At 40.0% G+C, this 247,247-nt stretch overlaps 10 protein-coding genes and 2 long non-coding RNA genes across 13 annotated transcripts; 6 read left to right on the forward strand and 6 right to left on the reverse strand.

The window, feature by feature from the left end:
• Positions 1-42,305: 42,305 nt before the first annotated feature.
• On the forward strand, positions 42,306-62,320 carry LOC134674343 (glucose dehydrogenase [FAD, quinone]). Of its 2 annotated transcripts, none has more exons than XM_063532392.1 (11): positions 42,306-42,455; positions 47,101-47,221; positions 54,594-54,739; positions 54,929-55,081; positions 55,446-55,551; positions 56,008-56,269; positions 56,392-56,627; positions 57,046-57,289; positions 57,919-58,183; positions 58,624-58,764; positions 62,199-62,320. In XM_063532392.1, exons 1-11 carry the CDS (start codon positions 42,306-42,308, stop codon positions 62,286-62,288), a joined length of 1,914 nt encoding a protein of 637 aa, XP_063388462.1. In that variant the 3' UTR covers positions 62,289-62,320. The 2 variants fall into 2 exon arrangements, with proteins under 2 accessions (XP_063388462.1, XP_063388461.1); XM_063532391.1 differs by lacking the exon at positions 42,306-42,455 and adding an exon at positions 42,499-42,607.
• A 4,459-nt stretch (positions 62,321-66,779) lies between these two features.
• On the reverse strand, positions 66,780-83,163 carry LOC134674770 (microprocessor complex subunit DGCR8). Its single transcript, XM_063532902.1, has 12 exons — positions 83,006-83,163; positions 80,304-80,512; positions 79,452-79,580; positions 79,095-79,237; positions 77,173-77,948; positions 76,433-76,551; positions 75,864-75,986; positions 74,245-74,420; positions 73,678-73,815; positions 73,138-73,257; positions 72,147-72,266; positions 66,780-71,526 (listed from the first exon to the last, which is right to left on the reverse strand). Exons 2-12 carry the CDS (start codon positions 80,509-80,511, stop codon positions 71,365-71,367), a joined length of 2,214 nt encoding a protein of 737 aa, XP_063388972.1. The 5' UTR covers position 80,512; positions 83,006-83,163; the 3' UTR covers positions 66,780-71,364.
• A 371-nt stretch (positions 83,164-83,534) lies between these two features.
• On the reverse strand, positions 83,535-107,861 carry LOC134674392 (BRCA1-associated protein). The gene is made up of 12 exons (XM_063532462.1): positions 107,532-107,861; positions 107,079-107,183; positions 106,748-106,883; positions 105,681-105,845; positions 105,067-105,242; positions 104,547-104,729; positions 103,543-103,654; positions 102,485-102,576; positions 101,713-101,890; positions 100,461-100,610; positions 99,918-100,035; positions 83,535-84,227 (listed from the first exon to the last, which is right to left on the reverse strand). Exons 1-12 carry the CDS (start codon positions 107,608-107,610, stop codon positions 84,075-84,077), a joined length of 1,647 nt encoding a protein of 548 aa, XP_063388532.1. The 5' UTR covers positions 107,611-107,861; the 3' UTR covers positions 83,535-84,074.
• LOC134674740 (uncharacterized) lies at positions 93,326-95,113 on the reverse strand. Its single transcript, XM_063532865.1, has 2 exons — positions 94,468-95,113; positions 93,326-94,097 (listed from the first exon to the last, which is right to left on the reverse strand). The coding sequence occupies exons 1-2, from the start codon at positions 94,759-94,761 to the stop codon at positions 93,627-93,629; spliced, it is 765 nt and encodes a 254-aa protein (XP_063388935.1). The 5' UTR covers positions 94,762-95,113; the 3' UTR covers positions 93,326-93,626.
• Positions 95,723-98,747, reverse strand: LOC134674654 (uncharacterized). Its single transcript, XM_063532774.1, has one exon. It carries the CDS (start codon positions 98,435-98,437, stop codon positions 95,723-95,725), a length of 2,715 nt encoding a protein of 904 aa, XP_063388844.1. The 5' UTR covers positions 98,438-98,747.
• A 265-nt stretch (positions 107,862-108,126) lies between the features above and the next one.
• Positions 108,127-173,116, forward strand: LOC134674842 (ubiquitin carboxyl-terminal hydrolase 32; the record flags this gene model as incomplete). The annotated part of the gene is given in 37 exon segments (XM_063532996.1): positions 108,127-108,272; positions 108,347-108,581; positions 109,390-109,708; positions 123,283-123,511; positions 132,992-133,164; positions 133,166-133,351; positions 134,489-134,602; positions 134,713-134,905; positions 137,502-137,678; positions 138,125-138,264; positions 138,937-139,077; positions 139,565-139,649; positions 140,303-140,439; positions 140,709-140,902; positions 141,346-141,466; positions 142,428-142,553; positions 148,728-148,928; positions 150,342-150,531; positions 152,627-152,741; positions 153,452-153,689; positions 154,090-154,180; positions 154,847-154,947; positions 156,607-156,872; positions 160,275-160,463; positions 160,869-161,276; positions 161,593-161,812; positions 161,963-162,080; positions 162,365-162,482; positions 162,799-163,018; positions 163,303-163,420; positions 167,301-167,425; positions 167,962-168,096; positions 168,286-168,471; positions 170,011-170,168; positions 171,114-171,242; positions 171,710-171,884; positions 172,193-173,116. Coding segments are annotated over 37 exon segments (7,053 nt in total), but the record flags the coding sequence as incomplete, so codon positions are not given.
• On the forward strand, positions 144,044-145,836 carry LOC134674600 (uncharacterized). Its single transcript, XR_010099635.1, has 3 exons — positions 144,044-144,266; positions 144,655-144,782; positions 145,722-145,836. It is a non-coding gene; the product is annotated as an uncharacterized LOC134674600 (long non-coding RNA).
• Positions 145,651-147,346, reverse strand: LOC134674599 (uncharacterized). The gene is made up of 3 exons (XR_010099634.1): positions 147,035-147,346; positions 146,713-146,937; positions 145,651-145,873 (listed from the first exon to the last, which is right to left on the reverse strand). It is a non-coding gene; the product is annotated as an uncharacterized LOC134674599 (long non-coding RNA).
• Positions 164,857-165,225, forward strand: LOC134674385 (uncharacterized). The gene has a single exon (XM_063532454.1). It carries the CDS (start codon positions 164,884-164,886, stop codon positions 165,208-165,210), a length of 327 nt encoding a protein of 108 aa, XP_063388524.1. The 5' UTR covers positions 164,857-164,883; the 3' UTR covers positions 165,211-165,225.
• Positions 173,117-180,690: 7,574 nt separating the features above from the next.
• LOC134674352 (putative fatty acyl-CoA reductase CG5065) lies at positions 180,691-191,235 on the forward strand. Its single transcript, XM_063532403.1, has 11 exons — positions 180,691-180,887; positions 182,206-182,363; positions 183,367-183,457; positions 184,150-184,295; positions 185,598-185,707; positions 186,617-186,809; positions 187,514-187,590; positions 188,837-188,999; positions 189,733-189,883; positions 190,236-190,342; positions 190,778-191,235. The coding sequence occupies exons 1-11, from the start codon at positions 180,696-180,698 to the stop codon at positions 190,872-190,874; spliced, it is 1,485 nt and encodes a 494-aa protein (XP_063388473.1). The 5' UTR covers positions 180,691-180,695; the 3' UTR covers positions 190,875-191,235.
• A 3,624-nt stretch (positions 191,236-194,859) lies between these two features.
• On the reverse strand, positions 194,860-228,599 carry LOC134674419 (14-3-3 protein epsilon). The gene is made up of 6 exons (XM_063532483.1): positions 228,418-228,599; positions 226,824-226,987; positions 204,421-204,576; positions 202,313-202,471; positions 197,911-198,097; positions 194,860-196,590 (listed from the first exon to the last, which is right to left on the reverse strand). The coding sequence occupies exons 1-6, from the start codon at positions 228,479-228,481 to the stop codon at positions 196,535-196,537; spliced, it is 786 nt and encodes a 261-aa protein (XP_063388553.1). The 5' UTR covers positions 228,482-228,599; the 3' UTR covers positions 194,860-196,534.
• A 620-nt stretch (positions 228,600-229,219) lies between these two features.
• Positions 229,220-242,597, forward strand: LOC134674339 (PHD finger protein 12). The gene is made up of 13 exons (XM_063532387.1): positions 229,220-229,546; positions 229,692-229,876; positions 230,633-230,776; positions 231,345-231,550; positions 232,100-232,257; positions 232,500-232,574; positions 233,647-233,780; positions 234,323-234,441; positions 234,917-235,107; positions 235,520-235,699; positions 236,105-236,382; positions 242,071-242,218; positions 242,410-242,597. The coding sequence occupies exons 1-13, from the start codon at positions 229,499-229,501 to the stop codon at positions 242,587-242,589; spliced, it is 2,046 nt and encodes a 681-aa protein (XP_063388457.1). The 5' UTR covers positions 229,220-229,498; the 3' UTR covers positions 242,590-242,597.
• Positions 242,598-247,247: the final 4,650 nt, after the last annotated feature.

Consider the following 247,247-nt stretch of genomic DNA (forward strand, 5'->3'; position numbering starts at 1 on the left):
ACGAGACATCAAAATCTAGTCCAAAGATAAATACTATCAAGATCAAGACTTTTTTTCAACATACTAGTTCACGTACTAAGTTAGTATTAGGCATTAGCACACGTTCCTTAGCTACCTATACTCGTATTATGTCAATCTACGTAGTTTCACATGGGTTTTGTGGAAATTACATCAGCTATTTAGGTTTGCGTGTGATGTTCAAACAAAGTTACTAAACTTATTTAATTAGTGTCGTTCCGAACCGTTTTTAATATTAAGCTTACATTCTTGATTGAAATTACCTAACTAGAGATTTTTTCGTGTGAGGTTAGGTACAATATAAGTAGGTATGTATATGAATTAGGTAATCATGATAATCATGAACAAACCAAGATTTAAAAGAAATTAAATGTTGCCTTCAATTCCAACTTTAATAGGAGTTTAAACCAAAATAATAAACTTTACATATATACCTAAGTACTAAGCAAATTTAAATTGCCTATTTATTTTGTATACATATCTATACATATCTATACTTAAGATATAGCTATAATTAAGATATTCTATTTGATTTTCCTTTAAGTAGGTAGTTGTACCTATTTAAACATTTTAGTTAGGTCACATTCACAGTTCTGATTATCGTGAGAATAAACTATGAAAGGAAATCAAACTGGAAATGTAGTATTAAAAAGGGCTCTCGAATAAATTAAACTAACTTGGTTGATTTCCAAAATATGCTTACCAAAGGTATTAAAGTAATGATTTAGCAATAAATGATATGTAACTCCACATTAATTACAGGAAGTCCATCCATTAGTTACTTAAAATGGCCCTTTATACCACTCATTAGATGTGTATGGATGTTTAAAATTAAGCAAACACATCGAACAAGCACATTTTATGGAACTTGTAATTTTTATTAGCTGTAAATTAAAAGTTGTCCGAGGATTGCGCAAGGTACTATTTTAGGGCCAAAGGTTTGAAATCATTCTCGTGGGTTTTTTGGATACCTAGTTGATTTTAGTAATATTTATATCAGAAAATAAATTTGAAGTATTTTTCTAAAGAAATTACTTTGATTTTCTATTGGTTAAATTTATATACATATTAATTTATTTATAGTAATAATAATAAATATTATTACGGCAAATTTTCATTTTGCTGTCCTTTTTACAATTTGAAATCAAAGCTTTTTCCAAAAAATGGAAATTAAGCGAATATTGTACCTACAGAATAGGAAACTCTATATTCCCAATTTCCAACCACATCATCCACCATCATCCAAATATTATCGAAATCCGACGTAAAAAATTCGACACCAAAAAAATAGACACATTAGGGTGGTGGTTCCGTGGCCATATTTAACCCATTAATTAAGGCAATAAAATAAGATCTATTTGCCGTGGGAAAAAGCGAAGTTATGATTTTTGAGATAACGTTCTCTTAATGAACGATGTTGACTGACGTTATGACTGATGATTTTTGTGATGGCGCGATAGTTATTAATGAGAATTCTACTTTTATTGCTTTGAAAGTTGTCTTTGTAATTTCAAATCTATTGTCTATGGCTGTCACGTAATGTCCAGTGTCCAAGTCAGAGTTTCAGACGCGTGGTGCTGCTTAATGAATAATGAATAAAAGATAATGTCATACCAAAGAATAATTAACCTAGCTCTCATCTGTTTTCGATAAGGATTCTTATGCTGACGCAAATTATAAAGAAGAAATAGTTAATTATCCTTATTTACAATGAGATTAATCGTTAAGAATAAATGCAACAGCAATGAAAATGTTGCAAAATTGTATCATGATTTGCGAAAATGTATTGATTGAATTAAACTTGATCTAAAACAGTGGAGCAAATGATTTACTAGGCTTTTGTTTGCTCTCAAAATAAAACGCCGCTGGTACGGTACCTATGTTCCTACAAAGTAAATAGGATATCAAGTCTACAAAACGCAGTTTGTAATTAGTAAATTTTCTAAATACTTCCTCAAGGCTTTACGTCACACTCACACCAGATCAGTGTCTCAAATAGCGCCGTATAAGTAGGTATATCAAGTAACGATGTAACTGGATTACTTTCTTCTCCTCGTAATACTCAGTCCCATAAATAAATCCACGGTTGGTACTGACACCAGTTTTTATTCCTCGTGAAAAGTTTGCTGTAATCGTTGGCGTTTAACGACAGTTAACTTTAATCTCATGGCGATAATTCACTTGGTATTTATTTCTTTTATATGCCTACAAAGGATACCTACTACAGGTTACACAAATAGTTGTTAAACTTTTTTTTACTCACACCTATTGATTGTATTGCATAGGTTTAGCTGTGAGGCATACCACCACAAACATAAATTCTGTATCAAAAAAAATATGGGTTCATTCTGAAAAAACATTCAGGAAAACCGGTGTTTATTAAAAAGTTAACGATTTGTATTCATTTTTCTAAGACTGTCATAGTACAAACTTTAAGATGTAGAACGTTTGAACATGCCCCGTATGGATAAAGTACGAAAATCATAGTCGGCTTATTTTAAAATGCCCAGAAAGACGTCGCATAATCTTAATAAAAGAACTCATAGCTACTAAAAAGTGTTTGTATGTGGGATAATTTCATATAGTTTTGATCATATTTCAATAAGCAACAGTTTTGAAGCATTCTCACGTCCACGACACCCGCCAGGGTCACCGTCTGACTTTGATCTATCGGACATTGTACAATTTGTTATGCAGAAAAACTACGTCCGGAAACTAGTTCATTTTTTATAACATAACTATAATCGATTAATATGCGAAAATCGATTAATGTCTGGTTACCTAATTACGAGTAGGTAATTTAGGAAAATTGTTTTTAATAACACAAAATGTTTGCGACGTCGTGCCCAATACAGTTTTAAGAATTTGTTATGATTTTAAACTGGTATTCCTGACGGGTAATTCTGACGAAAAAAACTGCAATAAAAAAAACGGTCCATAAATGGGTTGGACAGTGGACTTGTGGTTACTAATTCAGTTATCAAACGACAACAGAAATCAGTGCAATTACTTGGCTTTGACTCGAAACCGCTGTTGCAATTGCAACAGTCAATTTTACTTCCGCAACATAACCTTCTATATAAGTATGTAAATTTTATATCATATTATATATGCAAATTGCAAACAATTATATCAACGATAATCTTAAAACAAATGTACAGTCAACATTAATAGTTGATGAAACAACGCACCAAAAGTATCTGATCTGGCACTGTGGATTACTTTACCAAATCTTCTTCTTCTTTATATTTAAAAGCTGTGCTCGCTGTAGAGCAATCTCCAACTCGTCGGGTCCTCTACCAACTCCTTGATCTTCTGGTATGACACTACCTGAACCTTTTCTTTTATTTGGTTGAAATAATTTATTCTCGGTCCACACACACACACACACGTGGTGGACAACCGATGCTAACGATCTAGAACGAGCTCAACTGGACAAGCAGACAACCCAAGACCGACTGTCTTGGCGCAGTAAAACGAGGAGGGCCGACCCCAAATAAAGGGATAAGGCACGGCAGAAGAAGAAGAAGACTTTATTCTCGGTCCTCCTCTTCCTCTCTTAAATAGAGATATTATATTTCTACAGATCGCATTCAAAAGTAACACACACTCTAATTGTTTTTTTTTTATTAAGTTATTAGACAGTGGTAAACACTTTTGTCGTGTAGTCTGACGTTACTTCTGATGCTGACTGTACCTACACTTTCACTGTCGCTAAATTTTATTCATATTATTGCTGCAAGGTGCGGTTCTTAACATTTAAATATACTAATATGGATCGTATAAGATAATATTGGATAAGGAAAGCTGCTTCTGAGTTCACAAACTCAACTGTGTGTGAACAAGTATTATTTGATCACAAGCTATTAAACAACTAGGTGTAGGTAATCTTAGTTCACATTATATTGGTCTAGCTAAATGTCCAAGTGGTGAATATATCCCTGAGGTAACTCGGAAGTGTTGCTGCCGATTATTACGAATACAGGACCTACGTTCTGTACCATAAATGTAGATAATCATTATTTCGACACAGTTCACATACACACATACCTACACATACACATACATACATACATACACATAGTACATACACATGGTACATAGTTTATTTTTAGGTATCACTTGTTACGTCATTACGTAAGAAGAAGGAATGACCTTTTAGGGATTCTGCGTAATATAGGTAATACCTATCTGAAGTTGTCAGAAAAAAAATTACCTACATTAAGTACATTAATACCCGCTGAAGATTCTAAGAACCAGAACATGCATTCGTTATATTGACACTTAATACAAAATACAAGACATTTAAATATAGACTAATAAAATAAATTAAAACAAATACAATAAAAACCGGGCAAGTGCGAGTCGGACTAGCGCACGAAGGGTTCCGTACCATAATGCAAAAAAAGGCAAAAAAGAACGGTCACCCGTCCATCCAAGTACTGGCCCCGCCCGACGTTGCTTAACTTCGGTCAAAAATCACATTTGTTGTATGGGAGCCCCACTTAAATCTTTATTTTATTCTGTTTTTAGTATTTGTTGTTATAGCGGCAACAGAAATACATCATCTGTGAAAATTTCAACTGTCTAGCTATCACGGTTCGTGAGATACAGCCTAGTGACAGACAGGCGGACGGGCGGACGGACGTTTGGGTACGGAACTCTAAAAACCCACCTATGAAACACAATTAAATGTCTTGCCCTGTCTGTGTCCGGAACCATTCACACAATTATTTCACCACAGTTAACTCCTTACTAAGTCCCAATACAATTATAATAAGTATTAAGACCATGGTTGTAAGAACTTTATCTACGCATCAATCGGCGTAGGCAAAGCCTTCATCATGCGCCACAACCATCATCGGACTGGAGCCCTATTCAGATAAAACAACTTGTTACTGTTTTGATCTTATTGTTACACGGCCTTGATTGGCCTTGAAAATCGCTCACCCGGATTGGTGTAGGGCAATTCCCAACTGGCCACTTTTAGTAATAAATTCTAATTCAAAATATACTTTATGTAGGCCTAGCTCTTATGAATCGTAATTATTAGAGCAATTTATTGATGTTAATATTATTCCATAATAACATTGGATTATTATACAGATCAAATTTAACACTAAGTTTTTCACAAAAGGATCGTCAAACATTAAAAAGATTGTATAAAAAAATACTAGTCTAGAATTTCTAGAATAAAATCTACATGTCAAAACAAAAAACATAACAAAAGAAATAGATAGCATTACATCGGAATATCCATTTCCACCCTAACTGGCAACCCCAAACTAAAAATTAATTATATTCACCTATAAATAGAATTCATTTCAGTATAAGGTGGCCAGTTATTGAAACTTTATACTAAAATAAATTATGTTTATAGGTGAATAGAATTCATTTTAGTTTAGGGCGGCCAGTTACTAAAAGTGGACAGTTATTGGCGAAATACGAAATGAAGTGAAAGTCGTGCGTGAGATGCGCGCCATCACCTAGACGATCGTCAAGGCCGTATCAAAACCGTAACAAGATGCAAAATCTGAAATGGGCTGCGGGTTAATCCGTGCTTTCTATTTTATGAGCCCCTAACTACCAGTTTATTTGGTAATGTCTAAAGATTTTAGCTGATAACTTATTGTATCCTACAATTAGAAGCAATTGAATCAAACTTGATCGTTATGAAAGCGAATCTTTTTAGGGTTCCGTTGCTAGGAAAACTATTTTTAATGTGTCTTCAGTGAGTTTAAGGGAACTGTATGCCTATACATGCCTATGTTCGTACCTTTTGCTTCTTAAAAGCTACCTATATATTTAAAGTCTCAGTAAAAAAAACCCAAATCGTTCGTGTTCGTTCTTTCGTATCGTGAACAATACGAAAATATTGACAATGAGAAAAGACGCCAGTTTTTTGAGTTTTTCTTAACGTTTTTGACCCAGATTGGCAACTGCCTACGGAACCCGACCCTGAGTATGGTCCGACATGCTCTAAGTCGTCTTGATAATTAGATTAATTCATTGATATGGAATATAGTGGATTAATTAGGCTAGAATCGCCGGAACATATCGCAATAACTAATCCAAGGTTACTAAGTATGATACTCACGAATCTTGCGATTCTTTCTTCAGTTTGGATAGTATTTCAAAATCATTTAACAATTTGGTACTTACCTACAGTTTATTTGTTAATTTTGTTTGACGTTAGTGAAATACAAGAGATTACCAAGAAATAGTAATCAATCCAAAAATATTTATTGTTCACCAAAAAGAAGAAGTAGGCCACGTCTACGCCTCGGCTAGTCTGTGGCCATGAGTAAGCCCATTCATAATTAAAAAAAACATGTATCTTTTATTAACTATAAAGTCAATAAAAGATACATGTAGTAGTAAGAAGTTAGAAGGAGGTAAGTAAGAAGGAATTAGTTTTACAAGAGGCAAAGTTGTCGTTTATTTTTTATTTATTTTTTTGTTTATAATACCGTTATAATGGAGCAAGCGATAGATTATAAAAGCGAAAATTGGAATAGGATTAAAGAATCTTTGCTTTTATATCGGGTGAAACACAGTGGCACGGACATCAAACAGATCAGTTTCTAGCATATAAAAGGGATATATTGAAATTAATCCTCTACGACATCGGTTTTCTTTTTTTGATGATTTTTAAATGCAACTATCATTTGGGATAGTCGACAACGGACTAGACTCCCCAATTTTAACTTCACCACTTTCGCCTAATAGCCGCTATTAAAAGCATAATTCATCAATTACACAACAGCTTTCTACATTGTAGTTGTCACAATGCTGCTCTAATGATAAGAAAGTGTTACAGATTCATACGGCACCGATAATCCTAATCCTACGAGGTACGAGCTACGAGGCGTATGCTGATTGTAATAACAGGTTATGGATTTGTTATGTATAAGAGCTGCAATTGTCAAAGGTGACGTTGTGTGGGGGTAAACAAACTTTGCTCCCGAGTGAAACACAAAAAAATTCCACCACACGAGCAAAAATACTAACTGTAAAGCATTATAAATCATATTCTAATGAACGGCACTTAAAAGTAAATACTACCAGCCACCATAAGGAAAGAACTTAACATTTTCATACTTTGCCACTCTTGTGGATAAAATGCAACGTTCTCATTAGTTTTTGAAGTATAAAGTGAGCCTTTACGAGCTGGTGTAGTGAAAAAAGTAACACATAGCATGACTTGATTGTTCATTTTAAAATAATATTCTTACAATATTTACAAAAGCTCAAATAACATTTACCGCCATCTTGAAATTTCGCAAACCAAGCATAATTTATTTTTGCCCCGACCAAGAATAAGTAATAGTATTTCTTGCCTCTATAATTTAATCGCAATTTGGTTGCAAGAGCATAATGTCAAGAAATCAATCCGCGAGCTAACGCCAGGGGCCGGCGTTACAGCCATCAGACTGTCAAACTGTTGGATGAATGGGACTAGGCAAAGTTGCAGCCTAGCATTACGGATTAGTAACTTAGTTCTTAGTATGACATAGGTATGTATTTTTAGTATTTTAGAATTAATAAGATATTACTGTTATTGTATACATAGATATTCACTTGGAAACAGTTCGCATTCCAATAATTAAAGCGGTGTCTGGTTGACCAAACCTGCGGGCGCAGCAGTAGAATAAAAAGACTAAACCGTAAAGGCCAGCTGAATGCATCTTAGTATTTCGTGACTTCGCGTGCGGTCCATGCGACATTTCCTGGTCCAATCACGAACCTTGAACTATGGCGGTGTAGAGCAGTCAATTCTTAAAAGCATTGCTTAGTGCTGTACTCTGTAGATAAGTACATAGCAGGTGGCATTACTGGAATTCCTTTTTTTTTTCATAATTACGATAGTTACGATACGGTCGCAAACATTCGAGGGTCACAAAAAAATGTTCTATAATTTATGATGTAATTGTTAAGAGTCTGGCTAGCCAAAAATTGTTGATAGATATTTCGTTGTAGTATCACCAATTGTCTATGATTTAAAAAAAAGCTAATAGTCAGTTGTCAATTTATGTCATTCATTCAAATTGTTTGCGGTTTTTATGGGGTTTATTTTAAATAATATTAATAATTTCTATGCTGAGTGAGGTTCACAAACTATTATTTAAGCTCGTAAATAATTACGACAATGTGCGAAGTCGACGTGTAGCGTTGTATAATGAAAAAGTGCAATGTTTACAACTTCTAACCAAATGTAAACAAATTAGGAGGTTGGTGCTCTATAAATATTTTGATACTTTAACTAGTTCTAACATTTGCCGATTACTTTGATTAAGTACGTGAATTTATTAATGCCTGAATCTCATAAATAGGACAAGTGTATAAAGAAACGGATAAATTAAAAGTTCTGAAAAATATCTATAAAATCTAAATATTGGAACGTAAACATGTGTGTTTGTCGTTGACTGTACTTTAAATAGTGGTAGAAATTATGTGAGCTGACTTTGAGTGCACTTAAACGTTTATTTAGCTTATTTCCTTAGTTTCCTTGTGCACAGAATATCAAAGATATTATCTAGTATCAAAACTATAATTCCTACTACACAAAGTGTGACCAGCCCAAGATTTTTTGAATTTCCCGCCAATAATTTAGGTAAAATTTCAGTAGCCAGACTCTAAATCGACAAAGTTAATTTTGTTATTTTGTCATCAATTTTTTACGCTCATTTACCGAATGGTTTTTTCATTTTTATTTGAATTGTATACATATTTTTTCATTTAAACACTTTTTAATGTACTCGTATCGCATAAATAAATAAAATAATGAATTCAGGTAAAGTTGGCAAGTAAGGCCAAAGTTAAACTTATTTAATCGGTTAATTTAATAATTAAAACTAGACCAAAAGAGGATTATTTAATTATATGAATGCGGAAAGCAAACTAATATAGGTACTTATCAACGAACTCGAACAAAACAAAGATTTTACGTAATTCTTTTAACCATTACTGTTGGGCACTTCGGCACCTAGTCACGTAAAATATTAGATTTTCATTTTGCTTGTTTTGTTAAGATTTGTCGTCTTTGTTAATTTGTAGCAAATCTTACCTTCGGTCTGTTTAATCATTCTGTCACTATTTTAAACAATTCGTTTTAGGGTTCCGTATCTAAAAAGGAAAAAACGGATCCCTTACAGGACCACTTTGTTGTTCGTCCGTCGTCTGTCAAGATTCTTTATCTCAGGAACGCGTTGAGATATCGAGTTGAAATTAAACTCATATACTCAGGTCTATAAACTCTACAGTTCCTTGAAGCTGTGAAAAAGTCAAACTTCTAAGTTAACGTGAAAAAAAGATACGGCCGTTCATACCGAAAAATAACCGTATATTTTGACATTCTCAAGGGAACCAAAATTCATAGGGTGTATAGGGCAGAGCAGACCTAGAACTATGAAATTTGGCAAGTACTAATAAAAAACTATATTGCCAAAAAACAATTGTACGGTTCGGTGGGCGAGTCTTCTTTATATAATTTTACTGCTGACTTGTTCTATTATAATACACGTCTATCAGTCCTTCTCGGACTTTTCTAATGAGGCCAGACTTGTTACAGTTTCGTTTGTTAGATAAAAAACAATGTGCCTTTTTATCAATGTTCTTAAGTACCATGGTTTTTACTCATCCACATTGCCTCACTCGCCCTTATTCCAGTATCAGTGCTCGTAATGTAATTTTAACCACCCGAGCACAATGGTTATCTCACTGCGTGCGAACCGGGCCGCGGATTCCTTTGGATACGAGAGCAAGAGTGAAAGTAGGAAAAACCAGTGTTACTTGACCCTCGAGTCGATAAATAAACAGAAATATTATCGCATTTTTCATGTACCTAGACATCGTAAAGTTACAAGAGTCAAAGTAAATCAAATATTATGCCATGACAGAAGTACGAAATTCAAATAATAGTCACAGTCAATACCGTCTTGAACGAACATATTCCGTTAAAGTATAAAACTTTGCCCTTTAACATAACTTTGGCCACCGCGTCACAGTTCGGTAAAAGCGAAATAACTTAAAAGTAGTTACAGATGAAAGTGTGTGTGTTTGTTTTAAATGTTTGTCTGCGTGTTGTGTGTGTGTGTGTGTGTGTGTGTGTGTGTGTGTGTGTGTTTTATACTTTTACGGTTCGAGTTAATTTTGGACCATAGTTGTGAGTTTTTGGAATATAGTTGAGCGTTTTTACGGTAATGGTAAAGAGCCCTTTTACACCGGTCGTGAGTCTTCTAATGTGAGTGACAATAACAGCAGTGCGTCGCGTCGAGAACTCCCGCGCACCCGAGCTACTCTAGTTACGGTAAACTGCGGGTTATGTCATTTGACCGAAATTCTACAGGTTTTTACTTTAAGTAGGTTTCTTATTAGACTGAATGAGGTTGAAACCGACCTCTCGCAAACAACTTAGGTGTAGGTGCACATGAGTAACCACAGAAAATTTTATTTATAAAATTTTTTTGTCGTTTTATGAGGAAACTGATGAATCACAATTATCACATGATCAGTTAAGTCATAGTTAAGTGACATTTCATGACATCAACAAAACATATATAAATAAAAATGCGAGCCAAGTACAGTCAGCAGCAGATATACCTGAGCGGGCAAGGTATCCAAGAAAACATATACACTTCAATCGTCACAAAAATAAGGACATCTAAGATGTCATTTTCACGTAGGCTTTCAGTTCGTCACAAATACCTTAACTTCTGAGTTTTTCTTTAACACATACACCCTTATTTAATCACAATGACAATAACGGTTAAAAAGTCAGTGGTAACTAAGCAATCAAATTCAAGCTGCTGTCATAAATACCTACACGCACTGCCAATCACGTACGTCAGCAGCCAGGGTGCCACCAGTTGCTAAGCAGTTGTTATTTCAATGGTAACTAAGCATCAACATTTTATCTGTTTAACTTTAAAATAAATACTGTAGCACTACGAATTGATACCTCCTTTCTTAAAGAAGTATTTTATCGTTAAGTGTCAAACTTATACAATAAATAAGTAGGTTCTACTAGAATGATCGGTTTTTTTATTTTAACTGTCATATGCGGCTGTTCTTCCAAACCGTTGATCATATTATATACCATGTTAATATATTTATTTAGCCCACTTATTGTAGTAAAATATACTATACAGGGTGGCCCATTTAGATTGGCCAGTATGGGAAAATCTGATACTATAAGATATACACCGATCTCTTCTTAGGAATCATGTCATCGATTTTAGTAACACGAAAAACTGCATTCATACATTAAAAAAAATGTGTACTCAGCTCGGGAATCGAACCCCGAACGTTTTGAAAAATAAAACTAAGACTATTTCTATTTAGATATCGATTGTGTAGGTCTTAAGCAATAAATGTTAGTATGAAACATGATGTCTGAAATTAATAAAATGCATTGTTTTCATATCCTTTAATTTAATTTAGGCAGTTTTCGAAGAGACCAGCATTTTTAGGGTTCCGTACCCAAAGGGTAAAACGGGACCCTATTACTAAGACTCTGCTGTCCGTCCGTCTGTCCATCCATCCGTCCGTCCGTCCGTCTGTGACCAGGCTGTATCTCAGGAACCGTGATAGCTAGACAGTTGAAATTTTCACGAATGATGTATTTCTGTTGCCGCTATTATAAGTAACAAGAAATACTAAAAACAGAATAAAATAAAGATTTAAGTGGGGCTCCCATACAACAAACGTAATTTTTGAGTAGTAAATATCAAATGGCATTCCGCACAGGAGTAATCTAAGTAACGCCCACTGCGGGTTCAAACCTACAACGTCCTGATAGAAAGTCGTACATACGCTACATGTGACATTATCTTCAAAAATTATATAAACTAATGCGAAATTAACATAAAACCAGAAGACACAAATTAATAATAGAAATGAAACCCAAAAAAAAAAATAGCTGTAATCTCTAGGTGCGTACGACTGAGATTTGAACCCGCGGTCTCTGCTTTGAAAAGCAAACGCCTGTTACTGAGACCACGACGTGCCTTGACAATTGGCTCTAAATTCGGCTTCAGTTAGCTTTTGCTATGTGTCATTCGTCTTGACTATTCGTCGAAATAGTTTGCAGTAAGTTGACCGAGAGGCTCCTGTCAAATGGTTGAAGGGCAAAACGTGAGATAGATGTATGTGATGACAAGACTGTACTGCTTTCGATGATTGTCAGAACGCTTTACCTGAAATTAGCATGGCTATCATTTATTCAATATTCGACCATACTTGTATGCTTTAAAGTCTATTTTTCCATATTGTTCAGATATATTTGACACGTTGACCGCTTAGATACCATTGGTTTTTTGACAGCTAAGGTATCAATGACTTGTTGTAAGTGTAGAAATTAATGAATAGCGACTGTTAACATATTTGTGACACGTTGAGCGCTCACAAGTAAATACTACCATGACAGTCAACAACTTTTTGACAGTTTAAACGTTTACCTCTCTTTGAGCACCTGGAGTGTATAGCGACTTCTGCTGCTGACTGTACATGAATAATTACTAACATCAGGTTTTGCTAAAATTAAAAACACAAGGAAATATACCTGGTCAAGCAGATCTTGTCAGTAGAAAAAGGCGGCAAATTTGAAAAATGTAGGCGCGATGGGATATCGTCCCATAGAAAATTTGAATTTCGCGCCTTTTTTTACTGACAAGATTTGCTTGACCAGCTATAAGTAGGTATATGAATGGGTAGGTAAATGTTCGTTGATTGCCTTCGAATATTGCATCTTGTTTTCAAAGCGGTTTCGTTTATTAGTTCAACTAATAAGTAATAGTTTTATATCTATTTTGATTGACAGTTAATCGTTGATCTTAATTAGACACCTTACGCAATTGTGTCGATCTGTGTAAAAAAGTTTCATTTTGTCGGTTTTATAACCAAAATCTTAGGCAATGTTCAGATATAAAACTACTGTCTACCATGCGTAACTTTGCCCCACTCGAAAACCAGTGATGAGATGAATAATATAAGGCTATTCATTGCAATATAGGCAATGTTGAGAAGATTTTACGGTATTCGTATAGGTAGTACTAAATTGATCTCAATATCAATGTATCATTCAAATGTATACACTTGCTCGTATGTATTTAAAAAAAGGTACTGTATATGAGTCCAAATTTCCAAGTTGCTATAAGTACCTACATATATTCTGCAGTATGCTTTTGCAAGCTAGGTAATATGTAAATGTGAGCCATGTTAGTTTACCCCATAATGGTGCTCTCTACGTGCCCCAAAAGTCCTTGTTCCTAGTTTAATATGTATGACCGCAAACCGCAAGTGAATAATTACGACTCTACGTTTAGGTATACCGCAGAGATTATGGAAATAAGCGGCAGAAAATTGCTTTAATATGTTCCGGTTTTGGACGCTAGGGTCATGGATAAACTTAGGTCTAGCCCAAGTCTAAATTATTATACAGAGTGAAATCAACGCAGGCAACGCAGGAAAAACAAAGTGAAAATACTTTTTTTTTGTACAATTATGATTTTATTATATATAATCATAGTACGATAAATGTTTAGTCAATAACAAAACTTATAAACTATTATTAAAATTAAGTATAAGACTTTATTGCCATAAAACGTATTCTTTATTGATAGAAACAAAGAAATAAATTAACAAACATAATAAAACTTACAAAAACTATAGGTAAAAAAATTGCCCCAGATCGCCGTCAACGGGCAAGGTGCCCAAAAGGCTGGCCGTATTTCCCCGCTATATAACGATGCTAATACGCTGGGCGAAATAGTGGCCAGCCCTCTGGTCACCAGAAGCCTCTATTAAGCACGCCGACAAGTCTTTGTACAGTCGACGCGCACTTGACCCCCACGGCCCCAAAGTTTCGACACCAAACGCCGCAAATATATAGCTGCTTCCCAGAGCGGCATATTTGCGGCGCTTGAGGCTTTCGGCTGAGGAAGCCGCAGCGCCAGCAGAATCTTGGTGCTTGGAACATGGGACGGTGCCAGGGTATCAACGCAGGTAGCGTCCCAAAACTAGCGGCCGACCCATGCTCCAAGGCACCAGTGTCATTCTGTCGGGCCTCTTGCCGTCATCCCTGGTCAGACCGCTGGGCTCGAGGACTGCAAGTACTTTGGCACTAACAAGAGCCCGACGGAGGACATCATTTAGTCGTAAAGTCACTACGTTACTACGTTTTCATATTGTCCGATCCGATATCAATTGTCGGATGACCCGTGGAGAAAGACAGCTGCTAGCGTCATTTTATTTTTGCACTAACGCTTTCTTTTAAACCAGCGGTCGGCAACCAGCGGCCCACGGGCCGCATGCGGCCCGCGAACCTCTCACTTACGGCCCGCGAGCCTCCCTGGCTATTTTGTATGTAATATTGACAAAGTCAATCTGTCTGATAAAGTAACAAAGATAAATATTAACAAAGTGCGGCCCGCGTCGACTTCGTTAACTGCTATGTGGCCCTTGGCTGCCAAAAGGTTGCCAACCGCTGTTTTAAACAATAACTATTTACAAAATGAGTAAATAAATACAAAAAGGTACTTTTAAAATATTGCTTCTTTGTGGTCGTATCTGATCCAACATCCGATTTAATTCTGTCAATAACACATGCATACTTTTTGCAGTTTGTTAAATGTTAGTGGCATAGCTTGGCATCCTAATTATTTATTTTTATATCATAGACCTTCAGTGGGTATAAAACTTAATGTCTGGTTTGATTTTAATTGCTACTGCAGTTTGTTCACGATTATCAGTGAGAACTTGGCTGGTTTTCGAACATTATTACTTAATTTAATTGCGATGTTGAAATTTTGTGTGAAATTTTAATCAGTGCGTTTATAATTACATTTAACTTCAATGCTACATTGTTTGAACCTTAGTTACAGATACTCGTATATAAAAAGGCATTGTTGTTATATATGTACACTATATGTACCTATAATATGCCTCCTGTTTTCTACTGTGCGTATTAAAATACCATTAATTTATTAGGTATTTAGGTCATTAAAAAGTACCCGAACTACATAATAATATTGCCCAGAGGTAAGGTGGGCTAAAACGAACATACCTACCTCATTAGTTTAATTTTCTCGGGGCAATACAAACAGTATGAAGATTCCATTCAAGTGTTTGACTTGCCCCGGTGATAGTCCTACCCCACCTTACCCTAATAATTTAAGTAATGCTAAATTATAGTTAGGGAAAATCGTGGGAAGAGGAAAACAGATCAAGTTACGTGAACCGACGGGCTCGTGACCGACGATAGCGTCTGTTTATTTTGCCCATAATTGGACGAATTTCATTTGCTTCATTTTGAATTTGCCCAAGAACTTCGTTTTTTTAGCATTAGAAATTAGGTAAACAATCTTGATGTGTCTTTTAATTGAAAAACACATTTTAAAAATAAGTTACGGCAAATATGTAACAATTATGAATCTAATACGATAATTTATATTCTTCTGCTTTCATAAGTAATAGTTTTATATTTTTATAAAGCGTTTTTCAATTAAAAGACATGTCAAGATCGCTTACCTTCTTGCAAGTTCTTTCTAATGCTAAAAAAAAACGAATTATAGAGTGGCATAAGCTCTTTTGAGCTTGTTGCTTAAGCTTGTGAAAAACTACGCTTAACTACATACTTAAAACTTAGACTGCAGTTTAAGCTTTTGTAAAGCTTAAACAAATCTTTTAAAGCTTAGCTTTTTATGTGTTTTAGAATAGTCAGCGAAAACCACCAGCTTGACCAGCTGTGTTGCTGCAAAATGGGAGCTTTTATCTGACACTTTAATGTTTTTGTTGTAAAAAATAATTTTGTTTGTGTAGCCAGATCCGAACAAATTAGATGAAAAATTTAAGCGAAGTACCTAATCAAAAATGTCAAAACGTTCAATCAACCCCTGTCTCCCCTAATTAATATCATTGTGCACCGATTCACCATTCAAAGTACCTATTGGTTTGTCAACTAGGTATACCGGCTATGCATATCTAGAAATTGTGTCATACAATTGCGTAAATCTACTTAGACTTCGGCCACTCTAGACTTAAGAGTCTTAAGACTTTATTACCTAAAGGGCATTGAACTTGCAAAGATCGCACTGTCATTAAACCGGTTCGGACGTCGATTATTGCTGTTATTACGGTTAAGTCACGAGAGTGAACGTGATAATTACGTATTAACAACAGTATAAAGTATAACTTAAGCCCCGATGAGCCTTAACTCTCTGGAATAAGGTTTATTTTGCCAGTTAATTGTTGACGATGGTACGAGTATTGCGGGTTTTAGTGGAGCATTATCGATTATGATCACTAAGGATTTGCATTCATATTCAAGTGATCTTTGACGGGCGGTGAATCAGTGATGAAATAGAACATGACTAGATTTTGATTTCGTTTTAAATTGTTATTAGGTTTTTGAAGTTTTTGGTAATTAAATTATTAGATTTCTAAAATTTTTCGTAATTTTATTAAACGTGAAAGAAAAATCTACTTTCTTGAAAATATTGCCTCTGAAATCAATGAAAAGACAGAATACAGCATCAATCTGAATCACCAGGAGATCTCTTTAAATGTTTGGGTTCCAATATGATGTGTCTGGGTCCTCTAATACCTTATTGAGTAACTAAAGGGGCCCACAGATTACCAGTTCGCGCGGACGATATCAGCCTGTCAGTTGTTCGGAGCTGTCAAATTTTACGTTTATCTGTCTGACATGTATCTGACAGGCTGTCGTCCGGCGAAGTGGGCCACTTATTAAGTCTCCAAGTGGTTTTGTGAGCGATTAGTAGATTTCATTGGAAGCGATACAATGATTAAGGCCCTTCAGTATTTTCATTGTTTGTGTAAACATCTGCTCAAATAGCTCAGCTCAGCAGTCTGCAATTACATTTTATTTTCCTGTTATCGACGACTTTGTCAGAAGCCACATTCGGACGGTGAAAATCGAATCTTAATTTGGCTCATCGGACTAACTTTAGATGGCATTGGCATTTGCTTGATTTACAATAACAAAGGTAGCTATGTAATTGTCAATGTCAAATTTCTATGAAAATACGACGCTTATAATGACATCTCCTCACTTTGTTGTCTTCAAGTCGGTGCAAAAATAGCTTCGACGGACTACAGAGATCTCTAAAGTATATTCCTAACAGATTTGTTCACCAGACACATCCAGATATATTAGGTACCTACATGTATTCCTAGGTAATATCATATTAAGAACAGATCCATAAAGTTCGAAAGCTCCAACTAGTTTGAGCCTCCTTGACATTACCCCATCTGTATTTGCGTAGTTACCGTTCACTCTACAGAGGACATCGGAATATTCGTGCAAGGAATGAAGCTTTTACTGAGCTGGGGGAGACGAGTTGGTTCAAGCTCAAGCTTTTAAAAACAGATGTCACGGGTTTAGTTCTCCGTTGATGCCACTTGGTCAAGCCAAGCCAAGTGGGACAAGCAAAATGCGAGACGCAAATACACATTGGATTGGACCAACACTTACCTATAGACGCCACAGGTGACCACGCTAACGAGAGGAAGTATTTTGCTTGCCATTCAACATGGCAATGCAGTCAGCCTTCTGTCCACCCTGCCCATCGGCAGTGACTTGGAGCTTTCAGGGCTGTAACTGCGAAAATCGAAATCTTTCTCTGTCACTCTTAGTGCTCTTATTGCGCTTCATTGGAGTAAACGAGAAGGATCCCCACAATTTGCGAATTTTGGTTTTCGCGGTAAGCCCCCTGTAGTTTAATTTTAATACACAATTACATTGTAATTTCCTAAATTGAAGCACAAAAACTTGTATGTACAGTCGCCATCAGATATATCGGAGCGGCCAAGGTGCTCACAAATATCTGAACACGCTTCTATTATCCGGGCTTTAGAGTCGGCCTCAGATATTGTGAACACCTTGGCCGCTCCGATATATCTGATGGCGAATGTACAATTGTACATACATAAGTAAATACTAACTACTAGTATTGTTATTGTTACCGCCATGAACATCAAATCGAAAGTGCGTTGCATCACAAACTCTTGCGCATCCTACTTTCGACTTTATTGTGTTACAAATAAGATAGCATATTGATCTACACGTGGATTGTACGTAGACTAGTTTTGTGGTCATAGGTCAAGGTTTGACGGATGAGGTCAATAAGTCGCAATTTTGTACCAAAATACAAAGTGGGCCTATTGAGGCCCGGGGGCGTTTTGACACAACATCGCAACAAGATGCTTTTGGGCCACGTAGCGATTAGGTACAGTTTTGAATGATTGACGGTTAGTTCAAAAAAAAACCGGGCAAGTGCGAGTCGGAGTCGCGCACGAAGGGTTCCGTACCATAATGCAAAAAAAACAAAAAAAAAAGCTAAAAAAAGACGGTCACCCATCCAAGTACTAACCACTCCCGACGTTGCTTAACTTTGGTCAAAAATCACGTTTGATGTATGGGAGCTCCATTTAAATCTTTATTTTATTCTGTTTTTACTATTTGTTGTTATAGCGGCAACAGAAATACATCATCTGTGAAAATTTCAACTGTCTAGCTATCACGGTTCGTGAGATACAGCCTGGTGACAGACGGACGGACGGACGGACGGACGGACGGACGGACGGACGGACAGCGAAGTCTTAGTAATAGGGTCCCGTTTTACCCTTTGGGTACGGAACCCTAAAAACAATACAAATAACAAAAGCAGTGTACTACCGTACAGAAAGGACACTTCTTACAAAACCAAAGTTTGAGAGCGAATGTATGGCACTATCCCTTTCGGCTATTTAGGGTTGTCAAAATTCAAGTGATTATCTTATCTGTGGTCGTGCACGCAAAAGGACGTCAAGTGTTGTCAATCAACCCTAATAATTGCTCGGAGCAATGCTGAGCCGAACGAAGCCGAGTTTTGCCGAAGTCAGGAGTGTCTCCCCACTGACAAAAGGTAATCGCGGTCCATATTCCGGTTGATATATGTTATGTAGCTTTTATTGACCGAGCGTCACCGAAGGTCTCTGTTACAGCTTGGGCAAAAATGCTTTTCGTATGTGCGGATGTTCTCCTCTGCAGGTCGCATTTCTCAACCAATTCTCGTGAAGTATTGTGAGCTAGTAGTAGAAGAGCCGGCCGCAAATTTTCTAACCGACTTGATACCACGATGAAATACACAATGGGAAACCATAAAAGTGATGCTAAGTCCGAATTCGATAGTCTGCCACGGCGGAACTTGCCGAAAGTACGAAAAAGAAGGCCACTTCCGGTGCGAAAAAAGGGGGCTGATTTAACCCATCTGATACCGAAATAATAATTATGGCAGCAGTTAGAAATTTACATGTAGACACATAAAAGCGAAGTCTGCCAGTAGTTTTTTAGCCGGAAGTGCTTGGCAGACGCTCTCAAAGGTGGCCAACGGGACCCCTAATTTAACCCATCTGATACCACCATGAAACCAATTCCAGTCGGTAGGTATGAACCCTCATGTCAGGAATATATAAGTCTGCCAAGGCTATTCCTGCCGAAACACCTTGGCAGACGAGATTATGTAAGCAAGGTCGGCATCGGTTACCCTACACTAACCCATCTGATACCACCATGAAACCAATTCTAGTCAGTAGGTACGAACCCCCATTTTAGGAATATATAAGTCTGCCAAGGTTTTTCCTGCCGAAACACCTTGGCAGACGAGATTATAAGCAAGATGACCATCGGTTACCGTACACTAACCCATCTGATACCGCCATGAAACCAATTCCAGTCGGTAGGTATGAACCCCCATTTCAGGAATATATAAGTCTGCCCAGGCTTTTCCTGCCGTAACACCATGGCAGACGAGATTATGTAAGCAAGGTCGGCATCGGTTACCCTACACTAACCCATCTGATACCACCATGAAACCAATTCCAGTCGGTAGGTATGAACCCCCATTTTAGAAATATATAAGTCTGCCAAGGTTTTTCCTGCCGAAACACCTTGGCAGACGAGATTATAAGCAAGATGACCATCGGTTACCGTACACTAACCCATCTGATACCACCATGAAACCAATTCTATTCGTTAGGTATGAACCCTCATTTCAGGAATTTATAAGTCTGCCAAGGCCTTTCCTGCCGAAACACCTTGACAGATGAGATTATGTAAGCAGCATCCGCATCCGAGGGATCCGTATTTTGGAATAATACAGATTACGGACATTATTCATAGCTGTAGACTTATTTATTACTTTATGATTATACATATTTGTATATTATTATGTTATTAATAAATATATTTATAATTTCATAAACCTAAACTTAATACATTGGGAATTCATTACCTGCTTACGGCAGTAGTAGGGATTAGTGGGTGAGTTCTGGCTCACTGAGCCAGGCCAACAGTCCCTCCCCTTCCCTTGAACCCAAACTAATGTCATTGTAGCTCGAATCTAACCTAATCTATTTTTATTGCTTTTAAAATATTTCAATTATCTACTTTTGCAAAGTTAAATGTTGTAATCTCTATTTCGCAAAATGGAATTTTAATGTGAATTTAATGTATGTGCAGTCTACTTAGTAAATTCAAAATGTTTATTGCAAATCACATTACACATAATTAGGTGGAGCTTATAAGTAGGTGGGTTTACATGTGACACCCTGCAAGGGCACTAGTACTACTATTAGTACTAGTAATTGGGTTTAAAGATATAAAAACACACATTTTATTTCCTATCCTAAGTATCCTATCCTAAGTTTATTCAAATAATATTCTGAACATATATAGTAACATCATTACTTATTCTGTGTACAGTGGAGAAAACGAATGAAATCATGCAATTTGATTTTGCTATTTTTAAATAAAGAGTAACCAAACAGTATTTTCCACAGTTGTTGGTAATGATACCATCTCTTACAATTTCTCTTCATGAACATTTTATGATACCTAACCTTCCAGTTTTCGCCCGAATTAATCAAAAAATTCACCAACACCATTTACACCAACCAAATAGAAAACGGGTCCGTGTCCGAATTCGCGATCTCGATTCCGGGTCCGCGTCCGGGTCCAGGTTCAGGTAGAAGTCGAATTCAAAATCTTGCTTGTTTTGCCAGTGGGGTAACTTGCTTAACAATCAATTAGAAAAAGACAAGCCGTCGAGGAGTTCCGTTCTGATCACCATCAGCAATACCACTTCATCAAATGCCACTGTTCTTAATGTAAATCCTTATTTGCCTGATGAAAATACAAAAGTCACTATACGATGCCATTCAGATCTGTAGAGTTCCCTCGATTCCTTATGGATCCCATCATTAGAACTTGACCTTGACGAAAATGTGACTTAAAAACCTAACGTGCTTAACAAACATAACGAAGAGGACAAATCCCCAAACATGAGCTATGCGTCGTTGAAGAGTTCCATTCTGATCATCATCAGCAGTTTCACTTCATCAAATGTCACAATTTTGAATGTAAATGCTTGGTTTGTTTATAAAAACACCAGTATCACTATATGTTAGGGTGGTTCAAAAAACATTTTTTTTTCTAAGGGGGTGCCCCTTAGGTGTATTTTGTAAACATAATAAGTGTAACAAAATAAGGGGGTGCCGCTTCTTCTAGCTAGAGTTTGAATTTTTCCCATACAAACGTGAACCACCCTACTACTATATGTATACCTACAAGATTTGAAGAGTGCCCTCGATTCCTCCTTAATCTCACCATCAGAACTGGGTTTTGACAAAGACGGAACCAATCTGTATGTATATACTTACAAGTTACAACTCAACTAAAAAAAGAATTTTCAAAATCGATCCCGAAATGACGGAGATATCAAACAATTAAAAAAACCGAATTAATACCTCCTTTTTAGGGTTTCGTAGTCAAATGGCAAAAAACGGAACTCTTATAGATTCGTCATGTCTGTCTGTCTGTATGTGTGTCTGTCCGTCCGTATGTCACAGCCACTTTTTTCCGAAACTATAAGAACTGTTTAAACTTGGTAAGTAGATGTATTCTGTGAACCGCATTAAGATTTTAACACAAAAATAGAAAAAAAATACAATAAATTTTGGGGGTCCCCCATACTTAGAACTGAAACTTAAAATTTCTTTTACATTAAACCCATACGTGTGGGGTATCTAAGGATAGGTCTTCAAAAATGATATTGAGGTTTCTAATATAATTGTTTTCTAAACTGAATAGTTTGCGCGAGAGACACTTCCAAAGTGGTAAATTGTGTGCACCCCCCCCCCCCCCCCCCCCTTTAATTTCTAAAATAATAGAATGACAAAACTAAAAAATATATATGATGTACATTATCATGCAAACTTCCACCGAAAATTGGTTTGAACGATGGTCTCTTCAGCGATGCAATATTGACTATCGGTACATCGAAGTGTTGAAGTGTTTGTATAGTTACGCCACCATGTCGGTCCGAGTCAGGAGCAGAGTGCGAAGGTGATTCTATTGCAAAGAGGTGTAAGGCAGGGAGACGTTATCTCTCCGAAACTGTATACTGCCGTAATGGAAGACGCCTTCAAGCACCTGGAATGGCAAGGACTTGGCATCAACATCAACGGCGAATACATTACTCACCTTTGGTTTGCCGACGATATCGTAGTCATGGCAAAGTCGATGAAGGAACTCAGCATGATGGTCGATGACGTCAACCGAGTTTCACAACGGGTGGGCTTGAAAATGAACATGGACAAGACGAAACTTATGTCAAATGCCAATGTTGTGCCCATCCCAGTCTCTGTTGGGAACTCGGTACTCGAAGTTGTTGACTCGTACATCTACCTAGGACAAGTAGTCCAATTAGGTAGGTCCAACTTCGAGAAGGAGGTTAACCGCCGAATCCAACTCGGTTGGGCAGCGTTCGGGAAACTACGTAATGTCTTTTTGTCCGACATACCTCAGTGCCTCAAGACGAAAGTCTTTAATCAATGTGTGTTATCAGTGATGACTTACGGCTCCGAAACGTAGTTTTTCACTATCGGCCTCATCTCAAAATTCAAAGTCGCTCAACGAGCTATGGAGAGGGCTATGCTCGGAGTTTCTCTGCGTGATCGAATCAGAAATGAGGAGCTCCGTAGACGAACTAAACTTACCGACATAGCCCACCGGATTAGCAAGCTGAAGTGGCAATGGGCAGGCCACATTGCGCGCAGAGAAGATGGCCGATGGGGTCGAAAAGTGCTCGAGTGGAGACCACGGACTAGCAAGACGCTGGATGCGGGTCGCTTCCAACCGGTACGAATGGAGGTCCAAGGGGGAGGCCTATGTTCAGCAGCGGACGTCTTATGGCTGAGATGATGATGATGAACATTGTCCGTCGCCCATGACGTCAGCGTGTTACGCTGTCTCGAGTTTATCATTTTTTCCCCACCTTAAAAAGTGCTCAGCGCCGCTAAACAAGTTTGATATTTCCGGCGGAAGTTTGCATGATAATGTACATCATATACATTTTTTAGTTTTGTCATTCTCTTATTTTAGAAGTTGAAGGGGGGGGGGGGGTGCACACAATTTACCACTTTGGAAGTGTCTCTCGCGCAAACTATTCAGTTTAGAAAAAAATTATATTACAAACCTCAATATCATTTTTGTTTTGAAGACCTATCCATAGATACCCCACACGTATAGGTTTAATGAAAAAGAAATTTTAAGTTTCAGTTCTAAGTATGGGGGACCCCCAAAATTTATTGTTTTTTTTTTTCTTTTTTTGTGTTAAAATCTTAATGCGTTTCACTGAATACATCTACTTACCAAGTTTCAACAGTTCTTATAGTTTCGGAAAAAAGTGGCTGTGACATACGGACGGACAGACGCACAGACAGACATGACGAATCTATAAGAGTTCCGTTTTTTGCCATTTGGCTACGGAACCCTAAAAAGGAGGTATAAATTCGGTTTTTTTAATGTTTGATATCTCCGTCATTTCGGGATCGATTTTGAAAATTCTTTTTTTAGTTGAGTTGTAACTTGTAAGTATATACATACAGATTGGTTCCGTCTTTGTCAAAACCCAGTTCTGATGGTGAGATTTATGAGGAATCGAGGGCACTCTTCAAATCTTGTAGGTGAATGAAATGATGATGATGATCCTTCCGGCCGATTTCGACCATGGCGACCACTTCGACTCCTAGTTAGCTCGGCGCTCGTGCGCCCGAATATGGCTGACATAGCCGATCTTGGAGGTGAACCTCCGCGCACATTGAGGGCACGTGAGAACACCAGCCACATAGTGGTAGTGAATGGAAGCAGGCTGGTGCGCTTTCAGATCATCGCGTTTAGTGTCGAGGCCAACTTTACGTTGCTTCTCGAAATCGCGCACTTTGTCATGCACCAGCCTGCGCCACTCAGGACGTTGTGCTGCATATAGTAGTAGGGTGGTTCACGTTTGTATAGGAAAAATTCAAACTCTAGCTAGAAGAAGCGGCACCCCCTTATTTTGTTACATTTATTATGTTGACAAAATACACCAAGTTTGTAATCTTATCTTAACTACAAGGGAGTGCTCAAACACTTAGAAATTCTTCAAATTGTATGAAATCCAAAAAAAATAAGTTACTCTTTTTTAGATTTTTATGTAAGTAGTAGTTTTCACCTTATTTGAAAGTGTGATTTAAAAGATATTATTTTGAAAGAAAATGTTTTTCTACTTCAAAACTTATACATCACATGTGCAAATAGTGTGAAACCAGATATTTAAATAAAATTCTGAATAATACTCTTTTTTTTTGGGTTTCAAACAACATACAAAATTTCAACGTGGTGAAGCACCCCCTTGTAGTTGAGATAAATTACGAAAATTGGTGTATTTTATCAGCATAATAAGTGTAACTAAATAAGGGGGTGCCCCTTAGGAAAAAAAATGTTTTTTGAACCACCCTAACATATAGTGATACTGGTGTTTTTATAAACAAACCAAGCATTTACATTCAAAATTGTGACATTTGATGAAGTGAAACTGCTGATGATGATCAGAATGGAACTCTTCAACGACGCATAGCTCATGTTTGGGGATTTGTCCTCTTCGTTATGTTTGTTAAGCACGTTAGGTTTTTAAGTCACATTTTCGTCAAGGTCAAGTTCTAATGATGGGATCCATAAGGAATCGAGGGAACTCTACAAATCTGAATGGCATTGTATAGTGACTTTTGTATTTTTATCAGGCAAACAAGGATTTACATTAAGAACAGTGGCATTTGATGAAGTGGTATTGCTGATGGTGATCAGAACGGAACTCCTCGACGACTTGTCTTTTTCTAATTGATTGTTAAGCAAGTTACCCCACTGGCAAAACAAGCAAGATTTTGAATTCGACTTCTACCTGAACCTGGACCCGGACGCGGACCCGGACTCGAGATCGCGAATTCGGACACGGACCCGTTTTCTATTTGGTTGGTGTAAATGGTGTTGGTGAATTTTTTGATTAATTCGGGCGAAAGCTGGAAGGTTAGGTATCATAAAATGTTCATGAAGAGAAATTGTAAGAAATGGTATCATTACCAACAACTGTGGAAAATACTGTTTGGTTACTCTTTATTTTAAAAATAGCAAAATCAAATTGCATGATTTCATTCGTTTTCTCCACTGTACACAGAATAAGTAATGATGTTACTATGGATATGAAATAAAATGTGTGTTTTTATATCTTTAAACCCAATTACTAAGTAGACTGCACATACATTAGTCACATTAAAATTCCATTTCGCGAAATAGAGATTACAACATTTAACTTTGCAAAAGTAGATAATTGAAATATTTTAAAAGCAATAAAAATAGATTAGGTTAGATTCGAGCTACAATGACATAAGTTTGGGTTCAAGGCAAGGTTGCAGGGCCTCAACATGGGAAAAAAGGGGAGGGACTGTTGGCCTGGCTCAGTGAGCCAGAACTCACCCACTAATCCCTACTACTGCCGTAAGCAGGTAATGAATTCCCAATGTATTAAGTTTAGGTTTAATAAATTATAAATATATTTTATTAATAACATAATAATATACAAATATGTATAAGCATAAAGTAATAAATAAGTCTACAGCTATTAATAATGTCCGTAATCTGTATAATTCCAAAATACGGATCCCTCGGATGCGGATGCTGCTTACATAATCTCGTCTGTCAAGGTGTTTCGGCAGGAAAGGCCTTGGCAGACTTATAAATTCCTGAAATGAGGGTTCATACCTACCGACTAGAATTGGTTTCATGGTGGTATCAGATGGGTTAGTGTACGGTAACCGATGGTCATCTTGCTTATAATCTCGTCTGCCAAGGTGTTTCGGCAGGAAAAACCTTGGCAGACTTATATATTTCTAAAATGGGGGTTCATACCTACCGACTGGAATTGGTTTCATGGTGGTATCAGATGGGTTAGTGTAGGGTAACCGATGCAGACCTTGCTTACATAATCTCGTCTGCCATGGTGTTACGGCAGGAAAAGCCTTGGCAGACTTATATATTCCTGAAATGAGGGTTCATACCTACCGACTGGAATTGGTTTCATGGCGGTATCAGATGGGTTAGTGTACGGTAACCGATGGTCATCTTGCTTATAATCTCGTCTGCCAAGGTGTTTCGGCAGGAAAAACCTTGGCAGACTTATATATTCCTAAAATGGGGGTTCGTACCCACTGACTGGAATTGGTTTCATGGTGGTATCAGATGGGTTAGTGTAGGGTAACCGATGCCGACCTTGCTTACATAATCTCGTCTGCCAAGGTGTTTCGGCAGGAATAGCCTTGGCAGACTTATATATTCCTGACATGAGGGTTCATACCTATCGACTGGAATTGGTTTCATGGTGGTATCAGATGGGTTAAATTAGGGGTCCCGTTGACCACCTTTGAGAGCGTCTGCCAAGCACTTCCGGCTAAAAAACTACTGGCAGACTTCGCTTTTATGTGTCTACATGTAAATTTCTAACTGCTGCCATAACTATTATTTCGGTATCAGATGGGTTAAATCAGCCCCCTTTTTTCGCACCGGAAGTGGCCTTCTTTTTCGTACTTTCGGCAAGTTCCGCCGTGGCAGACTATCGAATTCGGACTTAGCATCACTTTTATGGTTTCCCATTGTGTATTTCATCGTGGTATCAAGTCGGTTAGAAAATTTGCGGCCGGCTCTTCTACTATAGTTAGAAATATTTTTTCTGTCGTTTCGTTTTTATGGAAATGTTCAAATGGTGGAAATTGACATAAAAGACTTAATTGTCAGTAGGGTCTATGGCACTTAAGACCATTGTGAGTGGGCTCTGTGATGATGACTCCATAAAGTAACAATTTTTTACTTTTACATGTTTTAGGATTATAAAGTTTAGGTATGGCGAAATTTACAACTCACAGCACCATTATTTTATCAAGACGTTAAAGGATGACTCACGTTAGACCGGGCCGGGGCCGGGCCGGAGCTTCTGGAGCTTCGTTTTCTATAGAAAGCACCACGTGACGTGAGCACCGATCAGCCTTCATAGAAAATGACATGTCGGACGCCCCGGTCCGGGCACGACACGGTCTAGCGTGAGTCAACCTTAAAATGCATGTTTAAGGCCGAGCCACACCGGCTTGCGTGTGCGTGACGTGCGCCTGTGCGTGCGCTATAATGTTGAAGCCGCACACGCACACGTCACGCAAGCGGTGTGCCATCTCTCATAAGGATCTATATACTACAACGCCGCACGCGCACGTGCACGTCACGCACACGCAACCGGTGTGCACAGGCCTTTAATGTTTACGTTCAGATATTTTGACTTTGCGCCTTGACCGCCCTGATATGTCCAATGGCGACTGTACAATTTGACCCCTATTCGAAAAGGTAAGTACTTATATATATACATATTTAATATCAAAAGCCCTACTTTCAATTGTAACTTCAAATCCAAAATTACGTAACATAACGAATATCGAATATCACTAAATTAGCATAGAGCATCTATCGGGTGGCCGCGATCCTGTCAAGATACGCCTGGTTTGACAGTTCTGACTGACAGATCGACATTGTGCAAATACTAATGTACTGTCACATACGTTGTTTTAATTTAAACCCTAACCTTTGGGAATAAGACACCAAATCGCGTTCAAGTTTTATTTTAAGGCTGGGGTTTATGTGATGCGTATACGCCGGTTTTCAATTCAACGCGTTTGTCTCATTATGTTTTTAAGCTTAGCCAAATGTTAGAAAGGGAGATAAATAGTGCCTGTGAGTGCCATAGTCCACTATCAGCCGTATTCGGACAATGAGATACGTCAAATACTAGATATTGAAATGATATGGATTAGATATGTCAGTGTCAAACAAGTGTCAAAAGTGACGTTTTTGTTTGAAAAATGTCAATTTTGACACTTGTTTGACACTGACATATCTACTCCATATCGTTTCAATATCTAGTATTTGACGTATCTCATTGTTCGAATACGGCTGTATGTGACTGTGTAAACTAACCCTTATTCCATAGATATAAGCTTCACCAATACTCAGTTAAGAATGTTGCTCGTCCTAGTACAAGCTAGATACTTTTCGCAAAATTTTGTGGCAAGTCATGGCATAATGCCATCTCTTTCACTCTTGCTTGGTCTTAACATGGGTAAAGGAGATAGCATTATGATCTCAGTCGCCAGTTGGTATTGCGTTAAGTATAATAAAGAGTTAATAGACAACAATGATGGATTTAAATATGCTTTATCTGCGATCAAAATGGCGCACCCATTATGAAGCATAACCTTTGTTTGTAGTTCGTTCTTTCACAAATAAAGCTGTCTATCAAATACTGCCATATTTTGCTCAATAGCTGATATTTATTAACCGACTTCCAAATTTCAAAGAAGGATGTTATCAATTCGGTTGTGTTTTTTTTTGAGAATTTTGTTGTTGTTGTAGTGTTTAGATTTAAGTTTATAAAATACATAATATGTATGTTAATCTGTAAGGTACGTATTTGTAATATGGGCCTTGTTGCCTGAATTAAATATCAAAATAAATAAATTCTAGGGTCAAAGAGGAGTCAACTGAAATGAAAATAGAATATGTAATGTGCATCGATTTTATTATTATAAAGTGTAATTTTAACAAAGCTTGTAAAATTTCTTATTGACTGAAAAAAAACAGATTAACTAAAATCTGGCGTTGTTAACTTACCGTGAAATGGGGTGACTTTCAAATGCAGGGGTGACTTTGACATTTCAAATTTACTGTCTACCCAAATTAATTGAGGTAAAGCACGTAACATGCGCGGATTCAGTTATGATATATAAATTTCAACATTCATCTTAACTTAACTTATAATCTCCACTCAGTCCGTCACGATCGATATTTGCACAAGTAATCACCTAATTAAAACCGATTAATGGGCAAACGTCCATTCCTCGTGAGTAACACATGGATTGAGTAACGAGGAGGTTGCGACAGGTCGAGAAAACTTGCCAGTTTTTTATTTGAAGCTGATCTAGGGTTAGATAATAGGATTTAGTCTGAGTTTATAATTTTTTTCTGAAGGGCCCTTTATAAGATCGAGGTAGGCTTTAAAATATCATAGGTACCTATTATAAAGTCTTACACATAGAAGTATGTCCGAACTTCTAAAGTCAAATGTAGATAACCTTTATTTAATACCTCAATAATTGACTGTTCATTAAATTGTAAATGGATGAATGAAAAGTGGCCATAGAGAGATGACCAATTTATTTTACAATGAAATATTAACTAACATAACTGATGTTAACTTAAAATATAACTTTTTGTCAGTTTTTTCACATTAACTTACTTATACAAGACAAGACATTAATGACCAATACCCCTTTAAATCCGATTACTATGAGGTGTGGGGTCCGATATACGATACCTCTACCATATAGGATAATGTGAAAGGGCTTTAATGCGGAAATGTTATTTAAGGACCCCGTTAATGTCTGTGAGTAACTAAAACTTGGTAATATATGTAAGACGCGTGACTTAAAGTAGGTCGCGACTTACGAGCATAATAATATAAACAAATATCTTACTTGTGAATTAGAAATAAAGTGTATTGAATAGACTGGTTCCGATTAAATCGGTACTAATCCAGTACAAAAACATAGTTTATACATATCTAAGAAAACTAATTTCAGCGTTTTTGAAAATTCATCCCCTAAGGGGGTGAAAAAGGGGTTGAAAGTTTGTATGGATATCAAAAATTTTTTCGAGTGTGGAACTTGAATCTTTGTATTTAGGGACATTATTAGAAGACAGGAAAATTAATTTCAGCGTTTTGTAAAATTCATCCCCTAACAGGGTTAAAATGGGGTTCAAAGTTTGAATCCATTACAAATGCTTTGAAACTTCCTAGAAAGACATATTAGCCGATTACAAAACAAAAAGTAATTGCAACGTTTTTGGAAATACAAGCCCTAAGGGGGTTAAAAAGGGGATGAAAGTTCGTCTTCGGGTGCAAATTTTATTTTAAGCTAGGAACTTGAAACTTTGTAAAAAGGTATTAAATTAGAATACAAGAAAACTAATTTCAGCGTTTTTAAAAATTCATCCTCTAAGGTGGTGAAAACGGACTTGAAAGTTTGTATGGATATCAAACATTTTTTCGAGCGTGGGACTTGAATCTTTGTATATGGAGATATTATTAGAAGACAATAAAAGTAATTTCAGCGTTTTGTAAAATTCATCCCCTAACGGGGTTAAAATGGGGTTCAAAGTTTGAATCCATTACAAATGCTTTAAAACTTCTTAGAAAGACATATTAGCCGATTACAAAAAAAAGTAATTGCAACGTTTTTGGAAATACAAGCCTTAAGGGGGTTAAAAAGGGGATGAAAGTTCGTCTTGGGGTGTAAATTTAATTTTCAGCTAGGAACTTGAACTTTTTGCAAAGGTATTAAATTAAAAAAAAACATGATAACGAATTTAAGCATTTTTGAAAATTCATCCCCCAAGGTGGTGAGATTGGGGTTGAAAGTTTGTATGGAGATCAGATATTTTGTGAGTGCGGAACTTGAATCTTTCTATAAGATAGATACATAGGTACCTATTATTATAATACAAGAAAAGTAATTTCAGCAACCAACATCAAAATCCACTTGACTTAAAACTTCATACAACTTGCTAAAAAAGAAAAGTAATTTCAACATTGCTTGGATATGATAATTTAGGTACCTACTAAAGATGTAAAATGTTGAAGATAAGATTTCACGCGGACGAAGTCGCGGGCAACAGCTAGTATTATTATATTCGTAACAAAAATCGTATTTAGTGAAAAGAAATTAAATCTTAAAAATTGGAGTTAACCCCCGAACGGGTAACCGGTACAGATTTTAAGTTTAATAATAGAGATTGATTGGCAAAAAAACTATTTGGCATTAGTACATAACGAACCTATGTAATGTAAGAGTAGGTGTTAACTATGTAAGTATATGTAAATATTTTTATTTGTAAAATAACAGAACTTGTATCGTAGTACCTACTTTAGTATGTAGGACTAAAAAGCAGCATTCTCGAACAAAAATAAATACTCTATAATACTATTTACTGACACGAGTAGGCCCCCGTGTACTCGAATGTAGGATATCGTTAACACAAATATGTAAAATGTGTTTTCTCTATCATATTCTAATCCTGACACAGGTCAAAAGTGCACAGTCTGGGAGGTTTCCCTCTCACGACCCACTGTCACGGAGTGTACCTACATCATATCTGATGGTTTCACTACGTGCCACCGGATTATAGAAACACTACCTAAAACCTAATGTTTTAGACGTAACAACAAAGGGCGAACCTTTGATTTTTTTTTTAAGAAATGAAAAACAGAATCGGGCTCTTTGGGCTTAAAATGATCTTAATTCTATAAACTCTAACCATCAATCAATAAAAATAACCATTTATCGGGATGACAGAGATGCGAACGAACGTGATCATCCATCACATCCTAATATAGACGTAACAAGCGTTTGTAATAAGATAAGTAAATAATATACGACATCGCAACAGCAAAGGATTTATTTTGTAGGGAGACTTGTGGGGCTAATGCGACTGGTGGCTGGGGTTAAATGAGGGGAATTAGGGGAGAATATAACTAAAGATCTATTTATTTTATTCGTAAGGAAGCTAATAGGGTACGTACCTTATTTTAAAGTTACCTTATTAAACTTCTAGTTGGGATACAAATGTACTGATGTTTATTTTATAACTAAAACACGTTGTCAATAGACGGCGCTAGTGGCAGTGCATAGATAATTATTTTGTTATTGGCATATAAATATAGATTAACAGCTCATATTCATGCTCTAGCGTTAAAGAGCAGTGTGGCATATGGATAGATTCTACTTACTGGCACTTGAACTATACGCGTATGGACCGACAGGACGGGTCCACACACGCACTTTCACTAGTCTAAAATGTCGTTGTGTAAGTATCCACTGTCTCACGGTTTAAGCTTTGCCAAGTGAAACAAATTTAGGTTTAGGGATTAAGTTTGTTGATGATCAAGAAAGCACTAGTACCAATAATTCTGGTCAAGCTAAATACCAAATTTAATATTTAGCTTATCTTGAAAAAAAAAGTAATAGAGCACTTCACTTCTCGTGTCAAATGATGGTCCTTTGACCTTATTATTTCTTCTTATTTTCATCCATCATACCTTCTATAGACTCGAATCATATTCATCCACTGACGCGGTCCTGGGTAGCTTGGATTTTGGGTTATTTTTTTTGTTGTTTCACTCTTGACAGATTGGCTTGGATTTTAGCTATTGATCACCAACTTCACAACACGCGGCCATTCTTCTCTGTTGGATTGGTCATCTTGCCATTTAATCCATACTAATATTATAGATGCGAAAGTACTTAACTCTTATCTGTATGTTAGCTCTTTACGTTTAAACCGCTGAACCGAGTTAGATGAGGTTATGTCGTCTTGGGTCGTCCCTTTCGTTTTTTGTCAAGTTCTTATTCTGCTTTCGTCACTCATTCTAGATTCGTTCCAATCATCGGTGGCTTTCAATGTAGAATGAGTGACGAAAGCAGAATAGGACTAATTTAAGAACTTGACGAAAAACGAATGGGACGACCCAAGACGATACCGATATTTTGAGTTCCGGGGATGAATTTAATTTCTTTAATTAATCGTCATCGAAGTCACGCGCTTGCATTTCATTCGTACTTATCCGTACATTTATTGGCGTGAGCAAGACTCACGAGTGAATGTCAAAACGTAAAACGTAAGTTTCAAGTCAATTTCATATCATAATGTAAGTTTGAATAGGCCTCCTAGGAAGTTACGAGCGCGAATATAGCCGCGCCTGCGCACGTGGTCTCGTGTGGGAGCCGCGAATTGCTTCCTAGCTCGCGTTGACATGTTTATGAGCACATGTGGGGCCTTACCCAACACACATCATCAAGTATCAAGACCAATACTTCTCCTTTTTTCAGTTTTATTTTTAAACATTTCTTAAGTAAGTAAAAATATACACTTTATTGCACCACAAAAAATCACTAACAGATTTACAATGTAGATAAAGTTAGCAACAGGCGGTCTTATCGTTGTAAGCGATCTCTTCCATACAAGCTTCAACCTTTCTTAATACGTAGGTATTCCTTATGATTGTAAAAAACAGCAACAACAATATTAAAACTAAATTTTATCAAGCAGATATGTCAGCAAGCGATACTACATTTTTTATAGAAAAGTACAGTGCCAGCCACTTGAATAGCCTCACTCACAAAAATTAATATTTCTCATAGTAATATAAAAAGGAGATATACTTTAAACATTAAATATGGAATAAAACAAGAAGCCTAGTAATAGTAAATCAAAAACTTATTGTTATCTAATCAAAGTTTTAAGAAATAATGTCAAACAAATAATTGGCCCTTCCACTTGAATAGCCTCACATGCTAAAAGATACTGTTTAGTTATTAAAACTCTTTCGTTTAATATTTTGTATACCTTCCACCTTACCTTACCTTACCTTATTAATTCGAAAATACGATTAGGTAATGATTCATATAAAGAATGTGTGTAATTAACGTCCAGAGAATCCCAAACAGTGTAAATAGCTTGAATCAGTTCTTCTTTATTACTAAACGGTCTTCCGTTGTAATAAACTTGCCGAGACAGCCAACCCCAGGCATTTTCCGTGATGTTCAGACCAGGGGACAAGGATGGCCAATCTAGAACTTCAATCTGGTTTTCTTCAAACCACTTTGTAACTATGGCTGACGTGTGTATGGGAGCATTATCATGCTGAAAAAACATTTTTTTCTACCCATTACTTTCCTGATCTTACTTTATGTTTCTTTTAATGAATTTAAATACTTTTCAGCATTTAGTCTTTAGCCGGGAATACACATGCCTGTAAAACGGATCAGTGGCTTGCATATTAGGTAATGGCATGTAGAAGTAACTGACCCACAGTGAATACATTTGCAAGTAAAACTTGCATGCAATCTGCTTCCTTGCATGCCTGTATTTCTGAGCCGTATACACATGACTGTAGCTGGCACACTTGCATTCTAGTTTCACCAGTTTCACGTTGAGCTTGCAATGGAAAACATTCGAAGTGAATTAAATAGTATGGTATTGCTACTAGCAATACAATGTGTGGCTAAATTGATGAGAGAAAAGAAAAAGAGAAAGAATAGGCAGATTTGGGTGAGAAATTGGATTTCCAGAAGGGAAAACTACGGAGCAAGTTCATGTCTGCTTACAGAAATGCGACAAGAAGATATAGGTGGTTACAGGAATCATTTAAGAATGCTTCCAGAAAAATTTGACGAATTGTTAGCAAAAGTTGCAGACAAAATTAAAAAAAATGATACTCATATGCGAAATGCTATCCCGGCCAAAACTAAATTGGAAATAACTTTACGATTTTTGCCTCTTGAATTTTAGTGTAGGCATTGTCGCGGGCAATTTTATTTTTATAAAGAGAGCTACTCGGGTTCCAAAGACATTCGTATTCTTTGTACAAATGTATAAATTGTATCGTCTTCTCATCTCCCCATCGTGACATGATGAATCCAAAAGATAAAGAACAAACAAAAACTTGACGCGAACACAAAACTACAAAAACGTGCACCCCATCGACAACTCTTTTCGCTACTGGCATGCCTGTAGCTGTCGCGTGCGTTCACTCATGCCGGTTTTGCAGCCCCCCGCGTCCCCTCCCTCATATTGCATGCTAGTAAATCAAATTGCTTGCAATCTACTTGCTTGCCAGATACAGGCATGCCAGTTAGTGTATACACATGACAATAGCTGGCACGTGCAAGGAGCTGGTATGCAAGTGTGCCAGTTAAAGGCATGTGTATTCCCGGCTTTTCGTCTACCACAATTAAATCAACAGTACCATAGTAAGAAATTGCTCCCCAAACCATCACCGTTCCGAGAGTTGAGTGATGACGTGATAGTACTTTCGGTTCTTTCCTTAGGTCATGAAAATAATATTTAAATCCATCTGGACCATCTAGATTAAACTTTTTGCATCACTAAAAATCACATTTCGCCACTCGGTTTTCTAGGACATGTACTTTTTAGCAAAAGACAATCGACCCGCCACATGTTGTTCGCGCAAAGGAGGTTTACTCATGATTTTTTTCGTTTGAGGTGGGATGATGTTCTAATAATCCGTCGAACTGTAGAGAGAGATGCTCTAGTATTTATTCCACTGGCTATCTGCCTGGCGGTCTTGGTGGAATTTGAAGCAGAGCGTAAAATAAGTCCACGTTCTCGATCCGTAGTGGCAAATTTTGTGCGTCCTTTATACTGGTGGCCGTAATTTTCCTTATTTTTAACATAATTATTAATAACTTTAGGGCTGCGATCTATAGGTATCTCACGATGGGATATTTTTTGAGTTAAATAAAAATTCACCTTTTCAATTTCTAAACTTGTAAGTTTCTTACCACGTCCCATAGTCACAAAAACACTGTGTTCATCGCGTTACGGCAGGTACTTAATAGAATGCCTTCTGTATTATCTAATCTTAATATAATAAATTTGAAAGCGAAACTTAAATGCACGGTTTGGACGATTATGTTACACTGAGGCTATTCATGTGGACGACCCGTATTAGCTCTTGCGTCCACAACGTTTCGTGCGTAGACAAGTTCAGACTAATTGTTAATGTGTCGTTCGATAAACGTCAGGGCGTACAATTCAAATCTAAGATATATTGATAAAAATTATCACGTAATAATACTCACGATATATAGGTGAGGCTATTTAAGTGGTTGGCACTGTAGAAATAAAAAAAGCATCCTTTAATACCTAAAAAAATTACAGCAATACACTCTTGACAGACCTTTATTCCAAAACGGTGCCCCACACCATTGGGCCTTTAATCGCATGACATTGAACCGTCTCATTGTACTCGCTGCCCAATTAGTTAGAAGTTGAAACATTGCCAACTTTTGCTATTACGGCTTTCAAGTTTAACTGGCCCATAGGCCTAACCAGCTTGCATATCGTTAATGCTCCGTAGCGTAGTCAACTATAGGTAGACCAAGAAAAGTCTACAGCGATTTTAATAACCCACGCAGGCCACGCAGTGCAAGTGTTTATACGTCATAATTTCATAGAAGTTTGTCGTTTAAAATAACACTTGCACTGCGTGGCGTGGGCTATTAAACCGCTGCAGACTTCTCGGTCTGACTCTATCTCTGATCTCTGACTCTTCAGTCATACATATTAATGCGACAGTGACATTTGGTTTTCGTTCGCCACAGAGCGTAAACGATTGGCGTGTTGGCTACCCACCCAGAGCAGACGGTGTGTAGTTCAGTTTAAGCAACTTCGACCTCCGCAGCCTTGACCTAATGGACATAATCATATATCTTAGCCTGTCTAACGCTAATCAAAATTGGATTTAATGAGATAATTGTAAAGAGCGTGGGAACAGATTAAATAGGGGTTAGTATAACAGCTCGTTGAGGAGTTAAAAAAACCACACTAGCTATTATAGCAAATGGGGTCATCCGACCTCAAGATTCAGATGATTGCCAATCCTTTACACCAACCATATTTGTGGCAAACAAGCGGTAAGCGAAAGGTACCGTGGTCACATGCGTGTTGCCGTCTCGTTATAATGACTGTAGATACAAGTACATATAATTAAGGAATGCAAATCGGTTATTTTTTGTATGGAAATAACCGCGGTTTCGGTTAAAAACCGATTATTTCCATACAAAAAATAACCGATTTGCATTCCCTACATATATATAATACATTCTTACTATGAAAAAAAAACTGGCAAATTTGTGTACCCGCTTCCGACCCGTGGGGTGAGTAGACGAATTTTTCATTAGTCTTATATCATGTAGCGATCGGTAGTTAATGACCACGGAATAAGATATAGTGTTATCAGAAGCATCCTCAAACAGGACACTATTTCCCTTCGTCTGAAGTATGTCGCCCATATCACCCCATCGGCTTGTACTCACTCACCCCTATTATGAAATAGTTTAGTATTTTGACTATTAGGTCTATTAGGTACTTTTAAAGGTTCAAAAAACATTTCCCGGACGCCGGGATTTTTTCTATTCACACTAACAATTTTAGTCTTTAATTACTCTAGTTAAGGAGTAAAGTCCCTTTTGTAAGGGCGGATTGTGTAATTATAATGATTAATAGTCAACGGACGTCCAGCGGTTATTGGCCAATCTGAAGTAATTACTATGTTCATATGTGTCATACTGGTGTTAGAGCTTGTCTGCATTTGAGCACCAGATATAATGGTAACTGAAATAAACAGTCAAAGTTACAAAATTGATGGAACAGCTCAACAGAGATAGATATAATGAATATTTATAATCATACCTATAGTCATAGGGGGCAAAATTGTATGACAGGACCGCAGTTCCTACGTCGACAAACTCAATTATCAATATTGTTAATGTTAAAATTACAAATGCTTAAATTACATGAAACTTGGCATGCAACATACCTATATATATAGATGTTTGGTGTTAGTTTTCGTTGCTTAAATTGTTATACATAGTTGTGTGTGTCGGTAAAACTTTTACGCTACGTCTTACGTAGGCGAACAACGCGCGAACGCGGCGCGGCGCGGCGCGGCGAAATCAATCCTTTGATGCCCATAGAAGTGTCCTACGTAAGCGATCTCGTTGCGAACGCGGTGCGGCGCGATTTGCACGCGAATGTCAGGCGGCGCGGAGCGGCGCGGCGCGGCGGCGGCCGCTTTCGCCGCGCCGCGCCGCGCCGCGTTCGCGCGTTGTTCGCCTACGTAAAACCCCCTCCAGACTATGTGCGTGAATCGCGGCGCGACGTCGCGGAGCGAACATATCGCGAAGTTGACGTAAGACTCCACACTCGCACACTTCACGGCGATTTCGCAGTTTGGTTTGCGGCAATATGGCGGAAAAGCAGCAGCTGATCGAGTTTAACTGTTAGTTATCTATGGCATCATACGTGATTTAGCTGTTTTTCCATTTTGTTTTATTGTAAAACCGTAAAATATAGCTGCTTAATATAATATAATCATTATAATTCATATTTATCTTGCCACAGAGGAGCCAAAATATTGTGTAATGTGGAGTCTTGCAAGTTCGCGCTTCGCGTCTCCTTTGACGCGGGCCGAAATACCGACAAAAAACGGAGAACAAGGCGCGAAGGCGTGAACAATCTGCGAAATCGACGCCACACTTGCGTTCGCGGCTTCGCCCGCGATTCACGCGCATAGTCTGGAGGGCGCTTAAGACGTAGCGTTAGATTGCCTACTCGGTACGTCTCTCGGTCTCGGTCAATATACCTACATAGAGTCTGTAAGTATATTTTGCCCCGTACATTCCACGTGAGATGATGACATTCCACGACTCTTCCCTTTCCGCACAGACTCTAAAATCTTATAAAATTGCGATAGATAGCTACTTCCGTAACTAACTACTAAAAACCAATAAATAGGTATATAGGTATATTTAACTTTGCTTACCTAAATGGGGATAAAGTTTAAGAACTGTTTCTTATGAATCAGTATAGACGAAGATTAGGTAACTTGTGTAAGCCCTAGATTACATAAATTAGTCGACACTTCACTACCGACATAACTTTCATATCCTCTAATTCTAGGGTTGGGTCTGATCGGTGAATGAGTAATTAATTGGTTGTATTTTACGTTATAATCTTTTCATTAAATATTTGATAGCTATCGTTAAGTCGAGTGATATGACAAGCATAAACAAACACGGGCCGGGCTCTTCGATTGCCTCCTATAGGTATCATAAAAAAAAACTTCAAGATAAGACCATCCCATCTTAAATCCTGGCAACACACTTACAACCTCTCTGGTCTTACCATGAGGCGATTCGTCTGCTCGTTGGCCTCCTATTATCTTTAAAAAATATATAGAAAATCACAATCTAAGCTCATTGGTCTAATTGGTACTTTATGAATTATTTTTGAATCATTATGCAACTAAAACGTGTTGACAAATAAACCCTAAAAGTTATGAGTAGCGCAATAAAATGATGAAATAAATACCACATCTGTCGATCTCCGTAGCCTAACAGTATGTTCAAAAAGTGTAACATTGTTTTGCAATTCATAAAAACGGGTTCCAATTTCATGTAATAAATCCACCTGATTATGACCTGGTCAAGTAACAAGTTCGTCACATAACTTGTTATAAAATACAATAAAGATCTTATCTTGTAGGTATTAAGAGTGGATTTAGCGTAGCGATGTGTTTGTTTTTTATTAGTGATAATAAAATGTAATTTTTTAATTGTTACGGTGCCTTGGGCGATGTGGTTTTCAGTCCTTGACATCAGTTTAGAAGTGAAAGATATTTATGATGTCGCGAATTGTCACTATCTAAATTTAATTGAGTCATTGCACACGTAATCGCCTGTCAATTGAGATGTTATTATGCTAATGTTTGTCCAGTCAGGTACGGTCAGCATTAATGGGTTTATCCGCATAATTATACTATTAGTTAAAATACGATAAGTATAACAAAATCGACTAAAAAAAATCCAAATAGTTATACTGAGCAGTGTAACTAAATGTCCATTTGGAGTGATTCTATTGGTTTTTAATAAAGACATTCCTCGCTACAGTCGCTATGCATCCTTGCACATCTCTGGTGGAAACGCAGCCTAAAACAATTTCAACTGCCAAAACTCTCGTATTACTCGAGCATATTAAAATTACTTTTATTATTATCAGTCATTTTACTACTTAGTATAATCGTTCGACATTCGACATATATCGATTACAATCAAAATCCTCATTTTAGCAGTGTTATAATGATTATTTTTATAAATACATTACGACATGATCAGAATGATCCATGTCACAAATTGCCAACAAGCCAGAATACGCCCACTCGACAAATTCACGACATGGCGAGATTCATGTCATACAAACTCGTCTAAATTTCGACCTTGTTGCTGCTGAGGTTTCGATGTAATCCTTTGTATAGTTTGCATAACGGTGTGCAACGGATAATGATGATGAGTTCGAGGGTTCGGTTGTAGGATAATAATACTTAAGGTATCTAAGTAGGTACCTACCTACAGCAATTTTTCTGTAGGTAGAGTACTCGTAGGCAGGTAGAGTTGGGGGCTTCCTCGCACAACGTATCAGCATTGCGATACATCGAGGAAATGCCGCCAGCATCCTTGGTACAATGCCTAACGGGCCTACTTATTATAGATTTAAGCTAGTTAATTTATTTAGTTTAGTATTTGTACTGTAGTATCTACCTCTGAATAACTGTTTTACAATATAAAAAAGTAACACAATCAGATAAGTTGTTAGGCTGTCCAGCGACATGACAGAGACCCCAATGGTCAGCCAAGCGAGCATGTTATCGACATAATGCCCCGCCATATCTGCAACCTCGCGTATGTAGGTGCTAATTCGACAACCCATTATCTATCTACCATGAGGCAACCGTTATTAAGTTGTGTTGTGTTTAAAGATGTTATAAAATAAATTAAGGTGATAATCTTAGGATATAAATGAAGGACATACCTATTCAATTCAATTAATGTGTTTACCCGTACTGACCCGTAGGTAACATCAACTTAATACATTACACAAATATGTTAACATAGTTTTTTTACTGTGGTTAGGTACTTATTTTTGATAATTTTAACAATTGTTTGCATTTTTGTGGGTATTCAAGTATAATTTTGAAGCAAAGCTTAGTTTAAAAAAAAAAAATTATATGTCAAGTAAGAAAAATAATTGTAACATATTTTTGCGCCACCCTGTACCTAATACCTGTTATTTCTTTATTTAACCTTTATTACACAAAATAAAAAAAATCTTACATTACAAAAGGCGGCAAGGTATTATGTGATTGACCAAAACTATTCTGGGTTGAGTTAATGAAAATGATATGAAAGTTGAGCCTACAAAAGTTTAGGTATACTTTTGTGCCAAGTTTAGCACAATCATTGCTTTTATTTCTCCACGCGTGCATAACTTCTCACTATGGCTTGCTATGGCCATTTGGCCAAATACCTAACTGAAGATATCGATGTTTGATTGCCACGGACACATTTTATAGCACTTAACTGCCAAAGCACACATAATCTTGATAACAATAGCGATAAACTAAATATACAAGTCAACATCCAGCCCTGCGGCCACGCTCGACTAAACTACTGGCATATGTCGCGCCAGTACTTGCGCAAGTAGCTTGACACTTGACATGTGAATGTATGACCCTACGATGTGAGATTAAGGCGGCGAGTTAATTAAACTTATGCCTAAGGGGACGTGTATGGGAGTGGTTATAATATTTGCTCTATTATGTAGCGTTGTCGTTTTGATCAAACTGTTGTGTATGATTAACCTAGTTCTAGTCTTTGACAGCTTCCATTAATATAATATAAACACACCACACACTATACGGGGTGGCAAATTCAAAAGGACAGCGAGGAAAATCCTTAGGTTTTAAGAATATCATATTCATAGGAACCATGAACCCGAAAAAAATAGGTACTTACCTATCAATCAATAGGTAAGTAGATTAAATAACTATATATAAATAATATGTATTCAATATCCACACTTTTTGGTAAAAAAATGAGAGCACCATTTTGGAACACAAAATTGGAAACTAAACGAACTTACCTGTAAGTGAAGTGAAGTTGTGTTTATTCATAGGCTAAATGACAAGCGCGTACTGCATAGTTAATATATCATTGAAGAAGTTTGTGCAGCGTAATAATCATGGCGAAATGGTAACCTTAGGTACTTTCTTATACTAGTTGCTAACTACGTATACCAACTTAATTTCTTGATATTTTTGGATGTTGGGAGAATTTTAAATTTAGCACCTACTTATTCCTAATTCTCAACATTAAAAATGTTCTATATTTTATTGCAGATGGCTCTAACCTGCGACTGCCCGATGTCGCAGCCGGGCCCGACGCTCGCGGCGACCTGCGGCGGCGGCGCCTTCATGCTGTTCATGGGACTGCTGGAGGTGTTTCTGCGGAGCCAGTGTGATCTGGAGGACCCTTGTGGACGTGCACAGGTATTTAGTTACCTATAGTTGCCATGTCGGCTGTCAAGGGCCCGACGCTAGGGGCGACCTGCGGCGGCGGCGCCTTCATGCTGTTCATGGGGCTGCTGGAAGTGTTTCTGCGGAGCCAGTGTGATCTGGAGGACCCTTGTGGACGTGCACAGGTATTTAGTTACGTATAGTTGCCATGTCGACTCTCAAGAGCCTAACGCTCGCGGCAACCTGCTGCGGCGGCGCCTTAATGATGACTCGGGTCTTGGTTGGAGTCTGGTATAATTGATAGTTTATAAATATTTTAAAACATATTTAGTTACGAGTAAGCAGGTATCTACTTTACATAATAGTGTGAGCAAAAATATTTAGAAATAAAACAACATTTTAAGAGAAATCATTGCAGTATACCTACCTACCTATTATCGAAGTATACTTACTTATTTTATAAATCGTGCCTGATTTACTATCTCTGACGCCAAAATCAACAGTTGAATGTAAATCTGTGAGAAATGTAAACAGATCGTGAAAGGCTTGTTAAATCGTGCGCATGATTGCTGATCAGTGATCGCGATCACGGCGCAATCACACAGTGATTGCGGATGCAAATCAGAGATCATTCGGGGCCTGCGGTTATGCTGATTGGGAACTTGTGACCTTAGGATGAGCAAAATTTTTTTATGAGTATCGCCGCGCCGACGGCTTTTTCGCTCTTATTGCGCAGACAAAGCTTTTTCCTATACGCTTTTGCCGAATACGCGGCGATATATCTGGGGAGACCCTTAGCATTAACTAACTATAAAAACCTAGTTAATGTTTCCTACAAATTAGTTCCATTTATTTCTTGTATCAGTCGTGACCACTTCTTTCGCAATTCAGTCCGAACTGCAGAGTTTAAATGAAACAGGTAGGTACAACATATTTGCGTGACTGAGCCCTTAAACTTTTATTGTAATCCGTTATAAGTACCTACTATAAGTGTAAGGTTACATTAGATTGTTACGCTTAAAACAAAAACGTTTCTACTATTTCTCATTTAACCGGAGTCCACCTCTTTTAGGGCCACTACACACTAGCGTCTTTTGAGCGTCGACGTCTAGTTAGCGTCATGGAAAATGGCGTCGCTGCGCAGTTGCGCCAACGTTGCGTCGAGCAGCAGCCATAGAGTTGACTAGACGCCGACGCCGGGAGACGCTCTGTGGGGTCTCTCTTAGGATGCAACAACCAGTGTGTCAAATCTTGCTACCCGATGAGTGTCATTTAATTTTAGTTGTAGTTGGCTGCCTTCCGAATGCTCCTAGTTTGACTCAGGCAACCATTTTTACTAAAAGCAGGCGTGTCTCACTCCGCGATTTCGTCGCTTTGCTACAGGTAGCTAAAAGTAAATCCGTTCGACCCCAATTTTGGGGTTTGCCATAAGCCGCGCTGGCGATGTCGCCGCCTAGCGACCATATCTGTCCGCGTAACAGACGCGTTTTGTTAGAGAGTGTGTACCTACTCGTAGTACTATTATTTATTCTGTGCTAAAAGACAACTTTTTAAGATACAGCACACTGTACCTACATACTTAAGATACCTATGTATATTTATTTATTGTATGTAGGTATGTATAAATTATAGTCATTTAATAAAAGGTATTATCATCAAAAATTTCCCACCAAGTAAGCTTTTGATACACACACGCAATGGTTTGCGTTACAATTAGGTACGAACAAAATGTCGCAGTAAAAGTTTTTGTCATAGATAATATACATCATTAGGAGTACCTAAGATTTTCTTCTTCCTAAAATTAGACCGAGAAAAGTCTGCAGCGATTTTGATAGCATACGCAGTGTTATTTAATAGGGTAGGGTGGTCTAAGACTGCGCACTTAAGGTTTGAGACGTGATAAAACAAAAACAAACGGTATAAATGAAATCAACTTTTGTTATTTTCTTCCCGAATAACAAGACAACATAATTTTAAACACTATTTGTAGATGAGATCAACCAATCTTGATATATTAGAGCATAATTGAAAAATGAGAAATGCGCATTCTTACACTACCTGTGTTGTAAGAATGCGCAGCAAGATGTCTAAAACTGCGCGGGTAGGGTAAGAATGCGCGATACCCAAAAAGGCTATAATTATTTACATAAGTCACAAGCAAAAGCGGCAGCACCCGTGTACGTTGTGCATTGTTTATGCCACCATTCATTACAAGCGATGCAAGCGATCCAGTCTTGAGTAATAGGATCTTTATAGATCTCGCCACATCACGGGCCTGACTAAGAGGGTCAACATGATTTACAGCAACATATCTTGGCTTGTCGATTGCGCTTGATGTGTATCTTTGCCTTCAGCAAAATTAGCCTCATTATATCGTTCTATAATATCGATTACAGAATTAGCCAAGAAATCGACTTCAGTGAATACCTCAGGATTATAAGGCGATATTCCTGTAGTTTTAAAACTTTCAGCATCACTTGTGGGGTTTGCAGCTTCGAGACAAGCTGGTGTGAAGGTTTTACATTTGGAATACAGTTATAGTTCTTCCTGGGTTATTGCTGAGCCATTTTTCATATTAATGTGGAAGTGGATGTGCAAGACTGCGCGCGCATTTTTACACGGTTGTACCATGCGCATTCTTACACATTCCTTCATTTTCACTAAAACATACTGGTAACGCCACCTTTGCAAAATGACGTGAACTAGCGACTCCCATTCAAACGCGCAATCGCATATGCGATGCAAATTCAAGATCTCATCTTTTAATTTACTTAAGACAATTAGTGACAATACATTTAAATTGAAGAAAAATAAGATCAACATGTGATAAAAACTTTAAAACTCACCTAGAGTGTCGTATTTTCACAGTGAACTAAATTAATTCCTGGGACAATAACAGGTGCCATTACACTTTAAAATAACACTGAAGTTAGCCACGAACTTCACTTTGAATCTAAGTTATGACGTATGCGCATTCTTATCGACCGCGCAGTCTTAGACCACCCTACCCTACGTCATAATTTCATAAAAGTTAGACGTTTAGAATAAAACTTGCACCGCGTGTGGAAATCGTTGCAGACTTTTCTTGTTTTAACTCTACAACCTCGCGACTTTCCCCAAATATGGTCGCCATGTCACGAGCTACAAAACACGTAGAATTTCTCAGTTTCCGCTCAAGCGGTTACATTGTCAAGCATCCGATAAGCTGCGAATATTGTAGGTTGATGAACTTTGACAATGCGGACACATCTCGCGCGGAAATCTCGCTTTTTGTTGTGTGAGGAAATTATTTTGTAATTAAGTGCATTTGCGTATCAGTTTTAATTGAGTAAGAGCTATATACAGTGTGGAAAGATAAGTCGGGTCCTAGAGGGAAACTACCTTAAATACTTAAGCTGGCTCATTAATTTACTTAAAGGAGACATTTCTTTATTTTTAAAAAGAAACAAAACTGCATTCAAAGATTTTCTTAAACTCGCTTGCCTCGCCCGGGACTCGAACCGACTAAAAATTCCAAAAAATAAAAACTCGCAATTTTATTGTACTAGTCTATACAGTTAATGTTAATGATAACATTTCTCCAAGAAACATTAGGTCTTGCACTCGTCTGTCGTACAAAATATCCATAAAATCGAATATTTAGTAAGTACTCAAGATTTTTTTAGACAAGCAAAATTGAAGAAAAAAAGAAAAAATCTTTGAATGCAGTTTTGTTTCTTTTTAAAAATAAAGGAATGTCTCCTTTAAGTAAAATGAGCCAGCTTAAGGATTTAAGGTAGTTTCCCTCCAGGGCCCGGCTTATCTTTCAACCCTGTATATAAGTAGGTATAGTGAGGTGAGATGTACTTTAACTCGGTGAGATGTGCAGTCGTCAGTCATAGAGATCGATGTGGGATTGAGGACCTCTTTTTAGGGCTCCGTAGCCAAAGAGTAAAAACAGACCGTCTGTCCGTCTGTCTGTCACCAGGCTGTATCTCATGAACCGTGATAGCTAGACAGTTGAAATTTTTACAAATAATGTATTTCTGTTGCCGCTATAACAACAAATACTAAAAAGTACGGAACCCTCTGTGGGCGAGTCCGACTCGCACTTGTCCCGTTTTTTTCTATTCTGTCTCAACACAACAATGAATGAATGTTGCCTTTGCACCTGCCGTCTGCTGTGCTTGGAAATAAAATAAAGTAAATCCATAATGGGAACTAGGTACAGCCCAAGCCCTCTCGCGCATGAGACTCATGAGAGGAGGCCTGTCCCCAGCAGTGGAACGTACCTATATGTGGGTGAATCAACTTTTAGAACACTGTTTTCGTGTCCCTAGACTCCCTAGCTACTAAAAATCAATTTTTCAAAAACCACGTAGTTTTTTTTTACTTTTTTGTTTACACGGGCATTATTAGATCCATAAGTACTTATTTAATTAACATATTAAAATTAACAACTTGATAAGATAAACGTTAAATTTTGTACGGTAACGCAGCACAAAATAGGCAAAAATGGTGTGTTCCTGATTTTTTTATGGGAGATTTTTTTTTCTGCTGCGTTACCGTACAAAATGTAACTTTTATCTGATCAAGTTGTTAATTCTAATGTGTTAATTTGATTCACCCATGTATTAGTTAATTATTTATTTATATATAATTATTTATCTAAACGGTGTCCCAAAAAAATCTGTTTCAGTACCGTCGGCATATGGACTCGGTGTACGACTTCATCGTAGTGGGAGGAGGATCAGCAGGATCAGTGGTGGCTGCGCGGCTATCGGAGGTTCCCGAATGGAGGGTCCTCCTACTAGAAGCTGGTAAGTCATGCTTTGATGTCAAACAACTTACTTCTTCTTCTTATGACGACCGGTCTGGCCTAGTGGATAGTGACCCTGCCTGCGAAGCCGATGGTCCTGGGTTCGAATCCCAGTAAGGGCATTTATTTGTATGATGATACGAGTACAGATATTTGTTCCTGAGTCATGGGTGTTTTCTATGTAAATAAGTATTTGTGTATTATATATATCGTTGTCTGAGTACCCACAACACAAGCCTTCTTGAGCTTACTGTGGGACTTAATCAATTTGTGTAAGAATGTCCGATAATATTTATTTATTTATTTATTTTTTATTATGGTGCCGCCTCCTGCCGGAGGGTGGCTTTCATTAGGGCTATATTTTATTTTGACGCTGGAGCTCGAAACAGCAATCTGGTGCTCATCTTGAACCAGCACCTGAGGTTTTTGAGCCACGAGGTTAGTCTTCTTCCACATTTACGTTTTCCTTGGATTTTCCCCTATATTATCAGCTGGAGGAGGTGGTATTTGTCATGTCGTAATATATATACACGACCAAAGTACTGCAGTTTCCTAATCTTTATACAGGGTGTCCCAGAATTCGACGTCAAGCCGTAAACGGATGATAGACCAAGTCATAACAGTTATCATAAAAATACAAAAAAAAATCCAACTCATGCTCTTTAAAAATTATGGTCACTTTAAAAATTCACTAAAAAATCCACATCCTGTAATTATTCAAGATTACACAATAATAAAAAAATTTGAATAAATTATGGAATTTGTAGTTACAAGAGTTAAAGAACCATTACAGGTTGTGGATTTTTTAGTGAATTTTTAAAGTGATCATAATTTTTAAAAAACATGAGTTGGATTTTTTTATTGTATTTTTATGTTAACTGTTATGACTTGGTCTATCATCCGTTTACGGCTTGACGTCGAATTCTGGGACACCGTATAGTATCCACAATCAGTTTATAGTATCTTTATAGTATTAGTAAACAAGCGTACGGTCGACCTTTTCAGGAAGTTCAACTTAATAGACCGGGAGATAGTGACACATTTTACTGGGTCATTTGTACCAGTATGGCGGTTCGTCAGGGGTCTAAGCACGTAATGAAGGAAAGAAAAATGATGGTCATAGAGCTGGTACCGGCGGCCCAATCGCGTGGGCGTTAGTCGAACGTGTCGGATAAAATACGAGTGTCGAACGATTTGTTCCACATAAATCCTCGTATTTTCCGATAGTCCATAAAAAAGAAGTAGGCGGTAGCGTAATGCCATACTTCTCCGGTGTGACTTACAGCCCGCCATACTGAGGCGAACACATTAATAAAAAAAAAACAATTCAACCATTTGTGCCAAGCTAATTTTTTCACAGGTGATCATCGTCAAGCAGCCATTCATGGACATCACCATGCCATACTTTTCGGACGGTTCCAAATGGCCGCCATACCGCCGCAAAGGAGTTAATTTTTTTTTATTTGCTAAACGATTTGTACCACCCATACAACCATTTCCAGTCGCCGTTACGACGCGGTGTAGACACATCTTGTGTCGACACCGTCTGTTTCGGTCACAATTCCAGTCGCAGAGTCGTCGCCGTGTCGACACAGTTACCAGAAATGGGGAAGGGTCGACACATGACACAAAGTGACATAAAGTGTGGTCGCCGTGTGCACACATTGTTTCGAGTTTGCGACTACTTTATGCCAAAATCATTCGTTCAATCGTTCATTTTGTTCCTGTCAAATGGAAACTGTCAGATGGAAAAATAGTTAAATAAAAATAAGTGACATTAATACGCCATCTCTAAAACGGATTACAAGACGTAATTATATATTGTTTGCATTTATATTACAATAGGACTTAAATTATAATGGGGAATTAAACTGCTCGAGTGATTTGATAAACTAAGTGTAATATAATCAACGCGCCACCACATTGTTTTAGTTTAGCCGGAAATGAAATTGTTTACTTCTCAGTGCCTGTATTCATAACTATATTATTTGATGCATTTTTAGTACTTCGATGCGTATACTATACTTAAATAACAGAAATAACGCTTTACATACTACGAAACTTGTTAATTATGATGTATAAATATGGTTTAAGGCTGAGAAATATTGCAGTCACAAAGTAGTCGCAAATGTTTCGACTTTGTGTCGACTCTGTGTAGACACATGACACGCGCTGTCAAAAGTAATAACAAAGTTACTGGATTTGCAAAATGGCTCCTTGTGTTCATTTGTTTTCAGATATTCTCAAAGTGTAAAAATGCCGTGGTCAGAGATGGGACTTAATAGATTAACTGTTTATTCGACTAATTAATGGAATAAAAAAAGTTAATCCTCAAATTTTAATCGCGATTAGTTTAGTCGACCTAACATAGATTGAAATTGAATTAATCTGAATATTAATCGAATAAATTATCGATTAAATCTCGGTTGGAAGTTGACAGGGGGCCATTTTTGTACGTAAAAATAATAGAAATGTCTTGCATGCAGATGGTAGCCAAACACTTTGTTTTTGATTTATAGGTTTTAGGGAGTGCCGATTTCGAAACTGATGACCATTTTGGAATCCAAATTGGCGGCCATGCACTGTGTCATAAAAGTCGTCATGGATTTCGTTTTATACGTTTTAGGGGGCCCCAATTTTGAAAATGATGACCATTTTGGAATCCAAAATGGCGGCCATGCACTATGCCATAAAAGTCGTCATGAGTGTCGTTTTATAGGTTTTAGGAGGCGCAGATTTCAAAAATGATGACCATTTTGGATTCCAAGATGGCGGCCATGCACTATGTCATAAAAGTCGTCATAGATGTCGTTTTATAGGTTTTAGGGGGCTCCGATTTAGAAAATGATGACCATTTTGAAATCCAAAATGGCGGCCATGCACTATGTCATAAAAGTCGTCATGGGTATCGTTTTATAGGTTTTGGGGGGCGCAGATTTAGCAAAATGATGACCATTTTGTAATCCAGAATGGCGACCATGCACTATGTCATAAAAGTCGTCATGGGTGTCGTTTGATAGGTTTTGGGGGGCGCAGATTTCGAAAATGATAACCATTTTCGATTCCAAGATGGCGGCCATGCACTATGTCATAAAAGTCGTCATGGATGTCGTTTTATAGGTTTTAGGGGGCCCCGCTTTCGAAAATGATGACCATTTTGGAATCCAGAATGGCGGCCATGCACTATGTCATAAAAGTCGTTATGGATGTCGTTTTATAGGTTTTAGGGGGCCCCGATTTAGAAAATGATGACCATTTTGAAATCCAAAATGGCGGCCGTGCACTATGTCAGAATGGCGGCCATGCACTATTTCATAAAAGTCGTCATGGATGTCGTTTTATAGGTTTTAGGGGGCCCCGATTTAGAAAATGATGACCATTTTGGAATCCAGAATGGCGGCCATGCACTATGTCATAAAAGTCGAGATGGGTGTCGTTTTATAGGTTTTGGGGGGCGCAGATTTCGAAAATGATGACCATTTTGGATTCCAAAATGGCGGCCATGCACTATGTCATAAAAGTCGTCATGGCTGTCGTTTTATAGGTTTTAAGGAGCGCAGATTTCGAAAATAATAACTATTTTGGAATCCAAGATGGCGGCCATGCACTATGTTAAAAGTCGACATGGATGTCGTTGTATTGGTCATGGTCATCATTTTCGAAATCTGCTCTTCCTAACACCTATAAATCAACATCTGTGACGGCTTATATGACAAAGTGCACGGCAGACATCTTGGAATCCAAAATGGTCATCATTTTCGAATTCTGCACTCCCTAAAACCTATAAAACGATATCCATGACGACTTTTATGACAAAGTGCACGGCACATATCTTGGATTCCAAACTGGTCATCATTTTCGAAATCGGCACTTCCTAAAACCTATAAAACGATATTCGTGACGACTTTTATGACAAAATACGTAGCCGCCATCTTGGATTATAAAATGATCATCGTTTTCGAATTCTGCACTCCCTAAAACCTATAAATCGACATCCGTGACGACGCAAGTTATCTTTATTTTCAGATCTAACAAATTGCTACAGAATACAAAGGACAAAAAAAGAAGCGAGGAGGTAATGATACAAGCAAAAATACAGATGATTCCTCGACGCAATTGGATGCTTCTTAAATTGTGTCCAGATTTTTTTGTCATAAAAGTTTTTATTTTTCGCATATTACTCTCACAAGTTCGGTGACATTTCGACCTTGTAATTTTTTATGTAAATGTTTTTGTTTATCTATGAGGATCTCACTAGAATAATATAATCAAGGTAGAGTCTGTGCGGAAAGAGAAGAGTCGTGGAATGTATGGGGCTCAATACATTCCACAACTCTTCTCTTTCCGCACAGACTCTATGTTTATATTTGATGATTGAAATAGTAACGCAAAAAAAAAATATATTTGTGTCTTATATTCCTGCCGAAGACTTTTATTTTTCCTTTTCCTTCTACACAACTTTGGCCAAGTAATAAGAATTTAGGGCTCTCAATTTTATTTTGACTTCTACAACAGTAAAGCTACGAGGCCATGTTTGGTATCGTTTTCGTATAAATTCGCAGTACCAAATTTAGTTATGGTATCACATTGACACCATTCCAAAGTAAAAACATATAAACTTATTAAAATACTTTCTTTTAAACTCCTCTTCACGCTTAAACTGCTGAACAGTTTTAATTTAAATTTAGTACACATATATTTTGAGTCCCTAGACAGGACATAATAAGTTATCTCAAAAATCATCCTTTAAAGGTGTGAAATGAGGTGTAGGGGGAATTCAGAATTGACTTCTTGAAGTTAATACTGTTTAAGTTTAGGTTTGAAGTCATGTTTTTTTATCATTTTTAACTAAATCAAAGATGTAACCCATACCCAATTTAATATAAATCGGTTCAGCGGTTATTGATTTCCCGTACAAATTTCCACGCCACTTTTCACACCTTCAAAAGATGATTTTGGTTATAAGATCTATCCTATGTCCTGTTTCTATACCAAATTTCAACGAAATCGGTTCAGCGGTTAAGCGTCAAGAGGAGTTTAAAAAAAACCGGCCAAGTGCGAGTCGGACTCGCGTATTAAGGGTTCCGTACATTAAGTCCGACTCGCGCTTGACTGCACATTTCTAATAGGTTTTCCTGTCATCTATAGGTAAAGAACTATTTTGTGTATTCAGATGGACAGACATACATACAGACGCACGAGTGATCCTATAAGGATTCCGTTTTTTGCTTTTGAGGTACGGAACCCTAAAAAGATTTTTTTTAATTTTGTGGAATGGTGTCAATGTGATACCTTCTGAATGGATTCAGAAACCCAGATTTATACGAAAACGATACCATACACGGCCTAGCACCTTCACTGATGTAGATATATCAAGATAAAATTGAGAGCCCTAAATAAACTTTCAAGAGCGGATATCTCAAAAACTATTTAACATATCGAAAAAATTGTCTGAATAAACTTGTAACAAATTAAATTAACTTTCATTTTGTATGAATGGCTATGTCGCTAAGATGCATAGTTTCCGAGATATAATCGAAAAACCGGAAAATGGGACCTTCAAACAAAGCCCCCTCTCTTCCCCCCGCTCAAGGGCTACGGCCGGGGACTTTTGATATGTTCACCTCCTAACTTGTCCAAACCAAGTTACAGAGTCAAAAATTGTGTTCCGAGCATTTCCCTCTACAACTTTTTGGAGCATTCGTTGGCTGACCTAAGTAGCTTATTGCATTTCTTTAAAAACTTTTCTGTAAAAGGTTGACGGGTGTTGGGTGTTTATATGGTTTTGGTCGATTATTATCATTTGCATCGCCCATGATGATTTACTAGAATTACTTACGAGCACACGAGACACTAATAATAGTTTGACAAACCTTGGTTTTCAAGAGGTATTTTATATTGACATTTGCTGTCACAAATTTGCTGTCATATTCAGTCGCAAACCGCACGCAAAGTGCACACAAATGTGTCGACACCTTGTTACGGAAAAGTGTACACACGGCGACGACACTTTGTTTCGAAACAATTCTAGACACATTGTGTGGACTCTGTTACGACACATCTGACATTTAGTTACCACTTTGATGATTCTGCGACTGGAATGGTTATATGGGCAGTATTGCATTTAAATTTTTGGATAGTATTTGATAAAATGTGACCTTTATTATAATTGCCATACTTATAGTAGGGGGAAAAAGTGCTGCCATACTTGAAAAACTTATTTAATCGACACGTTTCAAAAATACGACTATGTATACGTAAAATAATTTTTTACAGCATGGCATCATCATATTCTGTTTGTTTGGATACAATTATACCTAAAAAAAAATATTTCAGATTATAACTACGGGGCGGACGACTGTGAGACTTAAGCCAAGACTTAAAACAAAAAACAATTTTTTGACGATTTGTACCAGTATGGCATTTGGATTTTTGGAAATTGTATGATGCAATGTGACCATTATTATATTTGCCATACTTCTAATAGGGGGAAAAATAGGCACCATACTTGAAATAAAATAAAAATATTGTACACATTTGCCACCTCCTACAAGTATGGCATTATGAGATTTCCATTTATGATCACACAGAAAGTCTTGAAAAAAAATTACAAGATGGTACAAATCGTTTAGTAATAAAAAAAAATTAACTCCTTTGCGGCGGTATGGCGGCCATTTGGAACCACCCGAAAAGTATGGTATGGTGATGTCCATGAATGGCTGCTCGACGATGATCACCTGTGCAAAAATTAGCTTGGCACAAATGATTGAATTGTTTTTTTTTTAATTAATGTGTTCGCCTCAGTATGGCGGGCTGTAAGTCACACCGGAGAAGTATGGCATTACGCTACCGTCTACTTCTTTTTTATGGACTATCGAAAAATACGAGGATTTTTGTGGAACAAATCGTTCGACACTCGTATTTTATCCGACACGTTCGACTAACGCCCACGCGATTGGGCCGCCGGTACCAGCGCTATGACCATCATTTTTATTTCGTTCATTACGTACTTAGACCCCTGACGAACCGCCATACTGGTACAAATGACCCAGTAAAATGTGTCACTATCTCCCGGTCTATAAGGTCAGTGCAATACCTGACGTCCGCCACCTAAACGTGAACTTTCGGCCAATTTTTTGAGCACACTCCATTCCCAAAGAAGAACTATGTGTTTGGAAAACGCAGCAGATACATCGTTGGTCGATACAAATTACGAGTATTTATATGACAATCAATATCCCTTACTTTTGTTCCTCCAAAAAACTAAAAACTAGAAACCATGAGAAACAAACTAGAGTTAGACATACTTCAGAAAGACTCACTGAAAACGATTCTTCAACCACATTATTTCACTCAGTTTTCTTTACTTACAGGGTTTGACGAGCCGACAGGAACGCAGGTTCCATCCATGTTCCTAAACTTTATCGGATCTAGCATCGACTGGGGATACCAGACAGAGCCCGAGCCCGCAGCCTGTCTGGGAGAAACTGATCGGAAGTGCTACTGGCCCAGAGGAAAGGTAAGTAACTAGACTTAACATTTTATTACAAAACTTGGCTAGTGCATTCGGAGTGGTGTAGCGTCAAATGTACCTATTCGTTATTTGGCACGCTTCTGTGAGATTCTACTGTACACAAACGCAAACCTTTGTTAAATTTATCAAAAATATGCACTTACTTTTTGTTAACCTCAATATCAAATCCTCTAGGTTCTCGGCGGCACGTCAGTGATGAACGGGATGATGTACATGCGTGGTTCCCGAGCTGACTACGACAGCTGGGCGGCCGCTGGCAACGAGGGTTGGGGCTACGAGGACGTTCTACCGTTCTTCCTGAAGTCAGAGGATAATAAGCAGTTGAAGGTAGGTTTCGCTTGTTTCGATAATTGCCAGAAGATCAATGTTGAAGAGGCTTTCTCCCATGGCGACTATCACACCAAATTAAAATTTTTAAAACAGTAGTTCTTAAAACAGATCTAGACAGAAAACTAAAGAACATGACCAAGTGCCATTCTCAATCAAATGAAGCGCAAGCTTTCGGTAATACGAGGATCCTAATTGTCACCACTACTGGTTGGCAGGGCAGACTAGGTACCCTATATAAAACTAGAGCTTTGGTAACTTTTTAAACAAAGATATTAGGTATTTAGATTTTTCAGATCAGACAGAAAGTTTTCTAAAGATACTAGCAGAGTGGTTCTATAAAATTGTAAATGTTGGTTGTCAGGAAATGGACGCGGGCTACCACGGGACCGGCGGGCCGCTCACGGTGTCTCAGTTCCCGTACCATCCACCGCTGAGCTACAGCATCGTCAAGGCTGGAGAGGAGCTAGGTAAGAGCATAGGATCTTCCAAAAACTAGGAATACTTGAAGAAGAATACGCAATTATTATTATTATTATTTCTTTATTTTGCTCCACCCGTTAACTTGGCTTCATTCGCCATTTCTCTATTTGAAGGTGATCAAAGAGATCGCTGTTTAGCTATACGTCCACCTGTCCACCTACGAATTTATATCCATTCTCAATTTCTGTATCTTTTTTTTTGTAGAGTGCACAATAAAGCACTTTATTTTAATTATTTACTACTCATTGTACTTAAGTAGTTCCTTCCGTTTCTTGCTATATTTTTCATTGTTCCTTCTCTAGCTTCCGAAGTCAGTGTATTAGTTACTAAATAGCGGCTAAAATTGTCGAAACGAGATGTCGATGGTCGATGCCTAGTCAGTATGGTTGGACGCCCCTTTTATGGAATATTTAGGTCTTTAATTTTACTCTAAATTCTTTCAGGGTACCAGGCCCGTGACCTAAACGGCGCACAGCACACCGGGTTCTCCATCGCGCAGACCACGAACCGCAACGGCTCGCGGCTGTCCGTCGCCCGCGCCTTCCTGCGGCCCGCCAAGCACCGCCCCAACTTGCATGTGATGCTGAACGCCACGGTGTCCAGGGTGCTCATCAACCAGACCACCAGACAGGCGTATGCTGTGGAGGTCAAGAACAGTCATGGCGGGACTGAGGTCATCTTCGCTAATAATGAGATTATACTAAGGTAAGTCTTAACGCAGACTTTTTCCTCTTGACCGAGTAATATATATATCAATCTCGAAAACATAATTTTGCATACAATTTTTGTGTAATACTTTACTTATTTAACCTTCTATCTATCCACAGCGCGGGCGCAGTCGGCTCTCCCCAAATCTTGCAACTGAGCGGCGTTGGCGACCCGGCAGTCCTGCAGCGCGCCGGCGTCAAGCCCGTCCACAACCTGCCCACTGTTGGGAAGAACTTACACAACCACGTGGCCCACTTCTTGAACTTCTTTGTCAATGATAATAACACGACACCTCTAAACTGGGCAACAGCCATGGAGTATCTGCTGTTCAGAGATGGACTCATGTCTGGAACTGGTAAGATCTTTTAATCTGTCCACCGTTGGGAAGAACCCCCACAACCATGTCGCCCATTCTCTCAATTTCTTTGTCAATGATAACAACACTGCACTTAACTGGGTAAACGGCCATGGAGTATTTCTTGTTTAGAGGTGGTCTTATATCTGGGACTGGTCTTAGACTTAGGTATTAAAATTCGTCAAAAATCAGCCCCACTTTGGAAAGAACTTGCACAATTATGGTGCCGAATTCCTGAACTTCCATGACTGGTTAAAAGACTGGAAGAAGAAGACATCCTAGAATAATTAAGAGTTTAATTTGTATACGAGTATAAAACGCCGTTATGTTAAGTTACTATAAGGTTTCACATGCATGGAAGGCACCTGGCGGACCAGATAAGGAATCTTATTGAGTTATGATTAATTTCGCTTCACAGGCATATCCGAAGTGACAGCATACATCAACAGCAAATACGCGAACCCGGCTGACGACAACCCTGACATCCAGCTGTTCTTCGGGGGATTCCTGGCCGACTGCGCCAAGACCGGCATGGTTGGAGAGAAACTGGATAACGGCTCCAGGACTATTCAGATAATACCCACCGTGCTGCATCCGAAGAGCAGAGGCCGCCTTGAGATTAGGAGTGCTGATCCGTTCGAGTATCCCAAAATCTTTGCAAAGTATGTTTACGTTTACAAAGTAACCTAAGAATTTGAACAGTGGTTCGGTTTCACCCCAAAGTTCTTTTTACAAGCTTTTATTTAGTTTCACCTGACCGTTGTCTGTCTGTCTGTCTGTCTGCCTGTTTGTAATCAAATCTTGCAAGTTAAATTTGATCCACTTCCCGGTTTCCGATTGAGCTGAAATTTTGCATATACATACGTAAGTCGGGTGACAATGCAATATTATGGTACCATCGAGCTGATCTGATGATGGAGACAGGAGGTGGCCATAGGAACTCTGTGATGAAACAACGCAACCTAATTGTGTTAGGGGTTTTTAGAATTGTCGCGATGAGTATTAGTTGTCTGTCGTAAGAAAAGTATAGTCAGCGATAAAAGCTTGTACCAAAAATGAATTTATGCCAAAAACTTATTTTAGTTTTAAGTTTTTTTTTCATACCAAATCAGTGGCAAACAAGCATACGGTCCGCCTGATGGCAAACAGTCACCGTAGCCTATGGACACCTGCAACTCCAGAGGTGTTCAGAGCGCGTTGCCTACTTTTAAGTGTCCCACATTTAGGTACGTAGACATTAAGGTCCGATTCATCAGTCCATCATGCCTCAAACGTTCATTATTTTTTTCAGCTACCTAACCCACCCGGACGACGTGAAGACCCTCATCGAAGGCATCAAGTTCTCCATCAAGCTCTCCGAGACCAAAGCCCTGAAGCGCTACGGAGTGAAACTCGACAAGACGCCGGTGAAAGGCTGTGAGAAGATCAAGTTCGGGTGTGACGCGTACTGGGAGTGCGCTGTGAGGATGCAGACGGCGCCGGAGAACCATCAGGCCGGCAGCTGCAAGATGGGGCCGAGGGGAGACCCCACTGCCGTCGTTGATAACCTGCTTCAGGTAAAATTAATTTCTAGTAAATATTTTCAAAGCTTGTGCTTCAAAGAGATATTGCGAGCCCGGCGGACCTGACGCCCGCAATAGTATAAAATTTTAACTAAGTTCACAATATCAATTTAGATAGCATACATTTAATACGAAGAGCAGAACTAAAGTAGAAATTGTTTTTGAAGTTTAGCGCAACCACACTCGATTGCAAACACTTTCTTTTTCGAATACAAAGTAAGCACGAGGTTGCCAGGCATTGCTTGCTGCTTCCAATGAACGACCCTTTCAGTGTGCCTTCTATAATTACACAACATCGAAATATGAGTCATTTGCCGCATCAAAAAATGTCGGTTGCTACCCCCCCATGTTTTGGTTCGCCGCATCAGATGAACGACCCACTGTACCAAAACATCAACACCTATGGTTTATGAAATACACTCTTCTGTGCCCAGGTGCAAGGCCTAGACAGACTGAGGGTAGCCGACGCCAGCGTCATGCCCTCGGTGACGTCTGGCAACACCAACGCTCCCACCATCATGATCGGCGAGCGTGCCGCGGACTTCATCAAGCAGCGCTGGCTGTCCAACACACAAGTAAGTTGTTACGAAGATATAGAGTTCGCCAGTAACTGGCCGCCCTAAACTAAAAGTTATTGAAACCTTATACTAATATGAATTCTGTATATTCTACTATAGGTGAATAGAATTTATTTTTAGTTTAGAGCGGCCAGTTACTAAAAGTGGCCAGTTACTTGCGAATTACCCTACTTAAGAATTTCATGGTCTTTTCAAAAAACTTCCGCGTCATATACCGTCATTTATTTTTCTGTACTTATATTTTTTATGTGTATCGAGTATTTTTCTTCCGACTTACCTTAGCAAGCGTTATATCTGGTTATAGGTAACTATAGAACTTCCTTCCTTCCAAAACCTATAGTTAGTTTTTTTTAGCATCTTCTATCTATACATCTATCTATACATATAATAAAGCTGTAGAGGGTCGAAAGTCTGTACATTGAAGATATTTGAAAAAAAGTTGGCTGGGGATACTTAGAATCGATAACAGAACACGTTCCAACAGTTTTTAGAATTTTTGTCTGTTTGTCTGTTTATCTGTTTATCTGTTTGTCTGTTTATTTGAACGCGCATCACGTGAAAACGGCTGAACGGATTCTGATGCAAACTTTACTAATCTGTCGAGAAAATCTCCGGCCAGGTTATAGGCTATAAAAATTCAACCCCTAAAAGGGGGGGTAGCCACAACACCCGCTTGATTTAAGTTTGCCCCTGAATCTTATGGCGCTACTTAGGAAGGAGGGGCAAACTTTTTTCCAATGTGTGCTACCACTATTGAGTACCCTGGAAAACTAACAGATGGCGCTGAATTTAATACGTAGTGACACGAATAAGCCACCGAGGAAGGATTTTGCCAAATTAACTCTATGTTTAGAAGACCGGGTATCAACAAATTTAATTGAATAATTATGTTGATTTAATAATACAACAAAATTAAACAAATTAATTGCCCCTAATTGCACAGTGCCGTCTTTTTACACTTCACGACTGCCCAAAAGAAAGACGAGTGTATGTAGGTATATATTTATTTATGTGAGTTTCTTTATTCCGCCTTAACTTCTGAATGCCTTAACCGACTTAGACGTACATAAGTGTACTTACGTCCGCCGTTACGCCTTCAGCGCCCTCATACTCGAAGCATCGGGCGTAACCCGACGCACGTGGCGCGCTGTACCAGTTCCAAAGCCGGGCGCCTTAGGCGCCCTCACACTAAAAGTGTCAGGCGTAGCCCAACGTACGTGTCACGCTGTACTCTTACCAAAGCATCGGGCGTCGGGCGTAACCCGAAGCACACGGCGCGCTGTGCCAGTTCCAAAGCCGGGCGCCTTCGGCGCCCTCATACTAAGAGAGTCAGGCATAGCCCGATTCACTCATACTCAAAGAGTCGGGCGTAGACCGACGTACGAGCCACGCCATACGCTTACCTAATCCGGGCGCCTTCGGCGCCCTCATACTCAAAGCATCGGGCGTGACCCGACGCACGTGGCGCGCTGTACCAGTTTCAAAGCTGGGAGCCTTCGGAGCCCTCATACTAAAAGAGTCGGGCGTAGCCCGATGCACTGATACTCAAAGCGGCGGGCGTAGCCTGACGTACGTGGCGCACTGTACGCGTTCCATAGCCGGGCGCCTTCGGCGCCCTTATACTAAAAGAGTCGGGCGTAGACCGACGTACGTGCCACGCTGTACGCCTACCAAAGCCGGGCGCCTTCGGCGCCCTCATACTCAAAGCGTCGGGCGTAATCCGACGTACGTGGCTCGCTGTACGCGTTCCAAAGCCGGGCGCCTTCGGCGCCCTCATACCCAAAGCGTCGGGCGTAGCCAGACGTACGTGGCGCGCTGTACGCTTTCCAAAGCCGGGGGCCTTCGGCGCCCTCATACTCAAAGCGTCAGACGTAATCCGACGTACGTGGCGCGCTGTTCGCTTTCCAAAGCCGGGCGCCTTCGGCGCCCTCATACTAAAAGAGTCGGGTGTAGACCGACGTACGTGCCACGCTGAACGCCTACCAAAGCCGGGCGCCTTCGGCGCCCTCATACTCAAAGCGTCGGGCGTAATCCGACGTACGTGGCTCACTGTACCCGTTCCAAAGCCGGGCGCCTTCGGCGCCCTCATACTAAAAGAGTCGGGCGTAGACCGACGTACGTGCCACGCTGTACCCTTACCAAATCCGGGCGTCGTCGGCGCCCTCATACTCAAAGCATCGGGCGTAACTCGACGCACGTGGCGCGCTGTACCAGTTCCAAAGACGGGCGCCTTAAGTGCCCTCATACTAAATGAGTCGGGCGTGACCCGATGTACGTGGCGCGCTGGAAGCGGACCAAAGCCAAGCGACTACGACTTTCTCATACTAAAAGTGTCAGGCGTAGCCCGACGTACGTGTCACGCTGTACGCTAATCAAAGCCGGGCGCCTTCGGCGCCCTTATACTCAAAGCGGCGATCGTAGCCCGACGTACGTGGCGCGCTGTACGTGTTCCAAAGCCGGGCGCCTTCGGCGCCCTCATACTAAAATAGTCGGGCGTAGACCGACGTACGTGCCACGCTGTACGCCTACCAAAGCCGGGCGCCTTCGGCGCCCTCATACTCAAAGCGGCGGTCGTAGCCCGACGTACGTGGTGCGCTGTACGTGTTCCAAAGCCGGGCGCCTTCGGCGCCGTCATACTCAAAGAGGCGGTCGTAACCCGACGTACGTGGCGCGCTGTACGCGTCCCATAGCCGGGCGCCTTCGGCGCCCTCATACCCAAAGCGTCGGGCGTAGCCCGACGTACGTGGCGCGCTGTTCGCTTTCCAAAGCCGGGCGCCTTCGGCGCCCTCATACTAAAAGAGTCGGGCGTAGACCGACGTACGTGCCACGCTGAACGCCTACCAAAGCCGGGCGCCTTCGGCGCCCTCATACTAAAAGCGTCGGGCGTAATCCGACGTACGTGGCTCGCTGTACGCGTTCCAAAGCCGGGCGCCTTCGGCGCCCTCATATACTAAAAGAGTCGGGTATAGACCGACGTACGGTACGTGCCACGCTGTACGCAGTGTACGCCTACCAAAGCCGCTTACTGACACAGACTGAATTCCACGCGGGCGGAGCCGCGGGCACAGTTAGTTAGAAATAAGGTAAACAATCTTGATGAGTCTTTTAGTTGAAAAACACATTTTAAAAATAAGTTACGGCAAATATGTAACAATTATGAATCTAATACGATTATTTATATTCTTTTGCTTTCATAAGTAATAGTTTTTGATTTTTAAAAAGCGTTTTGCAATTAAAAGACATGTCAAGATCGCTTACCTTCTTGCAAGTTCTTTCTAATGCTAAAAAAAAACGAACTATAATCGATATCAGAAATTCATGATAACCAATAGGATAGGCCAAAATTCTTGTGCTTACTTCTCAGTCCGCTCATGGTGTGAGCTGTGCATACGTTTGTACTCTTAAAAATATGAATATTTGTACGTCCGCAGGCCCCGTTCCCGCTGAGCACGCACGGAGGCGTCAGCAACACGCTTCAAGCCAGCGACTCCCAGCTGCACCCCGTCTGGCAGAGATACTAAACTAACAAATCAACCTACCAGAGCGCGTCATCTATATTCAAAGCCAAGCCGAAGCTAATCTGGTTTTACCTTTATGAGCAATAGGAAAAATGCTCTACAAACTCAGTTGCTTTTCATGGGCGCTCCGCCACTGCATCCTACTCCGAGAATCTGATTTCTCCGAAACAGTTAATTTTCGCTATAAATAAGCATACATGACATGATGGTCAAATTGTTCATTCGTATCATTGTTTGGCCCGGCCCGAGGCAATGCGGCCGAGGCACGTCCACACTGGCCGTTTTGTGCGCGAGGAAATTGCCTTGCGCGTATGCTCACTCTGTGTGGACCCAGCTAGTGAGATACGTGTATTAAAAAAGTTATGCGACACTCCTTGCCAATTTATTTCCCAGTATTTTAATATTGAGCTACCTGTAACGAAGGTTGTATTGTAGTTACCACTCTATAGTTACCACCGCGCTTTTGCGCGTTTTGTACAAAGTATTTTAAGATTCCATAAAAATACTCTAATAGCGTAAGTTGTTTGTAAGTTTTCTTTATTTATTATAAAATGGAATTTCCTTATTTTAAAATAGGTACCTATTTTAAGTTTTGAGACTACTTTTTTACACAAATGTTAGTTTTAAATAAATACCTAATAAATAATGTTAGTTTTCTTTTCTCTGGGTAGATTTATCCAGGTATTTAACCTTAACTTTTCTTGCTTTCTACAAAGTTGAACACGCGGCGCGATTCTGAAAATTGCCGTGGAACGTCACATATCTTTACTATTTCATATCTAATGAATCTCTATTTCATTTCTCGAATCGCGCCGACGTTCCCTACGGCAATTTGTGTAACTTTTAATTGACCATACTTTGTATCATGCAGTTCTTTCGGCCCGGTGCCGCAGTAAACATCAAGGTCTTGAGTATCTTGGTCAAATAGCAATTTAAAACAACCAAAATCGACAACAACAAAATGTATGTTTTTTTGGGAATAATGCAAGATTTTTAATAAAATAAGTTGTATCATTAACGAGCTCGTTTATTCCGATATATGATGCAGACTGGAGGAAGACTAGAAGGATTATCTAACACAAACAATTCATAAAACAAAAGTTACATTGTCACTAAAATCTAAGTCCCAAATCGACAGACAATCGTTTTTAGACTTTTGGCGTTATTCATAAACGCGTTACTGGCCAGAATTAAGGCCTGTGCACACCGGCTGCGTGTGCGTGACGTGCACGTGTGCGTGAGGCGTTGTAGTATACAGATCCTTATGAGAGACGGCACACCGCTTGCGTGACGTGTGCGTGTGCGGCTCCAACTTTTAGCGCACGCACACGCACACGTCACGCAGACGCAAGCCGGTGTGCACAGGCCTTTCGCTATGAATCGTTTGTCCTTATCTGTCATTTTGATTTATGTATTTGTAAGAAAGGGTTAAAACATAATTTAACTAAAACAGGCCCGTAAAGTTTTATGAATAAGAGGGTTTGTGGTTTATAGTTAACGGTAATAGAAAAGTAAATGTATGGGGATGATCATTTCCGTTGCATTTGTCATTCTCATTCCAATATATTTTGGCCCCCAAATATTGGCCTAACCTCTGGAAGCGAGACGTAGTTATACGTTAGAGGGAGCAAGCCTTATTTTGGTCTTGTAGACTGTCTGAGGTTGACACAACGGTATTTTGAGTTTTATATGCAATATTATAACAAGCATTTACATTAATAAAGGTTAATTTTACATCAATAAAATGCATGTAGTTGAGTAGCGAAATCGATTCTTAATTACATATAACTTGTATCTGTAATAAACTAAGAAATAGATACATGACTTGTGTTTTAACTATTAAAAACTTGAGAGCATTTAATAACTGGAGTGGAGCCATTAAGAGCTTACCCCTCTCTTCTTCTTCCTCGCGTTATCCCGGCATTCTGCCACGGCTCATGGGAGCCTGGGGTCCGCTTGACAACTAATCCCATGATTTGACGTAGGCACTAGTTTTACGAAAGCGACTGCCATCTGACCTTCCAACCCAGAGGGTAAACTAGGCCTTATTGGGATTAGTCCGGTTTCCTCACGATGTTTTCCTTCACCGAAAAGCGACTGGCAAATATCAAATGATATTTCGTACATAAGTTCCGAAAAACTCATTGGTACGAGCCGGGGTTTGAACCCGCGACCTCCAGATTGCAAGTCGCACGCTCTTACCGCTAGGCCACCAGCGCTTACCCCTCTGCCGAAAAACTTGCACAATTGTGCAAACTTTTGTATACGTATGTGTCTGACCATGGGGCTTTAATTCCAGGGCTTGATTTTACTCGCTAAACTGAGCTACTTTTTCTATGGGACCAACCCTAAAATCGGGGAATTTTTTTTGGCTTTTCCATAGAAAACGTCGACATCTGATCAGCCAAAATGTATGAAAAAGTAAAAAAAAAAATCGGGATTTCGGGGTTGGTGCCATAATAAATGTAATAATAATAATAATAGATGTCAGATGCAGAAGGCGGTGATCTTGGACACGGCGCGGATAGTCCGCCGGTTCCTCTCTGCGGCCCTGACCACCGGCAGCTTGGGCCCTGCCCCGCTGCTGGCGGCACCCTAGGTTAGGTTTTTTATAATGTGTTTATACTTATTTTTTGTTGTTTTTTATGTGTTTTTGTATTTTACTTTTATATTCATGTTATAAATGACCTAGCCTAAGAAGAAAAATAAATAAATGGAAATAATAATAATAAATTTTTTATTCAGAAAAACATAGTTATGTAGCTCAGTTTAGCGAGTAGAATCGAGCCCTGGATTTAAAGCCCCATGGTCAGTAACACCCTATAGGCTAACATCGCTTTTTTGTCAATGTACAGCGATAACATCTCCAGTTACTAAATACACTAAGATTAAAAACAATAATAGTGTCTTTACTGCTTATTAATAACTAAATTATGATTTAATAACCCATAGTTAAGTAATAACTTAAAATCATCAAACAGCTTTTCTTATTTTACCTAAAAGCAGTCAAATTTAAGTTAACTTTCAAACTAAAACTAAATCAAAATCGGTACATCCGTTTGGGAGCTTCAATGACATGGACAAACAAATACACATTTTATAAATCAAACTTAAAACCTTAAACCTTAACCCAGTATCTATAAAAATCCAGTAGATTCGGCGGTAAAACTTAATAAACATAATGGCTCCTCTACACGATGGGCCAACGCCGGCCACTCCAAGGGACGCATTTATGCGTTAGAGGGAGCAAGTGATATTGCTATCTCATTCTACCGCATGGCTGCGTCCCTTGGAGTGGCCGGCGTTGGCCCATCGTGTAGAGGAGCCATAATTCATTATTCATAGCATGTAATGTAAACAAAGAAAGACTTTCAACGTTCAAACCTAAATGTGAATAATGTGCTCAAAATATGTCCCGTTTCACTTATAATTATTATCTAAATTATTGCAGATATATGTCAATATGTATTCCATGTATCCATTAATTACATCACACGAATTTGAAGATTTATCGACGCCTCCCCCTCCTTGTCACATTTGGTCACATTTGGCTAACCCCTCCCCCCTGGTGTGACGTCACATGTTTGCAAATTTTGTCTTCAACGAAATCAACAATTTCAATCAGTTCTTATTAATTTAACAAAAAAGAAAACATTTTTCACTGAAGCGTTGTTAGAAATTTATAACACGCAGCCGATTAGGAATAATAATACATGAACATTATGCAACTATAATTTTTTTTTCGTGATCAAGATTTAAAGCCTTATGTATCTTATTTACTTAAGTTAATTTATGTATTTTATTTATGTTAGACATTATGACCAGATTTACACAGCATAGCCAATTGCGAAGTCGTCCAGAGTTACGTTTACCTGGGATCCACTATCACAAATACTGGAAATTGTGAACAAGAAATTAAAAGACGTTGTGCTGTAACACGATCAGCTGTGGAGAAGCTCACGAAAATATGGAAAGATCGCCGAATAACCAAAAACACAAAGGTTCGACTCATGAGGTGTTTAGTATTTCCAATTTTTTTGTATGGAGCTGAAACATGGACAATCCGTGAAAAAGATCGCAAGAAGATTGACGCACTTGAAATGTGGTGCTGGAGACGGTTGCTGAGAATAAAATGGACGGCTCGCCGTACTAATCTCTCCATCCTAAAAGAGTTAAATGTTAAGCAAAGACTTTCGTCGATTGTGCAAGTGCGAATACTGAAAATGTTTGGACATATCATCCGCAACGAAAAGTCGATGGAGCGGTTGGTAGTGCAGGGTAGAGTGGAAGGTCAACGTTCTCGTGGCCGATCTCCTACAAGGTGGACGGATCTCATAAAGTCCACGACGAAATGTTCCCTGACTGAGGCTGCTCGGAGTGCCACAAACAGAGAGAGATGGAGGAGTATCGCAACAGCCACAATAAACATAGAAAAGGACAACCCATAACCACGACCACTCTGACAAGAGTGTACGACTAAGGAGGAGGAGACATTATGTTTAATTTCATATTAGATATGTGTGCTCATTACATGTGCTGCCTTTCACCTACCTATAACTATATTACATTTAAGAAATTTATGACGATTATAATAATAACAAATAAGCTACTTTACAACCATTATTTTAGTAAAGGTTTAATATTTTGACCCAAGCGACATTTGAACCAGCTACCGCCAGCTCACCCTGTGTTGGCCGAAACGTTTATGCAATTGACCATTAACCATCATAAATTGAGCTGCAAACTATAATCGTCCGTTGCGGTTTACGGTTCAATTTATAATGGTTAATGGTAACTAAGACCGCCAAGCTGAAATGGGACTGGGCCGGCCATGTCTGCCGCATGCACCCACAGAGGTGGGCCAAAATAACCACGGTATGGGTGCCGCAAGACGGGCGAGGATGTGGTAGGCCCAGACGGAGATGGCGGGACGACCTGGACGCATATCTTAACGACTGGCCGGAGATTGCCCAAAATCGAGACGAATGGAAATCAAGGGGGGAGGCCTTTGCCCAGCAGTGGGACACCGTATAGGCTTATATAAATAAATAAATAATGGTTAATTAAATTAACGTTCGGCCAACACTGAGCTCACCGTTAACGCTCTACCAACTAAGCTATCGAGCTATCACTAAATCCATCAAATTAAAAAGTATAATCTTTTTACTTTTTTAAAATTTCTCGTTTTATTTAAGCCCGATACCTGGAACCTGTTTCTCAAAAGCTTTGTAATACAAGTCCCTTTCTATAGTTCGTTTTTTTTAGCATTAGAAAGAACTCCACAGAAGCAAGCGTGCAGTTTTTATCAGGCTCTTTAATTGTTAATAATTATTGAATTATCTATTCTTGAATTTCTATTGTAGCATGGTCAATACATATAATTTACTTCAAATTATTACCGCTAAAAGTGCTGGATTTGGAACCATAAGCTTACTTCTGCGAAGTTCTTTCTAATGCTAAAAAAAACGGACTGTAACAAAAGCTGTCAAAAAGTGACATCCGCTTGTATTACAAGTTACAAGCTTCTGAGAAACGGGCCCCTGCTGCAAGAAACCTCATGATTGCCTACAAGATTCCTGCTTATTGCCATCCAATTAATATAAATTACAATTTGTATAATATTATCCTATTGAAAACATTCCTATTATAACATCCATTTTTATGGTTAGTCACATATTGAGTTTATTGGTTATACAGGGTGTCCCAGAATTCGACGTCAAGCCGTAAACGGATGATAGACCAAGACAGTTATCATAAAAATACAAAAAAAAAATCCAACTCATGTTTTTTAAAAATTATGGTCACTTTAATAATTCACTAAAAAATCCACACCCTGTAATGGTTCTTTAACTCTTGTTACTACAAATTCCATAATTTATTCTAATTTTTTTATTATTGTGTAATCTTGAATAATTACAGGGTGTGGATTTTTTAGGGATTTTTTAAAGTGACCATAATTTTTAAAGAACATGAGTTGGATATTTTTTTGTATTTTTATGATAACTGTTATGACTTGGTCTATCATCCGTTTACGGCTTGACGTCGAATTCTGGGACACCCTGTATTACAGATTTAGGTAAGACCGCCACCATAATAAGCATGTGGCCCTAAAATATTACGTTTTTGTGTCAAAGATAAAGGAGAATATAGAGTTGCTTTAGTTAAACTGTGCTTTTAATTTTTAATGGCATTTTGTAAAATACGTGATATTTCCATCACGCCCCGCGATTATTGCGCCATTTAGGGTCCTAGCTGAATTGGAACCAATTTGAGAGTAAATGCTTATGCTTAGTAGTATTTACAAATGTGAATACTAGATATACTTACATAAAATAAAGTAAATTGTCTACTGTTTTTTTTTCTTTTACTCAACTCTCACCTTTATTTTTGCTTTTACTTAAATAAAACGCATTTTTCTGAGAGTTTGATAAAAGTTTACGCATTCGTTTGAGCAAGTTATTTGTTGGTACCTTTCTACAAATTCAAGTCTCATAACAATTTTCCCGAGAAAAAAACTTTTAGGATGTACAGTCAACAGTAAAAATATGAGACAACTTACTCAAAAATATGTCCCATAGTTCTTAATTCACTGACATAAGAGTTATGGGACATATTTTTGAAATGATTTGTACACCCATATTTTTACCGTTGACTGTACTCGTACTAATGTAGTTTTACGAAGAAAATTACGAGATCATTAACGGGAGATCACAAATATTTCGGGGATCTCGAGACTGTTTCAATTAAATTTTCTATATGGAGAACAACCTTGTTCAATACTTACGCTATAGAATTTCCAATTTAACAAGAACCCAATTTGGCGTAACAATACCGTGTGGTGACTGTCCATTTCATTGCGTCTCACTCTCTCATCAAGCAAAATGTGAGACGCAATACATACTGGACAAAGGATATTGGACAGATGGATTACCACCCTCAGCATATTTCTAAAAAATATTTGGCAACGTATTTTTAAGCCAACCTCTATTCTATGGTATACATCATATACATAAATTACCTTAATATACACCAGATATACACTGAATTTTCATTTCACAACTCGTATCGTCAAATTCATAAAATATTGCAAACATTAAAAATATATAATCTACACTATTGACCAGTAACTAACTTGTGTAATTTAAATACATTATGATTAGCGTCGCAAAATATTTGAACTAGCTAAATATATTAAAAACTTACATAAATACGATTACAATATATCCCTTTCTTTACTAATTAATGCAGTGAATTATAGGATCACAAGGTCATTTTGCTTCAAATACATTTTTTATTTTATTTATCTTAGTAGTTAGTTTTACACATAATTAAGAATAATAAGGCATTCATTTCATTCATGTTATGGTGGATTAAAGAAACTTACATACAAACATGAACGCTGAAAACAATACACTCCTTTTTTGCAATTCTTTACAATCGGTCATAAGTCATAATCAGCGTCACAATCAGTGAGCCAAATTGGCATTTGCGTCCACACCACCTGATTTGATCAGATTGGCGAAAAATTATTCCCGTCTGGACTGGCCTTTATGAGCGAGAAAATGTTATGGTGCGTAGTAAAGAGTGCAGTTTAAAGCATAATATTAGTTACTATGTTACGAGATTATAAATATTTTAATACTTGCTGGTATATTAGTTAGGTATATTCTATATTAGTTATAGTTACTAATGTTTTTTTTATTCTTTACATCTAATTCTAATTTCTAATTCACTGGTTTAAGTTGCCCTTACTACTGTTTGTTTCTTAAATCTAATGTATAGGTATATATACTTCATTGGACATAAGGCATATTGATACCAATTTATGTTAGGTTAGGTATATTCTATATTAGTTATATGCTAATGTTTTTTGATTCGTTACATCTAATTCTAATTCACTGGTTTAAGTTGCCCTTACCTTACTACTGTTTGTTTCTTAAATCTAATGTATATGTATATATACTTCATTTGACATAAGGCATATTGATACCAATTGATGGTTGAGTAGGTAGGTACTTACTACCAATATTTGACCTTCAACGGTTGTATTTTAGTTTAAAGTAGCTAGGTGTTGATGTTCACTTTAGCCAGTAGTTTTCCCATACCAAAATATAATGTCGTGCTATTAAGAATACACATTTTCGTAAACAATGTGTAATAATGTAATACGAGTGTATATTTTAATGAGTGCCGATTGTGTGTATCTACAGGTCCAGATAATGTATACCTCACGTCTAGAGGTCCACGTTGTTGAGATGGGACCCTGAATGTGTGGGCAGGTCATCCTTGACGAGTAGTGCCGATCGGAACCGATTGTGTGTACCTACAGGTCCAGATTGTGTGTATCTCACGTCTAGAGGTCTACTTTGTTGAGATTGGACCCTGAATGTGTGGGCAGGTCATCCTTGACGAGTAAAGTGCCGATTGGGACCCGTTGTGTGTATCTACAGGTCCAGATAATGTATACCTCACGTCTAGAGGTCTACGTTGTTGAGATTGGACCCTGAATGTGTGGGCAGGTCATCCTTGACGAGTAGAGTGCCGATTGGGAACCGTTGTGTGTATCTACAGGTCCAGATAATGTATACCTCACGTCTAGAGGTCTACGTTGTTGAGATTGGACCCTGAATGTGTGGGCAGGTCATCCTTGACGAGTAGAGTGCCGATTGGGAACCGTTGTGTGTATCTACAGGTCCAGATAATGTATACCTCACGTCTAGAGGTCTACGTTGTTGAGATTGGACCCTGAATGTGTGGGCAGGTCATCCTTGACGTGTAGAGTGCCGATTGAGACCCGTTGTGTGTATCTACAGGTCCAGATTGTGTGTATCTCACGTCTAGAGGTCTACGTTGTTGAGATTGGACCCTGAATGTGTGGGCAGGTCATCCTTGACGAGTAAAGTGCCGATTGGGACCCGTTGTGTGTATCTACAGGTCCAGATAATGTATACCTCACGTCTAGAGGTCTACGTTGTTGAGATTGGACCCTGAATGTGTGGGCAGGTCATCCTTGACGAGTAGAGTGCCGATTGGAACCGATTGTGTATACCTACAGGTTCAGATAGTGTGTATCTCACGTCTAGAGGTCTACGTTGTTGAGATTGGACCCTGAATGTGTGGGCAGGTCATCCTTGACGAGTAGAGTGCCGATAGGGACCACAGCCTCGTCCCTTTCCTTCAGTTTTCTCATCTCGTTGCGAAGCTTTTCTAATACGGCGTAGTTCGGTTCGTTGTGACGAGCCTACAACACGGACATAACAAAGTTGCTGTTTTTATTAATATTTGTTAACACTAAAATTACAGTTCGACTGAGCAATCGGCCCGACAATAGTAAAACACAGTTTAAAGTGTCATTCTATGGAACTTGCTAACTATGTAAACAAAAGTCACTAGTAAATTCATCATTCAAGGACAATTTCAATATGGCGGTTTGTTTACATTGTTAGCAAGTTCCATAGAATGACACTTTACATGCGAAGTGCGTAGTTTTTAGTTTCCCCAAAACAATAGCGATGACGGCACACATCACGGCCTAAGTATGAACTTTTACGGGTTTAGAATTTGACGTGTTAGAAAATCTAGTCAAAAATAAAAGGCGCGCATTGGCAGAGGCTTGCATGAAGGCTCCGTCACACAGGCGCGTTTTGGGGGCGGCGCGCCGCTTTTACATATAAAACGCTCACGCCTCGCCCGGAAAACGCGTCTGTGTGACGGAACCTTAACTGTGTTGCAAAGAGGTTGGTAATATAATATTATTTAAGTACGAAAACGAGAATTGATCGCGTATTTTAATGTGTAAAAATTGTGAAAGATCAAATCAGTTGTCTACGACGATAATAATGAATAAATCGTTTTTCTTACCTTGTCTTGCAGCAATGTAATCTGTTGCTCTTCTATCTTCTTCTCCTTGCAGCTCTTGACGGAGCGCGACCCATACAGGCGGAGCAGCGAGCCCCACGAACGGACGTGAGGGTGTAATGCCTGTACACAAGCACATACAATCGTCTATGTGGAAAAACTGCATTTAACCTTTTGAAAGACTACTGACGCGCGCGCCTACAGCCCAATATCAAACCCTCGTGCATTCCGTCAAGGTTCACAATGACTATGTTCATTTATTTTCAGACAACTAAGGTCCATAGCATTATATTATTATAGGCATTGGGCTAGCGTGGGGACTATAGCCCAAGCCCTCTCGCGCATGAGAGGAGGCCTGTGCTCAGCAGTGGGACGTATATAGGCTGAAATGATAATGATGATGATAATGAAGGTCTATAGACACATATATTACAAACTAACATAGGAACATTATCTTAAAGCTAATAATTTGCGAACGGGACAACACTAACTATGTAGGGTCGGCAACCCGCATGTAACACCTAGCGGGTGGTGTAGTTACAGCGGTCCATAGGCTACGGTGACGGTCGTGTGCTTGTTTGCCACCGAAGTGGTATAAAAATGTGTATATTACTGTCTCTCACACACACCATGCAGATTTTCTAAATACCTGCAGTATGGCCTGGCTGGCTCGCTGTTTGGCCGCCTTCTTGTTTTTTGACACGGCGATAGCAGAATGTCACTGTGTTATCGACTCTATTGCCTAAGACATAAGGTCCTAAATACCTGCAGTATGGCCTGGCTGGCTCGCTGCTTGGCCGCCTTCTTGTTTTTACACACGACGGTGGCGGAGTGTCACTGTATTATCGACTCTATTGCCTAAGACATAAGGTGCTATATACCTGCAGAATGGCCTGGCTGGCTCGCTGTTTGGCCGCCTTGTTTTTACACACGACGGTGGCGGAGTGTCACTGTGTTATCGACTCTATTTTCTAAGACATAAGGTCCTAAATACCTGCAGAATGGCCTGGCTGGCTCGCTGTTTGGCCGCCTTCTTGTTTTTACACACGACGGTGGCGGAATGTCGGCCCACACGCATAGTCAACTCGATCTTCTGGTATTCTAGTTTTTTCATCTGAAATAAAACTGTTGGGTTAGTAATTGATAGGTACTATCTTAGGGTGGTATTCCGTCTGTCCAATATCTTTGTCCAATTTATATATAGATAGGTATCTAATATTTGAACAAATTCCTTTGAAGTAGGCCCATTCCACTTATTCAGCATCTTGGTTCAAGTTTTTATACTATTTGCGTAGCCATTTTTAAATGTCATTTTGAACAAAAGAACTGGGGAAATTTGCCACCATGTATGCATTCCAAGATACCTCGGTGTGTATTGGTCCTGTGCACTTAAGTTGGACTATAGACAGATTAGTCAGATGTGAGATGCCGTGTGGTGATGACTCCCTAAGTTTGCTAACGCCATTTTAAAATCTTATTTCGACTAAATAAGGTACACATTTGTGGTTAGCTCGTTGTTGTTGAAATTACATACCTCGGTGTGTATATGCCGGTCCTGTGCGCCGAAGTTGCGCAGTAGGCACGTGCGAAGTATAGCGTGCGGTGACGGCTCGCACGTCGCCGCGCAGAACTCCGAGATTCGGGGGTCTTCTATGCCTACGTAGTCGAAGAACTGTAGAAAATAACACAAGTTAACACTAAAACCAAGGTAACAGAGATATCACGAAAAATTCAGTCAGAAACCAAAAAATAAGTCCAAAACCAAGACGTCAACCTGTATACAAGTAATACCATAGCAATTTTATATGTGAACGAAACTGTGTGGAATTTCTCCCTGGTGAAACTGAAAGATGCAGGCGTATTATGGATGCCTTTATCCACGTGATAAAATAATCGTCACTTTTTAACACCGCGGGATAGAAAGTGACGGATACGCTGTCACGTAGACAAGAACGACCATCATATCCGTGCTGGCTGACAGTCAACTGTCATTTTTGAACTGTCAGCCCGAATATAGGTTAGGCTTCCAGGGTTTAGGGAAATGGCATTTTAAATCTGAATGTTAGACTTGAAATGGACCTTATATTGTAAAAGTTCTTACAGTGAAATCCGGGTCAGATTGCGGCGCGTCTAGTTCGGCTCTCATTTCCGGAATCAGAATATGTATGGAAGCCCTCGCGGCCGCGGACTTGGCCTGCCGCTTGCTCGAGCCGCGCCCAGATCCGTACTGCATGCCGCCGATGTATACTGTGGCTTGGTACGGGGAAGAAGCATTTTCTGTAACAATATCAATTAAAACATTGATTGGAGACCAAAATCAGTTTTGATGGCCAAGTCATTATATGTATTAAAATTATTAAAAATTAAAGATATCCTATTGATACGGTTTAACACCCCCTGGCACTGACTAAAACAAACGACTTGGTTTCACATAATATCTCAAAACTTTTTTGTAGTAGAAAAACTGCATTGCGAGACTTGCATCTTTTTACATGTAATGTTTTTGATGGGTTATAGAAATTCCGATTTATAGGATCGTAATTATAGGAACTGGATCGAAAAATGTTTAGTTTTAATTGATGTTTTAGTCGCTGTCATTTTTCCAAAATGTGTAAATGCTTTAAACCGAAATAAATGCCACATACGAACGGGAAAATGACCAAAGCCTCCATTGTCCAACGCTGGAATCGAACAAGCGTCCCCCATCGTATTTTCATAGAAAGTAATTTAATTTGTTCTTAGAGTGTAAATTTTGGTAAGATCTCCTTATATCATTTTAATGTAGAAGCAAGGGATCTGGATTTGTCCTTACGGGTACATTTAAAAAACACATCCAAAAGCCATTTATAAAATTGACAAATACAAATTAAACTATTGTAGTGTGTGCTATACCTTACCCACACTTATACAGTTTTAGAGTATATAAGGCTACACATGTATCATTTGAGAGGCATTATACCAATATCATAGCAAGCAGTTGTTTGTCTTTACGTCCCGCCTCACACTATTTTCTTACAAGTAGTCACACTACTGGAAGCCTTAGTATTTTTTTCCTATGTATATGACAAGTATTTCATTTAAAACTTACCGAGCTGTTTGAACTCGTAGACGGGCTGCTTCTGCAGCGCGCGCCGCACGTATTCATGGAACACGGAGAGGTAGCTGCGCCCGTTCATGTTCATCACCCAGCCGCGCTTGCTCGCCTTACCGCCTACGACATATAGTCCACATTCGATATAAACTTACCGAGCTGTTTGAACTCGTAGACGGGCTGCTTCTGCAGCGCGCGCCGCACGTATTCATGGAACACGGAGAGGTAGCTGCGCCCGTTCATGTTCATCACCCAGCCGCGCTTGCTCGCCTTACCGCCTACGACATATAGTCCACATTCGATATAAACTTACCGAGCTGTTTGAACTCGTAGACGGGCTGCTTCTGCAGCGCGCGCCGCACGTATTCATGGAACACGGAGAGGTAGCTGCGCCCGTTCATGTTCATCACCCAGCCGCGCTTGCTCGCCTTACCGCGTACGACATACAGTTCACATTCGATATAAACTTACCGAGCTGTTTGAACTCGTAGACGGGCTGCGTCTGCAGCGCGCGCCGCACGTATTCATGGAACACGGAGAGGTAGCTGCGCCCGTTCATGTTCACCACCCAGTCGCGCTTGCTCGCCTTACCGCCTACGACATACAGTCCACATTCGATATAAACTTACCGAGCTGTTTGAACTCGTAGACGGGCTGCTTCTGCAGCGCGCGCCTCACGTACTCGTGGAACACGGAGAGGTAGCTGCGCCCGTTCATGTTCATCACCCAGTCGCGCTTGCTTGCCTTACCGCCTACAAAATAAAGCCCAAATTTGAATGACTTCTTAACACGAAGTTATAGTATTTCATAAAATGTAAGAGAGAAGCCTCGTAGTTATTTTCCATTTCATAATAGTAATATACAAGTGCGAAAATAAGAAATTCGCAACGCAAATGAAAACACGGCCGAAGGGAGCGTTTTAAATCAACACAAGTTGCGAATTAAGTACCTATTTGTATCTGTATCGTACAGTCGACGTCAAAAATATGTTTACACTTTTGCACCTTACTCCTTTGTAATAAGGCAAAAAGTGTGAACATATCTTTGACGTCGACTGGAAGGTTTTCCAGTACATATGGCCCTTTAAATTATCGATATAGGAACGCACGTAACGTGCTAATTCGAACACTAGAGCGGTAAAGTATGGTGCATGTAGTGTAAAAATATGTAAAATAAGAATAAATGGTTAATTCCTTACCATTATCCTGCCCATTGGCCGGCTGAGCTGGTATAGTGATGAGTTTAGTGCCTTCTGGTAGCGTGGGGTATTGAAGCGTCTTCCGAGCCTTGGCGTATTTACGCCGGTCTGCCCACCGCCTAAACATACGTGTATATTGTATTGCTAATAAATATTATGTAATTATCTAAGCCGTAAACCCTAAGAGGAAGCAGAGACAATCTACTTATAGGACTTATTTCCTCTAAACATTTCTACTTTCCTTTGTTAAAATAAACCTATATTTTTTTTATGTAATAGTCAGCAAACGAGCAGACGAGCCGCCTGATGGGAAGCGGTCATCGTCGCCCATGGACATAAGCAACACCACAGGAGCCACTTAAGCGTTGCCGACCCTTGAGAACCCTAAATACCCGCTTCTTAAAGAATAGCTTAGCCAGTAAAATGCTTGACTGTATCTACATATTCTACATCTAAGAATCTGATAGTCACGTGACCTCGTAAGTTATTTACAAATGACCAATTCAACATCCAATTACTTAGTATGCACACAAAAATAAATATAAAGCTTAGCTTTGGTGCCGACTTTCAATTCGCTGACTTATCAGTAACTACAGAATATTTCCAATTACTCACGATGCTTGGTCTCTCGGTCACAATCTGCTATCAAAGCAGGCCGCAAATAAAAAAAATCAAAGCCTCTACAAAATAATAAAACGAACTAATTTAACTAATAAATTGTCCTTAACCAAAGAACTTACCTAAAATGCATAATATTAACAGTTTTAAATTTAAACAGCTTCTTGCAATAATCATTGACTTGCTCATGCGTCAACTGCTGCGTCTTCCAACTGGTATTCACCGTCTCCACCCTTGGGGGAGGCATCACCATACCCCCGGGCAACACCACCGGCTGCTGGTTAAGCGGTGTTTCATCTCTGTCATTCTCATTTGCTGTTTCATTCTTTTCTTCATCAGGTATTTTATTTTCTTCATCAGGTATTTTATTTTCTTCATCAGGTATTTTACATTCTTCACCGGCCATTATAATTTCTTCTACATTTTTATCATCGTTTTCATTAGTTTCTTTATTATGTTTATAAGGACACTCCATTTTTATTTCATTGGTTATATCTTCAAGCTCCACGGTTATTTCTTGTTTGATCACAATTTCCTGTTTTATTTCTTGTATTTCTTTTGATAACTGTTCTGTAGGGTTTAATATGTTTTCGCGTATTTCGTTTGATTGTGTATTTTCTAAATTTTCGCTAGGTTTAGGATTGTCATTTAATTGACTATCCTGGCTAGTAGTGTCTCTAATACTATCATTATTTCCACTAATTTTATATTCCTGCCTACTATTACTAGTATTATTGGTTACATTATTCTTATTATGATCGTTCTGTCCCATTCTAGCCCAGGCGCCGCTCTCAATCTGTTCTTTGATCTTTTCGTCTATCTCTTTTTGTTTTTCCTCCTCTTCTAAAGCGCGCCGGTACGCGAGGCACGGTATAGCACTGATTGGGATGTCGTGCCGCTAAAAATAGGTAAAAAGAGATTATTATTTTAAGTTTTTAAAAAGCATGTTGATCTTAAATATAGTCTTTCAAACCATTTCCGTCAGTAGAAAACCGGCAAATTTAAAAAAATGTAGGCGCGAAGGGTTAGTATGGTTTCGCCAGCGTGCAGACGCGAGTCCCGCGGTGCATGTAGACCGGCATGCCTGTGGTGGCGCCCATCATCCAACTACTCGCTTACCCTGGTGTTGCCCTTGCCGAGCGAGTATGGTTTCGACAGCGTGCAGACGCGAGTCCCGCGGTGCATGTAGACCGGCATGCCTGTGGTGGCGCCCATCATCCAACTACTCGCTTACCCTGGTGTTGCCCTTGCCGAGCGAGTATGGTTTCGCCAGCGTGCAGACGCGAGTCCCGCGGTGCATGTAGACCGGCATGCCTGTGGTGGCGCCCATCATCCAACTACTCGCTTACCCTGGTGTTGCCCTTGCCGAGCGAGTATGGTTTCGACAGCGTGCAGACGCGAGTCCCGCGGTGCATGTAGACCGGCATGCCTGTGGTGGCGCACCATCATCCAATTACTCGCTTACCCTGGGGTTGCCCTTGCCGAGCGAGTATGGTTTCGCCAGCGTGCAGACGCGAGTCCCGCGGTGCATGTAGACCGGCATGCCTGTAGTGGGCACCATCCTCCAATTACTCGCTTACCCTGGGGTTGCCCTTGCCGAGCGAGTATGGTTTCGCCAGCGTGCAGACGCGAGTCCCGCGGTGCATGTAGACCGGCATGCCTGTGGTGCCGCACCATCATCCAATTATTCGCTTACCCTGGTGTTGCCCTTGCCGAGCGAGTATGGTTTCGCCAGCGTGCAGACGCGAGTCCCGCGGTGCATGTAGACCGGCATGCCTGTGGTGCCGCACCATCATCCAATTACTCGCTTACCCTGGTGTTGCCCTTGCCGAGCGAGTATGGTTTCGCCAGCGTGCAGACGCGAGTCCCGCGGTGCATGTAGACCGGCATGCCTGTGGTGCCGCACCATCATCCATTTATTCGCTTACCCTGGTGTTGCCCTTGCCGAGCGAGTATGGTTTCGCCAGCGTGCAGACGCGAGTCCCGCGGTGCATGTAGACCGGCATGCCTGTGGTGCCGCACCATCATCCAATTACTCGCTTACCCTGGTGTTGCCCTTGCCGAGCGAGTATGGTTTCGCCAGCGTGCAGACGCGAGTCCCGCGGTGCATGTAGACCGGCATGCCGCTGTAGTGGCGCACCATCATCCAATCCAGGGGAAGCACCTCGAATTGATTCACTCCCTTTTCTGAAATGATAATTAATTTAATAAGGACGCCAAGCACGGAGAATTTGGTACATTGACCCGCCTGTTCTTATCTCTATCGCGCCCGCATATTGCTAGGTAGGTAGGTATCCAAGAGCGTGAACTTTAGCAATGGCTTTACTCTATTGCGTATTGTACTGTCTTTTAAACTGGTATTAAATTGAAGTACTTAATATCTTTAATTCAGGCTATTTACCTTCTAAAACAGTCTTCTGCCTAGTTATGTACGGTTTCTCCTTGGGTTTGGGGGCAGCCTTGAAGTCCTCCGGCAGGTCTTCTTCCAGCATCTTCTCGATTTCTTCTTCGGGGACGCCCTCAGATTTGCCTGTGAACAGTGGAACTTCTGCAAGAAGCTTATATATATCTACTCTGTCAAGCACTTTCCGTTAGTCGAAATAAACGGTTAATTTAAAAAAATGTAGGCGCAAAAGGGTTATCGTCCCATAGAAAGTTTGAATTTCGTACTACCTGTTTCTACTGACAAACTTGTTTGACCGGCTATGCCTACTTTTCTTGTCACCCATTGCCATGGGTAGGTACCTACGGTCTTCTGGGTCACTCTTAAAACCCGAGTTTTATGGTATTTAAGTTACGAAGCATATATTTTTGTGGCAGTTTTAAGTTTTTTTTCTAACTACGCTACTAAAGTCACCTAGACAGTTGACGAAACAGAATAACAATAAAAAAATGTTACCCTTATTCTTCAAGGACTCTTTAATGCCGAAGAAAGGAACAGATCATAGCATAGGCGAATATTCTCTTCAATTCATTTTCTACATTAAATATTTAGTCATTGACGTATTATATCATATGACTGGCCTTACGGACACTAAAAATGGTACTAGTTCAGCGGTCACTCACGAATTCGGGCCAATCGTGCAGCCTACCAATCGCGCGCGTGACGCGACCTCATCCGCTCACCGCTGTACTGGCTCCATGCTTATTTCCCGTAAGGCTAGTCCTGAGATATATACGTCAATGCCTCTAGTCAGAAAACATCAACATTTTTCAACAATACATAGATAATGTGCAAATCTCAAGTAATTACCATCATCATCATCCTCATCGGTCTCCTCCTCACTATCCTCATCATTAGACTTGACTTCATCAAGCACCTTGAACTCCCGCAGCCTCTCCAACTCCTCGGGCCGGACGAAGTTGTCAAACTTGTCTTCATCTATCTGTCTATCCGTGTCCAGGTCTTCGGTGAAATCCTCCAGTCTTGGCTTCTTGGGCGGAGGTGCTTCTTCACTCATCCTAGAAATAGGGATTAACTTAGGGTGCCTGCATATTGTTGATCTAAGCAGGACTTGTAACTTTAATAAGTTTGTGTAATTAAAACAGATAGATGGACAAAGAAGTATGAGTTTTTTTTTCCTTTTGAGGTTCAGGACCCCATAAAATAGAGTTGGAGATATTGTTAATGATTGACATGATTATTTTTCTATTATAAAAATATTCTTTTTTTTCTATAAGTATGTTGAATAACTAATATTGTTTGATGGCAATATTATCTCTCTTAGGCTCTTTATGTTAGAAAATTGACATGTTTTGCTATTATGGTACAGGAGAAAAATACTAAACTTATATTGTTTTATAATACAACATTAAATTTTTTTTCGGCATAATAGTGGTTCAGCATAATAGTGGTTCAGATCATACAACCTAATAAGTCACTACACAGAGTAAGATTTTTATTAGCATAAGTACCAGTATTTTGCATAGGTTACATAATGGACCATAACAAAACATGTGGTTCACTATCAATTTACTAGGTACTTAAAACGAATTCCAACCAAGTAACAAAAATATTTTGGATGGTATTGGATGGTGGTTAAAATTTCCCTCTGTATAATGCAATATTTCATTCAGAAGACTGACTAATAATCATGACTCACTACTTATAAGTTTCGGGCAAGGAAACATAAAAACTTAAAATACTGTTCCTCAGAATGGCAGGCAACCTGTAAATGTTTCATAAAAGAAATCAATTTTGGTATCTTAGAAGGTAATCTGTCAAAAAACCACAATATTTATTAGGAATAACACACAATTTCTCAGGAAGTAAAACACAGCACAGAGTTTATAATCTTTGTGTGGAAAGTTGCAAACATGCTTATTGACAAAAAGATTTCAGTTTCAGAATAATTTCATCATGACTCAAATTTATTTATCTATGACAAAAAAGACATTGTAATATTTTTACACTTTTATTTATTTACCTATATGACAAAAAAGACATTGTAATATTTTTCCTGGTTTCCTGATTTCCGTTAACTTCGGGGTATGGTAAAGTGTGTTTAAGAGAACTAAACTCCATAGTTAATTTGCAAAAAAAAATTCTTTTTCCTTTTTTTTACAAAAAAAAAGGTATAAAAAGTAATTAAATGTAGCATATAGCGTTGCTGTAACACGAACATTACATTTAACTCAACCAAACAAATCTGTGACATATCAATGTCATTCGAATCGACATATCGAACATCGATCGACCGAGATTGTACTTAAGTTTAGCAAATGTATGAACTCATTCTAAACACTAATCAATATGTAAACCGGGCCTAAGGCAAGTGTACACGCTTGTAGAGGCCTTATAAGAAAAAAATAAATTATTGATTATCTCCGAAAGGGAGTTAATTAGAATATCGGTGTCTTTGAGAAAGTTACTTGATTTAAGCTCAGGAATGCACCCTTGCAATTAACGGAAATCAAAAAAAACACGGTGTATATTACAAGTAGATTTTATCCAGTTATTTAAACAAGTAAAGCAAATCTTAGTCTAGAGCTCTGAGCACTATAAAACGTAACATGTCCAGAGAAAGTAGCATCTTTACATACAGAATCTCTACTCACTCTATTTTCTTTAAATAAACAATTTTTTATAACAAAGAAAGTACCAGACATAGATATAATTATATGTTATGTAAATGTTTGTGTCAAGTTTTGTACATGTTGTTTTAAACTGAATTGTATGGGAGCGGCTTTTCTGCAGCTAATTTGTGAGGCTCTTAAAAAAACTATGGTCAAGTAACATTTTCTTTTGACATACTGAGGAAAAAGATCCAAATAACTTAAACTATATACAGTTATACAGCATTTTGCAACCTACAGTCAAGTCACCAAAAAACAACTTTTTTCTTAAATATTCATATATTACAGGTTGAATTTTCATACTAGTTCTACTACTTCATTTTAATGAATCAAATGTCCAATACCTACAAACTGAATGTTCTTCCTTAAGTTCCTTATATGCAAGTGAACGGTATTTTCACTAAAATCACACTAAGATTAATTGTATATCTGGAATTTTCTGAACACCTCGTAGATGGCTGGTTGTCTTGAGCACCTTGAGCTTCACAGCAACCTTACAAACAACAAAATCTACACGAAAAGCAGTTCAGACAGTCCACAAATAGCGATGGCAATAAAATTCCAATGCGCTACAACAGTTGGATTTTACCCATCGCTATGTGTACACCTTCGCGGCCGCCGCGCCGAGCCGCTGCCGCTGGTGAGCTAGCGGCAGAGTTACGAGAGACGGTCTCTAGCTGTCTCGGACAACAGAGGCCGATCTATTGTAACTCTGCGAACAACCGCTGACGATTCAGAGCTTCAGTCTGTAAGAACACATTTCAGACACCTCCCAGCGTCAAATTCCAAGCTCACGTTATAACCGTCCTGTGATTAAATAGCGGACCGAGTTATTTCAGTGAAACGTGTAATTTGACCCATTTGGTAATAACTACTTACGCGTGCTCGAATTGACTAAGAAGTATGGCGACGTTGCTTTGTTGCGAATAAACGTTAACTTAATGCACAATTGAATTACCCTGAATAGAATTTAACGCAAAGAAGTTACGTTAAATATAACAGGTAAGCGTCGCCAGCTGCCTTTTTTCTTCGCTTGGTGGAATTTTGATAGTTCTCTGCCTGCCCTAGCCCCTAGCGTTGAGTTTGACATAAGTGAAGCGTTTTTTGACAGCTATAAACTTGAAGCTTTTATTTCACTACAGGCGGTTGATAGCGCTTAACGGGACTAATTCGTACGAAATACCGTCGCGTTTGATATACTATTTATTGTATACGTTACCTTTCGTGCTGAATGTTAATTTTATTGACTCTCGAGACTCTTGTTTGATCAATATTCTTGAAATATAGAGGGTTATAAAATGAATTACAAAATCAATTCTAAAACAGTACCTTCTACACGAGTTATGCTAATTTACGGAAAGCTTAAGTCAAGTCACATTTCTAAGGGAGTTCGCAATAAAGACAATTTTATTATTCCTTTGATTCTTTTCTTTATTATCAATTGACCATGCTACAACTTCGAGACTATAGTTTTATAACTTATGAACTAATTTAAGTCTTAAAGAGATTGCATCTTTTCTTGATTTACAATTGCCAATAGATAGTCAGTTGCTTTGTTATTTAGTTTCATCAGTCCAAATTTTTTCATATCAAACCTGAATACTTTAGAAATATATGATATACTAGAAAACGGATTTTTCAAAACTATCGAATACATCAAATAAATTACAGCTGCACAATGAAACAGAATTCCAATAAATAGACATTGACGCTTAAGAATAATTTTACTGACAACAATTGCTAACATTTCATAATGAATTTAATAAAGTAAATACATAAAGTTTAGTATAATTTTAAAGTCGTAATCGTAAATCATAAAATCAACCATATATTCAACTCATTTATTTTTTATTTTATTTACATCAGAGTTAACGATTGAAAAACGCTTAAGCGGTAACCGTCATAATTAAAAAAATAACTATCGCCACGGATGCTAAGTATTTGGCCGCTATCGGCGCTTCCGTCTAGGCTTGGCGGCGGGCGCTACACTGACGCTGGCTTCGGCGATCTCGTCCCGGCTGGCGGTCTCTGTGCGCTCTAGCTGGCCTCGGGCTTCGACGAAGAACATCACGTCGCGGAGCTGCTCTTTTAGTTCAGTCACCTGTCGGAAATAATGAGATTAAAAACTGAAACTCTGGAAGAGGCTTATTCCGCTCCGCTTGTTTTATTGATTAGTATTAGATATACCCTGACAACAGTTTATTTAACCCTGAGATAGTGTCGCTGCAAACAGCTTACGTATGGCAATAATGTGCGTACATCATGTATACTCGGGGTAGTGGGCATTGGCTTCATGTTGATACTCGTATAATGTCATAACACTGCTTACAGAGAATTCGGCTCTTTCAATTTACCTATTCGTCAAAATCTGATTCTAAATATTCAATATTTGTTGAATGCAGTAAGGTTCATTATTGAGTGGGAAATTAAAACACGTCCTCTTGCTATGATATTTGTAATGCGACTAAATAAAAATGCATGTATAATGCTGTCACTAGGTATGATGATAGGTATTTGTGTGCGCCTTAACATACCGCCGGCCAAAGGACTACCAAGTCCTTTAAAAAAAAAAACAATTATACATTTTAAGAAATTAAAAGCATGCAAATAGATTGATAGGTACATTAATCATTAATCTCTATTGGCAATAAGCATAGTTTTGTAACAGGTCTTTTCACCACACTATCACCACTTTTAACACTATACACTCGCGTTATATGATCTGGACCTGGATGTTTAGCGACTATTCGGCCGAGAGCCCATTTCCAGGTGGAAGATTGTCGGTTTTAATGAGAACAATCTGTCCCTCTTTGAACTCTTCTACTCTTTTCAACCACTTTGGTCGCTGTTGCAAACGTGACAGGTACTCTTGCTGCCATCTACACCATAGGTCTCTAACCAATTTCTGTGTATGCTGCCATCGTGATAGTGAGCTCATTCTAACATCTTTCAAGTCGGGTGATGGGACGTTTATGGGTGCTTCGCCGATCAGAAAGTGCCCTGGTGTAAGGGGTTCTATGCTGTCTGTATCGTCGTTATCAATTGGACATAACGGCCTTGAATTTAAGCATGCCTCAATTTCGCAAAGGATCGTGTTAAATTCCTCGAAGGTAAGGTGAGAGGTGATGATTCTTTTTAGGTGATGTTTCAGGGATTTTACACCAGCCTCCCACAAACCACCAAAATTCGGACTATAGGCGGGGATGAAATGCCATTGCGTACCATCTCTAGCCAAGGAATCGGAAATTTCACCAGCGAAATCTAGTTGTGCCTCTTTCCATGCATTAATCAATTCCTTATTGGCGCCAACAAAGTTTCGTCCTTGGTCGCTCCACAAATGGTTGCATCTCCCTCTCCTGGCCACAAATCTCTTGAAGGCAGCTATAAAAGATTCAGAAGTCAGGTCACTGACGAGTTCTAGATGTATGCATTTGACTGATAAGCATATAAATATAGCTACATACGTCTTAGTGGTCTTTGCTCCTCTACCCTTAGACATTAGGGTAGTGAAAGGTCCTGCAAAGTCGACGCCACTATGTAAAAACGGTCTAGCAGGCGTAACTCGTTCTCTTGGCAGGTCTCCCATCAACTGTGGTTTAGGAGCAGCGTTTTGTCTGACGCATACAAGGCATTTATTGACGTGAGCCCTTACCATATTCTTTGCCTTTATAATCCAAAATTTAGAACGTAAATAACTCATTGTGAGTGTTATTCCACCGTGCAAGGTCTTCAAGTGTGCGTCGGCTATTATGAGAGGAGTTAAGTTATTTCTGTTACCCAATATTAAGGGATGCTTTTCTTCGTTGTTTATGTTTGCAAGTCTAAGCCTTCCTCCCACTCTCAGTAGACCTTCTTCCAAATAGGGATTTAAAGATTTTATAGAGCTCCGTTTGTGTACTTGTTTGTTTGTCGTTAATCTATCTATATCTTCTCCAAATTCTTCTTTTTGTACAAGTCTTACACATATTTGCAGCGTTTGTTCTAAGTCGTGAGTAGTTAGATTTAAATTGTCTATGCTCAGTTTTTTCATGTTCAGAAATTTGCGGCAATATGTGATTGTTTTTATTAATTCTTGTAAATTATCAAATTCTTTAAATTGGTCTGTCAAATTACTCTTCTTCTCGCTTGCATGCACGTTTAAATTTGTTTGTATCACATTCTTCCTTTCTATGTCAGTGGAAATGACATTTGGTCTTCTGTATTCTATTTCCTTTCTAGATAGCCATTCTGGCCCTTCCCACCAAAGCTTAGAAGCCTTCAAGTCGGACAAGTACATTCCTCTGGAAGCGATGTCGGCGGGGTTATCCTCTGAAGTGACATGATGCCATTGGTTTTGACTAACATTGTTTGTTATTTCCACAACTCTGTTTGCCACAAACGTTTTCCATCTTTGTGGTTCGCCGAAAATCCATGAAATTGCAATTGAAGAGTCTGTCCATGCGAATATTTGTGAAGCTGGTATTCTCATATAGTGATGGGTCGTTACCAGTAACTTACTCAAAGTGGGAATATTCCCGGTAATGCTACCAGTAACATTACCCCCGATCGGTAACATTGAGAAACTTTGGAAAAATTATTAGAATTGAATATCTTTTTTCGTGTTAAATACTTAAATAAATAACAATGCTATTATTTACAGTCATATAACAGTCAAGGATTCTCTGAGAGAGTAAATTCCCAATGTTACCGGTAATATTCCCAATATTACCAGGTATTTTTCCATAGTTACTGGGAATAATACTATCTGGAAATAACTATAAAGTAATGCTTAACTGTGTAAAATTAAAGAAAATATGTGTATAAATCAGTTTAATTATTAAAATATAACAATCAACATTTTGTATAATAATGATTACAGTTTTACGTTATATTAATTAAATTATTTAAAATAAAATGAGCTTTGTACATTTTTTATAATAATACAGATCATGATCAGGTACACAAATCAACAACTAAAAAGTTACAAAAGAGCTTATTTACTATAATTTATATTAATAAAAATATTTTACTTTCATATTAAAATAGGGACACAAATCAACAACTATAAAGTTACACAACAGGTTATTTAGTATAATTTACATCACTAAAATATTTTATATTCTTATTAAAATATTAATATTCAATCTGCAGATAAAACGTCATTAGATGTACTTGAATCTAAATCTTCCACATCTTCAACGTCTGAAAAATCATCTTCAGATTCGGAAGTATCAGCGTCTGGAATATCCTCATTGGTCGTAATACTTCGGTCTATAGGTTTTTGTGATGCTGATTGATGAGACAATTTCCAGTTATGAGATATATATGTCAATTTTCCCGCTCTGTTTGTCTTCAACCGATTCCTTCGTTTCGTATGAATGTTGGAAAATGTAGAGAAGGACCTCTCTACCGCTGCAGAGGTGGCAGGCATGGTTAGTATTTTAACAGCAATTTTACCTAAAGCTGTATGGGAAAATAATGTTTCCCACCATGTGACTGGCTCTGTAGTCGCTGCCATTTTCCACACAAAATCCTTTGCCCAGATGTTTTTGTGAGTCTTGTAGTCAGATAATTCCATTAATATATTAGTTGCTTCATTCCCAAAATTAAATATGATTTCGCATCCATCAACATTTTCTTGATCTGTTAATTGTCCTCCTTGATTCTTCGGGTCCAGTATTGTCGCTGCAAAATGGATAGGTTTCAGAGCATTTGCCTTTCGTTCTTCAAATTTCGCTTTTAAATCTGTTAAATTATTTTCAAGAAGATTTGTCGTTTGGTAATTGTTAAGCAATGCATCTAATTCTTTAAATGCTTTGTAAACTAAGTGTACTGCGAAATAGTCCCCTTCTAGAATGAATATCCATTGGACTATGGGGTCTAAAAACCATTCCAGGCTGCGAAGCTCTGTCCATGTGTCTTCGTTTAATATTTTATTATGTGTTCCGTACTCCACATCGGATATCTTCATTGAGAGAGTAACGCGATCGTTGACCAATGATGCCGCTAGCGTCTATGTAGTCGCTCCGCCCCACGCCGTGACGTAGTTCCGCTTCCACTTCCTGCGAACCGTTGCTCGCTTCCCGCCACTCGCCACCGCCATGTCATAGTTTCGTCGACCGTCTTGACCGATGGTCCGCAAATATTTTTTGCGTATATTTTTGCAGCATGGTGCTTTAACATTTCCGATCCAAAGCTCGGTCGATTAAATAGTGAGATACGGCAGAGATCGCCACTATTAGTCTTTTGGCGGTCTCGCGATCGAAGTCATCGAACGGTGCTTTTCGATTCTACCCACTTTTTTCTTGCTAAATTAATTTTCACATTCCATGCTGCTAAAATCGTTACCTCGCATTTTCGAGATCGAAGTAGGAAGTGCGTCAGTGGTTTTTGTTAACAAGTGGTAACAAGTCGCTCCGCATCGGAGAGGGAACGCGCGGTCATCGTGCCTGCGGCGGCGGCGGCGGCGCCCGGGCGGCGCGGCGGCGGACGGCCTGCGCGCGCCGCTTTCGGGCGCCGCGCTTCGCTGATAAGGAGGTTTGGATTGTCTCGAACCATCCGGTGAGCCAGTTTAAGATATTCTAATTTTATTGGCGTTCAGAAGTTACTTCGTCACTCGCGGAGGGTTCTCAGGCAGTAGCCTGGGAGTACCTCGTGTTGTTAGTTGCGGCGCGCCCGGGGCGCCCCGTCCCCCGGCGCGGGGGCGCGGGCCCGGCGCCCGCCCCCGCCCGCGCGCGCCGCGTCTTCTGCTGTCGTCCAAGGTGACTCCGGGACACCGCGACGCTGCGGGCCACGGTGGACGCCTCCAGTCCGCAGGACTCGGAGAGACGTCACACGCCCGCTCCTGTTGCTGCAGTCGCGGTGCGGACGCCTGTCGCGGTGCGGACGCCTCCAGTCCGCGGGACTCCGAGAGGCGTCACACGCCCGCTCCTGTTGCTGCAGTCGCGGTGCGGACGCCTCCAGTCCGCGGGACTCCGAGAGACGTCACACGCCCGCTCCTGTTGCTACGCCCGCTCCTATTGCTGCAGTTGCGGTGCGGACGCTTCCAGTCCAGCGGGACTCCGAGAGATCCGCGTGGCTCTGCGAGACGTCACACGCCCGCTCCTGCAGCTGCGGGCGCATCGCGGGTGGATCGCGCCAAGGTGAAGGCGGACCGCTTCTGCGTCCCGACTGCTCGAGCGGAAGGAAGGTAAGTTACGTGTAAGCAGTGGAAATGCTACGAGTACAGCGACGATCGCCGCGTTGGTTGCCGGCCGTCATGACGTCGCTGGTGACCTACGCGCCGGTGTGGCCACCACGATGGCACCGCCGAGGGCAACAGCGTCGCCGTGATGATGCGTGCAACTACGAGCCTAGCCATCGGCGCCTCCCGTGCCGGTAACGTCCGTCACGCGCACCGGCGCCTGTCGAGCTGGCCGCCACGACGGCGCCTCTCGCACCTGAGCCTGGCGACGGTGGCCGCCATGATGGCGCCGCCCGCTCGATGACACCGCCTGCCCCCCGAGCTGGCCGCCACGATGGCGCCTCTCGCATTACGCATCGACGCGGTGGCGGCGGCTGCCACAATGGCGCTGCCCGCCACGATGATGCCGCCCGCCACGATGGCACCACCACCTGCGCACTGGCGCCTCTCGAGCTGGCCGCCACGATGGCGCCTCTCGCCTCACAGCAGTGCCTCCCAGACCAGCCAGCCAGACGGCGACCGCCTCATGCACCGGTGCCTCCCGAGCTGGCCGCCACGATGGCGCCTCTCGCCGCACGCACCGGCGCCTCCCGAGCCGGTGGCGGCGGCCGCCACGATGGAGCCGCCCGCCTCACGCGACAACGCCTCTAGAGCGGGCCGCCACTATGGGTCCTCGCCTCACGCACCAGCGCTTCCCGAACCAGTGGCGGCCGCCATGAACCGCCCGGCCTCAGGCACCGGTGCCCCCCCCCCGAGCCGGCCGCCACGATGGCGCCCCTAGCTTCACGCACCGGCGCCTCCCGAGCGGCGGCGGTTGCCACAATCACGCCGATGCTGCCCACCGATGTTGCAACTACGACGATGTCGTCCCTTGCTCGCTGGGCGCCACAGTATCAGTTTTGTCCTGTCCACATGGTTCCATTGAGGTACGCAGGCGCCTATAGCTATGGTGCAGGTATAGGTATGGTATGGTACAGCACGAACAGACCGCTAAGCTCTTGGTTTCGGTTAAAGAATCCTCCGGCGACGGCAGACAAGGTCGTAAAGAGCCCCGTCCTAGCGCGGCTCGACTGCCCGGAGTTGAAAGCGGTAAGATATGTCGATACTCAGAGGAAAATACGTCGTGTTCCCGGGCTTCATAAAGGTGCTGAACGACTTCGCTGTGTCGCTTCGAAGCTCCTACGACTTCTCGAGGCCATGGAGTGGTCCAACCAGAGAACAGCTAGCGACAAGGCCCTGTGCGACCGCTCGAAACCGAGGTGAAAGGCATCGAAAAGGTCTGCAGACTTCACATAATTATCTCTGCTTGCTCGCGCTCTCCAGCTTAAGTTCCGTCTTACAAAGACGAACTCGTGCGAAAAGCCATAATAAACAAAATGGGACAAATAAACCCGCTGCGCCTGAACAAGCTTGAGTTTCCGGTGCTAAGAGAAAGGGGCCAGGAGGACTCCAGCAGTTTCCATCTGTCTGTATTCGACTTTATCGAAACAGTTTTGTTACGCAAAGCGCCAAAATCGATTTTAGACTTGATTTCATCAGTTCGATTTCCTTAAAAGCATGCTACTAACTCGATGCCCTATACTAACTCGATATAGGGTGTCTCTTCGGATAAAGCGAATTAGACCATCACGCTCCTAGACATCACGTGGGACACGCGGCACAACACACCGATTGAAAGTTTTCTTTTTCGCGACATACAGGCCTGCCTTGCTGCAGAGTTTCTCGCAGAAATGAGACTCAATGCCTTCTGTTCAGTCTCAAATTCGCAAACTTTAGTTCATGGAGGAAGGTGAAGCCTTCGCAGTCCCCAGCAACACGGAGCTGCCGAAAGCCTCGCACCACTTTCTTCCTCATCTTATGCAAGCAGTCCGTTACAATCTCCAATATTGGTAGACAATGTACGAGGTAAGGCCCTTTCAGCGAAGAGTAACCGTTAACGGGCCGCATCTGCAGCGCTGACGACAGAAGTGTAAACATACAACCGCACCGGTACAGTATACATAAAACGACGGCGACACTACATCCCTTCCGTTACTACGGCTGTCGCAAAAACTGCTGATGCCAGCAGATCGTCTACAGGTCGCGCTGGTTGCTTGCTACTTGCCAGGTCGGTACAACCCCCGAGGGCAACGGTTTATCAAAAAGTCACTGCGCGCCCGAGTGGCAGCTGCGCCCAGCAGCCGCCGAGACTGTCTTCACCTGACAGGCGCCTTGTTGGCCGGCCTCCGCTTTCGAGAGCCCTCGCACTGTGCCACGGTATTTCTTAACAGACTCATTGAACTGCTACCACGACCTTTGACAGCTGCCTGTGAGACTTGGCATGGATGTCTCCACCTCCCAGCCTAGTCTGTGTACTGTGACGGCGTGATAAGGAGTCTTAAAGCAGCTGTGGTAAGCTTGCAATTTACTGGCGGTCCTAGTGAACACAACGTCAGACCGCCCTCCCTTACGAGTCAACGACCTTAAGAATGAGGCGTAGCTCCTGTCAGATAGGACGCTCCAACACCGAGCTGGCGGGATCAGGAGTGACGTCCGCTACTGGCGTGACTGGCGCATGCATATAACATGCCAAGGTCTAACGCTACGTAGCGAACGAAACGCAACTGTCACTGTCTCACTAATATGGAAGAACCGGATATTCCCGATTCCGGTACTGTGTTTGTATAGAAAACAGTAACGGGAGCCCCTAGATCGTCCCCTTGTCTAGGCTGCATGTACGGCCACAATGTAGAAACGGTCTTTATGGTGCATCAAAAATAAGATCAACTGCCAGGTACCTCTATCCAGTGAAGTAGCGAGCTATCTCAGACGTCTATTTCTATTATCCATGTTAGCTTTCAGAACGATACTCGTTCATAAGCCTCTCACAAGTGCTGTGTATGAACCACTATCGGACACTATGCCTTCTTCCAACGCCATTAATAGCGAGACCAGCGCCTCCCAAAGCACCAGCTTGGGACGCGAGACATCTACTTGCCCTAATTTAAATAGCCCTACAACGTTAGGTACGTTAGAAGAAGTACGATAGAATAGCTGCCGCACTTTTGCTGTTAGCATCAGGCAGCAGGGTCAATGACCTTACTCTACTACACTGTAGCCCGGGCAATTACATAGATAACTTTAACGCTATTATTTTGTGTCCGAAATTCGGCTCTAAACCAGATAACGTGTCTTACCGACTGGACTCTTAGAAGCTCCGGAATAAAGTATAGACCCAGTATAAGTAGGTAGTCTGGGTACGTCACCTTGCGAGAATTACACAAAATGTTAGGGGACACTTCGCTTATTTCTTTCAGCCACAGTCTCATCCAAGCCGGCCTCGCCTACGATTGCTTTTGATCCACGATGTACTTAATAACTAAATTGGCTGGAAAGCTATTCACTTAGCGATATTTTCGCTTATGTTAATTGGGAACATGACTCGCCGAGATTCTGCGGATCGGATGCGATTTCGAATGAGAATTCTCTTAAACCAGTTTCGAACCTGAGATTACAATTTCAATTCTCAATTTCCTGTAATTCACATTATAACGAGTCACTGTGATTTCATGGGTTGCAATATGGTGTATACATATTTATTCGTTCTCTGAGTTCTATGACAGTAGGTGTAGCCCTATCGCTTGCGCGCCCGCTAACTCGCCACCAGGAGATAATAAACAGGTCTCAATGAAGATATCCGATGTGGAGTACGGAACACATAATATAAAAATTTTACCTTCCAATAAAATTATTATTATGTTTCCTATCCACATCGGATATCTGAGTAATGCCTTCCTGGCAGGCTACTAGGCTACTTTTATGCCGACGGTACTTCTCCTCAACAATGACATGGCGGTGGCGAGTGGCGGGAAGCGAGCAACGGTTCGCAGGAAGTGGAAGCGGAACTACGTCACGGCGTGGGGCGGAGCGACTACATAGACGCTAGCGGCATCATTGGTCAACGATCGCGTTACTCTCTCAATGAAGATATCCGATGTGGATAGGAAACATAATAATAATTTTATTGGAAGGTAAAATTTTTATATTTTTGTATGGTCTTAAAGATGTTGTGGATTCATTTATTGTGATATTTTGTAAAACAATTTTTGATTTTATAAAGCTTTGAAGGCATGCTAAATAACTGCCACATCTTGTTTTAACTGGTAACTGAAGAGGTGTATTGATACATTTTTCTTCCGCAAGTCTTCGGAATTCTGCTCCAAGAATATGAGATCGTGTAACTGTTTTTATAACTCTCACTGTAAATGCAAAAATCCGACGTATTTTCATGATTTTTAATAAGTCTCCAACAAATAAATGTAGGGTATGAGCCAAACATCCTGTCCAAATATGAACAAACTATATAGTTTGTTCATATTTGTCGTGCAAGAGCTTCCCAAATCTGACCATGTTTGCAGCATTGTCTGTGACAACTGCAACGAACTCTGACGGGTGAAACTCTTCGATTATGTTTGTGACTTCTTCACATAAATACTCGGCTGTATGTCTTTGTTCCTTTGTTTCTATAAATTTGTAAAAGTATGGTTTCGGAGCATAAAGAATCACATTTAAAATAGATTCTTTTCTTAGGTTAGACCATCCATCAATGGATAAGTGAATAACACTGGCTTGATTGATTTTGCTCACTATGTCACTCTGAACTTCTGAATATTCTTCATCTAATAGCGATGTAGCCAATCTCTTTCTCGAAGGCAGACCGTATGAAGGGTTCATCAAATGAAATGCTTCTTTCCATAGCGGGTGCTCGAAATGAGAGAAAGGTGTGCCAGTTACATACATTGCTCTTGCAACAGCTTTATGTATATTCATCTGAAACAATAAGCGTCAAAAATATAATAAACGCCCTGTACATTAAGAGTACTAGTGGTTATATTCGCAATAAATAAATACCACGCTGTCCTGGCCATTGTTTTAGCTAGTCATATTTAAAAAGAATCACCACGCCTTTAGACAATGACCACTTCATAACAGTGAAAGAGTCGTGGTATTTATTTGCACATGGCCATTAACTTATTTTGTTTATATAAAATAAAAAATAAAATGTAAATGATAGAAATATAATGCAATTATTCAGTATGAGTAGACTACTCATCGTTTCTAGCAAAATCATTGATATGGAATTTATAAAAAGAGAGTCAGTTTTATGGTACGATCCATATTAAGATAAAAATATATTTACCTGCTCATCTTTGTCCATCAATGCTGGTCTTACATCTCTTGTATGTTGCGATGTAGAGGCACGGTCACTGTCACTTGATAGTTGAGTGTCACATAATGTTGTTGATTTTTTGTCATATTGTCTAAAACTCTCCTTTACATCTTGGGGACTCTTTTTACATTTCAGAATATGACATGCAAATTTTGTTGCGTTTCGAAAGTTGTACACAACACTGCAAAAGTTGCAAGTGAAACTTTTTTTATTGTTTATAGTATTTTGGGTAAAATGACTATACACTTGACTTTTCGGCTTCATTGTAACATATCCAGTCCTCCATCCACTAGTTATCACCTTATCACAAATAATACGTTCACTCTAACCCGTGTTCTAGATAAGACTAACCCCCTGACTAGGGGTCCAGGTAACAATTGAGATAAGAAACAGATTGAGTGAAAGAGAAAGACATATTTATGTACCTACATAACTCGTTGTACTATGAAAATAACTTTTTAACCTTATTTTATCTCATAGAAATCATTACTATCATCAGTTTCGTATGTTACCACCTTTTGGGAATGTTACTGGTAACATTGGTAACTTACTAGTAATATTCCCAAATGGAAACTTACTGGTAGCGGGAATGTTTCCGCAGCCCATCACTATTCTCATAGCACGGCTGACTTGTCTTAACAATTTTGCCAACACAACAGCTCCACACAGTTCCAATCTGGGCAATGAAACAGTCTTCACGGGAGAGACTCTTGTTCTCGAAGCAATCAACCTTGTTCTAACTGTACCATCCGCCCTTTCTACTCTAATGTAAACGGCTGCCCCGTATGCGGAGTTAGAGGCATCACTGAACCCGTGAATCTGAATATTTGCTCCTTCAGTGCTCAAAGTGTCAAGCCATCTATCAATACGGATCTCATTGACATGTCTCAAGTCTGCTCTTAATTGAAGCCATTCATCTTTTAAGGGTTGACTAAGTGCCTCGTCCCAATTCACCTTTGCTAGCCACAACTTCTGTATCAGTATTTTAGCCATCAGGACACACGGTGAGATCCAGCCCAGAGGGTCAAACAGTTTCTGGATATCCGACAAAATTGTTCGTTTGCTGATGTGATTGTTTACTTCTGGAAGGTTAAGGTTGTACTCGAATTGGTCTGTTCCCATGTTCCATTGAACACCAAGTGCCTTAATCGTGCCGTCCATGTTTAAATCAAGATGCGCGTTAGCTGATCTATCTTCGGCCTTCAAACTTCGCATAAATTCAACACTATTGGATGACCATTTTTTTAGCTGAAAGCCACCCTTTCGCATAACTTCTGGCTTCTATGGCTTGTTCGGTGGTGTCACATCCCGACATGAGGTCGTCGACGTAGAAGTCTTCTGTGATCATCTTTGCTGCAACAGGAAACTCGTCTCCTTCATCTATAGCCAGCTGTCGCAACGTTTTAACTGCCAGATATGGAGCTGAAGCTGTTCCAAAAGTTACTGTAAGGAGACGGTAATCTTCTATTTCCTTGTCGCTGCTACTTCTCCATAAAATTCTTTGATAGTCGGAATCTTCTTTGGTTGTCAGCACCATCCGATACATCTTGTGAATGTCTGAGACGAAGCATATAGCGTGCATTCGCCATCTCATTATCAAACTTCGCAAATCTTCTTGCAGAACTGGCCCAACCAGAAGGTCGTCGTTTAATGAGAAACCATTGGTACCCTTACACGACGCGTCATAAACGACGCGCGTTTTTGTAGTTTCCTTCTCTTCTCGAATAATTGCATGGTGGGCTAAGTATACACTCTTCTTTGTATGTATTTCTTCGGTTGGTACCTTTTCCATGTGCTTCTGTTCGATGTAATCGTCAATCACCTTTACATATTCTTCTTTGAGCTTTGGCATTTTTAGAAATCTTCTCTCTAGTTGTATTAATCTGTTCTGTGCTATTTCTCGTGTATTTCCTTCACATGCTCGTGGTACTTCTGTCTTTAAAGGTAATTTGACGATGTATCTTCCTTCTTCATTTCTTTTGTAGGTACTTTCGTAGATTCTTTCACATGTTTGTTCTTCTTCAGTTAATGTTCTCTTTGTATCTGGTTCTACTTCCCATATAGTCTTCAGTAAATCATCAACATCGACTTGATGATGCATCGTAATGAAAGATTTTTCTTGTGTACTTGTATTCGTGTCTCCATTATCTCCAAACAAGATCCAGCCAAAGTATGTTTTCTGAGCACATGGTGTACCCGGTGGACCCTTGATTATTGGTGTATTTTCTTGGATAATCTGTGCATATACTTTCACTCCAAGGAGAAGATCTACTGGACCTGGTGTATTATAACTTGGGTCAGCCAGGTGTAGATTTTGTATGTGAGACCAGTTGCTTGTATTCATAGTTTTCATGGGCATTTGAGTGGTCAATTGCTTAGAAATCACATAGGCTCGAAGCTGTATGGAATACGACGTTTGATATTGCGACGAAACCTGTAATTGAACCACTTGATTTGCGTTCGCCTTTATAGGCCCCAATCCAGTTATGCTTGCTCTTGTTGACTCTCTTTTAAGTTTGAGTAATTGAGCCGCTTTCTCACTGATGAAAGATGCCTGTGAGCACGGGTCGATAAGAGCTCTCAGTGCAATGGTGTGACCTTGCTCACTCTTTACGTTTACGATTGCGGTTGCTGATAAGCCATCACTATGTCTAGCTGTGTGATGAGATGCAATTGCCACGGTAGCTTGAATTTCTGGTTCAGTCTCGTTGACCTTGGAGAGCGTCGGTTGAGTCTTGCTATCTTGTTCTGCTGTTTCCGGACTCTTGGAGACATGGACGAGTGAATGATGGCGCTTGCGACATATACGACATGACATGGGCAGTCGACACTTGAAAACCGCATGTCCTGGTGCTAGACAATTATAACACAGCCTATTGTTTTTTGTATATTCACATCTCTCAGTGGGTAGCATTTTTGTAAAGTCTTTGCAATGAGCGAGTGTGTGATTACCTTTACACATGACACAACTCTTCTCTGTGTGTGATTCTGTAGCGTGGAACGTGCGTTCTTTGTTTACTGTTCTTTCGCGCGGAGTTGATGAAGCAGCGGTGATGAGCTCGAGCGTTCGGAATTTAGCTTCCAGAAATTTGACGAAGTCTGTCCACTTGGGTAATTCCTCAGAATCGTCCTTGTGAGCATACTCCTCCCAATCCTTATGTGACTCCGGGTCCAATTTCTGCACTACCAGAAAAATGATTATAGGATCCCAGGAATCGGTGGCCATGTCCAAATTTTGTAAACTATTTAAGCATTCAGTTGTAGTATCCAATAATGATTTCAGTTGAGTGGCCGACTGAGTATTTAATTTCTTTTGCATAAATAACCGTTTCAATACAGAATTCACTATTAACTTTTTGTTTCCATACCGCTTTTGAAGAATGTCCCACGCTTGTGTATAATTACTTTCGGTAATTTGGACGTGCTTTAAAATCGCCTCTGCCTCGCCGGATACACTGGTCTTCAAATAATGCAATTTTTGTACATTACTAAGCGACGCATTGTTATGCACAATAGACAAAAACAAATCTTTAAAAGTGGGCCATTGTTCATAACCACCGGTAAAACTTGGAAGTTGAATTCGAGGTAATTTTCCCACTTGGTTATCCGAGTTACTTATATTGGGGTTGATTTGTTTTGTGTTGCTGTTCAATAAGTCCTTAAGATCGCCTTCAATGTTCAGGTATAAATCTTCGTAAATAAAGTATTCTTCGTTAATAAAATATTGCGTAACAGCTCGTTGTTCGCGTGGCATAACCTTTATAAGTTCTTGATGTGTTTGTTTGAACGTCGCCCAGTACTGTTGTAAGCAACTTAATCTCGCCTCAACATAACCTCTTGTTAATCGTGCCTTAGGGCATTTCTTTAAATTCACTTGTGTTTTCTGAAGTAAACTTGCCGTATCTTGCAAAACAGTCATCAATTGATCCGCCGTAGCCATTTTTCGTAACTTTAATCTTCACTTATTCACGTAAAAACACAAGTAAACACAATGTTTTGAAGTAAATTATTTAAGTTGAAACTAAATTGCATTGAAGTCGTATCGTTTTAACTTGTTTCTATCGCCTTGTTTATCACATTCTTTTGTTCTCGCGACCAGGTGTCCGATGGCGGGCGCTCGATGCACTTTTTCCTTATCCGGATCGTTTGGACCATATGTTGAATGCAGTAAGGTTCATTATTGAGTGGGAAATTAAAACACGTCCTCTTGCTATGATATTTGTAATGCGACTAAATAAAAATGCATGTATAATGCTGTCACTAGGTATGATGATAGGTATTTGTGTGCGCCTTAACAATATTTATATACGTTTTCTGACTGACGCAGTCTGATTTTCATCAGATGTTGTCACTTTCACGACCACCAACCTCGATTATAAAACGTTCAGTCTCTAATTCGATTATAGGACCTGTATTCCTTTAATCGTCTTCAGTTTTTTAACATGGTCACAGCAATTGCTCCAATTTTCTTGAGTTACTTAATATACGATAATAATTTATTAAAAATTTAAATCTTAATGATATAGACTGAATTCAAAATATTTTTTATCATCGATCTACTTAAACCTTAAATGAAATATTAAAGTTTAAACCAAACAACTAATCAGTTCAATACAACCGCACTATAAAATGTCAATACCGGTCATGTCAACAACCAACTTTAAAACATTGTTTATTGGAATGCTATGTAATCCTTCGTCTTTTTTAAGCTGTAAGTATTTGATTGCATTCACTACAATTTTTTTCGCATCTTTGGATTTTTTTTTGGCATTTTTGTAATAAAACCGTTTATATTTGAATATATTCGTAGATATTTTCTCTTTGTTTACATCGGTGACATTCGATGACATCCAACGTTCGTTGTCAAAAAATACTTGTTGCCAGTAAAATAAATTAGTACCATTGAAAATCCGCAAAATGGCGAGGGTCAAATAAACTGTTGTCAGGCTTTAATATTCACAAAACATGATAACATTTTGTAAAAAAGATAAAACAAAGTTAAGGTTGAGGCATTTTTATTGCTGTGAGTTACGAGCTCTTAGTAAACATTTTTTTTTAATTCCACACCTAGAACTCGAACACAGAAATACAATGGGGTTGGCCCGTCGAAGTATTTAGCAGATGGCGCCAGCATAGCTTGCCCTGTCAATCCCTAGAATTGTGTCAAATATTTGTTTCATTTAATGGAATTTTATGGCCTGGATTCCAGCCCTTTAAGCCAAATCTCATATAAAAAAGGGGCAAGCTATGATGGCGCTATCTATGTAAACCTTTGGCAGTTGCCAACACCATTGTTGCGCTATCCGTTTCAAGTTTAGCGTGGTAGTCCTAATTTCTGTTTATTGTCTACTTATCAAATTAAAACGCACGTAGATTCCTATAGGTTAGAAACAGAATATTGCACGAATATTGTTATTTACCTGTGTTTTGAACTCTTCCTCCCTGGCTTGCGCTCTAGACTGCCACTCGGCCTGGTTGGCGGCCATAGCCGCCGCCAAACCTCGCTCTTCGGCCAGAGAGCTCTGTAGTGACGTCACTCTACAAAAAAACGGTCAAAATGTCAGCATTTTTAGCGAAGGTAACCTATACCACCTTCACCTTATGAGTCACTTTGAAGCGTTAGTGGCCTAGCGGTTTCAAACAAAAGATCGCGGGTTCGAACCTCGACTTGTATTAATGTATGAATTTCCCAGAATATATATAGAGTACGTACACGCAAATGGACGTCAAGTTGTGTGAACCCTAATAATTGCTCGGAGCAATGCTGAGCCGAACGGTGTCTAAAATACCCGAACGATCTAGTCGAAGTTCGCAAATTGCGGACATCTTTCTCTGTCACTCTTATTGCGCCTTCATTGGAGTAAAAGAGAAAGATCCTCGCGATTTGCGAATTTTAGTTTTCGTGGTAGCCCCTCTGAGCGTGTTACGTGACTTACGTGGTTGGTCCTCAGATTAGTACTCACTTGGCGGTGACCTGTTGCAGTTTTCTCTCTAAAGCCTTGTTGTCCTTGTCTAACGAGGCGAGCTGCTTGCGCAGCGTGGTTGCCTCCGCTTCTGCCGCCGTGGCGCGAGCTCGCAACGCCGCAGTTTCTGATGAATGTGCTGCTTCTAATCTGAAAGACATTAAATATATTAACAACGTATTAATTTGACATGGAATTATATTAAAAACGTAATTTTTTGGGTACCCAAAGGGTAAAAACGGGACCGTCCGTCCCTCGTAAAACTGCCGCTGGCTGTCCAGTTGTTGTGTTGGTATGTGTGTGAACTCCAGCTGCGCGGAGTCGAACTTGTCCCCGCCGCAGGCCTCATCGCCGGTATCGGACGCGACGAGTTTGCCGTCTGCCTTGTTTTCGCTATCATTAGACCTTGTTACATAACCAACAAGGGTCATATTGGTGTGTTAGGGGTGCTTACTCCTGTATCCGTCCCTCGTAATGCTGCCGCTGGCTGTCCAGCTGTTGTGTTAGTATGTGTGTGAACTCCAGCGGCGCGGAGTCAAGTCCCCGCCGCAGGCCTCGCCGGTGTCGGCCTTGTTTTGGCTATTATTAGACCTTGTTACATAACGAATAAGGGTCATATTGGTGTGTTAGGGTCTCCCCAAATATATCGACGCGCATTCGGCAAAAGCCGATAGGAAAAAGCTTTATGTCCGCGCAATAAGAGCGAAAAACCGGTCGACGCGTCCGGCGTCGTCGGCCGTCGCGAGCCGAGCCAAACGACGACTTTTTCGCTCTTATTGCGCGGACATAAAGCTTTTTCCTATCGTATTTTGCCGATTCCGTGTCGACATATCTAGGGGAACCCTTAGGGGTGCTTACTCCTGTATCCGTCCCTCGTAATGCTGCCGCTGGCTGTCCAGCTGTTGTGTGAGTGTGTGTGAACGCCAGCTGTGCGGAGTCGAACTTTAGACCTTACCTACATAGCAATAAGGATCACTATGGTGCTTACTCCTGTATCCGTCCCTCGTAATGCTGCCGCTGGCTGTCCAGCTGTTGTGTGAGTATGTGTGTGAACTCCAGCTGCGCGGAGTCGAACTTCAGACCTTACCTACATAGCAATAAGGATTACTATGGTGCTTACTCCTGTATGCGTCCCTCGTAATACTGCCGCTGGCTGTCCAGCTGTTGTGTGAGTATGTGTGTGAACTCCAGCTGCGCGGAGTCGAACTTCAGACCTTACCTACATAGCAATAAGGATCACTATGGTGCTTACTCCTGTATGCGTCCCTCGTAATACTGCCGTTGGCTGTCCAGCTGTTGTGTGAGTATGTGTGTGAACTCCAGCTGCGCGGAGTCGAACTTGTCCCCGCCGCAGGCCTCATCGCCGGTGTCGGACGCGACGAGTTTGCCGTCGGCCTTGTTTTGGACCAGGCGGTGGACGAAGTTATCACCTGTAAACAAGTCGGCCAGTTTTTTAATTACCATAGCCTCCTAAAGCCTGGCTGGCCATAGAAGGAAAAAATAACAACATTTGTCAGTGTCAGCTGATGGCTAATGAACTCTAGTGGACATCAGCTGCCGCTCCGTGGGCAGCCACCCAGAAACGTAAAAAATGTTGTTATCGCATCCCGACTGAAACTTTGTCACACGATAGCGTGTATGATTTTCTGTCGCCTCGCGATTGAGAAACACTTTTTCAAATAATAAATAAGTTTTTGTCAAAAATTTCATTTATGGTACAAGCTTTTATCGCTGACTGTACTTTTCTTACAACAGACAACTAATACTCATCGAGACAATTCTAAAAACCCTTAACACAATTAGGTTGCGTTGTTTCATCACAGAGTTCCTATGGGCACCTCCGGTCTCCATGATCAGATCAGCTCGATGACACCATAATATTACATTGTCACCCGACTTACGTATGTATGCAAAATTTCAGCTCAGTCGGAAACCGGGAAGTGGATCAAATTTAACTTGCAAGATTTGATTACAGACAGACAACGGTCAAATAAAAGCTTGTAACAAAATAAATGTGATGTTACCAGCGTAGTCCCACACCCTGTTCGATCCCAGCTGCAGGGCGTACGTGTGGTTCGACGTCAGGAAGTGTTTCGCAGCGTGCCCGTTTTCGTACCTAAGAAGAGGGAAAACTTAATTTTTTTCAACACATAACACTAACTAAAGGCCTGTCCTGTGCACACTGGCTTGCGTGTGCGCGGCGTGCACTAAAATATTGGAGCCGCACACGCACACGTCACGCAAGCGGTGTGCCGTCTTAAGCATCCGTATACTACAACACCGCACGCGCACGTGTACGTCACGCACACGGAGCCGGTGTGCACAGGCCTTAAACCAACTAACTAATATGACTCAGCGATCCCAAGAGGATCTTGGCCTTCGAAACGAGAGCATGCCACTTTTCCCGATCCTGCGCCGTTTCCTGCCATTTATTGGCTTGAAGCTGACATAACACTCTACCAACACCAAATTAGTTACTAAATAAAAATAGATACATATATGTGACGTTTCACGGCAAAAGGTACCTTATGGCGGCTGGCGCTTACGTCGCATAGCGCCGCAATAATATTGGGGCGGTGTTAATAATAGCGTAAGCGCCAACCACCATAAGGTACCTTTACCCGTGGGACCTCACATATAGAGATTCTTGGAAATAAAGTATTGATTGATTGAAGATAGTAGTATATGTATGTATAACAATAACTCGATTAGTCCTGCTGCAGTAATCGGCAATGGCGACCCTGGCTAATTACAAACGTGAGCTCTGATATGGCTGGCAAACCCAAACTTACTCTTAAAAACTCTATCAGTAATAATAGGGAAAGTTTAACAAGTGTAATGGGGTTGGCAACTGTCAAAGGTTTGCATAGATGGCGCCATCATAGCTTGCCCCTTTTTCTATGAGATTTGGCTTAAAGGGCTGGCATCCAGGGTATTAAAAAAACAAAATTTTGACACAATTCTATAGGGATTGACAGGGCAAGCTATGATGGCGCCATCTGCTTAAAATTTCCACCGGCCAACCCCATTACAATTGTTGAAATAAAACGGGTATAGTTTTTATTTTCTATTTTTGACAAACCTTCCACAGCCGACGTTTCCACAGATGAGACAGATCCACAGCGAGCCGCCCTCGCCGTCCGGCTGACCTTCGAAAATGCCGCTGTGCTCGCGACCCTCCTCTAGGCCCTCTTCTGCAAATCATACCACTGTATTAGAAAGAGTTCAGAGTACTTCAGAGGTATATAGCACAAAATCGTAAACAAATGCCCCTCCTTAGGAAACTTTGAGATTAGGTTGAACATTTGGCAAAAATATACGAGTAGGTATAAAAAGTGATCAATTGATGATGTTAAGTATTGGCCGAATAAGGTCATATTGATACATTGATCTGATCAGCAATGACCTAATATGAAACTTCCCATACAATAAAATTTTGCGAACGTTTTAACGGTGACATGATAGATGGGGTATCTACGGAAGCCTCTATAAAAAAAAGAAATTATTTCGGACCACAGAAATCCATAACAGGTTAGTCGAAACATGTACATGCAGGAACTTGTAATAAGGACTATGTTAGTACTTAACTTATTACTATTTCTTATTTATTTATTTTTCTTCTTAGGCTAGGTCATTTATAACATGAATATAAAAGTAAAATACAAAAACACATAAAAAACAACAATAAGTATAAACACATTATAAAAAACCTAACCTAGGGTGCCGCCAGCAGCGGGGCAGGGCCCAAGCTGCCGGTGGTCAGGGCCGCAGAGAGGAACCGGCGGACTATCCGCGCCCTGTCCAAGATCACCGCCTTCTGCATCTGACCCTTGATCCAACCACCTAGCGATCCATCCTATTATTATTACTTATTAGATATGAACTACATTACATAAGAACCTAAGTAACGGTGCAGGTTTCGACCAGTTCTGCACATAGCGACTATCGAGTATACCCGCTATCACACTCAGAATACTAATAAACCACAAAAATAAAGAATTAGCAGATGCTTTCGTGCAACTGATCTCAAGGCTGCGGTCTGGACGCCAGCGCGTAGCGGGGCGACGAGCGCCCCAATAAACTTACCTAAAGCAGAAGAGTCCTGTTCCTCCTCGCACATAGCACAAGTGGCGTGACCTCTGGGTTCCGGGGTCTGTGCGCAGCGGCAGACAGGGCAGGAAGCATCTCGCCATCTCACCAGGCAGTCCGCGTGGAAGGCGTGCGCGCACTGCACGCTTAGCACGCCGGCTACGCTTTCGTCCATACGCTCTGTAAAAAAAACAATGGGTTGCACTCCGGGAGTGCCGGCAGAAGTGAAAACTCAATGACATTGTAACAGTTTTTCGATCAGGTCACGTGTCCGTCTTACGAATTTTCTATCTGTCGGTCACGTGACCTGTCGCGAGTTTAACATTTTTTCCCCATCACAAAAAGTGCACAGCGCCGCTAAAGAAGTTTTCACTTCAAAAAGTTTTATTATTTCACGTATCACTTTCAAAATATTCAAAAAAATCAAAGGATTTGGATGGAAGCGCTGGTGATAATGGATGGTGGTGGGAGGGTAAATACCTCAGAAAACCGGGGTTGGTCTATGGTGGATACTGACCGAGGCACACGGGGCAGGTCGGCAGCTCCGTGTGCGCGGGAGGCGGCGCCCCGCTGCGCGCGCTGGCGACGCGCGCCACCCAGGCCGCGCGACATATGGCTGCGGGCTCGAGGCTGCTGTACGGGACGCCGTCGAAGGCGCTGTGGAATTCGCGGGCCGCTTCGTTGCTTCGGAACCTGATGGAAGAAAATTAACCTTTTATACATTTTAAGTTGTTTAAGTTATCACGGCGTGTATTCCACATTTGTAGAGCCTCCTAGCCTAATCAGTAGTGACCTTGCCTACGAAGCAGGAGATCCGGGGTTCGAATCCTGATAAGACAAATAATATACTTCGACAAAGGCGCGCACCTCTAGGACGCTTCGGGCCTTCTTCCTTCGCAATTAAGATACTTGCGGGAAGCGCGCACCTGCCGGACGCTCCAGGCCTACCCGGAGCTCGGCCTTCTTTATTCTTTCTTCTATTTCTTTATTCTGAACAATAATTATTGTGTCGTCCTGTAACTAGATGGGGCGATGATATTCAGAAGGCAGCATGCAGTGTTTGGAGAATGAAAGCAGAGGAATGAGCTGAGTTGTATGTCGTGTGCCATGGGAGAGCGTAAGCATACTCACGTAAGTAACGCCATGTAGTGGTCGGGCGAGCCGTCGCGCAGTACGCGGACGTGCGCGATGTCCTGCTGGCAGGCCGCCGCGAACGCCAGCAGGTCGCTGGCGCCGAGCGACCCCGGCACGGAGAGGAGGCACAGCATCTTGGCCTCTGGAGCTTCCTTCAGCTCACTACATATTAAAAAAGGGTTTTATATGGCCAAACTTGAACTTGACTCCTTTACTGAAGTAATTATTTTAACAATGTTAAACAATAACCTCTGATGTCCATCATCGTCCTGATCAGAGGTAACAATATGGTGTGGCCCTTTAGGCAAGCATCAAGCCCCGTCTCCATATCGCGCCAATGTTCGATGGTTTGCCGCGCGTTATGGAGACGAGGCTTCAAAGTGGCAAACCATGTACAAGATGAGACAAAGACATTAAAAAAACTGCGGGACTAAACTGGATCCAAATAGCAAAGGACAGAGACAAGTGGATATCGATGGAGGAGGCGTTCACCCAGAAGGGGTCTAATGCACACAACAATATTACTTAAAACTAATTTATCAAAGAATTGTTCTTGAAATTAATGCAATATGTAACTTAACTAGGTTTATTCAAAGTGCTTAGAATAAAAGGCTTTTTTTTATTTACTTTAACAATTACGTGCCTGTTAAACTTTTATTGTGAATAAAAATATTGTTACGAATATCGAACATATATAAAAAAAAAATAACAATAAAATTAGTATATAACTAAACATGCTTGGAAGGGGTCAAATCATTACATCTACAGAGTAACTAAAGCAACATTTATAGTATGTAGTATAAACATAAGTTTATGTGCAATACAAAGAATAATTTTAAAACAAGAAAAAATATATCTAAAATTGTAATGGTGTTTTAAGACTTTTAAGCATTAACCTGGCAAATAAAAAAAAGTCTCACTTATCTTCTGATAAAGCAAAAACATACAAGAAGAGGGTAAAAAATGTTGTATTTTGCAAGATATGTTGCTGAGAAAAGGGGAAGGTTTGTAACATAGTTATTACCCCATTATAATTTTCGGTCTTTAATAGTTACCATACTCACTTTTCCTTGTACAAATGCAGCACCCCCTTAGTGACCTCAACCAGAGGGTTGCCGCAGAAGAAGCTGATGGTGTCATCATCTTCTGGTATGATGCTGTCTTTGGGTGGTGACCGCCGGGAGCTGGTTGGTAGTATACCTGAAGAAAATGTTAATATTACAATACATATCACGAAATTTTCGACATCTTGCTTGTTTTCCTTTAATTTAAGGTCTTAGGAAAAAGTTGTGATCAGAACAAACAGCATAAAGTTTTGCAAAGGCACAAGGACAAAAATGTTCAGTACTGAGAGGATAGTGATTGAGAATTGTAAAGAAAAGTAAAAACAATTACCAATATCTGGATTGGGACCAAGCAAGACACTGGCATATGTCTCAACTGTGATGGTTTTGGATTCCCGTGCACCACGGTCCTTTTTCTTCTGCTCTTTGGCAGCCTCTGTAGGGTAGAAGAAAAAAGTTTTTTAATAAGGTTTGCTCAAAAGATTGTTTTTGGTGTTCACTGCCTCATTGTAGATAAGTTGTAACATATAGTCTGGTCTAGTCTGTAACAATTTGTCAGTAAATAAGAAGAATAAAAACTGTATTCATTCTTTTTTTTTTTGGTGCTAGCACTAGTACTAGCATAAAATAAAGACGGTATGATTCTCTCAATCTATGTTTGAAATGAGAGAGATTAAGTAACTTATGATTTCTCTTAAGTTAATTAATGGCGAACAAAGAAAAAGTTGTTGCCCTTTCAGTTACTCATGTTTAGACAATTTATTACGGTTGTAATAATGCTTACCAATATCAGCAGGACTGTCGCCCATGTCGGGAAGGTCCTCGTCTATTTCTATACTCAAAACGCACAAAGAGACGGACATTTAAGGTTTAAATAATTTACGAAATAAAAACGAAACTTAAGCTTTATTAACTTCTGCTATGTTCATTAACTTCATGGCGATACAATGTAGCCGGAATGGGGAAAGATTTAGATAAGTATTTAGATTTCTGCGAATAAAACGAAAACAATAACAAGTACAACAAAACTCTGGGTAAACATCAATCAATAGCGAGATGAGTTGTCAAATTTGTCAATTTATCAGCTGGTTGCCACAGACTAAAACGCACCTTCTTATCAAATTTCCTCCTGCGGAATAAATTGATTTAATTATTTAAGTACATGATTTGGTAGCTCAAAGTATTAAATATTAATTTTATTATAAAACAAGATTTGTTTATTTTTATTTGTATTGATAACAATCACTTAAAAGTGCTCTTTCATTGATTTACAGAGTTCGATAACGTGAAACGGAACGTGCAAAATCGGCCAATCGCAAAACCAGTCGGAATGTGGTCGAGGAAAAAAAATAAAAATATTCAATATGGCTACGGATCATACGACGTGAGCTGTCAGCTGTAATATTTTCTCTTTCTTTGTGTTTATTACCGTTTTAAAAATGTTATGATTGCTGAAAACCCGCGAATATGGGTGCGAAAGACTCAAAACCTTGTTTTATATCTTACGAGGATGCAGTGAAACGAGGTATGCGTGGTGTTCAAAGTTTAGTGCGTCGAAGATGAATTGAGTTTATTTGAATCGCGTATCATTGTTTGCAGTGTCTGATAGCGAGTTGAGGCGTATTCGCGAAGCGTTCAAGAGATGTGCCGGCGCGAACGGGACGTCCTTGAGCTTGGAGGCGTTTGTTCGCGAAGTTTTGAGCGACGGAGTGCCTTATGAGGTCGCGGACTGGCTGTATCAGGCCTGCGGCGGCACCAAGAGAGGAATTGCCTTTAAGGAGCTGCTGTGTGGGATCGTGGTCCTTACTAAGGGGAACATAGAGGAGAAAATCAAGTAAGAATCCCTTTATCCCTATTTTTCTTACTGTACTTTCCCATGATCAGTATCTTACCTCATTATTTATGTTGGTTTTCCTGTTAGTGGTGCAATGTAATGTTTACAAATGTTGTGTTGTTGCTAAGACGTGAAGAAAGCTCAAATTATACGTCAATAACAACTTATTGACGTAACTTTAAACTGTAAACATAAGTGATATAAACATAAGCTTAATAAAATGTATTGCAAAGTAATAAATTAAGTTAATGTTTATTGTATTACCCTATAAACATTACTATCTTCCTCATCCTTTATCAACATCCTGACACTCGAAAACCAGTTTATTCCAGTGTTTAATTGTATTGTATCATATTGTTTTGGTTATTAACTATGTAAGTTATTAACTTGCTTATGCTGCATTATGTAATGCTTTTCACCACATTTACATATATTCTATTGTGCTGACAAGACTAATTAATTCGCTTTCATATTTATATTCTTAGGTTTGATTGCAAAGAATACTTCACACATTTATGGATGAATCAACTTTTTTGATGGACAGTTTTGAGTGTCTCTTGGATTACTCAAAATGTCTCTGGAGTTTCCAAGAAATCAGGCTACTAATATACTTAGTTTCTATTTATTAGAATTAACAGTTGCGGCCTTGAATGTATTGATATACACCATAAACTGAAACACAGAAAAGACATTATTTAAAGGAGAAATTTTACAACAAAGTTTAAATGATGTGGACAGATTTGTGTCAGTCAAAAAGTTGATTCGCATTTATAACTAATTAATTAACTCATACAGTCCCTTCTTTCAGATTTTTGTGGACATTATATGTCAACAATCAGGGAGACAATGGCACCTACATATACAAATGGGACTTTGCCAGTGCCTTGCACATGGAAAACATATCATTACCCTTTACCGGAGCTCACCGTAGTGCTGAAATACTTACCAGCCTGTTCGGACCGAACGACAAAGTGACATTTGAGCAGTTCCGTTCATGGCTATTGATTCACAAGGACGCAACGGTGCTGTCAAAATGGTTGCTGTCGGGGAAGGCCAATGCGGTACAGGAGTTGGACACACCAACGTTTTATCAAAGCTTGGCTGGTGTCACACATTTGGAGGAGAGGGTAAGTGTTGTTATTTTAAAGTGTTTTATTTAGGGTTAAGTAGGTTGTGAACTTGTGAGATCTTGGTGAGGCTTGTGGTATTAGGGAATTTGTTAAGTTAGTAACAACATCAGTTTCAACAATTTTAATACCTCAATTCTGGTTATGAAAACCCTATAGTCCCTGTTGTTATATGACAAATATAATAGGGAAACTCCTTCAATATTACACTCACTTTATTTGTATTTCCCACTGTGTCATTATTTTTGTGATAATTTTTATTTAATATCAACAGTACTACACATACCAAGGAGGCACAGGCACTCATTATTACGAATAATATAACTTTCCAACACAGAACAGTAGGCCTTATTATTATATTATATTAGGCCTATTCCACTGTTTTCCCCCACAAAAGCAATTTGTATTTCGTACATAAGTTTCAAGTAACTTAGTATTGGTACCATCACCCACACTGTTAACTGAGTGTTCTTAAAGCTTATTACAAAAGGCATAAGGCATCACCTTACATACTGTTTGTACATACGAGTTCGGGTTCGACCTTACGACTTTTGGTTTGAAAGTCGCATCGCACGACTTATGCATACTCCACTAACGCTTCTTACGTAACACGAATTTCCTTAACTAACATTACCTTTCAGTATCAGTCCTTAACTTTAAGGAAAACCACATATGATTACCATAACCGCAAAATTATACATAAGACTTGTTTAAATAACATCAAAACCACAATCAAGAGGAAAACATGTGTGAAAACCGTGAAATTATTTACCCATATACAAGATTCTGATACCCAAAATATCCATTACTGACCGCTGTCAGCTATAAAATGTATTAAGCTTTTAGGGCCACACGGGATTGTTATGCCATTTAGGGTTCTTGCTACGTAAATTGGAAATCCTATAGCGTAAGTATTGAACAACCAATTTAGCTAGGATCCTAGGTTATAGGTTCTCGCGCGCTTGGTTTCCGCAACGCGATGTCATATTGCGCCTATTTTGCGTGATCGGTTGGCGGCACTATTCTTGCCAACCCAACTCTACCAAGAAACCTAGCAGACCCTTGACGTTGCCGACGACTTCTGGGAGAGACCCCGGTGAGCCGAGGTGTTGTGCCCGGTTCTCTGCCACTCCTGGGCATTGGAGAATGACGTGGGCGGCTGTCTCCTCTGCCTCCATGCATGCTCTGCAGAGGGGGCTAACTGTAACACGTAGGGTAAATAGGTGCTTGTTTAATGAGGCGTGGCCAGTTATGGCCCCAGCTATAAGCCGAAGCTAGGACCATAAATGGCGCAACAATCGCGGAGCGGATGGTACATTAGATCTACACGCCGACGTTGGAGTTGGCGTGCCGTTCCCATACAAATTGGTAGTCGGGTTGAAGTCCTTCTGTATTAGCCCTTAGGATTGGTTCTCTCAACCGTGATTGTCTAGTTTCGAGCATCGATTCTTCTTACCGCAATTATTTAAACTAGGCCTACGTACTAGGTATAAAGATAGTAAAATTACCTACACTTTACTTCGATAAAACCTAATCTCTATTAGAGTTGTTTTTCCGTTCAAAGGAAAGTAAAATTCTTTGTTTATTAATAGTATTCCTGCCATAAAAACATAATGTCGTATCTTCATACAAGGTTCATGCATTTACGACGTTTTGGACTCACGCTAATATATATTTTCCCCCGTTCTAATTGATATTACTCAAGAGTTTCTCAGGAATGTGGTTTCCTTATCAACACTTCGCAAGTTGTGTTTAACATATAAATAAACCGGTACTTACATAAAGTTGGTACTTATGGCGTTATTCATGATTCACGAAAGTCTGTCAAAGTTAAAATGCGGTTAATAATATAATAATAATTATCCTTTGCTATCATACTCTAATAAAACATGGTCTTCTCTTCCCAGACTGACACAAGCCTACGTCACAATAACATGGCCGCTATATATAGCGCTATCGCATATTATCATATAGCGCTGTCGCATGATGACGTAGGCTTGTGTCAGTCAGGTGACCTAGAAAAGACGGGAAGAGAGTACCAGGCGGAGTATATTCTTATACCATGGTCTGTATCTTTACCTATTTAAATAAAGGTAAACAAAATCTACCGTCATGGCTCCTTAAGCCAGTTGGGGGTAGATGAAAACATTGATCAAATAATGTAGGTTGAAGTCAGGTCGTTCAATGACTGATCCAGGCGCTTTTGTATTTAGTTGGTTAACCAATAAATGTTACAACTACCCGAAAATGTACAAATAGTTTGTTTACTTTTATTTATATACCTAAAGATACATAGTATAGTTCACTAGTTGTCCCTGGAAGTAATCAGCGTCAAAAGTAAGGACAAGCATTAATTCTCCACAAATCTGTGGGATGACAGCTATCGGCACCATATTTAAAGTTAATCAGTTCGTTTGCGTGCGTTACAAACCGTCTTAGTCGAGCATGCAAATGCCCTAGATACAGGCTTAGCCTAGTTAAAAGCCTTATAGACATGTTATAAATTTCATTATACATGTATTGCTTAAGTCACACTTATTTATTTTTGCATACACGTAATTTATTTTGGTGGTATCACCATCCACAATTTCACACTGTTCATTGAAAATTCATAAATCTTATTGTACATAGATGTTGTATAAAGATGTCTATCTGGCGTTATTAGATCATCCAATATAGGACAATTCTCAACACCCAATACAATTCCCAGCGAGCTAGCGGTATAGCCACGGGACGTGGCGAGCTAAATTTTAAACAGAAATATAATTTCAAAGTTATTGAGGTAAAATGTTAAAACCCACGCGGAGGCCACTTTCGTAGAATAAATTAGTTATATTTTGTATCGTATCGCAAGATTCGCACGGCTTGCGATATCTTTTTGTTTTTTCTTGTAGGCTTTATTTCCTCTGTTGCGTCCAAAGTTAAAACGGCCGTTTTTGTTTTGAGTTCATAGATCGACGAATCCAGCAACATAAAACTAGTCTGATGTATTCAAAAGGTACATATATAAATACACAATACAGTCCGTAGCGGCCCCTTTTTTTAGGGTTCCGTACCCAAAGGGTAAAACGGGACCCTATTACTAAGACTTCGCTGTCCGTCCGTCCGTCCGTCCGTCTGTCCGTCTGTCTGTCACCAGGCTGAATCTCACGAGCCGTGATAGTTAGACGGTTGAAATTTTCACAGATGATGTATTTCTGTTGCCGCTCATCATCATTCTCTTGCCCTTGTCCCATTCACTTGGGGTCGGCGCAGCAAGTCTTTCTCTTCCACACCTCTCTGTCGCCCGTCATTTCATCATTCACTTGCATTCGTTTCATATCATCTCTCACACAGTCCATCCACCTTTTCCTCGGTTTTCCTTTCCTCGTACTTCCCTCCACATTCATTCGTAATACCTTTCTCGTCACATGACTTTCATCCCTCCGCATCACATGCCCGTACTACGCTAGGCGATTTGCCCTTACTTTTTCTGTTATGGGTGCAACTTTCAGGCTTCCTCTTATATACTCATTCCTTATCCTATCCATTCTCGTCACGCCACACATCCATCTCAACATTCTCATCACCGCTACATGCAATCTCTTTTCATCCGTCACCTTTAGGGCCCAACACTCTGATCCATACATGACGACAGGTCTTATGACTGATTTATAAATTTTACCCTTCAACCGAAGAGGCATTCGGGCGTCGCAAATGGTTCCCGTGACCTGTCGCCATTTCATCCATCCTGTGCTAATCCGGTTTTTCACGTCACGGTCAATATCGCCATCGCACTGTACGAGCGAACCGAGGTACTTAAAGTCGGAGCAGACCGGCAGTGTAACGCCGTCGAGTTCTATGGCAGCAAAACTGGAGAGACCGCCAAAATCGCAGAACATGTGTTCCGTTTTAGATCTGCTGATCTTTAGGCCATCATTCTCCAATTTTTGCCGCCATTTCTCAAGTCTGCTCTGCACCTCGAGTTCGTTTTCACCAACAAGCACAATGTCATCGGCAAACAGCATACACCAGGGTGCCTCCTCCTGTATGTCTGACGACAGAGCGTCCATAACAAGCAGGAAGAGGTAAGGGCTTAAAGCCGATCCCTGGTGCAAGCCTACCGTGACACTGAACTTGTCGGTGGTGCCAGCAGCTGACCGGACGCGTGTACAGCATCGGTTGTACATTGACCGGATTAGCTCTACATACTTCCCAGGCACGCATTTCTCTTTCAGAGCCCACCACAAAACCTCTCGGGGTACTCGGTCGTATACTTTTTCGAGGTCAACAAACACCATATGCAGGTTCTTTTTGGCATGTCTGTATTTTTCGCACAGATGGCGAAGTGCAAAAATGGCGTCTGTTGTACCTCTCCCCGGCATAAACCCGAACTGGTTTTGTGTTATATCACTCTCATCTCTCAGGCGTCTCTCTATCACTTTTTCCCATACTTTCATGCTATGTGACATGAGCTTTATTCCTCTATAGTTGTTGCATTCTTGTACATCCCCTTTGTTTTTAAAAATGGGCACCATCAAACTGTCGCACCATTCGTCGGGAATGGTTTCTTCATGCAACAACTTATTGAAGAACAAAGTCAGCCACTTACATCCATCCTCACGCAGTAACTTCCATACCTCTCCTGGTATATCGTCTGGTCCTACAGATTTCCCATTTTTCATACTTCTCACAGCCGTTCTTACTTCATCCATACATATTTCTTTCACTACACCCAGATTTATCATCCTGTGCTGTAGCACCCTGTTCCATTCATTTTCCTCATTCATCAACCTTTCGAAGTAGGCTTTCCAACGTTCTTTTATCGCTTCATCTTTCGTAATCACCTTACCTGCATCATCTTTCACACATTTTATATGAGACATATCCCGGGAACTTCTTTCTCTCGCTTTGGCTAGGCGGTACAGCTGCTTTTCGCCTTTAGGACTATCTAAAGACTCGTACAAATGGTCCTGTGCTGCTGTTCTGGCTATAGCAACTGCACGCTTTGCTTTCTTCTTACATTCTTTATATTCTGTCCTCTTTATTTCCTTCTCAATTTCCTGCCCAGTTTTAACACTTTGCCATTCTTTAAATGCCTGCTTCTTTTTCTTTAATACTTCCTGCACCTCCTCATTCCACCACCACGTTTCCTTATCTATCACACCTTTCCCTTTCGACTCTCCCAACACATCTTTTGCTACTCTCCGTATACAATTTGCCATCTCGTTCCAACATTCGTTTGCATTCAATCCTTCCATTCCTTTCATTTCTATCATTTTATCTATTACACGTTCTTTAAATTTTATAGCACATTCATTCTTCTCTAGCATATGCCATCTTATCTTTGCAGGGGGCCTTTCGGTTCTCATACGAGACTGGACTTTAATGTTCACATCGATTACAAGCAGCCTGTGCTGTGAAGTAAGGTGTTCTCCTGGTATTATTTTTGTGTCTTTGATGCAGTTGATCTTATTTCGCTTCACAAGGAAATAATCGATCTGCGTGGTGTGATTGCCACTTTTGTAGGTTATCAGATGTTCATCCTTTTTTTGGAACCAGGTATTGGCGATTGCCATGTCCAAGGCAGTAGCTGCTTGTAGTAATGCTTCACCCTGCGTATTACGTATTCCGAAACCGAAACCCCCATGCACTCTTTCATACCCCACATTCATTCTTCCAACATGTCCATTAAAATCACCTCCCACATATATCTCCTCATTTGCTGGTATAGTCATGGTCACTGCGTCAAAATCCTCCCAAAACTTCTATTTCGCTACATCGTCACATCCACTCTGGGGGGCATACACACTTATTAAATTGAGTGTGACGTTTTCTAACATCACTTTCATAGCGATGATTCTATCGCTCTTCCTGTCAACGTTTGTGACATTCTGTTTCAAATGGCGATCGAGTGCTATCCCAACACCATTTCGTCTGCCGTCACTCCCACAGTAGTAAAACTTATATCCCTCTCCAATCTCTCTAGCCCTCGCACCCTTCCACTTTGTTTCTTGCAGAAAAGCTACATTTATCCTTCGTCTTTTCATTACATCTGCAAGTTCTCTCCCCTTCCCAGTCATCGTCCCTATATTCCAGCTGGCATACCTCAATCTCACATACTTAGGTTCCCGGGCTCGCTTCTTACGTCGCCCCCGCCCGGGCTGGTGCGACAACCCTTGTCCATTTCCCACAGGAGCCGGGTGCTGCCCCTGCGCGTCGCCTGCGGGGTACGCCCTAGCCCTGTCGCTCATCTCATTTAGTCCGATAATCATGCTGCTAAAAGGATTTGGCATGAGTTTTACAACCGGCCGCCTGCCTGACGCTAACCCTCCTTGGAAATCCCTAGTTGACTTAGGTGACTGTCATTTTACTCCTTAAGTCGCCTTTTACGACATCCACGGATAAGCACGAAGTGGGCTATTCTTAAGCCGGCAACCACACGGCACTGTTGCCGCTATAACAACAAATACTAAAAACAGAATAAAATAAAGATTTAAGTGGGGCTCCCATACAGCAAACGTGATTTTTGACCAAAGTTAAGCAACGTCGGGCGTGGTCAGTAACTCAGTATATACTTGGATGGGTGACCGTTTTCTTTTTGCATTTTTTTCCCTTTTTTTTTGCTTATGGTACGGAACCCTTCGTGCGCGAGTCCGACTCGCACTTGCCCGGTTTTTTTAAATATATTTCGTTAAATTAAAAATAATCACGATCATTTAGCAGTGACGCTAATGTGCACGTTGAAGGGCTCTTAAAGGGCATTCTCAAATAAGTTTGAGCTTTAGTCGCAGTCGGTATCTGATTGAGACTGAACTAGAAATAACTCTATTGCAGACAGACAGTTAATCCTGTTGTTTTAGAAGTCGTAGGTATTCTTAGTGTCATATCTGTTAAGCAATTGGCCGTGCACCGATGAGTCGTTCTCTAATTGGCTTAAACTGTGTTTAAGGATAGATTACACACCGCGAGTCACTGTCCTGAGGTAGGCTTGGTCTGATCCACATAAAGTCACAATATATCTTTGTACCTAAGTACTAGAAATTTCAAAATTTCTCTCTAGTCTCTTATTAAACCTTTTGGACGCCAGGAACACCTTTCGGGTCCAAAAAGAATTTACTCGTCGTGAGTAGTCGTACCCAAAAACGCGAATCATTGCTATTATGCTGTGAACCTTGATACTTTGAAGAGTTTGAAGCAATGGAAATTTGGCACGCTTATGTAGATGCAAGTTTTTTCACCCTGAGGTATAGGTAATACAGCATACAGACAGACAGACGCGGCGCGGGACCTTGTTTGATAATGTATAGTGATTATCATGGATTCATTTATTAATTTTATTATTTCCTTAATTTAATTTGGGTCTTAGGTTAGGGTTTTTACTAGGGATGTAACGATACCGATACCGATACGATATATCGGCCGATATAATCGGCAGACCGATATATCGGCAGACCGATATATCGGCATCGCCGATTTAAATTCAGCCGATAGTACAGTTTGAAAAGCGTGCGAAACGAATGACGCTGCTAATAATTTGAATACACTTTGTTTCCATAACAAATAACCCTCCTTTTGCGTTGCCGTAGTCGGGTAAAAACTACATAAAGTGAACTATAATTACTGATTTGGATTTACTTTTGCATTGATTGCTTGGTGGTTACCTAAATAAATGTTTTCTTTGATTTTTATTTGGCATTTATCTTTATTAGTTTTACAGTTTTTCACACTTCACAAAATCGAGTGTCTAATTAATATATTGTATGTTTTATGCATAATAAGCATATAATTCATTATTTGTTATGTCTATTAGCTAACTACTGTGCCATTGATATCGGTATCTGTATCGGTATCGCCGATTATTTACTTCAATAATCGGTATCGGTATCGTATCGGCAAAATCATGTATCGTTACATCCCTAGTTTTTACAATGTGAGTATAAAAGTACAATAAACACTTACAAAACATTAGAAAAAAATATGTAAACACATTATAAAAAACCTAACCTAGTGTGCAGCGGGGCAGGGCAGTGGTCAGGGTCGCAGAGTGAGGAATCGACGTACTATACGCGATGTGTCCAAAATTACCGCTTTCTGCATCTGACCCTCGATCCAACCACCCAGCGAGATTCTATCTACGTGTTGGTCGAGACTTCGCTATGAGACTATGGATTCATTTATTATTACTAGACGTGCTAAGTCTAGGACAATATCGTGCTTCGACTTTGATAGCCCATGTAGACGATGGACGGTTCCGTAAGCTATGCGGTAAATCTGGTAGTCAAAATGTTAACGTTTGACAATTTAGACCAGTCAAATCAAAAAATCTCCTAAAAAAACAATGCGTGATGTAGTTCTATATTTTTTTTTATATTGTTTGGAGTTCTTGGAGGAATGTGAAACTATATTTTGCAAGCAAAAAAAAGTTGTGCTCCCTGCGTAATTTTCAAAAAACTGCAAAAATTTCGGAGTTTTTTCAGTTTTTGCACTTTTATTAAAAAGCTATGGGTTTTTGGTCAAAACTTGCTATGTAACGCTAAAAGAACATTAAATTTGGAACAATTTAAGCCCACGTATAGCGCCGCACGTTAAAAAGTTCATGAGATATGGAACTTTAAAAAAAGGGTATTTTTTTCCTTAGAATGAAATTTTTAGTTTTTCCTATATTTCGGGACAAATATCGGCACAACCGCTCATGCTATCAGATATATTGCGATAAATAAAGTTGTAGCATATTTAATTACCTTTCATTTAAGTGCAAAAAAGGGTCAGTAAGTTCTACAGTTCTCTAGTTATCATAAAAAAATGAAATTGCTATAATGAGGAAGGCAACTAATGTATTGTTTTAAGGCATTGTCAAAATCCATACAAAAGGCAGTACTATCGTCGAGAATGCCATCTATGATTAACTTTTACCGGCCTTCTCGGATAGCAGCAGAGCGATGTTAGAGATCAACCATTTTTAAAATGCACTCCCTTCTTAAGCACTTCATTCATTCAGTAATGAAATCAAGATACAAACTGTAGATTGACTTGCTTTTAGGCTCCACTTATTGGTCTTAGCCATTGATTGTAGTCCAGGATACCGATTCTTATTTAAGAATTAGTTCTGGTTTTGATCTTGTTTTGATACGACCTTGACGACAGTTCACGGAGATTGGCGTGGTGTTGGCGAAACGCACCAGAATCACTGGAAGTTGTGTCATTAGATATCTAGCTGTCGCTTTTTGGCGCTCTTGAGTGTACTGTGAGTCGTGTTAATCCAAGATCACGATAATATCCTAACCACAACAAATTGATACATCAGAATCAGCTACCATTACACCCGCTTAGTATATGTTTGTGCTATAGGCATGGATGTGACTCAGTCTTGTCGAGTTACCAGTATATTATAACTTCTTCAGTGGTTTACCGTATTTACACGGAATATTGCAAATAATGCAAATTCTTTTCCAATGGCTGTTAAGGCTAAATGTATGTGGAGCTACTGCTCAGTGAGTTGTCAATCCACGGGTTGTGACTATAAATAACTATTTCAGTCTTTACTGTACAAATGAATTTATAGTCTGGACCAATTAAAAATAAAAATAATTGGACTCATTTGTCAGTACAAAATACGGCAAATACATATTGAAGTTTTTGAGTTACAAATTGGATATTTAAGTAGGTACCTATATGTGTAATTCGTAACCAAATATAGCTCAATGTTAACATGATTAACTAATTATGCTAAAAGAATATCTCATTGCTAGAAAGTAACAAATGTATGCAATCTACCCGGCTTGGCAGATCATGCATCATGTTAAAACACACTTATTACACCTTACTGAATAAAAACTAGTACATACTACGTGTTTCGTTTAGTTCTTCTATTCCCGATTTGGTTTGTCAATCTATACATCTTTATATGTAGTTAAGACTCTTAGTAATAGGATCATCATCATCATCATCATCAGGCTATATTAGTCCACTGCTGGACATAGCCCTCCCCTAAAGAGCGCCATAGCGCCCTGTCTTCAGCTTGCCGCATCCAGCATCTGCCTGCAGTCTTTCGCAGATCGTCATCCCACCTGGCCGGAGGGCGTCCTACACTACGTTTGCCGAGTCGCGGTCTCCACTCAAGAACACGTTTATCCCAGCGGTTGTCGGTTCTTCGTGCGATATGGCCAGCCCACTGCCACTTCAGCTTGCTAATTCTTTGAGCTATGTCGATAACTTTGGTTCTCTGTCGAATATATTCGTTACGAATCTTATCCTTCAGAGAAACTCCGAGCATAGCTCTCTCCATAGCTCGCTGAGCGACTTTGAACTGGTGGACCAACCCTACCGTGAGTGTCCATGTCTCGGCTCCGTAGGTCATGACGGGTAGGACGCACTGATTGATTAGTATTTAACTAGTAATAGGATATTGCTAGTTAAAACCCGCAGATTATAACACAAACGTATACTTAGAGTGGGTAATGGTAGCTGATTCAGATGTATCCATTTGTTGTGGTTATATTCGATACAGGATATTATCGTGATCTTGTATTAACACGACTCACAGTACAGCCAAGAGCACTAAAAAGCGACAGCTAGATATCTATTGACACGACTATCCGTGATTCCGGTGCGTTTCGTCAACACCACGCCAATCACCGTGAACTATCGTCAAGGTCGTATCAAAACAAGATCAAAACCAGAACTAATTCTTAAATAAGAATCGGTATCGTGGACTACAATTAATGGCTAAGACCAAAAAGTGGAGCCTAAAAACAAGCCAAACTACAGTTTGTATCTTGATTTCATTACTGAATGAATGAAGTGCTTAAGAGGGGAGTGCATTTTAAAAATGGTTGATCTCTAACATCGCTCTGCTGCTATCCGAGAAGGCCGGTAAAACTTAATCGTAGATGGCATTCTCGACGATGGTACTGCCCTTTGTACGGATTTTGACAATGCCTTAAAAACAATACATTAGTTGCCTTCCTCATTATAGCAATTTCATTTTTTTACGATAACTAGAGAACTGTAGAACTTATTGACCCTTTCTTGCACTTAAATGAAAGGTAATTAAATTTGCTATAACTTTATTTATTGCAATATATCTCATAGCATGAGCGGTTGTGCCGATATTTGTCCTGAAATATAGGAAAAACTAAAAATTTCATTCCAAGGAAAAAAATACCCTTTTTTTAAAGTTTCATATCTCATAAACTATTTAACATGCGGCGCTGTACATGGGCTTAAATTGTTCCAAATTTAATGTTCTTTTAACGTTACATAGCAAGTTTTGACCAAAAACCCATAACTTTTTAATAAAAGTGCAAAAACTGAAAAAACTCCGAAATTTTTGTAGTTTTTTGCAAATTACGCAGGGAGCACAACTTTTTTTTGCTTGCAAAACATAGTCTCACATTCCTCCAATGACTATAAACAATATATAAAAAATACAGAACTACATCACGCAATGTTTTTTTATTGTAAGATTTGACCGCTCTAATTCAGCTATCTCAAAAAAACATGATGCTTACAGTGAGATATGCAATTTATGCAAAGCTATCAAATTCACATATCGCGATTTTTTCGTAGTCGCATCTTATATTAGTTTAGTTATATTATTTATTGTAGTATTTGATACTATGATACTGAAATACGCGGCTACTTATCCAGAACGCAATAGCGTTTCTACTATCATATTATCTTCATATCGATGCCACACATTGAAATTGAGATCTAAACACAGTTATCGATTGATTCCAAATCGATAGAAGTCGTTGTGCCATAATTATTTTATCGGGCGATCCTTTAATTACGTATATAAGCTTGACCTTGTTTATATTAGCCAATCGCAGATAGTGTGTTAGTATGTGTTTGAGCGTGGCCTAAATTTCTAGTCTTATTAGCGAATTGAAATCGCGCACCTACGCACCATGTAATTATTGATGCCTAAAATACATCTGTGCGGAATTGTACGGTATGATGGGTGGCAAAGATAGGTTATTTTAATGACAAAACTTCCGTGAGACACAGACATATATTAAATACCTATATTAAGAATTCTTCTTTCCCTGCCCTTATCCCACGTCATGTGGGGTCGGCACAACATGTTTTTCTCTTCCATTCTCCTCTGTCTTTCGTGTCCTCAGCACTCACTCCTTTCTTTCTCATATCCTCTTTCACACAATCCATCCATCGTTTTTTGGGTCTACCATACGCTCTCCGTCCATCAACATTCATCCCTAACATTCTTTTGCCTATATGACATTCATCCCTCCTCATTACATGCCCATACCACGACAACCTAGCATATACATATTAAGAATAAGAATAAGAAATGTTTATTAGCACAAATAATAACTAATATCACAAAACGGATCCCTCCACGTATTTTAAGTCGAAACCGCTCGACATGTTTGACTCCGTACCGAGGAGTGTCATCAGGGGCTTGCGTTGACGGTGACGCACGGAGGTTATTTTAGGTTTTTCTTTTTATAAATACTATTTTTACACAGCTTGACTTTAGTGTGAATTCAATGGATAGCTATTTCTTGGTAAAATTATTATTGCTTTTTAATATTTTACTTGAGCTAAGTTGGGCACAAAAGGCAAAGTTAGAGTTCCCTATGGTAGCTATTTAATTTACCAACCCTGATTTTCAATGAATTGCAACATAGATAACGGGTTTTTTATATAAGCCAATGATGATGTATGACGCGTTAGGATTTAACTGAGAACATTACCACTCATTGAACCTTTGGCCTTTAAAGACGTCATATCATAACCATGCCGACGGAAAGCCGTGCCTCTAGACGCCTCGCCGACGTCATGCAAACGTCAGTAATTACTGATCAGACTCTCAAATAACTCTGACTACAAGTACCTATCTTTCTGCACTCGTTATTTTTCTACTATTTGCCTAGGTACGGTCACAGACTTAGTTGGTCCATCTAAGGTTCAAGCTAATTTGGTTGTCAATACTAACTGTATGAAATGTCCAATGCCAAGTAAACCCTAAATAGCTTAAGAATTAAAGTCCGTGACTGTACAATACTGTGCCTAGGCAATAAGGGTGGCTGCCAGTAACTAAGACTCTGATTAAAATACCAATATCTCAATCCTGCAATGGAATTATTCTTGACATCCATAGAATAAAATTAAGTACATACAAAAAAATACATACCTAAAAATGACCTAACTCTCAATCGATTTTGGACCAGGTTCCATAAGTTGCTCTTTGCTACTGCAATATTTTGCGCTACACGTCTTAGTTAGCAGTGCTGGCCGAAACGTTAATGCAATTGAATAGTCTTGACCATTAACCTGTACAAATTGGACCGTCAGCTGTAAGGCCCCGTTACCGATTACTGTTCAATTTGTACCGGTTAATGGTCAATTGCAATTAACGTTCGGCCCACACTGTTATAATCATGCCGCGATCAGAAAGGGATTAGAAATAACAGATTTCCATACACTTACGTCAAAATCAATATGGATTGACAGCTATCTCAATCCCTTTTTAATTGCGATTCAGTAATAGTTAGTATCACACTGGCGCCTAAATCCGTGGTACATGTCCTTTGCCTACATCAAACTAACCCAAGACCATCTTTCAGGACATAATCGAGCTAGAGAAATGCTTCTGGTCGCTCCGCAACTCCGCGCCCACGGGCCAGCTGGACATCGAGAGCCTCGCCCCCCTTCTCTCCCACCCCCTGCCCAAGGCGGCCGTGGCTGGGGTGTTCCTGGCCTTCGACGAGAACAGGGACGGCCACGTGGACTTCAAGGAGCTCTGCTGCGGGCTCAGCGCCGCCTGCAGGGGCCCCAGGACCGAGAGGCTCAAATGTAAGTACACATACTGCCGTATTCGAACTTCAAGATATTCACAAGAGACGACACGTACTAGATACGTTATAGTTTAGATATCAACTAGTTCTCTTTTGCAGCGCAATTCGGGCAACCGATGTCACTTTTACGTTAGATAGAGTAAGATACTTATCTATTAGATGTGAATTGGATCTCTAAGTCATATCCTGAGGAAATCGTACAAGAGTATCTCCCGAATCGCGCAAATGTCAAATTTGACAGGTTAGATCTTAAACATCTCGTTATCGTATCTTGGTGATGTCTAAAAGATATCTAATAGATATCTATTTCAAAATCCGAATCGGGCCCATACACATTTGTATTGCAGGGGTGCTAAGCTAATAGGTTTGCTGACATTTAGACTTAATAATCTGACTTAACTTTTAACGATTTTATACCAAGGGTGAAATGTTAGTTTTCATATTTAATTGTAACTATCCGCGGTCTTTCCTGTACAATTTCTCGTTTTATTTTTCGAAAAATTGGCTGTTTCATACATTTTGGCTGGTCCATTTTTTATCGGAGGGTACATTTTTTTTTGCGATTTCAAGTTTGGTCCCATCGTAAAAGTTGCCCAGTATAATCCGAAAACCTCCCTGGCAACAGGAATCTAGATATTTTTAGCAACCGTGTTGAACTAAGTGTCTAGCGGCCTTTAAAGATTAAAGAGTCCGCATTTGATTAGATATTACTCCATGTGCAAGGTATGCTACTTATGACTTTTATGACCCTCTTTTTAGTTTACTATGTCTGATGCTAACTCAACAAGGAAACAAACGAATTAAAGTTTAAACTCTTGTCATTAATATTACATAAAGATTTTTTTAAATGTTGTTAAACAAACAACCACACCTAATAAACAAAACCTGAAATTGTTTCTCCCTGACAGTCAAAGTAATCTACAGGGTGGAAAGATAAGTCGGGCCCTGGAGGGAAACTACCTTAAATCCTTAAGCTGGCTCATTTTACTTAAAGGAGTCCCCGTTCCACCCTGTATACATTCGCGACACAAGTTAAAAGCAACTATTATGTATTTATGTTCCTTTACACAACACTTTGTCAATTGCTATGTCGTAATGAGCATATAAATTATAAACATTTATTTCTACCGACAAAAAAAAGGTAAATTTAAACTCATCTCTATTATAATCTTTATTGCCACAATATTTGAGTTCACAATCGTACAACAGCCTAAATAAAGACTACTGATTGTTTACTTGTCACAAAATTACTGCCCACGTCACTGATTGCTTAGTGACGTTACGGCAAATATGTCTGTGTGACAATTTTGTCGTGCTGGCGAATTCTAGACTGTATTGCAATGAGATACGGTGCAAAATTAGTGTTTATTATTTGAACTAATAGTTCTAGTAGGTAGCGACAATTCTGTAATGCTCCAAAAAAAGTTTGTAGATTAAATGAGACAACTATGAAAAAAGAGGCTTTTAAAACTACAAATTCTGTATCTTGGGATCGTGAGTAATACGCACAGACAAAACATCCTCCAGACTTAGTATAGTCGCGCTACCCCCTCTGCCACGCATACGCTAATTTTACTCCATGTTCGAGTCGAAAGTGTCTTTGTGTGACATCCGTGTCTTTGAACGGACCAATCACGGCACGGGACTTCGCTCACCTCGTCCCCCGCATTTTTGGCATCATCGGTTGCATGAAATAATTGCTCTAAACTCGGTGTTGAGGATTCCTAGCCTATGGTAACACAAAACAATAAAAAAAGAACAAACATTATTATAGATTGATTCATAAGATTAGGGTTTCTGCTCGAGAATTCCCGAGGCGAGAAATCTCGAGAAATTTGTCCTAAGTCGAGACGGGAAAAATATATTCAATGCCTCGAGAACTCGAGAAATAAATCTCTACTAATAAGTAAAATAAAACACGCGTATAAACACATGATGTGTCTATGATGTATTTCTTTAGGTAGTTAAATAAATATGAACAATGTTTTTCTTACATTTTCAGGTAGGGTAGGAACCTACTTAAAACATTTATTACCATCCAAATAAAAAACTACCGTGATCCGTCCCCTGTCGTTCTAGCTTTAACCGATTTTCATGTTTTGAAACTTTTGAACTACATATTCATGACATTCATGTAGTGTCTTTTTTATTGAAAAACGCTTTAAAAAAAATTGTAACGAATTATAGGACCATGTAATAAGTGTAATAACAAATATTACAAAAGTAAATTACTATTGATAAATCAAATAATCCCGATATATTCCTATTAGCAAAATATTACAATTTTAACAGCTTTATTGTTACGTTGAGTAAGTACGAGTAATTAATATTACGTAGTAAAATTTCTGTTAAAAGTTGTGTCACATCGAGTTTTTTAATACAAAATTTATTGACTTGAATATTGCTGCCTGATAAAATACCATATTGTGGTTTGTTTACATTTTGTTGAATACCTAAAGAAATACACTATAGCATAACACATCACCGGTGCGCACGCGTGCACCTATAGTTTTTTTGTTGTTGTATTTTTGATTATTAAGTGCAATTTATGGTGACTAAAAATGTACCATATGTTTGATTATTGATCTCACCTACGATTCCTACGAGTTTGATTTGTAAAAAAAAAAAATCAAATAACATGTTGTTTTTTGGAGCTTTCAAAATTTCTCGAGATACTCGAGAAACTCGAGAAATCTTGGTCGAGAATTCCCGTGCCTCGAGAAATTAAAAAGTTCGAGAAACCAGAAACCCTACATAAGATCTGGCGTGATGTTCGTACCTAGTACTAAATAAGTGTTCCGTAAACAAAGTTTTGTACGGAACACTAAAAGTAATAGTTTTTTTTTCCTTATACGGGACAATAGTGTCCCGGACGACAGGGAGGCGTGAGCGGAGGCCGGAGTCGATGCCAACACGACTACTGACAATTCATAAATCTTGTTGCAAATATGTTAGGTCTAAAAAACAATTTGGCTGTTTCATACATTTTGGCTGGTCTGTTTTCTATCTGTTTTATATAAATTATTTTTTCGCGATTTCGGGGTCAGTCCATAGTAAAAGTTGCTCAGTCTAATCCCAAAACCTCCCTGACAACGGGAATGCACTTATTTTTTAGCCACCCTGTATATTTTCCACATACCGCACTTCAAACATGTGTTCTTTTTTTGATGAGTGGGGCCCACTGATTAACAGTCCGCCGGACGGTATCGGCCTGTCAGTTGTTCGGAACTGTCAAAATTTTGTTCTAACTGACAGGCCGATACCGTCAGGCGGACTGTTAATCAGTGGGCCCCTTAAGACTCACATTCGATTGTCATTTTTGAAATGTCAGCCTGGTAAAGGGTTAAGAGCCAACAGGAGTGGTCATTTCTCCATACAAACGTACTCGACTGTTACCTCCGTGGATTTTGAAGCTAGGGCAATGATTTTTTCAACACAGATTAATATTGTATTAATATCTGTGCCGGACCAGAGCCCTTCAAAAATGTCCAAAATGGCTTAATTGACTATGCCGCAATGAGAGGCGTGGTATTCAAAAGTGATATCAATTAGCCAAAAAAGCAAAACGGTCCGACACAGATAATTTCATGATCATTTAGATTTCGAAATTTGGTTACGATTGGTTAAGTTTTGGAGGAGGAAACAGTCGAGTACAAAACCTTGATTTTTGAGAGCGGGACGGGTATATTTACCTAAAATATTTAAATCTCAGCTCCTGTTTCCTGCACTCCTAACGATAAGTGCAATAACTAATTTTGAAATCTCAGTCGCTTGTGTGATATATTATATGAGAACAAGGTATATTATTTAATGATAATTTAATATGAGTTATTGCACTTATTGTTAGGAGGGCAGTTTCGTCTTAAACGAGTAAAACTTTTTTTAGACATGCCATAACTCGTTATGCCAAAAATAGTTAATCAAACAAGTTGCGAGTCTCAGTTAATTTAGTTGTTAGGTATAAAGTTAATTGCAAATAGATGACGTAGCAAGATTTAAATAAATAATACAGGGTGTCCCAGAAATCGACGTCAAGCCGTAAACGGATGATAGACCAAGTCATAACAGTTATCATAAAAATACAAAAAAAAAAACCAACTCATGTTCTTTAAAAATTATGGTCACTTTAAAAATTCACTAAAAAATCCACACCCTGTAATGGTTCTTTAACTCTTGTTACTACAAATTCCATAATTTATTCTAATTTTTTTATTATTGTGTAATCTTGAATAATTACAGGGTGTGGATTTTTTTGTGAATTTTTAAAGTTTCTGGCCATAAATTTTGTGTTAATGAGTTTAAAATTAAATCCCTAGACACGTTTTACGAGACGTCAAATACGAACCCAAAAATAGTAGATTTCGTACATATGTAAGATCTTTCACAGCAATTAGATAATTACTAAAAAGTGTTTTTTCTTTCAAAATCCGGTAGACAAGAATGAAGATAAAAGATTGAAGAACCGATGGATCTGTAGTGCAAAAGTAGGAGATACGATTCAAAACTTATCAAAAAGCGACGAAAACCGCAGGTAGCCCCTTAACCTATTTTCTTCCAATGACAAAATGGCGAAAAAACAATGGCCACGCCAAACCGCGACTTCCCTCGTTTGTGTTGTTGCGTAAGCGATAGTCGTAACATAAGTCACCGGTGAGACAATAGGCGGGTGACCCCCGGCCCTGACCGCCAAAACACGCGTGTATGGACGACCTTGCCTTGGATGGCCGGCAGGGTTAAGAAGATCATGCATGATATTAAAAACCTGTGAAACTATTTTTTTTTTATAATTACGCTTTGATTATAAGTATGTAAAGGTTCTGTCACACAGGCGCGTTTTCGGGCGGGGGGGTGAGCGTTTTATATGAAAAGCGGCGCGCCTCGCTCACTCCCCGCCCGGAAAACGCGCCTGTGTGACAAAACCATAAGACATTACGCTACATTTTTAATCGTCTTAGCGTCATTTGCACCATCCCACTAACCCGTGGTTAAACCGTTAACCCAGTGTCAAATTGTACTGGTAACCATGGTAACTCCAGGTGTAACCGGTTAACCCTGGGTAGTTAATGGTGCAATTGGCCCGAAGGATCGTTACTATAAAAAATCCGTAATCATGGCAACATGGCGCGCCATGCCCGCCAATTGGGTCTAAAAAAATAACCAAACTTGCGGGCCCGAGAAAACGAAACGGAAGCCTACAGCCTACGTGGCCCGCCGGTCAAAAAGTTTGGAAACGATGGATACCCCTGGTAGCTGATGGTGGCTTAAGATACATTTGATTTGCTATTAATGATTAAATATTCTATAGTTCGTTTTTTTTAGCATTAGAAAAAATGTAAACAATCTTGATGTGTCTTTTAATTGAAAAACACGTTAATAAAATAAGTCACGGCAAATATGTAACAATTATGAATCTAACACGATCATTTATATTCTTGTGCTTTCATAAGTAATAGTTTTGATTAAAAAAAAAGCGTTTTTTTAAAAGTTCAATTAAGCATCGTCTCATTTAGCAATGTATCAAGGCAATGTTACAAGCATCCATTTACACCTTAGTTTTTGTACAACGGCCTTGCCTTACCGATGCACTTACACGTGATTGAGATGAATACTTTATTTTGATCAGAAGTCTACCTTATGCCTTGGTATTAAGGTTGACGTATCGGCAGTTAACGGTGAAGGTGGTGCTCTGTAAAGGTAGCACGCATCGGAAGACAATAATGAGGAAACTGTGGTTGGCTCTCATTTCTAATGCGTATTAGATGTATTGACGTAATACAATATTGTATATTGTAGCCATAGACTAAGAATCCTCTAGACCGAGTTTATATAATAATAATAATATTGTTTATTTCAAGTTTTAAACTCATACAATACAATACAATAAAATACAACACTATAAAATAATATAAAATTTAAAATATGTATAATGAAGCAGGAGTTATAAATGTCCCTTGTTAAATTATTAGATTATTATTAAATTATTAGTTTAGAGCAATTATTTCTTGCAACCGATGATGCCAAAAATGCGGGGGTGCGCGGGACGAGGTGAGCGAAGTCCTGTGCTGTGATTAGTCCGTTCAAAGACACGGACGTCACACAAAGACATTTTCGTGGCAGAGGGGGTAGCGCGACTATGCTCAGTCTAGAGGATGTTTTGTCTGTGATTGTAGCAAAGAGTTACGGATTGTAGTTCAGACCGGCTACCACGAGTCCATACATCAAGCGCGACTTCAAGTGGACTTGCGCGCGAGAACGCAACTGCTAGACCGCCAGATGTAAAATTTGAAAAAAGAATCGTGCCCCCGAGTTTGACAGCTGAGGATGCCGATGTTCTTTTTTTTAATTTTATGGTCTGGATGCTGCCCCCTTAAGCCAAATGTCATAGAACAAAACTAGAGAAAGGGAAAACCTATGCTGGCGCCATCTATGCAAATTTTCGTTTGTCTACCTTGTAGAACGTTATCTTTTGGCAACCAGAGTTACCAAGTACATGTACCTACGGATTGTAGGGGGCCAAATAATGCAATTTATTTTTTCAAATAAGCAAGGTAAGGCAACAAGGTTGTATGGGCACTGCACGCTGACGTTGCAGTTGGCGTGCAGTTCCCATACAAATTGCAGTCGGATTGCAGTCCTTCTGTATCGGCACTAAAGCACAACGTTTGACTTGAAGATATCGTCTTGGGTCGTCCCATTCGTTTTTCGTCAAGTTCTTAAATTAGTCCTATTCTGCTTTCGTCACTCATTCTACATTGAAAACCACTGACGGTTGTGACGAATGTAGAATGAGTGACGAAAGCAGAATAGGACTAATTTAAGAACTTGACGAAAAACGAATGGGACGACCCAAGACGATACCGACTTGAACCCTTATGCCATTGAAAAATAATCCAAATATTGTTAGACCTCTATAATCTCTCCGATTTTTTTAATCTACATCTACCCAGAACTAGTGGTTATATTGTAGAAAATAATGAAGAATGGTGTTTGTCACATCGTCACGTACTGTTTGTGCCTGCAATAGATGGTCAAGTGCAAACGGCAGACGTAGAAAACTAGATAACTGTGTCCGCACAATGCACGTGACGTCATAGCAGTTTGCAATAGTGCTAAATGCTTATTGTGGCTTACAGTTCATCTGTATGTAGGTACTTATCCAATATGCTGTGAACCTTTGCAATAAATATTACGTAGAAAAAGTTTATTTTAAAAAGTCCTGTTAGTACTCATAGACTAGGAATCCTCTACACCGAGTTTAGAGCAATTATTTTATGAAACCGATGATGCCAAAAATGCGGGGACGCGCGGGACGAGGTGAGCGGAGTCCCGTACCGCGATTGGTCCGTTCAAAGACACGGACGTCACACAAAGACACTTTCGACTCGAACATGGCAAACTAACGCTAGTGGGGAAAAATGCGACCGGGAATAATGCTACGCGGAACTAACTCTAGTGGGGAAAAATGCGACCGGGAATAATGCTACGCGGAACTAACTCTAGTGGGGAAAAATGCGACCGGGAATAATGCTACGCGGAACTAACTCTAGTGGGGAAAAATGCGACCGGGAATAATGCTACGCGGAACTAAGTCTAGTGGGGAAAAATGCGACCGGGAATAATGCTACGCGGTACTAACTCTAGTAGGGAAAAATGCGACCGGGAATAACGCTACGCGGAACTAACTCTAGTGGGGAAAAATGCGACCGGGAATAATGCTACGCGGAACTAACGCGCTTGGGGCACTGATCTAACTACTCCTCGATAGCACGAATCTCAAGGGAAGCGCCAAAAACTTCGTCTTAACGACGTAGCGAGGTCCTTATAGGTTTTTGTTTGTCTTAAAGAGATTTCGAGTTACAGAGGTTAATTAAACGCTTAAAAAATTCGTGTTAGCTGCTTACTTCGGCTTAATGAGGTTGAATATTTCGAGTTAAGGAGGTTTTGGGTTCTGAAGGGAAGGGAATAGCATTTTATTTCGCCTTATCGAGGTACGAGTTAGCGAGGTTCCACTGTATACCGGGTGTGGCCTGTAACACGAGCAAATAATTAAAACATAGATTGTACTCCTCAAACGGTGACACTTTTGTTCAACAATTTTTAAAAAATATGAAGAATTTAGACTATATTTTTCATACAAAGTAAATATTATCTTCAATGGACGCCATCGCCACGCCATATCATATCATTGTGATTGACGTTGCTTGTCATGCCTTAAACATAACAAAATTCGCAATACATTACGTCTTTGAATAAACTTTAAAGTGTATTAAAAATCAAACCACAAGTTATTTTTAAAAGTCGCTGAACAAATGTTGGTCAGTATGAGGAGTACAGTTTAATTTTTTGCTCATATTACAGGCCACACCCGGTATAATAATATCTTGCTCTACTTCTCGCGTTTAGTTTCAATATCAATAATCATTAGATAAAGTTTGAATTTGCATCGATAGCCGTTATCTATCTAGTTTATATATAATCGGTCGGCGTACAACGATTTACATAGGTACAGACCTATTATATTTTTACTTATGTTTATTTAAAACTGAATCTTGTAGTGCAGTGATAAAGATGATTTTATAAGTAGTGATAAAACAATTATAATATTATGACTTCGTAGAAAATCGATAAATAAATAAACTAACATTTAATCAATAGATAATACCACCTGTTGTTTACCTCTGCTTGTATTTTTGTTTTCTTTTGTATTGTCTTCTTTTATTAAGGTGTGAAATAAATATGTCGTAAAGCATTATGATATTTATGTATGATGAACGAATGGTTTTATTGACCAACGCCAGAGGAATTGTACTTACTTGAAGCGTATAATATAGCTCATGAAAATAAACTTTTAATATCATTAATACCTATTTAGGGATTATAAATTTTATTTTAGAATGTCAAATCACAAAATAGTTACATAAACAAATACATTTCAACACATCTAAATCGAACCTTACCTATTTATATATACATATAATTATATTTATTTGTTAGCCTGTTGTGTCCCACTGCTGGGCATAGGCCTCCCTCTCTTTCTTCCACGCGTCTCGTTCTATGGCAATATTAGCCCAATCCTTCCGAAAGGCGTCAAGATCGTGCCGCCATCTCTTTCCAGGTAATATAGGATATATTATATCCTATTTCTATAAAATTTTAAACACATTTTCTTCTTGATCGGGTCACTCTTGACAGAGCGGTCGTGGCCATCATTGGAAGTCTCCCTTTGTGACACGTTTGACGGCTCGCCTCCACTCCTCCCTGACGGCTGCGCGTTTAGCGCATTCGTGCAAGGGGCCGTCCATTGCTGCCTTTATTTGGTCCATGGGCGACCTTCCTCGCGCTCGGGTACCTTCTACTCTGCCCTGCAGCTCCAGTCGCTCTATGGATACATCTCCATGTCGAGAAACGTGTCCAAAGAAAGTGAGGACACACATCTACTACCAATATAATTAACATCTCAAATACATCTCTCTTTCAGTCTGCTTCAAGATCTTCGACCTAGACAGAGACGGCGTGCTGAACAAGAAAGAGCTAGTCGACATGGCGGACATACTGTGCACGGTTGCCAACGAGCACTTGAGGAACCAGAGCTCGAGGGCCTCGACGCCGTCTGATGATGATGGGGACAAGGGGTTTGACCCTGAGGTAGCTTTTATATCTATCCCTTTCAGTCTGCTTCAAGATCTTCGACCTAGACAGAGACGGCGTGCTGAACAAGAAAGAGCTAGTCGACATGGCGGACATACTGTGCACGGTTGCCAACGAGCACTTGAGGAACCAGAGCTCGAGGGCCTCGACGCCGTCTGATGATGATGGGGACAAGGGGTTTGACCCCGAGGTGACTTTTTTTTCTTTTGACTGACTCAAAAAAGAGGAGGATTTAGATATGTCGGACTCTTTGGGTTTTTTCAATAAATAGTCTAAGAGTAATCAATTGAAATGAAACACTACAATTTCTCGAAGACAGTAGGGCCGATTTGAGTTTTTTTTTGCCTGAATGGGGTGGTCATGATCTCAAGAAATCGAAGGGAATCTGTAAATATTATAGGCCTTTAAATGCTTTTTCTCAAAAATGGACGGCAACGTCGACTTTGCCGTCTAAAAAATAGGTTGCGAAGCGCTTAGTTTATGGTCAGTCAAAAATTAAAAAGTTAAAAACATTGCAGTCTCGATTTTGGGACTGCAATGTTGCATATAAATTCCATTATTTGTCGAGTTCCAAACTTTTTAAAAGTTGAAATGGCCATATCAAATGAAGGCACAGGCCCATTAAACAGCCAAACAGATGATTAGTACCGCGACTATTTAGTTGTCTCAAATAGGTTGGCGTATTTTCGGCAGAAAAATACACTTCTTTTTTTTTATTAAAAAAAAATAAAAAGGCGGCAAGGGCTTTCTTCTGTGAAAATATATACGTAACAACGTTACTTTTGTAAAATATTTCTATGATATTTATATTTCTTGCACCATTTTTGAGAAAAGCACTATATATGACTTGGCTGGAAGGCTACTTGCTGGCTTCGGATTCAATTAAACGGACTCCCAAGGTCGTCCGTTTAAAACGCATCCTCAGCCTGCAAGTAGCTACTTCCGAGCCTCGACAATAATGTACTATTGCACTTGAACACAGAAAGCACTATTTACTGAACTAGAACTGTTGATGAACACTTGAAAATTATGGTATTTTTAACAGTTTTCTAAAATTGGTTTTGTCAATAAAAATTTACGCCATCGCGTTAGACGGTTAGATCTAAGGTCCGATTTCTTGGTCCAATGTTCATTGCGCCTCACTCTGTCACTACGCAAAATGTGAGACGCAAACAGACATTGGACAAAGAATTGGACAGGTGGAACAACACCATTAGCCAAATCTAGAGTTGCAAAACTCCTGGAACTAGAAGCTTAGGCTCAGCGCACAACGTTGATATATTAATTTAATGGTGACAATTAATTAATTAATTATATTTTATTTCAGGTGGTGTTACTGAATTTGAGAGACAAGCTGGTGACCAGCGTGCCTAAGAATGGGAAGAAGCCCGTGTTTCAGCTCGGACCGGGGGACGGAGTTGATGCTTCCAAGCAGATACAGGTATTTACAAACTAGTTTGTACTTGATAGGTCTAAATAAACATCTAAAGCTATGGTCAAAGTAGGTAGGTATTTTATTTTATTCTTTTTGAAGCCGTATATTTTTTTCAGGACAAAACCGAAAATAAAATAGACACCATGGATCTAATCGCAGTAGACACCGCATTAACGCAAGAAGATTTCCTGATCTGGGCCGTGGAGAGTGCGGATAATCTAGTGGCACCGTTCCTTCAACTACTGTTTGAAGTCTGCCATATCGTCCTTGGATTGCGGCCGCAGTGCAAACATCAGGAGCGGGATATAGGTGAGTTTGTGTTAACGCATTCACTGCCAGGGGTCGTGGCCTAGGAACAAACTTGTATGACGGTGGACGCACATGTGCGTCAGGGGCAGTGAATATGTTAATAGTAAGTAACTGAAAGCCTCAAATAATTACTTACTTACTGCTGTGGCGCAGTGACCCGAACTGGATCTTGGCCTCCGACACCAAAGACCGCCATGCTACTCTGTCCAAAGCCGTTTCTGTCCAGTCGACGGCGCCGGGTTCGCTAAGGTCTTTCCGCACTCTCTCCAGCGGTACCTAGGGTGTCCAGAGTCCGATGGCTCGGGCTTGTAGTCCAGATAGGGGACGATCGCGCAGTCTGGAGGGCGTACTCTGGAGTACCAAGTGGTCGAAGGCCGTTTGGACGCCCTAGGTACTGCTGGATAGCCTCAAATGCTGAACAAAAACAGTTGTAGAGGTACAATGACTGTTATTTTGGTGTTCTCACTATCGTCATGAAAATTTGGTCAAATTTAACCGATTTGGACTTAAAAAGGAGGAGATTTTTTATTTATTAATATATTTTTCTTTTTTTTGCATTGTTGCACAATTTAGATAACTTGAAAAGGTTTCGTTGTCCTGTTAGGATCTGATGAAGGGTATCTGCTGGCTTTGTTGACTTATGGCGTTACTCATAGAGTCTGTGCGGAAAGAGAAGAGTCGTGGGATTTGAGGGCGCGCCAGTGCTATTTTATGGTTTTTGCTATGCTGACAACACTGGTCACGTGATTATAGTACGACACTAAAGGTCATGATACTTGAATCCCTTTTGTTCCGGTTTTTTACCACGGCTTACTAAACGGAGCCTGGTGGTGGTGTCGGCTCGTCAACTCAATCCTCTGATTTAGCGCAGGCACTAGTTTTTTTTTTAAACACACTTGTTTTTATATCTCAGATACTAAAAAGTGACTGCAATTGACAAAACTGCTAAAACTAGTTAAGAATCTGCCCAATACACCTGTAATTTTAGTACCAAACAAGATACGAGTCTCATTTATGTACTGCCTAATCTGTGCAGTCCAACAGTTATTAAAACCGGGTAGATCGGGTAGAAATTGGGCAATAGAACTGTAATTTTATCTGGGATATATTTCACCCATTGTAAACTTGACTTGTAATGTGTATGTGTACATTATTAATAATAAATATGAATATGAATAAAAATAGTGCATAAGTAGGTAGGCCTTATTGGGATATGTCCGGTTCTCTCATCTCACGATATTTACTATATTTACTTCGCCGAAAAGTCAAAAGAATGAAATATAATTTCGTAACTAAAAGAACCTAGAAATAAAGAAATATTTTATTAGAAAAAGTTTTATTCAGAACCTAGTAAACGAACTTACAAATAAAGAAATATTTTATTAGAAAAAGTTTTGTTCTTTGTAATCGAAGTCTGAATTAAAATATTCAATGTCACTTATGTTTGAGCTAGCTTCAAAACAACCAGGGACACTCATAGAACTATCTTCATCTGAACTGGATGTGCTTGAATCCGGCACGTAGATTACGAATTCTTGCATATCACCTACTTAGCGGTCTTTTATTCGAGATACCGTAGGTACTTTTACACAATCCTGAAAAAGAAATTACATACAAATATGTATAAAATGGCAAGTATCAAGACTATTTGTCAGTTATTTTAAAGATCATGAATGACCTGCATATTTATGAAAATTAATATATTTTGAATGAATATACTTACCGATTATGTACCGGAGACAAGTTACTTAGGGAGCTTATTAAATAGGTAATTATTTAATCTTAAATACAACATCAATACCCGCGAATAGCGGAAACACGTACCGCGATTTTTTGTAAGTCGATAGTCGGCTTTTAGCCGTTTTCTTCCCGCTGACAAAACCGAACAATGTTAAATATAATTTTCTTCGTGGTTTTATGTAGGTACGATTTTATCGTGTTTTGAAAATATTTTATACATAAAACTTGCGGTTTTTGTTAATAAAAATATACATTGACAGAAGTTTGTTTACTTTTTACAAGACAGGAGTCAAACGTTTGATTGCCATATAAAATTTAAAATGTTAGTTCCCGTTTCTGCCACGACTCTTCTCTTTCCGCACAGACTTTAACCACGATACTGGCCTGAATTAGCTATGAATCGTTTGTATTTATCTGTCCTGTCGTGTTGACTTATCATCATCATCATTTCAGCCTCTTATACGTCCCACTGCTGAGCACAGGCCTCCTCTCGTGCGCGAGAGGGCTTGGGCTATAGTCCCCACGCTAGCCGAATGCGGATCGGGGACTTCACATACACCTTTGAATTTCTTCGCAGATGTATGCAGGTTTCCTCACGATGTTTTTCCTTCACCGAAAAGCTAGTGGTAAATATCAAATGATATTTCCGTACATAAGTTCCGAAAAACTCATCGGTACGAGCCAGGATTTGAACCCGCGACCTCCGGATTGAAAATCAGACGTCATATCCACTCGGCCACCACTGCTTACCGCTGTTGCTTGCTGTTGTGTTGACTTATGTATTTGTAATTTAACTTAATCGGGCCCGTAAAGTTTTATGAATAAGGGGTTTAACAATGATTGATTTGTTCCACAGTACTGGGCTGGCTCCGGCGCTCCGTCCAGCGGGGCTACTCCGTGGGGCAGTTCTGGTACCTCGTCGCCGCCGAGTGGTGGGGCGCCTGGGCCGCCCATACGGCGGGCGACGGGCCCTGCTGCCGCGCCAGGCCCGACGACGTCATATGCGACGAGTCCTTCACCACCACTAGTACAGGTGAGTGATGATCACCGGGCTACTAGTATCATGTACAGTTAGGGCCGGTCGCACCACCCACATTTAGCGGACTGATCAACGTCACTTATTAGCAGTGAACTATGGTACTTCCCATACAATAAAATTTAGCGAATGATTTAACGGTGACAGGTGGTTTGGTGCAACTGACCCTTAAAATCTCTGATAAAATAATTAATTGTCTGTTGTGGTTGACACAGCCTGTGGCAAGCCAAATTATCTACTAAAAATATAAAAAAAAATTTTCGCATAAAACATTGTTTTACAAATTTTTCACATTGACTCTGACACTAGACTGAGCCTGGCCTGCCGAGTCCATTAAAACTAAGGACATAAGTAATAGAAAGATATTTGTTAAGTTTACTATATTTACTGGTCATTGTTATAGTAAATTTAGATGTTCAACGTCACGTGTGTTAACTGTGCAGAATCAATGGGATCGCTATTATGGCGCGCCGACACAGCATCCCTGGGCTCGGCCAGCAGCGGCGTCGGCAGCGCTGGCGCCCGACCCAGGGCACCCGGCCCTATTGACAACAGGAGGTTGCTGGCTCCTAACCCACTCAAGGTACTGCCATAGATTTATATAACCTTGCTCCACGATGCAACTACTGATTTTATGACCAAAATACGATAACTCGTAAATTTAAGGGTGATGTAACGAACCCTCGTGAATGTCAGCCGCCACTCCGCAGGTGGATTCAGATGTGGTCACTTAAACACGTGGTTCGGGTCTATAACTATTCGTCGCCAGAACACCTCTTGACACTGATATGATATGCATGAATGGTCAAATTTACTAATTTATTTTTTACCACACCAGTTCGGAAAGGCTTACTTTGCACTTCAAAAACTGATAGTAAAGTTGCATTTTATTCACATGTGAGACAAAGTAAACAAATGCAAATTTTTAGTTGTTTTCTTATGATTGCTGGTAGAATTGACTTTTAAATGATGATTTTGGATGATAAATATTTAATAATATTAATTTGGATTTGATTTTGTTTGATATTTTATATTTGCTTCGGTTTGGTGTGGTGAAAAATATTGTGTTTTACTCGGGGGCAAATGTTGTTTAACCCTCATGCTTTGAAACCCTCACAACGCTCAAAATTCCATTTTTCGGACCACTCGCTACGCTCGTGGTTCAATTTTGGAATCTTTCGCTTGCTCGGGTATCAATATTAGCACGAGCGGTTGAAACGGACCGAGTGAAACAAATAACTATTGATATTGTCAGGTCCGAACGCTGACTGGCGAGGGCGGGCACCTCCGCAAGGACGTTACTCTGGCTCAACACAGAGACTTCGAGCTGGTCCCCGACGCACTATGGCGTGCGTTGGCGCTGTGGTACGGCGGGGCAGAACCTTTACCTAGGCAGGTTAGTACGCTAGCGATGGACGATCCGTGACTGGGCCTATTGAGGGAGGGACTTCAAGTTAGTGTGGTGGCGCGGAAGTACCCATGGATTCCATAAAGTACATCAGTGTAAGAAAGCTTAAGAATCTTCTAAAGAACGGGCTCTACTATTCTTATAAACATTTTATATAAATCACAAACGACAAATCTTAATTATGACTGGTCTTACAATTTTACTGACAAAAAAACATTTAGCCAAAAATGCTTCTTTCCTTTTACTTCACTAAACTAATATAACTAGCATTAGTTTAAAATTTAATACTTTGTAACTACCTGTGAGTTCCTGTAATTGGCTTCCTGTTTTAATCTTGTTGTCTATTGTAAATTTTATAGCTGTTGGTTCTCCTAACATAAATAAATAAATAAATATATTACGTTTTATATTAGTCAAACTAATTTAAGTTTATACATATATAATTATGATAACTGTGTAAAGCTTTAATTTTTAGGTAATTCGACCACCCAACTCAGACGTGGAGCTAGAACTGTATCCTCTCAACCTGAAGATATTACGGCACGTTGCAGTACCGCAAAGTAAGTAAAACCAATTGTTATTAGATATTTTTCGAATTTCTATCCAATATCACAGAATATTATACAGGGGGTTTGGTACTTCGTTTGCCAAATTTAAACGGCAGATAGGTTGAGTCATTTGCTATCTTCTCAGGCCTAGAAATTTTGAATTAGATGCACATTTTTTTTTCATTTCTATGCCAGTTTTTCGTAAATTTCAAATTTTTAGTTGCATAGTAGTAAAAAAAATCATGGCCAATTTTGTTTTTCTAGGCATGAGAGGATAGCAAATGTCTCAACCTATCTGCCATTTTAATTTGGCAAACGATGTACCAAACATCCTGTATATTTCTTAGGATACAGAAGTCTCACTGTGTAAGGCTGGTTTTAGTGTCACGCGGACCGTCCGTGCGGATCGCTCCGCACCGGGCCAATATGTATTAAGTTCAGGGAGCGTTACAGAGTAAAGCTGACGGATCCGCGCGGACAGCTTTCTTATACAATTTGGCGGTGCGGAGCGATTCGCTCGGACGGTCCGCGTGACACTAAAACCAGCCTAACAAAATCATTGTTTGACATCTGAAGGTGAAGAAGCAAGCTGTTTCACGCCCATACAGTACGGTCATTGCCACGAAAACGCTTCGTTTTAAGCCTGAATAATGTATATTTGACAGGAATGAACTCTGTATCTGCGGTTGGTGGAGTGTCCATGTATTCGAGTGTGCCCATGGCGCCGCCCGCGCCGCCGGCGCCGCCGGAGCGGCAGCTGGCCTACACGGCTGCCTTCTCCAGGCTGGCCACTGTCAAACAGGTATAACCAATATACCAATATCACAAAACAGACTCAATTCATAGACGACCTCGCTGTAGACTCGGTCTGTTAATATTCCTCATGAGGTCATGAGTTCAACAGGCCAAACAGACAAACACTTTTTAACCGACTTCAAGAAAAAGAGGAGGTTAACGATTCGATCGTTTGTTTTTTTGTATGTTTGTTACAGAACTCCGTCGTTTCAACTTCAAACTTAGCTAGCGCATATAAAAGCATTAACATTTTATTTTGTTTTTTTTTTCTTGTAGGTGTCAGAATTCCTCTGCCAAGCCCTAGGGCTTCAGCGCGAGGACGTCCGCCTCTGGTCGCTCGGCACCAACGCCGTACTCCTGGACGATGAAAACTGGACGCTAGCTGAACTCCGCTGTGATGAGAGAACAAGATTGTTACTGGAAGTTAGAAACGCGGATCTTACGTGGCCTGAGGAAATTGGGGCGCTCAGGTTTGTACGATTATGAGCTTTATTTCGAGGATGTAAAGTGTATTATCCTATGCAAAGCGGAGACGTACGATCGCTCGGCCTTTCGAAAATGGATCTGCTAACATTTCGATGTCAATTTTAATTTTTAACAAGCAGAAACGTCTGCGAACTATGCTATAACGATGCTATTAAGCTTAGAATAAATTTAAAAGTGGAAAAATTACTGTCTTGGGTGAGACTTGAACTCACGGCCTCTGGATCGATAGTCCAGTGCTCTGCGCTCTTGGTGGCTCAGATGGCAGAGCGCTGGAGTATCGATCCAGAGGCCGTGAGTTCAAGTCTCACCCAAGACAGTAATTTTTCCACTTTTAAATTTATTCTAAGCTTAATTTCGATGTAATACTATGAGTTTACTTCTTTATTTACATTTTGTTTGAGGTTTAAATTTATTAAATTTTTGGCAGTATGAGCGGCGGAAACCGTGCAATGGAGCGACGAGAGACCCTCATACCGCCCAATCTGCCCGGAGCTACGGGCCTCCATAATCTAGGAAACACTTGTTATATGAATGCAGCTTTACAGTCAGTAAGTACTAAAAACCGGCCAAGTGAGAGACGAACTCGCCCACCGAGAGTTCCGTACTTTTTAGTATTTGTTGTTATAGCGGCAACAGAAATACATCATCTGTGAAAAGTTCAGCTGTCTAGCTATCACGGTTCATGAGATACTAACTCCACGGCCGATTCGGCCACGGCGACTGCTATCAACTCCGTTGCTGTCTCTGGTGTCATGAGATACAGCCTGGTAACAGACAGACGGACAGAGGACTCTTAGTAATAGGGTCCCGTGTTTGGGTACGGAACCCTAAAAACAACACTTAAAGCTCTGGTTTCCTAGGATAGAAGTGCCGTCATATTATAGCGATCGTAATACAGCGGTGAAATGACGTCACTAAAACGTTATCTATATAAACAAAATGGCGCGGTTTCCTAAAGGGCGGTGATTGAAGGATCATTCTTTTATTCTTATAATGAAACTAGCGATCCGCTCCGGCTTCGCACGGGTTGACAAATTATACACCTAAACCTTCCTCAAGAATCACTTTATTGATAGGTAAAAAAAAACCGTATGAAAATCTGTTCAGTAGTTTTTAGGGTTCGGTACCCAAAGGGTAAAACGGGACCCTATTACTAAGACTCCGCAGTCCGTCCGTCTGTCACCAGGCTGTATCTCACGAACCGTGATAGCTAGCGTGACAGTTGAAATTTTCACAATTTCTGTTGCCGCTATGAATGAATGAATGAATGAAAATCTTTATTTCAGGCAACTAGTGGCCCATACATAAATACCTTAAAACTAGCATACATATTATAAAAATATATTTTAAAACAACAAATACTAAAAAGTAAGGAACCCTCGGTGAGCGAGTCCGACTCGCACTTGTCCGGTTTTATTAAGTTTATCCCTAACATACAGACACACAGACAGACAGACGCGGCAGGGGACTTTGTTTTATAAGGTGTGATATTTAATTAATTATTTGTAGGTATGGAACACGGGCCCACTGACTCGGTACTTCAACTCTGGCATTCATTTGTATGAAGTGAACACAGCAAATCCGCTGGGAACGAAAGGTGCTTTGGCGGTGCGGTATGGAGAATTGTGTAAAGAGGTGAGTTATAGTATAGTTTATGTGACTGCTACATAATGAGAGGCATTAAAATACGAGTGTGGGTTTAAGAAACGAACGTTAGTGAGTTTCTTAATAGGATCACACGAGTGTTTTAATGCCTAATTATGTACAGTTACATACACTACTTTATCTAAACACATACTTAAAAATAACTAAAAGATAAACTGTACGTCAAATGGTGGTGAATGAAAATTTTTTTCACGCATGTCACACATCCTTACTTTTTTTTAAATTCTAGACAAAAGAATGAAGTCCCTATTCTCATGTCACTCGAGATCAAATGTCGTGCGGTTTATATTTAAAAAACATACTAAATTGACGTTTCGTATCGATAACTGTTTTAATATCTATGGATACTAGAATAGAGACCTAGTTGAGTTTTGACTGCTGTTCTGACTGAAATTTAAACTCATAACCTACAAAAATCTATAACGTTATGTACATTAAAGTACAAATTTTCCTACTACCACAGATAAGAAAGTTCTCATAGTAAAATTGGTTGTAATAAAGCTTGTCATTTCCTACCAAAGAATATAATACTCACTAGGAGAAGAACGGTAACTCCATACAAAAAAATGTCCCCAACCGTTTATACGTTTATACTAGTGGCGCCGTCTTTGTGTACCAATGGAACTAAAGTTGAGAACCGGTTTAGCCTGGCGGGTATTGGTAGGTAGTAATTCTGTTGATAAACATATTTGTTATCTTCATATCACGAAATATATGCAAGATGCAAATATTACCCCTTGTTTGTGGTATTATCAATTGATTTAAATAAAAGGCATGTTTATGTTTATAACATTATATATATTATTTATTAAAAAATGTTTTACATATAAAAATATACACTGAAAAGTGGCAACTGGCAACTTAATAAAAAAATAGACATTAATAAAGCGCATTCACAAAGTTTTCAGTACCTTTTATACAAATAACATTAGGCATGCCTACCTATTACACTTTACACACAGATACACTACACTTTACACACGGCATTTTACACAGATTTCCAACTTGTATTCATACATTTCTTCACGGTTAATTAATACGCTTTCCAGATGCGTTATGACTCGGTTCCTCCTGAACCCACTAAAGTTGTAAATTTCACTCTGGCTGCTTCAACAGCCGTTGCTCCGCATTTAGCACATTTTCTATGTGCATTGCTGTAATCCATGTAGGTACAGACTTACAGCCGTATTCATAAACAGTTAGAGCATTGATCATCAGTTGCTGATAACCGGATGTCACAAAACGTGATTCATAAACACTTTTTAGCGCTAAACAGTTGATCATCTCTTTATTAAATCCTCGGAAAGTTACGGAGCCGAGGACCCTTCTTTATCTGTTTATTATCTGCTATTTTACAAGATGGCGGTCACAAAACAGCTGATTTTGGCAAGAGTCACAAGAGCAAGAGGAAAGAGTACGTTTTGGTTAAAATTCCAAATGTGAATGAAAAATAACTTGAATATGTGCAATTAATTACGTATTAGATATCTGGATATAGTACGAAAATGGCGCGAAACCTAAATATCCCGTTTTTTATAAGTTGTTTATGTGATTTTGTGTATGGTGATTTTCGTTTAACCAAAATATCGATGGCAACAGAATTCTATGATCGCGTAGTCGGAAAAATGCATCATAAACGGAGCTAGTTCCTCCCTCACAGCTATTAGGCGTTTGGAGAAATAGGTAAACCCTCAGATTCACTTAAATCTATGGCGGCCAGCTTCATTGCGCGCCATACAATCGCATTTAATTTTCGAAACCAAGTTTGGCTTGGCAAGTAATATTAGAGCGTTCTATTTATTAATTTAAGATCAGGGTGTTCGCATTTCGCAAACTTAAATTCAATTGAATTTCTGGCGCACATTTATACCTACCTATATAATATTATAGACCCTGTAAGAGTACATCAATCTCGTTCATAGTTTGCTATTGAATAACTTACCATTATACCTAATGAGATCATAATATTTACTACAGTTAACTTGTTTTATAGACATATTTAAACAACTGTGTTTAATAATAAATATCACAGGTAAGTAGGCACTAATTAAAAGTATCAACTTATTTACAGGTAAAAGAAGTGTGCACTCTGTCAGTCTGATAAAGTAATGAAAAATCTGAAGAAGTCACCGGTATATGCAGTCATTGCATAAGCAGTTTGCTCAATATTGGCTTTGAGCATAACGATTTGGCCTCCAGGTAAAAATATTGCATTAAATTATAGTCACCATCATGTTATCAATAATTAGTTGACGTAAGCTGAACTTCATAGAATGAAAGTTTCATTTATGTCAACTAATTATTCAGTATAGTTATCCAGGTTGGATTCTATACCTACCTGTTCTTGACGCTCAGGTTTCCAGTGCTCCCAAAAATGCACTGTTGGCTATTTGTAACTCCGCTAGTTGCCTGTAGGCTCCAGTGCTTAATATCAGATGGGCAGCACTAAACTTGTCTTGTCATTGTCTGGTATTAAAAAATACCTTTTAATTTTATTCTACATAAGAACCATTAATTACCAATATTATTTTTGAACTTCTTTGAACTAGGTACATAGCATGTACCTATGAATATCTACTTTATAAAAATTGTACACTTTCATTAGAACAATATTGCAAACACATGAAAATCATAAATATGTGCAAAATAGGGCCCTACTTTCCTTTTAGTTTCCTTTTTAGAACTCTCAAAATGATTTGCTATTTATGGAATTTATATGAACATTTATTTTCTAATAATAATCTGGTGTTTTATTTTATGCATGGTATGGTGTGACATAATTTATTTTAAGTACAGGAAACATCCCTATTAGACTGCCATCTGATATGTCTAGATACATTTAAGATTTTATTGCATTGTAATAAGAAAAATGGAATTTTGAGTATTTCAATATAGATACAGTCGCCTCCAATAATATGTTACTCTTCGAAGGCAGCAAAAATGTGACATGCTCTTATGGGCCTTTGTCGTGTAACATATTATTGCAGGTGACTGTACATCATTAATAACAATTGTACAAACCTTAACAAGTCAAAAAATATATTTAAGTAGTAAAATAAAACACCAATTAAATTAGAACAATTTTATTACTTCAACCTAAATCAAGGTTTCCATTTTGATGTTTTTTTTTTCTTTTAGGTTTCTTGCTGATTTCCTGCTGGGACTTGCAGTGTACGGAGTCAGTTACACTTCTCCGACCAATATTCACAGCTGTTCGCAGGCCACAGCTTTTCTTCCAAAGCCTGGAGTTATTCAACAGTAACAGTGGCTAAAGATGGTACTTTCAGGATCTGAAAAGATGCAATAATTTGAATAAAAGTATTTTTGTATTCAACAATTTTCTTTAATTTTTAGCTTATGATGTAGTTATGGTAAACTAAGTATCATTTGAAGCTATAGACAGAGATCAATATGACTTCATTCATTACCTATTAGGTACTATAATATGATATCATTGTACATTGACCTTGCAAACTCTCTGGAATAGATGTCCAAACTGTCTGATGAGATATAGATTAGCCAACTTAATTATAACCAACTGTACGCAGAAAACATCTTATTTTTAATCAGCAGGTACACAGTTATTTAAATACTGCCTAATTTGTGAACCATCCTTCCCCGTAGTAAGTAGGTTGGCTAGGTGGCCGAGTATAATAACCATTGCATTGTTCCATGCATAAATAGCATTACAAAATTATTACTAACAAAAGTTGCACCTACAAGTAAACTCGCGATACAAAGGCTTGTTACAATAAAACATCACTTGTACATATAATTATCATTTGGTTCCATTGTATGGTTAAGAAATATAATACCTATATTAGGTAGGTATGCATAATTTTAAACAAATACACCAAGCTCCACAAAGCACGGATAGATTTACCAAATTTATAAGTTTTATAACCTTTAAATAATGTCAAAGCTGTCAATGCAAGTGTCATTGTTAACACGTTCAGATACAACATTTTATGTAGTTACCTATGTCTATAATATATTATAAATAGATGGTCATGCCCAAAATTTGAACTGTACCTAGAGTTATCATCAAAATCGCTGCAGACTTTTCTTGGTCTAACTCTAAACACTGCAGGTATGAGGTAAACAAGAAAGTATAGGACATTGTTCATACCTGATTTAGTGAGTTTGAATGGACCTTGGTTTTGTTGACCCGTTGTGAATTTCTGCCGCAACCAGAATAAATTAGTGTGAACTCATGAACCATTATTCAATGGTTCTTCTTGCGGAGGCGACTGGAGGCCTGGTACGGTATCTGGCTTCGACTTCTTCTTTTCGCTAATTATGCACTTCGGCTAGAACCCCACTTCTTTCGACTCCATTCCACATAATATTGAAACTAAAAGCAATAAGAGATAGGTATATCAACATTGCAGTGACCTCATATTATTACTTATTGCTGTATAGGATACTTGTCTGTAAACGTAGTTACTTACCAAGTTTTATAAAATTACCGGCCATGCAGCAATCTTTGTTTATTTTTGTGGCACAGAAGCTATTTTAATATGAGATAATTCCGAAAATTAGTCAAAATAGTAAATCAACTTTTTCATGATATTACGATTGGCCGCTAGTGCTGCTGTCAAACTTTTTTTTTAAATTAATGTTCAGCCATATTTTTGTCTATGATGTGCCAAGATGCCAACATAACGCGTCTAATCTGCTTATTAGTTAAGAAGCCCCTAATAAACGTTTATAAATCATGGTTCTTATCAACGGCTTATTAAGCCTAAACAGTGGATTAGCTAATAAGCTGATCATTCCTCATTTAAAGATTTTTTATGAATACGGCTGTTACAGTCTTAAGTGGTACGTAGCGGTACACGTTGTATGTATTATTTAAAGAGTTAATAAATAAAATTTTCGTTATGAACTTTAACCACAGCAGTTGGACAGAGTCATTGACAAATATATTTTTTATTATGGTGGGTAGACGTACCTACCCTCCATATATTTTATGAATATTGATAAAGACAGTTGGAAGCAAATATTCATTATAAAACTTAATCGCATGTAATTAAGTTTTAAGCGTTTTAAGTCCCGTTTTATGATTAATATTGTATACAATTCGTGATAATTTAAATCAGAGTTGGGAGCAATGTTGCTGTAGAAAAATGTTTTTATTTTTATTACTCGCAACTTTTTCCCGGAGGCCAACGCACACATAGAAGCTTAAGGCGCACACATGCGCAATTATTTGGGGACATAACTTTCTTAGGAAGTGAACAGGCCTTGTTTCCTACAGTTTCTGAACGTATTATAGAGCACTAATGACATGTGTGTAGATAAAGTGTTTTAAGTAACATTTCTGGTTGAAGAATGCTGACAGATCATATCCATAACAAGAAATTACATACAGCTAGGCAAAAAAGAATAGAAATTAAAAAGTGCAACCGATCCTTAGGGTTGGTTGCACCAAACCGTGTGTCACAGTTAAAGCGTTCGTTAAATTCTTTTGAATCGGAAATTTCATACTTCACTGCTGTTTGACGTTAACCAGTCTAATATTTAAAGCGTTCGCGTTTTGAACACATATTAACTCACTTGTATAGACAGGTCTAACGCGAAATTTATTCAATTAGGTACATTTATTTACTGCCGTTTCTACAAAGGTCGTGGTCGCGGCTAACCTTAACGGTAAATAAAGGTATTAGACCCGTCTATAAATGTGAGTTAACCAGTCTGTTTAAAGTGGTTGGTACAACTGGGCCTTACTGTTCCACAGTGTTTCTCCACAGAAGGAAACTGGTGTGGATGCACTAATATGGGAGCGGAGCGGCCCTGGCGATACCCATCCCTAATTCTCGAGTGTATGCAATCTTTGGCTATTCGTGCTAGGCGCCTTTGACAAATTCTTAAAGGGCGAGCGGTACGAGCTGGCACCTTCTATATAGCGAGAGAGATGGTGCCGCCATCTATAAAACTAGGAAGCAAATGCATTTAATATGTCTGTGTCTCACGGAACCTTTGTCTAATAAATACTTAGGTAACATCTCTAATTCATTCTTAATGAACACACAAATAAATGCCCTTACCGGGTTTCGAACCCGGAACCTCCTGCTTCGTAGGTAGGGTCACTACTGGCTAGGAGGTTGTTAAAAAACAAAATAAATATTTCTTTTACCATAGGTATGGTCGTGCAGCGCGCGCTCTGTAGCCCCCCTGCGCGTGCGCTGGTGCGTGTCGCGGCATGCGCGCGCGCTCGCCGGCGGCGGGCAGCACGACGCGCAGGAGTTGCTAGCGTGGCTGCTAGACACGCTGCATGAAGACCTGAACAGGGCGGCGGCTAAACCACTGCCGATTAGAGACAGCGACGGCAGACCAGACCAGGTACTGTGCCACTGCAGGTGTGGTTGTGTGGCTCCCCGGCGCGTGCGCTGATGCGTGTCCATACATACGCGCACGCAATGCGAACAGTACGATGCGCAGGAGTTACTGGCGTGCACGGGCGCAGCCAGGGGGAGGGTTTTGGGGGTTCAACCCCCCCCCCCCCGAAAAGTTCAGAATATATTTTTATTTTTCACATCTCTAATATTTTTCTTATATAAGGGTTCTTGAACCCCCCCGATACTAAAACCTGGCTACGCCCGTGCTGGCGTGGCTGCTAGACACGCTGCATGAAGACCTGAACAGGGCGGCGGCTAAACCGCTGCCGATTAGAGACAGCGACGGCAGACCGGACCAGGTACCGTACCACTGCAGGTGTAGTCGTGTGGCTCCCCTGCGCGTGCGCTGGTGCGTGTCCATACATGCGCGCGATTTTCTTGCGAATATTTTGACTTATTGATTTCCCTCTGAAGCGCTGGTGGCCTAGCGGTAAGAGCGTGCGACTGAAGAACCCCGGCTCGTACCAATGAGTTTTTCGGAACTTATGTACGAAATATTTTATATTTACCAGTTACTTTTCGGTGAAGGAAAACATCGTGAGGAAAATGAAGTAATCCCAATATATAACGTGTAAATTGGTTTTACTAATAAATAACTTACGAGTATGACTTAAGGTCTAGTTTTGGTTGGAAGGTCAGATGGCAGTCGCTTTCCTAAAAACTAGAGCGTCAATTCTTGGAATTAGTTGTCAATCGCAAATAATAAAAAAAATCGCACCCCAGGCCGAGCCCAAAAGCCGTGGCAAAATGCCGGGATAACGCGAGGAAGAAAAATACTTAGGGTCGGTTGCACCAAACTGTTCGAGTCGTTAAAGAGTACGCAAAATTTGTATGTATGGAAAGTTTCATAGTAAAGCGCTGGGGCGCGCCGGTTGACGTCGATCAGTCCGTCAAATGTGGTTGTTGCAACTGGCCCTTAGGGCTTGTGCACAAATCACGCGAGGTTCGATAGGGGGTGGGGAGATCACGAAACAATCACAATAGATGTCGTTGGGGGAGGGGGTATAAGGAAACCTCACGTGTATTTTTCTACAGTGAACTAAACTATGAAAAAAACACCTACCATATCAGTAGATACTTTTTCTCGGTTTCGTTAAACATAAATCTTCACTCCGCACTTCAAAATAGCGCGTCTATTTAACGAAAATAGAAAAATAAACAAGATTTTCTATATACAATACAGTTTTAGAATTAGGTCGAATGAAAAAATTTCAAAAAAATACACGTGAGGTTGTGTGAAAGGAGGGGGGTAGCGAAAAACCTCACCAAATATCACAAGGGGGAGGGGGGGTCAAAAAGTAGCCGAAAACACCTCGCGTGATTTGAACACAACCCCTAATTGATTTCCCTTGTGCAGGAAGTAGCAGCAGAAGCGTGGGCAGCGTACGCGGCGCGTAACGCCTCCATCGTCACCGACCTCTTCTACGGACAACTCAAGTCAAGAGTGCGCTGCGACGTCTGCTCCGCGGAGTCCACTCGCTTCGACGCGTTCAACATGCTGAGCCTGCCCTTACCTGTCGAGCAGTCATTAAGGGCACAAGTCATAGGTAACACTATTATACTCTCATGATCTATTTTACATCTACGTCTAGTCTATTAGGTAACTTCAGTATACTATCATCTACTCTACGTACAACTCGAGTCAAGACTGCGCTGCGACGTCTGCTCCGCGGAGTCCACTCGCTTCGACGCGTTCAACATGCTGAGCCTGCGCTTACCTGTCGAGCAGTCATTAAGGGCACAAGTCATAGGTAACACTATTATACTCTCATGATCTATTTTACATCTACGTCTAGTCTATTAGGTAACTTCAGTATACTATCATCTACTCTACGTACAACTCGAGTCAAGAGTGCGCTGCGACGTCTGCTCCGCGGAGTCCACTCGCTTCGACGCGTTCAACATGCTGAGCCTGCCCTTACCTGTCGAGCAGTCATTAAGGGCACAAGTCATAGGTAACACTATTATACTCTCTCATGATCTATTTTACATCTACGTCTAGTCTATTAGGTAACTTCAGTATACTATCATCTACTCTACGTACAACTCGAGTCAAGAGTGCGCTGCGACGTCTGCTCCGCGGAGTCCACTCGCTTCGACGCGTTCAACATGCTGAGCCTGCCCTTACCTGTCGAGCAGTCATTAAGGGCACAAGTCATAGGTAACACTATTATACTCTCATGATCTATTTTACATCTACGTCTAGTCTATTAGGTAACTTCAGTATACTATCATCTACTCTACGTACAACTCGAGTCAAGAGTGCGCTGCGACGTCTGCTCCGCGGAGTCCACTCGCTTCGACGCGTTCAACATGCTGAGCCTGCCCTTACCTGTCGAGCAGTCATTAAGGGCACAGGTTATAGGTAAAATTATACTATATTACTCTTAGCGCCACTTACACCATCCCACTAACCCGGGGTTAAGCGGTTAAACCGTTAACCCAGTGTCAAATTGTACTGGTAACCATGGTAACTCAATGTTTAACCGGTTAACCCCGGGTTAGTCGAATGGTGCAAGTGGCCCTTACTGAATACCATATTTTTATCACACCACACTACCACCATATTACTTGCTGCTTGTTAAGATTATCGTGTTAAACATGTCAGGCGAAACATCGTCGTACGAGTATGTCTAGTTATATTTTTTTACGTTTGCTCGTATAATAGTTTTGTTACTTTTATTTCATTTACATATAGGAAACTATAAGTCTATTACTAGAAGAATGTTACTCCATATACTTATCTGTTTTATAAGACTGTTTCTTAATAAATTAAAAATAAATTATGATTCATTGATCAAATTGCTGTGCGCTCAAGTAATAAGCATGTAAAAAAGTGCTGGTACAGTCACTTGCAATAATATGTTACACAACGAAGGCCGCAAAAATATCTGACACAATCTTATTTGTAGAGCCATAAGACATAAAACACAGTAGTCAATCCCTCTTGACATTTGATTTCTGCTATGAGAATTCCGCTCCTTGGTATAGCATGGGAAAAGTAGCATATTTTGGCGGCAATATGTGCATCCATGAAACTACACAAAAATGACACCTCATTTGCCTAGTTTGTGCAATGTGATTGTTTTTTAAATGAACCCCTTGCACATACCCCCCAGAAAAAGGGTTAGGACGCCTAAATTTTTTTAGGACTCGGCTGATCCTCATTTCTAGTGCCAAGATAAAGATCATAAACTACTTTTACAGTACATATGGTCCTATTTTTCCGCACTAGTGCGTAAAATAGCACTTTTCGTGCGATGTCAAAAGTTTAAAGGGCCATATGTACTGTAAAACGTTGTACGATACACGTGCGAATAGATAATTCGCAGCTCGTGTCGATTTAAAACACTCCCTTCGGTCGTGTTTTAATTTATCGCCACTCGTTTCGAATTTTCTCTTTTACGCACTTGTATCGTAAATAACTATTAATTGATGTACATATTTTGCCGCCAAATGGCCATATTTAGGCTTTTTTTACCCATAGTAGTTTTTTTTTTTTATGAATGGGTTTACTCATGGCCACAGACTAGCCGAGGCGTAGACGTGGCCTAGATGGAGCGAGCTCGCCCAGAAGGTGCCTGTTCACTCTTGATTTGAAGGTAATAATGAATTTATCTAAAATGTTTGTTGGTTTTACAGTAATGCTGCTGGACGGCTCGGTGCCCATCAAGTACGGCGTTCTAGTCAATTCGGAGGGCACCTACTTGGACCTCAAGAAGAAACTCTCAGAACTCTGTGGACTTGCTCCAGAATCGTAAGTCGTTTTTAGGGTTCCGTACCCAAAGGGTAAAACGGGACCCTATTACTAAGACTTCGCCGTCCGTCCGTCCGTCCGTCTGACACCAGGCTGTATCTCACGAACCGTGATAGCTAGACAGTTGAAATTTTCACAGATGATGTATTTCTGTTGCCGCTATAACAACAAATACTAAAAACAGAATAAAATAAAGATTTAAATGGGGCTCCCATACAACAAACGTGATTTTTGACCAAAGTTAAGCAACGTCGGGAGTGGTCAGTACTTGGATGGGTGACCGTTTTTTTTTGCATTTTTTGTTTTTTTTTTGTATTATGGTACGGAACCCTTCGTGCGCGAGTCCGACTCGCACTTGCCCGGTTTTTGTAGACTTAGGGCTCATTTAGACGATGCAAGAACTGGCGTGCGAGTTTCATTACATTGCGGGTTTTGATCGGTCGGTTGAATTGGACGTAACCAACAGTCCGCAATGTAACTAAAATCGCATCTGAGTTCGCGCTCCGTCTAAATCAGCCTTTATTTATGCCACCGATAAATGTTTTTAAGGTATCATACTATTTTTTATATCCTACGTGCGCAAAGCAAGATTGGAGATCAAATAATAAAAGAATTCATATTCCGCAAAATCTTATATCCCACACAAAAATGAACTAATAGTAGTTATAGTAATAAGTATACTATTTAATATAAACATTAATTTCCAACAGCATGATGATAGTGGAGTTAAACGGCGCGACAATAGGACGAATATTAGATGACAACGCTAAAATCTTCGCGGCCACGGCGCTCGAGTTGTACGCGTATGAGACCCCACGCGAGACCGGCGAGGAGGAGTGTTGCTGCGACCACCAGCAAGGTAACAGACTGGCCAGCGGTGGATCTTATTCCATTGTAATAAGGTTACGAATAGCAAGTCTTCGCGGCCACGGCGCTCGAGTTGTACGCGTATGAGACTCCACGCGAGACCGGCGAGGAGGAGTGTTGCTGCGACCACCAGCAAGGTAACAAACTGGCCAGCGGTGGATCTTATTCCATTGCAATAAGGTTACGAATAGCAAATCTTCGCAGCCACGGCGCTCGAGTTGTACGCGTATGAGACCCCACGCGAGACCGGCGAGGAGGAGTGTTGCTGCGACCACCAGCAAGGTAACAAACTGGCCAGCGGTGGATCTTATTCCATTGCAATAAGGTTGCGAATAGCAAATCTTCGCAGCCACGGCGCTCGAGTTGTACGCGTATGAGACCCCACGCGAGACCGGCGAGGAGGAGTGTTGCTGCGACCACCAGCAAGGTAACAAACTGGCCAGCGGTGGATCTTATTCCATTGCAATAAGGTTGCGAATAGCAAATCTTCGCAGCCACGGCGCTCGAGTTGTACGCGTATGAGACCCCACGCGAGACCGGCGAGGAGGAGTGTTGCTGCGACCACCAGCAAGGTAACAAACTGGCCAGCGGTGGATCTTATTCCATTGTAATAAGGTTTACGAAAGTAAATATTGTAATTGTACAGTCGCCATCAGATTTATAGATTTATCTGAGCGGCCAAGGTGCTCACAAATATTTGAACACGCCTCTATAGGGACCGTGCTTATTGGAGGGTCTGCCATCTTGTGGCCTAAACCGGAAACATATGTGCACATGTATATTGCCAAAACAAGTGCTACCATCTACCGTTCTCGTTGGTACGTTTCCTTGTGCATAGTAGGTTCTGCTATCTTATGGGCTACATCGGAAGCATAAACGACACATTTACGCCTCGCGCCCAAAATCTGACGACTCCTATGCTGCCCCCTATAGTTCATGCACGGGGCCTATTGTCAAGGCGTTAGAGTCAACGCTTACCCTTTTGAACGCCAAACGGCGCATCCATTTGCCGTGCCACTGACGCCACGGGGGTAAAATTTAGTTTTGTGAATGTAAATAATGCCAACCTAAAAGTGGGGTGTTTTTCAGTAGATTTTCATCAAAACGATCGACATCAAATGCCGTCTTTGGCGTCGTTGGCACGATTTTGCGTTGACGTCAATTGCCGTCTGTGGCGTTCAAAAGGTTAACAGTTGGTTTGTTTAGTAACTTAGGTAAATGTTTCGACCGTGTTGCAGAGTACACGGACGCGGAGGCTGCGGCCACGGCGCGGGCGGAGGTGAGTGCGCGCGCGCCTAACACTTCCTCACTCTGCATGCCCGCACTCTTCTGCTTCAAGGTTAGCCCGCACACACGCACGCACACACACACAAGTACATGCAGATACACAAGGGCCGGGGTGACGATTACTGCAAAACAGCGTATCTTATTACATATTTTCTATCTATAAGTAGATACGTTGTTTTACCAAAATATTACTTTCTTTCACGCATAAGAAACTTGTTACTTGATATTGACAGTTAGTTAGATACCGAACCGAGAATCGAGCTGAAAAACATGGCAAAATGAACATGGTATCATTAATAATTGTAAATTATTATATGTACTTGCAATTCTGAAGTATTATGGTGCTGCACAGCTCCATACGCTATTCGGTAATTAGGTTTTCTACCAAAAATGCAGTTACCGTGTGACGCCATACAGCGTCAAAACAGTGGCTAAAATAATACACTATGTATATAAAGAAGCGTAGAAAGTGGCTAAAATAATATACTATATCATATTTTTAAATAGCATTTAATATTCTTAATTGAAATGAAATTTCTGTTCATCATTTTGTCTTATTGTACATGTTTAAAACATTGTATTGTCACCCCGGCCCACATATCCTGATTTATGTAAATATATCCCCACTTAAAATAAAAAAGCTTAATATTCCCAAATATCAATGAAAGGGTAAGGGTCTAACACTTAATTAATTAAAACAATAACACATGCAATTTGTACATATTAACGTTTCTGTATATTTGTTATTTGTGTTTGTTTATTATTGTTGTGACAGATTTAAACAGGAGAAGGTAATTAGAACAATGGAATTACGTCAAATACTCAATTATAGTAAAAATCATATACATTTTAGACAGTCATTTGGCATGCATCTTTTAAAAAATATGGTAAATAAATTATTTATTTCATAATTTTTTCTATTTAAGCACTTAGAGATTCGTCGCACTTTTACATAAACTGAATGTGACGTTTGATATTATTTCATTACAATATCAAGATTCAAGCTTCACAATTTCACATTATATTAAATCATTTTAGTAAAGAAAGTTGTTAAAACTTACTAGAAATCATAATGACGAACAATTTTGATATCTGTGTGAGTGACTCACACATTTCACATATTTAACTTTACTTTTTCAGAATAATTTTTAGTTTTTCTAAATTCTACTTTTCAGTAGGTAGCAGATTTGTAGTTTTTCAAAATCATCACATCATCAGTAGTACTCATCACACGTAGGCTAGTGTGTGTAAAGTAGGTTTTCATCAAGTAGTCATCATTCGTGTGTTTTTTCTTTGTGTTTGTGTGTAGTACTTAAGAAAAATAGCGTTGCCAGTGTAGCTTTGACTTTTATATGTTTTATTGGTGATATTGTCCCTTATAGTCCAAATTTTGTACGTGGGTCATACTGAAAATTTCTTGCTTCTGATATATTAGACGACTTATTTTTTCTAAGTGGCCAGTCCAGGAATTTTCAATATGCCCTAAGTATCTTATACTTCTTATTATAGTCCGAACTTTCTCGAACAAAGTTATTTCTTGGCAACCGTATTATGGTTGAAAGTAGCGTTACGATTTATCAACAACTCTGCTGGCTGAATCCACTGCACCTAAAGATTCAATTCAGTCCTTTATACCAATAAAAATCTAATACCTAACTTACAAGATGTAAATATACTAACAAAACAACCAACCTAACCTATTAATTTCCAGCGCTCCAAGTCCGAAATCCTCATGTCTCAGAGCCCACCGAACACCTTCTACAAGTACTCTGACAACGAAGACTACCGAACACTACCGAAGAGAGACAAGAACGGGAACAGCTCACCGACTCTCTCCGTCAAGAGCTTGAACTTGAAGGCCAGTCCGAGACTGGGCAAGGTCAAGTTCGGCTCATCCCCCTCTAATATGAACAAGATGAACGAGACGCAAGAGAGCCCGGCGCCGAGGAGGATACAATATTTGGTGGCGGTACATCGGTGAGTTATTCGTATAACCTGGCAAATAAGTTTTGTCAGAAATGGAGGAGTAGGAAAGTAGGAGGGTGTCACCCGTTGTCGACCGCGCGAGCCAGGAACCTATTTCTATTTCTCCAGTGTTCATGTGACCGGCTGACGGTCTTTCCACCGCGATACAATCTAAACTATCATCTGACAAAGTATCAAACGGGAGGCGATGACTAAATTTTTTACGTGTTTCGGTGGCTGCTATTCCTCAACCCACCAACGGAGCGGCAGCTGACGTCCACGGGGTTTCATTACACATCGCCCTTAACCACTTTAGGTGTTTTCGCCCGGAGGCGATGATTTACGAAATTTGCTCCTGTCCCTCAGTCTATTGACCACGAACGCTTTAATAAATAAAAAAATAAATAAAAATCATTTATTTCAGGTTACCAGGACCCATATTACATTCACAAAAAAATAATTAAATTAAATTAAATTAAATACATTTACAAACTAAGTACGCTACAAACATTTACAAATAACAAACAACATACAATACAAATTACACATTATTAGCGACACTGGGTAAAAATCATCACTTTGTCTGGCCAGTGATGATTTCTACCCAGTGCTTTGTCATGGGGCAGTCCAAGCGCTCAGCGAACATGCTCAGGATGGTGTTGGAGCTGCCGCGCACTCTGTTCAGCAGAGACGCTACTCTCTTCCTTCTGACGGCGTGGAAGCCATCAGTGCGCGCCTCTGCGAACATACCTGACGCACTACAGCGTCGCGGCAGCTTCATCAGCATCCTGAATATGTTATTGTACTGTACCCTGAGCGCATTGTATGTGCGTTGTGTGTGACTCACCCACAGGCTGCCAGTGTAGAAGGTTTGGCAATAAGCCCTAAATAATGTTATTTTTACTTCCTTCGTACACTGAGCGAACCTGCGAGCAATCATGTTACCTCGCACAGACAAGGCCCTCCTCTCCCTCTCTATATCCGCATCATCTCGCAAGTCCGGCGTGACCATGTGCCCCAGATATTTAAACTGGTCCGCTACTTTTAGTGGAACGCCACCCAACACTACCGGAGGTACAACTGTAGGGTTATATTTATTCGATTTAAATATCATAACTTCACTCTTTTTTGAGTTGTATCTCAGGCCATGTTGTTCGGCATAGTTCTCACATTTATTAACCAGTTGCCTAATTGCATTGATTGAGGGCCCCAGCAGCACCATGTCATCAGCATAGCTAATGTTATTGATGCTGACACCGTCAATATGACATCCTACATGCGTGCTGCTGAGCTCCTCGATCAACTGGTTTACATAAAGGTTGAACAGAATCGGCGACGACAACCCCCCTTGTCTGACACCACACCCAAGCCTATACTCATCGGACATGGTGTTCACCCATCTCACCTGGTTGACCTGGTTGCCATACCAATATTTTAAAAGGGTAATACATTCTACTGGCACGGTAGTACGGCTTAGCTTTTCCCACAGTAGGTGGTAAGCAACCAGGTCAAAAGCCTTGGACAAGTCCAAGAAGCAGGCGTAGACCGGTGTTTTTCTGTCCTTATAGTATCCGATAGTCCGCTTAAGACACACAATTGCCGTTTCCGTGGATAATCCAGCTCGAAAACCAAATTGTGCGTCATGCAGCTTGACGTGTTTTTTAAGCTGTTCATTAAGCAGGCTATCGAGTACCTTTGAGGTTACAGTAGCTAAAGATATAGGCCTATAGTTTGTGATGTCGGACACGTCGCCCGTTCTGTTCTTGATAATGGGCACAACCACCGTTCTCATTAGACGATCCGGCAGATACGCATGTTGCAGACATAACGTAAAGAACATAGCCAACACTCGAGGAAGATGAACTCCAGCATATTTGAGGTGTTCAATGCTGAGACCATCGTGCCCCGGAGACTTACCGCGCTGCATGGCCTTTATGGCTCCTGCCACATCTTTGGCAGAGAATTTAATGGTACTGTCTCCCACAATGGTCTCACCATCGAAAATCCCCGCCTCCTGGCCATTTGCAAGAGGTGACTTTACAGTGAACACCTCCCTGAAGTTGTTGGCTATGTCCCTGGAATCGACTACGCCTCCGATGCTCACAGGGACTCCGGGCACTACGTTGAGTTTCTTGGTATTCTTCCAGAAGCCTTTAAAGTCCTTCGCAGCATGGTTCATAGCGAGAATGTCCCTTTTTACCTGCTCTTGCCTGTCCTGACACCATTTAAGCTTGGACTTAAAGACCCGCCTACTCCGACACATGCCTTCGTAGACAGGTCCTGAGGACGGCCTCCCAGCCTCAACCCACCTTAAAAACGTTTGCCGAGCCTCCCTGTGAGCACAAGATACATGTCTACTCCACCCTGCAATATATCCTCTCTTTTTCTTACATTTCTTTTTCTTACTCGACTGTTCGGCTGCTTTTATTAATATATCAATTATTTCATTATACATTTTGTCCAAAACTAATCTATGTTCTAATGTACGACACGCCCTGTTCGCGCATAACGCCAACTCAGGGGGGAAATGCAACCCCTTTAGTTTCTCATGACAAAGTTTATGGTACATTTCAACCTGAGCATCTTGCCTCTCCCCCCAGATTACACCGCTATGTAGTGGCTCCTGCGTTATATTATTTTTAATATGCACATGACCCACATCACACTCAATGACTAGCGGCAGGTGGTCGGACCAGTACACGTCCTGCTTTACCCATACATTTAATACGGTGTCCCGAGCAGATCCCGTGACGATGCAATGATCCAACCACCTACTACAACCATGCGCTTCACTCACGAAAGTGTATGTACCTGACGACACGCCCAGCCTTTCTACGTCAATACAGTACCAGTTTTGATCAGCACAAAATTGAATTAACTCATTATAAAATAGTTCTTTCGGATGCGCGTTAAAGTCACCAAGCACATAAACACTTTCCGTATCTGCATTCTCTTCCATAATGGCATTTATTTCCCCTAAGCATTCCGTAAATATTGCTAAGTTCTCAATTAAATTGACAGGCATATAGACACAAAATATTAATATAGATTTATTATTCAATAAATCACTTTCAATAAATTCCTTCTTATTATTCAATAAATTCCTTCGTTTCGAACCCTTTAAACTACTTTAAAGGGTTCGAAACGAAGGAATGTATTATAATTTTTTTTTGTTTAGTACCCACAACGCAAGCCTTAAGGTCGGTTGCACCAAACTGTCCGTGTCGTTAAAGAGTTCGCAAAATTTTTATGTATGGAAAGTTTCATAGTAAAGCGCTGGGGCGCGCCGACTGACGTTGATCAGTCTGTCAAATGTGGTTGGTGCAACTGGCCCTTAGTGAGCTTACTGTGGGACTAAGTTGATATGTGAAAAATGGTCCTATAATATTTTATTTATTATTTATTTTCGTACAGGAAACAAACCCGCATGGACGCCTACTTCCTCCCAGCTCAGCGCAGCAAACCCGCGTTATTCGGTGTACCTTTATTAGTGGGCGTAGCGCACGGGATGTCCGGCCGCAGTGTGTACGCGCAGGTGTGGACGCAGGTCGCGCGGCTGCTGAGCGCGCGCCCGCTGGACGCCAGCAACCATGCCACAGACTGGTAAGTACGATAGGATTTGAAAATTGCGAGTAAAAGTGACCTTGAAGTTTAAGACCCGCACCGGGTTCCGTTCGCTCAATTCTCTTTAGCAGTCGACGCTTAATGTCGAAAATCCAGCGTGTGAACTGTGAATAGTACATAGGTATGGGAATGATGATGGCATGATTGGCGTGTTGTTGAACTAAAATGGCAGGCTGTGGAACGTCAAGTGGTTTAACGTGGGTGAAATTCGGTACGAGGTGGCAGTTTTTGTCGTTATGTTGGTAGACTGGTTTAGCTGTGAATATGACACAGGTTTTTTTTAACTATCTTCCGTATTAAAATAACTTGAAGGATTAGGCTTGATTCGTGTTTCTAGCATACCAAAATGTTCAAATATTTTAATATAGCTCACTGTGTACACAGCGACGACAGCCTCGGTTACGAGTTCCCGTTCACGTTGCGGCTCGTGTCCGGCAGCGGCGCGTGGTGTGCGCTCTGTCCGTGGCCCGCGCTGTGCCGCGGCTGCGCTCTACCCAGCGACGACGCGCCTTTATGTACCTACGGTGAGTTACACTACAGTTCCCGGTCACGTTGCGGCTCGTGTCCGGCAGCGGCGCGTGGTGTGCGCTCTGTCCGTGGCCCGCGCTGTGCCGCGGCTGCGCTCTACCCAGCGACGACGCGCCTTTATGTACCTACGGTGAGTTACACTACAGTTCCCGGTCACGTTGCGGCTCGTGTCCGGCAGCGGCGCGTGGTGTGCGCTCTGTCCGTGGCCCGCGCTGTGCCGCGGCTGCGCTCTACCCAGCGACGACGCGCCTTTATGTACCTACGGTGAGTTACACTACAGTTCCCGGTCACGTTGCGGCTCGTGTCCGGCAGCGGCGCGTGGTGTGCGCTCTGTCCGTGGCCCGCGCTGTGCCGCGGCTGCGCTCTACCCAGCGACGACGCGCCTTTATGTACCTACGGTGAGTTACACTACAGTTCCCGGTCACGTTGCGGCTCGTGTCCGGCAGCGGCGCGTGGTGTGCGCTCTGTCCGTGGCCCGCGCTGTGCCGCGGCTGCGCTCTACCCAGCGACGACGCGCCTTTATGTACCTACGGTGAGTTACACTACAGTTCCCGGTCACGTTGCGGCTCGTGTCCGGCAGCGGCGCGTGGTGTGCGCTCTGTCCGTGGCCCGCGCTGTGCCGCGGCTGCGCTCTACCCAGCGACGACGCGCCTTTATGTACCTACGGTGAGTTACACTACAGTTCCCGGTCACGTTGCGGCTCGTGTCCGGCAGCGGCGCGTGGTGTGCGCTCTGTCCGTGGCCCGCGCTGTGCCGCGGCTGCGCTCTACCCAGCGACGACGCGCCTTTATGTACCTACGGTGAGTTACACTACAGTTCCCGGTCACGTTGCGGCTCGTGTCCGGCAGCGGCGCGTGGTGTGCGCTCTGTCCGTGGCCCGCGCTGTGCCGCGGCTGCGCTCTACCCAGCGACGACGCGCCTTTATGTACCTACGGTGAGTTACACTACAGTTCCCGGTCACGTTGCGGCTCGTGTCCGGCAGCGGCGCGTGGTGTGCGCTCTGTCCGTGGCCCGCGCTGTGCCGCGGCTGCGCTCTACCCAGCGACGACGCGCCTTTATGTACCTACGGTGAGTTACACTACAGTTCCCGGTCACGTTGCGGCTCGTGTCCGGCAGCGGCGCGTGGTGTGCGCTCTGTCCGTGGCCCGCGCTGTGCCGCGGCTGCGCTCTACCCAGCGACGACGCGCCTTTATGTACCTACGGTGAGTTACACTACAGTTCCCGGTCACGTTGCGGCTCGTGTCCGGCAGCGGCGCGTGGTGTGCGCTCTGTCCGTGGCCCGCGCTGTGCCGCGGCTGCGCTCTACCCAGCGACGACGCGCCTTTATGTACCTACGGTGAGTTACACTACAGTTCCCGGTCACGTTGCGGCTCGTGTCCGGCAGCGGCGCGTGGTGTGCGCTCTGTCCGTGGCCCGCGCTGTGCCGCGGCTGCGCTCTACCCAGCGACGACGCGCCTTTATGTACCTACGGTGAGTTACACTACAGTTCCCGGTCACGTTGCGGCTCGTGTCCGGCAGCGGCGCGTGGTGTGCGCTCTGTCCGTGGCCCGCGCTGTGCCGCGGCTGCGCTCTACCCAGCGACGACGCGCCTTTATGTACCTACGGTGAGTTACACTACAGTTCCCGGTCACGTTGCGGCTCGTGTCCGGCAGCGGCGCGTGGTGTGCGCTCTGTCCGTGGCCCGCGCTGTGCCGCGGCTGCGCTCTACCCAGCGACGACGCGCCTTTATGTACCTACGGTGAGTTACACTACAGTTCCCGGTCACGTTGCGGCTCGTGTCCGGCAGCGGCGCGTGGTGTGCGCTCTGTCCGTGGCCCGCGCTGTGCCGCGGCTGCGCTCTACCCAGCGACGACGCGCCTTTATGTACCTACGGTGAGTTACACTACAGTTCCCGGTCACGTTGCGGCTCGTGTCCGGCAGCGGCGCGTGGTGTGCGCTCTGTCCGTGGCCCGCGCTGTGCCGCGGCTGCGCTCTACCCAGCGACGACGCGCCTTTATGTACCTACGGTGAGTTACACTACAGTTCCCGGTCACGTTGCGGCTCGTGTCCGGCAGCGGCGCGTGGTGTGCGCTCTGTCCGTGGCCCGCGCTGTGCCGCGGCTGCGCTCTACCCAGCGACGACGCGCCTTTATGTACCTACGGTGAGTTACACTACAGTTCCCGGTCACGTTGCGGCTCGTGTCCGGCAGCGGCGCGTGGTGTGCGCTCTGTCCGTGGCCCGCGCTGTGCCGCGGCTGCGCTCTACCCAGCGACGACGCGCCTTTATGTACCTACGGTGAGTTACACTACAGTTCCCGGTCACGTTGCGGCTCGTGTCCGGCAGCGGCGCGTGGTGTGCGCTCTGTCCGTGGCCCGCGCTGTGCCGCGGCTGCGCTCTACCCAGCGACGACGCGCCTTTATGTACCTACGGTGAGTACACACTATAAAACAAAGAAAAAGAAGACAAACCATCTCTCTCACTCTTGCCATAACCCCGGTCGTCAGTTTAGTTTCGGATAGCATTTAGCAGTCAGGCGTAGTCGCGCCTTTACGTCCTCCGTCGGCGACGCGCATAATCTAACTCCAACCAAACCTTTCTCATATTAATTTGCAAACTTTACACAAACAACCGTCCATAATTAAGAAAACATAATGATTGACAAGTTCCACAAGGTCATGACATTAACCTAGTGGAATACTAAAAAATTTAATCATAATAAATGTTTGTTTTGACCGATGCTAATTTTGAACATAACATACACGTATTTAAAGTGGCCTGTCAAAACTAAAAATTAAAGTAGAATTTATCTTCGTTTCGCTTTATCCGTAATTGATTATACTTATTACTTTACACATGTAAAAGTAGTGTGTACAGCCAAGTTCGAAGAAAAATACGAGTTTTTTTTTTAAAGAAACAAACAGTCTTTTATAGTAATAACGAGTTAGGACCGTGTGTATTGTAAGCGGCTGCAGTGGCTTATATGCACGGGAGCCTCGTTTTAAAAGCTTAAAGTATCATTGTCCAATTAATAATACTGATTTAGGCCACCAGATGGCACACCCAAGAGGGCGCTCTGAGGAGCGTGCGTGAACTGTGGAGATAGTACAAACAGCAACACTCTTATCAGAGATATATATAACTCCTTATAAGATAAATAAAGTCTAAGAAAAAAACGTGCCTCGGAAATCAAGAAAAAGTCATTCTCGAATAGATGGCGCAATTATCTTTGGCATATTCTCGGCTAGATGGCGTTGACGACACCGTTTGATATTTAACAATTTTAACACATATCAGTGAAAAAACATGGGTCAGTATGGAACAATAAAAATTAAAAATCATTTATCCGTAAACATATTTTGATTAATTTATACATTTTCAATTTTATTTGAAGTTTTAATCGTGTATCGATAGATGGCAGTAAATGTACCGTGACTACAAAATTTACTTTGGCAATAGCCCTCTATACTATCTATTCTCTTTGCTCTTATCTGTTATCTGTACATCGGTGGACCTTAAGGGTGGAATAACGTCTGTCAGCATCGAGCCGCATTTTATATATGAGAAATCGCTCGTTAGTATGAAGATGAGTACGCATCGGAAAGCTGAAAGCATGCGTACGCATCGGAAAGCTGAAAGCGCTCCCGCTCTTATTGGCGCAAGGTTTCACTAAGTAATCGGATCATTAAAGCCGATTCAGGCCACAAGGCAACCCAATCCTGTTGCTTGCTGCTTCAACTTAGCCAACTTATTACATCTAAGATTTATATTATAAAGATTAAATATTAGTCGAACACCGTTTCAAATCACATCGTAAAAATTATAAACGGAATGTTTACTATAATTAAAAACGTCCTATATAAGTAGTCTCCTCATACTACGCTGACTTTCCACAATGAAACCAGTTTACCTCCTGTTATTGGTCGTGACCGTGGTGCTGGCCGCTAAAAGATACAACCCCAACGGCACTGAAGTCATCGATCTGAACAACTCCTTACAACTGTTCGAAGATTTCATCAAGAAATACAACAGGCATTATAAATGTCCATTCGACAAGTGGATTCATTATCAAGCTTTTTATAAAAACCTGGTGGATATTAATAGATGGAATGCAGAAGTGCCCGCTGGCGGTGGCCGTTTTGAGATCGGCTCGTTTTCCGACTATACCGAAGCAGAGCAGGAACAACTACATGGTTATAATCCAGCTAAAACTTTGAGTTAAAAGTTTGAAAGTATAACGTGTTTCTGAACAATGCTTTGTGACTTTGGTTGTTCTCAACTAAGGAAATAAACATCTTAAAATTATAAATTGCATCCCTTCTTTGAATTAACATCCTTACGTAGAAATAGGCAGATTAAGTACTTACTCTAAAATGAATACAAGTGTTTTCCAATAAAAAGACACGTCAAGATTGTTTACCTTTTTTTCTAATGCTAAAAAAGAGAAATATAATTACCTATCCTATTAAATACCACATTTTTTGACAACATAACATACACTTGGCCCTATTTTTCCATTCAAGTTTTTCACGGTACTTGTAATACTGATTAATATTTATTTTCAACCATTTCTAATTGGAAAAACCATAATGAGATTAGTTGACCAAATAAAATTACTGTATAAAAGAATTCACCGCATACCACCCTGATCTTTCACCATGAAAACATTTTACCTCTTATTACTAGTGACAATTGTCGCGGCCAAAAAGAATCCTAACGGTACAGAAGACATCGATTTAAGCAAAGCTCCAAAACTGTTCGAAGAATTCATCAAGAAATACCACAGGCACTACAAGTGTTCGTACGACAAGTGGATACACTACAGGGCATTTTATGAAACTCTGATAGAAATAAATAAGAGGAACGCTGGGCAGCCAGCGGGCGGCGCGATTTATGACATCGACGCTTTCGCTGATTATACTAAAGCGCAGATCGATAAAATGTTTAATGGTTTCCATTTTTAAAAAAAATTTGAAAGTGCGATTTAACTCTTTGAACGCCATGCCGATCCGTGTGAGTTGGTACCTAAGGTTGACATTACATTAGGCTGTAGCCGCGTCCGACAGTTGACGTGTTCGGTGGTCAAAGGGTTAAGAAGCTCATCATAGACATACAATTGGGCTTTTTTTTTACTTTGTGTGTAATTTCATCAATTCATTATGCGTTTCATTCGCTATTGAAATTGTGAGATGTATAGGTAATTTAACTAAATGCAGCATATAAAAGGTAACATTTTGATGTAACAAATAACTTCCTTTCATATTTTACAATGTGTCGTATTTTAAATTTTAAGTATTTAATAAAGTTCTTTTGCGTGTGCCCTTTTGTTATTATTTAAAATATTAAATTCTACGTCGGTGGTAAACAAGCATACGGCCTGCCTGATGGTAAGCTCCGTAGCCTATGTACGCGTGCAACTCCAAAGGAGTTACATGCGCGTTTCCGATCCTTACACTCCGCACCCTCGTTGAGCTCTGAACCCAACCCATCTGTAGGAACACAACCTGTTTTCACATAATTATGGCTATTTGTTACCTCAGAGCAGGGTCAATTGACAGGAATAAGAACAAACTACATGCAGTTATATTAAATATATCAGGTAATAAGTAGATACTGTACCAGACTGCAGTCTCCATATTGAACCAGAGATGCCTATGTGTAAAATACTGCATTTTCTATAGCGTGTATTTTAATACAACCGCAATTTGAAATTAGGCGTAGGTTTAGTGCTATAAAACGATTTTCAAAGAAATTTTCAAATTAGTCTTGTAACAGAGTCCAATTTAAATTTTTGAAATAGAAGTCCTGGCCGACTGAGTTATATTTTAAATGTTACATACTACTTATAGGTAAGTATACGGCAAGGTAGGCAGGAGAGTTGAGGTTAGTGATTATGCATAATGCTACATACAGTAGTGGGTACCAATTGTAACAAAAACGGTTAATAAACGAATGAGTGATTATGAACATTGTTAATACCTTAAACGCACGATATTAAAAGCGAAATATCTCGCTTAAAGCTTTTTGGTCAATCATGCATTAACTCTTGAACTCACTATGAGTATGAAAACCAACAGAAAACTTTTCAAAATTTGGTGATTGATCACAAAAAGTAATTTTGATAAAAGCACCAAGTGTAGTTACGTCTTTTTGTTTATTGCAGCTATATGAGATACAGAAAATTACGGCCCAAACAACATGAAATTTTCTAGATTCAACGGTCATTAGTAATGAACTTAAAGGGGGTGCCTCAATAGGTGACACTCAAAAAAGCCCACATACAAAAATAATAATAAACAAATATGTTTGTAGGAAACAATGCGTGTCCACAACGGTGCGCACAACAGCCCCACATCGACGCGGACACCCCTGACACCAGCTCCCCCATCGCTAGAGCCAAGCTACGGCAGAACACCGCAAGAGTTGGGGAAGATCAGGTAATATAATCTACGGTAGAGCCTCGCTAATCCGACGATTCTTGTAATCCGGACGGTCACGGCGCAGTCGCACTTCGTTTAAATGGTCTTAACACTATCGCTACGGCGATTAGTGTAACTCGGAATAGCATGTGGTCTTTCGACCTCCTACTGCCGTGAAGGTGTTAGAAAAACGAGTGATAAATCCTGAAATTGTTTATTCCGCGACTAAAAAACCGTACCATCAAAATAAAGTGCATAATGTGAGGCACAATAGTATTGACAAACAAAAGCCTTCGACCGCCGAAAAGTCATCAAAGACCTTCAAACCCATGTTCTCCCCCATGGAGAACAAAATGTTTTTTCTTAGTAAAGTTTTACAGCATTTAATGATACTGTTTCAAATTTAAATGGTTATTTGTCAGTATCTTTATAACAAAAGATGGATGTCAGGATCGTAGCAAGTGGAAATCCGTGATAGTGACTGCCTAGCCGTCCGGGAAATATATGTATGTATGTATGTATGTGTATCTTTATAACGCGACTGTTTTATATAGGAATCGTGTGAAGGTTCGCTTACTCGGTTGGACTTCAGCCTGCTGCGTCAGCTACGCGGCCGACGCGGCGCACAACTCGCCATCGACTGGGACCCCACCGCACTACACCTGCGGTACCAGTCTACGAGAGAAAAGGTATATCTTCTATTAAAGATGCAGAACTTGTCATTGTAATCCAAAAAAATCGCAAGAAAGATATTTTGCATAATTTTTTCAATCCTAACATTCCGAGAGCTATAACGGTATTTTCATTTTCATTCACAATTTCGACTACACACCAAATGACTAAATGGTAATGAAGTTAATTTTTCACTTGTATCGTAGGCATGGGTGATCCACCCATCAGTGTCCGAAAGCAGCGCTTTAGCGGCCCGACCTGTGGACCTAGCCTCCTGTCTCCGTGCCTTCACGTCACACGAACGCTTAGAACAGCGCTACCACTGTGCGCGATGTAGGGCAGCCCAACCCGCCACTAAAGTGCTGCAGATATGGCGGCTGCCTCCTATACTGGTGAGTTCACTTAGCGATGTTACGATTCGACTTCACAAATCGGTTCAAACCGATTTAGGTCTGAAGTCGACTAAATCGACGTGAGTGTTCCGTAAATCGACCTAAGATACGTTCACCCACTCTAAACGCATCCTTTCATATTTGTTGATGCGTCACTTTCATTTGACATATTGAGGATTAAAATGTATGCAAATCGATTTCAAACCACGAAGAAAAATGTTGACATGCACATTGCCGCCATTATTGAGTCGAGTCGAAACTTGGTATCTACAGGTAAAGTAAAATGAAACTTATTGTTTATGTTGTAAGGTTCAATTTCGCATGGGCTTAAAGCGATTGATTTGGCGGTATACTTGGATCGGTTTGGCAGTTTTGCGCCGCGTCGATTTGCTAACTCAACGATTTGCGGCAATGACACGAAATCGCACGAGACCGCACGCTCTTTCCTGCTTGCTCGTATAGTGCTTTCCCGTTTTAGCTTTAGAAATTATAAAATTGTGATTTACCGCGCAACAAAACTAAAAAAATATTACAAAACTTAAGTCAAAATATTTGCTGTCGATCGGATCGAACAAAGCGTAAAATTGACAATTCAATTTCCTCAACTCAAAGACTACGGAGCGGTTTGAACTACTGATACTTAAAAAGGAGAAGTTAAATCGACTTGGCCAAATCGGTTTGCAAACCGATTTGGGTTTAAATCGGAGTCGACTTATTCGGTTTGAAAATTTTTCGATTTGGCCCATCACTAAGTTCACTCGTGAATACCCCCCTTATTCATAAAACTTTACGGGCTGGATTTATAGTTCGTTTTTTTAGCATTGCAAAGAACTTGAAAGAAAGTAAGTGATCTTAACATGTCTTTTAATTGAAAAACGCTTTTTATAAATCAGTAACTATTACTTATGAAAGCAGAAGAATATAAATGATCGTATTAGATTCATAATCGTTACATATTTGCCTTAACTTATTTTTAAAATGTGTTTTTCAATTAAAAGACACATCAAGATTGTTTACCTTATTTCTAATGCTAAAAAAAACGAACTATAGTTAAACTATGTTTTATCCCTTTCTTACAAACACATAAGTCAAAATGAGAGATAAAGACAAACGATTAATAGCTAATCGGCCAGTGACGAGTTTATGAACAACGCCAACAGTCAGCTGCTTTGCCACAAACCAGAATACCATAGCACATTACACTTTGCACATAACTATAATATAATTTGTCTATGTCTCTGCTAATGTAATGTGCTATTATTCTTGTCAAAATAATTAATTGTTGCTGTTATAAGTGTTATTGTTTTTAGTCTAAGTTTCGTGACGCATTGGTTTAACTGTAATGTTATGTAAACATTATTATCAATAAATAAATAAATAATTAAACTAGGTGAGTTAGTATTAGTAAATAGTCTAATTCTCCTAATGGTGTAAGGAGCCGATTTATGTGCTAATTAGTGTGTGTCATCGAGGATGCCATACATTTGGATGTTAATCAAACTATAATTGTAGACCGTAATACCAGTGTTATTTTTTCAGATTGTACACTTGAAGCGATTCCAGTACGTGAACAACAAATGGATCAAGTCACAGAAGGTGGTCAACTTCCCCTTCCAGGACTTCGATCCATCGCCATACCTCGCCTCAGTACCACAAGAAACTATAGCCAGGCATATGGAGATTAATAACATCTACAGGTATCCACTTTCACGCTGTCTTGACCGTCCGTCAAAATCTACGTTCTCATTTGAGAATGTCCTATTTCTCTCTGTTTCTGGTTCTGTACTGATTATAGTGTCTAGTCTAGTAGTAGTTCTAGATTTGTACTAGTAGTACTGCGATGTTCTGCCGCCTGAGTGCAGCACTAAGCTAGCTAGTAAACCCATAGAGTAACTTACACATACCAGAGATATATATAACTCCGTATAAGATAAATAAAGTCTAAGAAAAAAACGTGCGTCGGACGGCCAAGGAAAAGTCGTTCTCGAATAGATGGCGCCATTACCTTTTTACTATTCTCGGCTAGATGGCGTTAACGACACCGTTTGGTATTTGACAATTTTAACACATATCAGTGAAAGAACATGGGTCAGTAGGGAACAATAAAAATTAAGAATCATTTATCCGTAAACATATTTTGATTATTTTATACATTTTCAATTTTATTTTAAGTTTTAATCGTGTGTCGATAGATGGCAGTAAATGTACCGTGACTACAAAATTGACAATGACAGGACCCCTCTATACTATCTATTCTTTTTGCACATACTGTGCCGTAAACTGTTTTTGACAAGTTTTCAAAGATAATAAAATATGACATTGATGCATCAAGGCGGTTTGTTTGTTGCAACTCTTCTGGTGTTGCGGGTGTCCATGGGCGGCGGTAATCGCTTACCACCAGGTGATCCGTCTGCTCGTTTGCCTCCTATTTCATAAAAAAAAAGAGCCTACTGGGAAACGAGAAATCTAAATTTAGTTATCTGCCTCTTTATCAGTCGAATATACAAGAGTGGTAAAAAGGTTAGGTAACGAAATTTCTATTTTCTTGTTTCGCGGTAGACCCCCATATTGTGATGGATTGTGGTAGTAGCGCCCCCTACGCAGAGTTTCGAGTAATATTCCCTATTATAATATGTGTTCAGGCGGAGATCGTCAATGTTCGTGGACGTGGAAGACGCCATCTCGGAAAGCGAGAGCGAGACTGAAAGTGAAGTGGAGGAGGCGGAGCCCGCCACGCCCACAGTCAAAAGCAAAGACCCACCTAAACTCAGGCAAGATTTAACAAAACTTTATTTACCAATAACTTTTAATAAAACAGTTTATAATTATAATGCCATAAAAGTTCCACTTCATCAAATGATTTAATCCGGGAGATTTTATCAAGGGTTACTATAAAAATACTGGTATAATTTATTTATTAATAATATTTGAAGAGTTTCCTCGTTGTCTCTTCTATCGTCAGATTCTGTATACTTTCTAACAAAAAAAATCCATGTTGATTCAGGCGTCTTTGAGAAATTGGATGATGTACATAACTTAAAATTCTAAAGTGGTAAAAGATAATACAATACGATCGGCAGCAGTCATTCATTTGTAGCTTTCTATCAGAGAAGGGTTCTTTCTATCAGAATTTCTGTTGGACCTTCAGAAAATAAAATAGCACAATAGTGTCCGCACTTGAAGCATAAGGATTCTTCTGAGATGAAAAGCCACATGTAAGTAATAATTTCTTGTTTAGAGTGAAAATCAACAAGCGAAGAGAGTCCTGCGAAGTCCGACGGCGGGAGCGATTGGAGTCCACAAGTTTGCTAGCCACCCCCGTCACCGACGACAACCTGGTGGACTACCACCAGCACCATCTCTCCGAGCACCAGGACCCTTTCCAGCTCAAGTACCGGCTCTATGCCGTCGTGGTGAGTATTATTACTGTTCATCATTGTTGGAGAAGGCAGTATAGGAGAGAGAAGGATTAGTTCCCCTCATGGGCCACCAATTTTAATGTATCGATGATTACTCTTCGCGCCTACATTTTTTTAATTTGCTGCTCTTTTCTACTGACGGAAATAGCTTGACACACTATAGCCTTACTGTCAGCGTCTGCCCAATATTCAAAGGCATTGATCACACGCGCACTAATCTCACAGCAAATCGTGAGATTCCCGTGGCGTGACATATACCCTAAGTTTTATAGAACTGAACTAATTATTTATTTTGTCGACAGTCCCACTCGGGGCAGATGAGCGGCGGGCACTACGTGGCGTACGCGCGCAACCCGAGCGGCACGTGGCTCTGCTACAACGACTCCATGTGCCGCGAGCTCGGGCCCAGCCCGCCCATCGACCCCGCCAGCGCCTACCTGCTGTTCTACGAGCGCCAGGGGCTGGACTACGAGAGGTATGCACACAGGCCTACACTCAACCCGAGCGGCACGTGGCTCTGCTACAACGACTCCATGTTCCGCGAGCTCGGGTCCAGCCCGCCCATCGACCCCGCCAGCGCCTACCTGCTGTTCTACGAGCGCCAGGGGCTGGACTACGAGAGGTATGCACACAGCCCTACACTCAACCCGAGCGGCACGTGGCTCTGCTACAACGACTCCATGTGCCGCGAGCTCGGGCCCAGCCCGCCCATCGACCCCGCCAGCGCCTACCTGCTGTTCTACGAGCGCCAGGGGCTGGACTACGAGAGGTATGCACACAGGCCTACACTCAACCCGAGCGGCACGTGGCTCTGCTACAACGACTCCATGTTCCGCGAGCTCGGGTCCAGCCCGCCCATCGACCCCGCCAGCGCCTACCTGCTGTTCTACGAGCGCCAGGGGCTGGACTACGAGAGGTATGCACACAGCCCTACACTCAACCCGAGCGGCACGTGGCTCTGCTACAACGACTCCATGTGCCGCGAGCTCGGGCCCAGCCCGCCCATCGACCCCGCCAGCGCCTACCTGCTGTTCTACGAGCGCCAGGGGCTGGACTACGAGAGGTATGCACACAGGCCTACACTCAACCCGAGCGGCACGTGGCTCTGCTACAACGACTCCATGTTCCGCGAGCTCGGGTCCAGCCCGCCCATCGACCCCGCCAGCGCCTACCTGCTGTTCTACGAGCGCCAGGGGCTGGACTACGAGAGGTATGCACACAGTCCTACACTCAACCCGAGCGGCACGTGGCTCTGCTACAACGACTCCATGTTCCGCGAGCTCGGGTCCAGCCCGCCCATCGACCCCGCCAGCGCCTACCTGCTGTTCTACGAGCGCCAGGGGCTGGACTACGAGAGGTATTATTATTCACAATCATTTCACTAATAGTTCCCTCGAGACTACAATCCATAGGGATTAGGATAGCCTGACATTATGAGAATGGGTCCAATCCTTTAAAAATATAAAAGAAATTCCCAAATCGGACCAATACATCTTGGAACACTGGGGAAACATAGGTAAGTATGTAGATTAAACATAAAAGTGAATTGAAAAATTTACTTCAGAATTTAACCATACGGTTAAGAATAAAATTAATAAATAATGTATTTGAAAGTGTGATTATTAATAACACTGTTTTAACAGAGTGCTTGTTTTGCAGGTACCTACCCGACATCAAAGGCAAAGAGCCCGTCATCAAAGACTCAGAGACTCTAGACCCAGACGAGAGCGACCTGCGGAAGATGTGCGTTATAGCGTAAACTGTGCGGTGTGCCGGTGGCGCGGTGAGTTCATCAATAGCTCATGTACAATAAAAAAAAAAAAAATTCCGACCCATTTTGTACCTTGTCACAGTGGCAATAGTATGAGGTCTCTAGTGACTTTCATATTGTCACTATGACAAGGTACACCTAATTGCAAAAGTGAATGGTAATTTTTTTTGCAGCTCGATATTTATAGGCAGTTCAAATTGTTAAAATGTATCCTGTTATTAAGCCTCAAAGCCTTTCCCTACGTCAATTTTACAGTGACGTCATATAGGGACTTGGAATATTAAGAGTAACTTTCATATATATAACTGCCAGTACCTGGGTAAACATTAGTATTTTAATACTGCATGTGCAGTACTTTAGATTTATATGCAAAGGGCACACTTGTTATAAAATAATATAAGCTGTTTATGAACTGACTGCCACTGCCATCTACAATAATATAAAGCAACTTAGCGTTGAGAACTAAATGCACTCTTGATCTAGTGAATTCAAGTGAAACACAACTATTATCTAATCAATATAATAAATATAATCTACACCTTTTGACAGTTTGGTCCGCTTTATAAAAATCTAACTCATACAATACAAATAAATAAATAATACTCAAACTGTATAATTTCGTGACACTTTATAGAACAAAAAAGACCCAAAAATAACATCGCTTTCGCTTTTGGGTATGGTATAGCTGAACTGTCAAATGGTAAATATAATATCAAAAGGAATAAACGTCATGTTCCTAATAAAATGTATGTTAAATTAGGATATATTTCAAAGATATAGAAATATATCTTGCTGTACAGTGCCTAAGGAATTTTTGGTGAAATATTTATTAATATTATTTATGATTCTGATCTAATTTTAAAGACATTTCGAATAGTAGAGTATAAAAATATGGACTATACCAATTGGTAGTAGTTAGATATTTTTGGAAAGAACATATTCATATTTTTATACTCTACTTTGTCAGGCAGCATTTTATAGTTATTATGTTGATCATGTATGTAATTTCCTTGATGGAAAATATTTCTGGTTTTATTAATTGTAACTTTTTTAAAGGTTAGATTTAACCTTGGGTTATTACAGGAATGTAGAGGGACTTATACATCAATTTACACTAAAAAGTATCTAACATAATCTGCTTATTCATTAAAATAAATGTATATTGTAAAAAATATCCTAAACAATATTTTATTGTCTATGACACAATTTATTATATTGTCAAAATTGCACGATTGTCGCCTGACAATGACAATTCACCGTACATTGCTGGTCCAACCGTTGTCACTTACCGACCCAGAAATGAAGAGAAACTTGTTGTCAGCTGACAATTGTCAAGCTAGACAAATAGGCGCCTGGTGTTTAGACTTACACTTCTATGCTGGAAGTACAAATGAAATTTAATTTATGTATAGTCTCTCTCAAAATTGTTATAGATTCTGTTGTATTCGCCGCAGTTTTTGTTAAAGCTGGCTTGTTGTCTAAAGTTGATACATTCCTTCGTCGTTCGAAGGCTCGTTAGTATTTTAATATTATTTCCGCTTGGTACAAAGCTTCAATTTATACCAAAAAAAGATTTCGCTGAGTTTAAGGGAACAGCTAAGTCAAAAATATACTTTATTAAGCTTTTTGCAGCCCTAAAAGGTGTAATGTAACTATGTATTTTGCAAATATGTCACCAATGTGACATTTGTCATCTGACAATGATAATTCATCTAAACTCGCTCATCGACCTAATAAATACAAATCGTTTCTAAGCGAGTCAGAAATATACATGAAGAATTAAAAGTGTCAGATGACAATTAATAAAATTGTTACTAAAATGATCTATAAACTTTTGATCAAGAGTATGATCGCTTGGAGACGAAATTAAAGATTTGGCAATTTACCTTTATACTTAGATCAAATCATTAGGTAATTCCGGTCCCTATAAGACCCAAGAATGTGCCATCGTCCACACTGTTAACTGTACATCGGTGGACCTTACGCCTTTTGTAATAAGGTCCGCCGATATACAGGAGTGTTGCTGTTTGTACGGAAAATTGTCAAATGTCAGATAACCATTGTCATGTTGAATAGGGCCATGAGAAATCATAGTCGGCTGCAAAAAGTTTCAATAAAGTTGAGCCATTTCGCTATAGAATAGCTGTACCAAAAGTGATGTAATTTAGATTTTATTTATGTGATAAAGTATAATATTCGCACGGGCCCGCGCCCGGTTATTTTTTTAATAGTAATGGAGACTGATGTGATGTAATATAATAATGTGATGTGCTATATTTACTCATTGATATATTTTTTAATCGATTATGTGTAGGTTAGTTATGGTGGTGTCCTTGTATCTATATTTATGTCAAAAAATAAATATTCTGCTAATTGCTCTTGATGTAGCAAATTCTGATATACTTACAAAGGTATGGCAACACGCATGTGGCAACATTGGAGTTGCAAGCGTCCTATGCTATGGTGTCCGCTTCGTATGCTTGTTTTCCACCATACAATAACAATTTTACGTAAGCATCTATTGTATAGCATTCTTTCAAATAAAATTGTAATCTTCACTGCTCTTTTATGCTTTTCTAAATAGTTGTAAATAGCCATAAATATAGATACAATAAATACCCGATACCTTATAAAACACGCATGTAAGTATATGTAATGTTTATATTAAATATGTTATCGGCGGTTTAAGTTTATGTCATAGAGTTATTATTATATTAATATTGTTTTTAATAGGAGCTTTTTTGGCAAGAGGGGCTCAATTATGTATTCTTAACAGAAATATCTGTATTTATATTTGTATTTAATCTAAACTCTGCCCGTGGTTTCGTCTGGGTAGAAATATACTTTCAGCCCCATTTCCCCCTCTTTGTAATTAGATAAAAAATCTTTCTTACTGAAAAATATATATTTTAAAATTCAAGTTCTTGATAGGAATCATTTTTTTTTTGGCTCTTCTCATCTGCTCTGTTCCAATTTACGCTCACTTTTAATAAAACGTACAGATACTTCTGTTAAGACAGTACGTTAGTTATTTATACGGCTTAGGGCACAATGTCGTTCTGTCGTCCAAGGGAAAACTTAACAAATATGTATAATTAGCAGCAGAAATATAAGAAAGTGTCTTCAACTTTCATATCATATCTGGTTGAAATAACCACCTTGTCTATGACGTAGAGTAGGTACAGTCGCCATCAGATATATAGGAGCGGCCAAGGTGTTCACAAATATCTGAACACGCCTCTATTGTCAAGGCGATAGAGTGCATGTTCAGATATTGTGAACACCTTGGCCGCTCCTATATATCTGATGGCGACTGTACATAGACAAAAGAATCTGACGTTTTCATTGGGGCGTATCTATTGGTGGGCTTGAGATAATTTTTGTCGCTGATTGTACTGTTTATTGTTTTTCTCGCACGACAGTACCACTGAACGAATTCTAGTGATTAGGCGCGTGTAAGTATTAGTTACGTTCGAGCTTCTGATATTATTGTAAAAGACATTTCACAAACGCACGGTGTTAAGCGCCATTTGCACCATCCCACTAACCCGGGGCTTACCAGTTAAACCGTTAACCCAGTGTCAAATTGTACTGGTAACCACGGTAACTCCAGGTTTAACCGGTTAACCCCGGGTTAGTGAATGGTGCAAGTGGCCCTATATGGTTTCCGCAAGTCCAAATTTACTCTACGGCTTATTTAAAGAAAATAATAGTGAAAACCAACAAGCATTTTCTTCTGCTTGATCAATGAATAGTCATATTAACTTTTGTTTTGGAATATATTGCTTTATTACTAATAAGAAACCTACCCTAAGGTAAAATTCCTAATTGATTGGGCTTAAATTGCATGGACTGGCATTAACATATTCAGTGCCGAAAACCCGAATATCGGGTGTTTTATTATTTCGTTCCCTGGCCTATAACCGCGAAAATCGAAGTTCGCAAATTGCGGGCATTTTTCTCTGTCACTCTAATTACGCGTTCATTGGGGTAAAAGAGAAAGATCCCCGCAATTTTCGAATTTTGGTTTTCGCGGTACCCCTTAGGCCGGACGACCCGATAGTCGACATCGTGGTACTACTGCTTTATATGACGAAATTGTTGTGGCCTGGCGCGAACGTCTTGTTCGGCTGGGTGGCAATGAACGTGTTAAATAAATAGGGTGTTTGGTACATCGTTTGCCAAATTAAAACGGCAGATAGGTTGAGTCATTTGCTATCTACTCATGCCTAGAAAAACAAAAATGGCCATGGTTTTTTTTACTACTACGCAAGGAAAAATTTGAAATTTACGAAAAACTGTCATAGAAGTGAAAAAAATGTTTTGCACCAAATAAAAAATTTCTAGGCCTGAGAAGATAGCAAATGACTCAACCTATCTGCCGTTTAAATTTGGCAAACGATGTACCAAACACCCTGTATATGGTGCGTAATAATACTTATTGTATATAAATATAGTCATAGTCATGCCTTATCTTATGAGGTGCCATCAGTTTCAAATTTCTGTACCAAAGTATATTTTGAAATGGTTGGTCCAAATGATTTGTTGCTTATGAAATCTTGCCAGGTTAAGCGTTTAGCTATAGCAGCGTTTTCTTATGTTTTAGCTAGTGTCTACACTACATTTTATTGTATACAACATTATAGTCATTGCGCCAATACTACAATTGTAAAGATTAAAGAGAAATGATGCATACGTTTTGGTTTCTCTTTCGCAGAATCTGTATTTTATATAAAAAAAGTTTTTTTTTTTCGTAAAGTACTTTACCTAGGTACATTTAAATTGAACCTAATGGCTGCTTTTATATACTTTATCCTGACAGACACTGTTTTAAATTTATAATGTCAAAAAAATGACATTTCTCTTGGATAAAACGATCCTGAACGATAAAATCCTGCCACGATAAGAATAAAAGTATCAAAAGGCTTCTATGAAATATTTTTGCGAAGTGACACATTGTAAGAAAGTTTATCAACGGTATCGTCTTGGGTCGTCCCATTCGTTTTTCGTCAAGTTCTTAAATTAGCCCTATTCTGCTTTCGTCACTCATTCTACATTGAAAGCCACCGACGATTGTGACGAATTTAGAATGAGTGACGAAAGCAGAATAGGACCAATTTAAGAACTTGACGAAAAACGAATGGGACGACCCAAGACGATACCTTATCAACGAATTGGAGAGATACCGATTTAGACATTCCGACCCTTTTTATTCTAAAACCCCTCAAATTGTACGGAACCCCTGGGTTGTATGGAACCCTTAGAACCGCTTGTCTATAGAATAGTGTCAGTTTGGTTATGTTCGTGATTGTACATAGTATACACCGAGCTTGTCTCCTGTTATTTAAGTAACCTATCCCTGTGCAATAAACGATTTCTTATTTGAACCTTTTTTTTCTCGACCTACCTAAACCCAAGATAAGATAAAATAACGTTAACGACATATACGAATAACGACAAAATTGTGTAAAAAGTATAACATATTATAGGTAAATATATATAAGGTATCAACAATTTTGCCCATTTTGAGCGTACAATATATATTTTTATTACTAAATCCCATGTCTAAGAAATACTCGTGCCGATTATTTATTCATTCGTGTCATTCGATTTCAATGTGTGAAACTCCTTAAATATATGTGGAATAGGTGGGCAAATGAAGTTCTAAATAAATTTTAATTACTTACTTACTTTGTTGGCGCGGTGACCCAAAATGAGTCTTGGCCTTCAACACAAGAGCACGCCACTTTGATCGGTCCAGAGCGGTATCCCGCCGCCAATTTTAATTAAATACAAATTATTTAACCTCTATATAATATTACAAGCGATTATTATGAATGAATGAACGTTTATTCACAAGAACATATGGTACAGTACAGTGGATGTTATTATCATATTACATTGATATTCATAATTCAACTAATTGGTTTTATGATTGTTAGTGTTTATTTATTCCTATTTATATTTTATATAAATAATACAGATTACATAATTAAGTAGGTATATTACTGTCATTATTTTAAAAGATATTGTAACAAAAAGACAATAGGTACCTAATATGGTATAAAAAATATTTTGTTATTGTAAACAATCGCTATTGTCTACCCACAACAAAAAAAAAATGGATTTTTTATATCGATTAAAAAGCACATAAATAAATCTAACATACCTAACTTTAGTTTTTCGCCTGCATGACGATAGTGATATTGTCTGCGATAGGTACACTTAAGTTTTATAAGAAATTTGATTTGGGTTTTTGATTTACATGTCTGTGTTATCTGTGTTTTAAATAGTAGTTGTAACTAAACGAGGCCGCATATCAAAATAATTTTAGGTACGCCATTTTACATAAAAAAAAAACATTCAGGCAATGCGTAATAACTCCCTTTAGGAGTCCGTTTGAGTTACATGAAATAGCTACTTTATAGTTTATATTTTTCTATGTGGGTGGTATTTGAATTAAGTAATTTAAAATGAAATAAATTAGTACCTAAATTAGGACCCAATCATAAAAATTATGTGGGTATTTTGCACAATTTAGTTTTAATTTGACGTGATATTTTTTTTTCAGTCTACCCAGATCACTAGTGTTGAATGAATGTGATTTTACAAAATCGTTTCTATTAAATTTAATTATTGTCTTAAATAATCATTTTTCACGGTCTTTTGCGTATTCCAACAATTTCATTGAAGTGACGAAACGATTTTAGTAGGTAAGTATTTTTTGTATCTACTAAAAACAATCTTAGGTAATGCGCTGTTCTCAAAATTAGCTACCCATCTTTATAATACCTAAGTGATGTGCCTTCGTTCCCATCAAAAATAGTATTGAATCTTGTACCTAATACAAATTATTTCAGTTGAATTGAAATTCGAATATTTCGCAATCGAATTTCGCTCCACATGTTACGATACCTGTTTAATAATATGGATTCCCTACATGAGCTCCTTTATATTATGTACCTACCTAATACTTATAATTATCTAAGTCTCACAAATTTTGTATGTAAACTATTTCAGTACAGAAATCCACGATGGCGCCTAGCGTAGCTGGTTACTACGCCAACAAGAGCATCTTCATCACGGGAGCCACCGGGTTCCTCGGCAAGGTCCTCGTCGAGAAGCTTCTCCGATGCTGTCCCGAGCTGGAGGCGATATACTTGCTGATGAGGGCTAAGAAGGGACAGAGCAGTGAACAGAGGCTCGAAGGCTTTCTCAAGAGTTCAGTGAGTTTTTTACAAGCTTTTTATTTACTTTCACCTGACCGTTGTCTGTCTGTAATCAAATCTTGCAAGTTAAATTTGATCCGCTTCCCGGTTTCCGATTGAGCTGAAAATTTGCATGCATGTATAAGGGCCAGTTGCACCAACGACATTTGACAGACTGATCAACGTCAGCCGGCGCGCCCCGGCGCTTTACTATGAAATTTTCCATACATAAAAATTTAGCGAATTCTTTAACGATACAAAAAGTTTGGTGCAACCGACCCTAAATCGGATGACATGCAATATTAGGGTACCATCGAGCTGATCGGATGATGGAGACAGGAGGTGGCCATAGGAACTCTGTGAGGAAACAACGCAACCTAATTGTGTTAGGGGTTTTTAGAATTGTCTTGATGAGTATTAGTTGTCTGTCGTAAGAAAAGTACAGTCAGCGATAAACGCTTGTACCAATAATGAAATTTTTGCCAAAAACTTTTACTTAGGGCATACGCTAGCTAGCGCGGGTTTACGAAAACTAGTATGAGCAACGCTAACGGCAATGGCGTCGATGCGTGCAACGGATTTTAATTTTACCTACAGTCTGACAAAAAAAGAGTAGAAATTAAAAAGTGGCAATACTGTAGTCGTCCCGTTTTCTTATATAGATTGATTTGAAAGGGACGACACTATAGTGTTACCACTTTTTTTATTTTTACTGTTTTTTGTCAGACTATACTCGTACAATGGCACACGCGTGCGTCCGCCCGCTCCGTGCACCCTCGCCAGCGAACGCTCTATGTTGCATCTTGCTACGATTTTCATTTCTTATGTTGGGTTAGTTCTTAGAAGCTATAGATCATCGATATTAATCGATAATAAGCGTCCAAGTTAAGCATTTTCCTCGAGGCACTTTTGCGGATGCTGCTAATTGATTCGCAACCCAACAAGCTAGACGAGACCGCAAAGAACTCCATATACATTTGAGGTCACTATTTTCCTAATTAAATTACATACCGTTCATCTCCTGTACAATTTTTAGGGTTCCGTACCCAAAGGGTAAAACGGGACCCCTATTACTAAGACTCCGCTGTCCGTCCGTCCGTCCGTCCGTCCGTCTGTCACCAGGCTGTATCTCACGAACCGTGATAGCTAGACAGTTGAAAATTTCACAGACGATGTATTTCTGTTGCCGCTATAACAACAAATATTAAAAAGTACGGAACCCTCGGTGGGCGAGTCCGACTCGCACTTGTCCGGTTTTTCAATCTTAGAAGCGTTACATTTATTTTCATGCGAAAACAACAACTATTTTTAATTAAGCCTAATCTTTTTCGATTAGGTATTTAACCGCCTTCACGGAGAGAATCCACAGTGTTTCAAGCAACTCCGTCTGGTCCCTGGTGACATATTAGCAGACGGTTTGGGAATATCGGACGATCTCCGCGAGACACTGAGGAAGGAGTGCCAGATCGTCTTCCACTGTGCGGCTTGTGTGAGGTGAGATATGATGATGATAGATGCGATGGACCAACAACGGACAGCTGCTTGTTACGGTTCCGTACCCAAAGGGTAAAAAAACCGGGCAAGTGCGAGTCGGACTCGCGCACGAAGGGTTCCGTACCATAATGCAAAAAAAAACAAAAAAAAAGGAAAAAAGAAAACGGTCACCCATCCAAGTACTGACCCCTCCCGACGTTGCTTAACTTTGGTCAAAAATCACGTTTGTTGTATGGGAGCCCCATTTAAATCTTTATTTTATTCTGTTTTTAGTATTTGTTGTTATAGCGGCAACAGAAATACATCATCTGTGAAAATGTCAACTGTCTAGCTATCACGGTTCGTGAGATACAGCCTGGTGACAGACGGACGGACGGACGGACAGCGAAGTCTTAGTAATAGGGTCCCGTTTTACCCTTTGGGTACGGAACCCTAAAAAAGAGACCCTATTAACTAAGACTTCACTGTCCGTCTGTCTGTCACCAGGCTGTATTTAATGAACCGTGATAGCTAGACAGTTGAAATTTTCACAGATGATGCATTTCTGTTGTCGCTATAACAACAAATACTAAAAACAGAATATAATTAATATTTAAGTGGGGCTCCGATACATGATTTTTTTGCCGTTTTTTGCGTAATGGTACGGAACCCTTCGTGCGCGAGTCCGACTCGCACTTGGCCATGAGCTCTTGATTGAACAGGGTAATAACTATTAAATAAAAAAAACCCTACGCCCAAAAATGCCTTACATAATTTTGGAAAATAGCTGATACTTTTCAAACTGCTGGATCGATTTTTATCAAACATACCTAAGAACAACCGCAAGAAAACTCGTTTTCGCGTGAAAAACCACATCAAAATCGGTCCTTCCGTTGGAGTCAAACTTGTAACACCCCTCTTTTTGCGTCGAGGGTTAAAAATGAAATCGCTTTCAGATTTTGAGTTTAGATTTTGCTTATCAAGTAGGTATGTGTTTTTAATTTAAATGTATCTTGTGTTATAGGTTCGACATGCCAATCAAGGATGCGACCGCCCTCAACATACGTGGGACCCAGCGTGTCTTAGACCTGACGGAGGGCATGACGCAGCTAGAGGTATAGCATCATTACACCATTTTCAAGGGAGCGCCGGATTCGCCTGGCTGAGACTATTTATAATTATAGATGAGAGCGTGCATAAACTATAGGGGGCAGCATAGGAACTGTCAGATTTTTGGCGCGAGGCGTAAATGTGAACTTTATTATGCTTCCAATGTAAGAATGCAAGATGGCGGAACCTACTATGCACAAGAAAACGTACGAGAACAGTAGATGGCAGCACTTGCTTTGAAAATGTACCTGTTTATGATTCCGGGGCCACAAGATAACAGATCGCCTTCAACTCACATAGTCTCTATCTCAAACTCAAATAATTTATTGCATTTTATGTGTACAGTCAACAACAGAGCTATGAATACAGGCAAAGTGCCAAAAATATGTATACACGACCTTAATGTACAGGCAATAAAGTACTGTATACATATTTTTGACACTTTGCCTGTATTCATAGCTCTGTTGTTGACTGTACAAAGGGTTTAACATTAAGTATAATCTAAACGTGAACCGTGCAAGAGTATAATATCCAACATCTACGCACTCAATTCAATATAATCTAATAGGGCACCGACACGGTAGGTACCTACTGGTATTGCATACCTATAATCTAATATTGTCAAAATTTTCTAGATAAGCATTAAACTACACATATATGACGATGATGATGACGACTGCTGTGCATCCTTCCACAGGTATTTGTCCACGTCTCTACCGCGTACTGCCGCAGCGAGCTACCAGAACTCGAGGAGCGGGTGTACACGACAGCCCACAAGCCGCAGGACGTCATGAGATGCATTCAGTGGATGGATGACGAGTTGCTCGCGCATTTGCAGCCCAAGTATGTACTGACACTATTTAACTGACTATGAGTAGACCTTAATAACTCGGTTGCAATAAGGTTTATCAATGATCAATTGAATCACATAACTGTCAATGATGGTACTCAATTAAGACAATCTTGGAAAGTGGATTGCTACTACAATATTGATTAGAGCAGGGTTTCTCAAACTTTTTACCTCGCGTATCCATAATCAATTCCTCAAATGACAGCGAACCAATGACGAAAAAAGTTTGGTGTATAACCAGTGCCCTGTTTATCAAAAGCTTGTAACTTTTAATACAAGTGGAAGTCCCTTTCTAACAAATGCTGTCAAAAAGGGACTTCCACGTACCTATTACAAGTTACAAGCTTTCGATAAACAGGGCACCAGGTTTACCTTCAGTACTTTCTACTAGCCGCTTGTGGCGAATCCCTTTTATTTACCCCTTTGATAAATCCTTTTAGATTAGACCTACTTTTTATTAGAGAATTAACAATAATGCGTAAGCTTATCTTGCCGTCAGTGTACAGGGTGATTCAGGAGACGTGAGCAGGACTAACACTGCGCATTTCGTAAATTATAAGCAACTGTTTCGTATCAGTATTAGTGCGGTTAACGTTAATTTTCTAGGCGTGTTGAAAAAAAAAGTTATTAATTTATTTACGACATGCATGGTCACCCTACAGTTAGAATACTACACTACCGATATTCTGTGTCAAATTGAATGTCATCACGGTCTGGTTACTTTTGAAAACTCGTATGTCATTCAAGTTTGACAGTTTATTTTCTTCGTAATCAATATGCTGTCATTGCGGTTAAAGAGGTTTTATGTTTATTAATTAGATCTTGTAGGGTGACCATGATTGCAGAGAATTAAATTTGCTCTCGCCAAAAATTTAAACAAATAGGAAAAAGTGTGCTTGTTTCACTTGAATACGACGATGATCGATCAATTATTAGTTACTGATTGTGCAGGATTAGTCCTGCTCATGAATCACCCTGTAGATCTGTTAATTTATTCTTTTCATACTTAATAATACGTACTTATCGATAATATTTCAATACAATTTGTATAAATTTTTAGGGTTCCGTACCCAAATGGTAAAAGGGACCCTATTACTAAGACTCCGCTGTCCGTCCGTCCGTCCGTCTGTCTATCACCAGGTTGTATCTCACGAACCGTGATAGCTAGACAGTTGAAATTTTCACAGATTATGTATTCCTGTTGCCGCTATAACAACAAATACTAAAAAGTACGGAACCCTCGGTGGGCGAGTCCGACTCGCACTTGTTCGGTTTTTTTAATGGCTCTTTTTCAGATTGATACACCCCCGACCGAATACCTATGCATACACTAAGTCGCTGGCAGAGTCATTGGTTGCGCAGTACGAAGGAAAATTTCCCATCGTCATAGCGAGGCCCTCTATTGGTGAGTAGCCGGAACTTTTCAAAGGTTCTCAACTCTTTGAAAGCCACGCCTGTTGTGTGCGGCGCGTCAACTTCAACCTTATCGTAACGCACGAAGGTTGATATTGGGCAGTAGATACACTCGTCGACGTCTTTGGCGATCGAAGCGATATCTAATGCCTAAGGCACAGACTAAATGATAGTACCTACTAGGAACCGTTCAAAAAGGAACCTACAAAACCGAAGTTTGATAGCGGTTCAGGGTCGAATCATGCTGTCCCTTTTAATATATGGCAGTATCCCGCCATTCGGCTATTTAGGGTTGTCAAAATTCAAGCCATTATCTTATCTGTGGTCGTGCACGCAAAGAGATGTCAAGTTGTATCAACCCTAATAATTGCTCGAAGCACTGCTGAGCCGAACGGAGCCGAGTTCCCGAAGGGAGAAGTTTCGCACCCCTGGACAGGCGTGTCTCACTCCGCGATTTCGTCGCTTTGCTACAGGTACCTAGCTAAAAGTACATCCGTTCGGCCCCAATTTTGGGGTTTGCCATAAGCCGCGCGTGGCGCTGTCGCCACCTAGCGGCCATATCTGTGCTGATCGTAACAGACGCGTTTTGTTAGAGAGTGAGTCTTCTGTACCTAGTACTTCTCCCTGCGTCTGCCACGATCAGCACAGATATGGCCGCTAGCTGGCGACACCGCCACGCGTGGCTTAAGTATGGCAAACCCCAAAATTGAGGTCGAACGGATGTACTACTTTTAGCTACCTGTAGCAAAGCGACGAAATCGCGGAGTGAGCCACGCCTGCCCCTGGCTTAGGCGCGCGAGTTTCTAGGGATTGGGGAAGATCCCCGCTTATGTCGCTTCCGTGGTGCATATCCTGTTTTTTTTTTTTGACTCTAAAATCATGTTTTTACTTCTCTTCCCAGTGGCAGCGGCCCTAAAAGAGCCCCTCCCGGGCTGGGTGGACAGCCTGCACGGCCCCACCGGGCTCCTCGTGGCCGCCGGCAAGGGCGCCGTCCGGACCATCCTCACCAAGGAGGCGCTCACCTGCGACATCATACCCGTGGACTTTGTGGTCAACGGGTGCATACTGGCCGCGTACAACACGGGGATCAATAAGTAAGTGTCCATTTACAGCAGAAAATGTGTAGGTATACCTCTATAATCATCAAATGACCCATGAGACCCATGGTATAGAGCAGGCGTCTCTCCCGCGGGCCGGACGCTTTGGGTGTCGGCGGGCCGAATTAGAACGCGTCGCGGGCCGGGGTTTGTAGACCTCTGGCATAGAGAAATATAAATAAATAGTCCTCTTAATCGTTTTCGATGACGGCGACCCTAAATAAATATCATGAACGTTGTCTGGCGTGAGCTCTTATGTGGCTGGCCAGAGAAATATATGTAGGTAGTAAGCATAGAGTGCTCCTACATAGGTACATCAGTTTTGGTACCACAACGTCTATTATTCGACTCAGATTTAGTACCGCTATTGATACTAATGTCTCGAGTGTCGCACCTCGCGAAAATTCTATTGAACAAATATTTACAACTAATGTAAAAGCAGAAAGAGTTGAAAATAGAGTTCCGGTTAATCCGGTTATAATATTAGCTGAAAATTGTTGAGCATTAGACTTTTCGGTCATTGGAACATCTATTGTCAAGTAGCAGTACTGATCATTCCGCTACTCGATGCTAGATGTCGACTACGGCGAAAATAATAGTCGTTTTGATACCAAACCTGATGTATCTATGGAGTGAGCACTTTATGTACTTTTTTCTCTATGCCCATGGCTACAATTAACAACTATGAATTTGTTTTACAGGCCAAAAGAAATACAGGTGGTGAATTTGACGGTGTCGAGAAGGAACCCAGTGACCGTGGGAGAATTGATCGATATGGGTAAGAACTTTTTGAACCTCATACCGATGTCACACGGAGGCAGAACAGTGAGGCAGAATAGTATAGCAGAGTAAAAACAAAGGAAGTTCAAACTTAGGTAAATTACCTAGAGTTAGAGCAAGATTTTGATAGCCCACGCAGTGAAAGTGTTCTACTTAAATATCTGCAGACTTTTCTTGGCCTAACTCTAAGAGTGACATTCCATTTCCAACTGCAGCTGCAATACTGTTCATTTTACTATGGAAATTGAAAATGATAGCGACGCGTTTCCATAGTAAAATGAACCGTATTGCAGCTGCAGTTGGAAATGGAATGTCACTCTAATGCAATTGACCAGCCCCAGCCATATTTTTATAATTCGCTACCTACATCTCAATTTATGATTAGTGAATTTACGATAATTTTCTTAGCACACAACACCTACCTTTTCACATCAACTAAACATCATTCGAGTACTCGAGTTGACCAAGAAAAGTGCGCATGCAGCGATTTTATAGCAGACGCGGTTTAGGTATTATTTTAAACGTCAAACTTCTATGAAATTATGACGTATAAATAACACTTACACTGCGTGGGCTATCAAAATCTAAGCAGACTTTTCTTGGTTTAACTCTAATTGATTCTTAAATAGGATTTATGCGGTTAACTCAAGTTTGAGGCTTAAAATAACACTTACACTGCGTGGGCTATCAAAATCGCGGTAGACTTTTCTTGGTCTGACTCTGCAGTCCTGCTCTCCCCTACCCCCACCCCACACTAAAGGGAGCGTGCATGAACTGTAGGCGGCAGCACAGTACCCGCCTATTCATTGAAGCGAAACATTATGCCAAGTTTCCATTTTTAGATTTAAGCCACTAGATGGCAGACACTAATGCGAAATAGAACTAGTGTTTAATGTGACATTAATAATGTCGGCGGCAGCACCTGCTCAAAAGCGTGAATTGTTTTGGCTTCCGATTCGTCGTGAGATGCCGGACCCTCCAACACGCACGGTCCCTATACACCAGCGGTCGGCAACCTTTTTAGCAGAGAGTGAGAAGAGAGAAGAAACGGAGGTAACGCGGGCCGTACTTTATTAATATGTATGACTTTATGAGACATTGTCGTTTGTCACTATTACATACAAAATAGCCAAGGCCGCACTCGGGCCGCAAGTGACAGTTTCACGAGCTGCATGCGGCCCGCGGGCCGCAGGTTGCCGACCGCTGCTATACACTATTGTCGTGTTCACACATTCGTTTTCCAGGGCGCGTCCACGTGCAAGAGTTTCCCTTCTCCCAATGCCTGTGGTACCCCGGCGGCTCGCAGAAGACCTCGCGTCTCCACCATCAGGTCGCTCTGCTGCTCACACACCTGCTGCCCGCGTACTTGCTGGATCTGATGCTGGCGCTGCTGGGACAGAAGACTTTGTAAGTATCTTCTTTTGCTTTCGCGATTAGAAAGTTCAATCCGTATACTTTACTCAGGCCCAGACCTAAGGGGCGGTTCATAAATTACGTCATCTATTTTTGACCCCCCCCCCCTAAAATCATGCTTCGAATGTCCGCGTTTACACCTACGTGATGCTACCATCATCCGATGGCCAAACCCTCCCAAGTAGTAGATTGTTAACCAAGGGATGGAAAGGCACTCATTTCTGCCGAGGTAGTGTGGCGCTCGAACGCATGCAGTGAGAGCGCCAATAGTCCGAGGCTGAACTTGATGCCTTTCACCCGAGTTAAACATTACAAAAGCACTATACAAATGTCGGCGTGAAACGGGGTTGCCGGCCGCGTATAATGATATCTAAAGTCTAGTTTTTTATTCGGTAGACTAAAATTACATTTCACTGTATGAAATGACAATTTATGTTCATATTATGAAATGTCATTTTAGTCTACCGAATAAAAAAATAGACTTTACTTGGCCTGCAACCCTTCGATTCCCGCCCTCTGTCCTCTTGCCGCCCAATGTACATTAGGATGTGACACTCAGTTTCGATGCAATGTCAACAAAGTAGGTAGCATTTCATTTGTCTCGTAAAATTTTCGGACAAATGAATTCAACCCAATTGAAAATACAACAAGATTCTAACTTCCTTGGTTATCATTTTGTATGGTGGGCGGCACGAGGCTATAGTAATGTACTATTGTTGTATTGTAGTATGGTGAAGATGCAACAGCGCATCAGCGCCGGACTGCAAACATTTCAATACTACTGGCTGAATGAGTGGCACTTCCACAATGATAACTTCCTCGCGCTGCGGGGACAAGTCTCCAAGGAGGACGACGACACTTTCTACACCGATATCAAGGTTTTTATTAACTTTTTATATAAACTGGATGTCTGTCTGTGATAATGCACTTAGCATGTATCTCCAATTTCTGTCTAAATGTTTATGGATGATCTTGATCAACATTTCGCGCCTCCATTTTCGAATTTACCGCGTTTTTTAGAGACGGGAACCAGAGGGGCTACCGCGAAAACCGATATTCGCAAATTGCGTAGGTAATTAGAGTGACAGAGAAAAATGCCCGCAATTTGCGAATTTCGCTGTTACGAGTATAGCCCAGGTGGCCGGATTTTCTAAGATGGCTGTCGTATGTAATCCGTTCTATTAATACCTACTCCGAAACTAATACTTAATAGTCTTCTCTTCTTGTTAGATGGTGAACTGGAACTCTTATATCCGTGACTACATCTTCGGCGCGCGCACGTACTGCTGCAAGGAGGACCCTGCCACTCTACCACAAGCCCGGATACTGCAAAAAAGGTACGCCTTTTTGCCACCTAGTGCCTAGTTCAAGCGTTTGTTTAGATATAGACTGTAGCAGGTGTGTGAAACTCCTGACTTCGGGCAAACTCGGCTCAGCATTGCTCTAAACAATTATTAGGGTTGACACAACTTGACGTCCCTTTGCGTGCACGACCACAGATAAGATAATGGCTTGAATTTTGACAACCCTAAATAGCCGAAAGGGATAGTGCCATATATTAGAAAGGGTCAGCATGATTCGACCCTGAACCGCTGTCAAACTTCGGTTTTGTATGAAGTTTCCTTTCTGTATGTACGGTAGTAATTAATTATTCTATGACTATAAGTACCTACCTAACTTGGCATCCTTTCTAACACTAGGTAGTATCTGCGTGCTTGTGCTTTATTTGTTACATAACGAAGAAAAAAAGAATAATCAAAAACTTGTTTCAGATTGTACTACCTGGACTGGGCCGCCAAGATCATCTTCTACTCGCTGTGTGCATATTTCTTAGTCCACTATATCACAATATTTTTATCTGTCATCTGAAGATTGTAATCTAACAGACGTCTGAAAGTGATTTCATTGCGAACATTATAATCAAGGCTAGGAACCGGTTTTTTCTTCATCCAAAAATATTATATTACTACGTTCGTTGGTTTATTATTTTGTTTTTAATGGGACAATCTAATAATACGAAGTTGCTACCTAATAATACACAATCAGTCCTGTTTAAAAAAAACCGTTCCGAGCCCCGATTTTAATATAATGCCGGCAATTCTCGACGACGTGATGCGTCCTCGGCAATCAAAGGGTTTATTAGTACATATTTATAATTTAATATATTTATTTGATGTTATTAATAATTACTATTATTATTATTTTATTAAAAAAACTCAATGAAATTGTATTTAGTAAGTTTTTCTTTTTACCCATTGGGTACTTCCAAGTTCACGGTAAAGTAGGGCCTACTAGGGACGCTATGCACGAAGAACTTCGTACATTAACCCGCCTGTTCCTATCGCACTCGCGTGTATATATATGTTGCTGTTCTGCTCGCAGTGTCATCGTGGGCGGGAACAGGCGGTTCAATGTACGAAATTCTTGGTGCTTAGCGTCCTTACTTTACTGGGAACGTATATTTGCCAGATTCGTTTTTATTTTTATAGTTAAGGTGTAGAATTTAACATAGAGAGGTATTAAATTTTTTTCATCTCTCCTGTTCGGAAAGTTTACCTTTCATAAGCTGATAACCGGGTGGAGAATTGCATTGCACCCTAGGGTGGAAAGTAATTATTATTTTTTAATTTTTACTTCGAGCAACGGCCAACAGCAATATATGCCATATTATAAGCTCTCATATCAGCTTCCGCATGACTGAAATTGGCGCCGTTTACATTTTCAAGTGATTCGAGTGACTTATATAATATGGTAACTTATGTAGTTTACCTATATATCTGTTAATAATTTGTTCTAAAGAATTATACTTACCAATAATAAACCTACATTTCTCGTGTTTGACTTTCCTCATAGTCGAAATGAAAAGTAGAGTGTTTAACTCGGGTAAAAGTAACCATCTCACCCTCGAACTATTGGCGCTCTCTCTTCGTTCGAGCGCCAAAATATCTCGGGTGAAATGGTTCACTTTCCACCCTTGGTTAACAATCTACTATTGTATCATTTTATCGGTATCGTCTTGGGTCGTCCCATTCGTTTTTCCCTTTAGTCCGTTTTCATAACTATGGTTTTCGTAACTGGCTGCCAAAGAAGATTAATTTTTCCTATTTCATAATTAATTATCAAACAAGAATTTACTTTCTGGTTTCGTAATCGAGTTTCGTAACTGGTTATGAAATAAGATTTTTTTTTCTGTTTTCGCCTGGATTGGCTACGAAATATGAATTATTTTTCGCTGCTTCGTAATTAGTTATCAAACAAGAATTTATTACTCTTTTAGTAATCGAGTTTCGTTATTAACTTCGATATATTTTTTGTCGAAATTAAGTTCCCCTTTTGTTGCCAATTTACCCTGTGAGTGACTGACTGGGTAAATTGACTGCAAAAGAGAAGAGAGCAACATCCAGGATCTTTCTGTACCAATTTTGATTTAAAAAAAACTTAGATAAGTACAATAAAAGTACCTACATAGATATCCCTACAGTAAATTAGAGAAAATAAAAATACGAATATTGTAAATCATCTACTTTATATAGATATAAAAGCTTGTTAAAACAGAGTACCCTTAGTAACAGAAAAATATGACCTAACTTCCTTTAACAAAAAATATAATTTTCACTTCGTAATAATGTACTATTTTCCAGTTTGATGATTTTCCTACTTAGGATCACGCTCGTTATTTTCTATCCTACTAGGAGAAAGAAAGCGTCCTAAGTTTTATTTTTAGGTTCCGTTACAATTTTTCAAACGCGTTGTACGGCGGTTACGGAATGGACTATGGAAAACAAAGTGAAATGTATGAAAATTTTCAGAAATATGCCTACTTTTTCGTAGAAGGATGGAATCAGCTCATGAATCTCATGATTCTGAGTATATAAATAACATTAAATTTGTCTTTCTTAAAAAAAGGTGTGTATCGTTTTACACGAGAAAGGTACTAAGTGTATCACACGAAAATGTCCAATTATGAAAAAAGAAAAAGTAATAAGTTTTGATAATTAATTACGAACGAAGAAAAAATACTCGATTACGAAAGCAGAAAGTGAATTCTTGTTTGATAATTAATTATGAAACAGGAAAAATAAATCTTCTTTGGCAGCCAGTTACGAAAACCATAGTTATGAAAACGGACCAAAGGCGTTTTTCGTCAAGTTCTTAGATTAGTCCTATCAGTGTTGGCCGAACGTTAATGCAATTGACCATTAAAAATTAACCATTGAAAAGGTTAATTGCCATTAGCCATTAACCATTGAAGGAAAATTAATTATCAATTGCATTGAACATCAATTTGCATTAATGTTAATTTATTACGAACCACTAACAATTAAAAAGAATTAATGGTTATTGCTTTACAAACCATTAAAAACTAAAACAATTTTTAAGGAAAATTAAACATGTGATTGATAATTAATAATTAACAAGAATAAATATCGTAATTTTATAAAGACGTCCAAGGGATCAAAGGTCTAGTGCAGCGGTTGGCAACCTGCGGCCCGCGGGCCGCATGCGGCTCGTGAACCTATCACTTGCGGCCCGAGTGCCGCCTTGGCTATTTTGTATGTAATAGTGACAAACGACAATGTCTCATAAAGTCATAAATATTAACAACGGCCCGCGTCACCATTTATTTTATTTATTTTATTTATTTTATTTATTTTATTTATTTTATTTATTTTATTTATTTTATTTATTTTATTTATTTTATTTATTTTATTTATTTTATTTATTTTATTTATTTTATTTATTTTATTTATTTTATTTATTTTATTTATTTTATTTATTTTATTTATTTTATTTATTTTATTTATTTTATTTATTTTATTTATTTTATTTATTTTATTTATTTTATTTATTTTATTTATTTTATTTATTTTATTTATTTTATTTATTTTATTTATTTTATTTATTTTATTTATTTTATTTATTTTATTTATTTTATTTATTTTATTTATTTTATTTATTTTATTTATTTTATTTATTTTATTTATTTTATTTATTTTATTTATTTTATTTATTTTATTTATTTTATTTATTTTATTTATTTTATTTATTTTATTTATTTTATTTAATTTATTTATTTTATTTATTTTATTTATTTTATTTATTTTATGAGCACCCATTATAACTAACAATAATGGGTGTATTCCCATTTGTCCCCACGGGGAACATATAGGAAGGAAGGAACAGATGGAATAAGCGCTTCATATAAATGAATAAATCCCATTTGTCCCCGTTTCCCTTTTTGTCTCCAACTCACATATGACAGGGACAAATAAAAATACACCAATAATGAGTGTATTCCCATTTAATAGTTTCAAGCAAAATTAACATTAATTATTAGTTTATGAAAAAAATATTTAATTCCATTAAACGTGAATGCAATTGAGAGTAATTCTAATTATTTTTTTGAAACTTTAATGCCATTAAATAGGCAATTAGATTGACAATCAATGTAATTAAACGTCTCAAGATTCAATTCTAACTAACTTTAATTAATTTGATGCGTAATGCAATTGATTAATTGCGGAATTAATGGTTAATGCAATTGATTAATTGTTAATTAGAATTAACCATTACGGCCAACACTGAGTCCTATTCTGCTTTCGTCACTCATTCTACATTGAAAGCCACCGACGATTGTGACGAATGTAGAATGAGTGACGAAATCAGAATAGGACTAATTTAACAACTTGACGAAAAACGAATGGGACGACCCAAGACGATACCATTTTATCAACCTTTTTTTGAACGCCATTCGTCATTTAAAATGTCACGCATAATCTGGCAAATACACTACGTTTAAAAGGTAAATCTGCTCATGTAACGGGGGCCTACTTACATCAATGAAACAAACGACTGGACTTTTGAATTTTTATTATTAGATTTACACTGTCATTTACAATAAATTTCAATGTAGTTGGTAGGACATAAATCAATATTGCATAACACTAAGGCTAATTGCATCAGTATTTTTTTTGTGGATAAATTAACAAAAATATATGCAATATTACAAATTCAATTAAAAATAACGCTAATATCTTACTCGGGCACGCACTCGTTCCCACGCTTGTTCGTCGGCGGCGGTGGGGCCGCCGCATGCGCGGAGATGGAATGTAGGCGTCCCCGGGGCCCCCTGCGGGGTCTGAGGGACCCGCCGCGGGGCCAGCGGGACCCACCGAGGGGCCTGCGGGACCCACCGAGGGGCCCGAGGGACCCACCGAGGGCAGGCCGGCGCCCCGGGGGCAGTTCATTTCAAATAAATAATTTCTCCCAAGTGCATTACCTTATCCTAGCACAACTTTAGAACTACGGTTCTTCCTGTTAAAATTGTAAGAGATTTAGCGCTACGGCGAAATATTTCCGAGAGACGTGCGAAATTAAAAAAAATAAATTAAAATATACAAAATCTCTATCACAATACTCGTAAGTAATTAAAGCAATTCAGTGTGAATACTCCAAAAGTTGTAATACGAACGAAGCGGGTACATCGACAATGTCTTTATCTAACGAGCGCAGCCCGTCCGGCGGCGTCCGGCGGACCGGACCGCGTCCGGTGCGACTACCGAACCGTCCGGCGCGACACCGGACCGTCCGGCAGACGGGCCGGCACGTCTTTGTTCAACAACACCAGTACAGTACTACACAGTAGTCACAATTTACACAAACGCATTATAATGTTGCAATAAATACACAAGGAGGTATGTAATGTATGTAACGCGGTACGCCCGTACGAGATACGATACATGAAGACCGACAGGTGACGCCACTATCACTTAGCTAAATATTGCAAGTCACTACGAATACCACCCTAATAATGTAAGTTACAGATAAAATATATGTTATGTAATGAGCGACGTATCGAATGGTCACGGCGTGGCGGAAGACTCGCGGCGGTCCCGCGTGGCGGGTGCGTGACTACCACGGCGGCACGGGACCCGCCACGCGGGACCGCCGCTCGGGCGAGCACAGTACGGGAGTACGTATAAAACGACTATATTTGTGCAGAGCTCCGCGTCGCGCCATAGTCCCGATAGTCCAAATTAAATTCTTTCATAATTGTATCGTTAATTGTCGCTACGGTGCTAAGTCACAACGGAGTTAAATACTTTACACGCGGTATAAAATACTTAGAAAATTTACAATTCCCACCTTAAGTGAACCAGAATGTGTGTTGCGACGAGCGCGGAGATCATCCGAAGTGATAAGAAAATACATTCTTAACAGACAACGTACAGTTAAAATGCAATACCAAAGTACTTTCCTTAACATTATTCATCGTAATCGAAAACAAATTTATCAAAAGAAGTAGGTACATATTCATAATATTACTCGTATATAATTTGACACAATACATAAACGAAAATGACGATCGTACAGATAGGTGTATGGGTCGGTCGGGTCGGCAGGTGTGGGAGCGGGAGGGGGGGGAGAGGGTGGGAGCGAGAGGTTCGACCGGTTGTCATCGAGGGCTGGCTCTTACATCGTACTATATTTATTTTTGTTATTATATTTAAATAGAACGCTGAAAGGTATTACGACACGTCCTGGTCCTCCACGTCCTGTGTTTGCTCTTTCTGTTCGGCCTCACCTGCAAACAAAACAGATCATCACAATTATGCGTTACATTTTACATATTCTTTGCCAGCGACCCGCTAGGCGGGTTCTAGGCGATACAGTAACGCGTAGCTCGCGCTGGCAGTGGAGGTGTTTAAAAAAATCGTTTTAGTAACGTCTAGTTGTGAAAAAATAACACACTTGAAAAAAGACTGCGCCACGGGAGTTGCATGCGAACTGGCAATCAGTTTTAAGAGTTAAATTAAGGAATGTAGTTGTCTGAGTAACAGGAATTCTCAAGTATGTAATTAAGGCGGATGACACAGCGCTAAACTACTGAGCTAAATACTGTGTAAAAAATAGCCAATTTGGTCACGTTCAAGGCGTTAAAACGCTCATAATGTGTACAGTATTCTCAGTAAATGACGTAATCGTTATACGTCGCTGTGTACTTTGTAATAAACTAGGCTTACTTTATCTTTAAGACACATCATGTCTTGAAATCAGAGCGGCAATGGTAGTCTAAATGCGGGTTTATACCTTGCAGAATCAATGGTTTGACCAGCGTTTAATATGGATGTGGCAGCTGCCATCCTACAGAAAACTAACTTTTTATACAACGAAATTTTAACTTATGCAAGTTGAAGTTGCAATGCAAACGGTTTTGCCCACGAAGTAAGTTATAAATGTCACCATAAGCTGGAAAAAACTCCTAGTTAACTCTTTTTAGCCAAAACAAGTGAGGTACAACCGAGACATGGTTAGTAGATTCGAGCCTTTTCGCTCCAGCCAGGATATTCTAGCCATCCCAGTGGCTGCTACTCTGCCCTGCTTATTGTATGTGCAGTACTTGCATGAAAATCATCGTTTAAATAAAGAACTTATTCAAAGAGAACAAGGTAGACAATTGAATGACTTTTCAACTGCGATTACTGCATATGTTGTTAGCACGGCAGTACTGTTGTAGAATCTTAATTTGCATCCGAGTTTACAATAGCTTAATATAACAAGGTAACCTATAACACCACGCAAAATAGCCGCAATTATATTATTTATTTATTAGTCAAATAAGTAACACAGCATTACAGTAAAACCAAGGCACTGTGAAACTACAAAATAAAATACAATACAAATAAAAACCAAAGACAAATTAAACATAAGACTATATGACGTCGAGTTGCGGAAACCAAGCCCGCGACAACATATAACAGGGGTCTCCAACTTTTGGTAACGCCAGGCCTTCGCTTTCTCTTAGCGGGCCGAATAGTATGGAATTTGGTTATTTTCGTGAGCTAGATTGGTCCCAATAGCTCCGGGACCTTAGCTAGGGTACAATATAGTGCGTGTAACTCACCCTCCGCGTCGCCCTGCATGTCGGAGGTCCACAGGGTGAGGTTGTCGCGCAGCAGCTGCATGATGAGGGTGGAGTCCTTGTAGCTCTCCTCGGAGAGCGTGTCCAGCTCGGCGATGGCGTCGTCGAACGCCGCCTTGGCCAGGCGACACGCGCGGTCCGGGCTGTTCAGGATCTCGTAGTAGAATACCTGCAACATACATCACAAGTTAAAAAAAATATATTAGGGACATCTTACACAGATCAACTTAGCCCCAAACTAAAGGTTCCGTCACATAGGTGCTTTTTCCGGGCGGGGCGTGAGAGTTTTATATGTAAAAGCGGCGCGCCCCGCTTACGCGCCGCCCGGAAAAGCAAATCTTGTACTGTGCTAGACGACGATATACATACTCGGAGACTCGGGAACAAATATTTGTGTTCATCATACAAATAAATGCCCTTACCGGGATTCGAACCCAGGACCATCGGCTTCACAGGCATTAGCCCAGACCGGTCGTTCAAATATTAGTATGAAAACTTAGGGCTTAGATATAATAGAAATACCGCCGTGACTTCCAATCCAAGTCTGAGGAATTAGGCTGTATTAACGCGACCAAAGATCAACAACGCGCCTGCTACCGGCCGGGATCCCTATATAATATGTATATCCATATGGATCAGGTAGGAAGTCAACGACTACAACTATCTATAAAACTAATCGCTCACTCTCTGAAACCCTATATTGCTGTATATTGTTGCCACCGTTCTATTTCAACAAGACAGTCATTAAAACGGTCATAAACGCGTGACGCACTGTGCTCGCGCGTCACGTATTACGGCGGATATCTGCCGGTACGCGGTCGTCACACTTTACCAACCAATATGCATATGAGTCATGTGTCACTTGGCATTAATTATCAATTTATGAATGGTTAGAATTTTTTTTAGCGTCAATTTTAATATCAGTATTTTTTTATGTAACACAGAGCGCAACACAGCTAAAACGGTCACCATTTTTAAGTATATACACAATTTATTAACATTTTTATTACATAATAAAAACACTAAAAACTTGTAAATAAAAAATGTTATCTGACTCGTAGCCGCTCGGAAGGGTACCCAGAAGATTCTTAATGGTTTTGGCATTATACTATCTATTTTTAAGGATAGATAATTATATCTAAGGATAAATGCTGCACTGCGTTTCTGTGGTCTTAAACGTCAGATAAATCTAGATATCAAAGACTAACATAGTCTCCTGATAAATTCGTGACGGTTTGAGTTTAATTTCAATGGTAAATTATGTCACGGCATTAAATTGTGATTTCGATTACTCACAAGTTTCATTATCAATCGGGCTTTTGCCGTAGCAAATGCGTGTCAGTGGTAAAAACAACGTGTTACATTGGCAAACATTTCTCATTGTTTGCTACAAAAGAAGATACGTCACAAAATTCCTGATTTATGTTTGCAATCGTACAACGCATTCTTTCATATCACGGAAATAACTATTAGCGCCATTTGCACCATCCCACTAACCCGGGGTTAACCGGTTAAAACGTTCACCCGTCAAAGTGTACTAGTAACCATGGTAACTCCAGGTTTAACCGGTTAACCCCGGGTTAGTGGGATGGTGCAAGTGACGCTTAGAAATTATATCACAGCAATTAAGATTATAATTAGTAACGGCCCACTGACTTCTTCCAGGCGTGTCTCACTCCGCGATTTCGTCGCTTTGCTACAGGTAGCTAAAAGTACATCCGTTCGGCCCCAATTTTGGGGTTTGCCATAAGCCGCACGTGGCGCTGTCGCCACCTAGCGGCCATATCTGTGCTGATCGTAACAGACGCGTTTTGTTAGAGAGTGAGTCTTCTGTACTTAGTACTATTATTTATTCTGTGCTTCTTCTATCAACTAGCCACGGGTGCCATATATAAGTTTAGTACGCTCAAACACGGAGTGACTTAAGTAACCATTTTTAAGTGCTCTTTACTGTATGCATGAGTAAGAGATATCAGTATCACACACATGAATTTATGACATATGATTTTCTTATGAATGAATTATTTGATCAATAATGTTTCAGATAAAATAAATTGTCTTCATATATGGCTAATTAGTAATTAGTCAAACCCATGAATTATAAGTGTGTGTAAAAAAGGGATTAACTGATACTGCTGAGAATGATAGCAGAAATGTGGGATTCGGACATTCTCCGCCGATTTCACCTTAGAAAATAAGTATTTTTATGTTTTAAGTTTACTAATGTAGTCTTATGTGTATTGTAACTATCAATTTATGGATCTGAGGAATCTGAAAACAATTTAACAGAATACAAGCAACACTTTTCAGACTTAGTGACCAATCCTCAAGCAACATTCTACGTAAGTTATCTGGTCGTTATCTAGTGCGGGCGTTAACAAACCCATTAGCCCCAAGGTCGGGTCAAGGTTACAACCGCACCTGTTTGAATGCTACAACAGATAGTTTGACGGATTCTAGTTTTTAATTATGTCTAGTTTAAAATTTTAAAAACTTACTGTCAGTACAGAGAAATTTATTAATATAAATTATTAATTTGCTATCGTGTATCCTAAAAATTCTCGTTGCGTTTTTAGGATTTGAATCGGTGTTGCCATGGTAAAATTAGCAGTGTTCAATTGATGTGAAGTAGACGTGTGCGCCGATTAAAAAATGATCGGCGGCGGCGTTTGTCAAAAAATCGGCGGCGGCGGCGTGTTTTCGGCGTGAAATCGGCGTGACCTTGACTTTCAAGTTTCTTAAGAAAAATCATTAATGTGTTGTTTTTCTTGAAAATTTGATCAATGCAGGTTGCTGGTCAATGAACTACGTATAGTTTGAATATGCTGTGAGTAAAATAGGGTTTGTAAATGAATATAGGATAGGTATAATAACTTGATTTCCCTAGTAACTGGCTTTCATTAACAGGTTTCCTGTTCCCAATGACCTTCGATCCAATCTGTAACTCTCCGTTTTCTCAAGCTTTCCATGGCTTATCCTATTAAAAATGACGTACTTTTTACTTTAACAAAACAGAACTTCATATATCCTTGACATTTGCTAGACATAGTACACTGCTATGGCTTCTTTTTAATGGTTTTCTTGTCGTACAAGCACCAGGCTCACTGAGACGTATCTTCTTTCTCGTTTTCTCATTGTGGAGGCTTGCGACCACATGTAATTTGTCTCCATTTCGTGTAGTCATAAGCCGCATGGACTGCACGGTGCAGACTGCTGCAAGCCGACCTCTTCATAGCGTTTGACCATCTCACACATGCTCCAACTCGAGCACTTTTGCCATTCATTCGGCTTAAATTAATGTTTCTCCACATCATGCGTTGGATAATATATCCGAAGAAGCTAAGGGCTCACCCATGGCATGTTTGGAATAGAGTGGCGATATAGAGGTCTTTCAGAATGGAGAAGTTTGTTCTTCTATCAGTCCAAGGCTCGTATAAGCAGCACTAGCAGCAGTCTTCTTTCGTTCGTTAACAGTTGACGGTGAATACTTAGGGTTATTCAGTTCCTTTAATTGGTGTGTCTAATAGTTTCTGCAACTGGCTATTCAGGTTCATTTAATTACTGATTTATGTATATTTGACGACTGTAAAGGCTCCAGTAGATAGTGGTCAAGGATGGTCCATGCCAAGCCATGCTTTGCAATGCGCAACAGTAGGCCTATATCACGTAGGTGGATCAAAAAAAAAAACAAAATTAAAAATCAAAATAGCAGGCTCAGATTGATATAAATCTATGATAAACTGATAAGTCTCTTCATTGCTCCACAATAATGACGTTTGGGCTATTAACATTTAATCAAGCGGTCAAAAATTCAAGAAACTAAACAAACAATGGCGACTGTGTGAACACCACAGGCCACGGTACACCACGATTCCTATGAAGTGTGCTAAAAAACCGACAACTCCCCGATTGCTCACCACGGCTGACAATGACAACTGACGGCAGTCGTCCGCCATTGCATACCATAGCCCCTTGTACACAATGGCTAGGGCGTGGCATGGCCCATCCTTCACCACTGTGTACTGGGGCCTTTACATAAATAATACAAAAAATCTATATTGTAATCCAAAAACCAACATAGAATAGCTAATTAACAACACTCAAGGTCACGCCGATTTCACGCCGATCATTTATCGGCGGCGGCGGCGTGGTCAAAAAGCCCGGCGGCGGCGGCGCGCCGGCGCGGCGCACACGTCTATGTCGGAGGCGGCCTTGTACGCAACGAGCGAGTTGTAGTATAGTACAGTATAGAGCACTCACTGAGAAGTTGAGCGCGAGGCCGAGGCGGATGGGGTGTATGGGCGGCAGCTCCGTCATGGCGATGTCGGAGGCGGCCTTGTACGCAACGAGCGAGTTGTAGTATAGTACAGTATAGAGCACTCACTGAGAAGTTGAGCGCGAGGCCGAGGCGGATGGGGTGTGTGGGCGGCAGCTCCGTCATGGCGATGTCGGAGGCGGCCTTGTACGCAACGAGCGAGTTCTCGGCCGCCTCCTTGCGGTCGTTGCCCGTTGCGAATTCTGCCAGGTACCGGTGGTAGTCACCCTGGAACATACATATACAATATTTAGTATTACTAAATTAGTAGCAATGTTAATCGTAACAGGACGAACCCTAAAATTTGCATTAAATCACGCAAAATAGAAAGAGAATTTGTTTAATGATAATAATTGCAGACCGAAATAAATGTCAAATGAGTGTACCAAAGTTTGAGGACTATTGGCTTTTACGAAATTATTATCTTTTTATTTTATTTTCACTGAATAAATAATACAAAAAGTGCCTTCTCAATATTTTACAAAACAAAATAGAATAACAATCTAGTGAGTAGATAGATCCTTGCAAATATGAAATAACCCAAGTATTGTCCCACGCAGAGATTACTTTTTAGCCACACTCGACAATGTAAGCTTATCTCTATTTGTCAGACTCCGAGTACCGTGAACGTCAAGGGCACGGCTAATATTTTGTGAGATAAGGCATTTAGCGGCTTTTTAATGTCCTCGCTAAACTGGCCTTACCATCGGTCTAGCTTGCGAACAGATTATTTTTCTTATGCAATTGCTTATCAAGTTATCACTAGAGATATGCTTAATTTGCTCCACAGATAAGGCACAGCTACTATAAGGGCCAGTTGCACCAGCCACAGTTAACAGACTGATCAACGTCACGCAGCAGATATCTATGAAACTTCCCATACAATAAAATTTAGCGAACGCTTTAACGGTGACAGACGATTTGGTGCAACCAACCCTAAATATTTTATATTATTTATTATTTATTTATTTATTTAAACTTTATTGCACAAGCACAGGAAAAATGTACAAATGGCGGACTTAATGCCTAAAGGCATTCTCTACCAGTCAACCATTGGGTCAAACAGAGACAAATGTTGGTGCAGGAGATACATAATTTATAAATGCGATATGTACGTAACTCTGTTTGTTACCTTCTAACGCTTAAACCGCTGAACGCTGAACCAATTTAGATGAAATTTAGTAAGAAGACAATAATATTGAGCCCCAGGAAAGGCAACAGATAGTTTTTATTATGGAAATTATCATTATACACAAAAGTATAAGTACGCAATGCATAGGACGCGTCAATCGCTGCGTAGGCTCAGATAGGTTTTAAAAAGGAAACTTGCAGATATGTTGAGTCATTATGCAGGTGCCGTGTTTTCGGTGAATTCCCAGTGCATTAACTGGCGCGCGCTGACCCACTTCATGCAACTACATATTTAATAACTTTAAACTATTTTGCACTGTCCATTAGGCCGCGGACTGGACGCATGCGAAAAAAGTGGCATTCCGAACAGGCCGGCAGCGACACTCGGTGCCACCTTTTGCAGAAATTCGCCGCGTCTATGTCAATGTTGTATCAACGCTGTTCGGAATCTTCTTAAGTAATTATCCATGGATTCGGGATGCGAACTCCAGGGCTTCCACGCCACTGTACCGATTTCGCACCGCCAAAACATATAATGGCTCCTCTACACGATGGGCCAACCGCCGGCCACTCCAAGAGACGCATTTATGCGTTAGAGGGAGCAAGTGATATTGCTATCTTATTCTACCGCATTGCTGCGTCCCTTGGAGTGGCCGGCATTGGCTCATCATGTAGAGGAGCCATAAGGCCGTAGTTAGTATAAAGCCCCGTCTCTATATCGCGCGGCAAACTATCGATCAGATCGAGTTGGCTCGCGCGGCAGCCCGGTATCTATTGCGCGCGGCTGCCTCGCGAGCCAATGTTCGATAGTTTGCCGCGCGATATGGAGACGGGACTTATAACAGTGTACTGATAGATGTAGTGCATAATTGTTTTCCAGCGCATTTTCTCGGAAACGTTCGTATTTGTCATGCTACTTCAGTCAACCTCAGTTTTTGTACCAAGACTGACTGAAATAGCAAGACACGTTCGAAGTTCCCGTGAAAATACGATGGAATATAATCAAGCACTTCATCTGTAGTAGCATGTAGAGAGCGAGGGTATACCTTCATTTTGTAGTAGAACACTTTGGACTCGCCGGTCTGCGAGGCGGGGATGAGGTGCTTGTCGAGCACGGCTAGGATGTCGGAGCAGATGTCCCGGAGCTCCTTCTCGACTTGGGAGCGGTACGCGCGGATCATGCTCAGCTTGTCCTCCGCGCCCTGTCAACAATACATTACATTAGCTCACAGTAGTTTTATTACAATAGTTGAAGTTGACCAAATATAAAGTGAGCCGATCTTGGTCTATCGGACGCCCTAGATATCGCCAGTGCGACATGGTGGAGGCGGATCTGCGCGAACTTCGAGTCAACAATTGGTGAGGGGTCGCACAGGACCGAGAAAAGTGGCGCTGTGTAGGAGGCCAAGTCTCATTTCGGGTCGCTGAGCCAAAACGCAGTAAATAAGTAAGCGAACTTGTTCAGACATGTTCAAGAGATCGGCTCACTTTATATTTCGTCAACCTTACTTAGTAACTGACTAGTCCATGACTAAAAAACAGTTACGTTAGTTACGTCGGCGTCTAGTCAGCGTTATGGATGGTGTAGCTGCAGTTGTAGTACAGTACGTTGCATCGAGCAGCACCCATAGAGGTGACTAGACGCCGCTCGGGAGTCGCTAGTGTGGGGGGTCTTCTCTTAACTGGCAAGATAAACGCTTGGCTTGGCAATGATGCCTCGGCGAAGGCATGTCTTTACAGACCGAGCTGCTTCACGCGGCAAATTCCTCATAACCTATTTCCACGCTCTTAATAGACGTAAATTCCTTTAAGTCGTGTCATAATCATCCGTGAAAAATGAAAATCGAAATTTGCCTCTATCTATCTTTCATATTTGTGCGATAGGGGCAAACGATATAATTTTGATTATTCCTCCGTCCTACATATTCCACTTAATCGTGCATTACATTCCAATAAAACAGACTCCAATATCCATAAACTATCACCGTCGTATTAGAATACGCGTTGCGGGCCCGCGGGGGCGTTTAGCGCCCCTACGTCCCTATAAAAACAATTTGCCGAAGATCGATGACCCACTTTTGTTTTTACAAACGCTACAGTTCGCGGCACACGTGGCGATCTTGCCTTTTAAATTAACCTTTTTGCGGACGAGACGGGTTAACCGCCCAGCGTGTGAAAAGGCCCTTATTCCTTGTGCAAAAGGCACTTATTTGAACTGAAAAGGGAATGTTTTAAAAATTAAAACTTAAAATTTAACGAACGAAGTTTTAGACGAGAAGTTACGTTGATCGGATTTTAGACGTAGCATGATATTCAAAACCGGCCAAATGCGAGTCGAACTCGCGCACGAAGGGTTCCGTACGCAAAAAACGGCAAAATCACGTTTGTTGTATGGGACTTAGTATTTGTTGTTATACTTATAGCGGCAACAGGAATACATCGTCTGTGAAAATTTCAATTGCCTATAGTGCCTAGCTATCACGGTTCCTGAGATACAGCCTGGTGACAGACAGATGCACAGACGGACAGCGGAGTCTTAGTAATAGGGTCCCGTTTTTACCCTTTGGGTACGGGTACGGAAGCCTAAAAACGTGCTTTAGTATCGTATATGTATTATTTAAATCAAGTTATAAAACGTAGATCGCGTGCTCCTTCCTAGGCAAAATTGACTTCTTGGTAATGTTCTATAGAACGGATCTGTTAAAAATAATTCGGTAGGTCAAAATCGTTCTAGGCTACCAAAAGTCCCTAAAGATGAGGTACTATGTAGGTATTGATAAGCATCTTTATTATAGCATCTATGTTTTTAACAACAAGTTTACTTTATATAGCCATAAACCGCTTTTACGACTTGCCAACGGAATAAATTAGTGAAATAGTTTATACCAGACTGTACTTTCATTAAATACACTCGAGATCATTAAAACTGGGTTATTTTAGATGGAAATTTAGCAAAAGCGACCTGTTATCATTGCTTTTGAGTGTAATATTGCCAGCGCCCATTTCACCTCTGAAAACGACATGACGTGTGTCGTGTCGTGACCGCACCCACAAATCAATTAGTATCTAGGCGAATATTTACTATCCTATTTAACCAAAATACGTCGTGTCGGGTGTGAGTTCTAGGGAGGCTTATAAGTTGAGTTTCTATGTACTTAAATATTCTTAAGAAAACTAAAACCACTTTCATAGGAGGTATTCTACTTCCGATAATTAAGTAAACTGAGAAAAGTGACTTTCAATTAAAATAATAAGTGCGAGTCGGACTCGCCCATGAAGGGTTCCGTAACACCAAGTAACATAATAAAATTGCGGTTTACGGTTTATGACGTATTAAAAAAAACTACTTACCAAATCTTGTTCAAACCAATTTTCGGTGGAAGTTTGCATGGTAATCTACATTATATATTTTTTTTAGTTTTATCATTCTCTTATTTTAGAAGTTACAGGGGGGGGGGGGGGGGGGACACAAATTTTACCACTTTAGAAGTGTCTCTCGCGCAAACTATTCAGTTTAGAAGAAAATGATATTAGAACCTCAATATCATTTTTGAAGACCTATCCATAGATACCCCACACGTATAGTTTGATGAAAAAAAAATTTTTGAGTTTCAGTTCTATGTATGGGGAACCCTAAAAATTTATAGTTTTTTTCTAGTTTTGTATGAAAATCTTAATGCGGTTCACAGAATACATCTACTTACCAAGATTCATCAGATCATCAGTATAGTGCTTATAGTTTCGGAAAAAAGTGGCTGTGACATACGGACGGACAGACAGACAGACAAGACATGACGAATCTATAAGGGTTCCGTTTTTTGCCATTTGGCTACGGAACCCTAAAAAGGAGAAAGAAGGGTAATTTACTATTTTATAGTTTTTATTATATCGTTAGCGTTAAAAAAATGTTATGGAATCTCCCGTAAACAGTTTCTACCTTCGACCAGTAGATATTAATGAAGTTCGATCTATTTTAAAGAATCTAAAAAGCAAATACAGTTGTGGAATAGACGAATTACCTCCTATATTGCTAAAACAATGCGCAGATGAACTCGCGATTCCATTTTGTCTCCTTATAAATCAGTCCTTTTCACTTGGAGTATTCCCGGATCTCTTAAAAACGGCAAAAATTAAACCAATCCATAAAAAAGGTAGTACGACAGAACTTAATAACTACAGACCGATCGCGCTATTACCCTCATCGTCAAAAATATTCGAAACCGCTATGAGTAAACGTTTATATGAATACTGCGAAAAAAACTTAATCTTTGATGATAGTCAAAACGGTTTTCGGAAAAATCGTTCGACGGTTTTAGCTATGTACAAGTTTATGCAGCATGCTATTGACATTATAAACAATAAACAATACGCGATCGGGATTCTGCTCGATATGACGAAAGCGTACGACCGTGTTCAGTATAATATCCTATTACAAAAATTATATGGGATAGGCGTTAGGGGTATTCCGCATAATTGGTTCAGATCATACCTAGAAAAGCGTCAGCAATGCATAGAAATACAAAATTACGACCAAAATAATAGCGAAATAAATTACACACTTTCGGAGTTAAAATCCATGAAACATTCCATACCTCAAGGCAGCTCAATAGGATGTCTCCTGTTCTTGATATATATCAACGACCTTCCAAAAACTATACAGCAGACGTGTACTTTATTTGCCGACGATATCTCCATTCTCACTTCGTGTACTGATGATTATAATATAACTCAAGACTTAAGCACTTTATTAACAAACGTAGTAGACTGATTATCGGATCATAATTTGGAAGTAAATTTTTCAAAAACAAAAATCTTACAGTTTCGACCTTATCAAAAAACACCCCTTGATATTAATTTTACCTTCAGAAATATAAAATTAGAATGTGTAGAAACCGCGCCTCTTCTAGGTTTTGAAGTTGACTGCAACGTTAACTGGAAAGCGCATGTAGCAAAAATAAAAACGAAATTGTCCCAGTTCACGTATGCCTTACGCGAATTAAAAAAAGCATGCGACCTCAACACCGCCTTAACAGCTTACTATTCATATGCCCATGCTTGGCTTACCTATGGTGTCATTCTATGGGGGAATAGCACAGATGTGGAAAGCCTATTTATATTACAAAAAAAAATGTGTTCGAATCTTGGCTAACATAAATATACCGGAAAGTAGTAAGACATACTTCATCGATCTAAAAATACTTACCCTAACATCAATATACATTTTAGAAACATGTAAATTTGTAAAAAAATACCCTCAATTGTATACCAAACATTCAGATATCCCTCGGCGTTACGCCAGTAGGTTTCAAAATAAGCTGGTGCAGGTTATCCCCTCAAAACTCAAACTACATTCAAAAAGTCCTAACTCAATGGCAATAAAAATATTCAATAAAATTAGTAACGAAATAAATAACACCAAGTCCGACAATGAATTCTTTAAAAAACTAAAAGATCACTTCATAGAAAAAGCTTACTATACTTTAAATGAATTTTTTCACGACCAATAACTGCAATTAATAAAGCACCTATATAATAAATAATATACCTAATAAACATATATGTATAATCACTAATATACTTAATCTAATTGTCCAAAAAACTCGATCTCCTCTTGAATAAACTGTTTGCTGTGCCCTACAGGGTGTCATGTTGTACACAATTCTATGTAATAGGTTAAGATACAATGTGATATGCAATAAAGATTATGAGTATGACTATGAGTAAATAAGTTACTCGTAACATACCAAATACCCGCTGCTTAATTTAATTTGACGTTAATTAATCTTCAGAATAAATAATCCTTGATATGACAAGAAATGTTCATAAAAATAAAAATTCACTATCGCGCTGTAATTAATGTACCTACGTAAAGTTTTCACACGACCGTCAGTGCGGAGTTGACAAATTAGGCGCAGTTTAGTAAATTGCCGAAACATCGCAAACTGTACTCCGGTAGTAACGACCTGTGCCGGAATTTTTATGCTTTTTCGTTGACGCTATGGAGCCAATAACCGAGTTATGAAACTATTAGCAGCAGGAATATTTGTCACGAGTATTGGGACGCGTCTATATTGAATAAACCTTAGCTGCAGAGTAAGAATGAGCATCCACCAGAGCCTTAAGAGTGCTATTACATTTCGGGGTTGAGCGAGTTTAGGTATTTTACGCGCTGCGGCAGGCCGTGCGAGCTCAGTATTCCGATCCCATCTACCACACTCGCACTACAATGATGGATTAAACATTCTTGATCCTTCGCGAAGCATATTGAAATCAACCATAACAACACTAACTGTACTTAACTTATAAAGTCCTAAAACTGTTATTTGGTAAGTACGAAAATACTAAATGCAGTGCAAATGTACATAGGGGCTGTTCATAAATTACGTCGTCTATTTTTGACCCCCCCATCCCTCAAATCATCCAAAAATCATGCTTCGGATGACTCTGTTTCCTCCTACGTCATGCTACCATCATCCGATGTCCATGACCCCCTCCCCCCCTCCTCCCATTTGAAACGACGTAATTTATGAATAGCCCCATACTCGTACTTATGAACTTATATTACTCGAAAGAAATTATAGGTACTCGCTTATTTACAAGAAACAAGTTACAAGAAACTGAAGATACACAGGGTCTGATGATGGAGCTGGAAGGTGGCCACGGGTACCAGTCTATCATGTAACTAAACCACTTCGTGTTTGGGCTCGTTTGATTCGTCTAAACAAGATCTTTGACACTGAAGATACACAGGGTCTGATGATGGAGCTGGAAGGTGGTCACGGGTACCAGTCTCTCATGTAACTAAACAATTTCGTGTTTGGGCTCGTTTGATTCGTCTCAACAAGATCTTTGACACAAGACAGTACTCAGGGTCTGATGATGGAGCTGGAAGGTGGTCACCATTACCAATCAACCATACAACTAAACCACATCGTGTTTAGGCTCGTTTTATTCATCTCAACAAGATCTTTGACACTATATAGGTGATACTCAGAGTCTGATGATGGAGCTGGAAGTTGGTTACCGGTACCAATCAACCATGCAACTAAACCACTTCATGTTTAGGCTCGTTTGACTAGTCTCAACAAGATCTTTGACACTAGGTGATACTCAGAGTCTGATGATGGAGCCGGAAGGTGGTCACCGGTACCAATCAACCATGCAACTAAACCACTTCATGTTTAGGCTCGTTTGATTCGTCTCAACAAGATCTTTGACACTAGGTGATAAACCAAACACGAAGCCCAAACACGGAGCCCAAACACGAAGTGGTTCAGTTATGTGATAGACAGGTACCCGTCGCCACCTTCGAGCTCCATCATCAGATCCTGAGTACTTTCTTGTGTCAAAGATCTTGTTGAGATGAATAAAACGTGCCTAAACACGAAGTAGTTCAGTTACATGATAGACTGGTACCCATGGCCACCTTTCAGTTCCATAATCAAACCTTGTGTATCTTCAGTGTCAAAGATCTTGTTGAGACTAATCAAACGAGCCCAAACACGAAGTGGTTTAGTTGCATGGTTGATTGGTACCGGTGACCACCTTCCAGCTCCATCATCAGACCCTGAGTACTATCTTGTGTCAAAGATCTTGTTGAGACGAATCAAACGAGCCCAAACACGAATTGGTTTAGTTGCATGGTTGATTAGTACCGGTGACCACCTTCCGGCTCTATCATCAGACCCTGAGTACCATCTTGTGTCAAAGATCTTGTTGAGACGAATCAAACGAGCCCAAACACGAAATGGTTTAGTTGCATGGTTGATTAGTACCGGTGACCAAATTCCGGCTCCATCATCAGACCCTGAGTACTATCTTGTGTCAAAGATCTTGTTGAGACGAATAAAACGAGCCTAAACACGAAGTGGTTTAGTTGCATGGTTGATTGGTACTGGTGACCACCTTCCGGCTCCATCATCAGACCCTGAGTACTATCTTAAGTCAAAGATCTTGTTGAGCCGAATCAAACGAGCCCAAACACGAAGTGGTTTAGTTGCATGGTTGATTGGCACCGGTGACCACCTTTCGGCTCCATCATCATACCCTGAGTACTATCTTGTGTCAAAGATCTTGTTGTGACGAATCAAACGAGCCCAAACACGAAGTGGTTTAGTTGCATGGTTGACTGGTACTGGTGACCACCTTCCGGCTCCATCATCAGACCCTGAGTCAAAGATCTTGTTGAGCCGAATCAAACGTGCCCAAACACGAAGTGGTTTAGTTGCATGGTTGATTGGTACCGGTGACCACCTTCCAGCTCCATCATCAGACCCTGAGTACTATCTTGTGTCAAAGATCTTGTTGAGACGAATAAAACGAGCCTAAACACGAAGTGGTTTAGTTGCATGGTTGATTGGTACTGGTGACCACCTTCCGGCTCCATCATCAGACCCTGAGTACTATCTTAAGTCAAAGATCTTGTTGAGCCGAATCAAACGAGCCCAAACACGAAGTGGTTTAGTTGCATGGTTGATTGGTACTGGTGACCACTTTCCGGCTCCATCATCAGACCCTGAGTACTATCTTAGTCAAAGATCTTGTTGAGCCGAATCAAACGAGCCCAAACACGAAGTGGTTTAGTTGCATGGTTGATTGGTACCGGTGATCACCTTCCGGCTCCATCATCAGACCCTGAGTACTATCTTGTGTCAAAGATCTTGTTGAGACGAATAAAACGAGCCTAAACACTAAGTGGTTTAGTTGCATGGTTGATTGGTACCGGTGACCACCTTCCGGCTCCATCATCACACTCTGAGTACTATCTTGAGTCAAATAAATACATATAGAATGTCAGGTCGTTCCAAATATTTTTAATCCTGTCCGGTAGTTTATTAAACTGTACCATTATAAATTATAATACTATAAAAACAGTGCTAGGATCAAAGTCTCTCGTTGCGGTTAACACGCACACAGTATAGCGTTTTACACGGCGCCCGCCGCACACAATGATAAAAACCTCGTCGTCGCCGTTGAAAATGTGCGGAGCCGACCGACACACGTCCTGCCTGTACAAGCTCTGCCGCGGCACTGAGCTAGTGAGCGCGCGTCATCGGTAATATAGAGTAGTTTTCAAAAAATTGCCAAAAAATTATAGTAGAATTTCATAAACACTAATGTATACCAACAGTATAAGCAAACGTTGCAGATTGCTTGAGTATGAAAATAACTTCGATATTAAGTAGATTTTCGTAGAAATTGACACTTGTTTCGGAGAGAAAATTGAGTTCGTTTTACTTTGATTTTCTCTTTCTCAAAGGTATGTAGGAAAAATATCGTTTGATATGCTTAAAGTACAGGGTATTAGTAATACAAAATAGCCAGGTTTAGCAGAGAAAACTTCTCAACATTTCCAAATAAAAGCTTGCCGTTCAGTGCTTCACGCGGTTTTTCGGAAACGACCATCAGAAAAAAATTCATTACTTATTTAATAAGTCCTTTTTCTAATATTTACAACGATATTTAAAAAGATAAGAAGACGCTTTTACTGGAACAAGTACTCATTGTTTCTAATAAGGAGCACAAAGTCCTGAATTTCGTCGACTAGTATCATCAATTTTGCATTATTTCGACTTTTCTTGTAAGAGCGCTCTTAAAGCATACAGTAACTGTCAACTGAGTAACCTTTCAGTAACTTACCCCTCTGTCGAAAATCATGCACAATGTGCAAGAAATCGTATAAATACATTCCCGCGTGTAGTATGTAGGGTTCTGGTTGATAAAATAAAAGTGCCGATAATCCAAAAGGAAACGACCGAGTGTAAAAAGTCTAAAACGCATTTATGTTTCGGTCAAATTGTTTTTATTTTTGGAAAAACAAACTATAGGCAGCTTGAAATGAATGTACGGTACCTTTGAGTATGGTGCTTTACGCACACTAGTGTCCCATCCCCTCCCCCTGACCCAACCCCCCCTTGTAGTATAAAATATATCCCGATTGACAGTTTTTTAATTTTTTGGAGAAAAGCACCATACCCAAAGGTATTCATTTCATGCTGGCTATAATTAGTTTGTCATCCCCATACATTAGAACATAACTTGAAACTTAATGCTCTACTTTAGCCGTTATACTTTTATATTAGCATTTATGGAGGTTAATTACCTGTGAAAGTGTAATTTTATCGCCAAGTTCACACTAAAGATACTTAGTGTCCGCTAAAGCCTAGGTTTACAGTTCATAACCTAGATCACAGCGGCACGGCAGTAGGCCAACTGGCCACGGCTAGCCAAAGTAGGTCTAGCAACACAAAGGCGATGCGACGCAAGACCTACTTGCTGAATTTCTGTGTGACGTAAGCACTAGAGAGCCTAGCTTTTTGGTATAGGTATTCTGAAACTCCGAATCAAGTTTATATTTTTACAGTACATACGGCGCTACTTTACCGCACTAGTGCAATAATCTGCACATTAATCTACAGGGCCATATATATTATGTAAAACGTCGTACAATACACGTGCGAATAGGTAATTCGCAACTTGTGCCGATTTAAAATGTTCCCTTCGCTCGTGTTTTAATTTATCGGCATTCGTTGAGTTTCCTATTTTTCGCACTATCGTACTAAAGCTTTTCGTGTAGCTCTGTTATAAATAATAACTTGTTTGAAACAAAAAATGTATTAAAATTCTTAGCAGAGATCAACCATTTATATGCCTACGAGTCAGGGCTGTATTTTATGCCTACAAGGCATATCAATTTCACTTTCGTTCATGAATATATTAAACAGAGACGACGGTTTTTCAATGGTCGAAAAATATTTTTGTGACGGTACCGTTGACGAAATATTTCTGTGACGGTTGACGTTCGACAAAATCGATGTTGTTTGCTATCTCATTTTGTCACTGCAACCAAACGGATCGTAAATAAAAAAAACCAATGGCAAATTGACAGGTCAGGTTTGGTAGGTAATTAATACCATCGCGACCACGCCCATTTTAGTCTTCGATTTCGAGTTGTGGTGACCTTAAACGAAAACCTTACAAAACGGCGCATATATAAAACAAGCAGCAGGGCGTAACCACTTTTTACAATTTTATTGTAACTCTAACCTCGTTCTACAAACTCGTTCTAGAAGCAAAAATACTACGGATCATGCTATGGGCTATTATTTGGAGCTATTTCAGCTATTATTATAAATGGTTTTTGCGATAAAATAGTTTGAATACTTCGTATAATTTGGACAGTTAGCAAAACAAGTGACTACACGAGTCGACGTGCTCAAATTATTTGAACAGCCGTATTTTCTTCACAACACTTGACCTATTTTGAACACTTTCGTCACATATGTTTTTGATGCCGATTTTAAAACTACCAATTTCAGCCTGTGGTGCAAATACTCTTTTAAAAGCCTCTGGACTCTTTTACAAGTCACTAGGTCACTACACCTCATATAACAAAGTCCCCCTTCTGTCCGAAATTCTTTTTGTTTGTATGTATAGGATTTTCATACGGTTCTCAGTTCTCACATAGGTATCAATAGAGTGATCCTTAAGGAAGGTTTAGGTGTATAATTTGTTATAGTTCGTTTTTTTTAGCATTAGAAATAAAAATAAGGTAAACAATCTAGATGTGTCTTTTAATTGTAAAACATATTTTAAAAATAAGTTACGGCAATTATGTAACAATTATGAATCGAATACGATCATTTATATTCTTCTGCTTTCATAATTAATAGTTTTTGATTTTTAAAAAGCGTTTTTCAATTAAAAGACATGTCAAGATCGCTTACCTTCTTGCAACTTCTTTCTAATGCTAAAAAAAACTAACTATAATGTTTTGAAAGCCGGGGCGGGTCGTTAGTTGAAATAACATTTATAATATTGGCGATTGTAACATTCACGATTTGATCTAAACACTTCCGAACCTCGATAGGTTCTTAATTTAGCCAGGTTTAATAAAAATCCAGTTTATTAGACGTTATTAGATTTTACTAACGCTTTCTCACATATATTTGGTCGTTGCAGACTGTACCTCCTGTCAATTAATTAATATACGCGTAGGTGCAATGATATAACGGTAACTTTTACGATCTCATTGACGACCATGCAGCCAGAACAATTACTGGGAAACTCTCACTGTACTGCATTACTCACGCATTAGTCATATGATAATTAGGAATGTATTAAGGTAGATATGGAGACTGGATTAGAATGTCTGTGAATATCTAATTAGGAATGTCACGTCATTTATCAAGGAAATTTATATGATAATTGTTAATCAAAGAGTCTGTGTAACATAAACTGCTTGACATATATGTGCATATATATGCGCTATGAAGGTATCGGGGATAAGTGCAATAAACTGAAAACTACTTTATACGTCTTTTTTTTTCACCCGTAATTTTGTTCAGACTTAGACAATCGCAATAATATGTTGCACAACGAAGGCCGCAAAAATATCTGACACAATCTTATTTGTAGGCCCATAAGAGCGCGTCACATATTTTTGCGGCATTCGAAGAGTAACATATTATTGCAGGTGACTGTCTCAGACTAAAAGTAGCAACGAGCAGAAAAAGAGTATGTTGACTGATTGTTACATCGGATTCATATAGCAACTACGAATCTAATATGCCTACTGAAGTGTAGTGGGACAGGAACTTTTAATTTACAGTTGCATTCCTAGTACTAATTCAAACGTACACTTGACTAGTTTAAATTATTACTGCTTGTTTTAGAGAAGACGGAGGTTTCATCTTTTGTATGTTTATTTTATACGCTTTAACATTCGTTAGTTTTTATACTTAAATGAACGATTTTAGTAGGTACCTATCTGAGAAAAAGAAGATTTAGATCGGATCTCAGCATTTTTTCTGTATATTTTAAATCAAGATTATTTTTTAAACGCACAATGGAATTCAGACGTCTTGAAAAACTAATTACAAACAAAATGTGCATTTGAATGGTTATTTTTTTTACCGGCAGACTGCAGACGGCAAAAAAGCGGCCTTGATTGTGTTTCACACCAGACCGAACGCCAACACCTTCACTATTTATAGACCTTAATACCAGTGCAATAAGATTCACAAAGTATCACTTTACTGTGAAAAGAATGGTATTGCTGCTTAGCGAACTAACTCATAAAAACTGGTATAAGTTAGCTCTCTTATTTAAATGAAGAGTTATTGGAACCAGAGGTCATGGTACACTGGTAGACTTGAGATTTGAGTCGTTTGTGTTCAGTAATGCAGCCGTTTACCTAAGGTGAGGTAACGGTGAGGAATTCCTATGTAGCCGTGAAGGAATTGGGCGAATCTTTGAATGTTGCCGATTTTTGTCTTGTGAGTTGAGACTTAAAGAGTTTAGTGCGGATTTCACTATAATATCAGAGCAGCACAAAAGCTACGTGAAGATGTTCGAAAAAATTCCAAGTCATGATGTTTTTTTCACTGGTGTCATTTATGTCATGTAATACTTTTGAACCATCAAGGAAGCCAATCTTCGGATCAAATCTTAGAATTTTAACCATAATTCGGAGGCAGAGATATACAGAGGATGATGTATATGTCGGCGGCCGATCGTAAGATCTGGCAGATCGTAATGTTCCTGTGTATTGTTTTGAGGATAGTCACATTAAACCAATATATAGGTAAGATAGGTTCGTTAGGTTGCTTCAGATGCCCGAAGGGCAAACTGCCCAGAAATAGGAACCCCGCGCAGCGGGGCTTCGTCGACTCAGGGAACGAGGAACGAGTCAAAAATTTTCACGTTTCACGATATGCCTGATTTTACGATCGGCCGCCGACGTATAGATAGAAAGAATAGCGTTAGGCAAGCGACATTCTGAAAATATGACAAGTTTAATACTATTTTAAGTTCCAGCCGTTTTGGCAAGGTCGATGTTTAGCTTTCAATTATCGATCAAGAATAAATTACTTGCACGTTGCTTTGACATTGCATGTCCCGACTTCTATAGAGGTCGGTGACACCATCGGATACTAGTAACGTAGTAACCACTTTACCGGCTTAAGCATGGGGAGGGTTTACTTATTATTAGATTGTGGGTCAGATTAAAAAGGGGTGAGAATGTGCGTTTTAAACGTGATACCTCACCACACTGCGTTAATTTCACCTAACATCCCGCAAAATATACATTACATGGGATGTATGATTATAATTAACATTCTCATTAAACGCGTTTAAAGCACATGGCAATGCCCCCGCGAAGTTTGATGACTGCAATGAGTCATTACGGCAACATAGATATATTTCCTAAAAACTGGCTAAATTCGTGTCAGGCTATGGCAAGAGTGCCACCATAAACTATGGAAAATAAAAACCTGTTTGCAAGGAGTCTTGAGTCTATAGTATAGACTAATATAGACTCTATACCTACAAAGTATTTGCTAGATGCTTTTCATATGGTTATCTAGGAGTCTTGAGTCTATACCTACAAAGTATTTGCTAGATGCTTTTCATATGGTTAGTACGAAACCCCCACAAAACCACAGAATAAATAATAGTACTAGGTACAGAAGACTCACTCTCTAACAAAACGCGTCTGTCACGATCAGCACAGATATGGCCGCTGGGTGGCGACAGCGTCACGCGCGGCTTATGGCAAACCCCAAAATTGGGGTCGAACGGATGTAATTTTAGCTACCTGTAGCAAAGCGACGAAATCGCGGAGTGAGCCACGCCTGACAAAACTTCCAACTCGCCGTATATTCAACTTGACAATACGTACATTAATCTGAATGATTCAGTTAAGACTCAGAAAGGTAAGGTAAGGTTAGGGGCGGCAATGCTCAGGGGAACCAAAATAAGTGCTTCCTCAGTTTACTAGTTTGTAAAGACTATCTTTTTCAGTGAAATTAGTTCGCAATTTGAAATAGGTATGTAGGTATATAGGGTACATAATAGGTAGTTTCAAATATTAGTAAGCTTTTACAAGTCTCTCCAATCTTTTTTACCTGAGGGACATATTGCGCCTCAGAAACTCTGCTGCTCTAGAGGATTATGTATTTGTATGTCCGTCCGATGAGAATTGTAATTCTGAGAAAATTTGGGAGATTTCTACCACAGTTCTACTATCGCCCTCACTATTAACTGACAGTTCGTAAACCTTATTACAAAAGACATAAGGTCCAGCGATGAACAAAGAGTGGTGCTGTTTGCAATACTTATTAAGTGCCAGATTGATAAGACTATTTAGTAAGATTATTGGATATATGCGGAGTGCCGTGGGAGATCTAAAAGCCATGTCCGCAGTTCAGATAACTAATAATCTCAGATGAGTTATCTTTAAATTGCGCCCTAGCAACAGTACCAACTTTTGTTGTATGTGTGCGTGCGGCTATAAGCTTGCATGAAATGCTTTGGTGAGCAAAAATAAATGATCTATCAGAAATCTGTCAACTGACAAATAAAAAACCGGGCAAGTGCGAGTCGGACTCGCGCACGAAGGGTTCCGTCCCATAATGCAAAAAAAAAAGGTCACCCATCAAGTACTGACACTGACCCCGCCCGACGTTGCTTAACTTCGGTCAAAGATCACGTTTGCTGTATGGGAGACCCACTTAAATTTTTATTTTATTCTGTTTTTAGTCTTTGTTGTTATAGCGGCAACAGAAATACATCATCTGTGAAAATTTCAACTGTCTAGCTATCAGGGTTCGTGAGATACAGCCTGGTGACAAATGGACGGACGGACGGACAGCAGTCTTAGTAATAGGGTCCCGTTTTGCCCTTTGGGTACGGAACCCTAAAAACTACTTATTTGTCATATAGGAGGTGAGCTAATAGCCAATATTCCATCTTCATGCTAGGCTAGTACATAACACTTTTGTACAACTATAGCATAAATGGTTGAGGAAGCAACTACGTGAGTATCCGTCGGTGAATCATCTAATGTTGACTTATGAAATATGGCTATATGACGAACTTTTCGTCACCGTTCCAGCTGACTAATTCTGTGACCATACTCTATGAGAACTAAACGCTGGAAGCGCTGGTGGCCTAGCGGTAAGAGCGTGCGACTTGCAATCTGGAGGTCGCGGGTTCAAACCCCGGCTCGTACCAATGAGTTTTTCGGAACTTATGTACGAAATATCATTTGATATTTACCAGTCGCTTTTCGGTGAAGGAAAACATCGTGAGGAAACCGGACTAATCCCAATAAGGCCTAGTTTACCCTCTGGGTTGGAAGGTCAGATGGCAGTCGCTTTCGTAAAAACTAGTGCCTACGTCAAATCATGGGATTAGTTGTCAAGCGGACCCCAGGCTCTCATGAGCCGTGGCGAAATGCCGGGATAATGCGAGGAAGAAGAAGACTCTATGAGAACTAAATATTTATTGTAGCTGAAATCTTTTATGTAAAATACTAAATATTGTAGGACATCATCACCCATACTGTGTATATCAACATCCATAATGCAGGAACAAAACTGAATATGCTTATCACGCAGGTAAGGCCTTACCAGGATTCGAACCCAGGACCTTCAGCTTCGTACCCAAGATCACTACAGAGTAAGCTACGGAGGCAGTTAAATATCTTACGAAACGTTGTGAAAATCTTACAAAAACATGTCTGGCTTTCATCGACAATGCGAGTCGGAGTGGAATTTAGCAATGCAGTATTTCCGTCGGTGTCAGCTTTCCCATTGTGTCCGAGGCCCTAGGTCCGATAGACGACAAGTGTCTAGTCATTGTCCGTGTCCGTATTGATCCGTCATAGGTCAACAGGTGATTGCGAGACCTGTCGGTCCTAATCAAACAACTGACAGTGCAGCCGGCCTAGCCAAGGTGAAAATCGCTTGCGCTTCGCCATCGAATCGCTTTGTGTCTCTATCACTCTTCCATATTAGTTTGACAGTGTCAGTTGCGTTTCGTTCGCTATGCAGCGTTAGCGATTGGCATGATCTACGGGGCCAGCTATGTCAATTTGGGCCATATAATGGCTATTTACCTGTTATCCGAAAATTGTCTTGGTGACCCATATATGCCCAAAACTGGTTTTAGTTCTGTACTCCTTGAGGTTGTAGGCTCATTCTCCTACTAATTTCAACAACCCTATTGGACATTTTTCTTTATTTTTCTTTGTTTGATTTGCTGCTGAAAGTTTTCTTTGCGACAGTAAATGACTTTTTTATTTAGTAGGAGTGAGTATTATTCAGTGGGTGGAAAACGACCCAATGGTCATATTATGGGCTTAAAAGCGATGATCACGCTTGATGTGTCAAAAATGTGAAGTTTCTTAGGTTCTAATTTTCATATATGTAATTTGTCAGGCCCATCCCAACTAACATTAGGCGCTAAATTTAAGGGTTAGAAGAGATTTATATAAGCGCCTATTTACTCTTTAGGTGTAGTTAGTGCTCTAAAAATAGGAGTTATAGCCGGCTATAACCCCGTTTTAACCCCGGATTGGGCACAAATTTTATCACCATAAGATTTATAACAGTGCTACAGTAGGGTTATCGGATAAAAAAAGAGACATAAGAGCGGTATAGTGGAGCTACAATAGTGTTAATTAATTCTTTAGGAGCTATATGGGTTGCATATAGGTGACTACAAACTGTTGTAGTAGAAGAGCTCTAAAGTAGTGCTGTAATAGCGTTGATTAACAACTTAGAATTTAAAAAGGGTGCCAAATAAGCGACTACTAACTGTTTGAGTAGTAGTGTAGAGCTATATAGATGATACTTTCAGCTTTAGATGGTATATTAGCATTTTAAGTCAATATTTGTAACACTCAAGCAGTGTTGCCAGATGGTCACAAAAGTCACAATTTTCGTGAATTTTGGCCTTCTCGTGTGACATGTGCGTGACTTTCGATCATGAGGCAATTTTTGTGACTTTTTAAGCTAGTCGAATTTTGGACAAGTTTAATTCTGCAATTCGTATTATTTAGGAACGCAGTGAACGCACCCAAGTTGACACTTGCACTGGCACTTTGACGTTAAGCCCCCTCCAGACTATGTGCGTGAATCGCGGCGCGACGTCGCGGAGGGACGTATGACTCCACACTCGCACACTTCATGGCGATTTCGCAGTTTGGTTTGCGGCAATATGGCGGAAAAGCATCAGCTGATCGAGTTTAACTGTTAGTTATCTATGGCATCATACGTGATTTAGCTGTTTTTCCATTTTGTTTTATTGTAAAAGCGTAAAATATAGCTGCTTAATATGATATAATCATAATTTAATTCATATTTATCTTGCCACAGAGGAGCCAAAATATTGTGTAATGTGGAGTTCTTGCAAGTTCGCGCTTCGCGTCTCCTTTGACGCGGGCCGAAATACCGACAAAAAACGGAGAACAATGCGCGAAGGCGTGAACAATCTGCGAAATCGACGCCACACTTGCGTTCGCGGCTTCGCCCGCGATTCACGCGCATAGTCTGGAGGGGGCTTTACATCCACCATCACGTTTATTATAATAGTCGTGGCAAAATGAGACTTGTTACCTTGACATGACGGTGTTATTTAGTTTGATAGTATACCTAGTAGTTATCTATACGCCTCTGGCGGCCTCTGATTCGATCGGGCAGTTTAATCAGATTGGCGAAAATTTGACTAATCTGAATACGCCTTAAATCGGAGATTGACGCCAATTTTATTTCTGATCAAATCAGTCGATTTGTTCATCCCGTCTGGATACCGCTTAAAGGCTCTCGTGATTGTTCAAAAACTGATAAGAAAGTTGCATTTTATCCACATGTGAGGCAAAGTAATCAAGTGCAAATTTTGCTGGTAGAATTGATTGTTTTTAGGAACAAAAATATCAATAGATTTATGGTGATATTATATTAGTACCCCTAAATTGAAAAAATGCCCCAAAAAGAAAATACTGGCGTCACAAATTGGTATTCTTGCGCCCGTACTCCGTTTTATCGGTAATATCGGTCATAATCGGCGATTTAATTCGGCGAGCCAAATTGGCGTTTGCGTCCGCACGTCACTTGTCCTGATTCGATCGGGCAATTTAATCAGATTGGCGAAAAATTGACTAGTCTGGATACGCCTTAAAATTCATGAAATCGATCACAAATAGCATTAGGTCTGAAAATGTGTGTTTCAAAAAGAAAAATCATATAACGTTAGTAGATTTTTTGTGAAATATATTATTTTCTGAATCTGAAAATCGATTTAAAGTTGGTCAAGCAGATCTTGTCAGTAGAAAAAGGCGTCAAATTTGAAAAATGTAGGCGCAAAGGGATATCGTCTCATAGAAAATTTGAATTTCGCGGCTTTTTGTACTGACAAGATTTGCTTGACCAGCTATACCTACCCATACAATACAATAATATAAAAATGTGACTTAAGCAGCAAAAACGTGACTTTTAGGGAAACGAAACGTAACTTATGACTCCAGAGCCCTGGCAACACTGCACTCAAGAAGGTAATTGCACATTTTTTCCTTAGCCCTGCCTGCTTTGGTTGCAGATGTTTCCATTTTGTATTATTATTTGTAAGCTTGCACTGTGACAGCTTGAAGTGAAATGTAATGGCGGATAAATAAAAGCAAATAATTATTTTAGTTCACTGATGCCGGTGTTATCTGCGGATTTATGATGGCGAAATTAATTACACTGTCAATAACTATATGTATTTCTAACAAAATTTTGAAGGGCCTCTGATCCTTTGCATATTTATCTGAATATAATATTTTTTAAATTGTGGTCCACCGTATTTAATTTTCGCAAAATTACACAATATACGTGAAGTCCGGTTTTAAATACAACAATACTAACATTATGTCTATATTGAGTAAAAGTATCGATTTTTATTAAGTATTTACGTTCTAATTAACAGTTTTTGTTTTGCTTATTGATTCATCGGTCATATTAACATGGCGCTATAGGCTTAGGTTATAAGTAAGACTCTAATAACACTATAAGATGTACTATGGTATTGAATAACGCCCGTCTGCGACTACATGATCTATAAAAGTGACTCATAACTTCTCTTTTCGACTGTAAGTGAGACAAGAGAGTTAAGAAGCGATTGCGAGTAACGGAGCTATAAAAGAGTTTTTATCGCCTGTTTAGAACCTTAGGTGAAAATTGCAGCTGCTTATTACTCATATAGATGTTAAGGTGGTAGAATTCACTTTGAGCTATAACACTAGCTGCTTAAGATCCATTATAGCGGCCAAAACGGCTACTGTGGATCTTAAAGCTATACATGGATCTCTTAAAGACCTTGATGTCACCAGAGCCTGTAAGCTTAGAGTATATAGCTATTCTACAGCCTTTATATGTCTTTAGGTGATAAAATAAGTGCTAAGTGTCACCTAATTGTTTGTTGGGATGGCTCGGAACCGGTTTTTTCTTCAAAAATACTGGTTTTATTACGTTCATTGGTTTATTATTTAATTTTTTATGGGTCAATCTAATAATTCGAAGTAGTTACCTAAATATGAACATGCACGATACAGTCCTACGGAAAGAGCATAAAATTATTAAAAATATTGGGCTATTTTGCGGTTTTAAAAAAACCGCCCTGGCCCTGACCTTGTCATCCATTAAATAATGTATCCTTCAATTGTCGCGCACATAGCCAATTCTCTCCGCCAATAAGCTAATTGGGTATTGCTATCACTTTCACTCTAGCTCTGACGACGGAGGTGTGAGGGAAAAGTTACGAACTGACGACACCAGTCTTATCTTTGTAATCTTTGGTTGACGGCGAGTATTAGTACTATCAGTATCTCTATAGGTACTTTTATAGTATATTTTGGCATATGCATATGACTAATTTAATTGTGAAATTTTTGTATGAATAGGCTACATTCCTACTAGTCAAATCAGCTTCTTTTTTAGAACTGTCAAAACGATTTGCTAATATGGAATTTATATGAAAACAAATGTAGTGACGTCATGGTAAACTCACCTACTTTTTATATTTCAATCCGATTTATTAAATACAAATTGTGTTTAAAAATAGCTGTTATCTATGTTTTTCTAATAATTATCTTGTGCTTTATTTCGTGCACGGTTTGAAATAATTTATTTGAAGTACAGGAAACATCCCTATTGCGTTATAGTATTTTTCAAACACCTTAGGTACGGAGACAAATAGGATGTCATCTCCATTTTACGAAATTTTGCGTTTTAAGGTTAATGGCTTTGCTCGGAAAACGTATAAAAACTCAATATTGCGCATTTACCCAGAGATAAGACCTAGCTTGATTCATTTATCGCCCCCGAAAACCCCCAAATAACTAATTTCATCGAAATCGTTAGAGACGTTTCCGAGATCCCCGAAATATATGGATACATTGTGTTGAGACGACATCTGTCATGCCCCAGCTCTTTGAAAAATACTATAGTTTTTTGTAGGTATGGTTTCTAATAAAAACTTGCCATTTAATTGCATTTCTCACACCCTGACCCTTTATCTGGCGAGATTTGATAAAAGCAAGTGACAAGGGCGCCGAAATTCTCAAGTACATAGTTTGATTAAACACAGAATGATGTTGCTTTTCATTTCTATTGATCAAAATACAAGCAAATTCAAATTGTGTCTATTGTTAAGACAGTTTTCAGTTGAACTTGTCTGTGAATACTCTCTGCTACTATAAAATGTACCTATTTGATTAATAAAAACATTTGTTAAAATTAAAACCCATGATAAGCCTTATCAAGTACTATCAAGCTAACAAACAAATCTCCATGGCAACATAGTTGGTACCATTGCCCACGCTGTTAACTGTACAGTCAACAGTAAAAATATGGGTGTAGACAACTTACTTAAAAATATGTCCCATAGTTCTTAATTCACTGACATAAGAGTTATGGGACATATTTTTGAAATGATTTGTACACCCATATTTTTACCGTTATTTTTACCTTATGCCTTTTGTAAGAAGGTCCACCGATGTACAGTTAGGAGTGTTGCTGTTTGTACTTGCAGAAAATGAGAGTCCATCTAAGGTAACTCTGCACCAACTCTTAAGTTACAAGGTGTGAAAGTTCTACTATAATGAGCATTGTTTATGGGAATTTGATTTTTTGGTGTCACTTAGGGTTGCTATATGAAGACATGAAATATCCTGACAAAATTTCGGACATCACCCTAAAATCCATAAATTATCTGGACCTTACTTTCTCCAAACATAAACCTTCCCCCAACTATGAATCTCGACATTGCCGCGTTTGATCAGGATAAAGTATAAAAGCGCCCCTTCAATCCCTTTTTCCAAAACTTTTCGTGAACCACTAACCCCTTTATGCGCCACCTCTTTCAATCTTCACTTGCTTTTGCCCAATTCTGAACTAATAGGTCAGTTGAGGTTTTTAAAAAACCCTGACAGTTGCCAAGTCCTCCTGCAATCCTGACAAAGCCCAAAAGTCCATACACGTCAGGGCAAATCCAGACGTATGTGACCCTGGTTGCACTTCCTAACAATCACTGCAAAATCTGTGCAAAGTTAGGTTCCGAATCTGTGTAAAGTTGCCTGTTGCTAGTTTCTCAAATTTCTTCCGTGTTCAGTCCCTTGTCTGTGGAACTTAAATTGAGTTATCCTCTAGCCACCCCCAAATATAAACTTACCAAGACAAATGCAATTTCGATTTGTCAAAGTGTATTCAAAAATGGTATTGAAGACCTTTTTAAAGGCCTCTAAGGTTTTAGTGTGACAGCTTTACATTGTCTTTTTACAATAAAGAAACAGCAGTGAGGCATCACAAACTTTTCTAGTGGTAACTGCACAAACGGCTTACTTTCTCTTGGAAATGAGTTTTTGCTCATCAATTTATACTCATATAACACTCATCATGCAATAATTTGAGTGGTGAAATTTGTATTTTAATTGGGCATTTAAATTCTATGAGTGATTTAGGCAAGGCTTGATATATGCCTTACTCAGATGCATCAGTTGTAGCGGGTATAAGTCTAAGAAAAATTTATGCCACATACCTATTTGAAAGTTGAAGTGTAAGTTGCTGTACCATGCCCACACTGTTAACTGACAGTTTGTAAACCTTATTACAAAAGGCATAAGGTCCACCGATGGACAGTAAGTGTTGCTGTTATTTATTTATTGGATAAGTGGCAGCCTCATGGGCCCTAACCAAAATACAGTAAGTGTAGATTACAAGTTAAAAATTTCACAGTACAAAGTATGATGTGCAGTGAGGCTTTTGTAACGCCACATTATTTGGTAGTTCTGGCTGTCAAAAAATGACAAATTTACCAATGGGGTTGGCAACTGTCAAAAGTTTGCATAAATGGTGCCATCATAGCTTGCCCTTTTTTCTATGAGATTTGGCTTAAAGGGATTTGGCATCCAGGGCATAAAATTCCATTAAAAAATTTGCCAGTGCAAGCTATGCTGGCGCCATCTGCTAAATAATTCGACCAGCCAACCCCATTTAGTTACCACAAAACAATTTGCACTATAGAGCATAGAAGAACATCTAGTTTGGTGGTCAAACATGAGCACACAATGTTTTGACTGATTTTTTACCTCTTGTACAGTCTACTCTCTTATTACTAAAATACGTACTTTTGTTTCTTCCTTCTGTTCAATAGAGGAGATAATCCTCCACGAGGCACGGCGGGCACCGATGACATTCTTGTATGCCACCGACAGAAGGTTCCGCTCCTCCACTGTTAGCTCATTGTCGGAAACATTGCGGGAGGCCACATTCTTCATCGCCTCTACCATTTCTGAAATACAATTGTTGGACAACTTAGCTTTCACTCGACATACATTAACACTGATTGCAATTTGAATATTTTATGGTTTAATTATAACTAAAATTGTATGCAGGTATGAAATGAATCAAAAGTAGAAATTGTCCCACAAATCCTTAGTTTCCACAAATGCTTAGTTTGGGGCTAGGGTCGATCTGTGTAAGATGTCTCCAATATAATATAATATAAATCACTGTTTGAAGATGTAGTGTTAGTTAAGGTTATCAAATGGTGATAATTAGTCCAGCTGTAGATCCAGGGGGCCAGTTTCGTCATGTTTATCACTAGTCTGCAAGCATCACTGTCAAGGGTGAATAATTGACATTTAGCGCTGATAAAGTATAGTTTATGACTGATGTAAGCCATTGAGTCTAGTCTTTTTGAAGTTTTTGATAATTTTCATCAATATAATTAAGGTAGCTGGCCTTTTATACTACCATTAGCAGGGAAGGGTGTGCTTTAACAGCTACCACAGTCTTTTATGAGTTTTATGTAACAGGTGCATATTCCAGCAGTATAGTCAGTGCACTTTCTACTTGGCACCTGTTTCATTTTATCCCTGAAATAATATACATAGCCATGGAATTCGTCACGCCATCGCTTCCCAGCGGCCCTCAGGCGATAACAGGCGGTCGTGATAAGAAAATCAATTAAGAATAGGCAGAACGACACGACTACGTCGTACTACAGTTTTCATTCAAGCAGTTATCAACGGAACTACGTACATATGTAAATCAACCAGATAACCTGTACAATGGCATTATATTCTTAATTCAAAAGATGAATGCGATAACATGTTTCTCAGCAAATTCCGAACAATAGCCAGATGAAACCGCGGAGGGCGTTGAAATTGCTCCCAATAGAAAACCCCAATAAAACCTGAACGTTTCGCGACCACTAATGAAGCTTTCGACCGAGCTGCGACATGCATGAACGAATTCAATAAGATCGATCGTGGTTAACTTCCTCGGAATGGGAAAATAGGTGACAGTTTTTTCTTCTCGAACTTTTCGCTCTCAATTTGAATAAAACAGTGTCCTTTGTACATATTATCGCACTTTCAAGGGCTAATGATGAGCATAGGGACTAGTGTTTCTGTAAAGTAACGTTTTTCATGATTTTCTCAAAGGAAAAAGCTAAAGGGCATCCCACCGGCGGATGACGCATCGATCGCTGACCAAGCCTAAAGAATGCCATCAATTTGTTTCAGTTTCTAATGGAAAATGTATTCTATTGGATGTATTAGCAATCAAGCTTCATTAAACGGACTTTATAGGGGACATCATCATTGTTCAAGTGAAGATTTTTTCAGACGTATCACAAAATCGTCTTTCAACTGTCGGCGAAATTGAGAGAGAATTTTCGCCCTTCTACGAAAAGATATTACAAAAATATGTACTCACCATCGTAACGCTCAGCCTGCTCGGCTAACTTAGCTTTATACACATTATCTTCCCTTTCCGACATTGTGGATGACAAATGATTTTTCACTAACTATATCCGAATCGCCAGGTCACTAATTCACCAAGATGGCCGCGCCCGCCAACCGAATCCGAATTCGATCTTCAACTAAACTCCGCCCATGACGTCATTCAAATGGCAACTTCCGTTCTAAAATCGTTGCCAGGTTCTTGCTTCAACGGCTACCATTTCATACAAAAAGGTTCATGTTTTGTAATTTGTAATCTAACTTTTTTGACTATATTTTAAATTCCTTATGAACTGCAATTCTTTCCTTCGTGAGTGTCTGCTGATTTCATAGACTAAAATTTAATAAAACGAAGATTAAACATAGAAAACGTAAAACAAAAACGTGTATTTGGGCGGTTTAATTTACATTGCTTTCAAGGAATTTAGTAACTAATCAACGGTTTGATTTGATTAACTACAAAAATAAATATGAATGAACTACGTAATCAAACGTGTAAACAGAAAACTTTTTTTTTATTCGAATAAATAAAATATTTAGTATATTTTTTACTCTTTGTCTTGCAACATTGAAAGTGTGGCCAGTCAAAGTTGCAAATGTCACAAAATAAAAAGTACAAAGATAGCTTTTAAGTTTAACCTAATGTATTATTGTATTTTTAAAATAATAAATATAATATTATGAGCTTGAACAGGACATGATTAATATAATTAATGTTTGTGCATGAGTATGTAAGAGAAAACCGTAACTTTACCTGCTACATCACTAACGTCAACTGTCAAACTACACGCTTAGCGGCCATCTTTAATATCGAAATCTGTCGGTATTGTTGATTGTATATTAAGCAAATTTTCAGACTTTCTGGTGAATATTTGACATCCAAATTCATTATTTTGTTGATTTAATAACTATATAATTCAAAATGTATCCCTAAACACATCAACATTACAGTGTATGTGACAATTCTGTGTCCCATTGAACTTCTTTTTTTACTAAGCGATTTTTCGGCATAACTCCGTAAGAAGCCTTCATTGAAGCTTTAATAAGCGTTAATAATGTCTAACGTGAGCTATGATCTTGATACGTCAGGCGGTCTTATGCCGGTAAGTAGTTTTAAACTATTTCTGTGAGTTCACAAGTTTGGTATTTTGATACTCTGGCGCCATTTTATATTGAGCGTTATAAAATGTAGTTAGACTCCAATTAAGTGTCGCGTACGCTTTCTTACAAGTTATTTCTGTGTTTCAGCTTATAAAGGCGTTGATTAAGCCACCGGACGAGGAGGCGAACAACCAGAAGAGCAAGAAATCCCAGCATCCTTATTACAAGAGGCCTGGCAAAGGTCATAACCGCGATTCCTGTGACGCGTGCGGCGAAGGCGGGGACCTTATCTGCTGCGACCGCTGTCCGGCTAGTTTCCATCTTGGTTGCTAGTGAGTTGTTTCAGATATTCCAGAATATTAAAATTTGTTCAAGTTGAATAAATAAGGCATGTTTATGGATGGGTAGGTATGATTAAGTTTTTTTTAGTGGTTTTGTGTTAATTTTGTCTGACTATTTCTGAAAGAAAATCTATTTGTAACAACTCCAGGCCTTACCTGTCAGTAGTCTCCAGCAGCTAATAAAATTTTATCCTAGTTATAGATTATTTTTGACTAATTTGTAGAAGTCGACTGAGTAGTACAAATAACATAAATATTAAAAATGTAATATCTTATTAATATAAATAAAATGGCCCAAAGACACCGGGAGGAATAGGCAGCTGTGGACCCCTTCTTGTATTCATTCAGCCCTAGAATTCACCCCTATTGATTATCTCATATCTTATTTATTCGGATGCAATCATCCAAAAGATACTTATCAACCCAATATAATATTTTATAGAGGACAGACCTGCCCTATAAAAACTCGTTGTTTTACAATTATGTAGTTTTACAATTAATAGTAATTCCCACATAAACACAGATTTTACAACTTCCCAATATATAAAAGCACATAGTTAATGGTACTGTCTGATCTGGTAAATACTGGCAAATTAACTTCTCCGTAGAAAAATCCTAAGAAATGTCCCATTGAGCCTACATTTTTCAAATTTGCCGCTTTTTTCTAGTGACAAAAGTAGGCTTGCCAGATTATATTTATCCATTTCCATGTGGCAATACTCAAATGTTACCCATTATCTCACTCAGTGACCCACCGCTGGACGAGAATGACATCCCAGCTGGGCTGTGGCTGTGTCGTGAGTGCAAGGGCTCGGACGAGCAGCCCCCGTCCTCGCGCAGCAGCCGCGCCGTGTCCCCGGCCGACAGCAAGGACTCCGACAAGAAGACCAGGCAAGCATTTAGCTAAACATTGGTCATGAGGGAATGGTTGGTTTGTTTTTTTATGATGTTTTAACGACTATCATTATCATCCATCATCATGAAAAGAGTATTTTTATTTTATTTGACATAAATGACATAATAAAAAACAAAAACTAAAATTAGTTTAATGCTATAAAGATTTCAGTTAGGTACTTTTATAAATGAAATTCTCAAAGCTTAAAAAATTTCGGGTTACTCATGTTATTCTTGTTCTCCAGTTTCTCCTTAACATTTCAATAAGCAGTAGTAGTTAAACACTTAATTGTAGAAAAAAAAAACAGGAAAAAATCACTCCTCATTAGTACAAAGGTGTTCCAGTTAACCTTTTAACCTTAACACAATAAATTAGACAACCTTTTTTTTCTCTCTTGCAACAAGTAGTCTCATATCCTCTGTACTACTGATAAATATAACGAGTTTTGCCGCAATATAATTTTAAGCCACCGGATGGCTTAAATGGCGATAAATAAATAATGGTAATAAAAGCCATCTAACATTTTTTTTATCAATTTCTAAATTAATTTAAATCTTTAACCAGGTCCCTTCGCAACCGTTCAAACTCCACCAAGAAGACTGAAGAAGATGAGAAAGACAAGGACAAGGATAGCAAGGAGAAAGAGAAGGAAGTCAAGGAGCTGACCCCTATGGAGATCCTCGTGAAGGCAGCCAAAGTGATGAACCCGCGCCAGTTCGAGCTGCCCAGGGAGATGCGGGTGCCTTGTCCCTTCCCTGGGACTGAAAAAGGTAAGGTTCCATGTTGCAACCTCATATCTGAGGGCTATCACCATATGGATTAATATTAACATCAATAAATTGCTCTGATAATTAAATTAAGATAAAATGTACCAATAACTATTTGTAAGTGCCTACATAGCCTAGGCCTACATGAATAAAGTATATTTTGACTTTGACATAAGTTTCTTTTATGTTGTATTACTTTCCATCCTGGTTGAGTTTTGGCCTTCAGTAAAGACGCTTGGAGTCCTTTGTGAGTGGCTTCCTCGATCACACTCAACCAGCGCCCACTCTTTCTTTCGATGACCTTTTTTGAGTCCAGCAATACCTTTTCAAGGTTATTATCAAGCCCTTGCTTTTGCGTCTTCAAATGTCTAAAGAAACCCTGAATTTTTCCAAAGCAGAAAGACAAATTCAGTTCTTTACCACTTTTGAATACTAACCAGTCTGCGTCTGCTGAGAAGGTATATATTTAATGGCTTGTACCTTCGTGTGTGGCTGCCATTTTTGTCTATATAACAAGTGACGCCAAAAGGTTAAAATAAATTATTTTTTCAGAAAACGGCAATGGCAACGGCAAGAACGGCAACGGCCTAGTGACGGTGGACGCCTGGGGTTGCGTGCCTCTACCGGCTAAATCCTGCTTCGTGTGCCGCGGCACTTGCAAGACGGCTCCGCTGTTGGCTTGCGACTACTGCCCGCTGCTGTTCCATCAGGTTTGACTACAGACCTTGTTTATATCTACACTATAATAACAGTTGAACGGCAACGGCCTAGTGACGGTGGACGCATGGGGTTGCGTGCCTCTACTGGCTAAATCCTATCGGCTCCGCTATTGGCTTGTGATTATTGTCCGTTCTTATTCCACCAGGTGGAATATATTCATATTGACTATGTGACGAAAATGTGACAAAGACAATGATTTTAAGAAATTGGAGTTAATGTTTTTTTTGTGCAGGATTGCCTGGACCCGCCGCTGACGGCGTTGCCGACCGGCCGTTGGATGTGCCCCAATCATGTCGAGCAATATATCGTAAGTTTCTCTTACTTATATTGATGTCAAATATACTTTTGAAAGTGCTAGGAAGCCGATTTTAAGTCTAATGACGTCAACCATGAATGTGGAACATCAGTAATTTAATATTGACGTTTATAAACTGAAATACTGTTCTACCATAATGGCCAGGGGGCGTCACAATCACGAGCCCTCAGCAAATTGTCATATACTTGGAAATTTCGACCCATGCCACCGAGCCCGGATGACAGCGGTCTAGGCATCTGTCGCGTGAACAGGATGCTGGTTCGATTCCAGCTCTGGACACTGGAGGCCTTGGTCATTTTTTCCTTCGTATATGACATTTATTTCGGTTTATAGTAGAGATGCAACGTATAGTTGTTTGGCCGGATACCGGATACCGGATATTCGGCGTGACCATCGGCCGAATATCCGGTATCCGGCCGCCGAATATTCGGCCAGCGGAACTATACCACCTAAATTTCGGTTTTTCGGGTGCGCATTCTGCAGGTTTGACCTGTTTCCTAGTAAACGTTCGCGCGGACTCATTTCTAGGTTCGAAATGAGTGCGCGTGCAAGTCAGTGGAATGAATGAATTGTTTTAAAATAATAAACAAGTACGATTATGACCGTGTCTGTTTCTTAAATCCAATTTGTTTACTCCGAAATCAAGCAATGTTACTATCCGGTATCCGGCCGAATAGTAACCGAACTGGAAAGGCCCAGACGGTAAGCGCCGAAAAGGCAAACCAAACATGCGCTGGGAGGAAGACATGAAAAGAAATGCTGGTCCAAATTGGAAAAGAATAGCACAAGACCGTGAAAAATGGATATCTTTGGAAGAGGCCTTCACCTAACGGGTTCCTACAAATTAAATCAACAAAAATATATTAACAAACTTATGTATAACAAAAGGAAATAAAAGGCTTTTTATTTTATTTTATTTATTATTTATTAGTAACCAGATATCCAGTGCATCTCTATACTTTATAGTTTAAATAGTAGTGTCTATTTGAAATAGCAGAAATTAAAATATTTTCATGGAAAGTAATTGAATTTGTTGTTCAGAGTATTAACGTTTCTGGTGCAGGATTGGAAGCTGGTGAACTCGGTGTCGGCGTCGGAGCGCGTGGCGCTGTGGGAGCGGTTCTCGGCGCCGCCGGACCAGCAAGCCATCAAGATTGACTTCATCCGCCGGGCGAGAGCTCATAGACCACCCTTCAGGTAAACATATCTTACGTTTTTGTATAAAAAATGAAATGTTCAGTCATTTCCAAAATGGATACTGCTTTTTACTGTCGTGAATGTATCCAGATATCCTCCAAGTCCCAGCCATACAAATTGAAAATAAAAAATTTGCCACTGAAATTTGAACCTACAGTGTAAAAAAACAGAGTTTATTTTGCGTCTTTTTGTAAATTGAACGAAACAATGCAAAAGCGACTCTGTTCCAATTGAAAATGATTGAACTGAAGAAGTACTATAGGTAGATATGTCTGAGAGCTTCTTCAACTTTTAACTTTCCGCATAATCTGTAGATGCAGCTGACATGGTTGGGTCATACATAGAATACCATTCATAAGAACTTTTCTTAAAAAATTTTGACACTTCTTTTTGCGACTATTGCAGACGCGAGTGTAAGTTGTTCCAATGTGCTCCGGACATCGACAGATTTGACTCACGATAATGTTGACTCGACGGGCTAACTCACGTATGCAAGTTGAAAGTGTATAATGATGAGATATAATAATAGTTTGTGCATGCAGGGTAAAGGTGCCAGTAGGCGTCCGCGGGCGTGTTGTGGTACCAGGTATGGTTCGCCAACACTACGCGGACCCACCGCCACTGCAGCCCAGCCGTCGCGAATATGTACGCTGCAGGAATGGTTAGTATATATACTTTAACTTTTACATACTTACAATAAAAGTAGTATAGTCACAGAATAAATAATAGTACTAGGTACAGAAGACTCACTCTTTAACAAAACGCGTCTGTTAAGATCAGGACAGATATGGCCGCTAGGTGGCGACAGCGCCACGCGCGGTTTATGGCTAGCCACTAAAATTGGCGTGGAACGGATGTACTTTTAGCTACCTGTTGCAACGACGAAATCGCGGAGTGAACCACGCCTGGTACAGTGAAGGTCTGCAATTTTTTTTCCGTACCATATCCAACTTTGTCACAGTGACTATAATTATGAGATTCCTAATAGCTTTCATATTGATTCTCACTGTGACAAGTATGGTATACCACAGAAACAGAAGTCATATTCCTTGACTGTATCTAATAATCCGATTCAATCAAAAACATATTTATTTTTTGTCATTTAAATCTATTTACCAATTTTGATTCCTTTTCAGTACTTAAAAACTTACAAGCGACCAGCGACTATGAAGCTTCAGATGAAGATGAGGATGCTCCTAAACACACCATCTGCCTCAACTTATCGTGTACAAAGCACAACGGGGAACCCCAACCGCGGCCCGCGGACCTCAAGGGGGCCAGTGAGGAGGACGCCGCTGATGATCTCAAGGCCATCACACAGCCTAAGGTAAGACAAACACAATGTTACATTAATTTATGTGTCAACGATTTCAGCGAGTTTCTGATCTGATGATCGGTTCGCATAACTGATTAGATCAGAAACATGGGACTGCACACCATAATTATAATATATTAGTGGACTATTCCTAGATGGGATTATTTAAAATGAAAGCAAAAATACAGCAGCATAAGTTCCGAAAAATCATTGGTACGAGCCAGGGTTTGAACTCGCGACCTCTTGATTGAAACTCTTGAAAGAAATAATATTAGTCTAATATCGTTCGAGAAATGGGACCCTGTTCTATTGTAATTATAAATTTTATGATAGAAATCAATATTGCCTTTGCCTTAGCAGGGTTTAACTTTGTGAGCGATTTAAAGAAGTACATGACAATTTATTTCCATTTTTATTTTCTCAGGAGGAAATCGCCTCAACGGAAAGCGACCACTCCGACTCGGACATAGAATACGAATCTCCCGTGAAACGGCGCCGCGAGACACCCAGCGGGGCGGACGCGCTGCGGGCCGCAGTTGACGACCAGCTCAAGAAGCTAGACCAGAGCCTGATCAAGTTGTTGGCGTGGCAGAGGCTACAGCAGGTATGATGATGTGGTTTATTGAAAGAGTTGATATTTTATTATGAATGCGTATAGGAGCTATGTTTTGGCATTTCAAAGATTGAAAATGAATAGGGTTAATATATTTTCGGAAACGCTTACTTTGAACTTCAAAAACTGATAGCAAAGTTGCATTTTCTTCACATGTGAGGCAAAGTAATCAAATGGAAACTTTGAGTTGTTTTCTTATGTTTGCTGGTAGAATTGACTTTTAAACGATGTCTCTGGATGATAAATATTTAATAATATTTATTCGGATTTGATTTGGCTCGATTTTGTTTGATATTTTACATTTGATATCTGCTTAGAAACCCTCGCAACGCTCAATGTTAGCACGAGCGGTTAAACAACAACTTTGGCCCCTTGTAAAACAGGTAACAATTTCAGATCCTAGTGGGCGAGCAGTGCCACGGCCCCTGGTCCCGCCTGCCGCTGTCCGCGGAGGCGGAGGCGCTCGTGCAGGCCGCGGTGCCGCGCGCGCGGCTGGCGCGGCACGGCTTCCGGCACGTGGCGCTCCCCTCCGAGCTGCTGTCCCGAGCGGAGCGCGAGCGCATCGCCCGAGCCGTGTGGGGCGCCGTGCCGCCGCCGCCCCGGGTGCCCAAGGTCGAGGGGCCGCCCGAGGCGGTGCTGAAGGCCGCCGCCTGCCCTGTACTTAGACCTAGCAGGTATATGTACTCCCGGTGACCTCGCTTTACGAGCTGTGGTCACCTCACGGGTGGAGCGAGAACAGATAGCGAGAGGGATGTAGGACTCCGCACCGCCGCCGCCATCTGTGTCCGCCACCTATCCAGTTATAATATCCTTCAAAATTAGTGAAATGATCACCAATCATATTAAATTTCTCACAGGACCTCTCTGATTGCGTGAGACATTATATTATAAGAAACTCAACTTTCAATACCACACGTAGGTAAAGCCTGACAACAGTTTATTTAACCCTGAGATAGTGTCGCTGCAAACAGCTTATGTATGGCAATAATGTGCGTACGTCATGTATAGTCGGGGTAGTGGGCATTGGCTTCATGTTGATACTCGTATAATGTCAAAACATTGCTTACTTAGGCTAAGCGCGCACCACGACTTTTTGTCGCGCGATAATTTAGTCGCAGAAATGTAACGTATGAGTTTATATGGCAGTGCGAGCATATGCGACAAAAAAATCGCAGCGATTTTAAAATTGTGATTTGTCACATTTTTCCGCGACTGTTCGCGACGCGATTGTCGCAAAGTGAATTGCAGCATACGCATACGATTTCGCTCTCCAAGCGTCAACATGTCGGAACCTGCTGCTGAAGACGCTAGATGTTGTAGTAGTAGTAGTAAACTCTTTATTGTACAAAAAGACATATTAAAAATAACATACAATTAGCAAGAAGTACAAAGGCGAACTTATCCCTTTGAGGGATCTCTTCCAGTTAACCTTTGAGTAGATGAGAGGAGAGAGTGAAAAGAGGGTGACAAATGCAGCAAAATGTACAACAAGGTACCAGAAAGATAAAGGATATAAATACATACAAAATTTATAGGATAAACATACATATATTACACAAAAAGGAAAGGGGAAAATACACTAAAAATTGGAAAGAATTAGAACGATATAAAGCAACTATACAATAGAAATATAGACAAATTAATCAGTCAAATCAGATAACCATAGCTTCTTTAACCTCTCCTTGAACGACGCAACCGATTGTGCCTGCCTGAGCGACACAGGCAGCTCATTCCACAGCTTCACTGGACGCACTGCGAAGGACTTGTTGTATCCTCGAGATTTGTGAGGAGGGATGGCAAGTGATAAATTCGCGCTCGAACGCAGACGGTGGCCACTGCCTTCAGCCAGAAATTGAAATTTTTGAGAGAGGTATAGCGGAGAAGAAGGTGTAAAAAGAACATTAAAGAGAAGAGAAAGAGTGTGAAGATCTCTACGGCGGCGGATTGGAAGCCAATTGAGTTTTTGACGGTAGTAAGACACATGATCGTACTTCCGTAGTCCGAAAATGAATCTTATACAGACATTCTGTAAGCGCTCTAACTTGTCTAGGAGTTCTTCTGTCATGTCAAGATTTACGACGTCACCGTAGTCTAGTAAAGGCAGTAACAGAGACCGGGCCAGCATGGCTTTGGTATCAAGTGGAAGAAAGTTCTGAAGGCGCCTTAAAGAATGGAGAGAACCAAACAACTTTTTGCTTACTTCAGTAACATGAGGAGCCCAGGAAAGTGTCTGATCCCTAGATTTTTAACAGTGGGTGAGAAAGGAATTGGTGTACCATCAAAGAAAATTCTAGGTGCCACCTGCTCAGACAATATGGAGATGTAATGAGGACTTCCCAAAACGATCGCTTGCGACTTCATGGCGTTGACTTTTAAACCGAAAGATGAAGCCCATAAACAGACGGAATCTAAATCGGCGTTAATTTGGCTTACGAGGGAATCGAAATCATCAAGGTTGGCAGCTGAATAAATTTGCAGATGTTGACCATTTAATTATGGAAATAGGAGATCACCTTTGTGGTATAAATACTCAAAGTCATACAGCGATCGCATATTAAAGACAACGTTTGATGACAAGCGACTGGTACGAAATCCATGTTGAGAATGAACAAATCGTCGACTTTTTCATCGCAGTGCGCGCAGTGAATTTTCTGCGATATATTACAGCGCGATTCTAAAATCGTGGCGCAAAAACTAAAATCGTGGTGCGCGCTTGGCCTTACAGAGAATTCGGTTCTTTCAATTTACCTATTCGTCAAAATCTGATTCTAAATATTCAATATTTATATATTCTTCGTTTTCTGACTCTGACGAAGTCTGATTTTCATCAGATGTTGTGTCGCTTTCAGGACCACCAACCTCGATTATTAAAACGTTCAGTCTCACATTCGATTATAGGACCTTTATTCCTATAATCGTATTCAATTTTTTTACATGGTCACAGCAAATTGCTCAAATTTTTTTGAGTTACTTCCAATACGATACGATAACCAGTTCAATACAACCGCACTATAAAACGTCAATACCGGTCATGTCAACAACCAACTTTAAAACATTGTTTATTGGAATTCTATGTAATCCTTCGTCTTTTTTAAGCTGTAAGTATTTGATTGCATTCAGTACAATTTTTTTCGCATCTTTGGAATATTTTTTTGGCATTTTTGTAATAAACCCGTTTATATTTGAATATATTCGTAGATATTTTCTATTTGTTTACATCGGTGACATTCGATGACATCCAACGTTCGTTGTCAAAGAGTACTTGTTGCCAGTAAAAGAAATTAGTACCATTGAAAATCCGCAAAATGGCGAGGGTCAAATACACTGTTGTCAGGCTTTACTTGAATTAAGTTGGATGGCTCCTCTACACGATGGCCCAGTGCCGGCCACTCCAAGGGACGCATTTATGCGTTAGAGGGAGCAAATGATATTGCTACCTCATTCTACCGCATGTCTGCATCCCTTGGAGTGGCCGGCGCTGGCCCATAGTGTAGAGGAGCCAGGATATTCTTAGTATAGGCATGTTGACAAGTTTCTAGAACTGTATTCATTTTATAGATAGACACGTAATTATTACAAAAAAAAATATTTAAAATTTTTATTCATTAATTTTAAATACTAAATAGAGCTTAATTAGTTTAGTGTTTAAAGTTTGAGCCTAAACGCTCCAAGCTGTCATGTGACGTCACGGACAGATAAATAAACAAACTGCTGCCAAAATGTCAGTCCTAGCCAGCGAACTGATATACATGGAAGTATTCTGTCCGCTCAGTTATGACCCAACGTAAACTATTCGATTGTAGGCGGTGCTTACAAACTATTCGATTCGCAACTTCAGTTCGTCCGAGATGACAGTCAGTGACGGATGGCCAAATTGATTTATAAAAACAACGTTTTTTTGTAAATAAAAATGTCTTCATGTGTCGTGAAGTGATGCAGAAGTTATTTTAGTTCATACCAAGGATAGTGGAATCACTTTTCACTTGTAGTAAACAGATAACTTCAGTAAAATTTGGAATAAACATGACGATTTGTTTTCAATACTACCGTGCTAAGCTAAAACGTAACAACTGCATACGACTTTCATAACAACATACGACTTTTTAAATTGCGAGGATAATAGGGATGGTGTTATGCCAAATGAAGTAGACTATTTTATTAACTTGTACTTGGTTTAGGTATTTTCTATATAATTATAAATGTAGTAGGTAATGAATTCTTTCTTACAGATTTGTATTTTCCTTTTTTATTTCATGAGACGGAGCTGTAAAAAAACTACCTCATTCTTTCAAATTCATAATCAAATTTGATATTATCATTTTACATTACTTTCCATTCAGATTCCCACAAGATGCTATTCGCAGAGAACTATGGAAAAAAGCTGTCCAATTATAGAGACATGAAATTAAGTGGATGCCTGGAAAGATATCTAGAATATGTTCTATTCATGAGATATAACTCGTGGGATAATCATACCCGGTCTCCTATGTGTAGATACACTTCCACTGAATTAATTTAACAAATACACACATTATCTGAAAATGTTGATCATTCGAATCCACCCTCTACCGTCACATATATGTAGGTTCTCTCTCAACCCATTTCCGTCAGTATAAAAGAGCGGCAAATTTAGAAAATGTAAGCGCGCGAATGGGTGTGGTCCCATACAAAATTTTAATTTTGCACCTTTTTCTACTGACAAACTTAATTGCTTGACCGGCTATATACATATAATATATTTCCATTGGAACTGAAAGTGGGGATTTATTGTGACTCCGCCTATTCAAATATTTTTGACCCGATTCGTGTACCCATGTAAATTTTGCAGGCTGTATAGCCAGTCCGAATTCTAAGATCAAGTTTACCATACATTTACAATGGCGTACTTGATCTTAGAAAAACGGACAGACTATACCTGAACGTGACTTCGCACTGCCATACAAATTTATAATAAAATATACAAAATACTTATTATAGCGGAATACATTTATACAACAATGATATATTTACTTATGTTGAGTTAGTCTGTCATATCATAACAACATTTTAACTAGTTATCTTTTAATCTGCATTAAATTATAATACGTGAATTATTTGACTGGTTCTTCAATGTATGGCATAAACCTATCCCTGTCCAAGTCATATTCTAATCAAATGTGAACCGCAAACTCTCAGCGGCCAGTACGTACAGCAAGAAGGTTATTAGCGGATTAATGTCGCTGATTGGTAGTTATTGACATTATATGCATTTCATCTACACTTAGCTATGTGCCATTAGTGTAATAAAGATGACTATTATTTTGTTTACCAGCTTTGATTACAGTCTCTGTAAACGCGTCGTCTTATTTAAATGTAGGCGTAATTTTGTATGTGTGCTAATTTGGCCCGAGAATTTGAACGGTAATGTTCCTAAAGGCGGTTTCCATACTAAATATATGCGTTCACTGGTCCTAGCGTAGAACAAAAGCTGTAGGTATTTAATTTATCTCTCTTTCTAAAAGTTCACTATTACGTAAATATATAAGCTAAAATAATGAATAACAAGTTGTACATGTCTTATGCAGTGCCTATGAGTAAAAGAACAACAATCAAGACCCTAGAGTATAAAACAAATATCACACAAATATCAAATATTACATGATACTTACGTTGCAGTTACGGATTTTGACTTGAATGATATTGTTACTTGCGAACTACATGTATACATATTACGTTCAGCGATGATAAAACCATTTCAAAAATGAATCACAATAACTGATTTCACACAAAAACACTTACAGTTACAATTTAAAATGAATTATTATGATACAACTAAAATTGTGAGCGCAAATATAGTGGGCCCAGATATAACTTTTTAATTTTTTTTTTGTGTCCGACAGCCAACGTGGCGATGATAGTTCCATTCAGCCAAATTATTAAAAAGATTTTGGTGAAATATCATATTAATAACGTTTTATTTATTCAATAACAAATAAATATATATTTTTATATCATGTAATAATATTTTTTGTACGTAATTAATGTCTATTGTCGAAATAAAAAATACATACAGTTTTTGAACATCCAAACTCTTTGGCGGTGTCGTATGAATTACGGCATGATTACGGTCAGGTATGACGACTAGTCTGTGGTGATTCTCATGTCATTACGTCACGGGCTCCGATTGACGTTTGCAGTCACGTGATACTGGGCATTATTTTAAATACTATTGATTATTTTTAATTAATTTATTACGCATATTTACACTTGCAAAATATGATTTTCAGCATTCTAATATTCCCTGCTATGGTAAAAACATAACATGTTATATATTCGCGATTCATGTCAACATGCCTATTAAAACTAGCCATAATTCCCTGCAGGTCTGGGCTAGGAGATGGTCTAGGCCGGCCAATCCCCATGCGGCTATCTCGATTGACCTTCGGCGCTGACTCCAGCTGCGATGTAGTACTCGACCCTACTCAGTGTCGCTACGTGTCGCGTCTACACGCCACAATATTCTATGACGAGGTATATCATAGTTAATACCTATGCGGTAGTCTCGGTTGACATGTTAGCTGCGAAACGTTGCACGAATATAATTTAACTTGCTTGAGACAACGCAGTCTTGTAGAAATATCATTAAAAATATATCGACACGATAACAATATGATCAAAGGTTAATCTGCCTTTCTTTCTTTCATTTAACTTTAATTTTTCAGGTGACCCGTCACTTCGAACTAATCAACTACTCAGAATGGGGCTCCCGAGTAGACGGAGTGTTATACGCCATGGATGTGTCCGAGCGAGAGGCGCCAGTGGTGGACGACGAAGGCGAAGCCCGAGCTAAGGCCGTTAGGGACGTCGTGAGACATAGGATGCAGTCAGGGACGGCCAGGTAAAGTGTGTGTTTTATACAGTGTTGTATGAGAGTCCCTAGTGGTGGATGAAGAGGGAGAAGCCTGGGGTAAGGTTGTTAGAGATGTTGTGAGATACTGGGTGCAATCAGGGACGGTTAGGTAAAGCGTGTGTTCTATATTCGGAGCATTCCATGAAATTGTCTACCATTTGTCCCGTACAAACGCGAATTTTCTGAAGATTTGCAGGTATAAGAGTTTTCTTTTCTATGACAAATGGTCAAAAATATGCACAGAAAAATAACCGTCTGCTTTAAATGCCGAAAAAAAAGTTGCAACACAGGAAATAAAATGCGTTTGTACGGGACAGCCTGTGGAATGCTCCATTCTAGTGTTGTATGTACGTAGTGTGTCGTATGAGAGTTTGTAGTGGTGGATGAATAGTCAGGGACGGTCAGGTAATGTGTGTGGTCAGTTGATTATAGTGTTATATGTCATGCATGTTTGCTAGAGCAGTTAGTGGTGGATGGTAAGGGCTGTCGTGAGACATCGGATGTAGTTAGGGACTATTAGGTAAAGCGTGTTATACATTAAGGTATCAATGAGAGCTTGTAGTGGTGACGAGGGAGAAGTTCGAGCGGAGGTCGTCGGGGATGTCGTGAGATACCAGATGCAGTCAGGGACGGCCAGGTAAAGTGTGTTTATTACGGTGTCGTAAAAAAATGATGTCCACTAGAGCCTTCAGCGGCTAGGTAACGTGTGTTTATCACAGTGTTATCTGTCACGGACGTCTACTCGAGTTCCTAATGCCCCTAATGGTGGACGACGAGTCTCGAGGGCGAATATTTGTTTCGTCGACGAGTCTCGTAACTTTTGTATATACTTAGGGCATACTGAAAATTCCCGGACCGGCCACTTAGAAAAAATCAGTCTTCACATACATCAGAATCCGGAAACTTTTAGTATGGTTCACATATAATGCAGTAAAGAAAATGTAATATTGCAGGGTGCCTCTCGGGCCGGCGGGCGGGGCGGGCGGGGCGGGCGGGGCGGGCGGGGCGGGCTGCCGCTGCTCGGCGCCGCGCGCGCCGGGCGCCGCGTGGGAGGGCTCCGCGCTCGTGGCGCACGGCGCGCTGCTGCAGCTCGGCTGCCTCATGTACGTGTTCAGCGTCGCCGAGCCCCGCCCTTTTCCGTACGAAACCGCCAACGAGGATCCGGCGATATAGTGCGCGACTATGTCTTATTTAGTGTATCGAATCTAGAAGTAACACTTAAACCGACGAACGACTATTAAAAATGTCGTATCGATCGTCTCGACCGAAACCTCGGCATCCGCCGCGAAATGGGACCCGATTCGCGAGGCGTTCTACGGTTTAGCTGTCATATGGGTGGCTAAAGAATATGGGCCGATTTAAACGGCGCGCGAACTCGCATGCGATTTTACATTGCGCACTGTGAATTACGTCCGATTCACCCGACCGATCGAAACCCGCAATGGTATGAAACTCACATGCGAGTTCTCGCATCGTCTAAATCGGGCTTATCTCCGTTCCCGTTGCCAGAAAGGTTTTGAGATTATACCAAACGACTTCTACTCCACCGACCCCGATATCGCGAAATAAAATAAACCGTTTCATACATTTTAGCTGGTCCATTTTCTATGGGCAGGTAAACTTTTTTTCACATTACGAGCCTAAAAACTTATATTAAACATATAAAATTTATGTAACAAAAGAACTACACGAAATAATATGCACCTATCTATATAAATACGATAGAACATTGAAGCGAGTAATGTAATCCAGTAATAAAAAATTATAAGCTCAATTTATAATAATTTATTTTATAGTTTGTCAAAAAACTGTCTCATTTCAAACATAAACAGCAAGAATCATACTATCTTTGTCTAACACTAGTACCCAAAAGAAAAGAATAAGTATAGCTTTTTTGTTCCTATTTACTGACACCAACTATACACAGAACTACCTATCTGAAAAAATATATAAATTAAAAACTCACCATTTTAATAACATATTGTACAGTTGCCATCAGATATATCGGAGCGGTCAAGGCGCTCACAAATATCTGAAATCTGAACACGCCTCTATTGTCAAGGCGTTAGAGTGCGTGTTCAGATATTGTGAACACCTTGGCCGCTCCGATATATCTGATGGCAACTGTACCTACTTTATTTATGAGCAATAATAATTAAACTGGGAACTATTATATTACACAATAATGTAATCTGCATATTATTTACTTGTTGTAGTTACATATTTGTATATTTAATGGTAGCTTAACTCAGACGATTAGGGGCTGTCCATAAATTACGTCATCGATTTTTGAAGATTTTTGAAGAATAGAATTATCCAAAAATCATGCTTCGAATGACCCCGTTTCCTCCTACGTTATGCTACCATCATCCGATGTCCAGACCCCCCTCCCCTAATTTGAAATAACGTAATTTATGAATAGCCCCTTAGTAAGTACTTGAGAAGTTATTACATTGACTATGGATTAATTGAATGATTCGCTAAATATAAACGATTTTTATTAAATAGGTACAGTCGCCATCAGATATATCGGAGCGGCCAGGGTGCTCACAAATATCTGAACACGCCTCTATTGTCAAGGCGCTAGGAGTGCGTGTACAGATATTTTTGAGCACCGATATCTGTCAGCTGCAATATATCTCATGGCGACAGTACTTAACATTATTTTTACACGCAAGCCAAGTTATTATTAAACGATAAGGAAACTATCTACTTACTAAACATCTGAGTTAAGCAATAACCTTTAAAGCGTTGAAGCATTGTATATAATCTCATAATCAGATACTGAGGAATTGATAGTATAAGTTGATTTAGCCTTTTGAGCGCCAATGACGTCTAAAATCATGTGTATTTGGCTACAAAAATATCTGCACTACACTAGAGAGTGCTCCCGGTACTGGTTTGGTCCCGGTTCTCGCCATACAAACTCAGTAGGGGAGAGTGGGGTTAAACGTGCCGATTTTCATAAAATACAAATTTAATCTATGAAAACAGTATGAATAAGGTATGTTGCTTGCGCTATATTAAATAATGATTATTTGCGTTTCTGAATAGTGATATTGTTTTGTGCATCGTTAAACTGTTTTTTTTACCACATTTTTTTCATGATATAGGTCGGAACGGAATAACTAACCCCGCTATGGGGCTGGTTGTTCCTTTGCTTAAAATTCTAACTTATTCGTCAAATAATTTAATCTCTGTTCACACACGCTAAAATAGTACTTTGCAGTTCGTCGAAATATGTGATTATTTTTTGTGTACTATCAACAGTTAGTAAAAAAATCCAAACCAACAATGGGATTTTCCGTGGGGTTAGTTGTGCCCTCGTTTTTGATTTATTTTCCATAACACTATTCTACTGTAATGGAAGGAACGAAAACGGCTCCTGCAATCGCTTTTCGCGACAAACATCATACGAATCGCTCCATGGTTTACTTGCGTTCCTATTCCCATCGGAACAACTTACCCCCGGCACCTTTAACCCCGCTCTCCCCTACCGGGAGCATTCCCTACACTACACAGACTTACTTAATATAGAAACCATACTAAAAAATAAAATTTTCGCAATCGCAGCCACCATACCGTCGTAAGCGCCGTAAAATTCATGGCGCTTACGCGTTTAGATCACGAGACTCACGCTGCGATTCTATGGTTTGTTGTCAAAACGACAACAACTCATTAAATACTAGTGTCCGACCGAAGGTTCGGTTTCGGTTTCGGCCAGTTTCGGTCAAAAAATCATGTTTCGGCTGTAGTTTCGGTTTCGGCCAAAAACCGGCCGAACCTTTCGGCCGGGCCGAAACTTACGAAATGGTACTTCGGAATAAGACCAAAAGTTGGAGAATAAGTACGAGTAGGACAACAATATTAATACCTATGACATATTATACTGATTCATGTATAGGTACAGAAATTAATTGCTTTATTATAAAACACAATTCCACTAATGAGGGCGCCACTGGACGCTCGACGCAGTCTTAAGAGACTGTCAATACCTATAACGCGCACACTGTCTAATTGTTTCGGAGTGAATGAGTGATTTTACCTCAATTTACTATTGGTTTGTGTTCCACATGTCCTCTACTTCAGCTTAGCCTTTGGCCTCGCTGCGCCATGCTCGGCCTGCGGTCTCGCTTTTTAATACATACAATGGACATTGGTTGGAGTCTGTGCTCAACTACTAGTCCTGAAGCCTGAAGCACGGCTTTGACTTCGCATGAAAGTTCGCCTCACTGGGGCACTTCGGACTTTTAGGCCCAGGTGAAGATTGGTACCCGGCCTTGCGATATTGTCAACAAAAAATTTCGCGCTTGCGTTTTTGGTTGGTTTTTTGGTTGACCCTGTATCTACATGTTAATAACTTGACTGGTGAATGAATAGAGTTAGACCAAGAAAATTCTGCAATGATTTTGATAGCATACGCAGTGCAACTAGTGCAAATGTTATTTATACGTCATAATTTCATAGAAGTTTTGACGTTTAAAATAACACTTGCACAGCGTGTGTTATCAAAATCGTTGCAGAATTATCTTGGTTTAACTCTAGTAATTTTCTTAAAAAACTGCTTAAGTAACATCAATTTCAAGGATATTGTGTGTTGACGTTGACAGCCCCATAGTATGTGTATAAAAGGGGTTTTATGACATTTTT

The sequence above is a fragment of the Cydia fagiglandana genome, chromosome 20 (genome assembly GCF_963556715.1).
Source record: "Cydia fagiglandana chromosome 20, ilCydFagi1.1, whole genome shotgun sequence".
NCBI lineage: Eukaryota > Metazoa > Arthropoda > Insecta > Lepidoptera > Tortricidae > Cydia > Cydia fagiglandana.

What these genes read in the sequence shown, in the direction of transcription:
- LOC134674343 (XM_063532392.1), top strand. Translation starts at nt 42,306, where the DNA reads ATGGCTCTAACCTGCGACTGCCCGATGTCGCAGCCGGGCCCGACGCTC. An exon ending in GGTCCTCCTACTAGAAGCTG is followed by an intron (nt 47,222 to 54,593) that starts GTAAGTCATGCT and finishes CTTTACTTACAG; the next exon opens with GGTTTGACGAGCCGACAGGA. An exon ending in GCTACTGGCCCAGAGGAAAG is followed by an intron (nt 54,740 to 54,928) that starts GTAAGTAACTAG and finishes CAAATCCTCTAG; the next exon opens with GTTCTCGGCGGCACGTCAGT.
- LOC134674770 (XM_063532902.1), bottom strand. Translation starts at nt 80,511, where the DNA reads ATGAGTGAAGAAGCACCTCCGCCCAAGAAGCCAAGACTGGAGGATTTC. An exon ending in GCAGAAGACTGTTTTAGAAG is followed by an intron (nt 79,238 to 79,451) that starts GTAAATAGCCTG and finishes TTATCATTTCAG; the next exon opens with AAAAGGGAGTGAATCAATTC. An exon ending in CCAGCCAGGCCATTCTGCAG is followed by an intron (nt 72,267 to 73,137) that starts GTATTTAGGACC and finishes GCTTGTGTACAG; the next exon opens with GCATTACACCCTCACGTCCG.
- LOC134674740 (XM_063532865.1), bottom strand. Translation starts at nt 94,761, where the DNA reads ATGAAGCCGAAAAGTCAAGTGTATAGTCATTTTACCCAAAATACTATA. An exon ending in TGATGGACAAAGATGAGCAG is followed by an intron (nt 94,098 to 94,467) that starts GTAAATATATTT and finishes TTATTGTTTCAG; the next exon opens with ATGAATATACATAAAGCTGT.
- LOC134674654 (XM_063532774.1), bottom strand. Translation starts at nt 98,437, where the DNA reads ATGGCTACGGCGGATCAATTGATGACTGTTTTGCAAGATACGGCAAGT.
- LOC134674392 (XM_063532462.1), bottom strand. Translation starts at nt 107,610, where the DNA reads ATGTCCGTCTCTTTGTGCGTTTTGAGTATAGAAATAGACGAGGACCTT. An exon ending in TGGTCCCAATCCAGATATTG is followed by an intron (nt 106,884 to 107,078) that starts GTAATTGTTTTT and finishes CATTTTCTTCAG; the next exon opens with GTATACTACCAACCAGCTCC. An exon ending in CTGCAACAGGTCACCGCCAA is followed by an intron (nt 100,036 to 100,460) that starts GTGAGTACTAAT and finishes GTTTTTTTGTAG; the next exon opens with AGTGACGTCACTACAGAGCT.
- LOC134674385 (XM_063532454.1), top strand. Translation starts at nt 164,884, where the DNA reads ATGAAACCAGTTTACCTCCTGTTATTGGTCGTGACCGTGGTGCTGGCC.
- LOC134674352 (XM_063532403.1), top strand. Translation starts at nt 180,696, where the DNA reads ATGGCGCCTAGCGTAGCTGGTTACTACGCCAACAAGAGCATCTTCATC. An exon ending in AAGGCTTTCTCAAGAGTTCA is followed by an intron (nt 180,888 to 182,205) that starts GTGAGTTTTTTA and finishes TTTTTCGATTAG; the next exon opens with GTATTTAACCGCCTTCACGG. An exon ending in AGGGCATGACGCAGCTAGAG is followed by an intron (nt 183,458 to 184,149) that starts GTATAGCATCAT and finishes ATCCTTCCACAG; the next exon opens with GTATTTGTCCACGTCTCTAC.
- LOC134674419 (XM_063532483.1), bottom strand. Translation starts at nt 228,481, where the DNA reads ATGTCGGAAAGGGAAGATAATGTGTATAAAGCTAAGTTAGCCGAGCAG. An exon ending in GCAGGCTGAGCGTTACGATG is followed by an intron (nt 226,988 to 228,417) that starts GTGAGTACATAT and finishes ATTGTATTTCAG; the next exon opens with AAATGGTAGAGGCGATGAAG. An exon ending in GCCTCGCGCTCAACTTCTCA is followed by an intron (nt 198,098 to 202,312) that starts GTGAGTGCTCTA and finishes TGTATGTTGCAG; the next exon opens with GTATTCTACTACGAGATCCT.
- LOC134674339 (XM_063532387.1), top strand. Translation starts at nt 229,499, where the DNA reads ATGTCTAACGTGAGCTATGATCTTGATACGTCAGGCGGTCTTATGCCG. An exon ending in CTTCCCTGGGACTGAAAAAG is followed by an intron (nt 231,551 to 232,099) that starts GTAAGGTTCCAT and finishes TTATTTTTTCAG; the next exon opens with AAAACGGCAATGGCAACGGC. An exon ending in ATATGTACGCTGCAGGAATG is followed by an intron (nt 234,442 to 234,916) that starts GTTAGTATATAT and finishes ATTCCTTTTCAG; the next exon opens with TACTTAAAAACTTACAAGCG.